The sequence below is a fragment of the Elgaria multicarinata genome, chromosome 2, assembly GCF_023053635.1.
Source record: "Elgaria multicarinata webbii isolate HBS135686 ecotype San Diego chromosome 2, rElgMul1.1.pri, whole genome shotgun sequence".
Classification (NCBI taxonomy): Eukaryota; Metazoa; Chordata; class Lepidosauria; order Squamata; family Anguidae; genus Elgaria; species Elgaria multicarinata.
In genome coordinates, this window is record NC_086172.1 from 80,332,435 (window position 1) to 80,566,680 (window position 234,246).

The following is a 234,246-nucleotide window of genomic DNA, read 5'->3' on the forward strand; positions in this document are numbered from 1 at the left end:
CCCAGGTTTGGTTTCGTTTGGAAGGTTCCTGGAAGCTTATTGTGAAAGAAACACATTCATGGAAGGTAAGGCTATCAATGGCTACTAGCGATGATTTCTGTATATTACATCCAGTATCAGAGGCAATATGCCTTTGTATGCCAGGTGCCGGGGAGCATGGGCAGGAAGGTGTCATGGCACACATGTCCTGCTTGTGGGTTTCCCTTGGGCAGTTGGTTGGCTACTGTGGGAACAGGGTGCTGGACTAGATTGGCCTTTGATCCGATCCAGCAGGGCTTTTCTTGTGATCTTGATATTTGAGTTGATTTAGAGACATACAGGCTGAGAATAGGCAGAGGCAGGCAGCTTAAACATTCCAATAGGCAGCCAAGTCTGCAGCTCCACCTCCAAACTCCAATGAGAGAGGCAGCCTCATCTGCTCCTAGTGACTTGGGCAATAGCCCTTTCCTGTTGTTGTCACCCAGCAACTGATATTTAGAGGCACACTGTCTCTGATCCTAGAGGTAGCATATAGCCAACATGACTAGCACATCTTGAAAGCCTTCTTCTCCATGAAGAAAGGGATTTAAAAAAAGTCTCATCCCCTTTTAAAGCCACCTACATTGGCAACCATCATGACTTCTTGTGGAAGCAAGTGACATGGTTTAACTGTATACTTTGTGAAGACTTGCTTCTTTTGGCTGTCCTGAATCTCCCACTATTCAGCTTCATTGGATGACCCCAGGTTCTAGTATCGTGAGAGGACAGCTCTAGGGAAATAGGCAATTGCCTTATACCATTACTCCATCTAGCTCAGTATTATCTATGCCATCTTAAACGTAGTGATTTCCTAGATGTGTTGGACACATCACCCATCACCACCAGCTAGCATGACTAATGGTCATGCTGAGGGGTTGTAGTCCAAAGATCTGGAGGGGACCAGGCTAGGGTAAGCTGGTTTATGCTAAGACGTTTCCACATGGGGTGGGGTGGGGGTCCTTGCAGAACCAGTCCAAAGGCGTTGGGCAGCTGTCCCTATTTTACTGAACAGGTTTTCTGTCATACAGAAAAAGATGGAACAAGGCAGTGGGGAAACATAGGAGGGCTGTGAATGGAAGACTATTCATTTATTCGTTACATTTCTATACCACCTGGGCCAGATCTACACCAGGTAGGATATGACACTTTGAAAACAGGTTGAAAACTCTATATGGAGTGCGTTCTGGGCCCCAATAGTTGTCACTACTGTTATAAGCAGTAGTGTAGATCCTGCTCCCATATCCTAAGCTTTCTGGATGGTTCACAAAACAAGATTTAGAGACGTAAGATAAACTAACACAATAAACACAAAAACACGAAAACATGAAAAGGGTTAAAATGTCATCTGGAAGCCCCCTACTCCATCCGTAAAATTTCACAAATGAAGCAGGGCAAGCCGATGGCACAATTATTTTGGAAGCACCTCTGGCAGTGACCCTCCAGAGTTTTGTACAGGATCTGTCCCAGCCCTTCCTGGAGACGCCAGGAATGGAACCTGAGATTCCTTGCATGCAAAACAAGTGCTCTACCACTGAGCTATGGCCCTCTTCCCCTCTCTTCCTAAATTTGATGTAAATTAGATTTATTGTGCATTCTGATAACCTGAAAAAAATTAAACCTCAGGCAGAAAGTAAGGATACTTAGGTTATAGGTATGAAAAAATTCTGGATGGAATTGCTATTGAGAGGCTGGCTTATTAATAAGACTCAGGATAGGGAACAATCTCATTTATGTCATTTAGCCTCGTGAAAGCTCCATGACAGAGGCCATTTTTATTCCAATGTTACAGGAAGAGCACTGAGCCCTAGAGAACAGAACTTGCTTAAGGCCATCCATAGACAAACATGCATCTGAATCCAGATCTCCCAGATTTTGAGGCAAGTTTGCACTGGCCATAGTTTACATAGGTAGTGCTATTCACACTGCTTGTCTTATCTCTCATATTGTCATTAATCCTGATTATATTTAGCTACCAATTGTTCCTCTTCAATGAAGGGGAAAGGCAAGGTTGTGCAACCTAGCTGGCACAAACTCTGTTGCATTGTATCGTTTCCTTTTTCCCTGTTTAGGCCAGATCAATGCATGTTCATTGTAAGATTCTGCCGAATCCCCTTTCATCCCATTTTCCCCATAAAGGGCTCAGACCATCATGTTTATGTGCTGCTGATCTGCATTTATCCATTAAAATTATGTGGGGCCCTGTGTACCTTATAGCATGTTTTCATCTGAATGCTTTGATCATTTTCTAAAAATATATTGCAATAACTGTTTAGGGCAAACACATACTGCCAAAAAACAAGAACCTGAACAACTAAAATAGCACGAGTAGAGATTGCATGACAATACTGAATGAAGATTGTGCTGGATCAGCTGTAGAGAACATATACTATTAAGCTAAGACTGCCTATGCGGCAGGGTCTTGCTATTTACTGTGTAATCTGTACAGCACCATGTACATTGATGGTGCTATATAAATTAATAATAATAATAATAATAATAATAATAATAATATACAATATCTATCAAATCACATATTAACACCCCCCAAAAAACACATCCTTTTCAGAAGCAGCTGCAGAAGAAAGCTTTCTCATCTTGATTTCTACACTGTCATTTAGCATTGTCAGGTAATTACAGTAATCTGCAGGTGTTCCGTCTTCTAAGAGTCCTGATGGTTTTAAGAAGGCCCCAAGGCAAATAACTGGAATACTGTAACAAAAAGCAAAGGTAGCCCTATTAACCTTAACAGAGCAAAAAAAGCCTAAATCCGCATTAGTGTAATACCTTTATTAGGCCAACCAAAAGATCATTTTTAAAAATGTGAAAGCTTTCAAGATCTCCAGATATCTCCATCAGGCAAGATGTTACAAAAGCAGGTTTGGCAGGAGTGGAGTGAAGGAATGGGGAGAATGAAAAACAAACAAATCCCTGACTTAATGGTGAAATCAGAGTGGCTTCATTATGAATGGTTTAATTAAGAATTTTCAGCTTTCTAAGAAATTTCCAAGCCAGACAATTAGAAAAGAGGGGGGCGGGCGCAGGAGCTGACAATATAAAAGTCATGATGCCTGCATGATCAGTCTTGAGGTGGGATGGGGAAGGAAGGTTCGGCAGACCTTCAAATAAGGCTCTAGAAGGTTATGTGATAGTTTCGGGTTTCACCTATGGCTGCTGGGAACAGGAGAGTCAGATAAGATTGATCACCTTTTTTATTTTAAAGGTTTATTCAAAAAAGTCTCAACCTTGGGCGAAGCACACATGTCCCCAAGAGGAAAATAGAGGACATATTAATGAAGATGGAGACAATTTTAGATGCTGTACTACAGCTTTTCCCAAGTCAGTGGCTTCCAGATATGTTGGACCGCAATTCCCATCATTCCCAGACAGCAAGACTGCTATACTAGATTAAAAGAAAACAGAAGCCGAATGGGGTAGCTTTACATAGTAGTTGGAAGGGATGAAGCCTCAGAGAATGAAGACCCAGCTTCAGGTGGTGTGAAATCTTGTTCCTCCAATGTAGGGTTTCACTGTTGAATACCTAAATTTGGTATTCTCTAAGGGTACGTGTGTATGTGTGAATAATGAACTTTTTAGAACATAAGAACATAAGTGTCATGCTGGAGCAGACCAAGGATCCATCTAGTCCAGCACTCTGTTCACACAGTGGCCAACCAGCCATCTACAAGGCAGGACATGGTGTGAGAGCACCCTCCCACCCATGTTCCCCAGCAACTGGTGTACAGGCTTACTGCCTCAGATACTGGAGGCAGCACACAACCATCAGGGCTAGTAGCCACTGATAGCCTTCCCCTCCAGGAATTTAGCCAACCCCCTTTTAAATCCATCCAAATTGGTGGCCATCACTACATCTTCTAGTAGTGAATTCCATAATTTTACTATGTGCTGTGTAAAGAAGTACTTCCTTTTATTTGTCCTGAATCTCCCACCAATCAACTTCATGGGATGACGTCGGATTTTAGTATTTTTAGAGAGTGAGAAAAAGTCTCCCTATCCACATTCTCCACACCATGCATAATTCTGTACACCTCTATCAGGTCTCCCCTTAGCCTCCTTTTCCCCAAGCTAAACAATCCCAGCTGCTGTAACCTTCCCTCATAGGGGAGATGCTCCAGCTCCTTAATAATTTTAGTTGCCTTTTCTGCACTTTTTCCAGCTTTATAATATTTTTTGAGGTATGGTGACCAGAACTGTACATAGTATTCTGTGTGGTCACACTATAGGTTTGTATAGATGGTCTCGGGGTTTATAGGCAGCAAAGTTATAGCAACACAGTGCAGTATCACCACAATATAGTGATCTCAGCAGAGGAACAATAATGAAAAAATTAGGTAGTGTGTGACCATTTCAAAGAGCATCTGAACAGGGCCCTGTGTATTAACATCTCTGCATTACTGCCTGATTGTGGTTAGTTACAACAGAAAGTTTACATAATCGATTACAACATAACAGCAATCCAGCTATAACAACTTTCTTTAATCGCCAGTTTATTTTATACTACATCTAGTCCAAAATACAGCAGCAACTCTATTAACTCAGGCCACAGCTAGACCTAAAGTTTATCCTGGGATCATCCAGGGTTCACCCCTGCCTGAGCACTGGATCCCCTGTGTGTCACCTAGATGAACAGGTTTGACCCCTGGATGATCCAGGGATAAACCTTAGGTCTAGCTATGGCCTCAGTATGAATGATATGATCATATTATGCATCCACATTGGCTTCCAGTCTGTTTAGGTTTGTAATTCAAAGTGTTGGTTTTAACCTTAAAAGTTCTAAATTACTTGGGGCCAGGTTAATTGAGGGAGTATTTCTTCCTGTATATACCTACAAGCCCAGTGCTCCAACAGCACAATAGTTAGAGTCAATAATCCTAGGCAAAATTAGAGACTGTGCTGTCATTGTGGGGCATGTAAGACTATTGTCTGATGAATGGAGGTCATAGTTCCCAAAGAGAAATACAGTGGGCCCGTTCAGTCAACACACTAAGGCCTAATCTACACCAAGCAGGATATTTCACTATGAAAGCAGTATGAAAGTGTTATATAAAAGGCAGGAGCCACACTACTGCTTTATAGCAGCATTGAAGTGCACTGATAACTGTTGTGGCCCATGATACATACCATATACCGCTTCATACGATTTTCATAGAGCTATATCCTGCTTGGTGTGGCTCCTGTCTTTTATATGCTGCTTTCATATTTATTTATTTATTTATTTATTTATTACATTTTTATACCGCCCAATAGCCGAAGCTCTCTGGGCGGTTCACAAAAATTAAAACCATCATAAAACAACCAACAGGTTAAAAACACAAATACAAAATACAGTATAAAAAGCACAACCAGGATAAAACCACACAGCAAAATTGATATAAGGTTAAAATACAGAGTTAAAACAGTATAATTTAAATTTAAGTTAAAATTAAGTGTTAAAATACTGAGTGAATAAAAAAGTCTTCAGCTGGCGACGAAAGGAGTACAGTGTAGGCACCAGGCAGACCTCTTTGGGGAGCTCATTCCACAGCCGGGGTGCCACAGCGGAGAAAGCCCTCCTCCTAGTAGCCACTTGCCTCACTTCCTTTGGCAGTGGCTCCCGGAGAAGGGCCCCTGTAGATGATCTTAAGGTCCGGGTAGGTACATATGGGAGGAGGCGTTCCTTCAAATAACCTGGCCCCAAACTGTTTAGGGCTTTCATACCGCTTTCATAGTGCAATATCCTGCATGGTGTAGATTAGGCCCAAGCCATGGTTAGGTCACTAACCCCTTTGCAGCAAATGGTTAGTGAGTGTGTTTAAACTGTGGTTATGCAGCCACCATGGTTGGGAATTATTCACATGACATGTTAAGCCATAATGTTTAGCTCAAAATGCTTAACCACCATGGCTTAGCATGCCATCTGATCAGGGTTAGTAAGTCCCAACTGGTCTGAGGAAGGATGGATGGCTAGAACAGTTTAATATATTTTTCATCCCTGTGAAAGCATTCTTGGAACATCATTAATGTAAATAAGCTGCAGGGTGGTGGAAGCTGGCTGTTTGGCCCGACCTTTAGGCAGACTGAAGCAATCACCCATCATCAGTATTGAAGACAGATTCATCTGCAAATCCAGTTGGCTTTTGTACATGGAATGGGAGGGGGCGCGATCTTGTCCTTTGCTTCAGGCAGCAAAAGGTCTTGAGCCAGCCCTGATGGTTGGCCTATTCTTAAGGTGACCATATGAAAAAGAGGACAGGGCTCCTGTATCTTTAACAGTGGTAGAGAAATAGGATTTTCAGCAGGTGTCATTTGTATGCATACAGTATCTGGTGAAATTCCCTCTTCATCACAATAGTTAAAGCTGCAGGTGCCCTCCTTTCTTTTGTATCTGGTCAAGAGGGCAGGACTCCTGCAGCTTTAACTGTTATAACGAAGACAAAATTTCACCAGGTGTTACATTCATTCAAATGACACTTGCTGAAATTCCCTTTTCTATACAACTGTTAAAGATACAGGAGCCCTATCCTCCTTTTCATATGGTCACCCTACCTATTCTGGCAGGTATGGCAAGGACAATTCTATAGATTACATAGATTATGAGAGAGAAGACAGTGCACTAGATCCTGGTGTACATTTCCTGGTTCTGTCAACACGGTTTTCTTTCCTTATAGTCTCAAGGAAGTGTGGTCGCACCTTGTTTACTGTATACCAACACCACTGTTAAAGATCAATCCAGTGGAGAGAGAAATACTTATTTTATTGCAGTTTTATTCCATTCTTACTCTAAAGATAGCACCCATAGTTCTCCCTAACTTTAATTCCCACAACAACCCTGTGAGAGAGATTAAGTAGATCACTGGTCTAATGTCATAACTACAACTGGAATTTGAACCTGGGTCGTCTCACACCTGGCCTGGCCTGAGTATAAGCAGTGTGGTGCCCACTGGCACCAATGCAACCCTGGGCAGCTCTTTGATGCCTGACAAGACACCTACCTCTCTCAATTTTTATTTTTATTTTAAAATTAAGTAACACATTTTCTTGCTGTCAGCTGTGACAACTTCAAAGCAAAGTGAGGGCATCCAGTTGCTGGCATCCTTATCTCCTGTGCATGTTGCTGGGCTACATGGTGGAGCTCAGAGACATGCCAGTTGCTGGCATCCTACAAGTTCAATCGCAGCTTTTAAAGCTCAGCTAAAAACTTTTCTTTTTCCTAAAGCTTTTAAAACTTGATTTTGTTCTGACTTTATACTGCTAGTTTTACCCTACCCAGTGCCTGTTTGGTGCATTCTCTTCCCCTCCTTATTGTTTTATTATTTTATTAGCATGTAAGCCTATGCGGCAGGGTCTTGCTATTTACTGTTTTACTCTGTACAGCACCATGTACATTGATGGTGCTATATAAATAAATAAATAAATAATAATAATAATAATAATAATAATAATAATAATGCCAGTTGCTGGCATCCTCATCTCCTGTGCATGTCGCTGGGCTACACGGTGGGGCTCAGAGACATGCCAGTTGCTGGCATCCTTATCTCCTGTGCATGTTGCTGGGCTACATGACAGGGCTCAGAAACATGCATAGGAAATGGATATATAGTGGCTGTCGCTCAACACTTGTCTCTGCAGGGCACCTAGCCACTGAGAAAAAGAAAGGAAAAAAGAAATGGAAAAGGCCCCCTGTCACTGCTTTGACAGGGAGGGGCTAAAGAGAGCAGTGGGAGCTAGGGAGATCTGGGGGCGGGCACTAGAGAAGACAGTGGTAAGCCATTGTGTGTGTGGGGGGGGGGCAGCGGCAAGGAAGCCAGTGAGAAGCTAGTGGGGAAAGGGGTAGTGAAGGCAGTGGGAAGCCAGCAAGGAACTGGGAACCACCTGTGGGTTGGGGTGTATTGTGTTTAAATAGCATGGGGGTGGGAAAGAAAGTGTGCATTCCTATGCATGTTTAGATAGAAGGGGAAAAAAGAGTTTAAAAGCATAGCTGGCTGGGGAGTGCTGGAAGGTGTAGGACTTTTTTTCTGTCTAAATATGCATAGGATTGTGCCCAAAGTGATAGTATAGTGGTACCTTATTCAATGATGAAACGATGCAATATTGTCGCATGCTCTCCGCTTCCTGAAACGGGGAGAAGTTCTAGGGGCAGGGCTTCTCAAGTCCAGCTTCCTTTGGAGATGGGTGGAGTCGTACTGTGGTTTTGAATCTTTGGTTTATTTGCAAATAAATGGAGGCAAACAACAGGCAGCAGATCTCTTTGCTCACTTCAGATTCCCGGAGAGAACCCTTGAACCCTTAAGGGCCCTTTAGCCAACTCACATCTCTCTCTCTCTCTTCCAAACTGGGCCGGTCCTGCCATAAGGCAGAGTGAGGCAGTCACCCAAGGTAAGCAGGTGCGGAGGGGCAGGGAGCAATGATAGAGCTCTGGGTGTGTCACACAGTCTGCTCTGTGCCCCCCTAAGCTATTCTATTTCCTTCCAGTGGAGGACGCTGTCCCAGTGTTCAGCAGCATTGAAGTAAGATTCAGCTGCCGGTCCTGTTGGCTTGGATTCATGGAATGTGACGGGAAGGCAGCTTCTTGCCCTTTATCTCAAGCTGCAAAAAGGCTGTGGCCAGCCCCACTTCCAAATATCTGTTTCTTCACACATACCTGCCCCCTCCTCTTAGCTAAATAGGAGTCACCTTCTCCACTGTTAGGAAGATTCCACCACCACCCCTTTGACACTTGGCTAGATCTTGGTTAGATCTACACTACTGCTTTCTAGCGGTTTTGAAGTGCACTGGGGGTTGTCTATATAAGGGGAAAGCCCCGGGGTGGCTCCGCAGTGGTGCAAGGTTATTTATATGACACAGTAGCCATTGAGGAGCCATCTCAGGGCTTTCCCCTGAAACTCTGAATTAAAAAAGTCAGGGACTTAACCCAGCTTTTTTCTGTGGAGCAAGGCGATGTCAGTTCATCTGAGGCTGTTGCCTTGTTCCAAAATTGATTAGTCTCCATCGGCCCAGATGGGGGGGGGAGGGGGGGCAGCGAGCCAAATGGCCGCTGGAATGCCTCCGTGCTTCTCCAGAATGGGCACAAGGATGCCCATGCTGGAGAAGCATGCAAAGGTAAAAAAAAAAAAAGTTTTTAAAAAGATTGTTAAAACACTGGTGAGGGCTTGCCTGTACGGAATACACTGCATTCAGTGTTATGGGCGCTTGTCAAGGTGGGCAATGAAGGGGCTTTGTTCCGGTCAGCAGAAACGGGGGTTAAAAAAGGTTTTAAAAGATTTTTTAAAAAAACACTGTGGGAGATGCACAGGACCTGTGCAGTGATGTGCAATTGAGCAGTGGTGCACGGGCGCAGAGGCCGCTGCAAACCCCACACTCCCTCCATAGCGTGGGGACAACCCACAGGAGTGCAAGTACAGGGTTTAGGGGGCTCGTGGTGCCAATGCACCATCGTCAAGACAGCCCAAGGTGTAGATCTCTTCCTTGAGGTTTCAGGAGACCAGATCCTAACAGTTAGCTCCTAGAAAGAGACATCATTGAAATTGTAGAAATAAAGAAATACTCAGGGGTCTACAGAGTTGTGCTACAGAGTTGTGCTTCAAGGAACTCGTGGTGTCTCCTTCTTTAGAGATCTGTCCAGAGCAATCCTAAGCACATTTGTTCAGAAGTTACACAAGTGGTTGTTTAGGAAGCCAACGGGTCAGGGGGACAAATGCATAAGAACGCATGCCTAAAGATGCAAGCCCCTACGCATATTTAAATAGAAAAGAAGACCCACAACTGCCAGCATGGCTATCTCGGACATGCTGGGAGCTGTAGGTCTTTTTTTCTGTCTAAATGTGCATAGGATGACACCCTAAATCTCAATTACAATGGCATTTCAGGCACTGTGCTCTTCATTAGGGGACAGAGAAAAATCAGCTTCTATTTTTCTTTTAAAAAAATATCTGTAAAGGATTGGCTCCAGAAGAAACTTTAGCTTCTGCTATCTGAGCCAATTAGTAGATGATGGGCTGGGGAAAAACAATAGGGCTTGCTTATCTCCATCTCCATTTGTTTGTGAATTTCTTAAGAACATCTCACTGTCAGAGACAAAAATGCTCGTCTAGATGGATATTACCCGGGTCTACCAAGAAACACAGCCGATGCTGCTTTTCTCATTATGGGTCTGTGTTTCCCCTAGCTTTTGAAAATGCTACAGCTTTGATTCCCCCCCCCCCGCAAAAGAAGGAAGCCCTAATTAGACAAGAACAATCTTCCAAGTTGTGTCCAGCTCTAGTATTCTATTAAGCACATAACAACAACAAAACATTTAACATTGAGTAAATAGTTAGTATAATAAGAAAACGCCTTGCTTGTATAGATGCCCAGCAAGTCCACCACTCTCTAAATCGTTCCATTCGTTCTACCATGCTGCCCTTTAGGCCTGGCTGGAACTCTCCCCTCTTTCAAAACCTCCTCAGAAGCCACCGTTTCCTTTCCGCTAAGTTTTTGGCTTGTCCCTGTAGTCTTTATTCCAACTGAAACAAAGCAAGCGTAGTTGCAGTGGTGCAGATTCATCCCCCTCCGCTGCCCACGTTTCGGGTTGTAAGATCCTCGGGGCAGAGTCCAGTCTTTCTGCTTATCTTACTCCAGTATAATAAAACCATGGAGGCTGGTGGCTCCAATGTGGGTGGGGCTGTGAATCCATTCAGAACCAGCCAGAACTCAAAGGGAGCTATCCAAGGTGCTGAATCCTATCTCCAAAATCAGTCCAGCACCTCGGATAGCTCCTTTAGACTTCTGACTGGTTCTGACTGAGAGTGGATTCACAGCCCCACCCACATCGGAGCCACTAGTCTCCACTGGAATAGAATAAGAATAGGAAGCAGCAGCAGTGGTAGCCGTAAAGATGTTTTTTCTCAACGATCTTCCAAAGAAAATCACCCGTTGTTTACATTTCCATGAGTTCGGGAAACACGCGGGAATCATGAGGCTCCGTGTAACAGGTTTGGCTGGCGAGCGGGTTGGGCGATGTATCTTTAAGAGCGACTTGTGCTCAGGTAAAATGGGAGGCGCCTCCGGCCTCCCCCCCTCCCCCTCTTTCCTTCCTTCCATGTATGTCATTGTGGATTAGCAGCTGGGGCCAGCTCAGCGCGCGAGGATCAGACGCTCGCACACGGACGCGGAGGGAGGAAGGAGAGCCAGATTTAGATTGACTGGAGGGGCGGCCGGGAGGAAGGGACGCGCGTGTGGGTGGCTTCCCCCCGTTGCACCGATGAGACCCGAACGCTCCTCCTAGCGAGCGAGGAGAGAAAGAGGAGGAGGAGGAGGAGGAACCTTCCCTCTGGGCGCTGTGCTGGGACTGCACTTCCTGGAGAAACGCTCCCTCGGGGGAGTTTCGCCCGGGCTCCCTGTTTCACCTAGAGAGAGGAGGAGCAACACCTGTCCAAAATGAAGGATCGGCTGGAGCAGCTGAAAGCGGTGAGTGAGCGCTTCCCCCCACCCCTCGCCGCCCCACTTCCACCATGGGGTCTCCCTCCGATGGAGTAGGGCCGTAGATTCGTGGTAGAGCACCTGCTTTGCGTGCAGAAGGTACCCGGTTCCATCCCCGGCATCTCCAAGTTGTTCTAGGAGAGAACCCTGCTTGAAACCCTGGAGCACTGCTGCCAGTTCGTGTTGACAATACTGGGCTAGATGGACCCACGGTCTGACTCAGTATGAGGCAGCTTCCTATGTCAGTATGGAGGTCAGTCTAGGCGCTTTGAGCTGGGAGTGCCATTGAAATCTGTGGGGCTTACTTTTGAGTAAGATATCCACCTGTGGGGAGGGATTGGTAAGGAAAAGGGCAAGGGGTTAAGTCCCACCATGGGGGCGGAGTAAGCCTGTGAAGGTTCATTTTGGACGGGGTGTGTGTGGGTCGCATTATACAGGGACACTTCCTATCCTCAGGTAGAGTGGTCATCTTCGGGGGTGGGGGAAGGGGAGAAGTGGTTAAGCTAAGCTGGAAGTAAAACAACAGAAAGACTGGGAGATTTGGGGGTAGGCTTATATATCGCGGTAGGTTTAAAACTTTCCAGGGCGGCTGGCAAGGTGAAGGAATCATTGTTGTCTTTGGCGGTGGCAGCAGCAGCAGCGAGGAGAGGCTGAACATCCCGCCCTCCAAATGCTACACAGCAGCAGCAAGTCTTTGTTTACCACAGCATATGCAGGCACATCTGGGAGCCACAGCAGCTGCCAACTCCTTGGCTCATGGGTGCCTGTAACATGTGTTTGTTTGGGAGCACCCATTTTGCATGTGCATGTTAAAAAGAGCAGACCAGGATGAAGCTGGCTAGGAGGGGGAGGAGCAGGTTTATAGTCTTGGGAAGTTGTTCGGGGAGACATGAGGGGTAAACTTGAGAGGAAGTTTTGGGGCTGGCTAGGATCCCTTTCCCTTCCCCACCACCGGTTTCCCTCTACCCATTGCACGAGGAAGATATGTGGAGTTGGCAACTTCCTCCTTTTGGTTTCCCTCCTTGTGACACTGACCTCCTCTCTCTCCCTCCTCCCCCGCCCCATGTGCACAGACTATCGCTCAAACGTATGCCTCAGGACACAGCTGTGTAAGATGTCTTGAGAGGGTTAGGCACACCACGGGCATAGGTACTGATTCTGTAAAGCCACTAGTTGAACACTCCTTGTTTTGCAACTCCGTGACATGTAGCTGCTGCAGGCCATGCAGTTCCAGCAGGTGCACTTTCTTTTAAAAGGCATCTCCTCTATTTTGGACCATTGATTCCCCAAGGTCAAACATAATGGATGGGATGTGGCAGTTCCTTAAATCAACTTATCAGCCTTTCTTGATTGTTGTTCTTAACCTGTCACCCCTTCATAAAATACACAAGCGCAGCTAGTAAGACATGCTTACCTGTGATTCTCCTCCAGTACATCGTTCTTGTAGCGTTGCTTGCATATATCATGATGTGACGTTACAAGTAGGGGTGTGCACGGACCCTCCGCTCCGCCCTGCGGGCCGCTGCGCACCTCTCCGCCCATACTCCGCTCCTCTTCGCCGCGGAGCTCTGGCTCCGAATCGGAGCTCCGCAGTGGAGGGGAGTGGCGCCAGGTAAGGCCGGGAGAGGAGGGCGGGGGGGTTACCGGGCCCTGCCGCTGTCGCCACCCGTGCAGCGACGGCGGCAGAGCCCAATAAGGGACCAAGGGGGAGGGGGGCCTTACCTGCCTCCGTCCGCGGTCCGTTGGCTTCTTCAGTTGAGCCCGCGGTTCAACCAGGAAGTCTGGGCTGCAAGTGTGGCCTAGACTTCCTGGCTGAACTGCGGGCTCAATTGAAGAAGCCGACGGATCGCGGACGGAGGCAGGTAAGGGAGAGGAGGGGGGGTTACCGGGCCCTGCCGCTGTCGCCGAATGGGCGACAGAGGCAGGGCCCGGTAAACCCCACTTACCTTTCCGGCGGAGCTCCGGATCGAGGCAAAGGATCCGCCTTCACCTCGATCCTCTTCGCCACGCTCCGCTGGCCCCCCAATCCTCTTCGCCTCCGCCTTAAGGGGAGGCGAAGCACCCCGCTCCGCTTCTAATTCGCCGGTCCAATTAGAAGCGGAGCACATCCCTAGTTACAAGGTTGGTCACTCAGTGCAGGTCTTTGGCATGAGGACAACTTCTGACAGCTTTTATTGCCAGAATATGTTGTTAGCTTAACACGTGCCCAACTCGGTCAAGGCCTAGACACACTCCTTTGTTCAAACTTGCTGGGGAAGGCCTGGTTCACCATGAGAGTTCCTTCCTAGAGTTGTTGTTCTCTCCTTCACTGCACAAATAGGAACTTTGTTTTCTTTGTGCTTGTTTGGATACAGAGGTTGGTTCAATTTGGATACAGAGGTTGGTTCAATTTCTCCTCTCACTTTTTGGCACAATGAGGGCTCCTTGTCTGTTGGGACTAAGCAATTGCTTAATGTCAAGGCAGGATGCTGTGGAAATTGTGGCTGTGCCCTCAGCCTCTTTTCTTGCACTCGTGAAGCATGGGACATAAGAGCTCATCCAGAAAGAAGAATGGCAAGAGGTAGGACATAGGCTTAAGTTGTGGTGAGAAAGGTGCTCAAATATGCCCAGAAAACTGTCTCTGAATCCCCAGTGTCTACAGGCAATCTGGTGGCAAGGAGAGGGTGTTTGTGCATGCTCTGATGTGCTCTCCATATTTAGTTAAAACATGATGCCAGAAGCAGGTTCCAGGCTTGTGATCAGTTGAAGTGTACTTCCAGACAGAGGGCTCCTAGCAGGACCACCCGTCAAAAGACATAGTGCGACTATTCGTCTTTGCCTCCTTAGCAGGTTTTTGTAGAAGGAAAAAAGATGGAAGAAGCAGTGGGAAAACGTGGGAGGGAGGGTTACAAATGGAAGACATCATCATCACCCCCCATAAAATTTTGTGAATGAGGCAGGGCAGTTTCACAATAAAACCCTTGTCTGGAAACACCTGGAATCTTATTGAAGGTTGTGTAAAAATCGCCTGACTACTGACATCTACTTGAGGTTATTGGATAACCAACAATATGGGCACATTTGGTCTACATTTTGATGTTCCTATAAAATAGGAGTAGCCATGTATGGAAGGGTGAGAGGAAGGTTAGCAAATGTTGCCAGGAGAAGTTACTTAGTAGGTGCTAAGGTGCAAGGCAGGTGAGCATTCTAGGTGAACACAAAGGGTGAGAATTGTCTCAGGCTGCAGAAAACAATTTTACTGATGAAAAAACACCTGGCTTTTCATTGACAAAATTGTTCTCTACATCATGAGGCTATCCTCTGACTGGGTTCAGATGACACAATAACCAATGGTGGGTTAAATAGTTATTGGGTGGGGACTTTTTCACACCATGGTTGGTTATTTGGCTGAAATAACCAGCGCAAATAACCAACGCTGTGCAGAGTTGATTATTTGAACAACTGTTGGTTATCCTGTCATGTGTCAGGCACCATTGACTATTTCATCACACACAGTTGGTTATTTTCAGCTCTCCCCTGGCAAAAGTGATGGCTTCCACTCTTGTCCAGCTGGCAGAATTTGCAATAGCTGATGAGATACAATCAAGGACTGGGGTGGGTGGGTAGAGGAGGAATGTGTCAATCAAACACACCGTTGACTAATAGTCAACTCGACACTGGCCTTAATCCACACCACGGTAGATTATAAATATGTCATGTGGGGAGTACCCCCTCAATAATCAACCGTGGAGTTGACTATTAACCCACTATTGACTATTGTGTTGTCCGAATGCAGTCAGTTCCTTAGTGTTCACTTTGTAGCTTCTACCACCGTAACTGCACTAATAAATTCACACTTCCCATGAACTGGGGTTGAGTCCTAGCTGTGTGTCGAAGGTAATTAGCAGGAGGAAAAATTGGGGAAAGAAAAACACTGTAGTGGAGAAAAGGCTGACAACCCAATGACATAGGGTCGTGGTGTGGAACCTTTGTTACGCCTCTGATAACAGAGACCAAGGACCAATTATCTGGCCTATTTTTCCGTTCAACTGATATGGGTGAAAAAGCAGGGTCAAACTGACTAAGTCAAAGTTTTACAGGCATAGCTTGGTTCCTGCTCCCTCACACCTTTTGGGGGGAGCATTTGCACATTTTGTTGGTCTGAGAAAACTGAGCCAGCAGTTGCCTAATAGGAGAACCTAATAGCAGACAGCAGCTTGGGGAAATGGTGGGGGTATGAGTGGGGACTGTGGTCAGAGAAGGGCTGTTGCTATTCTTTTCACAAATTCCAGAGGGATGGACAGGCTAATCTGTTGTGGTAAAAACAATGGAAAGAGTCGTGACCCAATACATGTATTGTTTTCATTGATTGGAATCCATTTCATCGGATATATGAGGTGTTATCCTCAGCTGGCAGCAGATACATAGACATAGGGTTCAGAGGAAGAAGCCCCTCGACTATGAATTGTGGGAGCAAAAAGCCATGAGTCGCAAGGGTGTCAACAGGCCTGTGACATCTATATGGGAAGCTCAAATGTATACAAAATAAGAACAGTGACAATTTTCAATTACCATCTTCCCAGCTTGGCTATGCTAATTTAATAGGAGATAGATCCGTGGTCTTTATTAAGACCTAAATGAATGGACTCAAATTTGCTGATAAACTTTAGTTGAGCAATGTCATTTTGGCATCATCTTCTGAAGGTTTTTCTTTTCACTGAATAAAGATTGAGTCAACAGCAGAATGTTTTAGAAGTCTGACATTTTCTCCCACTGGTTTTTAAATATTGGTGTTTTTTCATATCAGGTTTTTTGTCCATTCTTTTGTGCAGATATCTCCTCTTTGTACTTTGTAGACCATGCAAGAGCATTGTTGGCATCTACTTATCCTCCAGGATAATATGCCGTCACCCACTCTCCATGAAAACTTGTGCCTCAAGAAATCTGCTGGTTGTTAAGATGCCTCAAGACTCCTTGGGTACTGGGACATCACGATAAGCAATGTCGCATTGTTATGTTCCCTGTGTCTCAGTTTCCCCTCTGGAGGTACTGTCTTTACTATAAAGTGGTTTTGGCGCTGCAGATAACATGTGCATTTAGGCTGTTACAACAAAGCTAAATTTCAGTCTGTGACTGAAGCTCTTTAGTTTTGACTGTCAAAACTATGTAAGGCTTCTGGGTCAGCATTGTAACTTACAGTCCTTGTCTTTGTTACTCAGTAGATCAGGCAACCATTTACTGTTAAACAAATGTGCTGTGTCAACAGTGTGTGGACAAGCAAGATTTGAACAACACAGCCTGCAGGGATACGTAACCAGTAGCACAATTCCAGGGCTGTGAAAGCCTTAGAGCAGGGGCAGGCAACCCAGTGACCTCCATATGTTTTGGACTACAACTCCCATCAGCCCAAGTCATCGTAGCCACTGACATGAGATTGTGGGATTTGTATTTCAAAACATCTCTAAGCCCCCAGGCTGCCTACCTCACTTTAGTTTCATCAGTTTTGCCTCCTGGCTTCTGCAAGTGTCATCTTTCCTAATCCAGAGACATTCTGCCAGAGTACAGGACTGGGGGGGGGGGGGTAGCAATCCGATGCGCCCTACAACTCCCAGCATAGCTGGCTGGGGCATGCTAGGAGTTGTAGGACTTTTTCTGTCTAAACATGCATAGCATTCTCCCTTAAAGGAATGTTAGCCCCACTCTGAAGGGGGAGGATCCCCCCCTCCAATCCTAGCTCTTCCCTGGTTCTCACTGGAACAATATGCCTGTTTCTGATAGATGAGGCCTTGTTTTGGTTTTTCATTGGGGACCATGTGTGGCATTAGCTGCCCACCGTGCAGGCTTCTCTGCCCTGCCCTGTTCTGTTTTCTGCACGCTGTGTGGTGTAATGAAGTAGGTTTCTTTGTGGAGAGTGAAGCAGTTGCCCTTTCTCCCCACCCAATCTCTTCCGTGCATGTGTCTTGATATGGCTAACAGATTCAGGTCCCCAAACCTGAGAGCGTATTTAGAACTGATGGGCAGGGAGTGTCATGGAAAAATCCCCTGGGGCTTGGTTTATTGGGAGGTGAGGGTGATGGGGAGGGGAGAGGAGGTCTTTAGGGCTATCCTGCCCTTGAAAGACCAGATCTGACCTTGATAGGCCTGGCACGGAAACGAATTCTGTGCAGTGGATCCCCCTTTGTTTCTTCTTGCTTAGTTAGAGGAGGTTGCCTCTGCCAGTTCCTGACTTGGAGGAAGGTCTCTGGAGTGTCAAAGTCTGAGGCCCATGTGCTCCCCCTTCTCGGCCTTAAGGGAAAGGACTGCAGCTATGTTGTTGGATGTGTGAGGGACTGGATTGTTTCTCTGCCCGTGATTCAAAAGAGCTGGGGGCAGGGCAAAGGGAGGGAAGGAGTGACGGGGATTTAGTCAGGATTATAAAGCCATCAGCCAGGGGAAGAGGAGATAAAACGCTTGGGAGAGAGAAGGGGATTAATTTTATTTTTATTCCTCAGCAGACTCAAGTCCCAAAGGGACAGTGACAGTGGGAGGACATGCAAGCCAGGGGAGGTCTTAATGGAGGTGCAGGATGGGGGAAGAGTTTCTGGAGAACAGTTTTGTGGAGGCTTTTCTGGGAGGAAGGGCTGTCACTGGGAGCTGTTTAGAGGAGGAGGGGAAACGACTCCAACACCCAGGTTTTTCCTGCCCCCTTGGACATAATTGCATTTCATTCTGCATGACACATTCTGTGTGTGCGTGCATGCCTGGCGGGGGGGATATTCACAAAACATGCATGCCCCACACCTTTGCCTGGAGACTGAAGTAATATGCTCCAGGAACAGTTTTACCTCTTTAAGTTCTGACCTACAAGGTGGGTCTAGTGTTAAAGCATCCCTTCCGCCCTTGGATTTCCAGCTTACTGCATGGCCAGAGCCTACAGGCAATGAGGTCTCCAAACAGTTAGATTCACCTTCCCCAACCTGGTGCCCTCCGGATGTGTTGCATTTCGACTCGCATCACTGTGAGCCATGCTGGCTGAATGTAATGGGAGTTGCAATCCAACACATCTGGGTTGAAGGAAGGTAGAATTAAACCAATGACAGGAAGAAATCTTAAATAGTTACCATTTGTTTCCAACTTGGTGATATGGTAAGGTAAGGCCTCCTCTCATCCAGCCTTTTGGAAAAGTTCGTCTCTTTCTTACAAAAGGACTGTGGTGTTGGACTTTGGGGGGCATCTAGTCCACCCCCTTCTCAATGCAAGATCTGCAGTGCAGGATGAAACTGCACCATCCTTGATGGATGATAGCCACCTAGCCTCTGTTTAAATATCACCAGCAAAGAAAAATCCACCATTTCCCCTTAATCTTTCTTATTTAGGACTGTTCCAGACCTGCCTAGAGCACAAGTCGTCTTCACATTATTGCAGTCCATCTAATGCATGATAATTTATATTACAGTCTGGTACGTTTCATAAATCTTTTCGCTTCTGAGCACTGAGCAAACACCACTTCTATATTTCAGTCTTTTCCTTCCTTGGCAACCAGGAGGCCTGCAAAGTAAATCTTCCACTTCTCATATTGTTTTCTCAAGGAAGCACTTGTGTATTATGTTGACTTTGTTGACAATTATGTTGACTGCATACAGTGTGGAGCTGCCGTGATATCTCTTAATATCAGGACTAGATCCCATGTAAAAACTGACAACTCTTCTCCCTCCTGGCAGCTGCTATAAAACTGCCAATGTTGTGGTTTTAGGGAATTTTAAAATCCTAAAATCATGAGATCCGAGCTTTTATTTGTAATTAAGGAATCCCTACCCCACCCCAAAACTTACAATACCATGCATTAAAAAAGGGGAAAGAATTTTGTCAGCTAGCCTGTCTGTTATCTTGAGCACTTATTTTCTACATTTATCCTTAAACATTCAGATCGTGGCTTATATTTCTTGGACGTGTGGAGTTGGTATCCCTGCGGATCTATCCCCTGTGCTTGGTTTCAATGTGAGAATCACTCTGAGATCTTTAATGAGACTTTTTGTGCTCTTGGTATGCGTGTGCTCTCTCTGTCTTTCTGGTCTCTGTCGGCTTGATAACTTTATCTGGAGTGGGGGTGGGGGAAGGCCTGCATCAACAAAGTCTAACCTCTGGCAAACTATTGCCCTGCCTATCTTGATGACTATTTCCTTCCAAGGAAATGCAGCTCCTTTGCACTTGTTGGAGGTCTCTGCCACTCCCCACTTCTTACGCTTCTGTTGCTCTTATCTCAAGGCGAGTAAGTTGTGCTCTATCTTTATCACGGGTGGCTTCTGCCCCATTTCCTGTCCCTCCTGCTCTACACCATGCAGGGTTTTGCGCCATAAAAATCCTCTGCCTCAGTTCGCCATTGTAGAATGGCATATTCTTTCCGCAGAAAGTTTGAGAATAGTTTAAATAATCTCTAATTTACAGCTCATTCCTAAACACGTTTATATGAAAGCAACTGCTTCTGAGTTCAGTGGGACTTGCTTTTTAGTGAGTGTAAACTGAGGGTTCAAAAACATTAAGTAGGACAGAAATGGTTCAAAGTAAAAGTAATAGATCTTGTTATGTGTCCAGGCAAACGGTTGCTTGTTTTGGTACGTATCCTGCTCTTTAGAACAAAGGAAAACAATGGATCTCTTAATGCAACCTTTCCCAACCTGATGCCCTCTGGAGTTGTTGGACTGCAACTTCCAACATTCCCAATGGCAGGTGGGAGTTGTAGTCTAACATACCTGGAGGGAGCCAAGTTGTGGGCAGCCAGGGCTGGTGCCAGACTATTTTGCGCCGTAGGCAGGTGAGCGGCTTCCAGCCGTTCCGAAGCCGCCCCCCAACCCCAGCATCCTGGCTTTGAAGCCAGGAGCGGCTTCCGGCCGGGCCCTGGCTTCAAAGCCAGGACACTGGGGTTGGGGGTTGGGGGGCGGCTTTGGAACGCCCCCTTACTTTGGCGCTCTAGGCCGCTGCCTGAGCTGCCTCTATGGCAGCGCCGGCCCTGTGCTGCATCAGCACTTTCCTAGAGTTAAGCCCTTTAGTGTTACAAACTGAAGTAATCATTTTAGGGGAAGGTATTTCTCTTGACTCTTGTTCTTCATCCTGCTACAAAATTCCTCAGTTGAACTTTAATGGCAAAACCAATGAACCTTCATACGACACTGAAGGATATGGTTACTTGAAGGGTCACATGAAATGAAGGTTAGTTGAAGTTATATTTTTATGGGGCTAACTAGCCACTGTGAAACTCAACCTAAACCAAAGGGGAAGTGATTAGTCAGAAGGACAGGCTGTCACTCCTTAGGAAGGGACATTTATTTTTATATGCATGTCGCATATGATTGCCCCACCCGTCAACAAACTCTTTTAGGGCAGCTCACAAGCAAAGACAATAAAGCAGCATGACAAAGCAGCCTACAAATTAAAACACCAGTCAAAGAAAAAGCATGCATCAGGAGCAAGATAACACCAGAATCAGCTGACATTGTAAGAGACCTGGGAAAACACACACACACACACAGGTTTACCTAGTTTTGACAAGGCAGAGTAGGCACCAGGTTTTTGAGGGCCCTGCCCCTTGGGCAAGACATCATCCTTCAGGGAGGCTACTGTCTCTACCTTTCTGTTGCTCCTGGCTGATCCTCGTTCCCATCATTGCTGCCATTTGCTTACTTTACAGGCAGAGAGCCAGTGAGCAAGTTGGCAACGGCACCTTCTGCTCCTTCTTTTCACCACCACTATTGCCTGGACCAGAGCGAGAGGCAGGTGAACAAGCAAGTTGTAATGGTGAGGAGAAGGAGCTCCAGGGGGCTTTTGCTGGTGGGCCCCTGGCAGGTGCCTAACTGTGCAAACCCTTAAAGCAAAAGGCAAGAAGAAAAAGCAAGGGCAACCAGGGAACGGACTCTGATGGTGATAATAATGCAGAGGCACATACATGTGGAAGAAGATGGTTCTTCAGATACCCAGCTGTATGGGGCTTTAAAGGTAACTACCAGCACTTTTATTGTGCTTGGAAATGGCCTAGCAGCCGGTGAAGCTGTTTTAAAATTGGCAGGATGTGCTCCTTAGGGCTGGTCCCAGTTGGTAGCCATATTGTGAAGCTTTTGAGAAGACAATGGTGGTCAAACTCAGAGCCAAAAGTGGGTGGGATTTGCAGTGTTGCAGGATTGTGTAGCTTTCTCTCCCTTACCCAGTGCTGCTCCACATGGAATTAAGCCAAGGGTCACGTCTTAAGCCCTGAGCATTTGGGATATAGAATGATATCCCCATCCCAACACAATGTAATTGACAGTGAGTACAGGCACAACACATGGAGGGAAAATACTGATCTGAGATATATGTGCAATTATTAATGTCAGCATGGCAATGTTTGATTGTGTAATTAATTTAATTAATTTAATTTTTTAAAAGTGTACCTTTTAATTGACTAAAAAGGTGCCCTTGATTAATGGAGTGACATTTTTGAGGTGTATTTTAAAAATAAGTATATATACAAATTGCAGGTGGCAGGTGCCATTACAGAAGAGACATTTCTCCTCCCCTTTCTCTTGGAAGTGAATGCCTCTTTTATTCTTACGTTCAGAGCCAGTTAAAAGTTATTCAGCTACCAATGTTGAACCGCAGATTTCGGTTATCTACAGGCTTTAAGTTATTGGAGAGAGAACAAAGAAACATTTGAGAAGGTGTTTTAAGATGACCTTGGCTTTCAGGCGACTAGTGGTCCTTTGGGAAAGAACGAAAAGAAGTGTGCATATAGAGGAAGAACCTTGATTATTTAGTGGCAACACTCACGAGGTTCAACAAAACAGGATAGCACTGGATGCCCATAGCTTTGCTTTCTTTGTCAAAGTGTTAGTTCATTAAAATATACTTATTCAGGAATTTAGAACTTGGCGCCTTTCATTCAAACACCATGTGTTTATTTTAGTTGGGTCTTCTGCTGGGGTTTATTGTTCATTAGCTTTTGGCAATTTACATTTAGATCTTATTCCATATACGATGCACATGCATAAATTTTGTAATGCATGTAATACATACATCTTTTACATACATATTAGAGTTCAGTGGTTTAATTATCAGTTGTATGCTCTTAGCATTTAGCAGATCAGAAACAGCTTAGCACAGTGTATACAAAGTATATACTTCTGGTGACCACACTAAAATCTATCACGTCACCCAAAGAAAAGATGCAGGTTCTTATTTCATTGGTTGGTTAAGTCATGGCATGGTACCAGACTTCAACAGAAGCATGCCCTTCACCAGCACTTAAAGTCAGGTATAAAGGCATATTTATATATGTATAATTTATATACTCAAACTGTACTCAAAGCAGTTCACAATAAACATTAACTTACCAAAAGACAGCATTTAAAAGAAGAAAAAAACAATTCATTTAAAACCATCAATAAGAATAACATACAAAAAAGAAGTCAGTAAATATAAAACAAATTAAGGCAGTTCCCTTCCTTAATTTGAAGTTTGTGTGGGCCAGCTGCTGTTGTTTCTTAGTTAGGAGGAAATATTCTGTGAGTGCTCAGAGGCATTTTTCTTCATAAATGGCAGTTATGTGTGACGAGAAGCATCAAGCACATACCAACACCCCAGCTTCTGATGTGGTAAAGCAGTGTGTGGGTTGGATTTCTGCTTTTTCCAGGGCCAGGCTGCCTATATAGCAAAGGGTAGACTTGTTCTGAATGCTGCTTCTGTAGGAGATACATATATGGTGTTTTCAGAAGATTTAGTTTTCAAAACTGGATCAGCTCTGCTGAAAGACCAGGGCTAGATCTACACCAAACAAGATTTTGAAAACGGTTTGGAGTGTGTCATGGGACCCAACAGTGGTTAAAACCATTATAAACCATTTTAAAGCAGTAGTGTAGATCCTGCCCAACTTGCATAGGCTCCTGCCTCAACTGTCGCCAGGCAGCACCTATTGAATACCTGAAGCAGATGGGATGGGAAGGGGAGCCATTCCATGAGCCCTGGTGAAAGAGTAGCTCCATTAAACTCTTCCCCTCCCTGGGCTGTTCCCAGCTGGTCATTATAAGTTCTACTATTTAAACTTAAAAATAGGTGTATATTTCTCCACCTTCCCCCCATCCTTCCTCATTCCCCTTTCCTGTTCTGTCATACCTTTTAGATTGTTAACTTGCAGGCAGGAACTGTCTTGTTGATGATTGTAAGGAAGCTGCTTCGGAAGCTGCTTTTCAACTTTTGAAAAGTTGTGGCATGGTACTTGTCGTTTGGGGTAAAGGCAATTCTGTAAAAGGCAACCTAACTCTTAAGGTTAGCTGACACAAAAACTTTATTATTTTTCTTGAACATGACAGTGCAGTTTCATATTGTGTGTGTGTGTGTATGTGTGTGTTAAATTATTTTTATAGTTGTTTGTGTACAGAGTGTATTCAATTTTTCCACAGAACCCCCCTGTGAGATAGTGTGAAATAATTCATGGTTTGTTAGCTGTGGGTTATTTTGAACAAGGAGTGAATGTGCTGGGTCCCACCTACTTAGGGTGACCATATTTTGGAAACCAAAAAGGAGGACAACATGGTCGCCCCCAAGGGGGCGTGTCCAGTACCAAGGGGGCGTGCCCACCCGAACATAGCCTTGGTCACATGTCTGATTTTACAGCACACATTTAAGACAAATCTGTTCTACATAACATCTTAATGCTAAAATCACTGAAATAAAGAACAAGTGAGAGATTCAATGTATCTGAAATTAACTTCACTCACTCCTACATTTGTAGCTTTTGCTGTACTTTGAAGCTTTTGCTATACTCTGTGTGTTACATTCTCCCCTTCCCTCAAATATCTTTTCTGACTGTATCTTCACTCATTGCAAGCTGCTGCTGTTGTTAACAGGGTTTGCTACTGGCCCCAGATCTGTTTCAAATTTGGTATGACTAAAGCTCTACCTAAAAGCTATCATGGTGCCAACTTTCAGCTCTTTATCTTTAAAAATGATAGTTTTAAAAATAATAATTTTAAAACCTCATTTTAAAAAAAATTCCCCAAAAATCAATGGATGAACAGATCTGTTTCAAATTTGGTGTGGCTAAAGCTCTACCTAAATCCTATCATGGTACAACGTTTCATCTCTTTATCTTTAAAAATGACGATTTTAAAAATAATTATTTTAAAACCTCAATTTTTAAAAAATTCCTAAAAATTCAATGGATGAACAGATCTGTTTCAAATTTGGTATGACTAAAGCCCTTCCTAAGAGCTACCATTGTGCCGTTTCATGTCTTTATCTTAAAAAATGACGGAGTTATAAGCATTTTTGTTAATTCCCATTAGAGCTGCTCTTTGAAAAAAAATCCGGATTTCCCCTCCCCCTCCCGGATTTGCCATCAAAAACCCAGGAAAATCCGGTCATATGGTCACCCTACGCCTACTGCTGCACTAAGTAGCCCAGGGACCCCTGGGTTGTTTAGCATGATGGGCGGATCCCAAATTCTGGCTTGTTCTGGAATGAACAACCCAGTTCCAAGTCTGGACTGTCCCAAGTCTGGATTGCCCATCTCCCAACAACCCATAATTACGGGTTCGCATGTCACAATAAACAAGCCAAGGATGGAGCGTCCCTGGGTTTTTTAGTGCAGCAGGAGTGTGCAAGCGCTCAGGACCCCACACTCACTTTCTCTAGAACAACCCACAGTTTGTTGTGTTGTCTGAACCAGGCTGGTGATTTGCTGTAGACCACATAGTAAGCGCCAGTGACTTGAGCAGGCACCTGAATTTTGGACACCCACTGTACATTTTTCCATAATGCCACTGGTGGTGGACCTTTTCTGTCAACATCAGCATCTGTACTGCTGGTAATACAGCTGTCTTGGCAATCAAATCAAAATATTGACTGAGTGGGTGAGATACACGCTTCTTCTGTTGGCTTATGACTCCTTTCCAGATGACCAATGTGTATCCTGTTCTTGTGATTTCCTGCTTAAAAACTGCAAATCCACTTCTTTCGAAAGATAAACGCCTGGGCTGGATTTTGAATCATGTGATGGTCAGGATTGGAATGAAAACTATTTGCTCTGTATGCACTGGAGCAGGGATGATCCACACGATCAAAGCAGCAGCCCTCCTTTTTCTTCCCATCTCCCCTTGCAAGAGGAAGAAGGGAGGCAGCTGCTTCAGCAGCTCTGCTTGGCGATGTGTAGTAGTGAGAACAAAGTTCAGCTGAATGCTTGTGAGGAGAGAATGCAATGGCAAAAATGTGCCCAGAGCCTTTGGACCCTGGGCAACACTTGAGAGGTAGAAATAGTTCGCAGTGTCATGGGATTCAAGACCTCGCAAGAACAGCTCTTCCTGTTTTCTTGTCTTTTGCCTCTGGGAATGGATTAGCTTTTCCCTTTCCGGAGCATCTTTTCTTCCTGTTGACATCACTTTTAGTGGAGGTGGAGGCCCTGATTGGATGTTACCTCTTTGTGGTACAAATATAAACATAACTGAAGAAGGATGAGTTATGACGAGTGTCTCCATTATGTTCCAAACAGATAAAAGGCCCCCCGCCCTCTGTCTGCAGCCTGTTTTCTGATGTCTTCTTGGACATGCATATGAAATCTTGAAAGTCTGGCCTAGGACTCCTGCATAGAACAGTGGTTTGAAATAACCACTTCAGCAATGTGAATATGTAGCACAAAGCTAATGAATAGTCCATTGGTTTTTAAACACATCAGTGACATGATGTACACCCTTTATATCAAATCAAATCAATGAAGCTGTATGGGGTTGCAATGCCAGTGGAATGGGGGACGGATTGGTAAATATGGGAACTGGAATGCAGTGTTTTTGTAAGCCACTTTTCAGTTTTGGATGCAGGTAAATGAGTTAAATTCATTATAGGAAATTGGGACAGATACATAGAGCTTCATCCCACGTACCTGTTCCCTTCGAATTATCCCCATAGCGTAAAGCGGTCATAATTGTTGTTAGTTAAATCACACCCCAGGCGGCAACGCTCCTAAGATCCTTTGCATACCAGGAAAAGGTTTTAAGGAGGGGGGGGAAATGTAAAAAAAAATAAAAAATCAATGGATGACCCAATCCGATTCAAATTTGGTATGCTGAGAGCCCTCTTTAATATCTATTACTGTACCAATTTTGATGTCTTTATTTTTAAAACTTACGCAGATGCAAGCATTTGTTTAATTTGCAGTTTAAAAATATCAAATCATCCTGCGTCCCCAGTGGCTGCTTGGAGAACAACAAAAGATTCGTTCTTAAAGGAGTCCAAAATATGTCGGTTCTTTTGGCTAAGAAGCACAATTAAAGCAGGATGCACGAGAGTACTTCACAGTAAAAACAGATTATAAGATGGAAAACTTCAGAGTCCTTTGCATGCAATTTGCAGTGATTGCACAGTATAACGCTGGTGTGATGAAGCTAATAGACACGTGGTTTGCAATGGCAACATTGCTTAGATCAGAGGTTTGAGAACTATACCCATAGTGATGACACAGACAGACTCCTCCCATAATTTCAGTGACACCTCCTTTCTCTTCGGCGGGGGGTGATGGTTGACACACACAGTTACTAAAGGGGCAATCAACTTGACAACCTTCAGATGTTTTGGATGACAACTCCCATCGGTCCCAGCCAGCATGGCCAGTGGTCAGGGCTTGTAGGAATTGTCATCCAAAACATCTGGAGGGCACCAGCCTGCCTGTCCCTTGCATTTCCCTCTGTGCTATAGCTTGTTGCTCAAGCAAGCAGAGAAACATGTCAGCCACAGCTCCCGACTGTGAAGACTGCAGTGGAGTCTGGCATTGCTTAGAGGTTCTGCGACAGGGGAGAAGGAAGAAGAGAAGTTGGTAGAAGGTATGTTGCATAGGAATGATGTGTGTCAGGGGCAGTAATAAAGAGAGCAAAACTATGGGAGTTCATGTCTGAGCATCTCCAGTTTCCATAACTCTGCAAATGAAACACATCATTAATGTTAAGATCAGGCCAATGGAAGGACAGAGTGTTTCACTGTAGGAATAGTGAGCTGTGCAGATAATTGATAAAGATGCTGAGCTGTGTGACCTCAGTGCCTGGGATTTTCTTCACATTTTAATGACCATTAAAGAGTACATTATGCAGTTCATTCCAAGAGACAGTAAATCCTGAAACTGAACCCCAAGCAGCTTCTGGGAAAGTACTTGGATAACAAAGCATCAAACTCATTCTTTGTCAGGAAGTCCTCATTTTTAGCAAATGTGGTCTACTCTTTAGATCTTTAAGGGTGCAATTCAATGCGTGTTTAGACAGAAAAAGGTTTTGCAGCTCCTAACATTCCCCAGCCAGCCACACTAAATGGCTAAATGCTAGCGATTTGTGGAGCACATTTTCTGTCCCCTAGAATTGTGAAATCATACAAGTAAGCACTGTTACTCTTTACCTACATTTCTCTCTTTCTCTTTGTTCAGTAGATGGTGTGGCCATGGGGTGGGGTGCCTCCAACTGGGGCCACTCTAATTGCTGGCAGCAAGTAATCGAAGCACTGCTTTTGACCGCTTCTTGCAACCTTGGGATCAGCCTCACCACTTTTGTTCTAACATGCGGTATACATCTAAGCAACACAGCAATAATTTATTATTTATTAAAACATTTATATACCGCCCCATAGCCGAAGCTCTCTGGGAGGTTTACAAATGAATTGGGATTTTAAAATCCACCCCGGAACTTGCTGTAGGAACTGTAGGAGGTGGAGGAAAGTAAATGGCCTTTAAGGGAGCACCATATTTCATTTGAGACATGGCTGTTCAACCCCTGGACATCACCTGAGAACCTGCTTTGGAGCCCATGACTTGGTGATGTCAGAAAGAAAGTGACAAGAAGCAGCCCCATTTTGGAGGCTGCTCCTTCACCGTAGAATTCTTTCCCCAAAGAAGCCCACCAACCAACCACTTGTCTTGTTTTTAGTTCAAATATTTTATTTCAGAAGCCATTGAAGGTCTGAGCTCCATTGTAGCTTCAAGCTGCAATCCTAAACACACTTAGGAGAAAACCCCACTGAACACAGTTGGACTTACTTCTTAGTAAACAGACATAGGTTTACACTATTAATCATACTCTGACTGTTTTGTATGTCTTTTGGGCTGACTTTATCTGTTTGTTTTTATGCTCATTTTAATCAATTGTATAATTTGTAAACTGCCTTGAGGACTCATTTGCTGCCAAGGGGTAGGGTTAAAAAAGGAATAATATAAACTAAAACCTGGTTCTTAGTCTTGCAGGTGAAAAAACTAGATGCTGGCTTCATGGCCTTTGACCATTTTGTAAATAATTCTCTTAACATAATTCTCTCCCTCCATGCCATTGACTCTATTGCCTTCAAATACATTTTATTTCCAAAATTTCCTCAAGTGTGCTTACACATCATTTCAAATACTAAAGTATGTAATAAAAGCATTTTAAACCAAACACCTAAGCCTACAACCTTTAACTTTACTATGTAAATACAGTTAGGATTGTACTTAGATTGTGAGCCTTCTTCTTCTTTTTAACTTGAGCACAACAAAAGAAGGGAGTGAACCTCCAGGTGTCCAGGAAAAAGGTGTCTTTAGGCCCCAAAGATTTTGAAATAATTTATCTTTCAGAGACAATCTTGAATGACAGTTCTTAACCTGGTAAAAAACATGGTTGATGAAACTTGTTTCCCATTTGTTTTTCCTCCCTTAACTAGTTCACAGTGATTTTAGGTGCCTTGTTCCTTGTTTGTTTGTTTATTACATTTCTATACCGCCCAATATCCGGAGCTCTCTGGGCGGTTCACAAAAATTAAAAACATTCAAAGTATTTATTACATTAATATCTGGTTTTTTCTTCCTTAAAGCCCCCAAGGTGGCATACATAATCCTCTTCCTCTCCATTTTATCCTCATGCCTTTGAGGTAGCTTGGGCTGAGAGCCTGTGACGGGCCCAAAGTCACCCAGTGAACTTCCATGGCTGAGTAGGGATTAGAAACCAGATCTCTCGTCTACCAGTCCAACACTCTAGCCACTATACCACACTGGCTCTTGTTGTTCTTTTTAAGATTATGGTTGTGATTAGTGTTGAGATGAAGTTAGTAGATGAGTTCAAATTCTGTTTCAGGCAGGTATTCCTGAAAATAAATGGTCACTGTGGGCTTTAGAGTGGCATCCGTCTGGCGCCTACACTGTACTCTTTTCGTCGCCAGCTGAAGACCTTTTTATTCTCTCAGTATTTTAACACTTAATTTTAACTTAAATTTAATTTTTACTGTTCTAACTCTGTATTTTAATCTTATATCAATTTTGCTGCATGGTTTTATCCTGGTTGTACTTTTTAGACTGTATTTTGAATTTGTGTTTTTAACTTGTTGTTTTATTATGGTTTTAATTTTTGTGAACCGCCCAGAGAGCTTCGGCTATTGGGCAGTATAAAAATGTAATAAATAAATAAATAAATAAATAAATAGTTGGCGATATGGGTCTGCCAAGGGACTTCTACAGATATGCTTTGAAGATCCTTTCAGAGGTGACGTGACAATGGTGGTACCATTTTGTGGTAAAACAAGAGGGGGAGTGTTTTAAGTACTTAGACATTCCTGGACTGGGAAGAAACATCACTCTGTCTGCAAATAGATGTAGACTTTTTACACAGAACTTTCAGGAGCTTCTCCTCACAAGTTGCTCATCCCTTACAGAGCAAATGTGGTGGTGGTGATATTTTTCCCCCCTTGCTGTTTACACTTGATGACCCACACCTATGCAGAAAGAATGAAATTGCCCTCTGTTCAAATTCATCATGGCTTCTAGTTCCCACTCAGCTATAAAGCTCGCTGGGTAACTTTGGGTCAGTCCCTCAGCCTAAGCTACCTCATTGGGTTGTTGTGAAGATAAAATAGGGGAGAATCTGAATTGTGAGGATTGTGGGTAAGTGTTGCTAGGTTCATACAGACTCTGCGTCACTAAAGACATTTGTCTGTCGAGATATTACTATTCAGTGCTGATTGAGCATGAGATAACTTGGCAATACTTTCTCTTCAACCTGCACGTTCAGTACAGCTGCATCAGATTACCGAAGTTTAATCTGAATTTGGAATTTCACTGCTGTGCCTCAACTGTGGTTTTCTACTAATTTTGTTGTGAACTTGTGGACCACAGTGTAGGGATCACTGATCTTGATCTAAATGAGTAAACATTTATTCAAAGTACGTCCTGCTGAATTCATTGGACATTTACTTCCTGGTACATATTCTTAAGACAGGAACCTTAAGCAAAGTGAAATAGCAAAGTATTAGGAAGTCAGGTCAATTATCCTTACCATGCAAAGAGGCAGAGTTGACAGGTTTGCATAAGTATAATAATAATACACAATAAACACTTGCATAGCATGTCCAAGTGTTCAAGGCAGTTCACATGCATTATCTAGTTGTGATCTTTAAAACAATCAGTATTCTTATCCCCCAAATTGCAGGTGCTTTGGGTCATGGGGACTGAGGCTCAGAGAGAGCAGCTTGCCTGTGGCTACCTAATAAGTTCATGGCAGATGCAGGATCTGAACTTCCAGTTTCCTGGTTCATAGCTTAGTTGCTTAGCCCACTAAACCAGAGGTAGGCAACCTGGTGCCCTCCAGGTGTTTTTAACTGAAGTCCCATCAGCCGCAGCCAGCATGTCCAATGATCAAGGATTATGGGGGTTGTAATCCAAAACATCTGGAGAGCACTGGGTTGCCTATCAATGCACTATGCTATATATCATCTTAGTCGTGTTCTTTAAAACACTGCATTTTTTACCATATATTTTATTCTCTTTTCATTTCAGCTGTTCAAAAACACTCCACCATTTGACTGAAAGTTGGATTGCGTGTTAAGAGTTACTATCATGACTAAAGGCTGTAACCATAGCATTTACCTCGTTTTAGAGTGCTAAAAGAGTTATGACTGGGCCTGTTTTTAGAGTCTTTGTGAGATTTCCATCTAACAAATGACTGTGAAGCATTTTAATAAAGCCTTATTGGAATGAACAGACCGTTGATGGTCAATCATCAATACAATTGCTATCTCAGCACCAAAGAGCACAAGGAAAGGGAGGGTGCTGTAATTTGTAATTTCTCTAATTTCAGTAATGACATGTTAATTGATGGCCCTTTCCTCCTTCTATATTCATCAAAGGAAAATTTTTGCATATCCCTGTGGAATGATGAAAACCTTTTGCCGTTTCTGAGAGTATGGTCTTGTAGCCTTGCTGTACTTTGACCGTGCATATTTAGTTTATAAGGACATAGGAAAAGCTGTGCTGGATCAAACCAAGGGTCCATTCTGTTTACATAGTTGCCAAACAGCTGCCCACGGGAAATCCACAAGCAGGACATGAGTGGAAGAGTACCCTCTCACCCATGTTCCCTAGCAACTGGTGTACATAGGCAGAAGGTTAGCCCATGCTATATAACCCATACTTTATAGAACAGCCTTCCCTAACCTGGTGCCCTCCACTTGTTTTGGACTACAACTCCCTGAATTTCTTACTATTGGCTGTGCTGGCTGGGTTTGATGGGAGTTGAAGTCCAAAAGTTCTTGGGGGCACCAGGTTGGGGAAGGCTGATACAGAAAATGGCACCCTGCCCAGGGCTTCAGTTGTAACAAAATGCAACCCGGGAATCTGTTTTCAGTACTAGGGCTGAATCACCACTGAACAATTATAGCCTATCCTCTCACCACGCCCTTAGAGTAAAGGGAACAACAGATTATACAAGTTCAATCGTAAGGTTGGTTTTGTATGAGATGCTACCCCCTTTACTTATGCTATGGGGAAGGAAGGATGTTTGTTCTTAGAATTAATTAAAATGATTTTGAAATCCTGTGTATTTATTTACAATATTTATATACCGCTCCCCATTCAAGAATTTCAGAGTGGTGAACAAGTAGAATAAAATAATAAAACCAGAATAAAAACACACTGAAATACATTCTTCAAAGGAACGAAATCCAAATAAAACCACGGCTGATCATTCAGGGAAAGCTTCCTGGAACAACAATGTTTTCAGGAGACACAGGAAGGAATACAAGTTTGGCATCTGCCTGACCTCCAAGGACAGGGAATTCCATAGGAAGAGGGCCACCACAATGAAGGCTTTTTCCCCCTGATAGACTCCAATTGGGCCAAAAGATCATGTGGAACCACCCGGAGTATGTCCTCCGTGACTGGGCAGGTTATTATTATTTTTATTAGGTTGATAGGGGAGAAGGTATCCTAGTCCCAAGTTGTTTAGGGCGTTGTACACTATTACTAGAATCTTAAACCTGGCTCAGTAGTGAAGAGGCAGCCAGTGCAGTTCCCTCAGCAAAGGAGTTGCATGCTGGAAAGGGACAGGTCCCAACAACTGAGCTGCTGCATTCTGCATTAGCTCCAGGTTCTGGAGCAGCTTTAAGGGCAGCCCCACTTAGAGCGCATTGTAGTAATCCAGCCTTGAGGTTACCAGTGCCTGTACCACTGTGGCCAAGCTATTCCTATCCAGGAGAGATCATAGCTAGTGAAGCAGGCAAAGCTGGTAAAAGGCACTCCGAGCCACGGTGGCCACTTGGGCCTCCAGCAACAGAGATGTAAATAAGAGTATCCCCAAACTATAAACCTGATCTTTCAGAGGAAGTGCAACCCCACCCAGAACAGGCAGTGAGCCTATATCCTGGAGTCAGGAACCACTCACCCAAAGGGCTTCCTTCTTGCTAGCATTCAGTTTCAGTTTATTGGCTCTCATCCAGCCCATTACTGATTCAGGCACTGATTCAGGACTTGCACAGCCTCACCTGATTCCGATATCTCAGGGAGATAGAGCGGCATGTCATCAGCCTATTGATGGCATTTGGTGCCAATTCGCCTAATGACCACTCCCAGCAGCTTCATATAGATGTTAAACAACACTGGGGGCAAGATGGTGCCCTGCAGAACCCAAAGCTCAATTGCCAAGGGGCTGAGGAATAGTCACCCAGTTTTACTCTCTGAAATTGGCCCTGTAGGTAGGACCGGAACCGCTGTAGCACACTGCTTCTGATGCCCATCCCACGGAGTCAATCCAGGAGAATACGATGGTTGATGGCATCAAAAGCTGATGAGAGATCGAGCAGAATTAACAGGGTTACACATGCCCTGTCCCTCTCTCAACAACTTCCATCAGGACAATCAAGGCTGATTCAGTCCTATAAGCAGATTGAAATCCAGACTGGAATGGGACTAGATAATCATCATCCTTCAAGAGTGCCTGCGGTGGCTAGACCACAGATATTGTTAGAGTTTAAGTATAAATCTTAATTATTATTATTTTTACTGGTGTATATTTTTGGGATATGGAGAATAACTGGGATGATGTTATGAAAATGTGTTTATAGAAAGGGCTCTTTATTTTATGCATGTTTTGTTTTTGTACGTTTTGATATTTTGTATGAATGAGCCTAAACCAAAAACCCTTGGCCATGGCTAACTCCTTTTTTTCCCTACAAAGGAAGGGAGAATTTAATTATTTTTAAATATACTTTTTAACTTTAGTTTAATAGATTACATATAATTCCAATAATTTATAAAAATCATTCCATAACTCCAGTCAAACTGTGCCACATTCAAAATATAAGTAGATACATATCAATTCTGTGAAAATATACCTATAAATGTAATATTAGACTCCTTATTTTTAACAGAGCCACTGAATTTTTGAAATACCACCCTACCAGCCTTCATTAAAATTGTCCGCCCACCTCAAACATTGCCCTTCTAAGCTTGTAGTGTCCCTTCCTTTTGCCACTATTCTCCGCCCCCTCAAGATGTATTGGACTAAAGGCCTGAGAGTGTCTACAGAGCATGCTGGGAGGGTGTAATGCAATTAAACAAAGATGCTCACCATCTGTCCCGGTTTTTACCAGGCTGAGGAACGCATCGTGTGTTCCTGTGAAGCAGAGTTGGGGCGCTCGTCCTTTCCGCTCCTTACCTGCTGATCCAGCCGATATCTGGAACTGGAATAAAACGGTTACCCTTCCATTTATGGGGAAGTGAATTGGAAAGGGAAAAAATTGCATGGCAGGAGGGTGTGTGTAAGAGTGCAGAGAATCTTTCTGTCCATGCAGAGATGAAAGGGAAGGGAACAGTAAAAGTAGCAGTCATTTTGTAGTGTCCAAGCTGATGGGGGTGCTTCGCAGGGGAGTCATTGCAGCGACGGCTTGGAGAGAGAGGGGACGTGTGTCTTTGCATGCAAGTTTGGCTGTGTCTCCGTGTGTGAGAGCAAGCAGGCCCCCTCCCTTCAGCACCCAGCATCTGTTAATACCTCTCTCTCTCTTTGTGTGTGTGTGTGTGTCAAGGCTAGAAGTGAGATTAGCTGTGTTCCTTATGAATGCAGATGGCTCAGTGACCTTTCAACTCATGCAACCCCTGACCTCCATTTTATGGGACTCTGGAGACTTCACTTGCAAGATCCTTGGTTGCTGTGCCTACAAACAACACCTCAGCGGACCATTCCTGCAGCTCGAAATTTAAGATGGTTCCTGCTGTTTAGGCTGCTGCAATTATTATGTCCATCAAAGGAGCTGGAGAAAGGGGGCTCTTGCGTTTGCTAATATTTGGACACTGAGAAGTCATTTGTGATTAAAGTTACTTGGGCTTCCATCCCCACTCCCCCCCCCCCATATTTCCTGGCAAAGAGCACATGAATGAATCCTTTTAAGGTAAAACAGTGCTGCTGAGTGCAAGCCAAAAGCCCCATGGGAAACATCACTGTTTGTATCTTATATATATATATATATGCCCCTCAACCCCATGCTAATGATTTGCCTGAGCAAGACCCTACAATTTTGTTTGCAATTTCACTTTACTCAGGTAGTGATTTTGGTGGCAACCCTAGTTGGAATATTACTTTAAATTTAGTTTTAGCAGGTGCAGTGGGTGACTCTGGCAGAGTGGTTGTGGAAAAAGGAGATGAAATCTTCTAATTCTAGGTCACTGGCTCCAGTCCAGTTTCAGATTCTGAGTAGAAATTGCTTGCATCAAAGAAATTACAGCTGGGAGATGTTACTTAACTCTCAGCATTAACCCCCATACTTAACGTGCAGTATTTTTTTTCTGCGGGGCTTGGACCTTCTGTACGTTTTTTAGCTCAAGCTGTTACATGTACACACATGAGCCTTTCTGATTAAAGTCAAGAAAAATGTATATGCCATCATATATAAAAATCATATCCCTGCCTATTTTGTCCCGAATACCCATGTTTGGAAGCTGCACTATTCATTTGAAGGGGAAATATTGAATGGCAATATTGTACAGCTCATAGTTTGCCCTGTACAGGATTTGGTAAGGAAATATTGTCACATCCTTTTCATTTCCCAGTAGCTGGAAAAGCATGTTAGAGAGATCAGCTCCTGATGATAGGAAGAATCTTTGGTGTCTCTTTCAAGAAAGGGAAAAATAGGAAGAAGCTTTCTTCTCTGGCATTAATATCACCCCAAATACCTACCAGCTGAAATACTGCATTGCTCAATAACCTTGACTATTTTCTGGGCTGCCTGTGGGTTGCAACCAATGGTTGCTTGAGCAGAAAGCAGCTTGCACCACTGATCTTCCTCTTCCTGTCCTCCCCACTGTAACCGCCTGTACCCCTGCAACTCTTCTTTATTGGGGGGGGGGGAGGGCTCCTGTGTAACAGGGAGCTGTGTTGTATTGTGGCTGCAGTGCAATGGGGAATCACCCAGAATCAGATGGAGGGGTCTCGTTGTGGGTGATCTCTTTAAACAGACATGGATTGCTTGCCAGCCAAGATTGGGGTATGTATAATCTAATGAGCCCTTTGATCTCTAAAGCCCATTTCTGGTGGGTCCTAGTTTCCTGGGTATGCTGGATTTTGACTAGGCTCCATGATACAGCCCATCCTTCCCCAACTTCGAACCCTCCAGGTGTTTTTGACTACAACTCCCACCAACTTTGATCATAGGCCATGCTGGCTAGGGCTGATGGGATTTGTCCACGACAATTGGAAGACACCAGGTCGCAGAAAGTTGACATAGTCCTTTGGAATCTATCTATGCCAGAGGTGAGGAACATGTGGCCCTCCAAATGTTGTTGGACTCCAATTCCAATCAGCCCCTGCCAGCATGGCCAGTGGTCAGTGATGATGGAAACTGTAGTCCAAAACGTCTGGTGAGCCTCAGGTTCTCCACCCGTCATCTATGCAGTGAAGCAATATATTTTATTACTTCATTTCTTCAGGCATTTTTATCTGCTATCTGACGATAACTGAAGTAGCTCTTAGTGGTTCTCAAAGTTACTACAATATATACAACCAAAGATAAAAAAAACAGCAGGTACAAATAAAACTGGATGGTGCAGCACTCAGTTGCATATTTCACTTCAATCAGTGGAGCGAAAGGCTGGCTAATCTTAAACCACCTTCACTTCTGCCTAAAGTAAGGAGAAACAGGACCAGGTGGATTTCTTTGGGATCAGGTTCCAGGGTCTTGTTGCCATTAAAGAAAAGGCTGGTCAGTGGCAAAATTTTCAGAAAGCAAAAGTGAACCAGTGCATTACTCTTGCAGTGTCCCAATTGCACGATTAAAGTGTGGACATTTGTAAGCAGGAATAAGAGATCAGCCCCACTCTTCAATAGTCATGTGATGCCTCCTTCATGCAAGTAGTGAGTGAAGGGCTCTTATAGTCTCTGATCAAGGGCTTGGTGGCTGCAACATGAAAATCAACTCTGGTATCCTTGACTTTTGCCTCAGGACAAAATAAGCTTACCAGTTTGGGGGTATTTGCTTAGGGTTGCCCATTCAGGCCTAACTAGAACATTATGGCACTTTGGGGTTGCTCTTTTCCTGGGGTTGGATTCTAGACTGCTCTGGGAATGTTTGAATAACAGGAGCATGTGAGTTACGTAGTTCACATAGGCTTCCATATTGGTACCACTAGCCCCAAATACTAGTGTTGCAACGTGGGGTCTAGATATGGCAGGGGGTGTTGAACCTCAGGTCTGCTGGCCAAATCTGACTCATCTGGGGTCCCAATGAAGTCTTCCAGGGTTCCTCAGATGGTCATTTCCTGTGTCCACCAACTGCTTGGTGGTTTTCAAGCTTTTTTTTGCTGTCTCCTGCTCCCCAATTCTAAAACAATGAAATGCTTCTGCTAAGTTACTGGCAGTCAAAGCTTTAAACTAAAATATGCTAGTATTTTGGCTCCACCCACCACTGGAAGGCGGCCCTTAGGAGTTCTCCAAAACTGAATTTGGCCCCTGGGCTGAAAGGGGTTCAACATTCCTGAGGTATGGGGACATAGCAATCAGCCATGCCATATTGGTAATGCAAACATTGATACCCAGTGTCCCACTGCTAAAGTGAAAGGCTGGTCACTGGCTTCTCTAATAAACTATGCCTAAACTTTACCTTGAATTTTCTTCCAGGTCCAATTGAATTCCCTTTTACAAAAAAAACCCCCTGTGGTTTCTTTTAATAGTGTCTCATGGTTCACACATGGGCAGGATCTACACTACTGCTTTAAAGTGCTATATAACAGTTTTGACAACTGTTGGGGCCCAAGACACACTCCATATGCTGTTTTCAAAACTGTTATAAAGCACTTTAAAGCAGTAGTGAAGATCCGGCCATGGTCTGAGGCCTCATTCCTCACCCAGATCCTCCTCAAGAGTTAGTGCAGGTGTTGCATTATAGCCCCATACAGGTACACAAAGGGCCTGTTCAGCCAACACACTAAGCCATGGTTAAGCCACTATTTTGCAGCAAATGGTTAGTGGATGTGTTTAAGCTGTGGTTATGTTGCCACCATGGTTAGGAATGGTTCACATGACACGCTAAGTCATAGTTCACACAACATGCTAAGTCATAATGTTTAGCTCAAAAAACTTAACTGCTGTGGATTAGCATGTCAGGGTCGACCTTTTGCCAGTGTTAACAGCTGTCCCAGTCAGTCAACAGCCCATAATTTGCCAGAATCCCAAATGCTATGGAGTGCTTCATATAATTGCTAGCCTTGTAAGATAGTTTGCACTTTTGACCCTGAGCACTACTGAGCACTCATTCGGTACAATACTGAATGAGTTTTCTTTTTACTGTTATCTTCTTTCATTTCAGTTTCTGTTCCCTTGAAGGTTTTTGTTTTCAGTTACTCCCCATGATCCTGGGAAATAATCAGAATGTTGTGATAAGATGGCCACTTCCCAGTCTTACAATGCTGTATCTATATTAAAAAAGAAGAGGCCATGAAATTTCCTTCTACTCTTGAAATGGAATAAGAGTTCTCAGTGTAACAGTATAATGAAAGGATGCCTATCTTTTAGACATCTCTGAAGGTAGGATTTGGGGATAGCTATGTGGGTCTATGATGCCACTCATGGTGATGGTACCCTATGTGATAGGATACCATATTTGAAGTCAGTCTGCTTTTATTCTCTGCACACCTGCCTTTTGCCTCCCCTAACAACTACATGCATCTCTCTTTGGAATAGTGGGGGAAGTTCATCATCCAATTTAAGATCTGTCTTCCTACATCAATGGCAAAACTGTGTCCTGCCCTTGAAAGGCCTGACACGATTTCCCAGTCCATCAGCTTTAGAGCATACATCTTTGTTGACCTTGAGGCCTGGCCGTCCTTTTGTAACCTTTCCACCTAAGGCAGGATGAGTCCCTCTGAGGGTGCAGTTTGTTTAGTTTATGTTGCGCAGTGACAAGTGACGAGTGACATGCTATTTGAGACCAGGCATTGAGGCCTGGAGTCAATACTGTAGAAATCCAAATACAGACAGGCAGAGCTGGCATTGCAGGAAGGGCAAAGTATGCTAAGAATGAGAGAAAAACCCAGCATTTGCGGGGTCAGGTTGGGAGGCAGGGGATGCGACTAAAGACTTTGGGCCCCTTTCCCATCTACTCTGTGTAGGGGCTTACCTAAAGTATTGCCAGTTCTTCTCTAGACAGTAGAAAGAAACCAACATTAGAAATGGTCCCCTTTGACTCCAGCCCCACTTACTCCTGGGACCTTCGCCAAAATGTAATCTGCCCCTTGGGCTGAAAGAGGGTTTCTATACTACAACCTTCTTTATTCTTGTTCTGGTCAGTTTCACCTGAACTGCTCCCCAGGGTTTACCTTTTCTCCCCATTGATTGCTAATGAAGAACCTTGCTTCAAGGTGGTTACCTTAGGGGATGAGTAGCCAGGGGGACAGCTTATTGGTGGATAGGAGAAAGGAGTCCTGGATCTCTGCCAATGGAAAGGCGATCATGCGCCTGGATTGCATACTTATTTTGTTCCTGCCAATCGTTTCTTTTGTCTTTCCTCCTGGAGTGCAAGGTACAAAGAGCATGGGGTCGTGGAGGAAGAGATTAAATCTTCCTTTATCAGATATTTGAATATTGCCTTTATGAGTTTTATGAGCTTTGAAGATTTGGTCTCTTTGTTTTTTTTAATGGGAGACACCTCCCTTTCAGAAATAGAGCTGGAATCCAAGGTGCTCCCCTCCCTTAACTAGCCAGCGGCTTGGAATCCGTTTTGCATGCCTGGTTCTGGAAAGGAAAGCAGAACGCACAACAAAACACACCACAATATACGTCAGCATTTAATATGAAACTAGAGCCAGAAACTAATAGTGTGGAAGAAGGTTGCCTTCAAAATAGGGGCCCGGGGTGGGTGTGGGGGAGAGATGGGGGAAGGGAGGTGAGCCCTTGTAGATTGCTCCCCCCCCCATGTCTGCACATCTCTTTAGGATGATTGGCTGCAGGGTTAGCAGCTTTCTCTCAGGAGGCTTCTTCAGCCTTCTGCCTCTTTCTGCGGAGGGCGGCAGGGGCTCGCCTTTAGTCCTCCAGCTCATCTCCCAGGCAGCATTCAGCCTTCTCTATCCCTTCTCCTGCTGGCAACTGGGAATAGTGGTGTTGTAGGTAGCACCATGGGCCTGAGGTATAAAAGATGGTGTTGGAATTGATACAGACAGAGAGCAGGGCTCTGTCTAAATAGTGTCTTGATTTCTTTTCCTCCCCCACCTGCCCAGCTAATGGAAAAGAACCATTATATGTCAGCCTTCCCCAGCTTGTTGCCTTCCAGTTGTGTTGGATTTCAGGTCCCATACTCTGGCCAGGGTTGATGGGTTCTGTAGTCTAACACCAAGTTGGGGAAGGCTGTTCTGCATCCTGCTTTCCCTTTACCCTTGCAGTTTTTGTGGATGGAGAAAGATGGGCACAAACCACATAAAAGCTTACAATGTTATGCCCATAACCATGTGGTGAGGGAGTTGTCTGTAGCCCCTGGTCATGCGTAGAGCCTACTATTACTGTGCAGGCAGCTTCCCTGAATGTCTGACTATGGTGTTGGCAGTGGTAAGAGTGGCCTGAGATTACAGGTGGCCATCTCTCGGCAGTTATACCGTGTTTGCTTTTTAAGTAATCACCAAGTGGTTAATGGCTTCCTGTTCAAAGCTTCATGTGGACCCAACCTGTGTGTGTTTCACTGGTTTCCAGGGAATTCTATTCTTGTTGCATGGGAGGTGGCCCCACAAGACATGAATACAGCAGCCTATATAACAGCCATCCTGAACTTAGCGCCCTTCAGAGGTATTGGACTACAACTTCCATCATACTTAGCTAGAAGGCCATTGGCTATGCTGGCTGGGAATGATGGTAGTTATAGTCCAACACTTCCAGGAGGCACCAAGTTGAGGAGGTGTCTATACAGCCTATTTACCCCATCGTGGCTGTGCAGTGGCGCTGTATTTTTTATATGACGCAGTCGCCGACTCGCAGTTACATCAGGCTTTTACTGCGCTTTTTCACAGTGTCATTTTACCACGAATTTTTTAGTTGCTCCGAGGTCACCACATTGTGTCTCTGTCAGTGGTGGCCTCAGTTTGGGTTAAGCCAGTGGGCGCTCCTGGGGGCAGATCCAAGTCCAGGGTAAGTGCGGGAACGCAGGGCAAGGAGCGGGCTTGACAAACCAAATGGCTGCTGGCGCTGTGTTTTTTCTGGCCAGATAGCCTGTGCTCCTTCCTTCTATATCGACCGTTTCTGCCTCACAGCAATGATGCTGCGGAGTTTTGAGGGAACTGGCTACAAAGTGGTGTTGTCTAGTCACTGGCCCGGTGTTCCTTTCAGCGGGAAGATCAGCCACAATGCTAAATACAGTCAAACCATGCGATCCTTCTTTAATGGATGTCTCCTTGTCGCTTTACAGAAACAGGACCAGGATGATGCCGACGATGACCTGGAAATTGCCATCGATAACACTGCTTTCATGGATGAATTCTTTGCAGAGGTGAGGAGTGGTGCTGCCTTCAGTTTTGCTCCCACAGTTACATCAAGTGATGCAGCTATTGCTAAAATGTTTGCATGAAGCAGCTTAATTTAAAGTAAGATGTGAGCAAATGGGTTTGGTGCTAATTTGGTGGTGGTGGGGGAGTTAACTCTTGCCTCCAGCCTGCGTCCATGATTGTGGATCCCTTCTCATCTTCTTCCTGTACCTTCCCAGATCGACGAGACTCGGCAGAATATTGACAAAATTTCAGTGAATGTAGAAGAGGCAAAAAGGCTGTACAGTGTTATCCTGTCTGCCCCTATCCCTGAACCAAGTGAGTAGGACACAAACCCCTTGACAATAATGCTTTTGGCTTTCCCGTACTTGGAGAACCCAGGCATAATCCTGCTGCGGGTCTTTATCAGGTGAAGGCATTGCTAGGTGGTAAAGCGTTCATTTCTCCCTGCCTTTTGATGCTGTGTCTGTCTGTCAGCCCAAGAGGTTGGTACTAGGAAGGGTGGGGTAAGCTTCCTGAAGAGGCTTGGGTCCGGGGAATCCTCTCATGGACTTTAGATAAGACTCTTTTGCCCCTGCTCCCTTGGATCTGAATGGATTTGCTTTGTTCTGCAGAGACAAAGGATGATCTGGAACAGCTCACGGCAGATATCAAGAAAATGGCTAACAGCGTCCGAAACAAACTTAAGAGTAAGAATGGTGTTCCACGGGCAGACTAGGGTATTTGTTTGGCTCCACACTTATTTGGGTCACTTCTCCACTTTGCACAGCAGGTACAATTCCTGTGGATACATGGTGTATCCTGGAGCAAATGCACAAAGTGTGGGTAACATATCCTATTGTCTTTAAATGCCTGTGCCCACACGCACACACACACACACACACACAGGAGAGCTCTGACCCGATCTAAGTTCAAAACAGACTATCCCAGTTTCTTTCCTGCTCCCTTCTTCAACACACTCAACTCCTGCCATGTTGGCTTAAGATTTTGAGGAGCAGAATAATTGTGTTTAATTAAACATCTTTGTGAGAAAATGTCCAGTTGAGTGCACATTTGTGGATCCTATCCCACCTTTAGGAATGTTCTAATTTATTTATTTATTCATTTATTTATTACATTTTTATACCGCCCAATAGCCAAAGCTATTCACTAATTGGTATTGTGAATCTGCATTCCATTTTTCCACGTTTTGAAATACCATCAGTTCAGTTTCTTCAAATCTAAGATCTTTGGGTCCACTAACTTTTTAATGTGAGGCTTGTCTCTGCCCGCCCCTTGTTCCAGTGTGGTGCATTGCAAAGTTAAAAATTCATTTCTTTGATAGAACATAAAGCTTGCTGTCACACATACAGTAGTTATACAGATCTAAGTTTTCTTAGTCCCTTACTTGGGCTGCACATAAGAGACCCCATTCATAACTGCACAGGATAGAACCAGAGCAGCCTTTAGTCTGTGATGTCTATAACTCCTTTCCTTGAATGCGCAGGTATGGAGCGGAACATTGAGCAGGATGAGGTTCGATCATCAGCTGACCTGCGGATACGGAAGTCCCAGGTAAGAGGAACTCAATGGCAATTGTGTATTGCAGGATGCCCTGGCCTGCCATTAGCCAGTGGTAGGTGAGTGTGATGCTGGGGAAAGAACAATATAAAATGAACATATGTTTTGGGAAGCCACAGGTGGTGAACTGCAGGGATGGGTGGAAGGTGTGAGGAGTCAGTCCTCTTGGAAATCAAGTCTTCAGGCCTGTATACTATTCTCATAAGGACTAGCTGTGATTCTTAGTGGTGAGAGAAGCTCTCTAAATGTGCTCAGATGTGCTGTGTTCCTTTGCTTGTTTTTTGGGGTAAGCTCTGGTACTTAACTGGTTCCAGGTTGAAACCCTGGCTCAAATTAAATCCTGGAAGCCAAAACGTTTATCAAAAAGAAAGAAAGAAGGGAAGGGGAAATGATGGTTTCTAGTCAGTAAATGGACTTCCCAACAAAGTCACATCCCTTTCAGCTTGGAAGGGTTGCAGAGGATTTAGGGTGCAATTCTGAGTATGTATAGATAGATAAAAGCCTGTCAGCTCCCAGCATTCCCCCACCAGCTGTGCTAGCAGGGGAATGCTGGGAGTTGTAGGACTTTTCCTCTCTCTAAACATACATAGGATTGCACCCTTATTATCTATTTTTAATGCAGACCTAGGATTGGATCCAGATGCAGACCCATTGAAATTAATGGGACTTGTGTTAGTCATGACTAGTCCATTGATTACAATGCATCCACACTTAGTGTGACTAAATTTGGTTACAAACCCCAAGACCCCTGGATCTTCCTCAAAGTGCTCATCTTTCAGTTTCCAATTAGCAGAAGATAAAGCCAGTCAATTCTGTATTGCTCCGATCAGACTGTTACCATGAGAGGGCTAAGCGTCTCTTGTTTCTTCCCATCACCAGCATTCAGTCCTTTCCCGAAAATTCGTTGACGTGATGACAAAGTACAATGAGGCACAGGTCGACTTCCGGGAACGGAGCAAAGGGAGGATCCAGCGGCAGCTTGAGATCAGTATGTATGCCTTTTGTTGAGTGACCTTGGTTTCGCGCTTGGGTAGACCAGGACCCTGAAGGCCATATTTTATATTATTATTCTTTGCTTTACCTTCAAGTGTGGAATTCTTCTGGTAGATGTGCTGCATGTTCTCCAGAGCTTTTTATTTGCTCTTGGTGTAGCTCTACTTCTGTATCCTGGAGTAGAGATTGCTTGGAGTGGCTCAGAATTCTCCCACTCTCAGAATCACCCAGACACCAGTTCACAGTTATGAGCCTTCAGATTTCTCTCCACCTTCCCAACCTGCTGGTTTCTGTGATTTCATCTGGTGATGCTTTTTCATCCCTGCCCTCATGGATCCGGACTCTTTCTGGCTGTCTGAAAGGGCTCTAAGGTCTAGAAACTTTTAAAAAATGAAAGTTGAAATTCTCCAGAAGCTGAATTAATAATAAATATACTGCTGCTTATATTGTGGCTCTTTCTGAGTGCTTGAAGTACCTCATATATGTTGCCTTGGTAATCATCACAACAGCCCTGAAAGTTAGGTCCATATAATTCCTCATTACAGAAACCAATAAAACTAATATTTTCTATTATTGTCTCTTTGTATCATCATCATCATCATTTTGAAACAGAGGAAGCATTGGTAAGATTTCCTGTGTTATATCTGAAGAAATATAAGTGGACCCTGAGGAAGGAAATTTCTTTCCTAAATGTGCTGGGCCTAAAAAAACGTTTTTCCAGGCACTTGAGAACATTTTTCTCCCATTTTGTGACGTATCAGGGCCTTTCCCTCTTGCTGTTTTCTGTATCATCATCATCATCATCCACATTTCTTAGTCAACTGACCATGGTACAAAAACAGATCAGAAAGAGCCATGTTCAGAGTTTGAGCACAGCTTAGTTCACCACTACTAGAGATCTGGTGCTGCAAAAAGACACTGAATTTTTGTGCCTATGGTATTGTTAGCTGCCTTGGGCATGTTCTCAAGGAAAGGCGGGATCAAAATTAAAACAGCTCTGCATTTGAACAGTTCTATCACGATAACCACCAAGCCCCAGTTATTAACTTGGCCCTGAGACCAGTGAGGTGCCAAAGTGAACATTATCTGTCCACGGAAGTAAATTCCCCCTTTCCTGTCCTGGTAGTTCTTTTTACAGCTACACGAGTGTGTTCCTATTGCAATATTTGTAGCTCTTGTTCTCTCCCTCTCTTTTCTCTGTGGGACACAGCTGGGAAGAATACGACAGATGAGGAGCTGGAGGAAATGTTAGAGAGTGGGAATCCATCAATATTCACATCCGGGGTGAGCATTGTGATGTTATTGTTAGGCCTCCCAAAGGGTAGGACCTTCTTCTTGTTCCTTAACTTGGTGCTGGGGGTGGTGGATTGAGGAGAGGAGAACTGGAAGATTCTGGAAGATATCTATGGATTGCAGGGGTGGGTGAGTGGTGATTCTTAAGGGTGCCAAGCATCATTGTTTGGAGGATCCAAATGGTAGCAGAGTTTGGGCAGGAACTGAAAATGGCAAGGTATGTCCAGAGAGAGAAGCTGGGATTGGACAAGACTGAGCCTGTGACAACAGCAGTGCAGAATATTGCCCAGTGTCCTCCTGGGAGGGTATGATCACAGTGGCTTGTTTGTAAGTGACAATCTCTGGGCCTCTTCTAGATCATGGATTCCCAGATCTCAAAGCAAGCACTGAGCGAGATTGAGGGACGGCATAAGGACATTGTGCGGCTCGAAAGTAGCATCAAGGAGCTTCATGACATGTTTGTGGACATTGCCATGCTGGTGGAAAACCAGGTAACTGAGCTGTAGAGAAAGGGATGGGGGAATGGGAGGGTTAACCCTCTCCTCCCTACATGCCAGTTCTCTCCATGGGTGTGTGTGTATGGGGTAGGTGTATGGGGGGGGGAATAGGGGGGTTGGCAGGGAGGAAGCAAGGAGGATACCATGCCCACAGGCAGCTCTTGGCATGGCAACTGGCATGCAGCCCTGGCTCACTGCTGCATGTAGCCCTTGGGGCAAAATGTTTGCCCACCCTTGCCTAAGAGGAAATGCTAAATCCACAATCTACTCAGAAGCAAGTCCCATTTAATTCAATAGAGTTACTCCCAAGTAAGTATGCCTACGATTGCAGCCCAAATAACTTTTTTAATGTAGGGAAAAAAGACTACTTAGTTGTGTGGGTTATAAAATTACAAATGGTATTGGAGAAGGTAGGTTTCTTTTCCTCCCCTTCTCATAATACTAGGATGTGGAATCACCAAATAAAACTGACTGGCAGACAGCTCAGGCGAAGGAAAATATTCTGCACAGGCAACACATAATTCACATATGAAATCCGCTTCCACCAGGAAAGGTGCTCTGAAAGACAAATTCATGGTGGGCCTGGCCTATCAATGACTACCGGTAGTGCTAGCTAGATGAGACCTACGTTGTATGGAGGTCGTGCACGTCTGAATGCCAGCTGCTGGAGACAAGGAGGGGAAAGTTATTGTCCTTGTGGCCAGCAGGGAAGCTTCCTGGAGGCAATTGGTTGACCGTACTGCGGGTAAGGGAAGAGAGGAGCAGCACACAGAGGAATCCCTGTGGTTACCTTCAATCTCCAATCCGAGATAACTGCAGGGATGCAAGCCAGTGCTGCGAGTGTTCTCCCTGGCACCAGCTATGTGGGTTTGCGCTGGCACTAGAATAGCCACTATTCCTGGCAGCATTTGAGTCCCCGGCCACCCACATCCCTGGTATGCTACTTCCGAGGAAGTTGTCCATCATTGGGAGGAGCAGTGTCCTTTCCTCAGTGGCAGGCAGGTGTCCTCCATGCTTTTTTCTGGGTATGGAGCAAGGCAAACCTGGGGGGTGGGAGCAGGGTGATGACATCACCCACTGACATCACCCACTAATCTAAGTACCCCTAGATTAGCTTGACCTTTGGCCTGATTCAGTGGAGCACATCTTTCGATCTCAGGTGGAGTGCAGAAAGATTTGTGGGGTGTGGAAATGAGATAAAAGAAGGGGTGGCAAGAGATTGGGGTACAGAAAGGGTGCTATAGAGTGCAGGGGAAAAATACGGAGAACACATTTAAAGATCTTACGAACAGGCTTTTATCGAGTTTTCCACAGCGTGCTCCTTCTAAATTAATATAAGCATGGCTTCTAGGGTAATTTAAGTTTTAATGCCCTGACCTAGTGGTTGGCGGAGTAATGAGTGAATGCAGCTCGCTAAACATATACGATGTGGGGCTAGTGTAGCCTGATAAGGTCCATTATTAAGATAACTTGGATACTGGGGTTGAGATTTGACTGGATTGGCCTGCAGAGGCTGTGTTGCTTACTGTGTTCTCAATTAGCCATTATTCCATAGACAAAGATGGCCCTTTCCATCCATCACAACCAGACCCTTGTTTACTGCTTATCAATTCTGGGACAGAAATAGTCTGCTTAATAGTATTTAGGGCTTTAATGCCAGTCTCTAAGGCCCCGTGTCTTGTTTTCTGCTCACAATGCAATCCCGAGGAGGTCTCATTCAGGTGAGTGCTTCTTTCCAGAATTTAAACAGGGCTTGATTGAGAGGGAGTAGGAGGGAATATGGATGAGTTAATGCTGGAATCTTGTAGCTGAATGGCTGTGGCAGATGTTTTGGGCCAAGACCCCCATTATCCCCAACCACTTCCCATGCTGATAGGGATTGTAGTCCCAAATACGTGAAGGGCACCAGGTTGGGGAAGTCTGGTTTATGGAGAAAAACCATATATCCCTGGTCCTTCAGAGGGAGGGTGACAGTGATGGAGATGACAGTGTGGGTCATTTGAGGACTGGGCAAGCTTCCAAGAGAGGAGCTACATGGTGGGCAATCTTTAGGGTGCAGAGAAGGAGCTCTAGCCTGCATGGAACTAGGTGAGGTGAGAAGTTGGGGATTTTTCTACACAGCAAAAAGGATTTCCTAACATGTTAACGTTCTTTCTCTCTCTTCCCCCTTCTCCTGACTTTCTCAGGGAGAAATTGTAGATAATATAGAACTCAACGTGATGCACACCCTAGATCACATAGAGAAAGCTCGCGAGGAGACCAAAAAGGCCTTGAAATATAAGAGTAAGGCACGCAAGGTGAGCCTCTCTCACATAGACTACCATCTCTGCACCGGCAGCTTACACTTTCTGCTTCTGCCTCTCTGTTCTGCTTCCGGCTTTCCTTTTCCTCTGCAAGGGAGCCATGATTGACCGCATAGAGAGCAACATGGACCAGTCGGTAGGCTTTGTGGAGCGGGCCGTTGCTGACACCAAAAAGGCCGTAAAGTTTCAGAGTGAAGCACGAAGGGTGAGAAGGACGCATCATAGCCCACCCCTCTCCCTAGGCCTTTTGGCTTCTACCGAACCCAACTCCTGAAAGCCCAATGAGAGCCCCACCCTGCCTGCCCTTCTCTTCTCCTTCGGCCAAAGTCCTTGTTCAGTCTCTTTAGATGCAGACCTATTTTTTCCATCCCATCCACTTCTTGTTCTCCCACCCGCCCCTGTGGCTTGCTCAAAACCCACCCAGTTCCAGTTGTGCAACGAACTATATGACTAGCGAGCAATGTTTCGTTAAGCATTGCCTCGCTTTCCCAGCAGTGCTTAAACCCCCCTGATCCTTCTCCTCCGGCCTCTTCTTTCACAGCTCCTTAATTCTCTTGACAGTCTCTTCCAAACATGAGGGTTGAACTTCTTTGGTGTGCTAGTCTGTGCCTCTACTACTCCGGCTTCGGGCTGTTCTTCCGTTCTCTTATAACCTTGTATGCTAAGCCTTGTTCTATTTAAGGTGGGGGCTTTTGGGCGAGGGAGGGGTCTCAGTGGGCCAAATTCAGCCCTGGGGATTCCCTGGGCCACTTTTAACAGCTGTTTGACAGGCAGCTATTGTAACAGGAGGGAAGATGCACAATGAATGTTTTGCAGCAGCTAAAGCCGTGGTGGGCCAATTGTGGCGATCCAGATGTTATTGAGCTGCAAGTGGCCCATCCCTTTTGCTAAAGGCACAGGAGGTCTGCGAGGAGGAGAAGGCAATGATGAGCAGGATGTACTGAGTGCTTCTTGTTTTCACCACCTGTTAGGAAAGGCCAGGACTGAGAGCCCCCTTCATCCAATATGGTTGCATTCCCTATAGCTGTTTTTATATTGAGGGAGAAGGCACTCGATTGGGGAATGTAGGGCAAAGAAACCTTTATAGTTATGATGTTCTGAGTTGATCAGGAAATGGTTATGCATTGAAATAAGACTGAATTATATCTTTCTGCACACTGCTACTTAATGGCAGGCCAGCCTATTTTAAAAGAATTTTAAAACCAGATACCACACTTTGAGCCTGAACATTGAAACATTATGACGATGATTATTATTTTATTAAAAATCTGAGTAACATTCTGTGGGATATTATGAGGACACAGGCCTATTTTGGGTTCAGACTACAAGCTTACCTGAAAGTAAGCCTGACTGATTTCTTTAGGACTTCGTGAATAAATGTCCATAAAACTGAATTGTAGGTCTCACTGAAGGGTTTGGAGCCAAAGTTTAAAATTGATAAGGGTTCACATGTAGCAAGAAGTCACCATGGGTGAATTCCCCTGCAGGGCTTCTTCTTGTGGCAGCGACCTGAATTTTAAAAATTCAAGTTGCCGGGAGAGGGGGAGTGCCATGGCTTCTCATTATGTGTGAACCTGGTGAGGGCGGGTTGTTTGGGAGATTGGCAACCCTAAAACAGCCTGTGGGTTCTGGGTGGCTTTACTACCACCCCAAAAATCCACTGTTGCAGTGTTCGAATGTAACTACAGTGTGCCTTGAATAGTCAAAATGGCAGCGGCCGCCATTACAACAAGACCCGCAGAGAAATTCACCCATGATGGCTTCTCATTACATGTGAACCAGAGACATCTGTGTTCTTGTTTTTAGAAGAAAGAGAAAACACTGGGTGCTTGATTCTTCCCCCCACTTTTTTTTTGTAATATCCCAGGCAGGCTTCACATGATGAAGGCCAAACTAGATGCCAAGTTTGTCATGTGGGTTAACCATGGTGTACAAGGTTTTTTTTAAAAAAAAATTAAAAAAAAAATTGTACTGGGGGCCCTGACCTTGATTGGGGCCAGAGCGTGGCAGGAGGGGGCTTTAACCCTTTACTTCTACCGCAGTCCTAATTGGAATTGCCTCCAGCGGTCTACTATTCCAATGGGAGGAAAACGTCCATTGATGCAAGTGCAGCTTTGCTTCCATTGCAAACAACAGGCACAGGAGATCTGCAGCAGAGACAAAGGTTAAAGCCTACCCACCCACCCCACCCCACATACCATGGTCCTGATCCAGCTCACCCCGGTGCCACCTTTAAAAAAAACAAAACTTGCACAGCAGGGAGAACCACATGACAAACATCATGTCTAGTTTTGTCTTTAGTCTTATAGCCACAATCCATTTTAAGGCAAAGTAGTTGGATGCAAGCTTTGTAAGCCAATGTAACTAACCGGTCCATTCACACTTGCACATCCCTCACTCCCTTATCACTTGATGACTTGCACCTGCATGTGCGAATTCTGTCCATTGACTATGATTGGGTTTGAGACTGTGTCTGGCAGTACAAATGCACTCTGGTATTTTGATCTTTGGCTGAGGTTGCGCATTCAGGTCATCACTTGATGTAGTGACCCCAATGAGCGATAAGCATGCAAGTGTCAGCCTGCCCTTAAACGGCATAAATCTAAGTGTTTTAGCTTTAGTTTAACCAGAAGCCTCCTATTGAATGTACACATACTATTTTCCCCATTTGTTCTTACATCAATATTTATTGCTAAATGTTCCCTTTTCTTTTACCCTTCTAGAAAACAATAATTATCATTGTGATAGTGGTTGCCTTGCTGGGCATTGTAGCACTCATTATTGGACTTTCAGTAGGGCTGAAGTAAAAGCAGCCAACAAGGCTGCTGGCTCTGAACCGTAAGTAGCTTTGGGAAGCAGAAAGTTTTTCTGATTCTTTACTGGCTTTTAGGGTTACTTTAGCCTCTTTTGCAGTCTCCTCTGCTGCTTTGCTTTCAGGAGAGTTTCTGAATATTTAAGACTTGGGACCAGGGCTGTTTTGGTTTGTCTACTATCAAAGTCCAGATCTGTGCTAAGATGGAAAAAGAAAAGATTTAAACACACACACACACACACACACACACACACACACACACACACACACCCCTTCATATCAATGTTGATTTGATATAAATTATTCTCTCTCTCTCTCTCTCTTTCTCTGTAAAACCTTTTCCAGATGGTGGAAGGGAGAGACATAGGTGCTTTGAAATATAAATAAGTAAAATCAGCAACATTAAATGAGATAACAAGAATTCTAAAGATGCTATCAGATTCTCGAATTTTGAAGCATATAACAAAGTTTTATGTGGGCCTCTCATTTGCGGGGTTGCAATGCCTCTTTTGGTCTCTAGCTTCTATGCTATAAATTGTACCTGCACATTTGAGCTTTTGCATCTTGAGCACTTGCCTTCCAACACCTGTTTCCTAGTGTTTGGATTGTGGTAGGAGAGAGCATTTGATCAGCCCGAGAGAGGCTGAGGTGTGCTGAGGAATGATTTCTGAAGTTTCTAAATGCAACTTCAATAGAAGTCTCTTCAGAAGAGACTGTGTAGTTCCAGCTATAGTCATTCCCAGAGTGGGTGTTCTGTTTTTTGTGCTGCTCCTCTTCCTCAGTTCAGATCTGCATGCAACATGGCTGTGTTCATCTGTACTTCCAGGTTGCTAGTCCACGCTCCTGCTGTTCTGTGCATATGGTATACAAATCTGCTGTGCATTTGCTGAGCAGTGTTAACAGCACAGCCTGGTCTTGTTAACATCCCATCTGATGGAGCCACAAGGCACTTTGTAGAGAGGAGAATGCCATAGCACAGCCACCTGAGAGTATACATAGTTCATCTGTGAAACTTTTCCTTGACCCCCATAGGTCCTGGATAGCAGGTCAATGACAGCTGGGTGTTGTAGGCCCAAACATCTGGAGGGCACCAGGTTGTCTATCCCTGCCGTAGAACCTTGAGCTAATGGGGAAGGGAATTGCGAGAGAAATTGTCAGAGCGGTAAAGCAGCAGTTTCTGCAGCTGAAACTCTCCCCACGGCCTGAGTTCGATCCCAGCAGAAGCTGGTTTCAGGCAGCCGGCTCGGGTCGACTCAGCCTTCCATCCTTCCGAGGTCGGTAAAATGAGTCCCCAGCTAGCTGGGGGAAAGGTAATAATGGCCGGGGAAGGCAACGGCAAACCACCCCGCTATAAGGCCTGCCAAGAAAACGTCAGCGAAAGCTGGCGTCCCTCCAAGAGTCAGTAATGACTCAGTGCTTGCACGAGAGGTTCCTTTCCTTTCCTAAGGACACTGGAGAACAAAGTGGGGGAATATCTCCTTCCTTGCCTATCGTTCTGTATACATTCACGAGACCAGAATAATCTGATTGGTTGCTCATCCCTACATGAGGATTAACTTTTCCCACTTTGTTCCTTTCCTTCCTCCAGACACTCCCAAGCTCTTCCTGGGTTGGTAGCAAGACCTCCCTTTCTGATCCTTACTACTGTGGTGTGACCTTCCCCTACCTACCCTCCAGCCTGACCTCTTGGATTAAATACGAATGGTTCCCTGCAGAATGAGTTCACTTACATCTGTGCTTCCTGTGAGAGCTACGTGCTGTTCCAGTTCTTTCCTTGGAAAGCCAGAAGACTCTATTGTGCCTTGCTGCATCCAGGAAGTCCACGAACACAGGGCGCTCCAGAGAGAACCTCCCATGAAATCTGCCCCTCACCCATCCCTTCCTTTCTTCCCACTTCACCTGCTGCCTCCAATTCAAGCATTTCCTGTTTTTAAGCCTTCATCCTTCTGGAATTTTCTACAATACAGTGGAATGAACCTTAAAAGGAATTTTGGAGTCATTGTTGCCTACCTCATTGCCTTGTTTTCAGCTGTGCCTTTTTCTTAACAATGCCCAGATACGTACTGGAAATGTTAGACATTTTTGCTCTTCAAAACTGCCAGCATTAAGAGTTAGGGCTCAAAGTGGTATCTGCCGCGTAACTTCTTTCCACCATCCCACTGTATACTGAGGCTGGCCTTTGAAGGATGGAGTAGATTTTGCATCTCCTACAAATCTTAGCGCACTGGGAGTCCCTCAGTGCATCTTGCCCTGGCAGCCCCAAAGAGAGGTCAGGTGCAAGGAATGATGTCGAACACTTAATAGTGCAAGCTACTTCATGGCGTTTGCAGTCAGCCAAGCCAACCTTGAGGAGATAAAGGACCATGGGCACAAATGTAGCAACTCCATATATGAAAATACCAAAGTATTCAGGCCAGGGTTCCTAAATCAGGCTGACAGTTGCATATTGGGATGCAACTATTAATACTCAAGCCCTCCAAATCTGAGCTGTTTGTGTTCCATCTGCTTCTCAGCTTGGAGGAGTGGGCATTGCAGTGGAGGTTCCATGCTTTGGGTACTTAGAACTGGTCTACAGGTAAAAGGAAAGCTGCCCTCAGATTTCCATAGATAAAGGCACTCCTTGGCGGGGGGGGGGGGGGGTGTATGTTTTTTCTGTAAATTGGCTGGCCCGCTTCACTTGTTTGGAATGTAATTGAATTTTCTAAGTGAAGTAAAATGCAGTTATTCCCTGCTTATAAGTTTAATTTTGTTTGAGTGTGTCTCTGTGCTGAAGGCATAGTTGTGTGTCTGCTCCCCAAAATATAACGCTCCCTGTGTAAATAGATATGTATTTGTCTGAGGACATAAGAATTGTGAGGAATCAAAGGCTTTGTTTGCTTTGAACTGTTACTTTTTTTGGTTTTAACTGGGAATTTCTATCTTGTTTGAACATCCATGTTGTACCCACCACCCAAATTCACTGTTCACAATCAGTCTGTGTGGTTTATGGGACAGGGAAAACCTGGTATGGAGAAAGCATTGACTTGATAGAATCAAGATAGAAATCCCCAGTTAAAAACAAAAAAAGTAACAGTTCAAAGCAAACAAAGCCTTTGACTTGGTTTATCAGGTGTGGTGGCTGAGATGTGCAACTTCCTGATATTGAAACTCCGACCAGAGAAAACCTTACTGTTGGATAAAAGCTTTGTTAAAGATGAAGTCGTTTTGTCTGCTTTTTCTTAGAGAGCACTTCCCCAACCTGGTGCCTTTCAGATGTTTGGGACTACTATTCCAACCATCCTTGGATAGGGTTCATGGGGAGCTTGTAGTCCAACACTTCTGGCACCAAGTTGGGGAAGGAAATTTAGAGTGTAGTTTTAGCAATTGTTATATTCTTGTATATATTTTTTAAAATCCTCTTAAGATTTGCTGTTTTCAAACATGGATAAGAAACATTTGCTATTATCACTACAACTCGTAGGCTCTTTGGCCCTCTGATTGCTTTGTTTTCAGACATATTAGTATCCTGATATGTGTGAGTGTATTTGTGAATTAGATAAGGAGAAATGAATTTGGCTAGGAAAACACCAGCAATTGACGGCACTCATAGTACAAGAGTGAGTGCCAGAGCTTTCCCTGAAAACCAAGGATCAGTGTTGCAATTATTCTTACCTTCAGCATTAATGGGTTCACTGCATGGAAGTGAAAATGCAGACTGAGTAAGCCAGATTCATCCTTCCTAGAGCAGAGGGTTGGTGGGGTTGCAGGAGCCATTCCTATTGCAGAGAGCTTTAGCTTCTGTCAGTGATGTTTTTGTTGAAATTTGGGGGAATGCTGCACACCGAGTTGTTCTATATTTATGCACATTATTGACTGGGAAGCCTGATATAGATTTATTTCCCATGGGAGATGATAGCACTTTGATTGGAATTGTTTCTTGGGGATCACCACTTCCTACTAGTCACTAGCAAAATCTGGCTAGTTCTTCTGTTTCTCCAACAGCTGCACTATTGATATCGACCCAGTATCTGGATTGTCTTGTCTTGGTGCTGCAGGTACCCTGACCTATGATTCCTTTTCTGTAGAATGCGAAGAGGCACTGCTGGCTCAAACATTTGTGTGGCCCTCCTCCACGTCTGCGCAGATGGAGCTGAGGGAAGAATCCTTAGTGATGTCCTTCCCTCTAGGCCTTGATGTCTGTAACTTGTAGGTAGCAATTAAGGGGATGGTGAAGTGACCACTTATGAGAGGTATCTGTAAAAGCGGAAGATTGAATTTAAGAATACTGAGCTGCCTATGGACAGCAGAGATCCTATGGTTTTTTCAAAGTTTTTTTTTAAGAACCTTTTTTAAAATTTCAAAATAAATGAATTTACTTGAACATTAATCTGTAACCTCTGTTGTCCTTGTCCATTGAATGTACAGATTAGATATAGCTATACAAGCAGTTGCATTTGTTTTGAGGGGAGACATGTACTTGTATGGGCCACACCTCTACCCTATATTTCCTTCTGCAACTGACCTTGAAGTATGCCCAGATGTGGGGGAGTTGCTAGTATGAATACAGAAGGACTGAGAAACTGGATCACATCTGGAACACCAAGCCTGGCTGGATTTTCTCCCCCTCGTTGCCTGTTTTCATTATGCCAAATCCTTCAGGTAAGCTATTTCTAGCAGTGCATACATGACATTGCTCTTCTAGAGTGATAGCATCTACATGCTTTCCATCTAAATCACTTGAACACTCTACTGGATCCAAAACAGCTTTGGTAAGAACTGACGAGACCAGTCCATTGACTTCTAAAAATTCACGAAGCACTGTCAGTGCCATCCATGTCTGTGAAAGAACAGTCCATAATATCCTCTTTAACTCTTTTGTATTATTTCTAGTCCATAATCCCATCCTCTGTTCCAGTGACCTCCTTCCATCCCCCCTCTCCACAAGAAGATACGCCCCTTCTTTTTCCTCCTGTTACCAACCCCATTCTAATTAAATAAATCCGGATATTATTGTAGTTGTTGTTGTTATTATTATTATTATTAATTTTTCCTCTTGCTGAGCAGAAGAAGATTATGATCATGATATGCTGCATCATTCTTGCCATCATCCTGGCCTCTACTATTGGGAGCTTCTTTACCTGAGTGCCCATTCCTTGTCCCTCATCACTTGCCTCAGGTGAGTTACATGCAGGTGCAGAAGTTTGATCTAGTGACATTGCATCCTGTCGTACTCCTACTTTCCATCTGGACTAATATAGCAATGCCAAATAGTACCCTAACCTAAAAAAGAGTAATCAACCTTCAATAGAAGCTTATGCAATCCAGCTTGGTGAGGGGAAGTGGATCAGAGTCTACAAATATGCAGATAATGAGTGTTATAATCAGCGGGTTAAGAGCATCCCATTTAACTCATGGAATGAAGAAAATGTCCATTGTTCAGGATAGCAGGCTTCTGTAACCCTTGTGGTTGTTACGTTAGACTAGAATGCCACTTGCCATCTTTGCATCTGTTCAGTTCCTTGTTCCTTCTTTCTTCCAGGATGGATTTGCAAGATGGCTTTTTTCTTTCACACTTCCCCTGGTCCTACGATCTCCAGTGCTTCCTCTCTTTATAGAGATGCTGCAGCCAACCATTTACCTTTCAAAAGGTTTTAGCTGGATTCCAGGAGACGAAACAAAGGCAGAAGGAGCCAGAACAGGGCCCAACCGTAGAACACCGGCATGAAGCCAAATACAACAGTGGCTATGAACATTACTAGAGCACAGGGGCCTTGTTCTTAGCTTCTTCCTACAGCCAAGCCCAGCTTTTGATTTAGCTCTAATTTGACTTTACTCCCAATTATACTGGCTTCTTCTGCCCAGTGAATAATGTCTACAGAAACCAAGTACTTGGAGGAGATCCTCTTAACTAGCTTGTGCAGCTATGAAAGAAAACAACAACAAGCTACCACTTCTTTTTATGACATGTACAGATGCTCTAAAGAAAGGTCTGGAAAAACCACAGGCTCCTGCTTGCCTATAAATTTGAGTGCCCCCCCTCCAGCCATGCTTTCTTTTTCTGCTCACACTGTCAAAGGGAAAATGACTTCTTAAGTAGCCCCATTTCATATCCCCAAAGGTGTATGATTAGACTTCTGGATAAAGGCACCTACATCTGTTCCCATTCCATTTCTTCTATGTGAGAATGGGAATTATTTTGGCACAAGTGACCCATACGGAAGGCATGGCCCTCTTGTAATCTACCGAGGTGTTTTGTTTGATTTGACACTAATTGTATTGACATGTATAACTTTCATATAGCTATGCCCCCACAATGCCTCAACATATTTCTTATGTACTGGATGAAAGCTTGTGATTTATTTAAACAACTTAAGCTGTATTTACTCAAGTGTATGTGGTTTCCTCCCTTCAGTCAGCCCCCTGGTAGGGCTGTGTCTGGAACAATTTTATCCCTTTAAGCTTGGCCTAATGGTATTTCATTAGCTCCTTCTCCAGCTGGGGAAAACCCTCAGGCTGTTTCCCCTTTAAACTATAAACCAATCACTAAGCAGAGGAAGGGAGATCTCTGCAACTGCATGATAACCTAAGCTTCTTTATGAGATTTTGAAGTCCTATCCATGGTAAGGTATGAGATGGGCCACAGGATGCTTTGCACCGAAGGAGAAGAGCTTATTCTGAGCTTCTCTTAAGGGTGACTTGTGAAAGCTGATCCGCTACGTTCAAAAGGCATGGATGTTAACCAAAACAATCCTCCTGAATAAAGAGTTTGATTGAATGATCTGTGTCATATGTGATCAACTAATAAAAATAAGAAACACTCAGATACTGTACTACGTGAAGAACCTATTCTTCTAGCACAGAGATGGGTAACCTCTAGCTCTCCAGATGTTTTTGGCTTAGTCAACATACCCAATGGTGAGGGATGACAGGAGTTGAAGACCAAAATACCTTGAGGGCCAGAAGTTGTCCATACCTGCTTTAGCAGGATTCCTACAATTGACAGAAGCCAAGCGTACTCAGGGCTCCTTCCTGATAAGCCCAAAAGAATTGAATAAGCAAGCTCCTTCTTAGAGCTATAAATCTTACTACTCCTTCTCCGTTCGGACTTTCAAGAATAGCTATATATCCAAGCTGTTATCCTATACAACCCTATACTTATTATTTGCAGAAAGTTTCTGCCCTGTTGCTTATCCCATTGGCAGGGGTGGCAATATACCCCCATTTAGCACCAACACATACAAGTTAGTCACAATAGGCAAATCAAGGCTACATTTGCCTTGCAGCACAAGCACTTTAAAACACTGCTATTTTAAAATGAGCTAAAGGAAGGCAAGTTGCAAACCAGTTTTTCAGCATAACATTTAAACTGGGTTTGAAATAACTGTATCGACTTAGTCTACAATGGATACTGCAAGAATTATCAGCTCTACTCTAAAGCCCTGTGATCTTAGTTAGACCAGATGACAAAAGCTAAAATGGACACGTATCTTTACTGAAAGTATGCTTGGTTTATTAATCCAAGATTGGTGTAATTACAACCACTCCCATCACCTGCCACATTTATTTGCTTTTCAAGTGTAGAGATCCATGGTACAGCCACCCACTGTTTGAAAGGTGTACACAATGCGTTATGCACAAAGGCCACAGCCAAGGAATACAGGACCAGGCTTTTGGATAATTGTTGCACCAGAAGAGAAGAGCCACACAACTCCATACTTATACTCTATCAGGCAGAAAGAACTTTCCCCAATAGCGACCTTTCATGTACAAGTCATGAGGGCTCACGTATTTCCTTATTCCAAGCATGTTGGCTGTGACAATGCGTTCAAAGGTCCATGGATTCTGGTTGTTACGCCTCCTCTCCTCTTCCCTCTCCCGCATCTCTTGTAGGGATTGCCGGCTGACTGCTTCGGCTGGGAAAGGCAACTTCTTGGCCACCTGAGTTAGGAAGCGCTTCACCTCACCAAATTCACAGTGCCCACCCACTTCCACTATGAGACGGCCATGCCTCACCGGTGTCACATAGTGGTCTATCGCACCCTTGCCACCACCCATGCGCTGTCCTAGCCCTTTACGAGTGATGGACTTGTAAGGAGCAGGGGCTCTCCAAACAGCAAACATAGTTCTGGGGTTCAGGTGCCTATTGATGGTCAACCGCATCATTTCAAAATGACCCCAACGGAGATAGCCGCCACCTAATGCCTGCAGGTCGAGAAAGGAAAAAGTATGAATTCTACAATTCAGATATGGGGAAAGATTTTCTGCATAAAGAAACATCCTGAAATCACAAGGCAATAGGTATCTCCCCTTTCACAGCTCTGTGGCATATATTCTCACACTTTTGTTTTGTGTAACTGAGAATCCACAGCAAGATGACTCTCACACTCACCAGTATACCATATTGTCCTTCAGTGAATTCTGTGGCTTCTGTAGAAGGACCACGGATGTCATGTAAATTCTTGAACTCTCGCCTGACCTTGGGCACAACTGGAGCTCTCTCAACAAATTTCAGTTTAGGTCTCTCGGGAATGGTGATGCCTAGAAGAATGAAACGGCAGACTTGCTTTATACTTCTCACAACAGTATCCTGACTGGATGCTCAAACAGGTCTGCTCAGAAATGAACCTCACTAAGTTCAATGAGGCTTACGCCCAGGTAAGTGTGTATAGGACTTCAGCCTTACTCTCCCACTGTCTGTCGAATAATTATGGGTGATTACTAATTACACGTAATTCATTTCAGCCTGCTACCAATTAAAAAGAAACAAAATTACAACATCCATTTTGTTCTTTTATTAGCATTTTCCCTTATCCCTCGACGTACCGCTGTAATCTGGAGGAAGCACAAACTTCTTCAAGCCAGCAGTGAGAATTTTGGTTCCACTGGAGCCTAGAAAAATGCACAGAAGACACAATGCTAAAGTTATTTCTAAACAGAAATTTCCCTGCACTGAAAATAACACCCCTAACCCACTATCACACATCAACAGCATGTCTTGATGAAATCGTAGAATTGGAAACATGGTAGTGGAGCTGCCAGAAGGAAGGAGCAGACGGGGAACTGTGACTGTTGTCTTCATAGACCAGACTTCCCTAACCTGGTGCCCAACAGGCATTTTGGAATCGAACTCCAATCAACCTCAGCCAGCACAGCCAATGTCAGGGATTATGAGTTGTAGTCTAAAACATCTGGAGTGCATCAGATTTCAGTGCAGCCCAATTGCATCCCAACATTCCTAAATGGAATGTTGTAAAAAAAAAAAAAGTTCACATTATAAGAAAAGAATTGGAATGTCTCAGGCATATAATACACTTGGTGGACAGGGAATAAGAAATGAATCTCTCTTTCCGCAACAAACTAAAGAGCACCCCAACCCAGGGTTTCAACAACAGTAAGAGAAACTTGGAAAGATGGAGGGAGCAATCTAATGGCCCCCAGCCATTGATTGATGGGCCATAGAGTACTGGGAATTCCCCACTCAGATCTCTGCCCCCTTGCAACTGGTGCAGAAAGAACTGCACGTGCTGCTCTGCACGCAACCTTGGAGGGCGAAAGAGATTGTTTCAGTGGGTGGAGACTGAAGAGGCCAAGATACAAACTAACCTGAGGCTTCTTCAGCGTGCTTCCCTCCCAATCTGAAGCGCTATCACTAGACAGGTTAAAATCCTGTCTAGTGAAAAATATATGGCAGGAGGATGCAGAGGCAAAGATTGCCTCTGCTGTTCCTGTTGCCCAGCATTGGATGATCACAAGCCTTTGAGTTCAGGGGCTTCCAATCACTGAGGGCAAAATCAATAGGATTGCACACTAAAGTTGCTTCCAGATGGATGGGTCCTAGTGCTAGCAATCAAAAGGAATTGTGCAGCTATTCCATCTTTTCCTCCCTAATAAATCTTTTCAGGTTAAAGGGGGCGGGGGGAGAGAGAGAGAACCAAAGACAAGAAGCAGTGAGAAAAGTTGTTGTTTTTATACTGTTTTTATGTTTTTTAAATTTTTTGTATACTTTTAATGTCTACTATTTTAAATTGTTGTAAACCGCCCAGAGAGCTTCGGCTGGGGGGCGGTATATAAATGTAATAAAATAAATAAATAAATAAAAAAAAGCCAGGAGAGCTGAAGATGTCATCGTCTGGATACCCCATATTATTCAGTGAAAGAGGCAGGGTGACTGCAAAATAAAAGCCTCTCCTGGAAGGACCCTCAAAAAGGACAGAAAGGTGGGATTTAGCCTTATCTCGATGCCGTAAAGGTAACATTAGGGTGGTCAGATGGAGAAGACAAGGCTCGTGCACTTAGGTTATTAGATGTATAGAAGGGGGAATGTCAGTATATGCAGCTTTTTGCCCTTGCAAGACAAGCTATACCTGCCGAAATCTCCATTATTTTTTTTGCATAGCTATTACAGTTAAAGAACTCTGCATTTTGCGTCTGGTCAGCGTAGGCAACATCCTCAAATTTTCATATGGTATAATAAATAAGTAACGGCCAACGACTATCAATGAGTGGATACTTCTCCCACAACCATTAGACTTCCTACCGCAGAAGAGCCGATTCCCACGATTACCCTTGGTCTCAGTTAAACGAGCTTCAACTAGTGAGGCTGTTATGACAAACGTGCCAGCGGCTTTACTGTAGGAAGCGGCGGGGGAAAGCTCTGCGTTCTCCCGGCTGCCCCAGAAAAACCTGCGGTGCCCCTTAAAGGCGACTGGCCCTTTAAAAATAGGCCTTCTGACCTGCTGGAGCCCTGGTGAGGGCGAATATCGGGCACCCGAGCTGCTTCCACATCTTCGGGGGGTCCGCGCAGGGCGGGGGACGCGGCACTCCTTTAAGCCCGAGAACCAGGTGACGGACACTGGACCCAGGACGCCATCTTCGCGAGGTGAGCTGCCATAATCCGCTCCGACAAGAACACTTCCGCTGAGAACTGTGCAGCGAGAGTGACTAGAGAAACAAGGGGTGGGGCCACATGGTTCCGGCGAAACAATGAGTCCAATGTAAACCCATCCTGGTTTTAATCAGAACCTGACAGAATTCTAAAGGAGCTCTCCCCGAATAGGTTCAGCACCTTTAGAATTCTGGCTGGTTTTGACTGAAATCCAGAATGGATGCAGAGCTCCACCGAAATCGGAACCACCAGCCTCCGCTGGTTGTATTGCGTTTATCCTTAGTCCAACAGCGGTGGGAGACATAGAGAAGAATATGTTATTAGTTATTTATTGTTAATTAGTCTTAATCGCATTTCATTCTAAAATAATCTCAAGCAGGGTACAGTATTAACCCAGCCAGAGTCTACTTGTTACATGCAAGAAGGCAACTTACTACAAAGATAGAAAGGGGCATAGTAAAGTTAGGGTACTTCCAGATAAGGCTCACACTGTTAGTGAACTATTTTATTTCTTTTTATGCTATCTGTCTGCTTTCTCCTTCATCCCTTATATATATATATATCTCCATCCCTATCTTAATAAAGCTTCTTCATTTCATTGTGCATTTTTGGCAACTTACGGATCTTGCCCGTGTGCCAGACTGCCCATACACACTACATATTTTGACCAAGCATAGGTAAAGGGGAAACAGACTGAACCGTCTCAATGGTGACTGGGAAGTGTGCTGGTTGTTGACACCCCTCTTTAGGTGGAAAATTAACTTGCAGTTCTTGAGATTCCTCTCACTTAGGAGCTAATATATATTGAGAGGTGGTAACAGGTGAAAGTGGAGTGTTGCAAGGTTGTCTTCAAGGAAGACTTGTATATTTCCCCCTGTATTCTGTAGCCAGTAGAAACAGCTGTACTCTGGATCTCCTCCTTTTGGGGTGTAGCAGGGACAGAAAAGTGCCTTCTCAGAAGCTGCATGGACTTTTTGGAACTCCCTGCCAAGGGAAGCCTGTCTTACAATATTGTTTTATTCTTTTGCCAAATCACTAAAACATGGGTGTTTGAGAGAGCATTCCCTAGGGTTAGGTACCTGGTTTGTTTTGTGTTATTGCTACTACTGAGTTCCATAAAAGTTATTCCATTATAAATGTTTCAATTACTGGTTTCAGTCAACGCGATAATGAATGGTGGTTTAAATAGTCAACAGTTGGTTATTTAACTCATTGTGGGTTATTATTTATTTATTTATTTATTTAGAATATTTATATACCGCTCCCCATTGAAAAATTTCGGAGCGGTGTACAAGGTAAAATGAAAATAAAAACAGAATAAAACAGTTGTATGGCAGGAGTTTTTTAACCAACGGTTTGTTATTTGGCCAAAATAACCAACAGAAATACCCAACGCTGTGCAGAGTTGGCTATTTGAACTACCATTGGTTATTGTGTTGTGTGGAGGGCACTGTTCGTTATTTCCTCGGCCACTGTTGGTTATTTTGTCAGCCACAGAGTGGTCAAAGTGGTGGCTGCCACTCTAGTCCAACCAGCAGGATAGATTTTCAGCAGCAATGGCTGAGATACTAGTGAGAGGACTGAATGTGGGAAAGAGGATGGGGGATAAGTGAGTCAATTCAGCATGGACTAATAGTCAACTCAGCACTGATCCTAATCCACACCATGGTTCATTATTATCATGTTGTGTGGGGAGCACCCCCTAGGTAAACAACTGTTGAACTGATTATTACCCACCTGTTGACTATCGTGTTGTCTGAATGCAGCCAATGTTTGGCTATTGGATGGTGTGGAAATGCAGTAAATAAATAAATACAGTGCCACAAGTCTCTTTGTTGAGTTATGATGTGTATTTCTTGTTGTGGGCTTAAAAAAATTCAACATGTGTATTTTTAACGGGGGGAAACAATGTGTTTCATAAATTATAACAACATTCCATACTGGCATTTCTTTCTTTATGTTGGTACAATTGGTAAAAAAAATGGCAATCCTTTAGTCATGCCTACTGTCTCATAAGAGGTGATTCAAATCTAGAAAGAAATATAAGAAATGGTATTGACTCCCAGTATTTTGGGAATCTAAAGGAAATCCATGCTTTACTGCTATTGGTACTGAGCCATACAACAAATTTAAACATGCTACATATCACTCATCAATACAACAACACTTTTTATTTTCAACTTGACAGAATTGCCAGGCATCACACGACACACAGTAGAGTTGAATATTGTATAGTATATACATCTATTGCATCTATTAAGCCAGGAGGGGGTGGGGACGCTATACTTTGGGACATATATCTTTGAACTTTAGTCATCCCTATAGAGAGCTCATTGCTCAGTATTCACTGAAGATGGCTTCAATTTCCTCATTATCCACAGGCTTATAGCTGCCAACACCTGGAAACATAAAGAGATGGTGTTGAAAAGTAAGTAGTAATCTACAGATTGGATATTTTTCTTAGATGAGTGTAGATGTAACGGTCAGTTCTACATCAGATCTGTCAATGCTCAACTGACCAATGCCCTCTACACCATAGCATATTTGTACTGGATGTGTATCCATTGCAACTGGAGATCAACCTTGGAAGGCTTACCACTGCAATGAGGCTGCACACACACAAAAGAACACTTACATAAACATGTTTATTATCTCACTTCTTCTCAACCTTCGAGATTCATTCTCTATGGCTCTGCTGTCCTTTGCACCTCTCATTCATTATGCCTCCCCACCCAGCGAACTCCTCTCAGACTTTCTTTCTGACTTTGACACTTTGCTCATTTTTATTCTCTCAGGCAACATTCCATTAAGAGAGGGAGACACTTTTCTCCCTCTCTCAAAATACTAGAACCCAGGGTCATCCCATGAAGCTGACTGGTGGGAGATTCAGGACAAATAAAAGGAAGAACTTCTTCACACAGTGCACAGTTAAAGTATGGAACTCACTACCACAAGATGTAGTGACGGCCACCAATTTGGATGGCTTTAAAAAGGGGTTGGATAAATTCCTGGAGGAGAAGGCTATCAATGGCTACTAGCCCTGATGGTTCTGTGCTACCTCCAGTATCCAAAGGAATAAGCCTGTGTGCACCCATTGCTGGGGAACATGGGTGGAAACGTGCTGTCACACTATGTCTTGCTTTGTTGGCCCCCGGTCGACAGCTGGTTGGCCACTGTGTAAACAGAGTGCTGGACTAGATGGACCCTCGATCTGATTCAACATGGCTTTTCTTATGTTCTTATCCCCACTCCTTAGTAAGTTCAACATTTGAGTTGGTAATGCCCTCATGGACACAACTGCCTTCCTAACCTCCTCCTTTGGCCTAAACCTATGAACTGAGTTCTCCACTTGCTACAAACTAAGCAACTCTCTTGATCTTCTTGTTTTGTGCACCACCACACTCAATTTAATAGGTAAGAGTTGTATATTAACTGCCCCTACCCCTTGCTCCTTGGCCTCTGGCTCAGAGATTCTCCTCTTCCCAAGCCATATTACCTTGTTCAAGGGGTTTTTTGCCACTCAAGAACTGCCAGTACGTTCTTTCATTGGTGCTAGCATGGATGTTGTTGATGGAGATAACCATAGGCCCATAGGAGGTATTCTCTGTCTGAAAACTGTAATATATATATATATATATGGGGGGGGGGTGATGGAGGAGAAATAGGGAATATATCAAGATTTTTAAAAAAAAATGTAAAAAAGGGAAAGAAAAAGAATGTCAAGGAAATTACAGAAACAGATACAAATAATTAACCAAAGTCAAGTGTTCAAAAATTATATTCAATGACCCTCCCCCAAAAGATCATGATGTAGATTTAGAGATGAGATTTTTTAAAAATAAAAATCTCTTTTCTGTTTTTTAAAAATTTCAGTAATCCTATTTTTTAAAAAAAAATAAATTCACGATTTTGCAACTTGGGTCTCATAACCTCCCCAAAATACTGGAGTTTGACTCCGTAACTTCACTGGGACTCCTTCATTTACCTGAATTTACTTGGATTAGTACGTTGAGCCTCTTCCAAGACAGCGAGCAGCACGGAACCTTTTGGCACCTTCACTGTGATGGGATAGCTGAAATAGTTTCCTACTAATTCATTGGTTATGGTGTAAAATACTGTAATGGTGGAAACTGTGCAAAAAGAGAGCAGAAAGCAGGTAAAGTTATTATTCCCTTAATGCCTAAGGGCAGACCTGTTCCCACACAGCTAGTGGGGAGTCCAATACTTGGAGCCTCATCACACCTATTTTTTTTCCTGATATGCAGCCACGATTTCCACCTCCATTTCATTAAATTTAAATTTCACTGTTCTAACTCTGTTTTTTAATCTTATATCAATTTTGCTGCGTGGTTTTATCCTGGTTGTGTTTTTTATACTGTATTTTGTATTTGTGCTTTTAACATGTTGGTTGTTTTATTATGGTTTTAATTTTTGTGAACCGCCCAGAGAGCTTCGGCTATTGGGCAGTATAAAAATGTAATAAATAAATAAATAAATTAGTGTGTGAAGCACTGGTCACTTTCACGTGTGTGCATTCTGGCGCTATTTTGCCTTGTTTACCTTTTTACCTGAGCTGGCTCACGCTTCCTGTATCGCCACCGCGCTCGCCCCACCCTGCCCCTTTTCCTCCCCCCCCAGTTCATTGGTTCTTGTGGTTGATGGACATTGTGATGGACATAGGCACCACCTCCCCACCCTCTCACCCCGTTCTGTTTTTTTTGTTGGCGCTTTGATCCGTTTTCAGATAACCGCTCCATTATAGTCAATGGAAAGTAACAAAAAATGCTTACATCTCCATCATTTTTAAACTTAAAGAGATGAAACTTGGCACCATGATAGCTCTTAAGTAGCTGGCCAGAGGGAAGGGTTGTGTTAATTAACTCCTCTGATGCTGCATTAATTCACCCCAATTTATATCTGAAACTGTGCATTTGTGGGATCTTTTATCCTTTACTTTGCAGGTGTACAGCTGTGCATCTCCAGTTTATAAAAATAGAGATTTGCCTGACTGCTTTCTCTAATGAGGTGAAATTGGGGTGGTCAGCTAGACCTCCCTTCAAAGCACACACACCCAACAAAAGACATAGCGCGAAGATAGCAATACACGGGGGCGGAAGGATGCTTTTATCCCGGCCCCCATCTGATGAGGCTCATAGTGAAGGGCAAAGAATTAGAATTTGCTGGCACATTCCAAAACTCTGTAGCAATATCTTGGTGTAGCACCCCTTTTCCATGCATCTTGTATAAGTTGCAATTGTCCTTTTGTCCACACGGAATGATCCTGTCAGGAGGCATTGGCAGGCCTGTAGTGGCCAGCTAATGGATCTTTCTGAAACAGGGGAGGGTAACTCCCCCCCCCCCCGTCATTCCCTCATGGGTAATCTGTCGAGAGCTATATGCTGACAGTGAGCAGGACCAAAGCTAGTGGTAGGCAGCAGAGCCAGAACCCAAAGTGGGAGGATGACTCCTTTTCTCTTCCTGCTGCCTCCCTTTCTCTCTCCCCATCTCCTTCCCCAACCAGCGTACTGCTGGGGAAGGAACAGATCACTTTTGCTAGATGTCTGAACTAATTGCATGCAGAGGGCTTTTGAAAGTAGCCTGAGAACTGCACGCTGCCCTAGAGCTGGAAGTTGCCCACCCCTGTTCTAGAAAAAACCATATACTGGACTAATTCCATTGCAGTGTGTTTATTTTTAAACATGAATAAATGTCTATATGTGAAGCATGCCAAAAATACTCATATTATTTGGGAATACTGCTGTCGTCTTTATTTCTTTCTTTTTTGGGGGAAGCTGAGCTCCTGCACCTTTAGTAACTGCTTGAAAAATAAAGCACTCAAAAGGTGCAGCTTTTTCAGTGTTGGTTTTCTTATGCAGCAGTTAAAGGTGCAGGAGATCTACCAGGAAAAACAAAAACGAAAGATGGCAATCTCACTTGACATTTTAATGTCAGCTTGAAAAGGCTCACCTGGAACATTTTCTGGGGGACAAGTGAGGCTTCTCACATCCAGGTATGTTTTGCCCACTAGGGAAGGCAGGATCTGAGAAGCAGCAGCAGGGTTATTAAAGGCTCCCTGGTCAGCTTCTTTCAGCACTGTGTCGAGGGTCTTCTGGCAGCTCCAGTCCCCAGCAGAGTAGAAGTCAGAAGTTACACTGAGTGCCTGGAAAGCAACAAGTGGGGGAAATTGCATTGGAGAGAATGACAATGAGAGACACAGGGACGCGGGACAGATTCCTTGGGTCCCTGATGAGCAATCATGGTTGGCGGGCACATACCTGCATGGCTAGGCCAGTGCTATAGATGTTCCCAATGATGCCATCACTCTTCTGTGCACCAAGGATTTGCTTTGTGATCGTGGTCAGGGCATCATGAAAGGTATTCATGAGCTTGCTGTCCTTCAGCATGATATTTTCATTGTACACACACGTCAGTGCCAAACTTGCCATGGCTCCAGTATCTGCAAATCACACTTTGCCATCATCATCATCATCATCATCATCATCATCATCATCATCATCTCTCCACTATGGCCTTGTAGGCCTCCCGCCACCAGGGCAAATGAAGAATGCAACGCAAGAGCCAACCCAATGAAGGGAAATCCAGGCTAAGCAAGGTGAATAAGATTGCCAATATAGGCATTGGATAAGGAAGGATCTAGATCAGCCTCCCCCATTATGGTGCCCTCTAGATGTGTCATGACTGGATGAGGGATTCTGGGAGTTATAGTCCAAGACACCATACTAGGGAAGGCTGATCTGTAGAGCAGATACAAGAGAGGAACAGGCCAAATTGCACTGTGCTGCTTACTATACCCTGTAACACGGAATGTATCATGTGTGGAATTCTGGATTTAAAATTGGGCGTCCTGGATTACTGAATCCCCGCTCAACCATGAAGCTCACTAAAGATCCAGCCACCATCTCTCAGCCCAACCTACCTCACAGGGTTATTATGAAGATGTGTGAGTGTGTGTAGAGTATGTGTGCTGTCCTGAGCTCGTTGGAGGAAGGACAGAATAAAAGTGCAATTTAAAATAATGCAACAAATAATACATATAAGCCCGGTGTGTTCTCTTACCTACAAAAAAATGACCTCCGCTTTGTAAGTCATTACGCAGTGCTGCCTTGGCAAGGATGACAGCAGCCATTTCAACTTCTGGGTTTTTTTCCACACACAGGGCCAGAGTATCCAGTGCCAACTGGTAGTAGGTCGTTTTGAGGGTCCCATAGTAATCTGCAATGGAAGCATGAGTTAGAAATTGCTCACTCCTTATTTCTAACTACTGAGGGCTTCCAGCCTCTGCCTGGTGTTCCATGTGGCTTCCACACTCAGTCCAGTGCTGCTTGGAGGTTGGCTTCCAAGCAAACAGAGATAAGGCACCCATAATAAGCCCTGTTCAGGCATTGGAGTGGGAGGTGGGGAAGGTCTGAAGTGGGGAATATGCACCATGTTTGTAGGCTCTCAGGGCAATTTACATCCCTGAGGGAGAACACCTGAATAGGGCTACAGGTAAAGGGTGGGTCCAGATGGAGGGCTCCTAAGCGCTACCAATTAGAAGGCATTGCGCAGCTGTTCCTTCTCCTTCTCCTGAATGGATTTTCTGCAGTAAGAAAAGAGAGAAAACACCAGAGAGCTACGAGTGGAAGACAATGTCTGGACCCTTCGTAAAATCCCACGCATGAGGCAGGGACAGCTGATGGCTTAATAAAAGCCTCATCTGGAAGCCCCCAGAGACCTGGTTTACATGATTGAAAGGTGGTGAATAAGCCATGGTGGCTGTGGGTGGCTTGTTATCCATAGCACTAAGCCACCTGGCCAGGTTCACGCAACATGACAAGCCATGCTGCCAAGGGTAATTATGCTAATCAGCCCAGCTCACAATCGACACTCTTGGGGGTGCATGCAGAATAACCACTGTGGCTTATTTCCCCACCCATGATCATGCAAACTGGGCCATCAGGATCAAACTCAAGGGAAACCAGTTGTCCCTGTTTGCTGCAGAAGTCCGCTGACCACAGAGTGTTGAACGGCTGTAACATGTGACATTACAAAAATACCCCTCCACAAGAGCAATTTTGCAACTATTTAACAATGTGTTGTTGTTCTTTGCAAACAAGGGGGGGGGGGGGAGAAATGTATGTTTAATTGAAGAAATGTACATATGGTGCTTTAAAAATAAAACATAGGCAGCCCACCTGAAGCAGGGGAGAATGGGGATGATGGACAATTGGATCAGAATTCAAATAGAAGGTAAGTACAGCTGCCAGACTTTGTGTTTTGGAAACTTGAGATTGGCCATTACTTCTCTTTCCCAAAACACTAGGTGTAATAATATCCCTGCAACACCTACCACAGACTAATTCATTCAGACTGCAAATGTCTCTTTGAAGACTGGATCTATCTAAACTGCAGGTATCATGGCCACAACATTTGGCCAAATTTTTGGACTTTCCCCCCATCCCCTGCTTTTTGTACCACCTAGCGTGCTGAAGAGTTTTGGAGGACTCTTTCAAGTTTTGATCCTAAAAGGTATTGCACCACCATAGATCTTGGATTTTTTCTGTCATGGACCAGTACGACCATCTTTGGTTTGTGTATGTGCCAAAGGATAAAGAAATATCAACCCCAGTTAGCTGCAAATCACCCATGCAAGAAGTGTGGGGGTGGAAAAAAACACGGAGTGTCAAGCTCACACATTTGCCATCATGATCCTTTTTGACAAATAATTGGATGAGTGGAAGGAATTCAATGCCCATTTGTTTTCTTACCTAAATGTTTAATCTCTTCTTTAGTTTTTTCCTCTAGGACATGGACCAAGTTGACATTCTTTTCCGGTGTAGTAGCGACATTATTTGGATTCTCACAGGATGATCGGAGAGCCAGGACATAAAGGGCCACTTTGCCAGAGGTCATCTCTGCAGGAAGAAGAGAGAAGAAAACAACCAAAATCACAAAAGCTCAAGTAAAGCCATTTTAGAACAAGAATGGGTAGAAGGTAGACCTTCAGATGTTTTGGACTTCAACTCCCAGACACCCCTGCCAGCATGGCCAAGTCTCAGGAATTCTGGGAATTGAAGTGTGAAACATCTGGAGATCTACCTTCTGTCCATCCCTATTTTGGAACATTAGAGGTTTGTAAGCCATTTAGACTCAGTGGTGCTGTTAGAACAAGATTTTGGGGCAGACACCTAGAGTCCTGCTCAGCAGACTGAGCAAGAGGGTCCCCAAATGCAGCAGAGCTGGCTGACCATATTTTGAAGCGAGTGAAGTAATACACATTATCACCTAAAGGGACCTTGATGGGACAAGATCATTAAGTACAAAGCCTAACATTATCTATCCGAGGGAAGCTCGGAGGATGGCAACAAGGCAGAGGGCCTTTTCGGCGATGGCCCCCTGACTGTGGAATGATCTCCCTGATGAGGCTCGCCTGGCGCCAACACTGTTATCTTTCAGGCGCCAGTTCAAGATTTTCTCTTCTCCCAGGCATTTAACATAATTTTACAATGCTAAGTTTGTTTTCTAACGGACCCCAGAACTGTTATTTTTAAATAGATACTGATGTTTTTATACTGTTGTTTTTTATGTCTCTGATGGTTTTTAAATTTTGTATACTTTTTAATGTTTATTTTTAAAACTTTTGTGAATCGCCCAGAGAGCTTCGGCTGTGGGACAGTATATAAATCTAATAAATTTATATTATTGGGGCTACTAGGGAAATAATAGGTTCTAGCTCTGTTGGAGTTGTTGTGTGATTACCTGTCATTTAACTGAAGTAGGAGAGCTTGCCTTACATTTGTACTGTGTTGAGATACTTCTGAGAGGTGCTGGATCTCTTTCTGCCTAACATTTACACTGACATGTTAAACTTCGGTACTTTCTTGAGTTAGACACTTTTTGCAACAATTACAAAGAGTCTTCTGGCACATAAAGACAAAGAGTTTGATCCAGACACAGTTAGATTAGACCCATTGGAAATCAATGCAACTTAAGTTACTCATGATTAGTTGTTAGTCTTTAAGGTGCCACAATACTCTTCCTTGTTCTAATGTTCTTACTTTCAATAGGGCTCTCTATTTATGGAAGTTAATAGGATTTGAATCACAATTTTCTCCTGAGAAAATGTTTACCCACACTCTGGGTGGAAGTAAACAAGACTACCTGGGTTCACCTATGCTGATGTCATTTCAGCAACAGGGGAAGTCCTTTCTATTTTTCCAAGCCTCTTAATAGAAACCGTTTTATCTCTGTGGGCCTGTTCAGATGACATTTCAGGCTCTGTGGTTAGCGAAACTGTGCTTCTCTGGGATTAGCACTAACCACAAGTCATGCTGCCGCACACAACACTTTAAGCTACGGTTAGAGCCGCTAACCCTGCTGCCAATGGTCCAACTATGGTAAGTGAGTGATCAGGGTTTAGCAAAATGTATCACACAAGACACCTTAAACCCTGTTGCATAACCAAAAGCCTTAACCAGCAGGGTTTATGGTGTCTTCTGAACAGGCCCTGTGAGGATCTTACATTGCTGTTTTTAGATTTTGGATCCTGCTGCTTTTCGTCTGCATTCCTGTTCTTGCTTAGTTGAGAGTAAGAGCTTGATTTATGACTGATTTATTGTATGCTCATGATTGGCCACTCATGGAAGTTTGCAGGCCTTTTACATGATGCCATCAAACTTCAGGATGTCTCCTGCACTTTTCCCTGGTAATCTCAATGACAATGCACTATTTAAAATTATTGTGGGATATTGCAGGCCACTAGATAGTGATGTTTCATTTAACTTTATGGAGCATTGCCAAGAAGGTATGTTCTCAGCTACAAATCACATGGTCACTGTTGGTCGTTGTCTAAAGGAGCCATAGTTGACCTGTAAAGACCCCAGAAGAAGAAAAACTGGCAAGGATGCATTTTTCCCCTTAGTGTAGAGAAGGGGATTTACCTCTCAGTAGACATGACTAGATGGCAGTGGAAAAATTTGATTTCGTATTGCACAACTTCCTGGGAGCTTATTTGAAGGATAAGATATACATTCCTAGATTTGTAGCTAGTTAATTCTTCTTGCCAAAGGAACAGCTTCCGTCAGTGGAACAGGGAGGGGGGAGATTCCATCCCCCTGTGCAATCCCCTACGTCCCCGCAAAATCTGCTCTAGAGAGTTGGGAGACTGTAAAGAGCAGATGTGTGTGTGGAAGGGGTGCTGCTGGCTTCAGGGGGGAGGAGAGGAGAGGAAAGTTGTAGAAGTCCACTCATGCAGGGTTCCTGTACATTTAAATAGTTATATGACAAGTTGAAATTCAACAGGTGAAGTCTTACCTGGCATGGAGATGTAGTGATGGTGAAAACTGGTTGAATTTTACTGGTTGAATTTCTGCCTTTCATACTGGGGGGGGAGGGGGAATGGTGGCAACTTCAGAGGAAAACTTGGGCTTATTCACATTCCTTTAATTGTATACAAAACAAATTGTTGGGGTGTTTTTTGGGGGACAAGTATTAAGTCTGAACTGAAAATAAATAGAGGTAGAAAAGCAACCCCTCATGATCAGCAGGGTTTAGAGAGCAATAGTTGCAATGAGATGTGGTGGGAAGAAATATGGCTGAAGTAGTTTCTTTCAAAGATGGAAGACATTAAGGGGCCTGCACCTTTTATGCACATTTATGTCAATATGCATTTCATTTGCAGGCACTGCAAGACACCTTTCATTGTGGAAACCTACCTTTTCCAGCTGTTTCTTTGATCTGCTGGACCAGCTTTTCTTTTACGCTGAGATTTTTGTCCTCTGCCAGATTCAAAGCAATCAGGACACTGGGATCAGGGGAGGTCTGCTGGCTGACAGAGTTCTCCAACTGAGTCTCGAGTCCTGCAACCAACCTGTGACTACTGGGAACAGCTGGAATAGAGGGAACCAGATGTTTGTCAAGAAACAGCAACTGTCCCTGGCATGCTTCACTAACATTTCAATAGGACTGCAGTCCAATGTAGGCTTAACTCAGTTACATGGTATCTCATTTGTATTTGGTATGCTTTTGGACAGCATGCAGGATGGTCTCAGCTGCCACTTCTTTGAGGTTCATTCAGAAGAATCCTATGACTCATAGTGCTGAACCTTAATAAATTATTCCTATGCACTTTTAACACAGCCTTCCCCAACCCGGTGCCTTCCAGGCATTTTAGACTTTCCTTCCCATCAGCTCCTACCAGCACAGCCAATGGTCAGGAATGCTGGGAGTTGTACTGTAAAACATCTGGAGGGCATCAGGTTGGGGAAGGCTGCTTTAAGGTCTCCTCTGTCCTGTGTTCCTATGTTTGTACTCCCCTTCCCTCCTTCCTTTAATTTTAGACAAGCTACAGTTCTCAGCGTCAGCCTCTACTGTCCATCTGCAATATGGGTATAATAATATTTGGATTCAAACAGGGCTAGTGTACTGATGACAGAGATAGTGGCTTGGAGCCAGGCGAAGGCTGTAATCTTATATATGCTTACTTAAAAATAAATTCCATGGAACTCAATAGCTTACATCAGAACAGGTATATATCATATTGCTCTGTAAGTTAGTTGAACTGAAGTCCTTTTGAATTAAATGTGGTAAGTTTGTTGTGGCTAGTTAATTTAAGTCCCATTGATTTCATTGGAAATAAAGTACAACTAACTTGGACCCAACCTAATTATTAGGGATGTGCTCCGCTTCTAATCGGACTGGCGAATTAGAAGCGGAGCGGGGGGCTTCGCCTGCCCTTAAGGCGGAGGCAAAGAGGATTGGGGGGGCCGGCGGAGCGTGGCGAAGAGGATTGAGGTGAAGGCGGATCCTTCGCCTCGATCTGGAGCTCCGCCGGAAAGGTAAGTGGGGTTTACCGGGCCCTGCTGCTGTCGCTGTCACCCATGCGGCGACAGCGGCAGGGCCCAGTAACCCCCCCACCCTCCTCTCCCTTACCTGCCTCCGTCCGTGGTCCGTCGGCGTCTTCAATTAAGCCCGCGGTTCAACCAGGAAGTCTTGCGGGCTTGCGGCCCAGACTTCCTGGTTGAACCGCGGGCTCAATTGAAGATGTCGACGGACTGCGGACGGAGGCAGGTAAGGCCCCCCTCCCCCTTGGTCCCTTACCGGGCTCTGCCGCCGTCGCCGCACGGGCGGCGATGGCGGCAGGGCCTGGTAAACCTCCCGCCCTCCTCTCCCGGCCTTACCTGGCGCCACTCCCCTCCACTGCGGAGCTCCGATTCGGAGCCGGAGCTCCGCGGCGAAGAGGAGCGGAGTATGGGCGGAGTGGCGCGGAGCAGGCCGACCCGAAATTTTTGGATCGGCCCGCGGGGCAGAGCGGAGGGTCCGTGCACACCCCTACTAATTATGCTCACTTGCTCACTGAAACAGAGTTGGCTCCAGCTTTTGTGGGGCCTGTAAAGGAAAGCTGATAGACTATGCTGAGTTGGGGCACATGGGTGATATGGTGTGGGACGAGGGTTCCTTTAATTAACTTTTATGGTTTCATAAATGTCAGGGACGCAGGGCGGGGGGATAACACCTGGCTGAGGGAGGAAAGACAGACGCCAGCCCCGGACATTATCTGTCAAGCAGCCTTGAGCAATCGAGCCATCCTAGGGATGTGTGAAACCAGTTCAAAGAACAAAGCCAATAAGGGAGGGGGAAGAGTGAGAAGAGGGGTATAAGTGGAACCTTCCCTATTCTTGGTTGTGGTCGGCTGGCAAGAGGAATGTGTGACGGAGGGAGGTGCAATCTGCCCTGGCGTAAGTTAGGCACGATAGGTTTTATTGTTTTTTCAGCCTGTTACTGGGTTCTTATGCTATGCATGCTTTTATGATATTTTATTAGTCTAATCCCCATGTATCAACCCTATTCACAGTCTGAATAAAGGTCTTAAACCTCACTTTTGTGAGCTTTGGAGTGTCTTTGTTTGGGACCCGTGCTAAGTCCAGTGGATGCTGGCCAGAACGCTGCCCACGCTTCTTTACAGGGCCCTCGAGCATTCTGCAGCCATCCTTCTCCTTCCAAATCTCTCCCACAGGTGTCAGTATCTCTGCACTGTTCCCCCTGGCCTGTACTACAGGCTGGGGCCTACTCCTGCATGTAGGAAACATAAGCAGCAAATGCAGGCCCTGTGCCAGTTCCACCAACCTCATTGGGCTCATTCATGTGCTTGCCCAGGGGTGGCAGCAGCCCTGCAATGGGCCTGGAACTGAGTGACTTCTAAGTCAAGAGCTGCCATTGCCAGGTAAGCCTGCGAGTGAGCACAAGGGCAAGTGGGTGGAGCGGCCATCAGCCTTTCCTCCTCACAAACGAGTGGGCCTTACCCAGTATGTGATGGGCAGGGTTGTCAGCTTGTGAACATACAAGGGGAAGGCTGACATCTGCAGCAGCACCTGCCACCAAGGAGCCCAGACAGCAGCAGATGTGAGAGGAAGCAAGACCTCAGCCTCACGGAGGGGGTGGCTGGGGGGTATGTGACCCCCAGCAAATGCTCCAGTATACCAATCTAATGCCAGGCTTTGGCCTGGGCAATTGAGCAGGTGGTGGTGATGAAGAAAAGCTATTTACTCACACTGGGGCAATGGGGATTAGGCCCAGTGGGAAACAGCAAATAAGTGTACACATGGTGGCAGCTCCTGGCTGTCACTGCTGCCTGCCTGCCCAGGGAGCTGTAGGGTGAGCGTTTGAATGGCAGCAGGCTGCAGTGAGTGTGGGCAGCGACTGCCAGTCACTCGCTTACCTGCCCAGTAGGCTCAGTTCTAGGGTGACCATATTTTGGAAACCAAAAAGGAAGACAATATGGCTGCCCTCAGGAGGCGTGGCCACCCCAACATGTCCGGCCCCCAAGAGGGCATGGCCTCAGTCAGCATCCATTATGAGCATCCATTGTCAGCATCACCATCATTAGCAGCAGCAGCATTATCAATATTACCATCATCCATTATCATTATCAGCATCACCATCATCAACACCATCATTAGCAGCATCAGCAGCATTATCAATATCAGCATCAGTATCCATTATCATTATCTTACTCCATTATCATTATCAGCATCAGCATCATTAGCTGTCCCTGCTGCCGCTGTCCTCCCCGTACCTCTGCTGCCACCACTGTCCTCTTTCGCCGGATGGTCCTGTCCGCCGCTGCTGTCCCGGTACCTCCACCGCCGTGTTCACTCTCCATTTTGGGTGGCTGGGCCTGACCCCGTCCATTGCCTTGCGTCACCATCATGCCAACAAGCATGAGGATGATGTGAGACAACGGATGGGGCTCCATCTTCGCTCCTTGTCATGGGTGGCTGGGCCAGGCCCAGGCGTCCGCAACATAGAGCAAAAACTGAGCTGCCCTAGATCGGCGCTGGGGTGCGGGGGCTGGGAGATGCATTCCCAGAAGTCCAGAACGCGTCTTCCAGCTCCTCCCCCCAGCACCAACATAGGCTTCTCCTGCATGCTGGTGCCATCGCACCAGTGCACAGAAGAAGACCTGCATTAGTGTTGGAGGGAGGAGCTGGAAGATGCATTCTGGACTTCTGGGAATGCGTCTCCCAGGCCCCGCCGCCCAGTGCCGATCTAGGGCGGCTGTGGGAGGGCGGCTGCACACATTCCCGGAAGCCCGGGAACACATACTACAGCAGCCCCAGCCCCTGCGTTTTGCCCGGAAGCCCAGGAACACGTACTACAGCAGCCCCAGGCTTCGCGTTTTGCCCGGACATAATGGGGGAAAACACGGATTTCCCCCGGATTGGGTTTGCCCCCCAAATTCCGGATATGTCCGGGCTAAACTGGATGTATGGTCACCCTACTCAGTTCTCACAACTACACACAGGGAGAAGGCAAGAGAGTGGAGTAGCGGAAGGGCCTGCACCTCATTGCACCATTCCACAGCTTGCCAGAGCAGGTGGAAGAACAAGTGTGTAATGAGGGCAGTGAGGAGTAGCAGCAGTGGGTCAGGGGTGGCTTTTGGGGGTCTGGGGCCCTTGGCAGCTGCCTATGGACACTGCCCCCCAGCCCTGTGCTGAAGAGGGCTCTATTCTTTGTAATAGTATGTTGTACCATGGGGGCTCTGCTCTTTAGGTATAGATGTGCTGAGATTACACTACTTAACAACCCAGCTCGCTTCAACAGGAAATGAGGCGATAAATCTGTCTCTTGACTGCACCATTTCAGTTTAATAGGTATAAGTGGAGGTTCACTCAAGTTTCCTGGCCCCTCAATTGACTGTGTGTGAATGGGTGTGTGTGTGTGTGTGTGTGTGTGTGTGCCAGAGAGAGAGAGAATGAGAGAGATAAGGGTCAAGACAAGCATGCCGGAGGCTGCATGCAAAGCATGGAGCCCCCATTATGCCTGCCTGGAGCCAATTTCTTCCTCAGGGTGAAAAAGGTTCCCCATTCCTGAGGTAAGGGGTTATTTGTACAAATGCTTCTGCATGACAAAAATATCCCTGCATTTAGAAGACTGGTCTGTCAGGGAGAAGGCTAAACAAGAGCTATTCTTCATAACATATGGTTTATAATAACAAATATTAAATGTGAATATATTAATCATGTTAGTAAATAATAAAAATAGCAAAGTAGTGAAATTCCAGTGCATATGTGGCCACCCACAGTCTAAAATGATCCAGGTCTATAAACAGGCATACCACATCATCTGCTGTTCTTATGAACTAGCTGGTAGAATGATTTGCTTTTGATTTTTTATTTGAGATGGGAACACTGCACTCCTTTCATGCATAGAGAAGTTGACATCACTAATGTATGATAAACAGCTGTTAGAAGACATAGACTAAGGGCTTCTTCAGACCTTAATTCATTTTCTGTACAAGACTTCTTCCACATAAGAAAGTTCATTACATTCAACATTCTGCATGTACATATCTCATTCCATGCATACACAGTGGAAGTTTCCATGGGGTGCAGCTCTATACAACATGTACACCATCCACAAATGGGGCCAAAACCCAGCATTGCTTAACTAAAAGAGTTGTGGGGCCACCTTGCAAACCCCATCCACATTTCACGCAGCTCTGGCAGCTAGGCTGCTCCAACTAGATAAATTGGAAGGTTTTTGTTTGTTTTTAATACTCACAGCAAGTCCCAGAAGAAATGGAAGCACCATTGGTCATTGTGCAGAACATACACAGAATAATTAGAGTTAAGAGGAACATTCTGGACCGGAAAAAGTGTGCCTCTTGTTGGGTGCCTTGGAGAATATCAAGTCTGTGAAGGCCAAAAGCCTTATATAACCTTCTAGTAGAGCTCTGATTCCTTCTGTCAACTGTTCACTTCACAGTTGCCACCTCATCTCTGGCACCACTGGCTTTAATTTGTTTATCTTAGCTTTCACAACATTAACCATCAAAGAGCTTTGCAAGGTGATACCAGAGAACAAAGACTTCCAGTGAAGGTGGAATGTGGGAAAAACCATTCAAAACAGGCCTTATCTTTGACAGGTGGGAGAATTTTAATTAATAGAATATCCCAATTGCAAGGAGATAAAGTTTTGCTTCCAGTCTGCATTTACTTAGGACCTTCCTTATTACAGCTTTTTGAAGAAACTGGCTTGCAAAGCCAATTCAAGGCTATTCAACCCATAATGGCCAATTTCCAATGACCTTAAAATATCACAGAATTTTCAAAAGTACTGAATGTTGTAGGAAAATATGCAGAATATTCCTAGTAGTATGATTGGCAGTTATTTTGTTTAAGGAGACAAAAAACAAAATGCCAGCAACAGTGTTGATCCATCAGTGGGCGGGGGGAATCCAAAAAGCAACATTGTGATATTACTATTATTTAAGACCAGCTAAAAAGTCCCAAACCAATGAGCAAGCTTTTAAGTGAATCAGAAGTCTTCTTCAGGCTGGATGTTAAGCAAAAGAAAAAATGGAGTGAGGGAGATGATCTTGCTATTTTGGTTTATTGAATAAATGAGGAGTTTGGGTAAACGTCAACACACTACTCCATTACATTCCAGTTAGAAAGGTTTATGATGACTAGGGACTGTTCTTACATGAAACAGAAGATGCCCGAATTGTCAGACAGAAAAGGCAATCACACACACACACACACACACACACACACATTCAGGCAGATGTGTACATGATGGTCCTGCCCTAAACCTAGGATTCAGTAAGTGGTGAATTTAACCATCAAGCTCTCTCCATCTTTCACAACATAGTCACCAGCACCTGGGAGAAGAGAGACAAGAGAAGAGACACCGTGAGAGTTTTCAGTAACATAGATAATGATCTTATCTCAGTCTCATGTTCTGCCTCTGTGCCAAGCTTCACCTCTTCGGCCCACCAATTTGCATTGTCCTCATCCACTTCTTTCTCGCTTGCATGCTGGTGCTCCTTCCTCCCTCACTTTGAGCTGATTTGTTTCAGTGTGCTTAGATACCACCTGTCTACAAGATAGTCTCCTATCTAGGTACTGCCCAGATCCAGAGCAGCTTAGTTTTAGCAAGGGCTGCCTCATGCACTCTCAGAACAGGTCCTCCTGACACCTGACTCATTAGGAACGCAGGTAACTGCCTTAAACTCATCAGATGATGAGTCTATCTAGCCCAGTATTATCACCACTGGCAAGGTGGTGAACCTGGGTCCTTCTGCATGCAAAACAGGTGCTCTACCACTGAGCCACGCCCCCCTAGTTTGGAGTCCCAATTCTGTGCCCCATGCCCCTTTCCAATTGCCTTCACTCTGCCACCCATAGCCTCTCTTCTCCCCTCTCTTCTTCATTCACTCCTTTCCCCCTTACCTTGGGGCAAGGCTTTTCCCCCACTCAAGAGCTCCCAGTAGGTATGCTTCGTAAGGTCAGCATTCAGGCCTCGCACGGAGGTTATATACACACCCCAGGATTGCTGCTCATATATGAAACTGGTGAAGGAGAGATTTTCAAAGGGGTTCAGTTACTAGTGAAAGAGCAATTGCTGGACTCCTTCCTCTAACCAGACAGGCATCCAGGGCCAGCCCAAAGTGAAGGTGGAGCAGAGAATGATGTCCTACTCACCCACCCAAGTCAAGGTTCAGAATCCTTAAGGCAACCAAGGCAGAAAATCCCACAAGCACCTCTTCCCCCTCTCTGGCAGTAAAATGCAACAATAATAAGGTATATAAATAATAACTTGCTGCCCTTTCATGATGCCCACAAAAAGGTGCCTAAAGCAGCCACCTCACTCTACCCCAGCAGTGCAGAACCCGTAAGCCAAACCCAATCTGCCTGGGGCGCCAATCCAGCCCTTTGGAATTTCCCAAATGGCCATGTCCCCTGCCCCCCAACCATCAATCTTATATTTATTTCCCAGCTTTTGAATGGTTTTTCCCACATTCTGAAAGATTGAAATGCCTCTCCTACAACCTAGGCCTTGTCTACACAAAGGGTTTGCCCCAGGGTGGCTTCGCAGTAGCAGCATGTCATCTACATGACGCAGCTGCCATTGCGAAGCCATCTGGGGGCAAACCCTGGAAACTCTGCTCCAAAAAAGTTGGGCACTTGCCCTGACTTTTTTGGCAGCGGAGCCCATGGGGGGAGGAGAGGAACAGGGGCGTTCCTTCCCCCCTTCTTAATTTTATTGACTATTTCCACAGCTGTGCAGATACAGAGAAGAAAAAGAAATTGGGGGTGGGAGAAATAGCCAGCCAGAGGGAGGAGAGGAGAAGTGGTTCGCCTCGAGTCCCTGCACACTCTCCTCATGTCTTCCCTCTGGCTGCCCGTTCCTTCCCCTCATTTATTTTAATTTTTATTATCTGTATCTCCACAGCTGCAGAGATAAAGACAATAAAAAAAATTAAAGGGGGGGAGGAACGCCCCCATTCCTCTCCTCCTCACCCCGTTGGTTTTTGTTTTTTTACTTTTAAAGAGGGGAAAGTTTGCGCTTGCGTTCCTTCCTAAGTAGATTCTGGGAAGGAATGCACGTCCGGGAGTAAGGTGCTTTGTGGCGCCAAAACGCTACAGTAAATACAGGGCCCTTGTTACTGGCAGTAAGTGCTGGATAATAGGAACAACTCCACATGCTTCCAGACACTAGGGGGTGGTAGAGAATGTCTTGTAGCTTGATCAGTTGCTATTTCCTGCTCCCTCCCCTTCCTATTCCTTCTCCTCTTGACTCTGCAACAAACAAGCATCATACTTAGGGTGACCATATGAAAAGGAGGACAGGGCTGCTGTATCTTTAACAGCTGTATTGAAAAGGGAATTTCAGCAGGTGTCATTTGTATACATGGGGAACCTGGTGAAATTCCCTCTTCATCACAACAGTTAAAGCTGCAGGTGCCCTGCCCTCTTTTAAATCTGGTCACTCTATTATAGATCCTGCAGCTTTATCTGTTGTGATGAAGAGGGAATTTTACCAGGTTCTCCATATATGCAAATGACACCTGCTGAAATTCCCTTTTCTATGTAACTGTTAAAGATACAGGAGTCCTGTCCTCCTTTTCATATGGTCACCCTAATCATACTGTCTCTACAGAAAGAAAGCAAGTAAACATATCTCATGCCTTTGCTTACTTATACTCACACACACAGCTTTAGGAGGTGCTTGTAGTTACAGTGCTAGATAGCCTGATAGTGTGAATAAAAGCATTAATAAAGTAAGTTGATTTGAACTTCATTTAAACTGGCGATAGCCTGTGTTTATTGCCTCCAATATTAAATGCTGTGTTGCCACACCTTCTCTGTATAAAGGAACTTTACTATAAGTCACACCAGCTTTAAGGGCAACATTAAGAGCTTTAAGCTACAATACTGTATTTTGTATTTGTTTTTTTTAACCTGTTGGTTGTTTTATGATGGTTTTAATTTTTGTGAACCGCCCAGAGAGCTTCGGCTATTGGGCGGTATAAAAATGTAATAAATAAATAAATAAATAAATATGCTGCTTTTTAAAATTTTTGTCCCCACCTGCTTTGTCTTTGGCCCCACTCACCACTGAAATGCAGCCCTCGAGAGCTTTTCCAAAATGGAATTTGTCCCCTAGGTCAAAAGAGTTTCAACACTCCTGATCTATCCATAATTGAGTAGAGGAGATTGAATGGAAATGCCAGATCAGATCTGAATGCATCTCACTTTCCAGGAAATTGAAAAGACATCACTAAGCTGAATGATCTTATGAGCAAGACAGGAGCTCAAAAAAACCCTCCCCCCCTGCCAACCAGGCTCAACGGGCAGGAAATGGGGAGGGAAACTTGCTTCACTACTGAGACTGGAAGAGCGTTCCCCTTGACCTAAGAGCAAATACTACACCGTCTTGTTGTTCAGGTCATATTTCCTTATCCAATCAGATGCCCAAATGAATCCTGGCCTTGTCAGCCAAGGCATTACCTGAATTTATATGGCTCATCCTTCTGGGCAGCCTCCATGACTCTGAGAAAAACTGAGCCCTTTGGGACAGAGATTTTGATGGAATCGGAGAAGGTATTGTTCACACCATCAGTGACAGTGTAATTGACTGTTATTAGATCAGGAGGAGTAGATGACGGAGTGGTTGGTAAAGAGGTGCTCAGGGTGAGGTCATCTATTTGGAACAGAAGCAGTTAAGGATGGATGAATAAGTCTATTTCTGATCCATGTCACTTTCATATGTATTCAATCATATGTCCATCCAATTTCCACATTGGTCTGCAATGATGTGGAAATACACCAAAAAAAATAATCTGTTTTCATATACCATTTTTCATGACGTGCATTGTTGTAAACCACTTTCCCTAAGATAAGCATTTTTTTAAAGATTTATTTGAGCTGAGAACTGCATTGCAAAATCTGGAGAAGGGCACAACCCAAAGGATAACCGCGTTCCAATCTGCGTATCAGGCCAGGAAGTGCGAATTAGGTTGCTTCACTTAAAAATGTGGACCAAATAAAATTCTTCCCTGTTCCTAGAAGCAGTGAGGAAAGATGGAACGACTTCAAGATCAGTACTGTGTTTCTCCATACATTCCCTTATCTGCTCCCCTACCCCCCCACACACTGGGGCTGTCTAAATGCTTGGAAAGCCCTGGGGTGGGTGTGCAGCGGCGCAGTGTCAATTATACAATGCAGCAGCAATCGTGCCCCCACCCCGGGGCTTTCCGCTGAAGCTGCAGAGAAAAAAAGTCAGGGGCTTACCCCCACTTTTTTCCTCAGGGCGAGGCGAAGATGTCGCATCCGGCATCTAAGCCTTGCTTTGGAGTCGCAGCGGAGCCATGGCTGAGTGGATGGCGACCCCAGGTTGGTCGCTATCTGCCCAAGCAGAGGACAAGGGACATGACCGGTGCTGGAAACCCTGCACTTTTGCTGCAGCATCAAGTTTAGCCACCGCCACCTCGCAGTAGCAAAAGCGTGGGGTTTGGGATCATTGTGGTGGCAACCCGCTGCGGTAAAGTCAGCCGCCCTGGCTCCTCTCTGATATTGTCTTGGGGTGGGGAGATGAAAGATTTGTAATGTAAGGAAAGGAAGAAGAATCAGGGGTAGAATACAAACATTGCATATGAACAAAGGGATCTAGGGCAGCAATATTGAACCTCAGGTTCCTGGGCCAAATCTGGCTGGCCTAGGATCCCAGTCCAGCCCTCCAAGATTTCCCACACGGCCATGCTCCTTTCCCCTGGCTCCACCCCTTTTCTCCTGCCAGCCAATCTTTTAGTGTTTTCCAGCTTTTGCATGTCCCTGCCCCCCCCCCCCATTCTAAATGTTGAAACGCCTCTCCTTAGTCTTAGCTATTGGCAGTAAGAGCTTTCAGATAAAATACGTATGTTGGTCCCACCCCTTTCATTTTCCACTCCACCAATCACTGGAATGCGCCCACTTGAGAACTTCTCTGAAACTGAATTTGGCCCTTGGGCTGAAAGAGGTGCAACACCATGATTGAGGAATTTGAAGTAGGGATGTGCTCCGCTCCGATTAGGAGCGTAGAAGCAGTAGCGGATTGGCCTGCTCCGCCTTACCCAGAGGCGGAGTAGGAGCGGACCGCGGACCCCCTAGAAGCAAGGCGAAGAGAAGCGACCATTTTTCGGAGCTCCGAGTTCAGGCGGAGCGCTCCGGTCGCCATCTTGAAAACATTTCGCCATAGGATTGCATTGCGGCAAATAATCGCGCATAACTACGTTGTTTTTGAAGCTATCGTTCTGGAAATTCTTGTGCACAGAGAGTCGTGGATGGGGGTCATTTTGAGACCACTCTCACCTCTCTGCGTGCTGTGGTTCACGTGCAATATTTTTTTAAAAATCGGGTCAACCGCGGGGCTCAAACTGCGTTTCGGCTTTTCGCCCATAGGATTGCATTGAGGGAAAGAATCGGGGATAACTGGGGGGGGGTTTAAGCTATCGTTCTGAAAATTCTTGTGCACAGAGAGTCGTGGATGGGGGTCATTTTGAGACCACTCTCAACTTTCTGCGTGCTGTGGTTCACGTGCAATATTTTTTTAAAAATCGGGTCAACCGCGGGGCTCCGTTTCGGCTTTTCGCCCATAGGATTGCATTGAGGGAAAGAATCGGGGATAACTGGGGGGGGGTTTAAGCTATCGTTCTGAAAATTCTTGTGCACAGAGAGTCGTGGATGGGGGTCATTTTGAGACCACTCTCAACTTTCTGCGTGCTGTGGTTCACGTGCAATATTTTTTTAAAAATCGGGGTTTGGGTTTTTTTTATTTTTTTTTTTTTATTTTTTTGGAAGCGATGACAGGCACATTCAACTCCCAATCCTGATGAGAATTGATCTCCTCAGAAAGCATCCTCCTCCAATCCCAGCGTTGGAGGGGGGACTAAGGCAGACCCACCCTGAGAACTTTCTGTTTTGTGTCTCTTTGTGGGTTGGCGTTCGTGGAGGGAACACTTACTTAGCTAGTGCTCCTGCTTTGGAGATAGATTAATTTAATATAGGTTTAGTTTGGCGCGTGTGTGTGTTTGTTTGCTTCTTTCTGACTTGTAGCTTAGTTTGCCCTGTGTTTTCCCCTTACTTTGATTTAATATAAACTTTATTTTTGAATTTTGGAGTGTGTGGTTGGGTTGGTTGCCCCCCCCTTCCCTGTATTAAAGCCTGACTGTTCTGCTTTTGTGAAAGCTTTCTTTTGAAAGCATACACACAGTTTTTGTCCCATTTCCCTACATTTATATTCTTAAACATATTTTATTATATTCTTTCACATAGTCCATTAGTATATATTCTCATACATATTATATTAGTATTCATATTTTGTTCTTCTTATAGTAGTGGTTGGTTCTTTTCCCCCCTCCCCTCTCTTAAATCCTGATTGTGTTTCCTTCTATCTTCTATATACCAAATATACCAAAAAAATTGGATTCTCTTTTTCTTCTCTGTGTAACTTCGACGGAGTGGGCTGCTTTTGTCAAGTTCAACAGGCAGCCACAGATTGAGCATTTTGGGGAAAGCATACGCACACCATTTCCCTATTCTTAAACATATTATTATTATATTCTTTGACATAGTCTTAGTAGTCTATTAGTATACATTCTCATACATATTATAGTAGTGGTTGGTTCTTTTCCCCCCTCCCCTCTCTTAAATCCTGATTGTGTTTCCTTCTATCTTCTATATACCAAATATACCAAAAAAATTGGATTCTCTTTTTCTTCTCTGTGTAACTTCGACGGAGTGGGCTGCTTTTGTCAAGTTCAACAGGCAGCCACAGATTGAGCATTTTGGGGAAAGCATACGCACACCATTTCCCTATTCTTAAACATATTATATTATATTCTTTGACATAGTCTTAGTAGTCTATTAGTATACATTCTCATACATATTAGTAGTAGTAGTATTCATATTTTGTTCTTGTTATAGTAGTGGTTGTCCCATTTCTTGTCCCATTTCCCTACATTTATTAGTAATATTCTTAAACATATTATTATATTCTTGTAGATATTCTTAGTAGTAGATATATATATATATATATTAGTATATTCTCATACATATTAGTAGTAGTATATTTTATTGTTCTTGTCCCATTTCCCTACATTTAAACATATTATATCTTCTTATACATATTCTTAGTAGTACCTTATACATAGTATTAGTAGTATTAATATTTTGTTAGTCATCATGAAAAGAGGAAGCAGGCGTGCTGAAAGCAGCAAGGCTCAGTCTGCCAGCAGTAAGCAGGCTTCCTCTCCTCCTGTGAAACTCAAACGGGCAACTCCTTGGCTGACTGCTCCAAAACAGAAGCAGGACAAGCAGCAGGCAGAGCCACTCTCTTCTGCAACTTGTGCCCGGCGTTCTCTTTTTGAGGGTGGGAATGGGAAAAGTGCCCGTTTGCAAGAGGCACGTGGCAGCAGTGCCATTAGAGGAGGAGGAGTATCCCCAACTCCTTCATTCTCCTTTCAGCCCACGAGCCCGATGATGGACCTAGACGAGGTCCTCAGCACAGTGGAGGGGGGGGAGGAGGAGGAGGAGGCGGTGGGCCTCCAGGATGTGGGGGCTGAGGAGGAGCAGCAGCAGGCCGAGGCTCTCTCCCCAGTCTCATCCCACACCCCTGTTTCTGTGGCAACACCAGAGAGCTCAGGCGGGCAATTGGTGGTGTCACCACGGAAACGAAAGACAAGCATCGTGTGGGACCACTTTGAGTTGGGAGCGGATCCCCGCTTTGCTGTCTGTCGCCACTGCAAACTCAGCCTAAGCAGGGGTTCATCGACAGGGCATTATGGAACCAGCAGCATGAAGATGCATCTTAAGAGGCAGCACCAGTCGGTCTTGCTGGGGAAAGAGGCGGGCAAGGCGACTGGTTCCAGGGGAAAGCCGAAGGCGGCGGCTGCTGCTGCTGCTGCTGCTGCTGCTGCTGCTGCTGCTGGCACTTCCAGTCTCAGCTCTCCATCTCCCATCCCCACAAGGGTTAGGCAGGCAACCCTGCCGGAAATGGGGTGGGGGAAGTATGGAACCACAAGATGGCGTTTTCCAACGCCCTCCCAGATCACCACGTCAATCGGTGAGATGGTGGCGTTGGACGACCAGCCATTCAGCCTCGTCGACAACGCAGGCTTCAAGAGGCTGATGGCGCTTGTGGTGCCATACTACAAGCTGCCGTGTCGCACCACCCTGAGCAGGCGGGTGGTGCCTTCCCTGTACCGTTCCTGCAGGGAGTTAGTGCTGGGTCGTCTGTGCCAGGCAGAGGCACGGATGGTGCACTTCACCTCGGACATTTGGTCCAGCGAGGGCGGAGTGCACGCTTACCTGTCCCTGACGGCACACTGGTGGGCAGCCGTGGGGCAGGAAGGATCCAGCACTACAGGGACTGGCAAGGAGGGCTACTGCTGGGCCCTCCTCCACACGCAAGTGATGGACCAGTCCCACACGGCAGGGGAGATTACGGAGGCCATGAACCGCATGGTGGATGGGTGGCTAGCTGGGCAGAAGGTCACCCGCGGTTACATGGTCACGGACGGGGGAGCCAACATGGTGAAGGCGGTGCGCGACGGCGGATTCGAGGGCGTCCGCTGCATCGCGCACGTCTTGAACCTGGTGGTGAGGGATGGCCTTGGGATGGGCAGCAGCAAGCCCAACCTCGGTCCCCTGTCCGGGATCCGTAACCTCCTGGAGAGCTGCAGAAAGGTGGCAGGCCATTTCCACCACAGCGTCAAGGGCAGTCGCTTGCTGCGGGAGAAGCAGGAGGAGTTGAATCTCCCGCAGCACAGGCTAGTGCAGGATGTGGTGACACGCTGGAACTCCACCTACCTGATGCTGGAGCGGATGGTGGAGCAACAGCGTGCCATCCACGACTTGTTCAGGGTCAGGGACATGGGCGTCCACCACCTGGGCAAGCAGCAGTGGGACGCCATGTCCCAGCTGGTGGCGGTCCTCAAGCCGTTCCTGAACGCCACCGAGACCCTGAGCAAAAGCTCTGCCCTCCTCAGCCAGGTGATCCCTGTATGCAGGCATCTCCAGAAACAGATGGGCGACTTTCTGGAGTACAGGGATCCCGTCACCGGCAGGCGCTTCGAGCCCGAGGTCCGCGAAGCGGTGACTAGGCTGAGGGACGGCGTGACGCGGAGGCTGGAGCCCATCCAAACCGACAGGGTCCACATGTTGGCAGCCATGTGCGACCCTCGTGTGAAGGATGGGCTTTGTGGGCCAAATAGCAGGCAGCACTGGGTGGAAACGCTGGTGGGCGAAGTGCGGGCGGCATGGGCCAAGAGGGTGGGGCAGAGTGAGGCAGAGGAGCAGGCCACCCCTCCCCGCAGCAGCACCAGCAGCACCAGCAGCAGCCTCACCTGCATCCCTCCCAGCAGCAGCACAGGCGAGGGGTATTGGGAAGAGGCTCTGCACACCGTGTTTGGGCAGAGACCCTCCCCAGCCACCAGCCAGGATGACGCTGCAACCACCGTGCAGCGTTACCTGTCAGAGCCCATCGAGGACTCCTCCATGGACCCCCTGGCCTACTGGTCATCCCGTTTTCAGATTTGGCCGGACCTGGCGCGGGTGGCCATGGATCGACTCAGCTGCCCACCCACCAGTGTTCCAAGCGAGAGGGTGTTCTCTATGGCGGGCGACATAGTGACCCCTCACCGCTCTCGCTTGGAGCCGGACTTGGTGGAGCAGCTGGTCTTTCTGAAGGGCAATCTCCCCCTGCTGGGATACCCCACCCTCAAGCCCTCGTGGGAGTGACAGGCAGGCTCCCTTTAATTCCACCCCTCCTTGGGTTGGCAGGCACACTACAGTTCAGGCAGGCTGGTTTTTTCTCTGTAGGCACTAGGCAGAGTTTGTCACCGTGCGTGTGTGTGACTGACTGTGAGGGCAAAGCACCGCACTTGAGTTCATTTCATTTCTGTGGCGTCCGGTACAGCTTAGTCAACTCATCCGGATAGTTTTCCACCCAGTTCCAAAAGACTCCATTTATTTATTTATTTATTTATTTATTTATTTAATTAATTACATTTATATACCGCCCCACAGCCAAAGCTCTCTGGGCGGTTTACAACCGTTTGTCCATGATTGACTGCACGTTTAGGTGAGGTGCAAGCAGGGGGCAAGGCAATGCCTGGCACCACCACCACCACTAGCCAGGCTGCCTCTCTCCAGCAGTCCACGGGTCGCCCTTTGGAGTGCCCTGGGAGTGGAAGACGTACTCCCTGATCCAGAAGTATGGTTTTTTGAGAAGCAAACAGGCGAGTCCTCGCCTTTGAGAAGCAACCTTTCACTTGAACTCATGGAAGTCATTGACTTCAGCACAGCCACTACATAGAGGCTGTGGACCTCTGGGTGACTCCATCAGTGTGCTGATTTTGAGAAGCAACCTTTCACTGAAACTCATTCACTTCCCCAATTGAGGGTGAGGGAGGTTACACTCCAGCAGTCCACGGGTCGCCCTTTAGATAGCTCGGGGATCAAATGGAGTCCTTGATCTGTGTGCTGATTTTGAGAAGCAACCTTTCACTGAAACTCATTCACTTCCCCAATTGCGGCTGGTACTCCAACAGTCCACCGAACGCCCATAGCACAGCCACTTAGTGCATAGGGACAGTTTAAGTTTCCTCCTGAGAAGTGAGCACTCACTTCAACTCATGACAGCCATTGACTTCACCACAGCCACTACTGCGGATGCTGTGGTCCTCCAGGATGTGGGGATAAGTAGCAGTCGCTGGTCGAGCTTCTCTCCCCAGTCTCATATGGAGCAATTTTGAGCTCTCACTTCGACTTCAAGTTCAGACACTTGAGCACAGCCCCTACGGTGGAGGCACAGCTGGCCGTGCCTCTCTCCCCAACCACTGACTGCACAGGGACAGTTTAAGTTTCCTCCTGAGAAGTGAGCACTCACTTCAACTCATGACAGCCATTGACTTCACCACAGCCACTACTGCGGATGCTGTGGTCCTCCAGGATGTGGGGATAAGTAGCAGTCGCTGGTCGAGCTTCTCTCCCCAGTCTCATATGGAGCAATTTTGAGCTCTCACTTCGACTTCAAGTTCAGACACTTGAGCACAGCCCCTACGGTGGAGGCACAGCTGGCCGTGCCTCTCTCCCCAACCACTGACTGCACAGGGACAGTTTAAGTTTCCTCCTGAGAAGTGAGCACTCACTTCAACTCATGACAGCCATTGACTTCACCACAGCCACTACTGCGGATGCTGTGGTCCTCCAGGATGTGGGGATAAGTAGCAGTCGCTGGTCGAGCTTCTCTCCCCAGTCTCATATGGAGCAATTTTGAGCTCTCACTTCGACTTCAAGTTCAGACACTTGAGCACAGCCCCTACGGTGGAGGCACAGCTGGCCGTGCCTCTCTCCCCAACCACTGACTGCACAGGGACAGTTTAAGTTTCCTCCTGAGAAGTGAGCACTCACTTCAACTCATGACAGCCATTGACTTCACCACAGCCACTACTGTGGATGCTGTGGTCCTCCAGGATGTGGGGATAAGTAACAGTCGCTGGTCGAGCTTCTCTCCCCGGTCTCGTCCCACCCCTCTTCCGCTGTAACCCTGTCTTTGAGAAGCAAGCTGTCACTTCAACTCATGGACTTCCCCTATGTGCGGGTGGTACTCCAGTAGTCGACCGATCGCCCATAGCACAGCCACTTAGTGCGTAGGGACAGTTTAAGTTTCCTCCTGAGAAGCAAGCTGTCACTTCAACTCATGGACTTCCCCTATGTGCGGGTGGTACTCCAGGTGTCCACCGATCGCCCATACCACAGCCACTTTGTGTGTACGGACAGTTTAATTTTCCTGAGAAGTGAGCACTCACTTCAACTCATGGACTTCCCCAATTGCGGCTGGTACTCCAACAGTCCACCGAACGCCCATATCACAGCCACTTAGTGCATAGGGACAGTTTAAGTTTCCTCCTGAGAAGTGAGCTTTCACTTCGACTCATGACAGCCATTGACTTCACCACAGCCACTTCTCGGTGGATGCTTTGTTCCACCAGGATGTGGGTGAGGAGGATTAGTTGCAGCAGCTGGCCGAGCGTCTCTCCCCAGTCTCGCAATTCAAGTTATCTGAGAAGTGAGCTTTCACTTCGACTCATGGACTTCCCCTATGTGTGGGAGGTACTCCAGCAGTCGACCGATCGCCCATAGAACAGCCACTTAGTGTGTACGGACAGTTTAATTTTCCTGAGAAGTGAGCACTCACTTCAACTCATGAAACTCATGAAAGCCATAGACTTCCGAAGCAACCTCTCTCTCCTCAGTCTCATCCTCTTCCTCTTCCCCTTCTGCTGTAACCCGTCTTTGAGAAGCAAGCTTTCACTTAAACTCATCATTCACTTCCCCAACTGAGGGAGGTAAAGTCCAGCAGTCCACGGGTCGCCCTTTGGAGTGCCCTGGGAGTGGAAGACGTACTCCCTGATCCCGAAGTATGGTTTTGAGAAGTAAGCTGTCACTTGAACTCATGAGCCTCTGTGCAAAAGCTGTCCTTGTGTGTGTGGTTGTGAGTGTTACTGCAGCTGCCTGTCTCGCTGCGAAAATGAAACAGGCAAGTCCTCGCCTTTGAGAAGCAACCTTTCACTTAAACTCATGGAAGTCATTGACTTCAGCACAGCCACTACGTAGAGGCTGTGGACCTCTGGGTGACCCGATCAGTGTGCTGATTTTGAGAAGCAACCTTTCACTGAAACTCATTCACTTCCCCAATTGCGGCTGGTACTCCAGTAGTCCACCGAACTCCCATAGCACAGCCACTTAGTGCATAGGGACAGTTTAAGTTTCCTCCTGAGAAGTGAGCACTCACTTCAACTCATGACAGCCATTGACTTCACCACAGCCACTACTGCGGATGCTGTGGTCCTCCAGGATGTGGGTGAGGATTAGTCGCAGCAGCTGGTCGAGCTCCTCTCCCTGGTCTCGTCCCACCCCTCTTCCGCTGTAACGCCCTCTTTGAGAAGCAAGCTGTCACTGAAACTCATGAAAGCCATAGACTTCCGAAGCAACCTTTCACTTCAACTCATTGACTTCCCCTTTGAGAAAAAGCTAAGCTCCAGTAATGCACCGTTTTTCCGTGGGACAGCTCTCTTTCGAGAAGCTGCACTGCATATGCAGCAGTGCCATGGCTTTGAGAAGCCGAGACCCATCCCAGCCACCGGGAACCGGAGGAAAACTCCAGCAGTCCACGGGTCACCCTTTAGATAGCTCGGGGATCAAATGGAGTCCTTGATCTGTGTGCTGATTTTGAGAAGCAACCTTTCACTGAAACTCATTCACTTCCCCAATTGCGGCTGGTACTCCAACAGTCCACCGAACTCCCATAGCACAGCCACTTAGTGCATACTAGGGACAGTTTAAGTTTCCTCCTGAGAAGTCAGCACTCACTTCGACTCATGACAGCCATTGACTTCACCACAGCCACTTTGTGTGGGATGCTGTGGTCCTCCAGGATGTGGGGATTAGTAGTAGTCACTGGTCGAGCTTGTCTCCCCGGTCTCGTCCCACCCCTCTTCCGCTGTAACCCTGTCTTTGAGAAGCAAGCTGTCACTTCAACTCATGGACTTCCCCTCAGAGAAAAAGCTAAGCTCCAGCAGTCCACCGATCTCCCGTAGCACAGCCACTACGTTTCCTGAGAAGTGAGCTCTCACTTCAACTCGTCTTGTAGTGCGCCCGCCGAGTTGAGCACAGCCACTACAGTGGAGGCGCCTGCCCGCCTGCCTGGGAGCCATCCTTGTGAGGTAGCTGGATCTGCTGGGACTGACTCCCCCACAGATCTATGGCTTACTTGTGCAAGGTACCAGCTTTTCTGGGCCCGCCAACCCATGCCTGCCTGCCTGTCTGCCCGCCTCCCCCGGGGTGCTGCTGTGGTGGGGCATCTGCCAGGACTGACTCCTCGCCTACTCTGCCTGCCTCTCTGCCCGCCTGGTGCCTGGTTTGCTCCCAATCGTCCTCCTCTGTGCCCCTCAAGGCGTAACTGCTGGCTTAGAAAGAAAGAACCAGCCATCTTTGCCTCACTTTGCGCCCACTTATGGGTTGGTTTGCTATGCGTTAGTGCTCAAGCCATCCTTGCGGCACTACAATGCATGCTGCCTGCCTGCTTTCCCTCCCTTCTCCCCTTCCCGCCTTGCAGCGATGGTGTATGTGTCTTGCTTTGACTAAGGGGAGAAGTCCTTCCTGCGCTCACTTAGACTTTATCAAATTCAATAATCCCTTTTTCAAATGTGCCAGAAGATTTAGGGTTATCTCGTGGCATGTTGGGATTGCCTTGGAACTGGCCCCATTGAGCTGTCTGCAATTGCAACTTTAAATCCCTGACATACTGGAGTGTTCAAATTTCAAAAGTTCCCCTAACATCAGGGGATGATGGGATTGCCTTGAAACTTGGTGTCCATGGGGACACATGGGTAAGCTGTCATGGGACCAAAGGATAGGTTTCTAACGTGCAAATTGACGTAGTTGTAGAATGGGACTTGATTTGGGGTGAGTTAAAAAGTTTAAGCCGCGCCAAAAATCAGGGGATGATGGGATTTGCTTGCAACTTGGCGTGCATGTGGACACATGGATAAGCTCTCATGGTGCCGAGTTTGAGGTTTCTAACATGCAAATTGACGGAGCTATCCCAAGGGGTGTGAATGGGGTGCCCGATTTTCATAAATTCCCCAAAAATCAGGGGATGATGGGATTGCCTTGAAACTTGGCGTGCATGTGGACACGTGGATAAGCTATCATGGTGCTGAGTTTGAGGTTTCTAACGTGCAAATTGACGTAGTTGTAGAATGGGACAATTTGGGGTGAGTTAAGCCATGCCAAAAATCAGGGGATGATGGGATTTGCTTGCAACTTGGCGTGCATGTGGACACATGGATAAGCTGCCCTGGTGCCGAGTTTGAGGTTTCTAACATGCAAATTGACGGAGCTATCCCAAGGGGTGTGAATGGGGTGCCCGATTTTCATAAATTCCCCAAAAATCAGGGGATGATGGGATTGCCTTGAAACTTGGCGTGCATGTGGACACGTGGATAAGCTATCATGGTGCTGAGTTTGAGGTTTCTAACGTGCAAATTGACGGAGCTATCTAAAGGGGTGTGAATTAGGGTTATGGGAGGTGCGTTAGAGGGTAGAGCCGCGCCAAAAATCAGGGGATGATGGGATTTGCTTGCAACTTGGCGTGCATGTGGACACATGGATAAGCTGCCCTGGTGCCGAGTTTGAGGTTTCTAACATGCAAATTGACGGAGCTATCCCAAGGGGTGTGAATGGGGTGCCCGATTTTCAAAAATTCGCCAAAAATCAGGGGATGATGGGATTGCCTTGAAACTTGGCGTGTGTGTATATACGCCCATGAGGTGTCATGGTGCCAAACGTGAGGTTTCTAACTTCAACGGAAAAAAAGTTGTTTACTTTTTTAGCTTTCAATGCAACCCTATGGGGGGGCAAAAACGGAGCTCCGGATCCGGATCCGGAGCTCCGAGCGGAGCGGAGCGGAAGTGGGCGGAGCGGGGGCGGGGCGGAGCGACCCGCTCCGAAAAATGGCGGATCTGCAAGTGAAGCGGAGCGGGGGGTCCGTGCACACCCCTAATTTGAAGAGGTATTTCCCCTTCCATAGAGATTTTAGAAGCACGTTTAATGCAGGGCTTGCTCACACATTTATACTATCACTTGATTGTGGCATCGTCCTCTGGATTCAATTCTCCTAGTGAAGATCCCTGTTCCAGTTTCAAACTAACTAGAGATAGGTCTAACTTGTGCTTACTTTCATCCTGTGAGCAGTTGATTGTGCTCACATCAAGGTAGGTCTGGCCCTCCAGAGAGGGGACAATCTGAGAAGCAGCCATGGAGTTGTCAAAAGTGCCTTCTGGAATCTCCCTAAGGACTCTGGCCAAAGTCTGGGAGCAGTTCCAGGATCCTGGTGTGAGATAGTTGTCCGATACAGTCAAAGCCTGGAAGAAGCAGACAGAGAGAGAAAGAGAGAGAGAATGCAACTGGGCAGAATTAAGTATGAGGAGAACACAGATTGGCTATAAACCATAAGTGTGGACAACTGGAACAGGAAAGGGGGGAAAAAGAAACTTGCTTGTAGGAATGGGACTGGGGAGAAGGGAAACAGGACCATGAACAAGAGGGATATCTAAGAACTTCTCTACACAAAGCTGTTGATCCACTGTATCTACTTTTGTTTCTGTTGCATAATCGAGATCCAAGCACGACAAGAATGTTTCCTTTCCTGCTTTTCCACTACATAACTTCTAGGTGGTACTGTGATATAGCAGAATAGCACAATTACACAAGTAGAAAGTGCATTTTCTTTTGCTTTAACAAAGAATGCTGCATTTCCCCTGTTCTAAAAGAACTCACTCAAAGTGCTCTTTAAAAACAGAAGTGAAACTGGAGTGTCACGCCATGATCTAAAGAACCTGTAAACAACTATGAGTAGGTAATGACAGGCACACAATAAATGCCTCATGTAGAAAAGCTCTAAGACTTTTGGTTTGTTCACATATTACAGTCTCAGTTCACAAGCAGATATTACTTGTTCTCTCTCTGACAGGTATTTCTCCATCTACCTTTCAAATAGTCCCTCTTTGGCCCTTTCTACACCTAAGGATTAGCCCAGGAAAATGGAGGGATCATCCCTGCCTGCTTCCGGGATCCCCTGTGTGGCATTTGGATGCACAGGAACGATCTCGGGATATAGAGCTGGTGTAGACGTGCCCTTTGTCACTGCCCTGCCACTGAATTTTGGCAGCATCACAGCAAGGGTCACAAAAAAGCCCGAGTGGCTGCATGTGGTCCAATCCTGATTGAACACATATGTCACATTCAAATGCTACATAAGTCTGCGGCTTTTCTCCAACCAATTATTGAAATCAGAGATAATCCCCCGGGGCTGTAAAGGTTTGAAGTATCACAACTGTAAATGTGTGAACACATGAGAAAGGTTCAGTCTTCCTAAGAAGTAACTATGATGATCTCAGCAAGATGGGTTATCTGTGGGCAAAACAGAGGAAGCCATAAGCATTCTCAGGGAGGGTGGGATAATTATGGCTTCCTCCTTACTTTATGCACCATATGTGAAGGAATTCATAGAATCATAGAATCGTAGAGTTGAAAGGGGCCTATATGGCCATCGAGTCCAACCCCCTGCTCAATGCAGGAATCCACCCTAAAGCATCCCTGACAGATGGCTGGCCAGCTGCCTCTTGAATGCCTCTAGGGTGGGAGAGCCCACAACCTCCCTAGGTAACTGGTTCCATTGTCATACTGCTCTAACAGTCAGGAAGTTTTTCCTGATGTCCAGCCGGAATCTGGCTTCCTGTAACTTGAGCCCGTTATTCCATTATTCTTCCTGTTCTGTCTCAGAAGGACTGAGTGGTGGACTTGGTTAGGATTCTGGTTAAAGGACTTGGTTAAAGGATTCTGTTTCCCCTTTGAACCTGAAGGTGTGCATTGGGGCACCAGCTCTTTATCAGACGGCATGGGAAACTTGTTTCTCTTTGATACAGTGAGGCAACAAGAGAGATTCATGGACCCTGAATGGCCTTTTCAAGGCCCCAAACGGATCCTAGCTCCCACCTGCATAGCCAACCCAGTGCTGTAAATGTTCCCAATGACTCCATCCTGGCTTTTCTTCTCCAGGATTTTCTTCAGAAGCCACTGTACAGTGGCTGCTATTGTCTGGTTCACCTCTGGTGACAGTGCGGCGGTATCTGTGGTCTGTACGCAGATCTGTGCCAACACAGCTACTGCTGCCGTGTCTGTATGGGGAAGAAGGCAGAAAATGTGAACAAAGTTCTCATCCTCCTCTGATGTAGCACATAGCCCGCAGAATAAGGTCACTGGCAGGAGCGATGGGTGAATCTGACTCTTTCCAGTCTGCATTAGTTTCACATGAGTTCAATTTTAAATCCATTCCATCCCCTTATCTTCCATTTTCTCTTTTTTTAAAAACAAGTGAAAAATTGCCTTTAACTGTATGCATTCCTCCATAAACTATTAATTTTTATGCATTTACCCCTAAAATACACATTGTTTTCTAAAATACACAGTTCTGTATACATTTTTCTTAGCTAAGAAGCGCACACTCTGGAGGATAATGGTGCACGCCAATCCACAAATTAGTCCAGGAAGTGTGACCTAAAAATGTGTGCCAAACAAAATTCTCCATTATCCCTATGTAAGAGAAGAAATTCTAAACATGTCTTTCATAGGGAAACTACTATCACATTCACAAATGCTTGCATTCCTTTGGTTTAAATGTTGTTGACTGAATTGTATGATGTGATGACTGTTTTAGCTCCATTGATTTTACATTTTGATATAAGCCACCTTGGACTACTGTGGATTTCAACTCCCAGAATTCCCAGCATGGACAATAGTTAGGAATTTGGGGAGTTGTAGTCCAAAATAGCAGGAGATCTACCTTCTGCTTACCACTTGTTCTATCTTGTCGATTCACTTGTACAGGAAGATCAAACTCCCATTCTGGGTCAAACTAGTGATCCATCTAGTTTTTCAGTGTGGCACAGAGTGGTAAAGCAGCAGTTTCTGCAGCTGAAACTCTTCCCACGGCCTGAGTTCGATCCCAGCAGAAGCTGGTTTCAGGCAGCCGGCTCGAGTCGACTCAGCCTTCCATCCTCCCGAGGTCGGTAAAATGAGTACCCAGTTAGCTGGGGGAAAGGTAATAACGGCCGGGGAAGGCAACGGCAAACCACCCCACTATAAGGCCTGCCAAGAAAACGTCAGCGAAAGCTGGCGTCCCTCCAAGAGTCAGTAATGACTCAGTGCTTGCAAGAGAGGTTCCTTTCCTTTCCTTTATTAGCAATAGTAGCCAAATAGATAATTTAAGCAGAATCACTAGTAAGTTATGAGGGCAATCTCTCGCTCTTGTTGTAAATCCTCAGCATCAGGTAATTAGACATGTGTCATTTACAAAAATGGAAACTGCACTGTCATCTTGAGTATCTACCACTGAATCAATGATCAAAATCATTACACACCCACAGAGAAGCTGCCGCCTAAGGAATACTTCTTCTCATCTGGTCTGAACAGGTCTGCTATCTCAGAAGGTGAGAAGGTGCCCTGAAGCTGGCAGAGGGTAAGAACACACAAGCTGAGCTGGTAATGGGAGGTCAGCGGACTGTCATGGATCTCTGAGGAGAAATAAACAGACAGAAGAGCCATCAGACTCAGCATCTTCCAGCCTGGGCAGAAGGAGACACACAGAAGGGAGAGGGAAGATGTTTAAGTAAGAGTAGATAAAGCAAGGATGGTAGGATATGGATTGTATCCAATGGCAGTTTTACTTAAGTCCCATTCAGTTCAGTGGGTCAACTCTTATGTAGGATTTACATAAGAGTTGACCCACTGAAACAGCACGTGGAACGCAACGAAGGGACCCAGGTAAATGCAAGACAGAGAAACAAAATTGAGAGATGGAATACGCAACATGAAAACGGATAACTGTAGGTGTTTTTAAAAAGTATTTCTAACCCACCCTTCATCCTAAGATAACAGTGCAGTGTGCATGAGGCATAAAACTGAATAAGCCACAATTAATACAATAAAACCATAAAACATTCCAATAAAAACAAATCAGAAGCATTAAAACAGCAGAGGAGGTAAGCGTAACCCGGCATGACACTTTTAAACGCCTTTGGACCTTGAAATGGTAGGAGCAGCATGCTACCAGTTGAACTTCAGTGGGGAAGGCATTCCCCACACAGGGTGCCACCACAGAGAAGGCCCTCTCCTTAATTCCTATGCAATGAGTTTCCACTGGCAAAGGAAGCAGAGAACAGTCTCCTTTGAAGATCTAATGACAGGTGGAAAGGGAAAGCACGTAGAAATGCAAAAAGAGATAGAAGGGGGAAGGAAGAAGATCCCCTTCGCCTGGTAAGGCAGAAGCCCGAGTCCTCACTGATGTTCTTCAGCTCCATCTCAAACTTCTTTTCCAAGAGTTCCACCAGATCAAGAGTGCCAGAGACTTTTCGGGGATTAGAGCACGAAGCCTGGAATGCCAGGGCATAGAGGGCCACCTTGCCCGAAGAGAAATCTTGTCCTAGAAACAGTGAACAAAGCCAAGGATGAGAAGGGCAAGATTCCATTTCTCCAACTGCAGGCCACATGCTTCTGTTGTCTATCATTCTGTGATCCCACTGGCCTAAGTTCCTCACCCATTTACTTCCCTTCCCTTTCTGGACATATTCGTTCATCCATCCATTCATTCATTCATTCATTCATTCATTCATATATTCACTCTGTTATTGCCCAAAGATGCACTTGTGTGGACAAACATAATGAGTGAACCGGGTGATGAGTGATATTGTCAGCAGCAATGTCGGTTATCATTGGAGGCAATAATTACAGGATGACATTTTGTGCATTGACCTGCAGGATCCATGTCTTGGGCATTGAAAGCAAGAGAGATGGGAAATTGCCTCAAGTTCCTCTTTCAAAAGGATTGTGAACAAGGGGACTGTGGGAAGAAGGCTATACCTGGAGTCGGATTATGGTTGCTACCACCATTGTGTGCAGTTACAAGTGAAGTCAAATTTTCCATGGAGGTAGTCTGGGATAAAATCCAAAATAAATCCTACTTAGAGTGAAATGAATGTGATTTGACTAACTGAAGTCACATTTATTTCAATGCGCCTACTCTAACTAGGACGTACGTTGGATTTTACTCCTGGTGTCATTATAACTTACTAAAAACCTCAAATGTCAGGAAAGTGGAGGTGTGTGTGGGTGTACTTTCACCACATGAAGCTCTTAATTTTTTCAAGAGTGTCATAAACACTTACCAGTCTTCACCTTGTCTACCGCATCCTGGCCAAGCCTCTTTAGCAACTTTTGCTCCGTGTCCTGGCTGTGGTTCTGAGCAAAATGAAGAGCTATCAAGACACTGGGGTTGGGGGGAAGCCCTGGAAGAGTGGTTGACTCGATCATCTTCTGCAGCAGATAGTTCACCAGCGGGCGCTCATCCTCACTCACAGCTAAAGGGGAAAAGGAACACTAATCACACTGGGCACCCTATATAATACCCAGGTATTATCTCCCCCACCCCACAATATTCAGCTTGGAGAGAAAACAGGAAACACCCCCATGCCATTGTAATCCATTACATACTATTATCTATAATTAGACTAGCCAAACCTTCATCCATCTTTTTGTTCTTTGCTGATGATGTTTGAAGAGGATCAAGAGGATCAGCCTCTTTGAGCTTTTCTACAAGGAGCTTTTAATCTGCTGTTTCTACTTTCACTGTCATTGCAGAATTAAGATCCAAGCACTACATGAGGAGCATTTCCTTTCCTGCTTTTCTTCCACATAACCTCTAGGTGGCATTGTGGTATAGCAGAATAGCATGGCAATAGAGTGTTTTCTTCCTCTTTCACAAACCATGACACATTTTCCCCACTCTAAAAAAACTCAGTGAAAGTGCTGTTTAAAAGCAGAAGTGAAACCGGAGGGTCATGTTGTCATCTAAAAAACGTGTAAACAACAGTGAGTAGGAAATGTGAGTAGGAAGTGAACAATAAATGCTTTGTGAAGAAAAACTCTTCATATTATTTGCTAACATATGGATACACTATTGTTAACTTCTTCTTTTTTAAGATTTGATATTACCAGGCTAAAAACGATCCCATCTCTGTTCATCTGCTCTGTTTATAATAAATTTGCCATGCTTATCTTGGTAACTTGTGTCCCTTGCATGAATTGTGCCTCTGAAACCAAATGGAGGAAGAGGATTCCTTCAGTGGCCAAACTGGATTGGCTACCTTCCCCTGACACACAGGGTGAAATTAGTTTCCTCTACATAGCTGGTGGCTCTCTCTTCTGACAGGATTCCTCCTCTACGTTTGACTAGTGAAACAACTACCATCACAGGGTGAGTCAAAATGGAGCTAGCCTCACATTGAAGTGAAAAGAGAAAGAAAGAAAGAAAGAAAGAAAGAAAGAAAGAAAGAAAGAAAGAAAGAAAGAAAGGGGAAGAAAGAGGAAGCGACAGGAAGCCATGTCAATTCTTCGTAAAGAGAAATTATGCCCATTGCAACTTCTTAGCTCTTGAGTACACACTGGATCCTTCCAGATGAAGCTTTTGAGGCACCACTGCACTGTTTTATTAACAGGTTTTTATAGGAAGTTGCAGATGAACGTGGCAGAAAACATCCACTTGTAAGCTTCCCGTGTTTGTTTTTCTGGCACTTGGTCTGTCTTTTTTCTTATTGTGGAAAATCCATTAAGGAGAGAAAAGAGAGAAGAAAGAGAGAGAGAGAGAGAGAGAGAAGAAAGAATAGCTGCACAATAACTTCGAATTGGTAGCACTAAGACCCCTCTGGATGGAAGCATCCTTAGAAAGCACCATACTCTGGAATGATATTGGGATGCAGAGGTTTACCATGACTGGGCTTCAATTTCCTGACTGCTGAGTGTGCTCTTAAATTTGTAATTTATGTTTTGTTTTGTTTTTAACTGAGTTGTGAGCTGCTTGGAATGTATTTTCTCTGAGATGATGGCACTGAAAGTAACAGCTTTTCTAAAACTATATGCTCAGTTATCCTCTGTGCAATGCAAGTGGACATTTATCCTTTCCTTGTCGTAATTACCTTTTATTCTGCCCCAGTGGTAATAAACCAGGCACAATTATTTAGATTCTGTTCCTTCTTCCCACTGTAATTACTTTTGATTTATTTACCTCTTTTGGGGTTGCATTTCTCTTTTTAAAGTGATTATTATAGGATATTAATAAAACATATCATTTATGTATTACAGTCATGCAGCACATCCTACCATCCCTCCTCCTCCTCCTCTCCTAAGTAAGGATGTTGTAATCATGGTGTCCATGGGTACCTCCAAATGAGAGCCTTCTAATGTGAACAGGTCATTGTTTTTTGCTTTTCGCTTCATGCAGAATTACAATGTAACTTCCGCATTGCAAGAAACATTGCAAACTTTTTATCTGGTTCCCCCCCTCCCAACATCCCGCTATGTCTCATCCACCTTGCTGGGCAGAGCATTTCCCCCCCCCCCCCGCCCCGATGCAAAGTCCTTTCATTCTGAGCATGCAGGTACACCTGCGTGCACCTGCACACACACCTTCTTTGACATAGCACAATTGCTCAATAGTGAAACATTTGAATGCCATTCCTCTTGTAATGCACAAAATGGAGATCTGTATGTTACTCCTGCTGCCTCCTGTACTCCATTTAACCATTAGGCGATGAAAGGCCTATCTGTTGAGTATCAGAGGTTTTTTTTCCACCCATGTCTGTTAATTGGCTGTTATTCCACTATATCAGTTTCGCCGCACAATAGAATCCAAGCATTACAATGGACCATTTCCTGTGTTTCTATATATAACCTCTAGGTGGCAGTGTGATATAGCAGAATAGTGTAAATACAGCAGAAAAATCATGCTTTCCCTCGCTTTCACAATCAAATGCTATATTTTCTCTGCTCTAAAATAACTCGCCAAAAGTGCTAGTTATTATTATTATTGCATTTACATCTCGCCTTTTTTCCTCCGAAGAACCCAAGGCAGAATACATAATCCTCCTCCTCTCCATTTTATCCTCACAACAACAACCCTGTGAGGTAGGCTGGGCTGAACGTCTCTGACTGACCCAAAGTCACCCAGTGGGTTTCCATGGCTGAGTGGAAACTAGAACCCGGATCTCCTGATTCCCAGTCCAACACTTTAGCCGCTACACCACACTGGCTCTCAGTTAGGCACAAGAAGCAAAACTGGAGGGTCACGTCATTGTCTAAAGAACACGTAAACAATTGAAAGTAAAGAATGAGAGCACATGATAAATGCTTCATGTAGAAAATTCCTCAGAAGACAGTAGAGGAGGAAACCATTGACAGACTGGGTGATGTAGGACTACACCATCAGACAGACAACATCCCAAATGCTGTTGGTTTATAGAGCCCAACCTCCACTCTTTGTGTTCTTCTCTTTCTCAAAAAAAGGCAGGTTGTCATCACACACATGATGAAACAGTGGCATTTTGAAATATAGGAATGCCCTTGCAGAAACAGTTCTTTTTCTTCTGAGTGATACCAACAGTTCTGTGAAACATAAAGTGGCTTTGTTTGCACTGGCAGCAAAAAAGATAAGGAAGAGAGAACTAGACAAAATTGCCATAAACTATCATTGAGATTCAGACTGCTGAGTGAAAGCTGAGTTTTACTTATGGTAAATTTCAAGTTATCTGTGTATTTTTGAGGTATTTGTATTACTGTATATATGTATGGATGCTTTCTTTTGATGTATTTGTCATGGCCTTTGGCTAGTACAATAAACTTTGGATAAAACAAACAGGAAGGCATATTATGTTCCCTAAACTGAAAGTCAAAGGGTGTGTGTGATGACCTGCAGAACTGGTCATTGCTATTTTTTTAATTCTTTACTTCCTTGTAAAATAGGAGCAGCTAGGGTTGCCAGCTGACCTGAAAAATCCAGCCTGGTCTGCTCCTGTGCCTTCAACAGCTGCTTGTTGTTCACAAATCAGCATGTAAAGCTGCTCATAGAGATAACCTAAAGTTAAGGCTAAAGTTTCCAGGTTAAGCTGCTCTTAAAAGTGCATGAGCAGGAACCAGTAAGGGGGAAAGTTGGCAACTCTGGAAACAGCACTAGAAAAGGCAGATTTAAAAAAAATTAAGATATAGCCAAACAAAGGCACTGCCACTTCACCTATTCTGAGATGAGGGCCTACTTTTAAAACAAGTTCTGGTTTGGACCCTAGGGAGTTGATGTCTAATCCTAACCAGCAGTTTTTGATTTCAAACTTAAAAGGATTTTCCTTGTTGCTTTAACAGTGGCTTCCCTCAAAATCTCAGAACAGCTGCCGGCAATTCCAGGGGGCAACGTCTAAAACACAAACGCTGCTGAACTTGCACCTGATGAACCGCACCCGAGGAGGGGGGGCAGAGCCTCTCCAGTATTAAGAGCAACACATCAACATCCACAGAGATGAATTTGTGGAAGAATCCAACATATTACAAGACAAAGAAATCTTCCTCTGCATCTTTCTATAGGCTTTTTAAAATGGTGTTTCACTTAGGAGCTTTTCTCCTGCTGGGCCACACCCATTGCTAACCCTGTGTGTGGAAGCACAAGCGACACTCCCCCTCTATAGCGGCAGAAAGAAAAAGTTGTGCTACAGCACAGCCTTCTCCAGTGTGGCACCCTCCCAATATGTTGGACTACAAATCCCATCAGTCCCAACAATTACAGCCTGTGGCCACACTGCTGAGGATAATAGGGCTTGAAGTCCAACACATCCAAAGGGCACCAGATTGAGGAAGCCTGTGCTAGAACGTTCAGCAGGTTATTGCCATTGTTGTAAAACACCCTAAAATTGTTTGGATAAAAGGACAGAATATAAAATAAAATACAGTTTCTATTTCTGTAGTGTCCCTAAAATGCTACCTGCTATGTAGGCACAAGCTCTGACTGGTGGTCTTGTATTATATATTGGAGTCATTGGAGGCTCCATTTTCGGTGGGGCTGTGAATCCCTTCTGGGTTTTAGTCAGAACCAACCAGAATGCCAAAAGAGCTATCTAAGGTGCGGACCTCAACCCCAAAATGGGTTCAGTGCCTTGGATAGCTCTTTTAGAGTTCTGACTAAAATGCAGAATGGTTTCACAGCCCCACCGAAATCGGAGCCACCAGCACCCACTGATTATAGTGCCAAAGACAGAGATGCAAAGGGGAGGTGGAACATCCAGGGCCATGGAAAGCGTGGGCTAGGGGAGAGTCAGCCGTGGAAGGAGCAAGTAAAATGAAGCAATAGAGGGAGGACAAGGAAAGCCTTGCTAAAAGCATGGGTCTCCTTCAGTCAGTCAGGCTCTGTGGGGAGCAGGCAGCTGCTGTTGAGAGGACTCACTGTTGCTGCCAGCCTCAGCCCTCTTTTCTGGCGCTCCAGTAGCACCTGGCAGCTGCCACGGTAACTGCCCATAGCCCCTTGCCTTGCTCTGGAAAGATCATTGCTGCTTCCGGGGGCTGTCTCTAGCCCGCCTGGGGTCCTAGTGCTGGCTGGGCATAAGAGGAGTCCAGCACATCTGCAGAAGGGCAGCCGGCTGGCCAAGGCTGGTGTAGAGGGACTGGGCAGCACCAGGTTGCTCCTACTCACCACAGCTAAGGCAGCAGGGACCTTGGAAGAGGAGCATGAACGCCAAGCCCATCAGGGGCCTCATCCTTGCTCAGATGCAGCAGCTGTTCTTGGGATGTTGCTCGGGGCACCTCCCGCTTGCTCCTGAGATGTGAACAGCCCAGCCCAGCCTGCAGAGGGGACAGCGAAGTCAGGACTCCACCCTTGCCCTGTTGCTTCCTCATGCAAAGAGACAGGGCGATTGAGCAAGGCCAAGGAGAGCAACCGTGCCTTATTCTCTGCCCTACAGGAAAGTACAGATTGACACCACGGGGCTTGTGCTCTCCTTCAGCCTCTCAGAGAGAATGGAAGATGGGCTTTTGGAACCACTAAAAGGCAGCCTTCCCTTCCTCCAGATGCGCTGGACTACAACTCCCATCATCTCCCAGACAGCTATGCTGGAGGATGCCAAGTTGAGATTAGCCGTTCGTTCCTTCCTTCCTTCCTTCCTTCCTTCCTTCCTTCCTTCCTTCCCACCACCAGTAGTCCCTGTTATGATGAAGAGCAACTACTACAGGTAGTCCAATCCTCAGCATTTTTATTCAGATTTAAATGCTACTGAGGGTCCCTGCATTTAACACAGGAGATACACAACACGTCTGCTGATCATTTCCATTTTTTAATTTTACTTTACTGTAGCCATGTGGAGTTCTACATCTGATCAGTGAAGTGGCAGAGGGGTGTGTGTGTGCTTTCTGAGTTAACTTGCATAAGCACAGGCTGCTAATTACTCCAGCAAAGAAAAATGTATTGCCAGAGGCCACAGTCCTAAACTTACCTACTCGGAAATAGGGGGCTAATGAAATCAACACAACTTATTTCCAAGAAATGGTTGCACATTAGAGCACTGGGCTTTGGAGAAGCAAAATCACACCTCTACATATTTATTGATTAATTAAATATAGCAGCTGTTCTTTATCCACAAGACATCCCCTTCTGGTGTACATAACAATACAAAAATATGATGTAATAATAATGCAATTACAAAATAATCATAAAAGCTATTCAACTTGCAAACAAACCAATCAACTTTTTAAAAAATTACAAGGCAAAATGGAAAACTTCATATGCCAGTAAAGAAATATATGCCAAATATAAGTCTTGATTTATGCCAAATTCTATATCTTGACTCTTGAGCACTTTGGGGGGGGGGGGAAGAACAAGGTGGTGAAAAATGTGAAAAAGAACATCAGAAGCAACACATTTCTCTTACTAACTACAACACATTTGAATTTTCAACAGCTGTTCAAGATTAGGGCTGCAGTCCTATGAATGCAAATAAGTCCTGTTGAACTCAATGGGGCTGGCTTTTGATTAGATATGTATAGGTGCTATTACTTGGGAGTAAGCCCCATGGCATACAATTACCCACTTTTCAGTAAACATGCCTAAGGCTGTACTGCAATAATCAAGAAGTTGAATATGCATGAATACATACTCCACCATTTTCTCTTTGAGCCAGAGAGGTATCACAGAGTGTTACCTATAAAAACTACTAACTAAAGATTCTGTGGACAGCTTTCACAGACAGTTTATATAGTATAGTATAGTATAGTATAGTATAGTATAGTATAGTATAGTATAGTATAGTCCTAATAAGATTAGGAGTATTACATCAGAGTAAATAACTAAAAAATGGCTACCCTGTTTAGGAATGGATGGAACCATGAATGATGTGGTTTCATTGGAGGACACAGAAGCACCTGAGCACTGGGTGGGCTATAAATGGAGTCAATGAAAGGGTGGAGTATTTGGTTCCCACCTGACTGAACCCTTCAGTAATAGCTGTGAATGATGGAGAAGCACCTAAGGATATGGGCTTTATTCCTTTTAGCCACTGGTGCTTCTGCTCAAAATGCCTCAGGTAAATGTAGGGGAGATATAAGGGCAGTAGAAATGCCTTAAAGTGGTTAATTCACAGTTGTTTCTGTGTGTGCGTGCTAGCCCCATGGAGAGATTGTTTTAATATGTGATGACTCTTAATTTTATTGTTAATATTTTCTGTTCTTGGGGAAATCCTTCCTGTTAAGAAACCAGTCAGATCACAAGGTTATTGCAAAACTCTTCTTTGGACAATAATTCAATGACAAGTTGTAAAATGAAACTGATAATGGTTTCCATTGACTGGTGTAAGTGAAAAGTTGGGTTCCTTCCTTTAATTTACAAGATCTCCTAGAGAGCTGTATTCATCTCTCAAGAATACTTTTCTTAGGACTAACTAGTGAACAAACCTTTGTGTTTCCTGTAGCTCCTGACTGACTGTTAAGCAAAATGGAGTAAGGGGAGCATGGAGAGACCTGGCCATGGCAGAAAAGCCCAAAGATCTTAGAACAGAGTGCTGCAGGTGTTCTATGGAGATAGTTAAATTAGACCAGCCACCCCCAACCTGGTGCCCTCCAAATGCGTTGGACTATATATCCCATCTTCCCCAGCCAATGTGGTCAACCATACAGCTCCAATTATGGCCATTGGTTGTAGGGCTGGGGTGATGGGAGTTGTAGTCCAATACACCTGGAGGTTGGGGTAAGCTGGATTTGACTGTGCTAAGTGGATTTCCAGTTGTACCAAGAGTGACTGAGACAAAGAAGCAATAATGGTGGTTCCCCTCCAAGTTTTCAGAAGTGTTCATGCCAACAGTTATTTGCCTCTGACTTCACTATGACATGGAATCCATGGATCCCTTGTGAAATGAAAGTAAAGAAATGGAATAGGCTTTATATTGACAAAGCTGGATATTAATTTTAAGTACACCAGGCTGAGAGAGGCTAAATCGGGTAGTATTACCTGCAGGTTGGAGGTCATGTAATTCCCCCAAAGTTAAGACCCATCTTCAGGTAGTGGGTGGTAATTACCCACAAGAGGAACCCTTTCTTGTGTGGCTAAATTGTTTTCCAAAAACATACAGAAATTGTAGATGCCAGTACTAGTCAATCAGGAAAAGTCTCAAAGCTGCTATGGGTCAATACTTCTTCTAAAATTAAGATCAGGTAACATGTCAAAATACTGAGTAGTCTTCTGTGTTCTCAAGAACTACTCTGGGAACAGAGGAAGCTGCAGTATACTGAGTCACCAGACCATCTAGCCCAGTATTATTGACACTGACTCGCAGCAGCTCCCAGGGTTTCAGGCAGGAATCATTTCCTCACCCTACCTGGAGAAGCTGGGGATTGAACCTGAGACCTTCTGCATACAAAGCAGATGCTCTATCACGCTGAACTATGGCCCCTCCCTTATGTGTCCCTGTAGGGCAGGGGTGAGCAACTTGTGGCCTACAATTCCCATCAGCCCTAGCATAACCAATAGTGGAGGATGCGGTTATATTTTTTTTTTGCATTGTTATCCTGCCCTTCAGCCAAAACAGGCTCCCAGTGTGGCTTACAAAGAAAATAAATAATACAGCTTCTGCCTGCAAGTATACAATCTGAAAGACATGACACAAAATAAAAGGGATATGGGAGGGAGGAGGAAAAACAAATCCAGGCACTAGATTCATAGTTGCAAAGCTCAGCAAGTCATGGAGTTGGTTCTGAACACAGTAGACGGGCTACTGCTTCCTCTGAAGACCGAAACATCTTGAGAGCCATAAGCTTGGCTTTTGCCAAACTCAGGAACTGAAACTTGTTTCAGAGCAATACAGTGGGACCAGAGGCAATGGAGGGCAGGGTTCCTGTACTTTAGTGGCACAGAGGAAAAATTATGCTTCTGCCGAAATGTCCCCTTCTGCACCATGCTAATAAATAACCGGAATCTTAAGACAGAACTTTCTCTCCTGAGAGGTATTAACAGTATTGCTGTTATTCCCTGTCTGCTGGTAGAATGTGTGCCTGAATGCCCCTTGTACTTAGTTATGGCTGCAATTTTAAGCAAGGCATTAGAAGTGTGCCTCTGGATGACCGGTACCTGGGGAACAGCAGTGGGAAAGTGCTATCACCACTATGTCCTACTTGTGGGCTTCCTATAGATGGTTGGCCCATGTGGGGAATAGGATCCCTAACTAGCTGGGCCTTTAGCTTGATCCAGTAGGGTTTCCCTTCATTGTCACAGCTTCACAAGAGCCTCTTGGCTCTGTGCATGAGATTTCAGTGTGCAACCTTGAATGGAGAGATGTAACCAATTCACATGTTGGTACTAGCTGACCCATCTTCTGTCTTGTGCAGTTTCTGTGTCGTGTGGCAGCTCACATCTAGTGATCTCTGTGCCAGTGGATCTCTTTGGGTCCAGTGTGTTGGTTGGTGCCGATGAGCTGCTTCTGGGATCTAGCTGTGCTGTGACGACTGTACACTCAAACCTCCTCCTGCTAGAATACCCTCTCTTTGCATGTGGGGCCACCAGAAAAGTAAGGAAATGGCACTATCACAACCAATTGTGAACTGTTTGGGTTATCTAAGGGGCTGTCTATAGGCAGGGATGGCTATGGATCTGCCCTGTGTCAGCTTTTATCTGACTTTTTCAAATGGAGTGATGTCAACATGACACTTCCACCATTTGACGTTGCTCCAGAGTCAATTCGGGGTCAACCTGGGGATGGTGCCTGGTGGAAAGCAACCAGCAATTGGTCTCCTCCCACCAGGAAGATGGCGGGGGGGGGGTCTGGTACTCGCTTGGCTGCCCAGGAACCCTGTGCTCCCAACTCGGCACCGGGGGAGAGGGAGCACTCTGGGATTGCAAGGGAGGTGGCACCAACCCAGTGCCATGAAGAGAGCCCCTAGGTCTCTCCATATGAAAACTCAGAGAAGCAAGTGCTTCCTTCTGGATGCTGGCAGCAGACCGCAGGATCTCCTCGCACATGTATTGTAGTGAATGGGCTAGAATGGATCCCATGCAATCAATGACCTGAGACTTGGATCTTCATATTGGTTCATCTAGGAAGGTGGACAGGGAGCCACTAAGCATCCCATCCAAAGAACCTACCTGTTGTTTTGTATGAATTAGGACAAGAGTGTTGAAGCCCTAGAGGATGAATTTCGTTTTGCAGAAGCTTTTGGGAGCCTCATCCCAGTGGTGGCTGGGGCCAAAGGAAAAAGGGGTGGGGCCAAAGACACCAGCCTCTTTTAGCTTAATGTTCTTACTACCAGAAACTAACCTTTAGGAGAGACATTTCAACTTGTTAGAACAGGGGGGTGGGGAGATACAGCACAAAAGCTGGCCTTTGGGGAGTTTTTACTTGTATCTACTCTGCATAGCTTGCTTAGAGCAACGAGATGATAAGAAGGCTGGAAGCTTGTACATGTAAATCATAGAATGTGACATTAAAAAAAATCCGTAAAAATACCTTCAACTAAACTTTTATCTTAGCTTCTTCCAAGCAGTATCCATTATAGAAACACTCTCCACTACATACCTTCGGCTGTCAATGGGGTGATCCGGGCCAGTCGCTTCTCCCATCCCATAGACTGTTTCTACCCAAGGTAAGTCCTGCTTCTCTAAGGAGTATCATGCTAGTAGTGAGAATGCTGAACTGCCTCAGCTGCCAAAAGAAAAGAAATTGCTGCTTGTGACCACAGAACTAGGCTTGGATCCTGGCATGGCTTCTCCCAGTGGACAGATCAAGAAGCCGCAGGTGTAGATGTGTTCTCATATACCTGGGTCTGGGATCACCTACCACAAATGCTCAGAAGCCTAACTGTAAATAACCGTGCTCACACTAGGGGGGGATCTACACTACTGCTTTAAAGTGCTTTATAACAGTTTTGACAACTGTTGGGGCCCAGGACACACTGCATATACAGGTTTCAAAACGTTTTCAAAGTGCTTTAAAGCGCTATAAAAGCAGTAGTGTAGATCCCCCCTAGGGTGCATCTTTCATGTTAGGAAGTTCTTCCAGCTCAAGGTTATAACTTGTTATGGGTAAATGAGACCAAGGAACTGATAAGGAATTCTTGGTGGCCCTGGACCCAGAGGTCTGAGTGCTGGCAAAGGTTGCAGTTGGGTAACAGCACAGTCTTGTAAATGAAAGTCAGTGAGGTCAATCTAACTTGGCTAGTTACATTTTACCTGCTTGAGTAGAATCTTGGCTTTCGAGAAGAATCTTGAGCACGTGCCGAGTTCATTGCAGGAAAAATATTCTGAGCGAGTGAGTGTAAGAAATAGAAGATGTGAGTAGATGACGTTTGGTGTTTATTGTAGGTCCTGGAACGTCTCGTCACTTGCGCTTCAACCCACATGGGTTCCTTTCAGTTCCACTGTGATGGACAGGCAGCGCCTGAACTTTGCCCTCGAAGTCTATGACAGTGAGTGCGCTCATCAGCTGAAACTTGCCGTCTCTCTCCATTTACAGAAAGCTGTACTATTAAGTAAACCTGGGAGTTGCCCAATTTGATTAAACCCTTGGCTAGACAGGGTGGACAACAGTAGTTCAGTTGGAGACTGGAAGGTATTTTGAGGGAGGCATTTGTTTGCTCGAGATGTGTACTTGCTCCACTTGTACCTCTAACAAATGAGTTTTGCCAGCTTTTGAATACCTGTATGACCAAAAGTGACTGGGGCAAAAGAAGCGGGAACATAGGAAGCTGCCTTCTACTGAGTCAGGCCAAGGGTCCATCTAGCCTAGTATTCTTGATACCAATGGCCAGTGGCCCTGCAAGGTCCTTTCCAAGACCTACCTGGAGATACCAGGGATTGAACCTGGGACCTTCTGCAGGAGCTTGACCACTGAGCTATAGTCCCTCTCTCATGTATACCATGAGAAGCAATATCACTCTCCCACCACGTTCAGCTCTCAGACGATCGTCTGTTTCTAGCCTTTCATAGAATCATAGAACAGCAGAGTTGGAAGGGGCCTACAAGGCCATCGAGTCCAACCCCCTGCTCAATGCAGGAATCCGCCCTAAAGCATCCCTGACAGATACTTGTCCAGCTGCCTCTTGAAGGCCTCTAGTGTGGGAGAGCCCACAACCTCCCCAGGTAACTGATTCCATTGTCGTACTGCTCTAACAGTCAGGAAGTTTTTTCTGATGTCTAGCTGGAATCTGGCTTCCTTTAACTTGAGCCCGTTATTCCATGCCCTGCACTCTGGGAGGATCGAGAAGAAATCCTGGCCCTCCTCTGTGTGACAACCTTTTAAGTATTTGAAGAGGGCTATCATGTCTCCCCTCAATCTTCTCTTCTCCAGGCTAAACATGCCCAGTTCTTTCAGCCTTTCTTCATAGGGCTTTGTTTCCAGACCCCTGATCATCCTGGCTGCCCTCCTCTGAACACGCTCCAGCTTGTCTGCGTCCTTCTTGAATTGTGGAGCCCAGAACTGGACGCAATACTCTAGATGAGGCCTAACCAGGGCCGAATAGAGAGGAACCAGTACCTCACGTGATTTGGAAGCTATACTTCTATTAATGCAGCCCAAAATAGCATTTGCCTTTTTTGCAGCCTTATCGCACTGTTGGCTCTTATTCAGCTTGCAATCTACAACAATTCCAAGATCCTTCTTGTTTGTAGTATTGCTGAGCCAAGTATCCCCCATCTTGTAACTGTGCTTTTGGTTTCTATTTCCTAAATGTAGAACTTGGCATTTATCCCTATTAAGTTTCATTCTGTTGTTTTCAGCCCTGCACTCCAGCCTAGCAAGATCACTTTGAAGTTTGTTTCTGTCTTCCAGGGTATTAGCTATCCTACCTAATTTTGTGTCATTTGCAAATTTGATAAGTGTTCCCTGCACCTCCTCATCCAAATCATTAATAAAAATGTTGAAGAGCACTGGGCCCAGGACTGAGCCCTGCGGTACCCCACTCATTGCCTCTCTCCAGTTTGAGAAGGTTCCATTGATAAGCACTCTTTGAGTCCGATTCTGTAGCCAACTGAATCCACCTAACAGTTGTTCCATCTAGCCCACTTTTAGCTAGTTTGTTAATCAGAATATCATGGGGCACTTTGTCGAAAGCTTTGCTGAAGTCAAGATATATGACGTCCACAGCATTCCCATAGTCCACAAGGGAGGTTACCTGATCAAAAAATGATATCAAATTAGTCTGACAGGATTTGTTCCTGACAAATCCATGTTGGCTTCTAGTAATCACTGCATTGATTTCAAGGTGTTTACAGATTGACTTCTTTATAATCTGCTCCAGAATTTTCCCAGGGATGGATGTCAGACTGACTGGTCTGTAGTTCCCAGGTTCCTCCTTTTTGCCCTTTTTGAAGATAGGGACGTTAGCCCTCCTCCAGTCGTCCAGCACCTCACCCGTCTTCCATGATTTTGTAAAGATAATTGACAAAGTTTCTGAGGGTTCTTCCACTAGCTACTTCATTACTCTAGGATGCAGTTCATTGGGTCCTGGAGATTTGAACTCATTCAAGGAAATTAGGTGTTCTTTGACCATTTGTTTATCAATCTCAAACTGCAATCCTGTCCCCTCAACTTCTGCTTCACTTTTTCCAAGGGGGTCATAGACCCGCTTTTGGGAGAAGACCGAGGCAAAATAGGAATTGAGCACTTCATCCTTTTCTTTATCATCTGTTATCAATTTGCCATCCTCATTAAGCAGTTGAACCACTATTTCTTTCCTCTGTCTTTTACTACTCACATATCTGAAGAAAGCCTTTTTATTGCTTTTAGCATCCCCTGCTAATCTCAGCTCATTCACAGCTTTAGCCTTCCTGACGCCATTTTGGCACTTCTGTGCCTCCTGTCTGTACTCTTCTTTTGTAGCCTGGCCTTCCTTCCACTTCCTATATGTATTCTTTTTTGTTTCCAGGTCATCTCTAAGCTTTTTGTGGAGCCACATTGGTTTCCTCTGTTGTCTTCTATCTTTTCTCCTTGTTGGAATTGTTTGTAACTGTGCCTTTAAAATTTCCTTTTTTAAATACTCCCACCCATCCTGCACTCCTTTTCTCATTAGGCTCACTTGCCACGGGACCTTACTTATCATAGTTCTGAGTTTATTAAAATCAGCTTTCCTAAAATCCAGAGTACGTGTATGGCTACACTCAACTTTTGTCTCCTTCAAAATCAAGAATTCAAGTATGACGTGGTCACTTTCCCCCAGAGTTCCCGTAACTGCCACTTTATCTACTAAGTCATCCCTATTGGTCAATATCAAGTCAAGGATTGCCGATCCTCTAATTCCTTCCTCCACTTTCTGTAGGAGAAAGTTATCACCCATACATGTCAGGAATTTCTTGGAAGGGCCGCTTTTGGCAGTATTTGTCTCCCAGCAGATATCAGGGTAATTGAAGTCCCCCGTCACTACTACATCACACTTCCTTGAAACACTGGCAATTTGTTTCTCAAAAGTTTCGTCCTCGTCTTCTCCTTGATCGTGTGGTCGGCAGTAGACTCTGATTATCATGTTCTTTTTATTCCTTGCCCCATTTATTTTAATCCAGATGCTCTCGATGGGGCTCCCAGTCTGATCAGCCTGTATTTCTGTGCAGGGATAGGTATTTTTAACATATAGTGCAACTCCGCCTCCTTTTCTATTTCTTCTGTTCTTTTTGAACAAGTTATATCCTTCAATTGCTATATTCCAGTCATGGGAGTCATCCCACCAAGTTTCAGTTATACCTATCAAGTCGTATTTGCCTTCATGTAATAAGAGTTCAAGTTCATTCTGTTTGTTTCCCATGCTCTGGGCATTAGTATATAGACATCAAAAACCATGTGTTTTATAGTCTGGCTTTGTTCCTACATTGTCTTGGACACTATTTTGGGGCACTATTGGAGCTGTTCTCTGTACTGTGGTGCATTGGCCTTCATCCATTGTTGCCTCAAAGTTTACGTCTTCCGCCCCCGTAAGATTCAGTTTAAAGCCCTCCTGATCAAGTTATTATTATTATTATTATTATTATTATTATTATTATTATTATTTATATAGCACCATCAATGTACATGGTGCTGTACAGAGTAAAACAGTAAATAGCAAGACCCTGCCGCATAGGCTTACAATCTAATAAATTGTATTAGAAGAAGTTCTTCATGCTGTGGCCGAACACATTCTTTCCAGCCCTTGTGAGGTGCAACCCATCCCTTGCCAGCAGTCCATGTTCCAAGTAGCGTAGTCCGTGGTCCCAGAATCCAAAACTCTCACGTCGGCACCACCTTCATAACTAGTCATTCATCTGGAGTATTTTTCTTTCCCTTTCTAATCCTCTTCCAAGAACCGGGAGGATGGATGAGAAAACTACCTGGGCCCCAAAGTTCTTCAGTTTCCTTCCTTTGTTTATAGGCTATCAAATGGCTGTGAAGGTAATAAAATGCATCTTGCCTACTGTGTGGGAAATAAATACATAATGTGAATCCCAGCAAAGTATAAACACTCCATCAGGAGCATCAGCACTATGGATGCAACTTAAATCTGATCCATAACCACTCTTTTGATCTAGTTCTCAAACTCCATTGAGTTCATCTTGACCATAGCAAGAAGCAGGTTCAGATTTGGAGGTTGACATCATAGGGCAACTGACAAGGCCTTCGCCACTGCAGCAGATCCTCTGACAATCCATGAAGCACCCTGTGCCTGCTGCACTCCTTGCTGTTGCTGCTTGTTCACTTTCCCCCTGGAAGCAAGTAAGCAGTGTCAGGAGTAGCATACTTGACTCATCTTCTGGGCAGCTAGGTGGATCGGACCTAAAGGGAGATAAAGGAAGTACTTCTTCACACAGTGCATAGTTAAACTATGGAATTCACTACCACAAGATGTAGTGATGGCCAGTAATTTAGATGGCTTTAAAAGAGAGTTGGATACATTCCTGTAGGAGAAGGCTATCAATGGTTACTAGCCCTGATGGCTATGTGCTACCTTCAGTATCCAAGGCAGTAAGGTTATGTACATCAGTTGCTGGCAAACATGGGTGATAGGGTGCTGTTGCACCCATGTCCTGCTTGTGGGTTCCTGATTGACATCTGGTTGGCCACTGTGTGAACAGAGCACTGGACTAGATGGACCCTCGGTGAGATCAGCAGGGCTCTTCTTATGTTCTTATGAGAGTTCAACTGAATGGGTAGCAGACAGTGACAATTGTAAGGAGGAAATTGGCTTACTCCAATAGGGGGAGGCATCAAGGATATCTTGCCCGAGATTCCGCCACAACCTGGATCTGGCCCTGGCATGGAAAGTGCCTGTATTCTAGAGAGGCACACATAGGCATGAGGAAGCTCCATGTTTGCCACATACATAAATGGTGCTGTATTAATATTCTGTCCCTCAGGTACCTGGTCACTACCAATGTCGGATCCCACTTACTATCTTGGGGACCTAATCAACATCCAAGCATCAGTAGGAAAGGGCAGCCATGTGCCTCTGAAGATCTACGTGGATGAGTGTGTCGCTCGGCCAAGCGCAGAGTCCTCTGTGAAATATGAGATCATCACTAATCATGGGTGAGATTCTGGGAGTGGCAGACAGACGTGGGTAAATGTGGGGATGAAAACCTTGGGAATGGGGGCAACAGAAGCAGGAACCTCAGAAACAGTACTCTAGCTGGGATCACACTTACATAGATGTAAGCTATTTAAAATTGTGCGTTCTACTTAGTGTGAGTTCTACTAAGCCAGGAGTGGGCAACATTTGGGAGTCAAGGGATGTATTCCCCCACTAAACTCACTGTGGGACCAAACAAATCCGATCATCTTGTTTAGTAGAAGTAGAATCTCACTCCCAGGAGGCTACCTGGAGCACAATTCTGCTTCCAAACAAGATGCGTGCTCCCCGTGCATGTTATTTCATTATCGCTGGCTTTTTTGTTGCTTCCACCATGGAAAATTCAGCAGCATCAAGGCCACAAAATCAGCTGGGGTGGGGCCACATGTGGGCCATGTGCAGCCCACGCCTGCATAAACTCTTTACTTGAAACAAAATGGTGACTAAGCCATTTAGAAATGTCAGCATGTTTAGTTAAACTGCTGGTGGCTCAGAATGTGGCCGTCAGTTCTATGAAAATATGAGCAAGCAAAGAAGCGGGTCTGATGACGAACTATGGCTTTGTCCGTTGAGTCTAATGAGAAGTGATTGCAATGCAGCCAGAGCCAGTCCCATTATTCTCGATCCTCCCAGAGTGCAGGACACGGAATAACGGGCTCAAGTTACAGGAAGCCCGGTTCCGGCTGGACATCAGGAAAAACTTCCTGACTGTTAGAGCAGTACAACAATGGAACCAGTTACCTAGGGAGGTTGTGGGCTCTCCCACACTAGAGGCATTCAAGAGGCAGCTGGACAACCATCTGTCAGGGATGCTTTAGGGTGGATTCCTGTATTGAGCAGGGAGTTGGAGTCGATGGCCTTATAGGCCCCTTCCAGCTGTACTATTTTGTGATTCTAATAGGCAGGGTGTGACAGTCGCCTCAGGCAGAAGATATTGAGAAGCACCAGCAAGGTGTTGGGCGAGAGACCTATGTGCCATGCAGCCTGTTTGGTTCCTCCCCCTTTGGCCTACTGCTTTCAGGTGCCATGGAGGATGCCATCCCACCATCAGTGCTAAAAACTAATTAATCCGCCAGTCTAGTCAGCTTTTGTAGGTACAATGGAGGCATCTTGTTCTTTGCCTCAGGCAGTAAAGTGTCTTGGCCCACACACGCACCATTTTAGAACATGGGGCACCACTTACATCTCATGGGTGGATGGGCAGGGGTGAGCATGCTGCTGAAGGTATGTGATGATCCCCTCTCCCCCCAATGTGCTTTTCACCCACATGGGCCCAGACCAAAAGTAACCCCCACTAGGAGAAAAGCTCCAAGGGAGGCATTTTGAAAAGGGAAGTGGGAGGTGAGAGGGAAGGTTCAGAACCCCCTGCCTACTGCTTCTCCACATGAAATTGTTAGATCAATGTTCTTTTCACCCAAGGACGAGATCCAAACAGCCCTTAAGCACGACTCCATCATTCCAGCGACAGAGGGTTCAAAAGCGCTTTATTTTTTATATATATAAAAAAATTAAAGCTTTTTTTGAATGGTGGAGTCGTGCTTAAGGGCTGTTTGGACCCACATCCAACCTACCGCTTTCGTGTTTACCTGGTGGAGGACAATAGGCCTTTCACATCTACCTCCGTCTACCTACAGGTGCCTCGTAGATGGACAGCACAGTGACTCCCGTTTCCTTGTTGCCACACAAGAAGATGGAATCCTCCGCTTCCAGCTGGACACGTTCACTTTCATTGGGGCTTCCAACAACCAGGTTTGGATGGGGAGAAATGAACCTCCAAAGGTTGGGCTAAGGCTCCACTACTTTGATTCACGAATGGTTACTGTTTTGGGTGGGAAGCATTTGGAACATCGAATGGGCTCTACATTAGGGGTAAGCAAGCTGATGCTTTCCAGATGTTTCTCACTGCAACCCCTATACTTCTTGCCTGCTGGCAGGGTATGATGGGTGTTACAGTCCAAAACATCTGGAGGGCTTCCATTGTCCTACCCCAATTGATGTAGATGTGACACCTCATGACCTAAATGAGGCTGAGTGAGTGAGAAGAGCCCTCTTCCCCTTAGCCTTTTTGAGCCTGTGTAAATGGACTGTGGCTCAGTTCAGACAACACATTTCTCAACAGTGGTTTTAGAACTCCACAGTGGAGTTTTTGCACTGCTGTTGAGAAATGTGCTGTCTGGTAGGAAAACTCCATGCAACGGTGGAGGTTTTTTGGGTTTTGGGGAAAACACTCCACACAGACTATCCACACTGAGCAGAGGAGAGTTCCTGCACAACAGTTGTATTGTGTGATGGGCTCCATGGAGTTTTCCGTTGCATTGACTTTTCCCACTGGCTACAGAGTTCTCTGACAAGAGCGGCAAAAGGATCGAGTGCTGCTCTAGGAGAGTCGCCCAGATTGGTTTTTTTGCAGCAATGGCTGATGGGATACCATCAGGAGGACCAGGGGAGGAGAGAGGGTGGAGGAACTGTCAATCAAACATTGCGATGGATTTTACTCAACACCACAGTAACCCACAGTCACACAATGGTGGAGTTAGAACATGTTGTGTGGGGAGTACCCCCTAAAAAATCAACCGTTGAGTGGAGTTCTCACACCGTGTTGACTAACATGTTGTCTGAACTGAGCCTGTGTCTTCTTGCCCATTTATCTCACCAGGGGTTTGAGTGATAAGCCAGCAGTAGCAGATGCCTTGGTGTGGGAGTCTTTGTATCTCACACCAATCCTTGTCCTTGAGCACTGGGCTGGTGGACCTGGCCTTGTCCATAGAACTAGTATTGCAAGGTCCTCCATTGTCCCCAATACTGGATTCTGAGCAACAACCTAATGCAAACTTAGGCAAACTTTTTGGGCCCATGGGAACATTTGGCAATTTGAGGAACTGTCCTGGTCAACACCATGAAATGGTTTCCATAGGAGGTATGGCAAAGAACAGATAACCTGCCCCAAAGACTGGAAATAAGGCAGAGGAGGGGTCTGAGGTCCAACACACTAAATGACTCCTTTGAACCTAGTATTCAGCACCAACATACTTATTTCACTGCACATGTGTTAATTTTTCTTGGGAGTAGTACTGCGCCTTGGCGGACACCAAGAAGGTAGCCTGGGGGCATGTTGGTACCTGTGAGCACCACATTGCCCACCACATTGCCTACCCCATATCTAACATGAGGCATAATTTGGTTCTTCAGATCTACCTCATTTGTCACTTGAAGGCAGTGTCAGTTGGCTCAGTGGACCGTCTCAACAAGGCCTGCTCTTACAACCGGGCGACTGCAACCTGGAACTCCCATGAAGGGGCAGATTGCTCCTGTTGTGCCTCTCCTAGTGGCTGTGGAAGCAGGAGGAGAAGGAGGGCCCAGCAGCAGAAGCAGCAGAAAGGTGAACTCCTCTCCCTAAAACCTACCCTGCAAGCAATCCTTAGGCTTAAGTGCCTGTTAATCAAAAGGTTCAGCACAATTCTACTCATAGGCTTCATTTGGCACCCAAACAGAGGCAACCGCTTCATTGTAACTTGCCTAGCTTCATCTTAATACTTTTCAAAAAAAATGTCATGTATTTGGAGGAGTTAAATAGCTAATCTTGCTTTATCATGCTGAGGAGCTATTTCAGATGTGGGGGACATGCGGCCCTCCAGATGATGTTGGACTGCAACTCCCATCACCCCTAGCAGCAGTGCCAATGGTGAGGGATGATTGGAATTGTAGTCCAACAACATCTGGAGGGCCACACGTTCTCCATCCCTGGAGAAGACGGAACTGTGTTGTGTAAGATGGTGGGATAATATATGAGAATTCATGAGCGTCTAATTTAGGTCCGGCCCTACCATTAGCCAAAGGGGCAACTGCCTCAGATGGCAGATGGTGGGGACAGTAGAAAGTAGTAAGAACATAGATCTATATGCCATGCTGCTTGCCCTGCACCTCCTAAGCTAGCCTGCTGTGGTGCTGCGTGGAGGACACTGTCCCATCACAAGTGTTAAACTCAGATATGGCTGCCACTCTGGTCAGGTTCTGTACATAGAAAAGGAAGAGATATCAACTTCTGGGCAGCAAAATGTCTTCAATAGGCCCTGCTCTAACTTGTGCTGCCTCCTTACAGGGCTGTTTGGAGAGGCAGATCTGAAGTTTGGTCCCATCCAACTGAATGCAGAGCCGGAAAATTCCTCCATCCTGAATGGAGCCAGCACCTTTGAGCTGCTGTCTGTTGTGACCAGTTCTGCCACAGCCAAGACACCCCGTGCTGCCGGGTTACCTCCTAACCAGGTGGTGAATATAATCATGCGGGGGGGAGTGAAAGAAGATTCCTCCGGTGAGAGCTCCAAATTGTCCTGTGTTTCGGAATGAACAACGGTAACGGGTTTTATGGGCAGGACTGAGGTTGTAAATAAGCCACTCCCTTCCTCACTCAGTGGAGGGCTGCAGGATGAATCCTTAGTTTTGCTTCATGTCTCTGTCCTTAAGTGGGGAAATGGTACATGTGTGTGTGTGTGGGGGGGGAGCACACAAACGTGTGTTATAAATTGCTGGATACTAAAAAATAGAGCTGGAAGCTTATCAGTGCCAGGAATCAACTTTTAAGTACAACCCAGCTTTCCCCAACCTGGTGCTGTCCAGGGCTAAAACTCCCATTATCCCCAGCCAGCCATAGTCAGAGCTTCAATATCATTACATAGGACTAAACCCAAGCCCTGGCCAGGATCCCTAGTTCATATTAAGATATGGCTTTTTGCTCTAGTTTTTACTAGGAAGATTAAGAAGCCATTAGTGGTGTTGCGTGCCCTGTCCCAAATCTTTTCTGCCACTTGCCAAGGAGATGTGGTCAACCAACCATTTGATGAGCCCAGTACGGATGTTCCACACCAGATAGATCAGTAGAGAAGGTTAGTTTCGTTGGCTGAGGCTGATGGGAATTGTAATCCAAAACATTGAGAGGGCACCAGGTTGGGGAAGTCTTCCACCAGGCTGTGTATTTTCATCCACATTGCCTCCACAAATCTTAGAAGTATGAATATGATAGCCTGAATTTTCCAGCGGAAGCAGGGCCAGATCTACACCAAGCAGGATATAACTCTATTAAATCAGTTTGAAAACAGTATATGGAATGTGTCATGGGCCCCAACAGTTGTCAGTGCACTTTGTTACTGTTATAAAGCAGTAGTGTAAATCCTGCCCAGCTCAGTATATTCTCTATGAACCAGTGGGGGCTGGGGGCTCCAATGTTGGTGGGGCGGTGAATCCGCTCTGGGTTTCTGTCAGACCAGTCCGAGCTATCCAAGATCATAGCTCCTTTAGAGTTCTGACTGAAACTTGGAGCGGATTTCCCACCTCACTGACATCGAAGCCACAAGCCTCCACTGCTACGAACTGCCATTCTAATGATGACTCTCCATTCTTATTCTTATTCCCCTAACAGGGCTACATCTCCCCTTCTCCACAGCCACCCTGGTCATAATAGTCGCCTGTTCCTTCATTGTCTTTGTGTCAATCCTGGGCTGTTACTGCTCCACCAGGCGTGCACACAGAGGCTACCGCATGGAGACTGTCCATGCAGCTTTGGGGGAGGCCAGAGCTGTTGCCCTGGCGCCCGCAGCAGTAGGCTCATCTGGGCCTGCAACCTCTAGGGAATCCAGTGCTACCACCAAGAAGCCTGATGGGGTAGTAGCTGCAGCTGGTGGGCAACCTACTTCTGTCTGAATCGTAACCGCTTGACAAATAAATATTGGCTGTGCAAAATGCGATCTGTGGCTGTAGTACATTGTTATGCCCTCACACACGGGCAATTTATAAAAGGCTCCAGGGGTGCCAGCATTACCCAGGGTTTTGCTTTCTTGGAATGTGGTCCCTGGAGGCTTACGGTGTTTGTGAGGCATGGTTTATTTACACATATATTTATTTACACATATGAATTGTTGTAAACCACCCAGAGAGCTTTGGCTATTGGACAGTATAGAAATTCAGCAGCAGCAGCAACTGATCAGTTGGAGCATAAGTCAGCCTTCTTCAATCTGGTGCCCTCCAGATGTGCTGGAAGTTACCCGATGACAAAAATGTTGTAGAAAAGGAAGAGGAAAAGAGAGAGAAATATACACCACTGGCCATAGAAGTCAAAGAACTATGACAACAGGAAGAGGTCACAGTTATTCCGTTAGTCACATCAGTCACTGGCATCACATCAGTCCTAATTAAAACATACTCAATTGTCAGGAAATTCCTGAATCTGAAGCCCCAGCATTTGTGGGGTGTTGTGGTGATAATGGCCAAAGGAGGGACTTACGAGGCAATATTAGCCATTGGGGCCCTCCTCCTGGCTTCTTTGAAGCATGGCTCTCGGCAGAGAGGCTCCCAGCAGAATGATTCCTTTTCACTCCTTCTGCTTGCAGCAACGGTGCTCTCTTGGAGGCAGCAGTTCTTCAGCACGGTGGCACGGCAGCTGGAGGACCATTCCCGCTGTGTGCAGATCCCCCTCTGGATCCCTACTCAAATGCCCCCTCAGTTCAGCACTTACTGCTTGAGACATTAGGGTATGCCTGGGCACACCCCACACACCCCTTGCACACGCCTATGAAGTAGTCTTGGTCCTATAAAAGCTCATGACATAATAAATTTGTTGGTCCCTACAGTGCCATAGGATTTCTCTTTTGGTTTTATTTTATGGAACAGAACTCAACTGGATTTTAATTTTAAAGGCCAATCTTTCCTTCTCTGTCTTGTCCCCTAATTCTACTGCACAGCACTGTGAGGGGTTGTTTTTGCGGCTGAGGCAGTGGGCTTCTGCCTCAGCATTTCTATGGCAGGCTTTAGCAGCCACATCATCTGTTATCAAGGCTTTGAAGATACTGCATAACTACACAGCAGATACAAACAGGAAGAAACACACACACACACACACACACACACACACACACACAGAGAGAGAGAGAGAGAGAGAGAGAGAGAGAGAGAGAGAGAGAGAGAGACTAACTAGAGGAAAGCAATGCTGTTCTAAATGAAAGCAGCACACTGTAAGAGAACTCTAAAATGGAGTTTCGTGTTGAATTGTGTACGTGGCAAAAAGAACAGCACACCAATTGCTTATCAGGATTGCAAAAGCACAGCCTGATTATCAATATTACTGAGTTTGCTTGCTGTTGTTTTTTGGTTGTTGAATAATTTTTTAATTGATTTTTCAGTTTTAGCATACAACATAGTATACAATTTAATCACTTTGAAATTTTCCCGTACAATTACTTAAGTAAGTATGCTTTTGTCTTCTTGGCTTTATAATTTATAGTTTAACTAAATTTTAGTCTTTATAATCTCTTTAACTATAGCAACAACCAGTCTGGCATTATATATTTATCCGTTGTTTTATCTCTAGAGAAAATATTTAATGAGAACAAATACAAATTCCACACACATATTGGCTTTCTGCTCCTTCCATCGGTTTAGATATTATTTCAACCATAGGCTGTTAAAGGCATCTGGAACCTGTGATGATGCTGTTCTTTCGTTTGTATGTGTGATCAAACACCACCATTCTGTTGCAAAGTGACTTTTTTCTTTTGTCATCATAACACTATCAGATGTTGGGTAAGTTTCTCTGAGAGTGTTGTTTCCCATACCATGTTGTACCATCCCCTTATGTTTAAACCTTTTGGATCTTTCCAACATTTGGCTATCAGCATAAGAATATAAGAAGAGACATGCTGGATCAAACCAAGGGTCTTTTATTTTTTTATTTATGAGCTCTATCTGCAAAGATCCGCATATCCATTAATGCAGGTGGGTTGGGAGGAACAGGCAACCTCCAGTCCCCCTCTCGTGTCTGGCTGCCCGTTCTCCCCTTTCTTTTAATTTTATAAGCTCTATCTGCAGAGCTCTGCAGATTCATATATAGTGGGGAGAAAAGGGGTGAAAGGAACAAGGCAGCCAGAGGAGGACGCAAGAGGGGGACTGGAGGTTGCCCGTTCCTCCCAACCCACCTGCATGCAGAACTCTGCAGATAAGGCTCAATAAAATAAAAAAAAACACAGCCCCGTTCCTTTCCTACCCCCTGGCCTGTTGTTGTTTTAAACTTTTCAGAGGTGCCAGCCAGGAAAAATCTCACTTGCTTTCCTTACCGTGCAAACGCCAGGAAGGATGGCAGGTGCAAGGTACAAGATGGGGGCCTGAATCTCCCACCAATCAGCTTCATGGGATGATCCCGGGTTCTAGTGAACTGCTCAGAGAGCTTCGGCTATTGGCCAGAATAAAAATGTAATAAATAAATAGTATTTTGAGAGAGGGATAAAAATGTCTCCCTATCCACGTTCTCCACACCATGCATAATTTTGTACACCTCTTTCATGTCTCCTTTCAGCCTCCTTTTTCCCAAGCTAAACAATCCCAGCTGTTGTAACTTTCCCTCACAGGGGAGATGAGCCCCTTGATCATTTTAGTTGCCCTTTTCAGCACTTTTTCCAGCTCTATTTCTTTTTTTTTAGGGGGGTGTCTATACGTGGGGAAAACCCCAGGGTGGCTCCGCAGTGGCGCTGTCTTGTTTGTACGATGCGGAAGCCACTGTGCAGCCATTCCAGGGCTTTCCCCTAAAGCTCTGAAATAAAAAAGTCAGGGCCTTACCCCAATTTTTTCCTCTGCAGCAAGATGACAATGGCCCATCTGCCACCACTCTGGAGTTGTGGTGGAGGTATGGCCGGACAGATGGTGGCCCCTGATTGGTGGCCAACTGCCTGGGCAGGGGGGAGAAGGTGGGCCAGAGAGCTGAATAGCCACTGGAATGCCTCTGCATTTCTCCGGCATGGGAAGAAGGATGCTTGGTGGGGAAAGCCGACCTGGGGGTAAAAAGGTTTTAAAAAGTGGACAGATGCGAGGACACTCAGCAGCGCTTCTGCAGCGATGTGCAGTGGTACATGGGGGGCACTGGCACTGCAGTGCATGGGGTGGTGGCGGCTCCTATGATGCAAACTCCTTAGTGTGGGGACAACCCACAGGAGTGCAAGCATGGGGTTGATATTTTCATTGAGCTGTCCACCACAACCCCAAGATCTTTCTTGTTTTGTCACTGCAGGTCAGATCCCATCATGTTATACTTAAAAGTTGGGCTTTTTGCCCCAGTGAGCATCACTTTATGCTTGCTTACATTGAACCACATCTGCCATTTGGATGCCCACTCTCCCAGCTTGGAGAGATCCCCTTGGAACTCCTCACAATCCCTTTTCGCCTCCTTCAGGCCCTTTCCTGTTGACTATAATTAGGACTCTATAGTAGCACAGTGACACCTAATGGCTGAGTGCAGTGTTACAAGTTTTTTAAAAAATCACAAAATAACCTTTTCTTTTAAAGCAGGAGATGCTCCATTTCAATATCCTTTTAAATATCTGTTTTGAAATTGTACAAATAGGGTACCTTAATAGTAAATGTGGAACTGTTGAGAAGGTACCACTGATAAGCACTCTTTGAGTCTGATTCTGTAGCCAACTGTAGATCCACCTAATAGCTGTTCCATCTAGCCCACTTTTAGCTAGTTTGCTAATCAGAATGTCATGAGGCACTTTGTCAAAAGCTTTGCTGAAGTCAAGATATATTATGCCCACAGCAATAGTTGCAAGGTAACAAAGTGCTATGTTTTCTTCTCCTTTTTTCTATTACACATCTTTTCATTGATCTGCAGCCGCCCAGGCTGTCTGCACTACCCAATACGAAATAGCTCTACAGGAGGAATTACCTCATGATGTCTTCTTCTGGGCTTTGATTGAAGTGCAGGAAAAGGGTTCATCTTGACGTGCACGGGAGGAAAGCTCATTGCTCTTATTCTCTGAAGTATGATGAAATCGGCTCTGCTCCATCAGTGTTAAATGGCAGAACTAGCTGTCTCTAAAACCCTGGATTTTTCAGTGCCAGGAAAAACATACATTTGGGAGGGGGTGCACGGGAGTAATACCCATCTCCCCACATTATGCCCACTGTGCTAAGAAGCAAAACTCCCAAATTATCCAGGGCAGGATCTACCTGACTGTTTGCTGGAATGGGGTGAAATGGGAGCACCCCACCCCAATTTTGCCCCATTGGAGCAAACTGTCAGTGAATGGAGCAGATCTCTGTTTTTATAAACTAAAGATGCATAGCTGTGCACCAGCAAAGTAAAGGATAAAAGTTGGAAGACATAGAATCATAGGCCATCGAATCCAACCCCCTGCTCAATGCAGGAATCCACCCTAAAGCATCCCTGACAGATGCTTGTCCAGCTGCCTCTTGAAGGCCTCTAGTGTGGGAGAGCCCACAACCTCACCAGGCAACTGATTCCATTGTCATACTGCTCTAACAGTCAGGAAGTTTTTCCTGATGTCCAGCTGGAATCTGGCTTCCTTTAACTTGATCCCGTTATTCCGTGTCCTGCACTCTGGGAGAATCAAGAAGAGATCCTGGCCCTCCTCCTTTTAAGTATTTGAAGAGTGCTATCATGTCTCCCCTCAATCTTCTCTTCTCCAGGCTAAACATGCCCAGTTCTTTCAGTCTCTCTTCATAGGGCTTTGTTTCCACACCCCTGATCATCCTGGTTGCCCTCCTCTGAACACGCTCCAGCTTGTCTGCGTCCTTCTTGAATTGTGGAGCCCAGAACTGGATGCAGTACTCTAGATGAGGCCTAACCAGGGCCGAATAGAGAGGAACCAGTACCTCACGTGATTTGGAAGCTATACTTCTATTAATGCAGCCCAAAATGGCACTTGCCTTTCTTGCAGCCATATCACACTGTTGGCTCATATTCAGCTTGCGATCTACAACAATTCCAAGATCCTTCTCATTCGTAGTATTGCTGAGACAAGTATCCCCCATCTTGTAACTGTGCATTTGGTTTCTATTTCCTAAATGTAGAACTTGGCATTTATCCCTATTAAATTTCATTCTGTTTTTTCAGCCCAGCACTCCAGCCTATCAAGATCACTTTGAAGTTTGTTTCTGTTTTCCAGGGTATTAGGTATCCCACCCAATTTTGTGTCATCTGCAAATATGATAAGCGTTCCCTGCACCTCCTCGTCCAAATCATTAATAAAAATGTTGAAGAGCACTGGGCCCAGGACTGAGCCCTATGGTACCCCACTCATTGCCTCTCCCCAGTTTGAGAGGGTTCCATTGATAAGTACTCTTTGAGTCCGATTCTGTAGCCAACTGTGAATCCATCTAATAGTTGTTCCATCTAGCCCACTTTTAGCTAGTTTGTTAATCAGAATATCATGGGGCACTTTGTCAAAAGCTTTGCTGAAGTCAAGATATATGACATCGACAGCATTCCCACATATAAATAGCCCCCACGTTAGAATCTGCTGGATTGATGTCTGTACAATCAAAGACAGGACACTCATGCAGATTCCTCTACCTCATATGTAAAGCATGCACAAGAACCCAGAAACCAACCCATGATAATTTCTGTGACATTTTCTTCTCCTTTTAAATTCCTTTTGAAAGCAATTTCTTTTCTATCAAATTGAATGAAAATGGTCTAAGAATTTTTTTTTGCCACACCACTGTAACGCTTCTCTTTCATGAGAAAGGTTGTCTTGTCATCTATATTATCTGCACGATAGTGGTGGCTGTGATCAACATATTCTACTTGATGAATTTATTGTATGACACCCCCCCCCCCATAACTGGTACATCAGATGTAATAGAAAGTAGGGTTTCTGTGAAATGTGGCACCAGATTGTGGTGAGTACTTCCTGTGCCAAAGTCTCGGTTCCATGAAGACTGTTTAGAACAGCCAGTGCTGATACAGTTGGTTGAACTGAAGTTGGGGAAGGGGTGGGGAGATATTCATTGCCAAGTTAATACTGAAACCCTCTTTAGTGTAAAACTATACAGTAAATAGAATGTGCACGTGCACACACATGCATTCTTTGAGGAAAAAATCAATTTTCTGGAGCCAGGATGAACACTTTTTAAGCACAACTGTGACTACCAGAAGCTTGGACTTAGAGCTTTATCACACTAGCCTTATAGCCTTATATGTCACAACAAATTGCATGCAAAGGACTCAGATGACGCTAACCATGTCCTGCTGTGATTGCGGTTGTTCTCCCCCCCCCCCCCCAGCGACATATTTTGGTGAGCGGAAAGTCCAGTTCTTCCAGTATCGTGAAAGCACACCGCCTCAAACTTCAAGATGTATTTTCAACCATCGTTTTCAATCCGATGTTCTGTGGGCATGTTTTCAAGGGGCGTTATGGCTGACGAAAGTGTGTTCAAGGGGTGGTATTGCTGACGAAAGAGAGGGGTGTGCCTTTTCTCCAGCGGGTGTTTTTAAATGCCAATTCATATCCTTTCCTCCTGCTGCTTCCTCCTAAGTAAGCATTTTCACCTTAAAAGAAATGTGGAAAATTCACCATCCTTGCCAGCAGCACCCTCATTTTTAAAGATAAGGAGATTATTATTATTATTATTATTATTATTATTTATTTATTTATTTATATAGCACTATCAATGTACATGGTGCTGTACAGAGTAAAACAGGTCTTAAGGAGGGCTTTCAGGCGATGGCAAAAACACCAAGGTGTGAGAGTGAACCTCAGCAGGATAACAGCAATGCTCTACAGGAGATGTGTAAAGAGGCTTGGGATTTACAAGCTCACAGGTGTAAGTTTGCAAACTTTCATACGCTATGGAATGAAGTGGGATAATTCGAGGGAAAACCAGGACAAATGTGTAGGCGTGATGGAGCTTTGTGTGGACAATTATTACTCTAAGGTTTCTCTCGGGACTATGGCTTCCCCCCCAAAGAATCCTGGGAGTTGTAGTTTGGTGAGGGTATATGCTGATAGAGATTCCTAGTCCTGCTTACAGAGTTACCATTCTCAGGTTCCCTGGAAAGAGAGAATAACTGCTAAAAGTGGTTTAAGTCTATTGTACCTATATCTTCAGTCACAGGAGTTACATGAGCCTCCATTAGAGACAGCTACTTCACCTACCTGGTTATGGTTGTTTCCTGTGGCTTTTTTGGCCACAGTATGTTCTGACATGAATTCTTTGAAAACTTCTCAGTTTCAGTTCTGCCATTGGACAACATATGCATACTGTACATTCAGAGCTCTGGGCTCCCAACAGCCTTAAAATCAACAGGACTTGCTTCTAAATAAATAAATATGCCTTGCAATCAGCTGTCATATCTGAGCGGAGGGGCACAAAGCAGCCATCTAATTCTCTGTCGCGTGTTCTGTTTTTCAGGGGTGTTGCACAGGCATGCATGGCATTGTACTGGATTTAATTTCCCTGGGATTTTGTGTTTGCATCTCTATGGCAGCCTTCGGATGCAAAGCTGTGTGTAGCCGAAACACAGCAGATGACGATGTGGTAATTTGCTGCTAGTATCGTGGTACAGGGAGAGAGTGGCAAGAGATGAGGAGAATAGGAAGGCTGGAGAATGGTGAGATGGAGATGGATTTTTTATTTATTTTATTTATTTATTGCATTTTTATACCGCCCAATAGCCAAAGCTCCCTGGGCGGTTCACAAAAACTAAAACCATTCAAAGTATAAAACAAACAGTATAAAAACATGATAAAAATACATATTAAAAAGTTGTTAAAAACATACCACACATGATTAAAACATCTTTAAAACATCCTTAAAACATTCTAAAATTCTAAAATGAGGGTGGAAACAGGGATATAGAAATTGGTGAGCTTGGGCCTGACTAACATCCTGCCTCCTAACACGACCAAATGCTGCCGCTGATTGTACCGACATCTATCCCAGACTCACACAACTGGTGATACCTGATTAACATGTTTAGGCTATGCTATGGAAACCAGCAGCTGAGATGGCCAGTCCTGGGGAGGAACAGAGAGGTGTAGAGAGTCCAGGGGGGCTGTCTATACATGAGGAAAGCCCTGCAGTGGCTGCGGATCTGCACTGCGTCAGTTAGACGATGCAGGCACAGCTTCACCGCCACCACAGGGCTTTCCCGCAAAGCTTCACTTTGGAAAAGTAGGAGATTTACCTCAACTTTTTCAATTGGAGCGATGTCAATATGGCACTTCCACCGGCGTCTGACCTCACTCTGAGGCCAATCCGGGGACAGTTCCTGGTGGAAGGCAACCGGCAATTGTCACCCTCCACCAGGAAAAGGGCAGGGGCAGTTGACCAGATACAAAAGAGGGCAGGGCTCCTGCAGCTTTAACAGTTGTGATGAAGAGGGGATTTCACCAGGTGCTTCATGCAAACAAATGACACCTGCTGCAATTCCCTTTTCTATACAACTGTTAAAGATACAGGAGCCCTGTCCTCCTTTCCATATGATCACCCTACATTCTTTGCCATATAAAGCACCCAGTGCAGGTCACAACATAGATTAATTACTTCTTTTTGTGTTCCCAAATGCAACCCTTTATTTGCTTCCCTGCACCACCATACCTGTATATAGCCAAAAAAATTGCACAAAGGACAGTTCTAAATCACTTACAAACCCATGCATGTTTACTCAGTAATCAGCCTCATTGTGTTGTGAAGCTTACTTTTAGGTAAGTGTACATAGGATTGCAACCTGTGTCTACAAGAGTTTCTTCCATTACTATTTTAAGACTGAAACAAACTCCAGACAGTGTGTAACACTATTTCCTCACCCAGAAACATCAACTTTTAAAAAAATACTCTTTATTAATGCTTGCTTTGAACACTCATCCGAAAGAAGAATTTTGTGGAATATGTAACCTTGCATATTAAATTGCAAATATTGATTGTTCTAATAAAAGTATGATTTTTCTGCTTCTGTGTTGTTTTTCTAAATGTCCTGTAACCTACAATATACTGGATAGACGGTCTGGCCTAGTCTCCCATAGGTTTCAGTCACAATGCAGCCCAAAGACATTTAGTGTGTCTCAACAAACACAACAGCAATTCTTGTGGCACTTTAAACCAGCCTTCCCCAATCTGGTGCTTTCCAGATGTGTTGGACTACAATTCCCATGACCCCCAGCCAGCATGGGCAAGGACTCTGCCAGCCAGGGGTGACAGGTGATGTAGTCCAATACATCTGGAGGGCACTAGGGAAAGGCTGCCATAGACATTAACAAATTCCTTGCTACAATAAAGTTGCTTATGCCATAATACATTTGTTCATTGTCAACGTCCCAGAGGACTCTTGATCTCTTTTAAATAGTTGCCATTTGTAAATAGTATCTTTGTTTTGCTCCTTTTTGTTACTGAGGTTTGGCATAGAGAGGAAACCACAGAGGCACATGACAAACATGGGTTAGCTCACCGGTAGAAATCATTCTTCAAATTATGTCGTTACAGGCTGAAAAAACCAACAGCCCCATTACAATTCTTATCACTGAAACCCAGTCCAAGGCATGTTTGCCAGGAAGCAACTCTCACCAAGTTGCTCCCATTAAATTCCCATCATGTCTTTATATTGGCAGTGCTGGCTGGGGCTGATGGGAACTGCAGTCCATCAACATCAGGAGGGCCACATGTTCCCCACTCCTGATTTATACTATCTCCTATGATACTCCAGAACCATTTATTTTCACATTCTCAGGTCCTGTGGACTCCTAGCCACCCGCTCCCTGAACAGTACCAGCCTGTTGGCATGTTTGAATTCCTACACTCTCCAGTCCCAACTATTACAAAATATTAAATGCCTTTCGCATTTAGAAATTGTACAGTTTGGTGCTTAAGTGGGGATGGAGGGGGGAATGGCTGCTGGGGAGAAATGGGGGTGCTAATCAGACAACAATCCTGTGCATATTTACATGGAAGTAAGTCCTACTGGATTTACTTTTTTGGTGTTTTCATGGGAGCGAGGTCACCCTGGCTCTTCTGCCATCTGACCTCGCTCTGTGGTGGATCGGGGGGGGGGGGGTGATCCTGCAGGAAGCTGAGCGAAGATTACAGTCCTCTTGAGTCTTGTGCTTGAAGAATCCCTACTCATTGGCCACATCCTTGGACTAACTGTGAGTAAGGCTAAAGGTCATAGACTTCCATTGGCAGACCTAAAAGATACTGTTGTTCCATATGTTGCTGCTCTCTTGTTGATTCATTATTGGTTGTTAACTTGAATAAATACCAGTACTTGTACATATCTCAGGTGTGTGTCTGTGTCTGTATGTATGTGTGTTGGTGGGGGGGGGGGAGGGGGGGAGGTTGCTCCACCCAGACATTCAAAAATTGGAGTCCCAGTTTTCCTGGGTGTGGGTGTGAGCTAGAGCTAACAATGAGGGAAGAACAAACAACCCCCTAGACATGGAACCTGGCCCTGGGTGCTGTACCCAGGGTTACAAAATACCCCAGTTGGGGAATGGGTGGTAGGATGCTGTTGCATTCATGTCCTGCCTGTGGGTTCCTGGTCGACAGCTGGTTCACCGCTTTGTGAACAGAAAGCTGGACTGGATGGATCCTTGGTCTTATCCAGCAGGGCTGTTCTTATGTGTGCAAGAATAACATGATAAATCCAGAATGCCATATTGTTTTCAAGATCCTGATACTTTATATCTGGATGCACTTCTGGCAACTCAGTGACCTGAATAGGCAACTTTGCAATTACTGGCCATCACTCATTCTCTTCTTCAGTTAATACTGTTTCCATTCTGAATTTGCCTGGCTGATTCCTTCACTTATGTTCTTCTGTGTGTGTGTGTGTGTGTGTGTGTGTGTGTGTGTGCACGCGCACCCTCGCCCTCGTTCCTTTTATATTCTGCCTGAATTTAATTTTTGGTTCCTACTCCAAAAGTGCAAGTCTACTCACAGAAGGGCTATTTGATCCCCACCCCCATCATAAAATAAGGCAAGATCTTGCCATGGGCACTGGATAGGGAGCCAAGATAGTTACCCAGTCAAATGCTTTTTCTTCTTTCACTTTCCAGAAACCCAAACTCTACCTTGCCTGGTAGTTCTTGGAAATCAAGTGACCAAAACTAACCAATCCGATTGAGTGATGAAGTAAAAAAATAAGCCTGAGGAGGATGTAGGTGGGATCACTATATTCTTCAGATCATTTTCCGTTCATTTCTGGGCCAGCATCGCCGCCATAAACACTTGCTCTCCCTTTTGTTCCTCATCAGTCAGCTAGAAGCAGAAGTGACACCCATGGAGACTGTAGCTCCCTCTTCGTTGTATCCAAGGTAAGAAAGCTTGGCCTGGCCAGCATGGCTCTATACACCATGCAGCAAATGAGATGGCTGTGTGTAGATGCTCTCAGCAGACACATAAAGCTGCTTTCCCAAACCTGGTGTCCTCCAGATGTTTTGGACTACAACTCCTACGATTCTTGACCATTGGCCATGCTGGCTAGGGCTGATGGGCACTGAAGTCCAAAACATCTGAAAAGCCCCAGCTTGGGGAAGACTGATGTAAAGTGTACACAATATACATTGCTTGGGCCAGGGTTTCCATACAGATGTTTTCAAAAGCTGCTACGTTGGTCCCACTTTACTGTATCTGCAATAGTTGTTTTTGCCACCAGAAATGTGGATCTGCCCTCAGGGGGATCATCATTCCATGTTTGCTACCTTCCTGGAATTACTTAGAAAATAAACAGGAGTCCTTAAAAGAGGGTTAAGCACCATGGACAGCTCCATTAGAGTTCTGGCTGGTTCTGACTAAAACTCAGAATGGATCTCCAGCCCCATGGAAATCAGAGCCACCAGCCTCCACTGCCCTAATGTGCAAGGTTGCTTTCCGCATTCTAAGGAATGGATCATAGGAAGCTGCTTTATATGAGGTCATACTATTTGTCCTTCTAGGCCAGTGTTATCTACAGGCAATGGCTCCCCTTGTTCTTTGGCAGATGTTTTTCTTTTCCCCATAATTTGCTACTTGTTCCTTTTAACTGCAAATGCTAGAAACTTGAACCTGGGCCCTTCTCCATGCAGGGCTTATGATCTACCATTGAGCAAAGGTCCCTCCCTTAACAAGTGATTAAACAACCGTTTGATGTCTGTAGGCAATAGATAATAGCTCGTGAAGAAAATTATGTGTACTAATTTCCCCATTTCATGTTGCTTTTTCTTCCTGGGTTTAATAAAACATTGAAATAGTTGGGAAATTAACAGAAGAAATAATGACCTTTGAATTATCATGATTTCTCTCACCTGCCAGCAATGCCTCAACATGCCTGTATGTGCGGTCTTTCAACTTGGACAATTGCCCTGATTGGTTTCTTCTCAGAGGACCATGAAATTGTCATACACTATGAACACCATGCCGGAGGCCTCTTGAAAGGCTTCCACAGTAAAAATTTCTTCTGTTTTTGTCCACTGTTAGATGGATGGCTCCTCTACAACCTTGTAGCAACAAAATCCTAGAGATACAAAGAAAACAGAGTTAGAGCACATCGTGCTTTGTGTACCGAAAGTGAATGCCTGGTCCAGTCTCTGATGTCTCTATTTAAAACACGGTTGGCTTTCCAGATGCTGTTGGATCATCCCTCACTGCTGGCTATGCTGGCTAGGGCTACTGGGCATTGTATTCCAACAACATTATTATTATTAGTATTAGTATTTATTTATATAGCGCCATTAAAGTTCATGGTGCTGTACAGAACAAAATAAAACAGAATATAAAACACCCTGCCATATGGCTTACATTCTAAAATCACAATAACGACCAAACAGGGAGGGGAAAGGCCAACCAGCATGGGGGACAATAAAACTAAGTATCATCACACTATGTATTATAAGCTTTCGAGAAAAGAAACGTTTTCAAGTAAGATTTAAACATATGCAGGGCCACAAGTTGCCCGCTCTGTTTAGAAGTGCCTCCGGTAACAAGGCTGCGGTCCAAGCTGCACAAGAAAAACAGAAGAAATCAGGTTCAGGGAGCCTGATCTGGATCAGGAATTTGGGGTGCTTTAGCCATTTGGCTCCTCTGCAGCCCTACTTTGAATCATCTCCCTGCTCATGTGATCTGGGAGGGTGATCCAGATTGAGACCAAAGTGGGGAGGAAAAGCTTAAAGCCTCCCACCACCATGGCAAGGACCCCATCTGGATTAAGCTCCCCGTGCCTTTTTTAAGCCATTTAGGAAATTACTTGTTGTGCGATCAGTGTATACTTCTAGAAAGGGGGTTCCTGCCAGTACCTACCACTACCAGTCCAAAGACATTGTGCAGCTATTCTCTCTTTTCACCCTGAATGATTTTTTTGTGGAAAGAAAAAAGACAGAAGCAGCAGTGGAAATCGCAGGAGGGTTATAAATTAGAAGCAATGACTAAGGCGTTGATTTATTTATTTATTTATTACATTTCTATACCGCCCAATAGCCGGAGCTCTCTGGGCGGTTCACAAAAATTAAAAACATTCAAAGTATAAAATTGTATCAGAGCTCTTTCCACGTGCGAGTCAATGCTGTGGCAGTGTTTCTTCAAAGTGCAATAGTTTCCATTGAGGAAAGTACTCCACATGCTAATGAATAAGGCGCAGCATTCACCGACTTTATTATACAATTGCATGTCACCTGTAGGGGAATTTTCAGGTGACCTTTATTCTTAAGAGGTACTGAACATAGGTTGCTTGGAAGCATGGGTTCCTACAGTACCTTGCAACAATACTCCTTAAATTCCCCACTATAGTAGGTGAAAGGAAGATCTGGAGATAGACTCCCAGAATGATTGACTTCACTCAGATTCACAAACTCAATGAAAGTGTTATAACTTTAAAACATTTATTAGACAATTTAAAAAAAGTTGGATAAACAGACTAACCTCCATTCAGCAAAGCAAATTAAAAGAATATACTCACAAGTCTTGCAGGTGTCATTTGTAGTCATGCAGCACCTGAAGAAATCCCCTCTTCATCACAACAGTTAAAGCTGCAGGAGCTATACTATTAGGGTGACCAACTGTCAGGATTTCCCCGGATTTGTCCTGGTTTTTGTTCTTTCCATGGTGTCAGGGGGAATTTTCTATAATTTTCAATAATGTCCTGGAATGACTCACCTTCCTCTTTAAGGCTGCCATTAGCATGGCAGGAGGGAATGACATGCTTTCTTGAGGCACATCATTCCCCCACCCTGAGCTCCAATTGAGGTCTTAAAGAGGAAAGTGGGTCATTTGTGGACATTATAGAAAAGGCCCCAATTGGAGTGGATGGTGGTGGTGCAGAATGAAATCCTTTCCCCTCCTCCACTCCAATCGAGTTCTTTAAGGTGGCGGGGGAATAACGTACTTTCTGCAGGACTCAGAAAGCTGCTTCCCCACACACACACACTAGGTGTCCTCTTTTTTGGTTTCCCAAATATGGTCACCCTATATACTATAGCGATCAGATACAAAAGAGGGCAGGGCTCCTGCTGCTTTAACTGTTGTGATGAAGGGGGAATTTCACCAGGTGCTGCCTGCCTACAAATGACACCTGCTGAAATTCCCTTTTCTATCCAATTGTTAAAGATGCAGGACCCTGTCCTCTTTTCCCTACGGTAACTCTAGTTTCATCGTAATCCTTGCACATGTCTCCTGGCCACCAATTATAAGGAGAGCTTTTGCTATGCTCTTATCTTTTAATTTCACCTTTTATAACCTTTTATCTAATTCCGCTTCCAGAGTGTTACAGAGCAATGCTTCAGCAGCACTAATCAGCCTTGCTGTAGGAAAAAGAACCCCAATGGGCATAGGGTTGCGGCCTTCATTCCTTGTGTTTTTGCAGCATTGATGCCTGCAGGCCGGTGCCACTAGGGACTTCCCCTGGCAACGTGGTGGTGGTTGTCCCTTCCAACAATGCTAATGCTGAGGAGGAAAAGAGGAAATACCCACGCAAGAACGAAGCCCTGGGGGTAAGACTGCCTTCTCCCCAGATATCTGTGAGCTTGGGTCAAGCAGACGTGTGCATCTGTGTGGAGGTTAATTCACAGTAGAAAAATATCGCTTCAGGCTTCAATTTGAGATCCGTTCTATAAAAAAGCTATGGTAGTTATATGTCTACACTATGGATTTAATGCCCTTTCTGTTGAACACGCTTCACGGTGAGGGACTTTACCTTGCTAGATCTGCAGTGCAATCCTATGCCTGTTTACACAGACGGAAGTCCCATTGAGCTCAATTGGATTTACTCCCTAGTAAGAAAGTGCATTTAGGACTGCGCTGCTAATAGGTAAATTAATCAAATAAAGCTTTAGTTGATTGTCAGGGGCAAAACTGAATGGGTTGTATTGAGATTTAAGGGCACTGTTATTTTCCTTGAGGGTATTGATATGCTGGTATGTTACCATAACTGAGACTGAAAAAGAAACCATTAAATCTGGCTTTTCCTCTTAACAGTGAGTGTGTTCAGTTGTTTGTGGGTGTGAAAGATGCCATCATGCCTTCTTCCCCACCCCCACCTGCAGCATGCATGCTGGTCCTTTTCATAAGTTAGGGTGACCATATGAAAAGGAGGACAGGGCTCCTGTATCTTTAACAGTTGTATTGAAAAGGGAATTTCTGCAGGTGTCATTTGTATACCATATGGAGAACCTGGTGAAATTTCCTCTTCATCACAACAGTTAAAGCTGCAGGAGCCCTGCCCTCTTTTAAAATGGTCACTCCAGTATAGCTCCCGCAGCATTAACTGTTGTGATGAAGAGAGAATTTCACCAGGTTCTCCATATATACAAATGATACCTGCTGAAATTTCCTTTTGTATGCAACTTTTAAAGATACAGGAGCCCTGTCCCACTTTTCATATGGTCACCCTACGATAAATAGTGGTTGCAGAAGGGGTTGTGGACTGTGTATGAAGCCACTCCCAGGTTCAGACCACATGCCAATCCATGCTGCAGCGTGGGTAATTATGTAAACAAACAGCAGGGATGGGAGGGGTGAAGCCACGATGGCTTCTCCCCCCTACACACACAATTGCCTAAACCCAGCCAATGTGTGATAACGTTTATTAAACTCTATATTGTCTCGGAGTTCCTTGAATATCTCAAAAAAAGAGGAGCATCTAGGTTTGAGCAAAATGCACATTAATTTAAACAGAAAGAGCAATCCTAAGGGCGTGGGAAGTGTACCACATCCATAAATTTGCCAGCTTATGCTGGCCAGGATAGAAGTTAGGGGACATTTTTTCTGGGTTTTTTAGCTTATTATTTTTGTAAATTCCTCCCCCCACTGAAACCAATGGAGGAAGAAACACTACTGGAACTTGTGGTGGGGGATGTCTCAGGCAGATGTGCCTCTGATGCCAATTCCTTTCTATTGACAGAAGGATGCCTCCACCTTATTCAGACCCCCTCCAGCCAATGGGATTGGAGGTTATGACTGTTGTATAAAGCTTCTTTTCTTTTAACCAATTGGTCAGCTAAGAACATTTTTAATTGGTCAATAGCCCTAGTTTTTAGATAAGAATTCATTGCCTGATTATTCTAAACCCAACAGGTCCACAAGATCCATCTTACTTCCTCAATTATTGTGCAGTCCAGCGGGGTGTAGCTTTACAGGACCTTGGTTTTTTCCTTCTTGAAACTTGATGATAATCATTATCAATTTCAATTCTTTTTATTACAGTCAACAGACTAATAAAACATATGAAAACACATAATAAATATTTAAAATACATGGAATTAAAACATAGTATGATTGCATGAAGCTTCCTTAAAGTTCTGTACTAGAAGCAAAAGGAAATCCTGCCACCATAACTGGTCTGGTAAGGATTGCCTGATTAAGAAATTTAGCAACTTGTTTGGTGGTATGCTTATCTTGAGCTTGTAAAAGGACAGACATAAGGGTCACGGACGATCGTCCAGGTAATCGTTGCATGAAAGGATGGATAAGGCCTTTTCTTGACTCCTGATAGAAGCTGCAGTTGAATAATATGTGGGAGATAGATTCCACCCCCTCGTTGTTACAGGGGCAGTATCTCTCTGATAGTGGAACTTTCCCAAATCTGCCCTCCATTACACTAGAAGGGGATTGTGAACTTCAATTAGTAATAGTTATATGAGGTACTCTGAGCCAACTAAATTACTGTTATTTTCTAGCTATTTCATTTATTGATTTCCATTTTTTTTTTCATCTTCCTACAGTGTGTGCAGATTGTCATCGCTAAGATACATTTTGGTCTTGGAGGCATTTTGCTCTTTTCTGCAAAAGAATTTTCCCCTATATTCATGAACATCTGGTATCCCTTCTGGGGAGGTGGACTTGTAAGTAGTATAAATGGAATTGCTGCTGACACATAACTGTAACTATTTATTTATTTATTTAATTTATTTATTTATTACATTTCTATACCGCCCAATAGCCGAAGCTCTCTGGGCGGTTCACAAAAATTAAAATCATAGTAAGACAACCAACAGGTTAAAAGCACAAATACACAATACAATATAAAAAGCACAACCAGAATAAACTAATTGTCTATTCCGTCACAACTAATTGTCAACTAGCATGAATCACTGAAGAGAGGACCGATGTGTAGGGTGTTGTTGCACTCAAGTCTTGCTTGTGGGTCGCTGGTCAACAGCTGGTTGGCCACAGTGTGAACAGAATGCTGGACTAGATGGACCCTTGGTCTGATCCAGCAGGGCACTTCTTACGTTTTTATGACCAGTGTGACCTGTGTTCGGTTTCTTAGTTTGGGGCAAATGAGTCAGTCCCCCACCACCTGTAAAACGGGGGTATTAATGCCCCTCTTCACAGGGTTGCCATAAGGAACCCTTATGAACTTTGCAAACTATAATATGATTAATAATTTCTAGAGGAGTCGGCATGTTAGTCTTTTGCAGTAAAAAACCCCCACAGAGTCTTGTGGCACCTGAAAGACCAACTCATTTATGATGGCATAAGCTTTTGTGGACTGCAGTCCTTTTCGTCAGAACTGAACTTATCAATGAAAGCTTATGCCATCATAATTGTGTTAGTCTTTCAGGTGCCACAACAAGACTTTTTGCTTTGATGATTAATGGAACAACTTTTCATCTTGCTTTAAAAAAACCCCAGCCTTCTTTGCTGCATTGTTAAGTAAAAATATAGATATCTCTGTAGTAATATGACATATTACGATCATGTAGATATTTTTAATGGTGTTCTCTGAGAATAGCTTAATTGTTGTACAGCCACCACAGATCCAAAAATCTACCTCATCCACTACAATTTTTACTCCAAAATGAATACTTAAGAGTTTATTGTAAGGCTTATTAAGATCATACATGTACATGTTTTGAACACTTCAAAATGGTGGATGGTGATGATGTATACCCCTTTTTTTGGTCAACATTACTTGGGAGTTGTTGCCACCAGGCAAAAAGCAGCCTGCAATTGTTTTTCCACTTTTTCTTCTTCTTCTCTCTTTCCAGTTCTTCATTTCAGGATACCTTGCATCGCTAGCTGCAACAAAACCAATCGAAGGTCTGGTAAGTTGATGATAGCCTGGGGTTTAAAATTGTTTATTGAAAGGTATCAATTGCTAGGGGCTACCTTACCCTTGCATCTCCTAGCCCTTATCTCTCAAATTAAAAGGTTCCCTTTGTACTCATAGCCTGTAAATGGAGGTTCACAAGACCCCCCAGCTTTGTGTGAACCTGTGAACTGCCCAAAACAGTAGTTCTTAAGAGAGTCTAAAGTAGGCTTCCCATGGTGTGTATACAGACATTTCCTTGGTCCCACTGTCACCTCTGATCAAACAGATTTTACAGGTAAATGAAAGCTACAAAAAGCTGCAGAACCTATTTACTTAGGGTGACCATATTTGGGAAACCAAAAAAGAGGACACCTAGTGTGTGTGTGGGGAAGCAGCTTTCTGAGTCCTGCAGAAAGTACGTTATTCCCCCGCCACCTTAAAGAACCCGATTGGAGTGGAGGAGGGGAAAGGATTTCATTCTGCACCACCACCATCCACTCCAATTGGGGCCTTTTCTATAATGTCCACGAATGACCCACTTTCCCCTTTAAGACCTCAATTGGAGCTCGGGGTGAGGGGAATGATGTGCCTCAAGAAAGCATGTCATTCCCTCCTGCCATGCTAATGGCAGCCTTAAAGGGGAAGGTGTGTCATTCCAGGACATTATTGAAAATTATAGAAAATCCCCCCTGACACCATGGAAAGAACAAAAACCAGGACAAATCCGGGGAAATCCTGACAGTTGGTCACCCTATATTTACTGGAAACAAAATAGTACACATCACCATTAGCAATCTCTTTTACAAGCCATTTTCAACTTTCTGGGGTTAAAATAGTCTGTCTCCTGCCCAATATCAGCTCCAGGTTTTTGAGGGCCCCTGGGCTGGACACCCTCAGTGAAATCCCTCCCTCAGTGAATCTCTCTTCTCATCATTAGCTGTGAAGGCTCCTCCTCCTCCTCCTCCTCTTTTCCATCACTGCTGCCACTTGCTTGCTGGACAGGCAGAGAGCCAGTGAGCAAGCAGGCAGTGGCAGCTACTTCCTCCTTCTCTCCATCACCGTTGTCTGGGACAGAGTGAGAAGCAAGTGAACAAGCAGGTTGCAATGGTGAGGAGGAGGAGGAACTCCTGCGGGATATTTTTCAGTAGGCCCCTGCTGTTGTGTGGGGACTTGGCAGGTGGCAGTGCCCAAACATACTATCCCTTGACACTGTCCCTGCCTACTGCCACTGGTTCATAGCTCAACTCTGCTATTAAGCTTACTGGGTGGGCAATCCTGTAGCGTGCTTCACGAAGTTGTTGTTGAGTGGATGAGACAGCTTGAGCCTCTAGAAAGCAACCTTAACCAAGTAACTAACACAACCAGAAGTCTTGTGGCATCACCTTTTCTGGACTAAAGCCCTGGAGCCCATTTGAAGGGGGTTTGGTTTGGTTAACAGAGGCCCTGTCTACATGCCGTACTGAAGGCGCATGCATGCGCCCCCGGTACGACCCCCAAACGATGGTGTAGATGGCAGCCCAGAAGAGATGGAGGAGGCGGCGGCTGGGGAACCGGCCGCATCCTTGCCGCCGCCGCCGCCTCCCCGCCGGCCTCCTGCTGCCGGAGTAAGAGCGACCTGGTTGGAGAGCTCGGCGGAAGCGGAAGCTGAGCTCTCAGACCCGGGTCGCTCTTGCCCCGGCAGCAGGAGGCCGGCGGGGAGGCGGCGGCGGCAAGGACGCGGCCGGTTCCCCAGCCGCCTCCTCCTCCGTCTCTTCTGGGCTGCCGTCTACACCATCGTTTGGGGGTCGTACCAGGGGCGCATGCATGCGCCTTCAGTACGGCGTGTAGACAGGGCCAGAGTGCCAACGAATAAAAGTTGAGGTTGTTTTTGCACACGCTCTCCTGGCAGGTTGGTGGCTGTTTTAGCTATGGCTGCTCATTCATCCTAATGGCCCGCAGAGTAATCCTGTGTTTTTTGCATAAAGTGTACTGGGTTTCAGTTCCGAACATTAGGGGCTATATCAGAGGTACAGAAGCTCTTTGAGGCTGCATGTCAATGGTGGGCAGGGCCAAAGGCAAAAAGGGGCAGGGCTCCAAATACCAGCAATGCCGGCATATTGTAGCTTAAAGCTCTCGCTCCCAGTAACTGAGCCTTAGGAGAGGCATTTCAGCCTTTTAGAATGGGGAAAAAAGCCACACAAAGGCTAGGAAACCACCAAACAATCAGTGGTTGGGGAAAGAGGTGGGGCCTGGAGAAGGAGTGGGGCCAAGGGTTTGGCCCCCAAGCAGGCTGCATTTGCCCCCCTCCCCTAAGCCTGAGGTTCTGCACCTCTGGACTCTATTACCCTTAATCCCCCATATTCTGCATTTGCAGTTGGTTTGTGTTGTTCTGTTCTTGGGATCCATCTAGCCTGGAAATAGTACCTTTTGCCATGTTAGGAGTGCCCTTTTCCTACCATTCAGTTGCCAGAGTCAAGCTCTCTCCCAGGCTTCCACAAACAGAGGTGGCAGTGATGAAGTTCCCAGGCAGGTTCTGGTCCCAGGGACTCCTTTTTAGTCCTGTAGATTAACCAGGGGCTCATCTACACCTAGAGCCCTTTCGAGAGAGGGGAGGGATGATTGCGGGGTTTCCAGCTTCCGAGACCATCCCTCACGGGGCAGATTTCCGGGAGTAAAGGAGAGCCATTGCAGGAGGACCTACGCCCCATGATGGCGCTTTCAAAGTTGTATTGGGAGAAGTGAGCGGGACAGGACAGATGGGTATGGGGTGTGGAATTATTATTTTTAATACCTCCTCCAAGATGCGCACCAGCACAAATACACAGAAACTCGTGGGGGGATAGGTACTGTGTCAAAGGTGTGCTCCTGCGCATCATGTTTGTGTTAAAAAATAATAATACACGTGGTTGGGGCCAAAACACGTCGATAACCAATAAAAAAATTGGTCAGTCACATATTTAACACCTTCATTTAACACCTTCAAAAAACATCACCGGCAAGGTGATGTTTGCCCTGTCCTGGACGGGGTTGCACTCCCCCTAAAGGATCGGGTCCATAGTTTGGGGGTGCTCTTGGATCCAGAACTGTCACTTGAGGCACAGGTGAACTCAGTGGCAAAGAGCGCCTTTTATCAGCTTAGGCTGATATACCAACTGCGCCCTTATCTGGACAGAGATAGCCTAGCTACAGTTATCCATGCTCTGATAACCTCTCGTTTGGATTACTGCAATGCGTTATACGTGGGGCTGCCTTTGAAAACGGTCCGGAAACTCCAACTGGTACAAAACAGGGCAGCACATTTATTAACAGGGACTGGCCGATGAGACCACATTACACCAGTCCTTTTCCAGCTTCATTGGCTGCCAGTCCAGGTCCGGGCCCAATTCAAAGTGCTGGTATTAACATTTAAAGCCCTAAACGGCTTGGGGCCAGGTTATCTGAAGGAACGCCTCCTCCCATATGTACCTGCCCGGACCCTAAGGTCATCCTCAGGGGTCCTTCTCCATGAGCCCCTGCCAAAGGAAGTGAGGCAGGTGGCTACCAGGAGGAGGGCCTTCTCTGCTGTGGCACCCCGGCTTTGGAATGAGCTCCCTAAGGAGGTTCGCTTGGCACCTACGTTATATGCTTTTAGACGCCGTGAAGACCTTTTTATTCTCCCAGTATTTTAACAGTCTATAAATAAATTTTAACTTGGTGTTTTAAATCTGTAATTTTGCATTGCTTCTGTTTTTATCTGGTTGAGCTTTTATATTGTATTTTATATTATGGTTTTATACTGTTGTTTTATACTTTGAATGTTTTTAATTTTTGTGAACCGCCCAGAGAGCTCCGGCTATTGGGCGGTATAGAAACGTAATAAATAAATAATAAATAAATAAAAAAATGTGTCCGAAATGGCGGCTGTCCACTCCTGCACACATCCGCAACTGCTGGACATGTCCCTGACAGCGGGTTGGCTGTTTGCTGAGCCGGGAGCTGATGCTGAACAGCAACACCTTCGGGAAGGGGGATACACACCAGCCGCAGAATTCGGGATTGTAGTGAGAGTGATAAAAAAAAACATGGCAAAAGCTGTCTGCGATATTCCTGAATAACTGAGGGGTCGTCCCTACATCACCACCGTGTGGCGCAGTAGGGATGACCTTGATATTATTCCAGAATAAATGGTTGGTGTAGATGAGGCCCTGATCTTTCTCTCTTCTCGTCTCTCTTTCAGGCAGCAGCCAGTCACATATTTAACACCTTCAGCGGACTTGGTGCAATAGCTGGAACAATCATTTTGCTCATTGATTTGTTAAAAATCTTTGCTATAAACCTTTATAATGTTCCCGACCCTTACCTAAAGGCCGTTAGCTTTTTATCCCAAAGTATTTTTCCTTTAGGCTGTGAAGGAATCTTTAATATGAACGACTACTGCAAGGTTATCAAGGCATATGAAACTGTAAGTTCTTGGTTTCTGTGGAGGGTTGGCTCCAGGTTTGGGGGAGCCCTGGGAAAATGGGCCTCTGGTGGGCGCCGTTCTCCATTAAGTGGCAGGCTTTTCTGGCTGTGGCAGTGCTGGTTGTGTCTAGTCAACCTTTTAATTTCCCACATTACCCCAGGCTGATGCTAGGTCAGGGGGATTGTGGGAAATTACAAAGGTGGCTAGTCCCAGGTGCCTGGTGCTGCTGGGAATACAGGGCATTAGCAGTAGGCTAAGAACATGAGGGGCTGACATTGGCTCTGATTTGGTGTGGGTGTGAATTCAGAATTTTCTCCTAAGTGTAGAAATTAATAGAAATGTTGCTTCCAAATCAAGCGAGGTACTGCTTCCCCTCAACTTGGCACTGGTTAGGCCTCGTCTTGAGTACTGTGTCCAGTTCTGAGCAACACAGTTCAAGAAAGATGCAGACAAGCTGGAGGGGGTTCAGAGGAGGGCAACCAGGATGATCAGGGGTCTGGAAACAAAGCCCTATGAGGAGAGACTGAAAGAACTGGGCATGTTTAGCCTTGAGAAGAGAAGACTGAGGGGAGACATGGTAGCACTCTTCAAATACTTGAAAGGTTGTCACACAGAGGAGGGCCAGGAACTCTTCTCAGATTATCCCAATGAGCTCAAGTGACAGGAATCCAGATTCCGTCTGGACATCAGGAAAGACTTCCTGACTGTTAGAGCAGTACGACAATGGAACCAGTTATCAAGGGAGGTAATCCTGGAAGGCTGGATTGGGACTCCAGGCAGGCTGGATTTATTTGGCACATGGGCCTGATGTTCAATACCTCTGATTTTAAGTACAAGAGGAGAGGGGATGGAGACGTTTACCCACAGCTCTTAGACCCATGGTAAGGGCCGTTGATGGCTCCCCACACCTTCTTTTTGCCCTTGTGCATCTGGTCTCATTGATTCTCTCACCTTCCTCCACTCACACTCTTTCCCTTCTTCCCACTAATTCTATTCTCCGGAGAGGCAAATGTGTTGGCATACCCAGTAGCATTTTGGAGAGAGTAGCCTTGGTCCTCTGAAAGTTGCTTAGTCTACCCTTATTTGTGTTTGTACTCTCCTGAATGAAGCTCCTTGGGTGAGTGCTCCTCTCTCTGGCATCTGTAAAGTTCAGGATACAATAATAACCCTTGCATGAATGCTTGAACGTTGTTATTATTGTTTATATTAACTGGCTTTATTGGTTCATGCAGGGGATTGTGTGTGTGATGCTGTTCTTCACTCTCCTCCAAATGGGGACTGCTTTTTCAACTCTACGCCCTGACAAGGTGAGGATCCAGCAGCTCATAACACAAGTGAAAAACATAACAGAGTATGCCATTACTTTATTTCAGCCTTCCCCAATCTGGTGCTGTCCAGATGTGTTGGGCTACAACTCCCAGCATCCCCCACTTGATTGGGGAAGGCTGCTTTACTTAGCGCCATTAGGATGCCAAGTGTCACACAGAACAAGAAAGCTCATGTGGCTCATTGTGATGGATTCGCACATTCACATTCATCACTCCGTGACATCAATCTCACCTGATGGTGCATAGGTACAAAATGTCATCACAGATCAAATGGAACACGTGTGGCTTCCATACCACCTGGCTGCACCCTCCGTTGCAATGCAGTGCTGGTATATGGGTATTTTCAGATGTGGGGCTGAAATCACCAGTGTCTTTCCCTGTTATTTATGTGAAAGTATGATCTTTGATTTTTGTGGGAAAGAGCCATGTCTAGGCAAATGTACATTCTGCCAAGGTGATTTGATGGTGTGTGCAAAGGATGTGAATCTGGAACCCCCTGGTTCATGCCTTACCTGGGCTACAGGTATATGGCAGCACATCTTAATCACCCACATGTTTAGTTTTTTAACGGGTTTTAATGCTTTATGTGTGCATGTTCTGTGTTTTCGAATTTCAAATTTTGTATATTAGTTTTTATCTTAGTTTTAGAATTTCTGTAAACCGCCCAGAGAGCCCTGGCTATGGGGGTGGTATATAAGTGTAATAAATAAATAAATACAGGCTCACTATGTGGCCTGGGACAAGTCACTATTTCTAGGAAGAGGAGGAGATTAGCCTTCCACAAGCTGCAGTTACATCCAGATTCTGTCCCAGATTATTAAGTGGATACCACCAACCCCACATGACTTAAGAGGAGGTGCATAGAGGCAGAATACAGTTGTGGAGCAAGGAAGTGTGGTGTTCGGGAGAGGACCTGGAGGGACAGCCCGAGCCCGAGGGGTTGCAACTTCAATGCAGGTCAAGGAAAAGAGGGTGGTGAAGCTGCCCTCCCTTTCTGAGGCTGGTTCACGTTTGCCAAGCCTCTGCCACTATACTGAACGAGCAAGAGAACCAAGGAGCTTGACAGCACAGCCAGAAAGTATTTTCATACATAAGAAATAGGTCTCTTTTTAATCTGCCTTGCACTATTTACAACCTGTTCTTCAAACTGAAGAGGCAAGCAGAGGATAGGCATTTGTAATGCAAATGGGCATTCTAGTCAAATTAGTTAATACATTAACTGTATACACCTGACTGAAGCAAAAGCTGCTTTAAGTCTCATGTGTGAAAACACTTTTAAGGAGATAGGTTACAGTAAAACTGGCCTAAAACATTTTGCTGCCTGAGGCAAAGGACAAAGATGCCCACTCCACAGCCGCCAATTCCCTGTACAGAAGCGAACTAGATTGGCAGAAGACATTTGCTTCAACACTGGTGGTGGGACAGTGTCCTTCACTGCAACTGAGGTCAGCAGGTTAGCCTAGGGGGTGCAAGATGGGCAGCATGTCTCTGTCCTCCAAGAAATGGTAATAACTGGTAGGCTCAGGAGGAGAAGAAAAGAAGGGCCAGGGAACTGCTCCTGCCCCTCAACCCCTGCCTCCTGAAGCAGTTGCCTCATTTTGCCTAGTGGTAGGGCTGGCCCTGGGTAACATAATCACACAAAAACAAGGGGAGCATTGGAATTAGCTAGCAGAGGCATTTTAAATGACTTGAAAATGTGCGGTGTGGCAGGAGGGAATTTGTTTTGTTTGTTTATTTACAATATTTGTATGCTGCTCCACATCCAAAAGATTTCGAAGCGGTGAACAGCAGATAGGATAAAGGAATAAAAACGCCATATTAAAGAGTTACCTTTTTTTTTTAAAGAAGCAGAGTTCTGATAAAACCAAGTTCTGGTAAAACCTCAGGAAAGGTTCCTAAAATAATGTTTTCAGGAGATGCCGGAAGCCACAGTGCTAGCAAGGAAGAGAAGACAAGAGATGACAAGGGTGCACAACCTTTCTGGCCATGGGGGCCACATGTGTTATGATGGGCAACAGTTTTAGCAAGAGGTACAAAGAGGTGGAGGGGGGTCTTGGGGAGCCTTGGAATGGGAGTAGCGACAGAGATTGACTTTGTTCTAAAGATTGCTGGCTTGGAGGTGGCCAAGACATAATGTGGAATCTGTGGGGAAGGTTGTAAATAACACCTTAGGCTGTGTAAATCCACCTAGTGATGACACCCTTTTGTATACCGATTTGCAATTCCTTTAAGCAGAAGAAAGCAGTTCTGCGGATGTGCATAACAGTGATGGTCACTTTGGCAGCGGTCTTTAAAATAGATTTTCTTAATATGGTGATGATAATGGTGATGGTGCAATCAGTTCTTCAAAATAAAAGGATGTGGTGTAGATGGTGTAAGACTGTGGGGAGGAGCAAAACAGACATCTGAGTCCAGTGCTTGGATCACTAATGAGCATGTTTATTGAATGCATTATCAAGGCAGGGAAAGTGGAGTTTATTCTGCAGGTTCAGGGGGGAAATATACAAGTGGTGAGTGAGTCCCATTTCAAAGTAAGTCTGTATGCCAGCCTTACCCAACTTGGTGCCCTCCAGATGTTTTGGATTATGACTCCCAAGCATTCCTGGCCATTGGCCATGTCGGCTGGCATTGATGGGGGTTGAAGTCCAAAACATCTGGAGGGCGCCAGGTTGGGGCAGGCTGCTGTACACACACTCAGTCAGGAATGCATTTGGCTTGTAAACAACAATTCAAACACTTAGAAAGTGTTGAAGAATAATGGCCAGGTATGGAAATTGACCAACTGTGTATCTTTTTTTTAGAACAAAAAGAAGAAAGACAAATCACGCAGCGACAACGTAGAACAAAACGTTTCATTGCTGTCCCTCCCACCACAGTATTCAGCCATGGAACAAACCAGGCAAGAATGTATCAAATGAAATGATAAATCTAGCCTCCCAAACCAGTTGCTGGGATGTTAGCTTTTCTCTCTCTTTCTTTTACGCAAAGAGATCCAAGTGCACATGCCCCAGCTATTGGATCAGAGAGGTGCACAAAACTAGCACCTAGTTTTGCAGACAATTCCCCATCCAGCTGGGCAGACATAAAAGCTTGCCTCTGCATACTGTGGGGGTGATTCCAGGTGGGGTGGGGTGGCTCCTAGTGCTACCAATCTAAAGGCCTTGTGAAGCTATTCCGTCTTTCCTTCCTCAGTGGATTTTTTCTGGGAAGGAAACGGAAGGAGTGTGAAAACATGGGAGAGTTACAAGTGGAAGACATCATCTGGGTGGGTGGGTGGGTGGGCGCGCACGCACGCACACACACACACACACACACACACACACACACACACACCCCACCCCACCCCACCCCAGGTAAAACACTGTGAATGAGGCCTAGTCTGGAAGAACCCATAGCATCCCTAGTCCAGCCTTCTCCAACCTGTTGCCCTCCAAATGTTTTGGACTACAACTCCCAGCATTCTTGACTACTGACCTTGCTGACTGGGCCTGCCCCCGGAGTGACGTCAGAGAGCGGAAGAGCTGTACTGATGTTGCTTCCATTGAAAAAATCGGGGTCCGTTGCCAACTTTTTCATTGCGCAGCTTCGCAGGAAAGTCCCGTGGTGGCTACGTCTGCATTGTATAACTGATGAGGCACAGATCCGCAGCCATCGTGGGGTTTTCCCCGCATATAGACAGCCCCCCAGGCTGATGGAAGTTGAAGCCCTAACTGTCTGGAGGGTACTAGTTTGGGGAATGCTGCCCTATCTGGATTAGGGCTGGTGCCTTATGAGTAATTGCCTTGCTCTCATACACGCGTGTGGTATGTAGAAATCCAGCAGGTGAAGCTGGTATCAGACATGTATTTATTTATTTGTTTATAACTTTTCTTGGCCGCCTTTTAGGGCAGAAGCCATCACAAGGCGGCTTACAAAAATACAATACATAAAATATTAAAAGCAATAAAACAGCAATTAAAACAATAAAACCAGCATGTAAACAAACAGTGGCATAAATTTCTACATGTCTGACTGTTTGAGAAACAGCAGCAGGACCAATCAAAACAACAACAATTCTATTTATGAAACCTGCATCACAGAAAATTTAACATATGGACCTTCTTTTTTAGATACTCACAACTTCCTGGAGTCTTCCATACAAGTACATTCACAGAACAGTAAGTGTCTGATATGTGAGTGAAGAAAATGGAGTCCGTTCTCTATTAAGAATGGGAAGGACGGGCGAGGCCTGAATCAGGGATTATCAGTAATGCTGAGCACCTGCCAAGGAGGCCTATGGCCAGAAGGGGCCTACGGCCGGCCCCTCAGCCTAATAAGCCCACTGCTGCTCCTCCCCACTAACCCTGCCTGTTCACCTGCCCTCTCTGAGTGAGCGAGTGGAGACATGAAGCAGAGGAACAGTCCCTGCTCACCTCTCCCTTTCCCTCCGAGTGGCCATGCAGATTGGGCCCAGAAGACAAAGTGAATGGGCTGGGGTAAGGCGATGGGGTGCCCAACGAGGGCTTCCCCAAAGGTAGGGTGACCAACTGTCAGGATTTCCCCGGATTTGTCCTGGTTTTTGTTCTTTCCATGGTGTCAGGGGGGATTTTCAATAATTTTCAATAATGTCCTGGAATGACACACCTTCCCCTTTAAAGCTGCCATTAGCATGGCAGGAGGGAATGACATGCTTTCTTGAGGCACATCATTCCCCCACCCTGAGCTCCAATTGAGGTCTTAAGGGGGAAAGTGGGTCATTCGTGGACATTATAGAAAAGGCCCCAACTGGAGTGGATGGTGGTGGTGCAGAATGAAATCCTTTCCCCTCCTCCACTCGAATCGGGTTCTTTAAGGTGGCGGGGGAATAACGTACTTTCTGTAGGACTCAGAAAGCTGCTTCCCCACACACACACTAGGTGTCCTCTTTTTTGGTTTCCCAAATATGGTCACCCTACCAAAGGCCCCTAAGGCATGGCGCCTGCTCTAGCGATAGGCTGTAGGAACATGAGAAGCTGCCTTACACCAAGTCAGACCATTGGCCTATCTAGCTCAGTTTTGTCTACCACAGGGGAGGCTGATCTCAGAGAGCAGGAATAGGGAGGTTTAAATCTCCCTTCTCCACGTTCCACCTCCCCTTGCCAATCAGCTAGGCAGGGTGAGGTAAGATGTGTGTGTGGGGGGGGGGAAGCATATGATTTAAATGAAGACTGGCTGCAGGGATGGCTCTCCCCATGCACCATCTTTCCCCATTTAATTTGTGCTCCTGACAGCCTACCAGTGTCAAAAACAGTCCCCAAAAGACAAGCCCCTTGCTCCCATGCTATGCCCTTCCCCCAGTAAACCCAGGACTCTGTATCCCACCCTCACGTAGCATCTAACGCTCTGTTCTCTTTTTCTGCAGACCCTGTGATGCTGCTACTTCTGAGACCTATGTTGGATAATGTCTCAATCGTTCCTGGGTGTGTGGATGTGTTTGATTGAAAGCTTGCATTCTTTTTATGTGTCTGTCTTTTAAAATCTTTGTATAACAGCTGGTTATACACTGTGTGTGTGTGTGTATTCCACCAGCTTGATGACCCACGTGCATGGCAAGACATCACTGACAAGTTGAGATGATGACTGCTTTTACATTCAGAATATTGCTAATGAGATTTCAGAGGAGACTGGTTTGCAGAAGAGAGTCTGGGTGATTTCTTTCAGCGCACTCTTGTCTTCCTTTAGAAATCTGGACTTCTTTGCCTTCTATCCCTTCGAACAGCTAGTAGTTGTTTGAATTGTTATTGTAACATGAGAACAGTGTTAATTCGCCCCTCCCCTGCTTTCAAATATCCATGTGTGACGCAATAGATGTGGATGGTGCAAGATCCTAAAATGGAGTTTGAAATCTCTGCAGCTGCCTCTTAATGTGGCATGGCATAGCATAGGTAGGTCAGTGGGTTGGGTTGCTTTAGTGCTGAGATTTTTTATATATATATGCTAGTGGAGGTGGCATAGTGAGATCAGGGCCACCCATCTGTGTTCACAAACATGGCAGCGGGGAGGGGGAGTTGGAACACATCATCCTCTCAGGGCTCTACAAACCTGAGTGCTCATGAATGGCAATGAACAGGGCAGTTCCATAGGATTCAGATCACAGAGTGTACTCCATGCTTGGCTGTGAGTTGTTATAACAATAATAATAAACTACATATATTTATGATGTATGTTGCAATTGTTCAATGCACTTCATATACATGCTCAGCCATTTCTCCCTTGCTCTTTAGAATTCTTTCCCCAAGGAAGCTGGGCTGACCCGTTCCACCCCTTTCCTCTGAAAAGTACTCAAAATACATGCTTCACCCTTGAGGCATTGCGTGGGTGAGGAAACTGGTTTTTAATTGAGTTAGGAGTTATTTCATCTTACTGCTCTGCCATTTTATTGTTTTAAGTAGTTCTTAATTGACTGAATTGCGGTGGATTATCTGCAACACTTGTTTTGTAAGATCACTTTGCAAGATGTCCCAAAAGCCCCTCCAATGCGGAGAGGCAAGAAATGAGCAACTTGGTTCCATGCTAAGGGCCACTCTGAAAATGGTTTGTGGCCCACAGAAAATGGAACAGTTTGCACATCACAATAAGCCATGCTGAGAATACACCACCGTGGACTGGTTGTTCACTCACTAACCCTCATTACTGCCAACAGATGATCAGATGCTGTGGCTTGCCATGGTTTGTTTCCCCTTCCACCCTCCCGCCTGCTCCCAGAAGATATCCCAGGGGCCTATGTGTCACTCACAAGTCCTTGTTCGGCAGCTGCCACCTCTGGAGGGAAACTTTTGGCCTCCACACCCTGTTCTGTCCGATAAGCAGAACATGTCTGATAACCCTCATTTGCTTTCCTTTGTCTTGAAATTACACTTGGGTATTACCTTCCTCCATGACAGTGAACTCCTTTTTTCACCCACCCGAGCTGCAGTTGCACAAGCCTGCAGGTTCAAATGGCCAATTCAATGTATGTTGTAGAAGAACTAAAAATGGTGGCTGAAGGAGCTTTTAGGGGTGAGTATAATCACCGCGGGGATCTGTGGAGCCGATTTTTGCTGGGGCACATTACAAAACAAGTGTATAGGGACAATATCCATTGAAGTGGTCATTTGGACTTGCAGACTTGTGCTAGTAAAGTGTGTGGGTGGTGGTGGGAATTAGCTGCAAGTGGAGAGATCGTAACCATCATAGCTGTGCAGCTTTAAACGTTTTCATCTACAGCTGGAAAGCCTGTGTATGCGGGCAGTGTCCTCTGCCTAGGAATGATGCTGATGCTGATGATTTACATTTCTATACTGCCCCATAGCCAAAGTTCTATGGGAAGTTTACAAAAGATTAAAACATACAACAAACGATATACACAAAGACAACATACATCTAAAAACAACTTTGAACAATCAGCCAAACCTAAAAAATAGATCCGGGATCGATTAAAATGTCATCACATGCTGCTAAATGCCTGGGAAAAGAGAAAAGTCTTGACATGGCACTGAAAAGATAGTAACACTGGCGCCAGGTGGGCCTAGGGATGTCAGAGAAATTTGCAACGGAACCAAATGAGTTCAGTTTTTTATGAATATGATCTGTGGATTTCACAGAGGACCAGCTTCTCCCCTGTTGAGTAGATTCTGTGGTCTTGAGGAAGAGATTTTTTTTTAACCTTTGGAAATTTTGTGCAAATTTGCCCCCAAAAAATCTGGCCTACAATGCACATTTCCCCATAGGCTAAAGCATGAAAATGTGCATTTGGGAGGAATTTGCTCATTGTCATCCATGTGAGTTTGCACAAATTCACATTCAGGCGAATACAAATTTGTGCAAAGTTGGAAACAAATTTTGACTCCGTTGCTGGGTGGGCAACAGAACAAAAAGTATCTAACAGCGAAACACAGATGTAACATGATCCGTACATCCTTATCTCTGTCCTTTAATGTTTTTCTAATTAGAGACTCTGTTCTATGTAAGTAAATGGAATGAAATTTACTTTTTAGTTCTGTGTGGCACTTAAGACAGAGGCTGAAATCAGGAAAACTATGATTGATTGGGCACCATCCTTAGTGTTAGCAGCAATACTACATTGATTTCTATGGAACAAGAAGAAATGACTCACTGGTATCATGAAAATCTTTGCCAACTCCATGCAACTACTATGGCTGCATTTGAGCAACTATGTCTTAGAACAAGTGTAGACAGACAGTAGATCTCCAGATATTTTGAACTTCAACTCCCAGCATTCCTGGCCATTGGGAACACTAACAGGGGCATCTGGAAGTTGAAGTCCAAAACATCTGGAGATCTATCTTCTGCCCACCCTTGTCCTAGAAGGATGGAAATGATTAAACTCAATTTCTACTTAAGGTATTATAAATGACAATGTTGGAATATTCAAGTGCCTATTTCAACAATCCAGCACATCCAAACTATAATTATGGGGAAATAACTGACCACCACTAATTTAACTTCCCTGGAGATGTACCGTTGAAATAAATCACAGGATGTGATGTGACTGCATTGGCTTCCTCCTGCCCAACCACAAGTAGCAGCCACTGGAGCCAGGTAGAATGCCAGCAGCAGGGTTTTTCAGTATTTGTGTACTGTAGGTCAATAAACTTTCATCTGTAGCTGGGTGTCCCCAGATGATATATGGCAAAGAGATCAGGAAACAGTAGATAATCTTCACTGGAAACAACAGATAATCTTCACTGGAGACAATAGATAATCTTCAAGGAAAAAATCAAACCTGCGTTCAAACTCCATGGGCCAGTTTGCATGATCAAACAAGCTACAGTGGCTTAAATAAGCCAGGGTGGTTTGTTTTAAACCTCAGTGAATACTGGATGCCATTTCGCTAGCTACCCACCCAGATGTGGCTTGTCGTGTCATCTGAACCCAGGCGGCATGGCTTACTTGAGGGAGCAACAAGCCCAATGGTTATTTGCAAACTGGGTCCATGTCTTCAAAATGAATTAATCAAACCTTACAATATTGAATGCAGACACAGTTCTTTCAAGAAGTACTTAAATTGGGGAGGGGGGGTCTTTTTATGAAACACTAGGGAATGTTGTTTTCACATTTAAACATTTAGACTTAAAAAAAAACTCACCACACAGCAGAATCTATATGTTGCCAAAATATCCTGCAAAGGAAAGTTGGTTTCCGCTGTCTTGTATGGTGACAGTGATTGTTGTGTGGTTGATCCATGGCTATGCTATTCTTAGCATTGTGACATGTGCTCTAAAACACATTTTATCACTTCTTTACAGTGTAAGAATTTATGCGGCTGAGTCATAATTGCCTGCTGTTACTAGCTGGTTTTTCCCCACTGTAGGCAGAACCAGCCTCATTTTACCTAAATCTGCTAGTTGCACTACTGAATATAATGTTGCTCCCACATATGAAGCTGACAATGCAATCCTATGCATGTCTATTCAGAAGTATGCCCTGCTGGGTTTAGTGGGACTTGCTCAGAGAAAACTGAGTGTAGGTTGCAGCTTAACAGTAGTTCCTGCTTGAAGTTGTTTGCCAGGCACCTTAAGGTTCTACCTTGACCAAAATGCTCATTCATATTACACATGCCTCTTTTTCCACAATTTGCCTTAACATATCTGTCCTCCTAGACTCAGCCTAATCCATATCCTCAGAATAAAGACATAACAGTGGTGACAGCAAGTCCCTCAACTACAATGTGAACCTGCCTTTCCAATTGTCTTATATACAAATCAGGAAATCAAATGCTGGTTCAGGTGTCAGCCTCACCCTTCCCCGCGTGCTTCAAGCTAGCCAATAGGCACACTCCACAGTCGACTTCTGCCCAGTTCAGAATGAGCCATCCTGAAAACATGCAGAACCAAGTTTCACAGTGCTCACCTTGGGACATTGATCTTGGTGAGGCAAGCTGCCCCTAAGGCACGTTGAATGTTACATCTGTCTTCATCCTCAGAATCCCTTCTCAGGGCCAAATCACACGCTACGATAGAAATGCATCTCTGCTCACTTTAAAACGTTTACAAATAGCAATTGTCATGGGCCCCAACACGAATACAGATCATGGTAATAGAAAGAGAGGTTAGTGATTTTCCAATGAGTAATGTCCCTGAAGCTATTTGCCTCCACAGCAAAAACACATGCACATGTGGATCTTTCCCCTCCCCCCATGTGCTGTTTATAAAATTTAAAAGCAAGCAAGAGATGCATTCACACATCTCTGGTTTGGCCCACCATTAACCAGTAATGTCAGTAACTACCACCACCTCAAACTTCACAGCAAAGTCTTGCTTGCAGCAGGTTGGCATTGGATAGCTTGTCCCTGTTTCTGTATAAGCCCTTTTGATATTTAGTCCTGAAGATGTGTATCTCTTTTCAGGAACAGAATGGCCCCATGACCTTTAAATGTCCTTAGACATCCAGAAATGACAGATACAAAGGAGAAGGTCCCCCAAATAGTAAGAACCCAGGGATAAAGTTAACAGGACCTGTAGTAACTGAGTAAAGTGAGTATTAGTACTGTTAGAAAAAACAACAGTGCAACATATCTTACAATTATACATTAAAACACACATACTGTATGCGCCTCCTGAAAACATCTTTATTCCAAGAAGCCTTTCTTTAACATGCAGCCTTGGATTTCTGATTTTTTGCTTCTTTTTAAATTTTGTTTTAACTGTTTTATTCTGTTTTTATTTTCATTTTACCTTGTACACCGCTCCGAAATTTTTCAATGGGGAGCGGTATATAAATATTCTAAATAATAATAATAATAATAATAATAATAATAATAATAATAATAATAATGTAGCCAAAAATTACTTACATAAATTGTACATATTGAGGACTGGGTCTGAGATGACGGGATCTCCAGATCATATCTAGTTTCATTACTTCATCAGAACAACTATGGAAATTTTCTCATGGAAGGCAGCTGAAAATAACCTTTTGGCCACTTGAATATCTCTTCCAAAGACCTTGTTATCTGATGGAAATCATTCAGAATGTCTTAACCAGAAGCACCCTCCAAAAGGGTTTTTTTTTATTCCCCGGAAGTTTTAATATGAAAAGATATGGAAATCTATGACAAAAAAAGAACACGCTGGAGCAGTAGCTCTGAGGGTTATTTTTAGCTTTCTTCCATGAGAAAATTTCCTTAGGTGGATCTGATGAAGTAATGAAACATCTGGAGATCGCATAATCTCATACCCTTATATAAGTTTATATAAGTGATTTTTGGCTACATGATGTGTATTTTTATGTGTTTTTATGATTGTAATATATTGTACTGTTATTATCAAAAAGTAATAATACTCACGTTACTCACTTTTATGGGTTCCATTGACTTGGTCTATAGTTTTCTTTCTAGGAACAATCCAGACCATGGACTATAAACCTCAGCTGCTACTTCAAACACACACATTCACTGTTTGCGTTTTTATTTTTATTTTTCAGTTTTATATTTTATAACACATTTAAAGATAAATGTAAAACCCCCACAAATCCTCCAAAACAGGATTCTATTCCCCGCCTCCCCACAATTCTGACACAATGAAATAAATACCAAGCCCTCCTATACTGAGAAGGGAGTATAGATTCATCCGTGTTCCTCACTGTCCTGTGTTCTTACACAGGACATAATACACGCACACGCACACGCACACACAGGAGGGCCGTATCATGCAGACACCCAAAGACCAGGGCACAGGCAGGATTGGGCTGGACGAAAGGCTGTAGCCAGGCGCTCAGCCTTTGCAGGAAAGGTGCAGCCGGTGTCTATGTTTCCCCTAACCACCCACCCTGCCCTAAACCCCAAAGGGATATGGGAAGACTTGGGAAACTGGTGGAGCTAGAGCCACTACTGCCTCTTAGGGCATCAAATTGGGAGAGTGGAATATATCCTAGTCTTGAGAAACCTCAAAACCTGGGGAAAGGGGGAGCAATGTGAACAGTCAATTCACAAACAGCGTAACACAGTTGAAGTCAGGGTAATATGAACACACTCCCATTGTCCCCTTCCTCCCACCCCCCACCCCACCCCCATTCCCCAGGAGGTATGAGCTGAGGGACATTGGCTGAACTGTGGGTCAACGAAGACCACAAACAGAAGCTGGGAGTTGGAACTGATGGGGACGGAAGCAACCTCTGGGATTATAATAGAAGTTCTCTCCTCCTCTTCCTCCTCCTGGCGGCACTGCATGCCAGCTTGGGGCCTCTGCTGGGCAGAGCCCTCTCTCCCTCTTTTTCTCTATGCCTGGTGTTCTCGGCTCCTTTCTCTCACATTGGTGGCCTCTCATAGGCCCAGTCCTGGCACCAGCCGCTCCAAGTCAGAAAATGCAGAGACTTCCCCACAGGAGCTTACTCCTCACTCTCCAACTTGAGGCTGACACTGCGTGCCTTGGCTCGGGGTTGGGCGCTCCCCGACCCCTCCCGCTCAGCCTGGCTCTGCCCCCGCGAGCGCAAGAGCTGGCTCTGCTTGCGCAGGAAGTCGACAGGAGCAGGGCAGCCATAACTGCCTTTGGCCAGCGTAGGCCTCGTCGTACCCTTTGGCGAATGGGCAAGGGACGCGGCTTCCAGCTGTGCCAGGTGTGCGACATAGCCGTCCGACAGGAACTGCAGGGAGACAGAGAGATGAAAGCGGTGGACATTTGCTCAGTTCTTCACCTCCCCCTCTCGGTGAGTCACAGGCTCTGTAGGCGTTCCTAGTGTAGCCTCATAGCCTGATCGCACAGCCTGCGGTGCAGAAGTGCAGCTGAGCTGATGTCCCCTATGAAACAAAACTCCATACCTGGCACTGGTTTTGTAATTTCTTCACAGCCCGGCCCACAATGTAGATCTGAGCTGGAGGGAGCCCTAAAGAGCTGTAGACTGAGATATCCTTGGTGGATCCATAGCCAGCCACAATGGTGACCTCTGCCTGCAGTAAGTGAAGACAATGGTGATTTTCCTCGCCCTCCTTTCTCTTGTTTCATCGGCTCCCACATACCTCACAGCCGCACTCCTACTCTGTACTTCTCCCCATTGCTCTAGAGCAGCCTTTCTCAACCTGGGGCACTCCAGATGTGTTGGACTACAACTCCCAGAATGCCCCAGCTGGCTGGGGCATTCTGGGAGTTGTAGTCAAACACATCTGGAGCACCCCAGGTTGAGAAAGGCTGCTCTAGAGCCCTCCCAAACGAACAATAGCTGTGCTCCCGGTGAGTGCTTACATACCTCCTGCTGAAGGCCCTGCAGAAAGGCAGCTTTCTGGCGGAGGGGGTCATGTGTGAGGCCATCGCAGAAAGAGACAATGCCGTGGGGGAAGTTGTGCTGGGTAAGCCAAGCCACCACGCGGTGCTTTTGCATGTCTGGACGCCCAGTCACATAGATAATCATGAAACCAGAGTCTTGCCAATGCCTAAAGATGCATAGAAAATATTATTTATGGACAATGAATTGCTCCTTCACTCAGGCCCTGCTCTGAGTTATGGGAGCGTCAGGAGTGCAGCTAGAGGACTGACCGCCAAGTTAACGACAAACCGTCAGTTCGGGTTACTCAGAACCTAAAGACCTGTTTGTTTATAGTACTCTTATAGCAGGTTTTCTTACAAGCTCAAAGAATTGCCCCCAAGGCCTCAGACCAAGGATTCCTCTACCCAGCATTCGATCTGTAATATGTTCTTCTTTAATTTTTTATTTAAACGTTGTTTCAAAATAAAATTTAATGGAAAAAATAGTGGCCATACAGATTATTTAAAATATTTTTAAGTGGCCTCTCTGGACAAAATCCATCCAGATGTCCCTGGGAAGCTCACAATCAGGGCATGAAGGCGAGGGCTGTTCTGCTCCAATTGGGCATTGTGTTATTTGTTACATTGCCCCTTAGTCTCTGCAGGTAGAATGGTTTGATTTTTCCTTGTATAGATCGGTCAGGCCTACTTTCTGCTATCATGCATTGATGGTTGTTCCTCATGAAGTAGTATTTTCTGTCAAATTGAACAACGGTGATGAGAACAGCAGAATGAAGCAAAATTCTCTGACAAATGCATATATATGGTTGGAATGTATCCAATTTAACCCACAGAAATCTTCTCACAGTCAATTTTTAGCTACCAGGCTATTTACAAAAGGTCAGAGAGTGAGGAGGCTTTCTGTCTCCACTTATAAACAAAAGTGGGGCTTACAATGATAGCTTTACCAAATGAAAGCCTTTTTAAACACGCACCACCAGTTGATTTGGCAAGTGCTTTTTCTACTAAATCCACCTTGACTGCATTTTGGCCCTGAGAAAAATGGAAACAGGCAAAAAAACCCAAAAACCTTAATATAAACTAATGTAAGAAATGTGAGAGGGGAACAGAAGGGTTGTTTCCTTAATTGGTGCTTTCAGTTGCCTTTTTATTGTCTTGCATTGTGAAGGTTCTTACTGTTTATATTTCCACTTCTTTGGGAAAACTGATTAGGCAGACTAAAGTAGAATAGTGGGGTGTAAGTTTCAGCAAGTCTAATTTATAATTATGCTAGATATTAATATTACCAATATAGAGACCTGAACATTCTTGATGAATTGGGGGAAACAGGATTTTGCAGGATTGTGGAAATCGACCAGGAAATATAGTGACAGAGATCTTCATAGCAACTTTCAGCATCCCTGGCACACACTCTGGGGCCATTTAGAAAAGGAAAAGAGACCAGTTGGCAAGCAGGTCAAGAAGGAGTATGGGATCCATGGAGAGAGCTCTTACGTACCTTACTACATCAACAGCACCAGCGCGCACCTTGGGATCACTGCCCATAATGGAGACACTGGCTGTGAAGGAACCATCAATACTAAAGACTACACAAGGAGTGGACTTGGCTACCACAGTCAGGAAACACTCAGCATAGGTGTGATCACCCCTGTGGAGAGAAGCAAAATGGAGCCAGGACAATAACAAGTAGCCCCACCGTCTCAGAAGCAGCACTGCATGGCCAAGGCATCCAAAGAACCCATGGGGATAGAGGCACCAAAAGGCTGGCTCTTCCCCTCTATAGCTTTAGAAAACAAAGGAAGAGAACGGTCAAACAGTTCAATGGTGGTAGACTGGCGGGAGATATACCAATGCAACCCATGTATAATAAGGTCTGCATCAAGGCCCCGAGGGTCATAACCTCTAGGGCAATAAGCCAGCCTAGACGGAGAATCGATTGTCCACCCCCACCCCCGAGGAAGCGGCTCAAGAGGTCAACCACAGCCAAGGACTCACCTCACCACCATGCGGACAGGGTACATGCCAATACCCAGCATCTTCTCTTCGGCAAGGGTGTAGGAAAGTCTCCCGCTGCCACTTGTCACCTCTGTGCCATAGTGGACCCATTTCCCTGACAGTGGTTGTGCCATGATGTAGATGTCCACCTGTGACAAGAGATCCCAAGCAGCAGCGTTGTTCATTCCACTGCATGTACTTTTCATTGCATTCCTTACCCCCAAGCTCAACTAACCCCTTAGTTGTGAGAACTGCAGGGGGAGAGGCAGGACCTCCCCCTTAGTTCCCAAGTCCTTGTTACTCCATGATCTGCTCACGGCCATCTTCCCGCACTCCCTGTTGGACATTCCCTAGTCCACTCTGCTGATACACTCTATTTCTGCAACTCCTCAGCCCCTAGGGGACCTTTCCATTCCTTGTGCAAGTGACTTTGGTTTGCTTATCCCCAGCAGACCCCTGTGCAGCTAGGCCCTTTATTACCTTCTCCCCGGTCAGAGTCACCACATCCAGTGGGCCATACATGAAGCGCCCATTGAGGGCTTGGGGTTGCCCCTCACACACAATGACATCGCCAGCACGGTGGTTTGCTGTGACATTCTGAAAAACAAAGGGTGAGCAGCTTTTACCAACTTCATTTCAGCAACAGGAACATGAATTCCTAGGAACTGGAGCTGCCCACCCAATGGCAGCAACGGAACTGGCTAGAGAATAGAACTATTCCAGCTCCCATTCAGGAGAGCAAACTCCTGGAGCATTTAAGCACTTTTTTGGGAGGGTGGGAGAAACAGAGAGATTTCGCCACATGGCAGCTGCTTGTGCCTATAAACCAGGGCGGGCAACCCCCAGCCCACATGCAGCCCATGGAGCTTGCCCATCTGGCTTGCAGAGGCTTGGGTTCTCCTCTGGGCCCCACCCCACACCCTCCCCAAGACCTACCTCCTGGCCGGGAGGGTATTTGGAGGGGGGGGGGGGAGAAATTAGCAAGAGGAATTCCATTGTTATTGCCAATCTGTAATTGAAGGTAACAAGGGAATTCCTCTTTGTGCTGGGTCCTCCTCTGAATGGAAGGGGAGTAGCATGCAAGAGAATCCCCTTACCTCTCATCACAAATCAGAGGTAACAAAGGGATTGGGAAAGTGGCAGCTTCACCTGCCCCACCCCGTCCTAGACAGTTCCTGGTTAGCTGCATTGGGAAGTTGATTCTCCCAATGTTGCTACCGAGGCACAAATAACATCAGGAGCATGACAACAAGAAATTCCAAATCTTTTGCTCCAAACACATTTTGTAAATGATGCATCATCTACATAAAATGCCCCACTTTAGTCCATAATTTGAAATGGCTTTTCTTCTGTACAGAATTCAGAATGCGTTGGGCATGTATTGGAGGGATAAAGGGAAAGAGAGGAAGACAGACAAGAACTGGTGACAAGGTAACATCTGCAAAACTTACCGTATTTCTTCGATTGTAAGGCACACACTAATTTCAGTACCACCAACAGAAAAAAAAAACCCTAAGAAACACCCGTGATTCTAAGGCGCACCCCATTTTTAGAGATGTTTATATGGGGGAAAAAGTGAGTCTTAGAATCGAAGAAATAGGGTATTGGCCACAAAAGGAACTAGGATCCGCCCCTATGCCCTTTCCAAAGCCAAAGTCATAAGTGCTCCAGCCCAAGACAGATCCCAGTTTGCCATGTAAAACAGAGACAAGGCAGGCCCCTACAGGGGACAAGACGGCATACCCGTATCTTCACTTGCGTGCGTTTGCGCTGCCACTTTTCACGAGGAAATGCTGGGCTGTAGATGGAACTTTCCTCATTCTCCGTCACTTGGTGCTGCTCCGTCTCAATCACCTGCAACCACAGAACGTCAGGAGTGCCCAGCCTGGACTTTTAACCACAGTCAAAAACATGCAGCAACTAGTAAAAGGTGCTGTTGCTTAACTCTCTGCTTCTGTTTATATCCTTTCAAAATGGCACAAGGCAAGCACCATTGCTAGGCTTACTGCTCTTGCTAGTACTCACGGGAAACATAGGACGGAGGCTGCCTCATACCAGTTCAGTCTAGTTGTCTAAATGTCCCAAAGTTGCTTACGCTCCAGGGATTCAAGTAGCCCACTCTCCTATCATTGGATCCTTTCTAACGGGAGTTGCCAGGGACTGAACCTGGGACCTCCTGCATGCTAAGCCTGTGCTCTACTGCTGAGCTATAGGTCTTACTCCTACAACCTCCTGTTTGCTTTTGTTTCTCTGAACCAGGAGTCAATGTCAGTCCCTGGCACACAGAGCAATACTCTCTTTTGCCTTCTGGAACAGAACCAGCTTCTGCTCTGCACCATTAGGGCTTCCTTATGAAGCATACAGGGAATCAGCCTCCTGGGCCTGTCCTCTCGATTCATGACCTTGTTCAGGGGTCCACGATTTATTCAACAGGGAACCAGAGAAGAGAACCCTCCTCAAAACCCTCATCGCCTCCAAAATTTCCATCATGGTTGCACTCTCCTATGCAACTCACCAGTCACCAAAACTGTCTATGTCAAATGTGTCCACTAAAGCCTCTCCCCCATTCAAATCCCACATCCCATGCCTGAGTTGAGAACATGGGGAGCGGCCTATGTCACTGGTCCATCTAGCCTGGTATTGTTGACACTGACTAGCAGTAGCTGCTCTCCAGGGTTTCAAGCAGGAATTTTTCCAGTCCTACCTGGAGATGCCAGGGACTGAACCTGGGACCTTCTGCATGCAAGGCAGGTGCTCCACTTGCAAAGGAGCTAGTTGCCTCCTATGCCTCTCCCCTCCTACAATAAACCACTTCTCTATTGGCAGCTTCCCATCAGAGTCACAGCTGCAGCCACCTGTTTCCCAGCCCAGTGGCGCTTTCTCTTCCACTTTGCCTGCAAGAGTTCTCGTACCTGGCGCAGGATGAAGGCAGCGACATCCGCACTTTCCCAATAGCTGGCATGGAAGAGGTGAGGCAGAGTAATGGTGGGGAAGGCCGTCAGTGCCTCCGGGCAGTAAAGAGAGTAGTCAATGCGTTTAGCTCCCCACCAACGATCCAGAACTAGACACGGAGGGAAGAGACCTTGTATTAGGGTGGCCCCAGGGATGTGCCTGCCTTATTTCTCTCCCCACTGCCACTGTGAATTACACCACGGCATGACTGACTCCTCATAGTACGTGCACCCTTTACCATTATCTTTATTTTTCTTCCTAAACCAACACACAAATCATATTTATCACATTCTAGAGAAGCAAAACCCCCCGGGGGGGGGGAGAAAAAAAACAAACGTTTCCCCCATCAGGCCTTCACATCTTTAGGCCATGCAAAAATAATATAAGCATTAGTAGGGATATGGCCACATCTGTCACAACAACCAATCCTTTACAGACATAGCCTAAGTACACAACAGCTTAATTAAAAGGCATTAAGCTTAACTTTTTTAAAAAAATGAGCCCTGAGCTGAAAGCCTAGATGCTAAAAGCAGAAGTGAACAACACAGTGCAAAATCAGGGATCCACATCTTTTTTGTTGTTGCTAGTATCATGACATATGAGTCAATAATAATTATATTACAATAGCTACGCAGGGCATGGGGCCCAAAGGCAACATCTGCTAGGGCAGAGCTATGACGAGCCAGCTTTACCCCAACAATGCTTCACAAACACAGGTTCTGTTTTATTCCACCACACTCTATCCAGCCCATCTTCTTAACAAAAGGCACACAGCCTAGACAGCCAAAGAAGGGGGCAGCTAAGCAAAAATCCATCACAAGGATCCCTGGCCTTCACGCCATAACATCTTGCCCTTCCAAGCCCCCAACCCTACACCGTCCCCTCTTTCTAAGCCAACCTCCACGTCAGAACAAAAGCCCCAAGGCAATCTAAACAGATCACCCAATGACTAAGCTAGACTTGTCATTAAATGTATCTCTGCATTTAAACGGCAGTTTTTAAAAATACAAACAGCATCAATTGAGGCAGGAGGGGTAATAATTTTTGGGATCACAGCAGGCACAGAGGAGGAAAATAACAACAACAACAACAGTAATTTCTTACCCGCCTCTCCTTCTGGATCGAGGCGGGGAACAACATTAGATACAAATACCATAAAATAAAACTGATTAAAAACATATACAAATAATACATTGAAATAACCGTCAAATATCTTAACATTCATTTGGGTAGGCCTACTGGGAGAGATCAGTCTTTATAGCCTTCTTGAATTCGAAAAGGCTATTAAGCTGACGAATCTCTCCCAGCAGGCCATTCTTCTTCAACCCTTTCTTCACTTGCTTCAGTCCCTCCTCCGAAGCTGGTATTTACTTTGGGGGGGGATCCTGATAATTAACAGCCCCCACCCCTAGCTGATGTTATTTTTTTTTTTAAAAAAAAAAGAAACTCCACACAATCAGTGCAATATGCATTTTAGTGTCATGCCCAGTTTGGTCCTAGCTACTCAACTGATACATTCCATTTACTTCAATGGGCTCCTTACATTCTACTTCAATTAAATTTAAGTGGCCTGGCCATACACAGGATTGCATCCTTTTAGTCTTTATTCACCATATAACAGAGCTCCCGTTTTCATTAGTATGAGAGACACAAGCCCGATGGCTTGGCTGTGCCAGGAGACTGTGGAAGCACTCCAGTCCAGAATTCAAGTGACACACAAAGAGGGCACAATATGGCCAAGCAATGACAGGACTGTGGAATTCGGGTGTGCCAGACAAGCGTTTTCTTGGCAGCACAGCAAACATTCAGCCCTTGCAAAATGAACTCACTTGACTCATGGACACAAGCATCATTGTTCAAGTTGCTTTCTGAAATTGCAGTTAATATATTCAGAAAGGACTGCTCCGTGTGAAGGGACAGCTTGATTCGCCGAAGTTTTAAAGACACAAGGGGCACAAGGAAGACACGTCCTCGGAGTATCCGTGACCAAAGAGGCAACAGGTTACAATTACTTCCAAGGAATACATGAAACACTTCATCATCTACTGTTTTTCATGGCTAAAAGAGCTGGAAAAGTATTGCTGCAAAAACAAATGAATGTTCATTAAAAACAAGCACTGTTTTTAAAACGTTGAAGGGAAAAAACCTGACCACAAAATGGCCACACGGATTTGGGTGAGTAACAGGCATGGGGCCAGACCTGAACTATGGTTTTGTGTAAATGGTGAAAAGAGAAGAAGCAGGCAGCAGAGCACTCACTTTTGACAACTTCACTGGTGCTGGTCACAGTGTTCTCGCTTGTGGTTGCCTCGTTTCCTTTCCAGAAACCCCCAAACACCCCTGTCGGAGTAGGGGGAGTTACAAGGTCTAGCTCATTCATGAAGAGGGCAGAGTGAGTCTGCAAAGCCTCAGCTAAGCCAAGGAGAAAGATATAAGCAGAGGTGAGCACAGCAATTGCCACGCATACATCAATCACTTCCAGTCCTCCACTGTACATTGTCTACAGACCCTGAAGTGCCCTTCCTTAGACAGAGTCCTAACCACACCCAGCCAGCATCATAGGGGCAGCTTCAAGCATGTCATGTTACAGGGGTGTGGGCACGCACGCACAACATGACCTCATGATTGCGGTCAACTCCATGGGATTCCCCTGCAGAATCCGCAGCCTTCCTCTGGATGCTGGTTCCTCCAGAAAGACCCACTCAATCAAACCTGCCCATGTGGTCATGATATTCACCTGTACACACTTGCAGCATGGGATCAAAGTAGCTGCCATGATGTGTGAGAGGCACCTTAAGATTTGCAGATGCAATGTGGAAGCTCAGTGCAGTCACAAGTAAGGAACATATTTGTATTTCCATTTCATTTATACTCTACAATCCCTCTCTCTCTTACACACGCAGATGCACACTACCTACATGCTACTACTAATCGTAGTAATAAAAAAGTAACAAAAATATTCAATCCAAAAATGGAGGGGAAAGCAACTGAACAAAACCTATATATTTTTCCTGTCAGTGAAAGAATAGAGCAGAGGTTCCAAACTCCTACTGTTGGTAGCCAAAAAATAACCACGGAGGGCCTTCCCCTTCTATCTTTATCTATATGAGGCAGTGAGTAATTTGAGGTGGGAAGAATAGTTTCTCCTTGAGCCTAACACTTTTCAGAACCTGGTTGTGCCACTAACTGAACCTATATGTGGCAATGCATGCAACAAAAACTTTTTAAATTGGGGATGAAGACTACAGCGGGATTGATACATGCGACAGAATAAAGTGGTAGAATGGGCTGATATTCAGACTGCAGCAAGGGATGACTTTTTTTTTAATGCTCCCCCATATAAAACTACCTGCAAATAGAACTCTAGCTCAGAAAGCATCTAGTAAAAGCACCCTTTACCATGTAGGCCAGCTTTCTACGTGCAGGGAGTACTGAACGCAAGGGGGCAGGTTGCCATTCCATCTGGCTGCAGAAGCATTAGGAAAGGTGGGAAGCAAGGCTGGTGCCACTTGCTCTGGTGAGAGGCCAGCTCCACCGTGCTCCTCATTCTCCTTGAACAGTCCTTTTCTTCTTTTCTTTCATGCCATGTCTTTGAGATTATAAGACTGACTTGTATGGCATTAATCTCATGTAAACAGCACTGGGAGTGTTTTTGGCTGAAGAACCAAATGCTGGAAATAGGTACAGGTCAATGTGACCCTCCCCCATTCTGTTGCCTGTGAAGACCAGGGTGGTCTTCTGCAGGTGCAGCTTTCACGCTACTGCAGCACATCACTGATGGTAACCGCGTCACCTGCTGAAATTCTCAGCACAGCAGAAGACAGAACTCCCCTGATTACTTAATACAGGGGTGAGCAACATGTGGCTTTCTAGATGTTTTGGTCTGTAACTCCCATGATCCCTCACTATTAGCTACATTGGCTAGGGACTATGGGAGCGGTAGGCCAAAAAAATCTGGAGGGTCACAAGTCACTTATGCCTGACTTCATTGAATGCTAGAGCTTCCTAGAACAGGTATCTGCCCTATTCTCCATTGTGCCTCATATTTAAAACCATCCCTGCTCATTCTATAGTGCCCCAGTGCTTGAAAATTCAGTCTTGTGCCCGCAACTCCTGCGAAATACAGAACAACCAACACCACATCTCACAAGTCCCTCCATGTCTGGGCACTCATATCTCACTCTGGCTATAGCATATTTTTCCACATCCATATTCCCCAAAGGGTGGAAGCAACATGTCCCCAGACCGTCCAAGCCTGGCTGTCATGGTGGTTCTCCTCACCCAATGAAGTGGACGATCCATCTCCCAGCGGATACTTCTGATAGCGGGGAACGGCAAAGGGGGGCATGGCGTGGAACTGTTGGGCCAGCAAAGGTTCCAGGCGAGAGGCACAGGGGTCAGCTGCATGGAATAGGTTGTAGATCTGTTCACAGGAGGGGCGCATCTGGGCCACTGAAGAGGCAAGAGAAAGGGTGTGAAAAGCCTACACCAACAACAGAGTAGAGGCGAAAGGAAGATGGCAAGGGAAGGCAGGAGGACGGGAGAAAGGAGGCCCTTACCGTCCATGGCAGGCATCACCGTCTTACGCAGGGCAAGGACCAGCCCCAGGGGTGAACCAAACAAGAAGAAGCCGGACACCTTGAACTCCAGTTTCCCAACTGTGCTTGGCCCCTCAAACGTTTCCACCATGGAGGATGAAGAGTTACTGCTACGCCGAGGGTCTCCTTCTGCCTCTGAGGCAGGCATGCTAGCCTGCAGGCTACGGACAGCAGGAAAAAGACTGTGTCACTGCCAAGAAAGGGACCACAACTCTTTCTCCCCAGGGAACACTTCCCCTAGGAAGAGCACATCAAGGGTGCCTCTAGGCAGCCGTTTTATACTGCTGGCAACAAAGTCAGCACCATGTTCCATGATCTGTTTGTTTCCCCTCCCTATGAATCAAATGGGGAGTTTGCTGAAGTGGCACGGCCTAGACAGTTGTGCTGTCAACCTTTCCCAGACATCACCCCGCCACCACTTCCTTCTTTTTTAAAAGTAGTGAATTTGCAGCACTGTACCTATGCCCCTATTCTCCTTAGGCACCTTTTCTTACCAGACCCTAAGGCCTTAGCTAGACCTAAGGTTTATCCTGGGATCGTCTCGGGGTCATCCCTGTTCATGTAAATGCCACACAGGATATCCCGGGAGCAGGCAGGGACGACCCCGGGACAATCCCGGGATAAACCTTAGGCCACAGTCAGCTACTTCAATATCTTAGAGTCCAGCTATTACATTGATTCATATCAAGATTTCCCTTTCCTCCTCTTTTGTGCACACTGCATCTCATTTACTGGGGTATGGATATGTGCATGGGGGCAGCTGCACAGCTTCAGCATTATTTTAGAAGGAGTTAAAGACATCCAAGAGAACAGAGGGGAGAAAATCACACATATGAAGGGAATACGCATTAAGGTAAACACCAAGGGAGCTTCCAAGACAGAGAGCTACTAACCAAAGGACATTGTGCACCTATTCTACCTTCCTCCTTGAAGGATTATTTGTGGTAAGAAAGAAGATGGAAGAAGCAGTTAGAAAGCATAGGAGGGTTACAAGTGGAAGATGACATTGACTGGACCCCCTCTCCTCGCTCCTGGTTAAATTCTATGAATGACACACGGAAATCACATAACAGCAGCATAATCTGGAAGCTACCTAAACACAGCAGGTAACGAATACCCCTTGCTAGCAATATGTTCAGCAAATATTTGTTATTTTACAGGACAGCCTTCACTGACCTGGTGTCCTCCAGATGTGCTGGACTACAGCTCTGAACTGCCCTACAGTTGTATTCCAACAAATCTAGAGCGCATCAGGTTGGGGAAGGCTGCTTTGGCTGATAATAATCATTTAATGATTTGTTATAATTGTTGGGAGTGGTTTTGTTTTTAATTATTACTTGCTGATATTTTCTTAAGCCAATCGTGTGACTACACCAGGCTGCAGTTTAGGTTTGCCCCAAGTGGGTTGGGCAAGGGTGGGCAACTTGTGGCTCTCCCCCATTGACTATGCTGGCTACGACTGATGGGCATTGCAGCCAGCCGGAAGTTTTGGCCTACAAATTGCCCACCCCTGGTTTAGAATTTCAGATTAAAGGAGACTCCCTGAGGTTGAACCAGCCTGTTTTGTGTACTCACTTTAATATTGGAGAAATCTACTAAGAAAGGCCTCCTATTTAAAACAGGATGTCAGGCAGTTGTGCTTTACAGAAGAAGAGTGATAATCCTATCGATTAGGATGAGTACCAGTCTAATCCTATAGATTCTGTCATCCAGAAGGCTGATCTCCTTTGCAGCCTCTCCTCCCATATCTTCTCACCTGGACAAGAATTGCTGCTGCTGTTGCAAAGAGTCGCCCTCCTGCACCACCACGTTGTCATTGCGCCTCTGGGGGGGTGGGAGCGCTCCTGGCTCAGGACTGGCACGGCCCATCCCTCCAAATGCTTCCGCCCTCTCGAGCAGGGGGTCTCGTGACACAGAGGTCTCTGGAGAAAGCAGCTCCGTGTTCTGAAAGAGAGGATGGAGCAATGAGTGTATGTCTTGGTTCTACTGAGGAGATCCAAAAGCATGTATTAAAAAGGGCAGGATCTTCTCCGGTACTAGTAGAATTCACTAGGCATCAAAGCAAGTGGAAATAGGACAGATGACTCATTGGAGATAGTACATACTAGAACAAGAACATCTGGGTGAAAAATACTCCCCATTGCTACAGCCAAATCAAGAGAGAAACTTGTTCCTCCCATGTCAACTCTCACTTCCTCCCCTTATCTTACAACCACTTAGCAAGACTTCCTTCCTCTCTGCAAGCTCAAGAGAGCAAAGAAGAAACTTAGGCACACATAAGAAGATCTGTTCTAGGGCTCAGTAACTGACCATGCTGCCACGGCGGCTGCTCCCACGACTGCCTGACCCGCCAACCCGGCTTTGGCAGAGGGCATCAAAGGCCAGGATCCCCCCGACGCAGTCCCCAATGAGTAGCACCTGGAAGGGGGAAAGTGAATACACAGTTAGCATCCCACTCCTGGAAGCTGGTACTTAAGCACAGAAAGCCCATGTTGAATCCTAATCAGGGGAAGTCCAAGCTTCACCAACTTTTAAAGCAAACCCAGAGAGGTAGGATCCATATTCCTAACCCTTTCCTATAACTAAGAATTGGGGAAAGAGTATCTGAGAACATCATCAAGAGCTTGTGTTCCAAGCCTAGCCTGCTCTCTATCTTGTTCAAAAATCTTACGGGGGAAATAGAGCTGAAGAGTACAGAGGTCTTGCTAAGAAGAGACCAATGCTAATGGTCTACTCCAATGTTGCAATTGCCCAACAGAGCACAGTCCAAAAATCCCAACATGGCCTGATATGGAATCCTGAGGACCTGAACTATCATCATAAAAACAAAGGCAAGAACTTGTAGGGACACCCACCCTGAAATCACATGGGCATCAAGTGACATCTGCACTTGTTTTAACTGCTCCAAGATAAGCAATCCCGGGCATTTTGGTTTTATAAAAAGAAAGCAGATCTGTAATGCAGAAGTCACAGCACCTTCCCCAAACTACTAATCTCAACCATTCTTTGGAGGAAGCCATGAGAGTTAAATTGGTTTAAATTTCTAGTGTAGATATGCCCTCATTAATCAGGAAGGGGTCTGGATGGAACTTCTTGCAGTCTACGTAAAATTATACTCAAAGGGTCCTGGTGTCTCTGCTTTTATACATATATTGCACCCTAATCTTCTTAACTCTAGCCTTCCTTTCCCCTGAACAAGAAGATTCTTAACCCTATTTAAAAAGAAGACAATGAAGAAAAAATAGAAGAAAAAATTGACCACCACAGCAATGCAGCTTAAAATGTTTGTTGCAACTGAAGCATTTGGGCCACAGAAATTTAAGATTTTTCTTCACAATATTCAGATTCCCCCTCTTCCATGTCCGCCCTGATATTAACCTGCCCTCTCACCTGGCCACAGAAGCCAGTGCCATCAGGGGAGTGGATGAAATTAGCATAGGCCTGGTTGGTACGGGAAATGACGGTTGCGACGGCATTCTGGTAACTGCCCGAGGAGGTGGCCAGGAGAGGCAAAGCAGCCAGTGGGATGTGATCTTGGCTGCTGGACAGACTGTCACCATCATGACTGTAGGGGCTGAGTCTGGGAAAGGAGAGGAGAAAAGTGATCAGGACACAAGCACAGACCAAGTGCTGCTAACACCTAGGCAGCCCAAGCCTCAGCGAAGAGCTCAGGAGGTGCCTCTTTGCTGTGATCCTCAGATTGCCTGGAGCCAAAGGCACCCATAGCCAGCCATGGCCAGCCAGCCAGTACACAGTCTAAGAACTGGCCTCGGGCCCAGCAGTCCTTCTGAGATCAATGGGAAAATTTTCCACCCCAATATCCAAAGCTCCTGAGCGGCTATGGGGAAGAGAGCCAGAGCTCTAAAGAGAAGAAAAGAAAAAAGAAAAAGGGGGAGTTTTATCTTGTAAAATGCCTGCCCTAAGGTCTCCAGCTTCCACCACAAACACAGCTCCCCTTCCTGGCTACATCCTCACTCTCAGTTGCACATCGCTGACTTCAAGTTCTTTGCCTACATCCCCGCGCAAACTACCATAGAATACAGACCTCACCCTTTTCATGATAGCTTAGCACCCACCCAAATTAAAAGGCTCACAGTGGCAATGGATCCCCACACAGCCAGCATGGAGAAGGTGCCACTGCTCTTATTTGCCCCCCTCAGGCTCAGCTACCTCAAGCTTTGGATTAGACAGACAAGAGAAGGGAGCAGCCCTGCCCACCACCAATTGCCTGACAAAACATGCTTCCTACTTAGAGACAAGGGCGTAGGCAGCAGCACAGATAGGCGGGCACGGCACCAGGCGCAGTGCAATGTGCCCCAATGCCTCGGGGAAGTGTAGGCGAGTGACCGAGTCCAAGGTGGCCGTGAGCGTGTGTACATCGGCCTGTTTGGAGCCTGGCTCTCCCACGCCCTGGTCTAGGATGTTGCCACTGTGGAGGATCAGGAAGAGTGCGTGGATACGGCATGTCCTGGAGAGGTCTTCCGAGCCGGCCTATGGAAAGAGACATGGGGGAAGAGTGAGGGACATCGCTGCAGTGGACATGGGATGGGGTGGCTATCACCCAAGCCATGATGGAGGAATTGAACCTGGTGCCCCATACAGTCCAGCCAGGATTCTGGAAAGGTGGCTTAGGAGATGATAACAACAGTGCCATCACCATTAGCTCTCTCCTGTGGCTTGGTACCATAGCTATGAAGGTACTAAAGTAGGTTTGCTCACCTCTGGTGGGCCAGGCGCAGTGACCTCATCACTATCTGGCTTGGCTGCCCCAGCAGTATCAACTGCAAAGACAAGTTATTTCAATGAGCAGCACTGGATAGAGAAGGAAAGCAAAAGCAAAGACAGGCTCTAGAGGGCATGGAGGAGAGTAGTCATAGTTGGGAGGAAGAGTGGCCCTCACAGCTGCACTTCAAGGGACAGAGAGAGACAGAGATCTGTCACCAGAACCCATATGCTCTTGCAACTATAAGCAGAGAAATCCAGGAATCTGCACGGCTATGCTTAGGCTGCAAAAGGTGGAAGACAATGTTGAACACAGAAGGCAACAGCATGCACTTTGGGCTTTTTTAAATAGCAAGTTTCTAGACCACTGGTACCAGAGAAAAGCCTCAAAATACATTGGTTGTATTTACAAAAAAACTATTGAAAACAGACAAGGCCTATGGTCAGTGGAAAGGAAGGAGTGGTGGTGGGAGAACTTTGAACTTTCAGTTCATGTCCAACTGTCCTTTTGCACCCTTGTAAGGGGACGGTGGGGGGGGGGGGATGAAAACACAATATTAAAGCCCTTTTTTAAAAAATCTACCACAGCGCCCAAATATTTTAAGTGTGTAATTCAATTGCACAAAGTGAACATAAAAACCAAAACAAACTTCTACACAAATTGGACCTATTTTTAGGAAGCATGCCATTTGCAGAATTTGAGATGTGTAGTCTCAAGTGTTTGGAATCCCCGGCAGAGATTTCCAGAAGCCCCCATAAAGACCTCTGGACACTTCCAAGGTCCCTTTCTATTCCGTATGTGAACTGCTCCCTCACCAAGAACATCATCCGGCTCACTCGGTCGCTCCAAAGTGTCGAGAAAGTCATTTGAGTTCCACTTCGTGATTTCCTTGGCAAAAACATCATCGCTGTCTGAGAAATCCTCTAGGGAAGCAAAAGTCATTGAGAGGCACGTACAGTGCAGAACATATGGCTACATCCACCACAATTACATCCACAGTTCACAAATAGGAGACAAAAATGTAACGATTTGAAGGAGATGCATTATAAGACAGACCATTGGTCAATCTAGTCCAGAAGCATCCACGCTGTCTGGCGATAGCTCTCCAGACTCTGAGGCAGGAGTCTTTTGCTGACTTCCAATCTGTGATCTTTAACTAGAAATGGGGAAAAGGTCCCAGGTTCAATTCCTGGCATCTCCAGGGAGGAATGGGAAACACCGCTGTCTGAAACCCTGGAGAGCTCCTGGCCACCAGTGTAGATCAACAATGGCCATCTGGAAGACCATCAGGTTGGGAAGGCCGATGTAGACAATGTTGAGCTAGATGGACCAATCATCTCATTCAGTATAAAGCAGCTTCCCATATTTCCTATGAATGTGGAGCATTATACATACAAAAACCTGAGTTTTACCACTTAGCTAAAATCTGTCTTTGCATAAGAACATAAGAAGAGCCATGCTAGATTGGACCAAAGGCCTATCTAGTCCTGCAATCTGTTCACACAGTGGCCCACCAGATTTCTATGGGAAGCCCACCAGCAAGGCTTGATCACAATAGGATCCTCTTGCTTGTGTTCTCTAGCAAATGGTATACAGAGGCATCCTGCCTTTATCTTCCATGGATTTTTTTCATTCCTTTTTAAAGTCATCCAGGTAGTTGGCCACATATGATACCTTGTGTTAGCAGATTCCATAGCTTAACTATGCACTGTGCATATGTGAGCACACCCATCTACAAAGAACAAAGACCACAGATTCTGATCTTCCCCTCTCCACGCAAATCCATCTGATGAAGAGGTATAGGTGTACAATTTTTTAAAAAAAACCTTAGGAATTATATTTATTAGACCAGAAGTTGCTGCAAAATGGTCTAGTCAATTTCACATATTCTCATTCTTTGAAACCAGTGACAGGGTGGTGGAATGGCTACATTCAGGAAAGTGAGTAAACATGTTTTTCCCTCCACATCAAATTATGCTTGTAGTTAGGAAGCTGTAAAACAGCCAGTGTGGTATAGTTGTTACGCATGCTGGGCTAAAATTAGGGAAATCAACGTTCAAATCCCTACTCAGTCCTGAAGTTCACTGGATGATCTTGGGCCTGTCACTCTCTTGGCCTAACCTACTCACAGGGTTGTTGTGAGGATAAAAAGGAGGGGAGGGAACCTTGTAAACTACACTGAACTCCTTTGAGAAAGGCGGAGAAAATGTAGTAAAAAATAAATAAATGAGGCTGGGGAGAAAAATCCAAACAGGCCCATCTCCCAAGGTCCTCCTCTGGGTGCCTACTCAGAGGGAAGCTCGGAGGATGGCAACAAGAGAAAAGGCCTTCTCTGTGGTGCCCCCCCCCCCAAAATGTGGAACAATCTCCCTGACGAGGCCCGCCTGGTGCCAACATTGTCATCTTTTTAGCGCCAGGTCAAGACTTTTCTCCTAAACATTTAACAATATGTAATGAGCCTGGGTTTTTTTGGCTCATAGTTTTTAAAGTTGTTATAGTGGTTTTAAACGTATGCGTATATTGCATATTTTTGTGGTTTTTAATTTTTGTTTATTGTTTTTAAGTGTTTTTATCTTATGTGAACTTCCCAGAGAGCTTCGGCTATGGGGTGGTATACAAATGCAATAAATAAAATAAATAAATAAAATAAGGAGGCCTGGTTCACACAGGCTCCTGAATACCAGTCTCTACATGCCTGCAGTAGAAGCTGTCAGAACCAACAGCTAAAAGCACATACAGATTACTCTCTTTCAGCTCTGAGTCCTCCTAGAAATAGATGCTTACACAGACTGCTCCTCTATTCAGCACTACGTACCATGAGCATCAAAGAATTCCTCCTCAGAACTGTTCTCGGAGTCCCGTGCAATATTTTGCATCCGCCACTCTGATAAGCTGTGGGGAGACACAGCAACTGTAGAGAGACATCAAGTACAGAGAGATCAGGACCAAGAGTTTTACAGAATTATTTCTGTGGAAGGCCAGCAATAAGCAGAAAGTCACCTCAAATCAAAAGCAAGCCTCCCCCACGCCCAACACTCCTATCTGAGAATAATACAGGGTGCTTCCAAATGGGCAGCTCCTAGCACTAACAATCAAAAGGCATTGAGCAGCAGTTACATCTTTTGCTCCTTTTGTGCTAAGGAGAAAGATGGAAGAAACATAGGGAGAAAAAGGAGGGGTTACAAATGAGAGATGGTTTCTCAACATACACATACTTGCAAAATTCCATGTTTGAGGCAGGGAGATTGCATAATAGAAGTCTTGACTGGAAGCACCCACAAAAGCCCTCCCCATTACAAGCTACGGTCAATTTCTTCTTATACGCTGTTCACAGGTGATTATTCTGTGAAGCCACTGGAATGACTTCTCCCTAATTGCAACGGTGACCTTCAGCATCAGTAAGTTACTACTGTACAAACACGAAGGGGAAGTCTTGCTGTGGGGCGCCTGCTCTCTCAATTTTGCTAATGTCTAATTGCAGCAGCTTCCCCTCATCTCATACAAGAGAAGTGAATGGTGACACTGACTAACCAGATGGCAAACAATTCTTGGTGCAATCAATTTCACAAGAGAACTTCTGTACTGTTTCCCCCATCTCCTGCCTTTTAATGTCTACATGAGCACATACACAGGCATGTATCCAATATTTTCATGTGCTTTTTAAAAAGTTTCTGCTTCAAGCACGGGGTGGGGTGGGGGGGGGAGCGATAGCACAGGAGACAGGAATGAGAAAAGGTGTGTTACTATCATGAACACTATCCAATAAGTACCCTTAACCATCTGTCTCTAAAATGTATACATATGTACGCTATGTCACCAGACAGATGACTGCACAATTCAAAGACTATTTTGATAAAGCATCCTTGCTGTGTGTCAAATCCACGTAAGGCAAGCCAGGTGCTACATGGAAGGCAAAACCCTTCTGGGGTTGCTACCCAATCCAATTTCTAGGGGAAATCCATCTTAATCTCCAGTACAGGGGCCAGTTAACCCCTGAGCATAAAGCAAAACTGATCTGAGGTTACAAGATAATGCTGTTGGTCCTTTACCATGAGTCCTCTGCACCTGAAGCTTACCACCAGTAGCATCAATCATTTATACTCTGAGAGGGGAAAGTCCTCTCTGATCCTGTCCTACTCTCCTCCCTACAATGGGCTCCGCTATTTCCGATTGCTACAATTACGGCTCACCAGCATGCTGCGAAGAGTATGACGAGCGAGAAGAAGTTGACCACTGCTTGGCAAATGGATCATCTGGGGAGGAATCAGGAGCCCTTAGGGTGTCGTCTCGGTCCTGTTTCTCGCAGGCACCTAGCTCAGTTGGGCGTTCAGGACTGGGTACAGCAGGGCCTATCTCAGGCTCCATGCACGTGGCCATCTTCTGCGCCAGCATGCGTGCCGTCTCTTCCTCCAGCCTACGGATGTCATCCATGGTGAGATCTATCCACTCGTCCTGCCAGCACCAGGCCTGGCGATGTGCCCGCAGCATCACCTTTCGTAGGCCTGCAGGGGATGTCCAGAGTTGTGATGGCACAGCTCTTTTCACAAACTCCAATTAAAACCACAGCTTTCCCCTCCATTAACTTTATTTATTAACAGACCTGGCTTCAGCTGTCAATACATTAAGGATCATTACATTTCGCTTCATGAAATGTTTCCTCTACAGGTTTTCCCACAGTTAAGGAAAGCATTAAGGAAGGGATGGGCAACCTTCTAGCCACAGAGGTCCCCATCCGGCCTCCAAGCAGTTTCCAGAGGCCCTGCCCTTTCTACCTCCAGCCCTGTCAGGAGACCCCTACTCTTATCTCCAATCAATAATCCAAGAGAGGATTTAAATATCTTTAAATATTGCTAAAATTTAAAGGTATTGAAAGAGAAAGGTATTTAAAAATATGCACAGAACTGAGTTGCACTTTGTACGCTAGAAAGCTGTTGCACTCGGGCTAATTCCCAAGTCGACAGGCATAGAACTGAGTTCTGGGTTGTATACCTAGTGGGAAAATGGCCGAATTGGTATGAATTACAACTGCACTGCCCACTTTGCTTTGGCCCTGCCTACTGTCATTAGCCCCACCCCTGTGCCCTTAACCTTGCATTCCGCTGGAATGTGCCCCCAGCCAAAGACCCTTCCCAAATTGGAATTTGGCCCCTGTGCCAAAAAAGGCTCTCCACCCCTGCATTAAAGCTCTGGTTCAGATTTATAAGGGAGACCAAGGTTAGAAACCTGGGTGCAGGCCGTGGGATTGCATCCTCTTGTGCATGAATTCTCCCCCACCCAGGACCTAGTTTTGGCATTATCTTCAACCATCATTAACTCAGGCTAAATTGAGACTGGGTACGCTACTCAAGTCACTTTGAGAGCCCGGTTTTAACACCATACCCAAATAACACCAAACTAGCGTGGTAAGAGGAGAGTGTATTTGTGATTGGGGGGTGGGGGTGGAGGAAGGGCTCAGTTCTAAGTCTGAACCAGGCCTAAGTCCAAATACAATATCCACACTGACTTGTAGGCAGGAATCTAATCTCCTATTGAAATATTGTAATTGCCCTTTACCTGAGATCACTATATACCTCACTATATCAGCCCATCTAACATTTCACTGGAGGCAACTAATACACAATGCAACAGGGAACGAATTAAGCGTGATACTTCGGATAATTTGCTCTCCACTCAGTTGCCTTCCAAACCTTAGTTCCTATTCTTAACATATTAAATGTTAGCTTCACACAATGAAGTTTCCGTCAAGCCAGCTTGTATTGGGGTTCAGTAAAACATTCTCACAGATAATGATTTCAGTCTTAAGTCTCTTTTAGAAATCCAGGACTCTGCTCGAATCCATGAAGTGAAAAATGTGTAAAAGCTTTATAAAAGGCTCTTGCCTCCTCCATAACCCTTCGCCCTAGTAATGCAAGGTGTTAACATGCAGGAGCACAGGCTAAGTCAGTAGGCAGTGAAAAGTTTCCCAATTTCTCAACTGAGAATTGCTGCACAGGTTTAGGTACCAATTCAGTATCTGCCAGGAGCTAATATGCACAGACTGTATTTACACATACCTTTTTGAAAGGACAGGTTCTATTCTTAATTTGTTACTAACAACTTCCCTTTATCCGCACACATAGTTTGGATGAGATTTTAGCATCTGACATTTCATGTAATTTGCCCTAAACAAGCATCCACAAATCATGGCTGGGGATACTAGCCGACCATTATTTCATGTTGCCGCTGTCCTGCCATGTTTCCTGACTTTAACTGTGCTGCTGGCAGCAGTCCCTCTTTCCTCAGCATGGGTCTCTTTATCTCTCTCTTTCTCACTGCCTCTCCCACTGCATCCCAGCTTTCCCCAACACTTCTGGGGTCACAACCCCTGGAAAACCACAGTGTCAGGAAGTGCACTCCATGGGCCAAACAGCTCACAAATTAGAACCTCTCTTGGCACTTGTCCTGCCCTTGCAGCCAGATCTCGAGACTAGCTGCAGAGGTTTGGCAGAGCTGGACTTGCGCAGCGTCAGTGATGGGTGTCCACCATCCCACAGGCTCCAAAGATCACTGGAATTACACCCACAGCTGCCATTTGTTCATGGACTGTGGCTCCTAAATAAACATGTTGATGTGTCAGGGCTGTCCCTGGTGACCAGCAGAGAAATATGGATGCCTCTGCCCTTAAAAGGCACAGGCAACCCAGTTATTTTTTTAAAAGCCAGAAAAAAATTGGTTGAATACGGGTACCGCCCTAGTTTGTTCCTTTAATGCAGTTTCCCCAAGGGATACTTGGAGCTGCTGCTGGATCTTTGGGCAGTCATTAAGTTTCATTTCACACCAAAATAGCCTTGACAAAGTGTGAACAGAAAGAGGACATTCAGCAGAGGAGGAGTGCATAAATGCTGACACCATGAGAAAACAGGCACCCTGACTCTGCCGGCACTGGAGGATATAAAGCCGTTCCACGGGCTGGAACCACAGTGTAGCAGGAACTAGCCCATTTCCCTAGCCTAAAGCCACTTGCTTGGCGGAGAAGGACTGCAACGGATAGAAAGGTGGAAGACGTCCCCCACATGCTCACCTACATCATGGATGAACTGTTCAATCTTGGACTGCATGCCCCAGTAGCGGAACTCCACCTTACAAAGCTTGTAAGCACACATGAAAGGTCCGGCAGCTGCATTCTCCAGCCAGTCATCGCCCAGAGGTCCACGTCCTGTCTTGACTGAGTAGTAAAGCCGTGGATCTTCCTCCACCTTGTACTCGCCAGGTGAGATGGGGTCCCGCACAATGTCTATGGTGTCTGTGGATAAGTGGAATGGAAGTTGAATGGGAAGCAAGTACCTGCTTCCATTGGAAACAAGAGAGCCTTTCTTCAGATTCTCTGGCTGCCCTGCCCTTCCATGTCACAGAGTTTGCTCAAAGCCCCAGCAAAGACATTCCTTTGTTCCTTCCATAAAGACCACTTCCCCTCTCTCTTACCAGCAGCCGCAGAGTGATGTTACACAGCGGTGGTGCTGTGTTGACGTCGCTCCCTTCGAAAAAGTCAGGGTAAATCCCCGACTTTTTCAAAGCAGAGCATCGTGGGGAAGCCCTGCAGTGGCTGTGAAGCTGCGCCTGCATCATCTAACCAATGGGGCACAGATCCACAGCCACCGCAGGGCTTTCCCCATGTGTAGCTAGCCATCTAGATTCGAATACCCTACAACAGGGGTGCTTAACCTCCATCAGCCAGATGGCTGAATTCCATTTTGGAGAAGCTCTCAGGGGCCGCATTCTGGTGCTGAGCATATTTCAGCTTAGAGGTCTTACTGCCAGTAACTAAGCCTTGGGAGAGGCATCCCAACCTTTTAGAATGGGGCGGAGGGGGTGGGGAACATGCCAAAGCAAACAATTGGTGATTGGGGCCGGGGAAAGAGCATGTGGCTACTAGGGGACCTCCAGAGGGCTGAAGTGAGACCTCAGAAGGACCAGATTTCACCCCTGTGCCTGAAGTCCTGCACCTCTGCTTTACAAGAAAGGCACAACAGGAGCCATGAACTAGATGGGTGACCGCAAACATACACTGTCAGCTTACATCTGTCCCCAAAGTGCCATCAGATATTAGCCTCATTAGCCTCTCCCACCCTTCGCACATCCATATGAACACATCCTACAACATTCTGTATTACCCAAAGGGGCTTGGAATACTTACCCAGAATCCTTTGCCTGCGCTCCACAGCACTTAGGTTGAAGATATTGTTCTGTTTCCCAGCATCCGGACGGTAATAGGTCTCAATCTCAATAGAAAATTTCTCCACAAAGGGGCAGGTGTATCTGTAGGGGAAAGGGGGTGAATCTGACAGCCCTGCCCCCACCCAGCTTGCAGTCAGAAACCCACCCTCCCACCAGGATAGCCACCCTCTTCTCAGCACTCGCTTTTCCCGCTCCCAAGATGCCTCCCCTTTACCTGGTGCGTGTGTAAGGATAGGCATTCCAAGACTCTTCTTCCACCTGCAGAGCTGCCTTGGGTAGGAGGGCACGGAACCAGCTGGGGATGTGAGAGCCCACGTGGTAGATCTTGTGTGTATACTGACCGCTCCCGCCTGGGCCATCGCTGTAGGGCCGGTTGGACAGGATCTCAACCCCACTGCCCTCGCCACTCGACTCCTCTCGGCTTTTCTTCTGGAGAGCAGGAGAGCCAGTCCTGCTCAGCCTGTGCCCCACAACACCTCTCCCCCTTTGAGCCTGCTCACACTCTTGCCTCCCTCATCCCTGCTCAGTTTCTGACCCCACCACCCCTGTCGATCACAGGGCTCTGTCTTGCCACACACTCCCGTCAGGTTTGCTCTTTGTATTCCATCTCATTCAGCACTGATGTTACCTGGATCATGTACAGCTGGGCCACCTGGTACTCTGTCAGGCTCATGGGCAGCAGGATGTGATATTCCTTGATCAGCATTTTGACAGTCAGGCCCTGCGAGTTAAAATAAAATAGGGGATAAAAGTGTGTAGCCAAGAAAGAGGCAGGATATCTATGCAAGTGGCCATTATGCACTTGCAGAGATACAGAGAAGGCACGGTTCAATGGCAAAGAAGGGATTAAGGCAGCTGAAGATACCTGTGATTTGCACAATAAGTATCCACTATAACTTCCACCAGAGGCTTCACATTCCCTTGCAGAGGGCATTTTGACCCCCACACTATAGCAATAATTGACTTTTCACTGGACCGACTGACTGATTTCTGGCATCACTCAGACTGCTGTTTTTTGTTTTTGTTTTGTTTCCAGTTTAGCCTCACTGACAGGAAACAGACATGTGTTGAAACAAATGACTATATACATCTGGGTGGTGATAAGGATTCTCTGGCTAAAGGTGGCATCTTGAACCTTGTTCTCACTTCCTCAGAAGAGAAGCTGTAAAGAAATCCCCAGCTGACCTTATTTCAAAATACAACCCACTGGGTAGGTTTCCATAGCAACTGTAGGCTAATGTGCGGCTAGGGAGTTTCAACTTATCGAAAGGGAAATGCAGGGGGAGCAGCACCATTTTGACATTCTATGCCTCTACTCCTTGCTTCATCCTCTCAGCTGCTTGCACAGCAGATCAACTATCTATGTAGCCCCCTTTATACTTGCATTTGCCCCCCATCATTTACCAGCAAGTTTCAATTTGCTATTGCTCACCAAACCTCAAGTGAGGTTATTTCACCTTCCCACGGAGCATTGGAGCTGCTCAAGCAATGAACGCACCATACCAAAGTAAGGCTTCAATCCTAACATGCTTATTACGGAGTAAGCCTTCCAGGTAAACATACATAAGGCAATGCTGTCAGTTTATGCTGGCCGTCCCCAACCTGATGCCCTCAAGGCTCTTTGGACTACAACTCCCAGCATTCCTGACCACTGGCCATACTGGCTATAAATGATGGAAGTTGAAGTCCAAAACATCTGGAGGGCACAAGGTTGGTGGGAGGGGGAGGCTGGTTTGCATAGGGTGACCCTATGAAAAGGAGGACAGGGCTCCTGTATCTTTAACAGTTGCACAGAAAAGGGAATTTCAGCAGGTGTCATTTGTATATATGGAGAACCTGGTGAAATTCCCTCTTTATCACAACAGTAAAAGTGCAGGAGCTATACTAGAGTGACCAGATTTAGAAGAGGACAGGGCACCTGCAGCTTTAACTGTTGTGATGAAGAGGAAATTTCACCAGGTTCTCCATATATACAAATAACAGCTGCTGAAATTCCCTTTTCAATGCAGCTGTTAAAGATACAGGAGCCCTGTCCTCCTTTTCATATGGTCAGCCTAGGTTTGCGTCAACAATAGCTTTGGCTATCCCACCCCTTGCCCTTCCAGTTCTTTGCTTGAAGCACATTATAATCAAACTTTCTGAAGACATGAGTCACCATCTTTCCATCTCTTCCTATATTTTACAGCTATATAACAAGCAGGAATTGAACTGGCTTAGCTATGCCTAGCAAGAAGTCACAATGATGAGGACAGCTACTGAATCTCTGCCCATCATGGAGTTGTTAAAGGCACAAAAGTCCAGCCAGGAAGAAAGTTTGCAACCCCAGCAGTGGACTATTCTCATTTACACCCCTGCCCCCCCCTCTCACACACTCACTCCTCTGCCTCTTGGCCCTTGCACTCCACACCAACTCTCAGTTTAATATAAGCCTTTATGGAGCACATTTCAAGCATTCGAAGAACTTCACATATATTATCTCAATAATCCATACAACAGCCCTGTGAAGTCAGCCAGCATTATTATCCTCATGTATAGAGGATTGAGGTTGCAAGAACAGGTGTTGGACTCACAGCTCTCACTTTTAAAATTGCTACACCACAAATCCTTGCACTCTACATTCTGTCTGGAAAACACTGTGCTAAAAGAGGTTAACAGCCCACCATATTCAAAATAATGCAGCACAGGCTTTAAAGCAGTAGTCAGCAAGATGTACCATCACCAGAGATACCTGTAGGAAAGGACAGGTTTAGGAGAACATACGTAGGTAGCTCAAGCAGTCAAGTTGATTGTGCTACTCACTACCTGTGGAGATGACATTACTCCACACCAGGCACCCTGCTCTGAGTTCTCAACCAATCAATATTTGTGGGAAAACTTGCTCCTTAGTTCAAACATGCTGATCATTTTAAGATTCTGAGCTTGAAAACAAAATTCTTCAACTGAAGAATCACAGGAGACACGTCTTCATGCTCATTCCGCACAATATTCTCATCTCCAGCGGTGGGGCAAAAGAAAATCAATGGGGGGAAAATATCCTGTCTGAGTCACAGGATTAAAGGTTGCATAAAAAAAAAAACCTGAATAAACCTACTCATGTTTAACATGAATGAAGTTCAGTTGTTCCCATGGATGTACCAGGGAGACTACTCCAGAATTTCACTCCCTTATAAAGCCACATCCAGCAGTAACAACTTCATGTCCAAACATTCCCATGTCTTAGCCACAACACAGTCAGCCAACTACGCATTTAACATACTTCATGTTATCTCTAGCAAGCCGTCTTCCTCCAGCCTCAACTACCCATTTAAACACACACACACACTATTTGGGAACGTGCTCTCATTCATTCAAACCTAATAATTGTCAGTAATTACGTGGGCATTAGCAAGTTGGTACAGGGGACAGGATGGCATACATTCAAGGTTTAATCCTAAACACACCTAATAAACTTGCACAGGATTGGACTGTGCAACTGCATACGTAAGCACACTTACTAGCGAGGAATGGGGCATACTTCTGAGTATACACACACCCAGGAATGGTGTTTATATTGCAGGGACGTCAATATTTAACCCAAATGCTATGTACTTTTATTTGCTTCTTGCGCATTTATCCCCAATTCCATATTTGCCTTTTTAAATGGAAAAAGGAAGCAAAGATACAGCTCACAAAACATACTTACCTCAAGAAACAACTCTTGAGTTTACCCCCGCCTAATGCACTCATCAAGGCCTGGCAAAAAGTATCGCTATCGACCCCCTCCCCCATCACCTCGTGCGCCTTTAGCAGCCACAGAACAGACCAAATCAGCAGGTGCAGTTTACACTTATACTACACCTCCATGTTTGGGAACGCTTTAGCTGTTGAATTTATGCCTGTTGTGTGCCCATTAAAGACGCCAGAGCTCAGCCCAAAAAAGGCGAAGGCAACCCGACTGACAAAGCAAGCTACTCAAGCGGCTCAAAAACACCCGTCCTCGCCAAAGTTCAAGTTAAGGCCAGGCATCAAGGCAACAAGATCCAACTAAACACTACAACCAGTACAAACCAAGCCTCGACAACGCCCACGAACTCATCAGGGAGACTTGAGGCGAGGGAGCACCGGTGCTGCTGTCAACACCACCACATGCCTTGACTCAATGGTTTTTCCACACGTTCAGGTGAGAGCTCCCCAGTTTACCGTTACTGTCGCACAGCAATATTGGAGAATGGCGCCCTCAGGCAATGAGGGAGCAGGGGTGGGGGTGTCAGTGGCGGGCACAAGATCCCCCTCCCAAGCAACACGGGCTTTAGAAGGCGGAGAAAACAAGCGGGAGGCGGGCTGGGCCACATGGTTTCACTTTCAGGGGCCCAGAAGGCAAGCAACCCACCCTCTTGGCGGCGCTCCATCTCCTCCTTTTCTTCCCCACATCCCACCTCTCGCCCTGCCTTGCTACGCCCCTTTCATCTTCGCCCCCTACGTTGCAGCCCAAGCAGGCACAGCTCTCCCCTTCCACCCTGTTTCTGACCTCCAACTTCCCTGCCCCACTCGGCACCTTCCCACCCAGCGAGTCCCTGCAGCAGCGCGTGCCTTCCCCGGTTCTCTCCCAGCCCCACGGCTTTGCGTGCACGCGAATCCCCGCCCGCAGCCACCCCTCCCGGGCCCAGACCTGTGGCTCGATGGAGGGATGCCGGTGGTGTAAGCAGTGGTATGCTACGACGGGGAGGGGGGCGGGCAGACGGTGGAGCAGCAGGGACCTCCGGCCTCACGGAGTCCTCCCTGCGCCCGCCCTCTCACTGCCCTGGGCTACCCGGGCGCTGCCAGGGCTCGGCTCCTGTGGTGGCGACGGGACCATGGTCTGGGGGAATAAGCGGGGGGCGGCTGAGGGGGGGGTCCTCCCGCCAGTGACAGGCAAACCGAGCCGGGCCGTCGCCTCCCGCGTCACCGCAGCAGAAAAGCGCGCTCAGCCGCAGTCTCGCAGTCCTTGCGGGGAGGGGGGGGGGAGGAGAGAGAGCGTGACTGGGAGGGGATCAGGCAAGGCGAGGAAACGCGGTTTGTGTGAAGGAGTGCAGAGGTGGGGGCACGGAGGAAAGGGGGGCAGGAAGACGAGGCTCTGTGTGCCAGGTGGCGAGGGAAACGGGGGCGGGGGGAGGCGACGAAGTTGCTCGTTGCTTCTTTTCGTTGTGGGGATCCTCCCGTGTTCTTTGGGGGTAAAATGGGCGAGGACGGGAGTGGGGGAACCCACGTTTATTATTGGCCCACCCCCTTTTGGCGCACACACAACTAAAGAAGGGGAGACGTTGCGGCAGAAAAGCTTTCGGGGTTTGCAATTCAAGGAGCTGGCTGGGCTCTGCCAGGCAGCAGCATGCAAGCACTAGAGCTGGGAGAGATTACGGTCAGCAGGATCCCGAACCTCGGGGAGGGGGGCTCGTTTGGATTCGAGACCCGTGGAGAGCAGGAGGCCTCCCACCAGCCCGGCCCGGCTTTTTTTAGCACAGGCTTAGGTTGCCATAGAAACTGCGACCCCGAGCTTGCGAAGTCTGCGAGCTTCCGTGCCCTGCCCGCGCTCGCTCGCTCTCTGCCCCGCCCCTCCTCTGTGACATCACAGTTCATTACCCGGGAAACGCCAATGACGTCAGGTGCCAGTGACATCAATAACTGAAAAGGAATGGGGAGCTGTTGCGGGGCCTAAGGAAATCCAGAGAACAAAAATCCCCCAAAGACGGACGTGTGTGTTTCAAATCTTAAAAAGACAAAAGCAAAAGACAGGTCGGGAATAGACCGCCCCTTGGTGCCTGAGATGCAGCTCATTATGACCTCTTTAATTCCTCTAATGAAGCATCTCTCCCCACCCCTGCTTAGAACCACAGCATCTCTTCATCTCACTGAATGCAGGAAATGTCTCCACCGGTATGAAATGAGAGATTAACACAAATCTTTAAATATTAATTGTAGTATTAGTCTGTAGAGGGTTGTGGGTTGTTTTTACAACATGTAGTTGTGTATGGGCAAAACAAATGTTTACATAACTATCAAAGTATAAACAAAGTACCCTCATTCAAAAAGCCTCCTCCAACCTAGTGCTCCCCAGATGTCTTATGACTACAATTCCCATCATCTCTGGCCAGCATGGTCACATGTGCAGGGCACCCAGTTGCGGGAGGGGGTCCATGCCCAACAACACTCATTTCTGGGTACTGTGTGCATCACCAATGCAGGGACAGCCGCAATACAATATATTGCCATATTTTTCACTTTTAAGTACACCATTCTTTGCAAAACTTTTTTAAATACAAGGCAATATTCTTCATGTTCAGCTTCCTCTTGTTGGGCACCATGGAGTATTATTATTTTAATCTGTACTTAATTCCCCTTCAGCAGACACCAGAACTACAGCAGTTACACTCCAAATTCGTATTTGGCAGCTCATTGAATAGTAAACTCATTCACAGAACAAAGATGCTTACAGTTAATAAGCAAGGTCTGATTTACCAGCCTTTTCAGGCTCTGTGCCCTTGGACTGTGGCCCCGCAGAAGTACAAAGTTGCAATTTCCAAAGGGATATATTGACATACAGCCCTCATAGATGTCCTTGTATCTATTGCATTTGCGTTCAAAACACTGCTTTCACTCAACGTAGCTACTCAAGAAAGATTAGTCTAATCTTCAGCATATTTACTCAGAAGTAAACTTTACTGAGTTCATTAGGTCTTTTTCCCAAGTAAATTTAGATCTGTTTCTTTAAGGATCCATGTGTCAGAAATAGTGAAAAGAGCAACCTTGAGAAGTGGAGAGGTTTTTTTTTTAATTGTCTAAGGTTGCACAGAAGCTGTGTGTTCTCCTAAATTAGAAGTAATATCTAGTCAGACTTTAAACACACACACAGGTTATCGTAGCACAATTACCTCAAGTTTTTTTTATGTGCAGACAGGATATGGTGCTGCAATTGTCATTGAAGGAAAACATGTAAAAGTATGGACCATACTTTGACCATGCAGAAAGGCATTTATCAATCTGTGGTTGTAATGAGCACATGAAAGTCTCTAAAAACAGGAGGGCAATTTGTGACCCTCCAGATGTTACTGGACTACCACTCCCATCATTGCTCACTATTGGCTATTCTGACTAGGGCTGATGGGAGTTGCAGTCCAACTTCATCAGGCAGGCCACATGTTGCCAATTCCTGCTATCAAACCCCCCCCCCCCAACCATTTTCAAAACCATGAAGAAATTCAACTTTATTTGACACCCCTAGTCTGCATCTTTTCAGGAAATGTAGCGAGGAGTTACCACTCATACTATAAATGGACAAGTTCTTGAGAGGACAAACATTTCAAAGGGCCACATTTAATAGCTTGTTTATTGCTGTAAACTCAAGTGGAAACTGTACTCACTTAAGTTCTCAGACCCCAGTCTTAAATACCTTTACCTGGAAGTAAGCATAATTGATCTGAAGAGCTTACTTCCAAAGTAGGGTCATAATGATTAGGTTTCAAAAACAACTTTTTTGGTGAAATAGTTGACACAAGTCTCATACCATGCTATTTTTAATATATATATATATATATGTATGTATATGTGTGTGTGTGAATGAGCAATTACTTTTGCCCAGATGCGCTACACTACATCTATTTTCGAAATGCCTAGGAAGTCTTGAGTAAAAGGAAGGTGAGAATGTTTAGCCAAAGTAGCTTAGGAGTATTATTCCTCCCCCACACCACCTTTCCAGGATGTCAGATCAGGCATTCCTCAGGAACACGCCATTCTTATCTCATTTTCGGGCACACCCAGAAGGAATTGTTAGTAGCCTTCCATTGCCAAACACCCATTTTCTAAGGGTGTTCTCCTTGTGTTTATTTATTTATTACATGTTTATACCGCCCAATAGCTGAAGCTCTTATAGTCAATGGAGAGTATCCTGGGGCCTGTAGAACTGTTCAATTCTCCTTTGAATCTGCTACAAATTCAGGAGGGGCACAGAAAATGGGTATGAAAAATGGTGCCTGCTTTCTGCAACCTCAGAGGACAATGTAGGGGTCAAAAAGGGGGGCTTCCAATGGGCAAGGAGGGGAGAAGCCTGGATAAGAAAATCCCTATGATCTCTCCAGCTCTGGCAGCATGCCTTCTCTAGATGGGATCGAAGGCCCATTGAGAGGAAAAAGGTTTTTTAAAGTGGACAGAGGGGCAAAAATTGCCTCCATCATTGTTCCTGACTTGCTGGAAGTAGTCTTGCAAGACATAAGATACTCAGAAGCCTCTGAGATTGGAAGTTTTTCTCTAGTAGGCGTCAACATGTTTGCCTTCCAACCCTAATGCAAAGGCAGGACACTTGCAGATGGGAAGAGTGCTTAATACACCCTTCACTGACAGACTCCCCTACAACCCATTACTCCAGGCCCTCTGTTCCTCCAGCTAGGCTCAGTATCTTTAAACTGCTGAGGCTTTAACAAAAACAAAAAACATGGTGATGGAAGGGTTAAATTTCCACCATTTCTGTTTTCAGAGGCAAACATGGGATTAGGAATCCCATGCTTGACTAATAGCATCTAGATTTGCCCTAAGAGACATATCCTATCCCTGTAACACAGTAGCATTTTAACAAGAGCATTTAAAGAGGCAAATTTATATTGAGATGCTAACAATGCAAACCTATTACATGTTTATTCAGAAATAAGTGCCAACGAGTTCAATGGGGCTTATTCCCAGGAAACTGGGTATAAGGTTGTAACATATAGCAAGTTTTTATTTCTGTTTTTGAGATCATCTCTTCTGAGATGATGGTACTGAGTACCAAGTTAAACCAAGCTCATGTGTTTAGGCCTCTAATGACGTTTCAAAATAATCTCGCTTGGTATTCCACATCTAAAAGCAGCAAGTAGAATAAATTATTTAACAATAAAATCCCCAAACCCCAACAAAAATGGAAGGGGTGAGTGTTTGGGGAAACCACTACCCAGTTCTTTACAGAACAGCATTAGAGATATAGCCTTTTAACATAGATATACTGCCAACTCCTGACACAGTAATGACAGCTAAGGCAGATCACATATGAGTAGAAATATTTTATTACAAGTTTTCCAATACAGGCTCAGAGACAGCTGGCTAAGGCTTTTGTTACAATAGTCAGGGAGGGCTGCATGCTGCTTTACTAAGGAAGCACATCTCGCAATACAGGCCCTCAATGTCTTAGTGAGGAAGAGAATATTCCTACACCAGCACATGAAAAAAAAATTAGAAAACCACAGTGAAGAAGGGATCATCCAAATTCCAAACCTTTCCTTTTATTTATATAAAAAATCCCACACATTTTATAAACACATAGGATTTGCTACCAGCCATTATTCTCAGTGGTTGACCAGAAGGTGTGTGCAGTGAACTCTTTCTGCACCTACTCCCAGAGTGCCAATTGGTGGGAAGTTCTGTGATGTAGCAGAAGAAGTTTCAGATTCTTAGTTGCCAATTGGTATAAAGGTCTTTGAAAGCGATTGCAGTTCTAGGCCTTGAGACACTGATTGGTGAAAAAAATTTGAAGGGGCGGGGTGGAAATCTCCAGATTCCAAAATGCTGATTTGCCAGGAATTTCCAGGATCCTCCAGGGGTAGTGCCAGGAGGAAGCGACTGTTACGTACGGGCATTGCGTTCTGTCTCTGCCAGACACTCTCTTACCAGCGCCCGGGCATGAATAATCCCTGTGAAGGAAAGACACAAGACTTAGACATACTGAATAATCAGTTTCAAACTACCAACCTAGCAGACCACTGCTTGCCAAGGTTCATATGTGCAGCATTTCTCACATTGGTGCATGTCACCACATGCGCATGCTTTGCTACCCTGAAGTGCCATCCACACAGGGGGAAAATATGTTGTATGAAGTAGCTTTTTATTGGGCAAAATGGAGATATGACTATATTTGCATAAATCAGAAATTCCAGATGGAAGAAAAGTGCTTGCTGGCATCAAACATGAAGGCAGAACAAAGGACAGCTAGGGTAGGCCAACACTTCACTGCAAACAAGGGTTATACCCATTGGGTATGGAGATTGTAGTCCAGCAAGTTCCACCTGTTCCCAGTGTGTTGCAACTATCTGCATCAAAAACTGCAGTTGGACAGGAACATTGGGAGTTTGGGCTTTAGTTTGGGATAGGGTAGAACGTCAAACCAATGTTTTTACTAGAGACCAAAGTGAAGTAGGAGAGAAAGAAATTGATTAGTCTTTTAATATTCAAACCAATTATTTATAAATGGTTGGCTATGAAGAGCAACACCAGAGAAACATTATACAAAGAATTAAGCTTGCAATGCCTTTTTTTTTAAAAAAAATTGTCCTATGCCATGACCAGAAGGCACTTAGCTCTCAGAGGAGATTTCCTACCTCGTTTCAGCCGCTCCATAGCACTCTTGCTGCCTGCATAGGTAGGTCGGATTTCCTTGCCCATCTCCTCAATGACAGAAAGCAAGTCTGTGTATGTGCTCTGGGAGCCTTGGGCACCTGGTGGCTTCATAGCCTGCAAGATCAAGGCAGAAAACAAGTGAAGGGCATTCCTCTCCCATTATTCCTACCAGCTGGCAAGATCTCTCCTCAATTCTTTTGCAGAAACTCACCTGCACGTAGCCCATCGATGGGGGCCCAAAATCGTTGAAGAGGGGTCGGAAGGGGGCAGAAGCTCCAGGGACAGATCCAGATGGAGATGGGACACTCGTGGCTGAAAATAACAGGAAAAGAGACGGGATTTTAGCCAAGATTATCTGCTACACAAGTGCCCATGAAGCGCTTCTGAAGGGTAACAGTTTATTTTTTCATGTCTTCCCATTGTAGTCACGGCCACTGCCAATTGAGGTAATAGCTGAAAGACTTTCTGGGGAGCAGACTAAGAAACATTGCAAGGTGATGAAACTTGTGGCCCTCCAGATGTTTTGGCTTACAAGCATCAGCCCTAGCCAGCAGCTAATGGTGGGACATGATGGAAGTTGTAGGCCAAAACATCTGGAAGGGCACAAATTGCCCATGTCTAATATAGTTAGTGCTAGATTTATATGCCTTCTGAATTCTCTATGGCCAAACAATTGCTACCCAATCCTCAAATAATCATCTTAGCTTTTCTCTGAACACTTGTGCAATATGATTGGCATAAATCACACAGCTGGAAAAAGAAGTGTTATTTTTGTTGCAACTTGTTCTGTAAGTCAAAAGTAGGGGAAAGGGGACTGGGTGTGGTGCTTTTATATCAATGACAATACGCTGCCTGTTAGCCAGTCCTGGAAGCCTGTCACAATCTTTACTGTTAAGGCAGGGCTGGTCAGCTACTGCCAGTCCAGCGGCCATTTTCATCCCAGACCGCAGTCTGTGGGGTAACTAAAAAATGAATACAGAGCCCTAAAAGAGTCAAATCTAGCTTACAAACAAACTAAATTGGACCTTTTTAGTGCTCCATAGTACTACAGACAACATTCCCCCCAAGTTTATTTTTTAAATGTGGGGGGCAGGAGTTGAACGTGCCCTGTGGTCTGTATGATGCCCACCCCTGCATTACAGTGAAGGTTTGGTTTCTGGTGGTTTAGATCACCTATTTCTATTGCAGAACAAGATGAACTATTTCACAACCTTTTCCCCATGAAGGAAAAAAAAGTTTTATGTTTGCCTTCCTTTTCAGACAACTGATGCATCACAGAAGACTACGAAAGCATGCATGAGCATGTGGCCAACAACTTTAATGGATTTATTTGCAATTCTGATCTAAAATGGTCAAACTGTGCCAATTCTACTATATAGCAAGAAGTTACTTAAGATAACTTTTTCCTAGTTAGCATTGCATACACAGGTTGAAAGGGCACCACGTTTTCATGTTTGCAAATAAGCAAAACTTTATCGAATGCTACTGGTATTTTCAATCACATTGTTAAATACGTCAATTGTCTATTATAGGGACTAGCTCCTCATAGAATATAGCTGGCTTTTTCTCTTTAGATCAGAGATGCAGTGTGTACCTTTCCCCTATTTGTGCTGGATGCACTTTCATTCCAAATGTATTACAGCACCTTAACTCCACAATCCACTGCCATTATAATTCCTATTCACAGCTGTTATCAACCACTGTGCTCAACACACATAAAATACAAGGGAGGATTAAAAAAACCTAAATTAAACATAGGGCTGGTTTGCATATTAACTTGGCCAGTGATCCTCTTCAGGTGGTAAGGGAACATTCATCCCTGTTGCCCCAATCCCATATATAAGTTAATGTATGAGGCACTATGGCTATGTGGAGGCATGTGCACCTAGAATCCTTACTCCCTTTACTTTGAGGGAGAATCATGTAAGTTGAATGCCTGTGGATATGGGCCTCCATGTGGAACACTGTCTCACATATCACCTTAGGCATGTCGTGGTGGTAGGACACATGGTCACTTTTAGCTCCACTGCAGTAAGAGCTGTCAGCTGGGTAAAAGTGTTAAGCCCATAAGTTATAAAAGAAGAAAGGGTACTGAAATCTAAGATTTAGGAAGCTGAAGTGTCTTTAGTTCGAAGCATTCTCTCAAGAACAGGTGCCATTATGTTAAAAATTGGGGTATCTGTTTATAAGTCAGAGCTTAATAAATTTGATTTGCAGAAGTTTTCAAAACACTCTTAAAGTTTAGGATAATTAATGTTCCTTCTACCAACACATAAGAGATGACTGAGGCAAATGACAAGAAACGGAAAAATTTAGACTATTTTAAATATCGTTTCTAAATATTTGTTTCAACTGCTGCCACAGAGTTAAGTGTATGACCTACTTTCCTTTCAAACACAGGCGAAGGGGAAAGCATATTAGCAATGAATGCAAGGCTTTTTTTTTTAAAAAAAATAGCCAATTAATTCATGCACACACATGGTTTAAAAGAGCTATTTATACTATGTTTGGGTGTTAGATTTGAATGCAGTCAAGACTTTCAAGTTTATTCTGATTTCTGACTCACTTTTGCCAATCTTGGAATGGAACAGTTGCTCATGAACATCTGTGTTATAACTCAGTTCCCTTTGTTAGGCCTGAAGAAAAAGCAGTCCAACCTGCCTCTCACTTTAGTCTTTAGCACTTCAACTTGTCTCTCACTTTAGATTCTAGTATTATATCCATACGGTGTGATCTTGCTTCAACTGGCTTCCTTTTTAAAGAGTGAGAGCAGAGTGAACAATAAAAATGTACTCAACATATAAATACACCACTTCCCCCATACTCTTGCAGCCATGATCACAAAAGCTTGCGGTTTTTTCTTAACTTCCTGCAGCTCAAGGTACAAATGTTATGTTATTCTCTCCTTGCAGGAAGAGAGAATGCGGTGGGGGGGAGGGGGTGAAAAGAGCAGTCACTTCTACAAGATAGTAAGAACCTGCCATTGTTCTCCATTGATCTGAATCTTCCCATCATTCCTGGTTGTCACCTTCATCTTGCATTTCTCATTGTATCCATGGGAGCCTCAGTGTAGAACAGACCACCATCATTTAACTTTATATGTTATGAGTCACCCTCAGAACTCTATTATAAAGTGGCCTATAAATACTATTCATTAATTAAATATGCATGGACACATGCAAATATGCACATGCCACCATCACTACATAAATCAGGCTAAGAACTATTAAAGCTACTCAACTCAGGACACGTTTCTAAAAATAGAAAGCTTGCAAACACTAAGTCCTTAGCTAACTAAATAAATGGGTGTTATTATGCCAGTAATAAGAGTCTAAGTATGTAGTTTGTAAAGCATCTGGAGTTAATTTTTAGGGGGGAAAGGAAGAGAGACAGAAAGTAAGTAAATTACTTTGGAGAGGTCTTGAAAGAGAAGAACAGCAGCTACTTTATTAAGAGGATTACTTCATTGAATCAGAGATTGGGCTATTAGAGATTGTAAGCTAACCCTTTCTGTTATTAGAAAGCCCTACCTACATTTTCTGCTCCATTTAGTTGTGTGTGTTCCCTTGTGCAACAGATTCACTTAGTTATTGCAAAGCAAACAAAATCATACACAACACTGCAGATGTTACCTTAGTACACTTGTCCAAAGCTATTATGCAAATAATGTAGCATTTTCGAACCAATTGGTTTCTGAATGAGAAACAGCCAATGGTTTTACACCAATAATGAGTGCCTGACACTCTCACCCCCTTTCTGAGAAGAAAACCAGAGAAGAAGCAGTTTGATTTCAGATATACAAATAACTTCTTGCCCATGCTGTGGCAAATAAGAATCACTTCCAGACAACCAGGAAGAGAAACTTTTGTAAACTGAAAGCATGATGGTCCTTTCTTTCAAAACTATCAGCTCTCTGGAATGACTAACTCAGATTTGTCTCGGTAGACAGGCAAATAACATGTTGCATGAACGAGTATATATAAAGCTGCCTTATACTGAGTTAGATCATTGGCACATGTAGCCCAATAATGTCTACTCTGACTAGCAGCAGTTCTCCATGGTCTCAGACAGGGATTTTTGCAAGTCCTGTTACTCAATATTCTTTCTCGCTGGAGATACCAGGGACATGTCAAGAAGGGACATGACAAAAAGGGAGCCTAGATTCCAGTTTTCTGCCAAAAGGCAGTCATACACATCAAGCCCCATCTCCAAACCTACACAATTTTGGCCTTCAACTATCAGCCCAGCCAGTATGGCCAATGGTTAGGAATGCTGAGGATTGTAGTGCAAAACATCTGGAGGGCCTCGTGTCGGGAAAACCGGTCTTAAGTGTGCCGAAAGGAGGGGAGGTGCACCAGAGCAAGGTGTTGGCACAGCAAGTAGCTCCAGAAATAATCTCCTGTAAGCATGCCAAAACACATACAAAGAACAGGGTTACAAGCCAATGAACCTGGAGAAAAAGCCCTTCCTGTTACCAAATATGGCAGTCAGACAAACCCTGAGCAAAGCCCAGGCAGACTCTTCCAGAACAAACGCTGATGTAAATAAACTGGTACAAGGAATCGAAGCCTCAATACGTGGCTCCAATCCCTTCAAGTGATTGGAGTTCAAATCCATAACAAACTCTTTTTCCTAAAGCACCTGTCCATTGCCACTTATGCTATAGGACACTCCACCCAAAGGAAGAAACAGAAGTTACAGAGAGACCAAGTAACTTGCTCTGTCACCATTCTTTATTTTTCAGCAATACTTTTGTCACTTGCTAATCCATCAAAATATAATCCACCTGGCATTTACAGCGTAATCCTATGCATTTCTCCTCAAAGGAAGTCCCAATGAGTTCAATGGGGCTCACTCTCAGGTATAATTCATACGGAGCACAACTGGGTGCAACTGTACTGGGTATAGTGGGACTTAGTTCTGGGAAAATACGCAGGCTATAAAGTAACTTGCCTATTCATTCTATGTCCACCCACCCAGCCCCGCCTTTGCAGCCCACTTGACTGTCCTAGGCGTTCAACTTTAATTTCTCTAGGGTTCCGGTAGCTTTCAATAGCTGCAGTTTCCGAACACAATAGAAATACTGTGACAAGAAACCCTTATCTCTACTGTTTGCATTAGTTTTATATCTATTATTATTTATAATATAATTAATATTATTACTCCAGGGTTTATTTTAGTGTATCTTAGGCATCCCCCCTCTTCTCTCCTTTTGCGATGGGAAAGCCTGCATCATTTGCATTGTCAAGCAGCTGCGGAAGGCCCAGGAAAAGCCCTGCCCAGCGAAAGGTGGCGAGAGGAGGGGAGGCAACCCTCAAGCGGCGGCCACGGCCCAGGCGACCCCGCCGCGCAGCCTTCCGCCCCGCCGCTCTGCCCGGCCGAGGGAAGATGTGGGGTCGGGAATGGGGGTCGGGGTGGGCTGGGGGAAGAGAAAGGCGATGATCCGACGTTGGCTCTTACCGACCGGCGGGGGTCCGGGGGCGGGGCTGGCGCTGCTGCTACTGCTGCTGGTGCCGGCGGCTCCGGAGCTGGTGGGGGCAGGCGCGATAGGCTTGTAGGACATCCCCGACTCCGCGCTCTCTGGTGCTGGCTAGCCCGCGATTGGCGCGCTGCTCCGATTGGCGGGGAGGCTCCCACAAGCACACCCCTGGCTGGCAGGCTTCTTGTCTCCGCCGTCCCCGATTGGTGGGAGACCCCTCTGTCCCACCTCCCAATTGGCTGCGTCTGTCTCCCCCTTTCCTCTCGTCTCCTGCCTGCCCCGGCTTGGTCCCCGGCAAGTGAGGGCTTTTCTTCCTCGCGCCCGAGGAGGCGCACGCGCTTCACAGCTCAGTCCCTCGAGCGAGCGAGCCTGCCTGCCCTGTCTCTCCCTCTCCTCGCGCTCACTGTTCGAGGGGACTGACCCTGGTGAGAGCGAGCACGCGCGCCTCCGACCCCCTTCCCCTCGTCTTCGCCTCGCGCTCAGAGCACAGCTGAGCCCCGCGAGCGGCCGCTGCCGATTACGCCTTCGCCGCGCGCCTACGTGTCCCGCTCCCTCCCCCTGTGACCTCACTGCGCAGCATTACACCCTTCTTGTCTGTCTCCATAGCGACGAGAGGGCGCGACTGTGGCCTAGTCGTAGCCTTTCCCGTCCCGGTGTCCGCGTTGTTAGCTCCGTACGGCCGTGATGCAGCCGTCGTTTCTGCGTCCTCCTCATCCCAGTGCCTTGAGTCAGTGAGGGGTTGCTACTTCACATCTTCATGTGGCCTCTTGAAGCGCTTGTCCTAAGGGCCCAGTGTTTCTTCTTGGGGGGTGGGGAGCCAACTCTTGTCCAGAACGTTTGAATTAGAGGCCTTCATGTGGCACTTAAATCGGTTTTTTTGCGTTTCCCATGCGTGTGATTCCAGTTAAAATATCTATGTTGGGTTGAATAAATGTAAAACAGTTTTCTTTGGCTTTATCTCAGGAGCAATGCGGTATTCGAAGGCATTTTTAGTGTCACTTGTGAAAATACCGTTTTGCTGCACTATTGCTCACACACTTTGTTAGTTATTGTATTGTTTATGAAAAACAAATGGGGGAAGACTAAATAGTACGTTTTCCTCCCCAAGCTGGATGTGTGAATTGGGAGAGCGTCTTAAGAGGGCAACCCTATGCCTCTTTAGACCGGAAAAAAGTCCTACAACTCCCAGCATTCCTCAGCTAGCATGACTGGCTGGGGAATGCTGGGAGTTGTAGGACTTTTTTTTCCTGTCTAAGGATGCGTAGGAATCTTCAGATAGTTTGCCACCCCAGACAGCTGTGCCACATAATTCTATAGTCTTATTGTTTTAATATGATGCATGTGGCCCTTGGTCTCTTTATGAGACTGAAAATGAAGGATAAAAATGAATGTACAAAGATATATCTATCTCAAAACAACCAACTGTCTCATGGCACCTTAAAGAAAAAAATTGTTGTACGTTTTTGTGGTCTATAGCCCACTTCATCAGATACATTGTGTGTATTATGGAGAGTTTTTATACAACAGATGGGAAGGGTTGAGAAGAATTGTAAACAGTTAGGTCGGAAGGAAATTAAATGCAGAAAATGAAAACTACATTATTAATAGTGATCATTTACAGTGTAGTTGTTACTGGTAACCAGACATCCTGACACTAGGCAAACCAATTAACACATGTAGTGTGATAAAAAAAAATATTTTCCTGATTCAAGCTTCTGATAATAGAATTGAACCTGTTGGTGAATTCTACCTCAACAGTCTTTCGCTCCAATCTTCCTTTGAAATTTCTTTTTAAAGTTGATGATAGATTGTCCTGGGAAGCTGAAGTATTCTACTAGTTTCTGAAAATTGCTATTTGTGGTAAGATTTGTGTCCATTCTTTTCCCGTAGGAAAAAAAGAAAAATACTTAAAGTGGCCAGTACAATAGTTAAGGGTAATTATAGATTTGCGGGATGAGGAATTTAGCTGCTTAGTGCCTTGGGTCATGGGGTCTGCAGATAGCAACAGTTTTTTTAATGGCTTGATCATTGGTTACTGATGGAGGGGGCCCTATTGTTAACAATCAGAAGGCATGCAGTTATTCTGCCTTTTCTTTCTTGCCTTTTCTTTCTTGCCTTTTCTTTCTTAGCTTAAGAAAAAGATGAAGAAGCAATCAGGAAACATGGATGACAAAATGTCTACCTCCCAATAAAATTCTATGAAGGAAGATGGGCAATTGCACCTTAAAAGCTTTGTCTGGAAGTATCCTCAATGTTTCTTAATTACAGTGAAAGGCTCCTAAACAGGTAATTTACCTACTGAGGATTGTGTAAGAAACAGCAGTTTGAAATTTGGATGGAGAGAAAGCACAACAAAGTTCTCTAGCAGTCTATTGTAGGAGTGTCTATTAATTTGCTTACAATATGATCTACTTTTTAATTTGTAGATAAATCAAATATTGCAAAGACACTAGGCTTCTAGAGCTATCCCAACCCAAAGGAAACTAAAGTCACCAAAATTTGAATAGCTGTGAACTATGCCTATAGAACAAAACATGCATAAGTTCTTATAAGTCTGACAGGATGAAAATTAGCTGTAATTTGGTCAATGCAAATGTCAAAACTAATATGCAGAATACACATTAGCCTGTTTCCACTAGTTTTGTTTAGATCTCTCTCTGACTCAATTTGACATTTGCTCATGATGCATTAGAGGCATAACTGGTACCTAGTGGGCTTTCACAGTACTACTTTTCAGTAGGGTCATATTTGTTGTAATGTGTTGTGTTGCATGGCTGTGCAGTTTCATGGGCATCTAACAGATCATTACATCTTTGTGGTTTGCTTAAGATGGATGGGAGTTGGGGGTTCTCCCCTGATCATCTGATGAGTCAATTCCATAGAGTAGCACTGGGCAACTGCTGCTCTGCCTATTGGGCTTTGGACTGTGGTGTACCACAAGGTTCCATCTTCTCCATGGTACTTTTCAGCATTTATATGCAACTGCTGGAAAAAATCAGCAGCTTGTAATGTAATGTCATCAATGTTTTAAGGAGACCCAGTTACATTTTTGTTTGTTTTCATCAAATCCAGGAGCAGTGTTTCAGCCCTTGAATGCCTGAGTGCAGTTGTGGACTCGACAATGATGAGTTGAAGCTTTATCCAGACAAGGCAGAGATTACAATGGTTGGCCAATCTAGTACTTGAGGGATGTTGGTTTCCCCTGTCCTTGGTGGAGTTACATTTCCCTTAATGAAAACAGTATGAGGCTTGGGGGTTCCCCTATAGAACACATATAGGCCATATGTGGCCCTTAGTCAACTTGCATGTAGTCCATAGCCCCTGCCCCTCTCTAGTCTATTGGCTCTGGAAACAGCTAAGGAGTGTGCTAATTGGGTTGCTGCTCAGCTGTTCCCAGCTACAGTCAGTGAGGGGAACAGGGAGGCATGTGATGGGATTGCTCTACTCCTAACTACAGAGACTTTCAAAGCTTTTTCTAAAGTACACAAATATCTTGGCAAGCCTGAAAATCCTGGAAGGCTCCTTTAAAATGCAAACAGAAGGGGATAAACATGTGCCAGGCAAGCAAAGCTTTTTTTAAATGCGCAAAAGGAAAAAGCCTGCATGTACCTCTGTATCATTCCAATTTTAGTATATTGTGCTGCCGAAGTGAGGGAGCACCTCATAAATTTGACTGCAGAGAGGTGGCTGTGTATGTATAATGCTGCCCGGCCCCATCGCAAACCAGCTCTGGCCATGGCTATCATTGATATGAGGCTCACTCCATCTGCTGCATGTGGCCCTTGAGGGCAAAAAGGTTGCCCACTGCTCCATAGATGCTGCTTTGCTTCTGGATTGTCAGGGAGCTCTTTTATCTGGTCTGGCTGGTGAGCCAGCTACAAGGACTTGTCCTCAATCATCTCCATGTTTTAGTAAGCGCTCCTATGGACTACAGCAGCGTGTTCTCTATGAAGCTTCCCATCAAGAAAATTTGGAAGCTTTAGCTAGTGTACTGAGTACCTCAGGGAACTTATTACTGCTATTCTGACCCAGCAACTCTGGCTTGCAGTCCAGTTCAAAATATTAGTGTTGACCTTTAAAGCCTGTACATGGTCTGGGGCCTGTGTATCTGAAGGAGCACTTCCTCCCATACAATATGCCTCACAATACCAGTTGCTCGGGTTCATGTCCTAATTGTAGACTTCCAGTTAGGGCCACTGTAGGAACAGAATGCTGAACTAGGTAGTCCTTTGTTTGATATAGCATGGCTCTTCTTATGTTCTTATCCCTGTAAGTGGAGTGTTGTTTATTACTGGAAAGTCCTGGCCCGGCCAGTTACTTTGCATGGACAATGAACTCAGGCAGAAGCAGCAGTTATACAAAGGGAGGCATAGATGATATGTTCCAGAGGCAGTAATTTACCAGTTCACAACACATGATCACATCATTAGGATCCTATGACACTCCTGCCTGCTGCAAGGGAAGTATGAGTTGGGTTCTTGGGGAACTCTGTCCTGGCAGTTATTTATTTATTCTTTTTTTCCTCTTATCATCCATCTTTTTAAAGCGATTAATGGGTACATGGCAGACTCTCTCAACTTTAAGAGGGTAATATAGGCATACTAATCATTTGTCGAAAAAGTCTAAACTGTAAACCTGCCCTTTCCCAATCAGGGGAAAATAATTTCATTATTTTTCAGAGCCTTGCTTTTTTTATATGCTAACCTGTTTTTCTCTATCTAACAAAGGAGTGCAGTTTTGTAAAATTGCCGTTTTGTATTGATTTTAGGTCATAAAGAGATTGCATTATGAAACGTTTAGCTCCTGACTAGTTAGAATTAAACCTTTCAGCAAATGTCCGCAAGCTTCCACTTGTTAAGCATAATGGAGAAGAAATGCTGTGATTAGACAAGGATGCCAAAACTGGGCAGTGGTGATGCAACAAAAACAAAAAGGCCAATATCCCAGGAATGTTTTTGATCTGTATTTAGAAAGGATTAGGATGATGTATTCATGTTCTGCAGCGATAATGGGAAACTACATGTTCCGGCATTGAGAAAGCCAAAGGTTAAGCAGCATCTACTAAAACTACACATTTTTAAATTGCTGGGGCTTGATAGCTTGTACTGAGGCAGGATTTTATTTTTAAAGAGAAAACTATCTGAGAAATTCTGGGGAAAACTGATGTTGATATTTGAACCAATTTCTGAGATGTTGGCAGCATTTGGCAAGGATTCAGTAAAAACTAACCGTGTGTCAGCATTAGATCCAGTAATGGGACTGTTTCAACCAAGGCACTTATGCCTAGCTGAACATTTTACTTGTGCCTATACTTGTTATATAACATGTTCTACTGAAGAAGGTATGTGTGCCCTGAAATACATTTGGGGATACTGAGTATTTTGGTGATTCAAAAAATCTATGTCTTTTACAATCTTACTGCCATCAGTGATTAGTGACATTGCAAGTGTCAGATGCAAGCTTTAAATGTTGGGAGGGGGGAGATGGCCTCAAGAGGTCCCCTTTCCTGTGTAGCCCTCTCTCTTCCCTCATCACTGTTGCTGCTGCCCATTCAGTTGAGCTGTTCTAGGCTCCACTCTATGCTGACTAGGGCTGACTAGCTATAGTCCAACAACATCTGGAGGGCCAAACATGCCCTAGCCCTAGCCCTGGATTAAACCCTAACTAGGGGCTTCTGCACATTTAGCAAAAATCCCACAGTCTTTCCGGGGCGTTGACTTTCAGAGTCTTCATGGGTTTAAGGATCGGCATAATACACACTCTCCCCACGCCCCCATTTTTTGCAGTTTCCTTTCCCTATGTTTCAGTTTTACTACTAGCAGATGGCACTGCTTTATAGTATGATTTCCATTTGTTACCATGTTTTTGGGGTTTTATAAAATGGTGGATTCCCACTTGAAAATGGCAGGAGAGGCATTGGATGTTGATGATGTCATGAAAAGTACCCACAAATGTCCATGAGTGAGTGCAATAAATAACTCACGTAGAGAAGCTCTCTAATTGGAAGGTGCAAGTTGCTGACACCCAGAGCTGAATATGAGCCAGGCAGACCCAGCCCTAGAACATGGTGAAGGGGCAGTAAAGAGTGCCTCTGAACATGTCCAGCATGCTTTTTAAAAAAGCTCTAAGCAGTTGTAGGTCATCTCAGATGTCTTGGGATTTCTAACTGATCTTCCAGAACAAGGGATATGACTGCCAGACAGAGTTGAACCCACATTCCTGGTTTTTAGAAATTAACAACTGGAGGAAATCTTGTTATCTAGGCTGCGATATTTAGTTAATTGATAAGATTAATCATTTAAATACCTTTTGATTTACTAAAGAAAAGTGTCCCTGATTAATCAAGTAGCAGATTTCTTTTTAAAGAAGTATAATAATTTGAAATAGAAATATGTATACAAATTGCAAGGGGAGGGCAGTCCTTTTCTTTCAGGCATTTCCAGTTTCCCTCACATAGGAGAACTTTAAGATCCTATTCAGAAGCCCTGCTCCATGTGCCACTGCAAAGTAAAATGAGAAAGAGGGGCTTCTTGGTGGCAGCACCCCAGCTCTTTGCTCTTTTTGGTGATGGGTGAAGACCTTTTTATTCACCCAGACAACAATCCTTGGGCTTTCACTGTGTAAATAAGGATTTTAATCCAAGCCACAAATTGTCTCATGCTGTCTTTATTAGAAAGGAAAAAATAGGTTGCTTTTTATTGTGTTTTTGTTACTGTATTTTTTATGTTAACATTTTATCTTGATTGTCTTGATTTTTAAGCTTCCCAGAGACAACTTGTTGATAGAAAGCCATATAAATTTAAGAAACCAAATCAATCAAGTTAAGAGGTAAAGTCTGTTCTAGGAAATGTATAAGGAGACGCTAGTCTGAAAATAATTAGTGACTTTTCTTCACAAGGAATTGATTCATTCCTATGCAAATCTTTGTTGATTTAGCTGAATAATCAATTAGAACTCATATGATGGAGCACACACACTGTATTATCCCTTGTTTAGATGAATAGACAAATAGGAAAGGGGCCATGCCTTTGTGCAATCTTCTGTTCAAAGCTGTGGTTAATCATGTCTGTCAGTGACAGAAAAAAATAAAATACTTGATGACAGAGTTGTAAGAATGCAGCAGAATAGTGAAATGGTCACAGATAATATGCATGAACAAATACACACTGAAATCTGGCTTTACTGGGCTTCTTTGAATATGTATTCAGATACAACCAAATTTATGGTATTCCATCTGTAAGAAAAAGAATGGCAATCACATGCACAATTGTGGGAACAATAAGCTTGAGGGGTACCATCTTACCTGAATCATATTTGCCTTCTTAATTAGGAAGTGGAACTGAGAAAAAACAGCAACAGCAACCACCAGTTTTCAATGTGAAAGTAAAAATCTGTTCCCAATAATGGGGCAGAGGGATTTTCTAGCTACCGAGGATCGTGTCCTCATTGATTTGTCTGCTGATGAGCTCTTGCGTGTTTGTCATGGAACCCTTTGTGTCATTACCATCCTGCATGAATTTAAGAGTGCACCTTAGAGCTCACCTATCACTCCCCTGGGGTGTGCATTTTAGAAAACAATTAAGAACGTTAGTCTGTCATTACTGATTTTCTCAATGAGGAACCTCTAGTAAGCATCCAAGAAACCCCCAGTTTTCTCCAGAACACAGGTAGAAAAAGTCACATATATGGGAATCCGAGTCCAACTATGGATGGGAATGTGATAATTAAATGTCTCCTAGTGAAAGGGCAATCGATAAAACAACATGACTTTAGTAGAGTCCAGGAAAACAGAAATAGGACCTGGGAACAGGGCAAATAGGCAATAGTTTTGCCCTACAGAGTCCCAGCTCTATCAATGGAGAAGCACCTCTGGACCACAACTGCCACTTCACCACTTCCATTAGTTCTAATGAAACAGTCACATACTATAGATCCCACTTTTTTTGCTACAGCTGGCTTAAGCAGGCAGTGGCCACCAGCCTATATAGCTCCTGCAACCAACTATGTTCTGTTTGGGGCCACAAGCCAACCCCTTGCCACCACTGGGCATTGTTCTTGCACATGCGCTGTGCTTACAAAGAACAGCAATGTATTTGACATCGTTTACAATGATATCCCAGAGATTGGTGGCGGGGGGGGGGATATGTTTCAGGGCACAAGAGGGGGGACATTTTAAAACACAAATACCATTTAGAGGAGGAAAAGATAAAGAGAAGCAATCGCTCTTGGAATAGGACAGAGGCATTTGGAATATCTTACACAATTGCACGCAGAACAATTTGGGAGTTTTGTTGGTTAAGCCTATTATAGCAAACATAGGGTAAAGTATGACGATATCCAGAGCCTGGGGTAGATGCTTGTGGCTGTATCTAATAAGGTAGATAGGGCATTGATCTAGGGATCTGGTCCAAGATGTTATTGAAGGTTCTGAAGCTGTTGTGGGTCTCTGTTCTGTAGGAGTGGCTGTTTGGCTCCAAGCAGGGTGTGTGGGAAGTTCTTGCATGCTGCCCTAGTTTCCGAGGGTTAGATCCATTGCAAGTTGGAATACATGGCCGCTGGGAGACTCTTCTCAATAAGGCACATCAGCCTTAGGCTGCTACTAGCTGCTCTCAACGAGACATCATCCGTACAAACTCTGCAAGAAAGAGATCCAAAGATGTCACCACAACATGTGTGAGAGACAACTTTTGGCCCAAAGGCCGGAGTGCAGCTTCCATTAAAAAAGTAGCCATGCAGTCTTACAATATGTGGATATATTAATAGGTATTTGCTGGTTAGCAATAAAACCTAAGTATTCTGGTTCCCAAGCTTTACCTAATGATCTGATTCCCCACGATCATTCCAAAATTGGGACTAGTAGAAGAGATTTCCCCCTTTTCTTCCCCTAACCAAGCTTCTTTGGGAGATCTGGGTAACTTTAGGAGATCTAGGGGTCATTTTCACTGCTGGTGGTGACAGAAAAAACAAAAAGTAATATGCTGCTGGTTTTTGGTGGCAAATGTCTACAGAACGCTCTATCTTGCAAGCAAAATAAATTTGGCCATTTTAGTGTTCCATAGCAGTCTACTGCTGATTGTTGGCAGCAAATTGGTTATTTATTTATTTATTTATTTGCTGCTGCTGGAAGAAGCAGGAGATGTGCAGGGGGGGCTGCAGGGGCCATATATAGGCCACATGTGGCCAACCACTGCTCTAGACCCCCTGCACTGTTCCAAAGCCCAGAACAGATCCCAGTATTCTCCCAGCCTCAGTTCTTACATCCCACCCCTGTTGGGAAAGACAAAAGCAAAGCACAAAGGAAGGAGTTCTATCTTCTGTGGTACCTTCAAAGTCCACCAGGCCATCCCCGTTCAGATCGACGTCCTTGAGGATCTCGTCTACCTCACGGTAGTTCAGCTGCTGCCCCAGGAGCTTACGCATGGCTTCTCGTAGTTCAGCTGTGCTGATCTGCCCATCACCATTTGTGTCAAACTGGAAGAAGAAGAAGAAACCCTCATTCCAGCACCCTGTCTAGCTGTCTGCCACATTCACACAGTTCTCCGGTCATTTGTCATACCTCACCTACCTGAACCTAATGGATAGTAACACTGTCCTCTTGTCCCTGCTCTTTGTGGGCCAATAAAAAATGGCAATGTGGCTCCTGGTACTTACTTGAAGTACAGACTGTGCCTATACAGTAGTATTTGCATACAATAGATTGCTCTTCCCCAACCTGGTGCTCTTCAGATGTGTAGGACTGCAGCTCCTATTATTCCCAGCCAGCATGGCCAATGGCCATGCTAATTTGGTATTAGCGCACCACGGAGCCAGCACACCATGGAGAGAGAAGGAACAGGGCAGCCGGCTCTCCTCCCTATGCTGTTGCTCTGGCTGCCCTGTTCCTCCCCCCCACCCCCATTTTTTAATTTTAATCTGTAGATGCGAACCTTTGCATCTACAGATTAAAAAAAAACATGGGGGGAGAGGAATGGGGCAGCCAGAGGGAGGAGAGTTGGCTGCCCTGTTCCTCTCCTCTCCCTGGTGCTTGGCAGAGGTGGTGGCCTCCTGGCTGCCCTGTTCCTCTCCTCCCACCCACTCCCTTTTTAAAAATTATTTATCATTTACAGTGTGGTCAGACTTGGAGCTCCCAGTCCGCTCCCTTCCCTGTCAGCCCAGCCAAAGGTGACCAATCGGGGGGCACCACTGGCTGTGGCACAACTCTGCTTAAAAAAAGTCAGGGTAAGTGCCTGAGTTTTTTAAGCGGAGTTTCTGGGGTTTGCCCCTGGATGGCTTCGCAATGGCAGCTGTGTCATGTAGATGACCTGGTGCCCTTCGTCAAGACAAACCCCAAGTCAGTCTCACCAGAGAACAGAGAAGAGGAGGGAGCAAAGGGAGTGAAAATGGAGTGGGATGGAAGAAAACCAGTGGAATTACAGAGAAAGGAACCAGTGAAGAAAATCTGCATTGGCTAGACTGGTGAGGCTTTGCATTCTTTCAGGAGAGGTGAAGATGTGAAAAAAAGCAATTCTCAAATGTTTACAACTTTAAGGGGGAAATGATGAGGGGAGGATTAAAAACGAACTCTACTCAGCTCACACAAACACTTCCGAAAGGGCTTTCGCACATCCACACAAATAGCAGGAGAGAAGTTCAAAGGCACTTTAAGTGGCACACCTTAAATCAACTGTAATAGCAGAATGTTCATGCTACCTGCGAATACCATTGTACGGGGAATTGGGGTAGCAGAAAGCACGTGAAGATTCATCAGTAAACTCTATATCAGGGCTAGGCAATATATCAGGTGCCCTCCAGATATTTTGGATTTCAGCTCCCATGATCCCTGGCCATTGGCTATGCTGGCTGGTGGATTGGGGAGTTGTTGTTCAAATCATCTGGAGTGCATCAGGTTACCAAGCCTGATGCTACCTCCTCTGATGCTTAGAAATGGGTTGTGTGGCTCTCACCTCTCGGAAGGCATCCCTCAGTTCTTTCACTCCAATCATGTCTGCTGTCTCTGCCAGCATCTTGGGGCCCATCAGTTCCACAAAGTCATCAAAATCCACTTTCCCTCCAGCTGTAGATAGAGAAAGACCATTTTAGCCAGAAGAGGGCTGGGCAGCGCCAGGTAAATCATTTTATACCATACACCAAGAGCTCCTTTAGATTAAAGGGATTTTTTTTTTTTGCTTACTGGCACTTTGCTTAAGGTGACCATATGAAAAGGAGGACAGGGCTCCTGTAACTTTAACAGTTGCATAGAAAAGGGAATTTCAGTTGGTGTCATTTGTATATGTGGAGAACCTGGTGAAATTTCCTCTTAATCACAACAGTTAAAGGTGCAGGAGCTATACTAGAGTGACCAGATTTAAAAGAGGGCAGGGCACCTGCAGCTTTAACTGTTGTGATGAAGAGGACATTTCACCAGGTTCTCCATATATACAAATGATAGCTGCTGAAATTCCCTTTTCTATGCAACTGTTAAAGATACAGGAGCCCTGACCTTTTCATATGGTCACCCTAACTTTGCTTCCTGCTTCTCTTTCGCAATTGTAATGAGCTGAATTACATGGGAGGAGAGGAGCGACCACATGGGTTGTAATTGAAAACTTCCCTGATCATATACTTGAATGGGACAGCGCCCTCTAGGGTTAGGGTTATCCAAAGTTTTTTAAAAAAAGAATAGCTGGAGGAAGGAGCAGGAGACGTGCAGGAGGCTCACAATGTCGTCAAAATGGCCCACAAACCTCTGTGAGTGGCCAGTCTCAAGCATGCTATAAATTGTTCATTTAAAGAAGCCTCAACTCACAACCAACAAACTGAGCCTCCGTCCATCTGTGTTGCCTTTTCCTCACTGCCCCCGCCACCATCTCTTACATGCACTAAATGTGCTTTTAGCAAACCAAGAGGGTGAATGGAACCCTATGAATGGAAATGATCAGTATGTGAACTCTCTTAGCTGCATTCGAAAAATCCCACTATTGGTGATTTGTCCTCCTATTAGATGAATCTGACAAAGAAATCTGAGTTTCCCGTCAAATCATGCCACCATTTTGCACATTCAATCTGAGCAGGGGAAAGACCATCTGCACCCATGAAAGAAAAAAGCCCCAAAGTGGTTATGTGGATTTTCCTTGAATATACTATAATATAGGAACATGATAGGATCATGAAGTTCCCCAGATATATTTATTTATTGAAACAATGGAGACTGATCTGTAAGTCTTTCTGAAGTGCACCTATAATTTGCATGGCATCTGCTTTGTGCTGCATGGCTCTGAGTGAATGTGCATTGCGGGGGGAGGTAATGAGTGGATGGTTTTCCTGCATTTGTTCAGGAGGTCTTCATTCCCTTACTGCTGATGGTTCTGTGCATCTATGCTTATCATGCTCCCAGTAGCAATCCTTTCAGCATGCAACATGGTGACTGTTCTCCATCACATGACTGGGAGGGAAGTAGTCTTATCAATGCGAGGATGAGCAATATGGAGCCCCTTTTTCCCCTTCTTTTTTACTATATTTTTTCTCAAAATAGGGGAAAGGGACCCTGCCTCTGTGCCTAAATGCTGATAAGGGAGTGCCTGGGGTACCAAAGTCATGCCATTCCAGCAATGGAAGATAAAGGGACAGGAAGAAAGTGCACAGGGTCTATGGCAGCTGGAGGCCTGCTAAGCTGTAGCAATTCCCCAGTAGGGTGGCATGCATCTCTCAGCAGTGTTGCTTGGGGCGCTGGGTAGACTTAGTAATACTAGGCACGTACTGATCTGCTGAGACAACTCAATGAGCTCCATCTCAGTGGGCATGTAGCCCATGGTCCGCATACATTCTCCCAGATCCTTGTAACTGATGTAGCCATCGCGGTCTTTGTCAAACTCCCGGAAGGCCTCCTTTAGCTCTGGAAGGAAAAGAGATGCTGTAAACCAAGGATTCCACCTACATTCAATAGAAGAAGACTCAGACTGCTGAGCCACTTTTAATCACTATCCTTCCAAATTGGTTCATTAACTAGTTTCCTTTGGAAACCAGGTCATCCACCATGGGGCTGTCTTCACAGTGCTGGGTTGGTGCCGCCTCCCTCCAAAACACTGCAGTTACCTTTCCCGTGGTGGCATCAGGTAATCCCAATGCCGAGGAGGGAGCATGGGGTTTCCTGTGGCCATCTCGGCACCGGAGCCACCCCTTTCCTCTTCCTGGTGGAAGGCAACCAGTTGGACTGGCCCTGGAGTGACATCAGATGGCGGAAAAGCTATACTGATGCCATTCCAATTGAAAAAAGCGGGTAAGTCCCTGACTTTTTCAATCTGCAGCTTCACGGGAAATCCCCACAGTGGCTGTGAAGCTGCGCCTGCATCATATAACTGATGCAGCGCAGATCCACAGGGGCTTTCCCCATGTATAGAGAGCCCCTGTGTCTTGCAAGCACCATGTATATGGGAAAGTGGAGACTGGCCCATGGACTGAGGTACATTAGATTTGCTGTATAGTAAAAAGGCTGCTGCATTTTCACCCACACCCCTAACTCATTTTGGAGCTCTGCTCCAATGGAATAATAGCAATGGATGTCAGAAGAGGAACATTAGGTCAGAATACTCAAATGTTTATCCTAACACAGCTTTCATGCAAGGGCTGAGTCCATATTTATAGCCAGGAAGATCAGATAGTGGGCCAAAGAGATATGAAAGGAACAAAGCAAAACATGGCGTCCAAAAATTAGGCAAGGAATAAAGTAGGACAGGCTGAATCTGTCAAGCTCAATGTCATTCAGGTTCTCATCTTTCTACATTTAAGTCTGCTCTATCTACAAACATTATTATTATTTTAGTCTGCATGAAAATTCATCTGTATTTTTGTTCACATTTTTATATATATATATATATATATATATATATATATATATATATATTTGCATTTTTTGAAATAAACATTTTCAAGCCTATTTTCCACTAAATTAAATAAGGTTTTTTTGTGCAGTTTCCAAATATATGCATTCTTGCATGCTGCAAATGTTTGAAATGATGGACCCAGGAAAAGATGCCACAACAGTTGGCATGTTGTGTTTTTCCTTCATATGTACTGAACCACATGCACCGTTCTTGAGATTCCTCCCATGTGCTGTGTGAACTAGCAAGGAACTAGCAGGGTGATGCACATCCGATGTGATGGGGCTGACTGGATCACAGCACTGGCAATTGGAGGAGAAAGACATAATGGGATGTTTAATTTTACCTTCAATTTCCTCTGGTCGCAGTTCTCTGTCCTGGGAAAAGAAGCAAAATAGAGGCCAGTGAAAACAAGTGATGGCTGCTTTGCCCATTCATACCCATTCTAGTGCCTTTTGTCCCTGATCTTCCAGTCAGAAACTTTGTCCCAGAATCAACCTCAAGGAAGTCTTCCTCAACCAGCCTATTCCTTCTATGAACTGAGAATAGCCTTTTTTTCCCCTTTGTGCAGCCTGGTGCTATGCATTTTTACTTGTAAGTAAGACCCACTATATTTGGTAAGGCTTTCACCCAAGTAAGTTGGCAAAGGATTACAACCTTGTGCTGCATCACTGTTAGATTTAATGCAAGGATAATTTCAGGACATGGTTGCTCCAGATTACCCTAAAGAGAGCTTCTCCCACTCCTTGCAGAGAGAAAACGGTCCTAGTGTGGAGCTGGGCAGTGAATGAGCTACTCATCAGGACGTCCCCAGCTGGAATATTGCCTCTGCCATGAATTCACTAGATGGCCTTAGGCGCATCACTCTGTCTTTCTTTCAGCCTCAGCAGCCCCATCTGTGATACGAGGATAATAATAATCTACATTACAGGGTTATTGTAAGGATTACAACAAGATAATGTACGTGAAGAGTTTTGAACCATCTAAAGCCAAACTAAAGCCCTATGTAAACATGTAATAATAATCAATCAATCAATCAGTCAGTCAGTCAGTGTCTCTTATTGCCTGGCTCCTGACCAGTGGAAAATGGATTCAATGAAGGATTTTTGTCCATAGAACTAGGGTGGGCAACTTGTGGTGCTCCAGATATTTTGACTTGCAGCTCCCATCATCCTTCACCATTGGCTATACTAGCTAGGCCTGATGGGCATTGTAGGCCAAAACATCTGGAGAGCCACAAATTGCCCAAGCTTGTCATAGAGTTAAATGTTTGTTGATTGTAATCTACAAGCTGTGGCATGAATGATTTATCTTCCACAAGTACATAGACAGAATGATCGATGGGCATCCATCAACTGCCCAGTTAGTATACCTTCGGCAGAAAATAACATTGTACTAGATGCTTATTCCTAAATGGAGATGATCAGTCTTCGTGGAGGAAAGAGTAAAACATAAAGTAAACCTGAGTCATGCTTCAGTACATGGTTATATGGAGGAGATGAGTGGAGCAGGACAGTGGCACAGTACATCCAGACTGGATATGTGGGCATGAAGCCTACTATGCTCTGGTGTCCTGTACAAATGGTGCATTGGTGGAAGCGCAGTACGTACGATCTGTGTGATGGCGATGCTCTGGCGTAGGAAGATGCAGGCTGGCCCCACCAAGCCATGCAGCACCGAGTAATTCTGCAGTGGAGGGTACTGTGTGCCATCCGCCAATTCATCCAGGTCGTTGCTGGTAGAGGCTGGGGAGCCGGGAGCCTCGGAGGGCTGCTTATTCTCCTGTAGCATAGCTTGCAATTAGCTAAGTATGGTTAGAGAGCCCGATTTTCCCACCTGTCAGGGCCTGGGTGCTTAAGGCCCTGGCTCCTGGGAAATTCTAGGGAGGTGGTGGACCTGGGGTGCTTCCAGGCAGAGGGCTGCTAGCGCTACCACTCAGAAGGCATCATGCAGCTGTTCCGTCTTTCCCTCCTTCATGGATTTTCTGTGGTAAGGAAAAGGACGGAAGAAGCAGTGGGAAAACAAGGCAGGGGTCAGAGTGGAGGACGGTGACATCACCTGGAAATACCCCCCCCCCATAAATAGCCATGAATGAGACAGGAGGAGGGTGCGATAAAAGCCTCATCTGGAAGCACCCCTGGTGATGGAGGGTATGGAAAGGAGAACACCAAAAGAGAAAAGTAGAGGTGTACTAAGGAAATAACACTAGGTTGCTTGGGGAGAGCCCCACGTTTCTCATCCATAAATTCATCTCAGTAGCCCAATTAGGTAAAATCCACAGTTGGACCTGCACAGTCTCCAACCTTCTAATGAATCCTTGATGGCAGACCCTAAGCATTGGTTGAAACACTGACTGATACGCCTTAGTCCATGCTGGAGTCCAGACAGACATCTATGATAAATTCCTGTAATATCACGCACCTGTATTCATGGCATCCACACAAATGCACAAGTGTGACCTGGCAGTGGCAAGAGATGCATACTGCAAATTGCACGTATGCACACACACGCACACCACAGGACTCAGGTTCTCTGTCTGTCTGTCTGTCTCTCTCTCTCTCTCTCTCTCACACACACACACACACACACACACACACACACTGGATTGGATCCAGGATCTGCCTTCCACAAGAGGAATGGGCTCCACTTGCAGAAAGTCACTCTGCCTGAATTTTGGGGATCCCCTGCTACCCACTACACACACACATCACAGCTCACCCCATTCAGCAGAGTCTCCTGACTATGTAGCATTTTCAGGGGGCTGGAGGGGCTCTTGAGGGATTGAGGGGGCAATGAAGTCTACTTTCACCAGTGCCATTGATCTAACAAAAATCTGAAGAAAACACAAAATAGTCAAATATAGGCTCAAACAACACCAAACATACACCAGCACAGATGGCACACACACATTTCTTGGCAGCCTCTCTGCTTCTTCAACACCACAGATTTAAACTGATTTAGTAGGTATTCTCCCTCCAAAAGGAATCCTGGAACTGTGGTTTTATGAGAACTAAGGATCTTCAAGAATATTCTCAGCCATTAACCAAACAATGATTCATGCAGCCTTGCCCTAACCTGGTATCTTTCATGCTGTCCAGGGATGATGGGAGTTGTAGTCACCAGGTTGGTAGGGCAACAGGTTGGGGAAGGCTGCTTTCTGGGAAGTAATGATTGTTCAATCGGAATAAATCTGGGATAACAGTTTGTAGTGTAAATATGCCCTAACTCTGAGTCAATACAGATGACCCTGTACCAAGTGCTAACTCACCATGGTGGACGTACAGCTATGTGCGGAGCTAGCTGTATCATCTGGCCACAGGGAAAAGCAATGTTCTGATTTCTCATTACCTACAGACATGTAATCAAATTCTATACACAAACACACACACACACACACACACACACACACACACACACACACTACATACACATACTGCTATGCAAAAGAACCAAGGCACATACAAAAGTAAGGGGGATATGTTTCCTGGCATTGACATACATAGGCAAATCTCTCTAGAAACACATCCTTTCCTTGGTATTTTCTTTCTTGCAAAATCATGCATCAGTGTCTTCACCAATATGCCAGGGCCTGTTGCCAACAAGATAAACAAGGCAGAAGCACATCCGCCCCAACACACATACCCCAATGTCCCCATTGTACAAATACTCTCAGGCTCCATGAACACACATGACTCCTAAATAAATCCTGGCATTTATAAAAGCCCACAGATCCTGATCCCATCCCTCTCGCCTCAGAAAAATGGCCCCTGACAGAGAGAACATGCCCACACCAGCACACGCTCCCTGAGAGAGGAACACATCCAAATGCACACACAGAGATGCTCTTAACTCCACAGTTAATGGCACTGAGATACATCTTCTGGTTGAAGGACAGTGATAGGCAAGAATATTTTATAATGATCTGAAAAGTCACATTAATGCTAGTTGTGGAGATTTGAGATCCTTCTTGCTTACACTCAATATTGTGGTTGGGTTGACAGGAACTAAATCACGGACTCGAGGCCCAAATCTGGACTGTGCTCATTCCTGTTCTAGTGCAACCACCATTTTGATTTGATTTAAATAGCCCCAGTTATTTAAAGTATACAAAGGCCTGTTTGGATATAACTGAACAGATGCAATGTACACCCAGTCTTATTTTCTAATTTCCCTCTCATTCTGTCTCCAACGCCTACGACTTCAATTGGACCACCCTCCAATCTCCCATTTGATAGTCCTAAACTTTATACACAGATGCCACATGCCCAAAGCAAGCGCTCAGTACACAGAACTATGGCTCCAATATATACCAAGGTACTACATACCATTTAAGAACCCCACCCAGCCCTCAGGTATTGAGAGGTTGACCCTTGAGGATATACAGGAATCTGGGAGTTACCATAATTAGGGTTCCCGAGTTCCCATAGGCCCAATAGTCCTGGGTACACGTGAGGTCCACCTGGTTCTTGTACCTCCATTTACCCAACTCAAACACAGGCCTTGTACACTGGGAGGAGGGAGAGCCCACTGAGCAACATTTAGGGTTTTGCTTCAATGCAAGAAGAGAGAAAAGGATCTGGATGCTCCTCTGGGAAGGACTAAATCAAAGGGACGGAGAAAAAGGCATCATTTCAGCCTTCTGCATACCCTGTTCTGAGAAACACACCCTGGCCTCATTCTAATAATCCGGTACAGTATTGAATATGGCCCTAACGGGGATTGGGGGGAGGGGGAGGAGTAAGTGCCCATTAACCAGCGTTTGGGTGGACAGGGGAATGGAACCACAGGGGCCTAAGATAGAAGCAGCTACCAAGGGGAGGGTTTTTACTAGTTGTCCTGGGACAACCTCCAGCCTAGGGCTTCTGTTACTGATGCAGGCACTGGGGAAGGAGGACAGGAGGGCCAGACAAGCACATGAAGAAACACACACACACACACACACAGGGCCCAACACAAAGGAGGAAAGGGGCCACCCTCCTCTCCCGTCCTGTCCCGTCCCGTCCCTCCTCTCTCCCTACCTTGGACAGCCGCCTGCCTGGGGTTTTGGTGCAGTTGCCCATGACTGTTAAGGCCCCCCCATCCCACAGAGCATGGTATGGGGCTGGAGGCAGCTGGCGCCGACGGCAGAGTTTTTTTTAAAATAGTAACAAGTGATTCTCTCCCTGGGAGGTTTAGACGCTTTGGGGATTTTCAGGGTTTTTATTGTTGAATATCTCCAGAATATTAAGGGAAAGTGAACAGGGGTGGGGGGAGGGCGTGGGCCAGAGCCATAATCCTCCGGATTATACGCAACTCAATCATAGATGGTGCTAAAGCAGAGAATGGGGGACAGGCAGGCAGCTCGCTCCTGCTTCAAAGCACTTCAGCTCTGCAGTGACCCCAGCAGGAGAGCCGACGCCCCGCTTGGTCCTTTCTGCCTCCCTCCCAAAGCCCCTCTCAGATGTTGCCCTGCGAGAGGGAGGAAGGCCTCGTGGCCCACCAACGTCCCCCTCCCTCCCGGAGAGAGCAGGCCACCCATAATCTCCAGTGACAATCAAAGAGATTTTCAAATCTTTGTTCCAGGGAGTGGCTGTTTCCACTGAGCTCTGATGCAGCAAGGGACCTGGTAGCATTGCTGGGCACATGGGACGGCCCAGGGCAGGGGAGCGCGCGCATTACCAAGATTGTCAGTCAGACTTATTGGTTGGCTATAAGATGTTAACCAGCTAGCAGATCCCACTCCATTTATAGACTCTTGTGGGGCGTTTTCAGAGGAGATGTTAAGAACCCTTGTTCATGTCCAAATGTTAGTAAAGGGGAGAGAGGCATTTTAAACTCAAAGGCAAATGTTTGATCTTTGGGGCTCTTGTTTGTTTTACAGATGTGGGATATGAAACTACAGCCATGGTGTTAGTTCCAAAAACATGTATGGATTTTAAAGGTTCATTGTAAAATGACCATTTCTTCATTGTAATTTTATTTTATTTATAACCCACCATTTTACCAGGAAATGGCACTCAACGCAGCTATTAAGTTCTGGGCAACAGAAGAATATAAAAGAATGTCCCATTACTTTTGTCGTATATGAGGCTCTGGAATACAGAGTCAAAAGGCAGATGAGGATGGTGTGCAGGAGTAGGAGTGGGCAGAAAGTAAATTTGGTACTGATAGATCTCTGGATGATTTGTAGTAGAGTGCCAGTCTACTGACTCCCAACCTCCCCTCCCCTAAGTTATGTTTCTAAAAAAGAATGCTTGGGCAGAAACCAGGGCCTTTTCTACACCTAAGGGTTATCCCAGGAAAATGGAGGGATAATTCCTGCCTGCTCCCAGGATCCCCTGTGTGGCATTTGGATGTACAGGAACAATCCCGGGATGATCCTGGGATATAGGGCTGGTGTAGACATTCCCCAGGAGTGGATTTTTGTGCAAAAGACTTTGTGAACTTTTGGTTCAGCTACTAATCACAAATTCCTGGTCTCAGCATAACCTGTTACGTAATTCATAGTTTATGTTTGCCTGCCTAAGCAACCCTTTTGTACCTCAGCCCACTTAGTAGATCTCAGGGTTCTTGTAAAAAACAAACAAAGTAGATCTTGCAAGCCTGAAGCCTGACCACCCTCTCCCTCTGTGGTAGTGTAATCATTGCACAGAGCACTCACATTCATTGCTAATACTGTCCCACCATTGTACCTGGTCTAATCGGTTTTGCAGAGCTTTCTCACACCAGCGTTATACTGTGCAATCACTGCGAATTTCATGCAAAGGACTCAGAAGTTTTCCACCTTATAATCTGCTTTGATTGTGAAGTACTCTCATGCATCCTGCCTTAATTGTGCAATAAAGCAAAAAGATTTGCCGTATTTAGCCCCTGCATTTTGAGCGTAACTTCCGAGCCGCCGCTGGGGCGCAGGAGCAGGATTTTAAACAAATGCTTACATCTGTGTAAGCTTTAAAGATAAAGACACCAAAATGGGCACAGTAATAGATATTAGGGAGAGCTTTAAGCATACCAAATTTGAATTGAATTGGGTCATCCGTTGATTTTTAATGATTTTTTACATTTCCCCCCTTAAACTCACTTCCTGGTATGCAAAGGATCGCTGTCGCCCGGTAGCAAAAACAACCACCACCACGAAAGCTTAGCACCACGGGGATAATCCGAGGGAAGCAGGTACGTGGGATGAAGCTTTTATACAGTGACCAGAGATGACAGCATGACAAAAGAAATTAGTGTGTACATCACTATGAACCATGGTTTCATCATTCCACTTTCAGCTCTCTTTAAAAGAATTATTCAGCCTCAGAAACAAAAGTCAAGAAATTACCCATCTCACAGTTTCCCTCTTCTGCTTACCATTAGGTGTTCATTCTTATATTACAATATATCACATAATCTGCTGCCCCAATACTCCCTTTTTGCACAACCATTTACCAGCGTACCAGTGCTGACACAATTAGGGTGAAGAGAAATATACCACAGTGGATGTGGTTGGAATACATATTAACCCAGTTTGCATGTCAGAACTACCCAGGTTTTAAACAAGTTGTGAACAAGTGGGAGCGAGCAAGTGAGCAGATTTGCTTTCTCTGCTCCTTCAGAGTTAAACAACCCAGGGACACTCCATCCCTACAACCCTGGGTTGTTTTAACCCAGCAGGAGGGAGCCAGCACACTTGCTGACTTCTGCTTCATTATCAACAACCCACAATTAACAAAAACTGAAAATGTCACAAATGTTTGTAAATGTTTGAAATTTGATGTTACAAACTTTGAAATTTGACCCCAAATTCTGAAATGTGAGTGCTTCAGAATAGTTGTCAGCCTCTTGTGTTTTTTGTTTGCTTGTTTTCTGTCAGATGTCAAATACCAAATTCTGTAAGACGCCAACTACCAGATGTTGTCACTTTGGGAACTGTGTTCTGCTGCCCACTGTGGTTATCTCTACCTATAAAGCTGTAAGTATGTGTGTGGGTTTGTATGTCTGGAAATGTTTTCCCACTTCCTAATGAGATAGAGGCCTGAAATTTTCAATGCTGATAGGTCTTTGTGTACCAAGTCCAACCCCCCCCCTTAAATCAAGTTTTTTTTTGTGGTTTAACTATTTTTTTATACAATTTAAAACATATCTTAGGCTGCCACTTACAACTCCCAGCATGCCTACAACTCCCAGCAACAAGGCATGTTGGGAGGTGTAGGCATTACAGAGATCTCAGGGGATTGCATGCAGCCACGTGGGTGATCTCGCGAGATCTCTGTAATGGCTTCACAGCCCAGCTTGTCTTTGCCCGAGCTGCCCACATTGACAAGAGGAGGGAAGCACCTCTCAACGAATGCAGCAGTGGCCTGCCAAAGGCATGGTAGTTGATAGTTAGTTGCCCGGCTGTGACTGCCACCCACCACCACCTCAGGAGCCAGGCCAAGGAGAGAAAACTGAGCTGAAGAAGCAGGCACTTGCCGCCCACCCACCCACCAATACCCAATCTCAACGCTGCAAATATGGACAGCAGAGTGGTGGTAGTGGGGCAAGCCCCTGTGGAGAGTGGTGGCGGTGGCCCTGATCTGGAGCGAAAACCTACTCGCTTGGCTTCAATGGTGGGGCTGATGGTAGTAGTGGCGAGCATGGAGATATCAGACAGGTGAGGGAGAAGAACATAAGGACTGAGAGGATGGGAGCACTGGGTATATCAGCTAGTCTGGAACTACAAGTCAGAAGGTTTCCTGAGTTACAATGTTGATTTCATTCTGTGAAATAAGTCTATGCTCCAGGTGAAAGGTTAAGAACTGCCCCCCCCCCAACATTCCTTCATGGCGGATTCTGAGTGCCTCTTAGACAAAGGAAAAACTTTCAACCAATCAGCATCGAATGTAAGCTGTGACATATGAATTGTATTCACCTTACCTTGTATTGGCAATGTAACCTAGTTTGTTAACAGAGCACGGACCAGTAAAGTCCATTAGAGATAAGAGCACTGACCAATTATGTTACTAACGAGTGATGTAACCAGAGCCTATATATTCCAGAGGATCCCTTTATTCGAGGAGCTCTTAATTTGCATTTCCTGCTGGAGCTCCAATGTTGCAACATTTACAAATAAACTTTAACTTGCATTCTCCAACCTGGTGTGTTTATTGGCAAAGTATACACTGAGGGAGTGGCCTGTCCAGCCCTCGGGTTTGAGGGCTAACAATGTTACTGGCTTCTCCTGACGTGGTAGAACTATAAGAGCTTCCAGGTCAGGCTGACACTTTGCCTTTGGCTCAAGTAGGACTTCCTCTCTCCCTGCCTACCTGTTGTATGTCACAGTTTGAAGGATTTGTGCCTCCAACTTTGCACTCCACTTTCCTCTCCAGGTTGCCTATGGCTGATCATCCAGCATAAATAGCTGTCAAATACTAAATATAACTGCACGTATCAATGATCAAATACTACCACATACCAAACACATTGCTATTGACATCTGATGCACTGAAGTTAATTATCAAATATCATTCCCTCTAATAGTAAACTCAGATGGTGAGTGCTGTTGGCTATGTAGCTAAAACAGACACACTGAGGCCATGGCTAGACAACAGGGGTTGAGGGTGATGATCTTGCGATTTTATGATCGCGAGATCATCACCCTCGTCTACACGCAGCATGCGATGTCCCAGGGAGCAGAGGACGTCGCGCCCGCCATTTTGTTTTTGTTTTCTTAAAGGAGAAGGAGCAAACGAGAGCTCCTACACAAAATGTGAGTCTGGCCACATGTTCCGTGGTCTCGGGATCATCCCGAGACAGCGAAAAAAGCAGGCTAGAAGGGTAGGGCGATATCCCGGGGCAAGGGAGGGATCATCCCTCCCTGCTCTCGGGATCCCCTGTGTGTCATCGCCCCATCTAGCCATGGCCTGAGAAACAAGAGGGCGATATCAGTATGCTTGGTGGAACCCTGAGGTTTTGTAATACAAAAAATAAAATAAATAAAAATACTTTTAAAAACTATAAGCAGGCAAAAAATAAACAAACCCTCCCCAAAATAGCCTAATAGCTCAGCACCACATGATGTTAAGTATCACTTGGAAAATAAAACTAGGAAAATGGGGTGGGAGAAGAATGGAAAGCCCTATTTGGAGGACATAGCTGGCTGAATAGGAGCACTCCTCTTAGGAAGGAGATGTTGCAGGTCCCATGTCTTGAAATCAAATGCCAAACAGCGATGCTGATATTGAATACTTAAATATTCAGAGCATGTTTGGCATCAGAATTCACAGTAGAGATTTTTGGCAAGCAAATTCATTTCAGCTCTAGAATATGTGGATTATGAGCAATAATTTGAATGTTTCATAGTGAGCAGTATGGACATCACCAAGGGTAGGCAAGATCAGGCAACTGCCAAGGGGCCCCACCCCAGAAGGGGCCCACTGACAAAAGCCCCATATAGTTGTTGTTCCTCTTCACCATTGTTCACTTGCCCCTTACTCTGGCCCAGAGAATGGTGGTAGTGAGAAGGAGGGCCAGTAGATACCACTGTCTACTTGCTCATTGGCACACGCAACACTGCATTGCACTCCCCATTCCCATTCCTGCTGCTATGGTGTGCCTACCCACCCACTGGAGTCTCCTACGTGGTACAGGTGATCTCCTGGGACACTTTTCCCAAAATGCCTGGCATACTTGGGAAGTGATTAATGCCTCTTTGCGAGAGGGAGTGGTCCCTGGCTGTCTGAAAAAGGCAATAGTGAGACCATTCCTGAAGAAATCTTCCCTGCACCCAGAAAATCTTAACAACTATAGGCCGATGGCAAATGTTCCATTCCTGGGCAAGGTCCTTGAGCAGGTGATTGCGAGCCAGCTCCAGACACTCTTGGATGAGACCAATTATCTGGATCCATTTCAGTTGGGTTTCAGGCCCGGCTTTGATATGGAAACAGCCTTGGTCGCCCTGTATGATGATCTATGTCAGGAGAAAGACAGGGGGAGTGTGACTCCTTGATCTCTCCGGCTTTCGATACCATCGACCATGGTATCCTTCTGGGACAACTGTCTGAGTTGGGAATGGGAGTGGTTCCGCTCCTACTTGGCGGCTCAGCTCCAGAAGGTGGTGCTCGGGGAACATTGCTCGGCCCTGTGAATTCTCCAGTATGGGGTTCCGCAGGGGTCAGTTTTGTCCCCCATGCTGTTCAACATCTACATGAAACTATTGAGTGTGGTCATCCAGAGTTTTGGAGTGTGTTGTCATCAGTACACTGATGACACTTAGTTCTAGTTGTCCTCATCTTTATCAGGTGAAGCTGTGGATATACTTAACCAGTGCCTGGCTGTGACAATGGACTGGATGAGGGCTAATAAACTGAAACTCAATCCAGACAAGAATAAGATGCTGTTAGCTGACAGGATGGAGGGTGTTCAACCTGTTCTGGATGGGGTTGCACTCCGCTGAAGGAGCAGGTTCGTAGCTTGAGGGTTCTGCTGGAATCATCTCTGTCACTTGAGGCTCAGGTGGCCTCGGTATCACAGATTGCCTTCTACCAATTATGGTTGGTGGCCCAGTTACGCCCCTATCTGGACAGGGATAACCTGGCTTGCCTACTCCGAGGGAAGCTCAGAGGATGGCAGCAAGGGAGAGGGCCTTCTCAGTGGTGGCCCCCCAATTATGGAATGACCTCCCCAACGAGGCCTGCCTGGCGCCAATATTGTTATCTTTTCGGCACCAGGTTAAAACTTTTCTCTTTCCCCAGGCATTTAGCAATATGTGACAAGCTTCATTGATCCTGGATCTTTATAATTGTTTTTAGATATATGTTTCTGTGTATGTTGTATATTTTTGAGGTTTAAAATTTTGTATATTAATTTTAATTGTTTTAATCTTATGTAAACCTCCCAGAGAGCTTTGGCTATGGGGCGGTATAAAAATGTAAATAATAATAATAATAATAATAATAATAATAATAATAATAATACTTGGGCAATAGGGCTCTACAGAGAGCCTGCCTGCCTGCCCTCTGGCTCACTCTGAGATGAGTCTTAGCACAAGCCTGAGGGCAGGGGGTGAGAGCAACTGCCTACCCTCAGTTTCATTCAGAGAGAAACAAAGGGTGGGCGGCTACTCCAGAGAGTGCCACAAGCCAATCTCTCACTGTGGCATTTGACGGGGGCGGGGGACAATCGTGTTTCCCTACCGTTGCTTTGCCTCCTGCTGCTGTCCTACAAGAATGACCACGTGGCCCATTCAGTGGGCATTTTTATTGGGCTGCTTCTCCTGCACACAGCTGGAAACGGCTTTGTTTCACTATAGCCCCCCCAAAATAGGATTTTCTCTGTCTTATTTTATGATGGGAAAAAGACCAGAAGGAATGGGAGATATGAGGGAGGGATACAGCAGCGGCAAAAGGACCCGCAAACATCCATGAGTGGCCAGTAATGAGCTTGCTGTAAAATGCTCTTCTGATGATGCAGCAGGCCCCTACAGAGCAGAATGGGCAGGAGAACGCCCAAATGCAGCAGGGCTGGTTCGCCCCTTTTTCAAGTAATGCTCCTGCAGAAGACCATTCAGTTCAAAGTGTGAGACTGCACCATTGAGGACAATGCTGTTGCCGACTGGCCAGTGGCACCCTGTGCAGGTAAGGATATCAGCCGTCCACAGCCAGCATAGCTGACCAGTCACCAGCTGAGCACCTGCACTGTGCAGTCCTGGCCTCCCTCGGTCTCCAGCATGGCCTCACGACCTTCCCCCCTCCCTCTCTGCTCAGCAACGGCAACCCATGTCCTACCTCCTGCTCCACCTCACCATTGTGATGGCCATCTTAAAAATATTCTCTGAGTCGTCGACCTAGCAACCCAATCTGCCACCCTTGGGATGTGTGTTGCTAAAGAATATGATTTGATCCAGCTCAGGAGGCCTCATTAAGGCAGCAGCAGGCCTGTGTGTCTGAGGGTGTAGTTTCCTGTATTCTTGCTGTGGCAAATGAGCTCCTCAGCAGGGCCTGTCTGAGATGTTTTGCTGCCTGAGTGAAGGATAAAATGGCGCCCCCTCCATCCCACATCCAAATGTTGACCAGAGTGATAGCTGAATCTTACTTCAACAGTGGTGATGGTACAGCTTCTTCCTCCCTCACACCTGAGGGCAGCATGATAGCTTAGAGAGTGAAGGGCAGGCTGTGCAGCGACACCTTTTTGCTGCCATACCTTATTGCTGCTGCACTGCACCTGCCACCTGAGGCAGACGCTTCACTCTGCCTAATAGTAGGGCTGGCCATGCTCCTCAAAGACTGTTGGCACACATTATCTCTGTAAACTTTAGAAGAACCATGCCAAAGAAGCCGCAGCCCAGTTCCTCAGATTAGGAATTTTGTTCCCCAGGCTTTTCAGGAACTGGGGTGACAGGCAGCAAAGGAATTTGTAAATCCTAAGTTTGGCCAGCTTCGGTGCTTCCTTCTGCTGACTCGAGGGGAGTTGGCAGGAGGATGTTATATGTAAGGGACGTCTGGTGGGCCTCTTCTTGTTAGGCTCATTCCTCCATCTGGAACATGTGCTAGGTGTTGAGGCTCAAAACTATGATCCCCAGCCCTGTGTCCAGTGGCACAATGGAGCCAGAGTTCATAAAGATGCAGTGCTGGCTCTTCTTTATTAGCAGGGGTGCTGACATCGCCTGCCAGCCCCTTCAGACTTGCCTGCTTCCTCTGAGCTTAGCTGCAGTCCTCACAGTAGCTGGGTGGGGGTTTCCCAGGAACAATATATTGCTAACTGTTATACTGCAAAGTATTTTGGGGATGGCTTGGTTTTGAATGGTCAATCAAGATCCATTAGCTTTACAAAGGACCTGCTCCTGTTGGAGATGCTAGAACACGTTTGTCGATGTGGACCAACCCAGCTGCTGGAAATTTTGCAAGCTCTTTGAAGGCATGGCTGTGAGGACTGTCATGATGAGTGTCTGCATGATGAGTACTCGCTGTAGGTATCTGAGAGGAGGGGAGGACTAGCCTTTTTATATATATTCAGTAGGGGTGTGCACAAACCCCCCACTCCGCTTCACTTTAAGATCCGCCATTTTCGGATCGGCCCGCTCCGCCCCACCCCCACTCCGCCTGTGCCCACTCCGCTCCGCTCGGAGCTCCGGATCCGAATCGGAGCTCCGGTCCCCCCCCGTAGGGGGGGTTACCGGGCCCTGCCGCCATCGTCGCCCATGCGGCGACGGCAGCAGAGCCCAGTAAGGAGGAGGGGGGCCTTACCTGCCTCCGTCCGTGGTCCGTCGCCGTCTTCAATTGAGCCCGTGGTTCCACCAGGAAGTCTGGGCCGCAAGTGCGGCCCAGACTTCCTGCTGGAACCACGGGCTCAATTGGAGACGCTGACGGACCGCGGACGGAGGCAGGTAAGTGAGAGGAGGGCGGGGGGGGTTACCGGGCCCTGCCGCCATCGCCGCCGATGCGGCGACGGCGGCAGAGCCCGGTAAGGGACCAAGGGGGAGGGGGGCCTTACCTGCCTCCGTCCGCGGTCCGTCACCGTCTTCAATTGAGCCCGTGGTTCCACCAGGAAGTCTGGGCCGCAAGTGCGGCCCAGACTTCCTGCTGGAACCACGGGCTCAATTGGAGATGCTGACGGACTGCGGACGGAGGCAGGTAAGGGAGAGGAGGGCGGGGGGCGTTACCAGGCCCTGCTGCCGTCGCCGCATGGGCGACAGCGACAGCGGCAGGGCCCGGTAAACCCCACTTACCTTTCTGGCGGAGCTCCGGATCGAGGCGAAGGATCCGCCTTCACCTCGATCCTCTTCGCCACGCTCCGCCGGCCCCCCAATCCTCTTCGCCTCCGCCTTAAGGGCAGGCAAAGCCCCCCGCTCCGCTACTGCTTCTCCGGTCCGATTAGAAGCGGAGTACATCCCTAATATTCAGGAAAGGTAGGCGGAATCCTCCAGGGATGCCACAAAAGCCCCATACCCAATAGGGAATCTCTTTTATTTCACGTCTTGCCTCGACAGAACCCCTAGTACAGAGACCCTAGCTAGCCACTGCTGCTTCCTTCCCCATGCCCCCCCAGTCACATTACCTGCCCAAAGACAGAGGTGAGGACGGGCTCCATCTCCCAGATGCTTGGGCATTCTTCTTCTGCCTTTCCTGAAGCCGCCCCTTGTATTGGCTGGTCCTTGGCACTGGCTCCAGTGAAGTCTCCTCCTTCCTGCAGTCTATGGTAGTTGCCGCTCAGGGCCACAGAGGTGGCTGCCATCTCTTCCCCCGAAGTGCTCCTGGCCCTGGGCCGCTCCCTGGGCCGCTCCATGGTCCGTCGGTTTTCTTCCCGGGACCGGCTGCTTGTCCTGTGGGAGCGTCCGCTCTCGGACCGCCGGTGAGACTTGCTCCGGGAAAGGGCCCGGGATGCCCGTGACTCTGGCGTCTCACTGCTCAGGCGCTGGGTCTCCCGGAGAAAAAAGAACATGTTGGGGGCAGGCGAAGAAGAGCTGCACTTCTTTCCCTCCCTCCAGGAGGCACGAGCCCCAAGCCTTCTGTTCCGTAAGGCCTAATTCCTCTCCACGCTGCCTCTGCCTCTCTCTCTGCATCTCATCCTCACATATACAGCCCCTGAGGCCCTCTTCTGTACCCTCCTCCTGGTGCTGAGGCTCCTGTAGGGCTCCCTCTTGCTGGTCGCTTGCCACACTATGCCGTGTGGGGACACTCACTCTTTCACGTATGCCCTCCTTCTAATCTAGCTGGACTGCCAAGGTTCTAGGTACCTCGTTCTGAGGTAACGCAAACCCTCTTCTGTGTACCTTCCCCGTTCACTTCCTGTTCCATTGCTCTCTGCATCCTTCTCTCAAACTGCTTCCCCCTACTGCTCCCCAAACGCCCCCTCTCTTTCTCCCACTTCCCCTCCGCCTCTCCTCCAGTTGCTTTCCCCCTTATCTCCTCGCTCCTGGAGACACCTTTCCTCTTTGCTCTCGGTCTCGGAGACCTTTCCCTTGTAAATCCGCTTATAACGGATCAACCCTTGTGCTCCTCAGGTCCAGGAACGGTCGTGGGAGCAGGAGGGGGGTGCATCTGCTTCTTCCCTACTCTCCATCCATCCAAACCTAATCAAGTCGTCTTATGATTTGCAGGGAGTGAGATTGAAGCAGGAGGGGTAGCGAGAGAGGGAGGGAATCTGAGCTTATCAGGTCAGACACACGACCCGGCCTGGATCTGCTTTTCACTAATGATGCAAACAAGGTAAAACAACCCCCCTGGAGCAGGAAACCCAAGAGGTCTCGGAGAACGCAGGACACATATTGAGGGCTGCCATGGCTTTCCCTGCGTTATTCACTGACCCTAGGAAGGAATGTTGTAAGGGAATGAGGCAGGAGAGATGCCCAGGGGATAAAATGCTCCTTCTGGCTCTCTGTGTCCACCAGTAACCTGTTTTTAAAAATAACCTGCCTCGGTTAAAATGATCACCCTTCCCTTGAACGCCATGCCCCACCAGACCCCACCCAGTGATGTCCTGGCATTTGCAAGGGCCTTCCTCCTGTCCCATCACTCCTTCCCTCCACATCCATGACCCCAGCCTTTTTCTCCCATCCTGCTGCTCCCTGAGGGCCTCTTCCCAAGATGTCCTCCACAACCCTCCCATTTCTAAACAGGAGCCTGAGCAGCTCGGCAAACCATGTTGGGACCCCACCTGTGGTACTTGGCACCTCCCTGGCCTTCTGGATGGCAGAGATGAGGCTCCTGGCGGCACTGCTGGCCACCAGTGCTGCTGCGCAGGCAACTCATGGTTTATTCAGTGCCAAGCTGGCAGTGTTCCGGGGGCAATGGTAATTAGACCCCACCTAGCTAGCTCAGACAATGCCAAGGCTCTTGGGCTTAGTCTTATCACCCTCTGGCTCACATCTGAGGAAGCAAGCAGGAAGAATGATCGGAAACACAAGCCCTCCCCTCCCCTGCTGAGAGAGGGAAGGACCATTCCTCCCTGCCGACAATATGTTATGGGATACAAATACCTTTATTGAGTAGAGCCCCTGTGCCTTTAATAGCTGCATGATATAGGCAGGAAATCAAGTGATGAAACTTTTCCATCTCTGCACCTACATGCTGAAAAGTGTCACTGGTTAATTTGATGCCTATCAAGCTTTTTGCCTCACAGTGATCATTTCTTGTTTCTTACATTTATATATCCCAACTTTCCTCCAAGGGGCTCATGGTCTCCCCCTCTCTTTATCCTCACAACAATCCTATGAGGTAGGTTAGGCTGAGAGACCATGACTGGCAAGGACACCCAAGGAGCTTCATGGCTGAACATGGGCCTCTGGGCTGGCCCTACCATTAGGCAGAGTGAGGCAGCTGCCTCAGATGACAGGTGCTGAGGGGGCAATGAGCAGCAGCAAGGTGCCACAAGGCCTGCTCTGCACCCCCTAATTTATTTATTTATTTATTTATTACACTTATATACCGCTCCCATAGCCAGGGCTCTCTGGGCGGTTTACAGAAATTCTAAAATTGAGGTAAAAACAAGTATACAAAATTTAAAACTCTAAAACATAGAACATACACACATAAAGCATTAAAAACCGATTAAAAACTAAACATGTGGGTAATTAGGATGTGCCGCCATACGCCTGGGCAAAGAGGAAAGTCTTAACCTTGCTCCGGAAGGATAAGGGGTCAGTAACTTCTGAGGGTGCAGTGGCCAATTTCTCCCCTGGAACCCTCCCCCAATTGCCTGCTGACGCACCACTGAACTCGTTGCTGGAATTTAGCCATGTAGTGGCAAAAAGGCTTTCCCCCCCCCCTTCAAAACAAGGCATGCAGGGAGTGCATGCAGTGCAAAATTGTGCTTCTCTGGGCCTTCTGGACAGGGAATGTTGGTGGTGCAGTGTCAGGTGCTGCTAAAAAGGCCAGTGGGGAGGAACTGTTTGTGGCCCAGCCTGTTCTAAGCTAACTTGTTATTCTCAGGTGCAGTGGGAAACGCTGTCCCATTGGCAGGGTTGAACTAAGATTCAGCTGCTAGTCCAGTCAGCTTCTCTCCGTGGAACAGGAGGGAGGCACCATTTTGTCCTTTGCCTCCGGTTCTTTTTAAATAATAGCCATGCATGCATTCCATCTCTGGAGAGAGGCAGTGCCCAGTGTTCAAAGTTTTAAATTACGCAGGGAGAGGGAATAATTAAAAGGAAAAGCAAACAAACTACAAAATGGTGGGGAATTTCTCCATGGAGAAGAGATAGCCTTGCAGGTGGTTCATCTGCTTTTAAAGAGCAAAGTGAATGCCCCTGGGCTGGAACTCTTTATAACAGATGAACATTTAGCCTCTAAATAATTTAAAAAGGAAAAACGAGAGGAAACTCACAACATAAATGTGTCAGGTAGGGGTGCGATTTGTCCTTATGGCACAGACAATATTGAGTGGATTCTTCCAACATTTCCACAACCACACAATTGCAATAATGACAGCCATGTTATTTTGGGAAATAATTATTATTTATTACATTTATATCCCACCTTTTTTCCTCCAAGGAACCCAAGGTGGCATACATAATCCTCCTCCTCTCCATGTTATCCTCACAACAACAACCCTGTGAGGTAGGTTGGGCTGAGAGTATGTGACTGGCCCAAAGTCACCCAGTCAGTTTCCATGGCCAAGTGGGGACTAGAACCTGGATCTCCTGACTCCCAGTCCAACACCTTAGCCACTACACCACACCAACTTTTTCCTAGTACAAAAGATTTGTGCTTGGAATGCATGGAATTTGTGGTTTTGCCTGCAACCCAAGTGAGGGGAAATGTCTGGACCTCACACACCATATGTATAGCAACACTGCATTTATTGCAGGAAAGAACAATCAGGTGGAAAAGTCTGGACCTGCCCCTGCAGCTCTGCTGTCTCTTTCATGGACGCTCACATCAATCCACATTGGCAAATAAATATGTATTTTCTGCTCCCCGCATTCTCCTGCCCCCTTGGAGCAAACGGCACACTCAGTGGTGTCATTAAGGCAGGACTTTGGGGCAGATGCTGAGAACCCTCTTCAGCAGAATGAGCAGGAGGGGACCCAAACACAGCAGCAGCAGTGCAAGTCGTCCTGCTGCCTGAAGCAGAAGAACACCTGGCCCCATAGTGCCTGCTCTGAGGATCCTCAGTGTGAGACATCGGGCAGGTGGCTGCCCCAGAACACTGGGCTGGTCATTCTCCCATTGTGGCATTTGCTGCAGCAAGAAAGCACCTGGCGGGGCCACATATGGTCCTCAATTTCATGCAGCCCATGACTGATTTTCATATGCCCTCTGCATGTGACCAGTTTCCAGAGAGCCTTGCCCACCTGTTGCCCAACTGACGAGGCTGCCCATTTGATCTCTCACTCTGGTAGAGAAGAGAGGGATGTGCGGTTTGTATTCCTACAAGGCCTGTCGGTCCTGCTCGTCCATCACAGCAATGCCGCCATGTGGCAACAGCAGTACCTGCAGGGGCCCTCCCAGAAGCCGGTGGGTACACAACCCACCAGCACCCCCTATCTGCCGGCCCTCCTGATCTGCCACTTGAACAGGAGATTCACCTTGCCTAATGGAAAGGCTGGCCCTTCCCAGCTCTATATCCCCACTCAGCTGTGAATCTCACTGGTGCTGGAAATGATGCAAATTGCAGTCTTACAGGTTGGGGAAGGCTATGCAGGCAAATTAAATATTATGCACCGTTGGCTACGTTAGCTGGAGTTGCTGTACCTGCATCAAGAAACCTGGAGAACTACAAGTTGCCCACCTCTGCTCCAAAGGAACCTTGTTCGAGATACTGCAAATACAAAACAAAGGTTTATAAATTATAATGAATTTGCTAATGCAGCCTTCCCCAGCCTGGTGCCGTCCAATTGTGTTGGACTGCAACTCCCATCATTCTCAGCTAGTGTGGATGTTGCAGTCCAACACATCTGGAGGGCACTGAGGGGCGAGACCTATTTTGGAGCTATCCCAGGTGCTGGACTTATTTTAGGGGTGGGGGTTCAGCACCTTGGATAGATCCTTTAGAGTTCTGGCTGGTTCTGGCTGAAGCCTAGAATGGATTCACAGCCCCACAGAAATCGGAGCCACCAGCCTCCATAGATTAGTACTTCACAAGCCTCTGACGGCATTGCCAGGATCATGAGTCGGGGGAGAGGGAGGCGCTGGCACTTGACCAGCCTGCGCTTAGCAGGTTCCTTTCCCTTTAAGAGGGACTTATGCTAGGAATTGCTGGTACCGCGTGACTCAGCGTTTTCTCCGACCGGATTGATTGAGGCGCTTTGTTCCGAGTGCAGGAAGCCAGAATCGTCCGCTGTCGCCTTTCGACCGGTTGGGGTTCCGACAGTGAGTACACTCCCCGTACGCCCCAGCGGCGTTTTAGGAGATATCCCTGTCCCGCTAGATGATGGAGACAGGAGCTGGTCTCTGGTTTTTCCTGGGGAGGCGGGTAGCAATCGTTGGGATCGAATTGATGAAGTCATCCCCATTGAGTCCAGTCGCGCTAAATCCCAGGTAAGTGAGTATAGGATTGCAGCCTTCGGGTCCCCCGGCGGAGACGAGCGCCACGTGCATTCAGCGGAGAGTGGCGGGCGTGTGTGTGTGTGTGTGTGTGTGTGCGTGCGCGAGGGCGGCAGCTTGCTAACCATCCTAATCGTATTTTCTCTTCGTTCTCCTTCTAGTGCCTGGCAAATACACCATCTCCTACTTCGATCTTCGCGGTAAGTGCCGGAAAACCACATAAGGGAAAACGGCGGGACTCAGAAGCGCTTTCTTGTTGGATGGGGCAGTTAAGGAGAGGAACCAGTTGTCGCTAAAACTGAAGGGGTTGGGAAGCTTCCCAGTAGTGCGAGAAATTCAACTAGAATCTTAAAAAGAACAATAGATTTACAGCTCAATCGTGTCTTATTCTCCCCCCCCCCCCGAAAGTAAAGCCCCGCTGAGTTAAGTGGGGTTGACAGTCAGTGCACTCATCCTGCATGGGATTGGGCCTTCGTGGGGGAGGAGCCCTTTGTAGGCAATAAGCCTTCTCAAGCGGACTGAGCAGCCAAATGAATGCCAAGAAAGAGGCAGATCCCTGTTGAGTTCCCAGTGTATTATTTTGGAAGAACTTGTGATTTTTTTTAGGTTGGATTTTATTGGCAAAGTGAATGGGGAAGAGTCCAGCTCTTTAGAGAATCCCTCAGGTTTAGAGCATCCAGGTGAAGAATCTCAGTGGTGCCATTAGGGCAGAACTTTGGGGCAGAAGTCTAGAGATGGACTCCGAAAAAAGAGCAGAAGGGCCCCCAAACACAGGCGGGCCGGCTTAGCACGTTTTGAAGTCAGGCCGTAAGATTGTTAAGTCCAGAGTCCAAAATCACCTAACTGCGCCACAGAGTATTTTATGTCACTTATTAACTCTTCGCTCTTGTTCCCGGGCAGCTGAATGCCTTTGGCGTAGGACCAGGGACTGGGCGGACTTTGTCCATTACAAATTTGTACTCTCCTCTTTCTCTTCTGCCATTTCATTGGCCAAACAGCAGTATTACTCAACGTTGATCCAGTCAAATACTATGCATCCTCAGCGGCTCTTTGTGTCCTTCAATTCTCTTCTGAAGCCTAA

At 45.5% G+C, this 234,246-nt stretch overlaps 10 protein-coding genes across 18 annotated transcripts in view; 4 read left to right on the plus strand and 6 right to left on the minus strand.

Moving 5' to 3' along the window:
- The first annotated feature begins 11,334 nt into the window (after nt 1-11,334).
- On the plus strand, nt 11,335-54,020 carry STX3 (syntaxin 3). Its single transcript, XM_063116947.1, has 11 exons — nt 11,335-11,460; nt 41,593-41,673; nt 41,887-41,986; nt 42,283-42,357; nt 43,155-43,222; nt 44,108-44,216; nt 45,432-45,505; nt 45,871-46,005; nt 48,198-48,308; nt 51,038-51,152; nt 52,715-54,020. The coding sequence occupies exons 1-10, from the start codon at nt 11,431-11,433 to the stop codon at nt 51,119-51,121; spliced, it is 867 nt and encodes a 288-aa protein (XP_062973017.1). The 5' UTR covers nt 11,335-11,430; the 3' UTR covers nt 51,122-51,152; nt 52,715-54,020.
- Nucleotides 54,021-58,591: 4,571 nt separating this feature from the next.
- MRPL16 (mitochondrial ribosomal protein L16) lies at nt 58,592-178,511 on the minus strand. Its single transcript, XM_063116951.1, has 5 exons — nt 178,506-178,511; nt 61,839-61,895; nt 59,929-59,994; nt 59,495-59,643; nt 58,592-59,307 (listed from the first exon to the last, which is right to left on the minus strand). Exons 2-5 carry the CDS (start codon nt 61,888-61,890, stop codon nt 58,822-58,824), a joined length of 753 nt encoding a protein of 250 aa, XP_062973021.1. The 5' UTR covers nt 61,891-61,895; nt 178,506-178,511; the 3' UTR covers nt 58,592-58,821.
- On the minus strand, nt 64,306-79,130 carry CBLIF (cobalamin binding intrinsic factor). Its single transcript, XM_063118716.1, has 9 exons — nt 79,052-79,130; nt 73,705-73,878; nt 70,759-70,905; nt 69,068-69,223; nt 68,266-68,447; nt 67,958-68,150; nt 65,976-66,120; nt 65,487-65,605; nt 64,306-64,389 (listed from the first exon to the last, which is right to left on the minus strand). Exons 1-9 carry the CDS (start codon nt 79,128-79,130, stop codon nt 64,328-64,330), a joined length of 1,257 nt encoding a protein of 418 aa, XP_062974786.1. The 3' UTR covers nt 64,306-64,327.
- On the minus strand, nt 79,748-106,138 carry LOC134393656 (transcobalamin-1-like). Of its 2 annotated transcripts, none has more exons than XM_063118717.1 (9): nt 105,944-106,138; nt 100,605-100,796; nt 99,722-99,862; nt 98,802-98,954; nt 97,378-97,559; nt 95,558-95,744; nt 83,287-83,479; nt 80,725-80,843; nt 79,748-80,153 (listed from the first exon to the last, which is right to left on the minus strand). In XM_063118717.1, the coding sequence occupies exons 1-9, from the start codon at nt 106,005-106,007 to the stop codon at nt 80,092-80,094; spliced, it is 1,293 nt and encodes a 430-aa protein (XP_062974787.1). In that variant the 5' UTR covers nt 106,008-106,138; the 3' UTR covers nt 79,748-80,091. The 2 variants fall into 2 exon arrangements, with proteins under 2 accessions (XP_062974787.1, XP_062974788.1); XM_063118718.1 differs by lacking the exon at nt 105,944-106,138 and adding an exon at nt 101,583-101,655 and having other exon boundaries at nt 79,749-80,153.
- LOC134393657 (zona pellucida sperm-binding protein 3-like) lies at nt 107,756-123,006 on the plus strand. Its single transcript, XM_063118719.1, has 9 exons — nt 107,756-107,825; nt 110,119-110,297; nt 111,257-111,369; nt 112,088-112,191; nt 117,101-117,272; nt 118,947-119,061; nt 120,502-120,691; nt 121,412-121,621; nt 122,726-123,006. Exons 1-9 carry the CDS (start codon nt 107,756-107,758, stop codon nt 123,004-123,006), a joined length of 1,434 nt encoding a protein of 477 aa, XP_062974789.1.
- Nucleotides 134,245-153,515, plus strand: LOC134392544 (B-lymphocyte antigen CD20-like). Of its 2 annotated transcripts, XM_063116948.1 has the most exons (9): nt 134,246-134,402; nt 137,921-138,047; nt 140,277-140,396; nt 141,546-141,602; nt 145,785-146,009; nt 147,242-147,316; nt 150,139-150,236; nt 151,447-151,494; nt 152,718-153,515. In XM_063116948.1, exons 1-9 carry the CDS (start codon nt 134,368-134,370, stop codon nt 152,755-152,757), a joined length of 825 nt encoding a protein of 274 aa, XP_062973018.1. In that variant the 5' UTR covers nt 134,246-134,367; the 3' UTR covers nt 152,758-153,515. The 2 variants fall into 2 exon arrangements, with proteins under 2 accessions (XP_062973019.1, XP_062973018.1); XM_063116949.1 differs by lacking the exon at nt 145,785-146,009 and having other exon boundaries at nt 134,245-134,402.
- On the minus strand, nt 159,363-187,801 carry PITPNM1 (phosphatidylinositol transfer protein membrane associated 1). Of its 4 annotated transcripts, none has more exons than XM_063116943.1 (24): nt 187,685-187,801; nt 183,665-183,757; nt 183,251-183,465; nt 182,996-183,117; nt 181,883-182,104; nt 179,013-179,324; nt 177,638-177,733; nt 175,638-175,745; nt 174,819-174,880; nt 174,349-174,590; nt 173,490-173,679; nt 172,410-172,517; nt 171,856-172,043; nt 170,061-170,260; nt 169,783-169,953; nt 167,761-167,913; nt 165,462-165,610; nt 164,293-164,403; nt 163,030-163,146; nt 162,550-162,698; nt 162,053-162,202; nt 160,538-160,721; nt 160,113-160,241; nt 159,363-159,937 (listed from the first exon to the last, which is right to left on the minus strand). In XM_063116943.1, exons 2-24 carry the CDS (start codon nt 183,740-183,742, stop codon nt 159,683-159,685), a joined length of 3,711 nt encoding a protein of 1,236 aa, XP_062973013.1. In that variant the 5' UTR covers nt 183,743-183,757; nt 187,685-187,801; the 3' UTR covers nt 159,363-159,682. The 4 variants fall into 4 exon arrangements, with proteins under 4 accessions (XP_062973013.1, XP_062973014.1, XP_062973015.1 ...); XM_063116944.1 differs by lacking the exon at nt 187,685-187,801 and adding an exon at nt 187,216-187,316; XM_063116945.1 differs by lacking the exon at nt 187,685-187,801 and adding an exon at nt 186,128-186,904.
- A 4,261-nt stretch (nt 187,802-192,062) lies between these two features.
- On the minus strand, nt 192,063-199,379 carry CDK2AP2 (cyclin dependent kinase 2 associated protein 2). Of its 3 annotated transcripts, none has more exons than XM_063116983.1 (4): nt 198,868-199,379; nt 193,619-193,719; nt 193,389-193,521; nt 192,063-192,704 (listed from the first exon to the last, which is right to left on the minus strand). In XM_063116983.1, exons 1-4 carry the CDS (start codon nt 198,968-198,970, stop codon nt 192,637-192,639), a joined length of 405 nt encoding a protein of 134 aa, XP_062973053.1. In that variant the 5' UTR covers nt 198,971-199,379; the 3' UTR covers nt 192,063-192,636. The 3 variants fall into 3 exon arrangements, with proteins under 3 accessions (XP_062973053.1, XP_062973055.1, XP_062973054.1); XM_063116985.1 differs by having other exon boundaries at nt 198,872-198,928; XM_063116984.1 differs by lacking the exon at nt 198,868-199,379 and adding an exon at nt 195,974-196,134.
- Nucleotides 199,380-207,185: 7,806 nt separating this feature from the next.
- On the minus strand, nt 207,186-227,796 carry LOC134393659 (calcium-binding protein 1-like). Of its 2 annotated transcripts, XM_063118720.1 has the most exons (7): nt 217,761-217,802; nt 214,354-214,524; nt 213,089-213,119; nt 211,623-211,757; nt 209,830-209,939; nt 208,210-208,357; nt 207,186-207,521 (listed from the first exon to the last, which is right to left on the minus strand). In XM_063118720.1, exons 1-7 carry the CDS (start codon nt 217,800-217,802, stop codon nt 207,496-207,498), a joined length of 663 nt encoding a protein of 220 aa, XP_062974790.1. In that variant the 3' UTR covers nt 207,186-207,495. The 2 variants fall into 2 exon arrangements, with proteins under 2 accessions (XP_062974790.1, XP_062974791.1); XM_063118721.1 differs by lacking the exons at nt 214,354-214,524; nt 217,761-217,802 and adding an exon at nt 227,740-227,796.
- Nucleotides 227,797-232,885: 5,089 nt separating this feature from the next.
- GSTP1 (glutathione S-transferase pi 1) overlaps nt 232,886-234,246 on the plus strand; it is a 14,926-nt gene continuing 13,565 nt past the window's right edge. The window contains exons 1-2 of the mRNA XM_063116953.1: nt 232,886-232,991; nt 233,327-233,365. Coding sequence (XP_062973023.1) covers nt 232,991; nt 233,327-233,365 — 40 coding nt within the window. The 5' untranslated portion in view covers nt 232,886-232,990. The remainder of the gene's footprint in view (nt 232,992-233,326; nt 233,366-234,246) is intronic.

Excerpts from the sequence above, each read along its gene's own strand:
- STX3 (XM_063116947.1), top strand. The coding sequence starts at position 11,431 with ATGAAGGATCGGCTGGAGCAGCTGAAAGCG. Across the intron at positions 43,223-44,107 it reads TGCGGATACGGAAGTCCCAG|CATTCAGTCCTTTCCCGAAA; the intron begins GTAAGAGGAACT and ends TCCCATCACCAG. Across the intron at positions 48,309-51,037 it reads ATAAGAGTAAGGCACGCAAG|AAAACAATAATTATCATTGT; the intron begins GTGAGCCTCTCT and ends TTACCCTTCTAG.
- MRPL16 (XM_063116951.1), bottom strand. The coding sequence starts at position 61,890 with ATGTGGAAGCAGCTCGGGTGCCCGATATTCGCCCTCACCAGGGCTCCA. Across the intron at positions 59,995-61,838 it reads CCTCACCAGGGCTCCAGCAG|GCTCCAGTGGAACCAAAATT; the intron begins GTCAGAAGGCCT and ends GCATTTTTCTAG. Across the intron at positions 59,644-59,928 it reads GCTTCCTCCAGATTACAGCG|GCATCACCATTCCCGAGAGA; the intron begins GTACGTCGAGGG and ends TCATTCTTCTAG.
- CBLIF (XM_063118716.1), bottom strand. The coding sequence starts at position 79,130 with ATGTTCCTCTTAACTCTAATTATTCTGTGTATGTTCTGCACAATGACC. Across the intron at positions 73,879-79,051 it reads CATTTCTTCTGGGACTTGCT|CTGTTCCCAGTAGTCACAGG; the intron begins GTGAGTATTAAA and ends CCTCTATTCCAG. Across the intron at positions 68,448-69,067 it reads CGGAGGTCATTTTTTTGTAG|ATACTGGAGCCATGGCAAGT; the intron begins GTAAGAGAACAC and ends TGTGATTTGCAG.
- LOC134393656 (XM_063118717.1), bottom strand. The coding sequence starts at position 106,007 with ATGAGGCCCCTGATGGGCTTGGCGTTCATGCTCCTCTTCCAAGGTCCC. Across the intron at positions 98,955-99,721 it reads GATGGAGCTGAAGAACATCA|AGATCCATGACAGTCCGCTG; the intron begins GTGAGGACTCGG and ends ATTTCTCCTCAG. Across the intron at positions 83,480-95,557 it reads CAACTGCTCACAGGATGAAA|ATGACCTCACCCTGAGCACC; the intron begins GTAAGCACAAGT and ends TGTTCCAAATAG.
- LOC134393657 (XM_063118719.1), top strand. The coding sequence starts at position 107,756 with ATGGAGAAGCACCTAAGGATATGGGCTTTATTCCTTTTAGCCACTGGT. Across the intron at positions 110,298-111,256 it reads CATGTGGGGCCACCAGAAAA|CTTCTTCCAAGCAGTATCCA; the intron begins GTAAGGAAATGG and ends CTTTTATCTTAG. Across the intron at positions 117,273-118,946 it reads GAGATCATCACTAATCATGG|GTGCCTCGTAGATGGACAGC; the intron begins GTGAGATTCTGG and ends GTCTACCTACAG.
- LOC134392544 (XM_063116948.1), top strand. The coding sequence starts at position 134,368 with ATGGAGACTGTAGCTCCCTCTTCGTTGTATCCAAG. Across the intron at positions 138,048-140,276 it reads GCAAGAACGAAGCCCTGGGG|TGTGTGCAGATTGTCATCGC; the intron begins GTAAGACTGCCT and ends ATCTTCCTACAG. Across the intron at positions 141,603-145,784 it reads CAAAACCAATCGAAGGTCTG|GCAGCAGCCAGTCACATATT; the intron begins GTAAGTTGATGA and ends TCTCTCTTTCAG.
- PITPNM1 (XM_063116943.1), bottom strand. The coding sequence starts at position 183,742 with ATGCTGATCAAGGAATATCACATCCTGCTGCCCATGAGCCTGACAGAG. Across the intron at positions 170,261-171,855 it reads CAGCAGCAATTCTTGTCCAG|CCTGCAGGCTAGCATGCCTG; the intron begins GTGAGAAGATAT and ends TGCTGTCCGTAG. Across the intron at positions 169,954-170,060 it reads GGTGATGCCTGCCATGGACG|TGGCCCAGATGCGCCCCTCC; the intron begins GTAAGGGCCTCC and ends TTGCCTCTTCAG.
- CDK2AP2 (XM_063116983.1), bottom strand. The coding sequence starts at position 198,970 with ATGTCCTACAAGCCTATCGCGCCTGCCCCCACCAGCTCCGGAGCCGCC. Across the intron at positions 193,720-198,867 it reads CCCCGGACCCCCGCCGGTCG|CCACGAGTGTCCCATCTCCA; the intron begins GTAAGAGCCAAC and ends TGTTATTTTCAG. Across the intron at positions 193,522-193,618 it reads CATCGATGGGCTACGTGCAG|GCTATGAAGCCACCAGGTGC; the intron begins GTGAGTTTCTGC and ends TTGATCTTGCAG.
- LOC134393659 (XM_063118720.1), bottom strand. The coding sequence starts at position 217,802 with ATGGGCAACTGCACCAAAACCCCAGGCAGGCGGCTGTCCAAG. Across the intron at positions 214,525-217,760 it reads CAGGCAGGCGGCTGTCCAAG|GAGAATAAGCAGCCCTCCGA; the intron begins GTAGGGAGAGAG and ends GCTATGCTACAG. Across the intron at positions 209,940-211,622 it reads TGAGTTGTCTCAGCAGATCA|CTGGAGGGAAAGTGGATTTT; the intron begins GTACGTGCCTAG and ends CTCTATCTACAG.